Source organism: Callithrix jacchus, chromosome 1 (genome assembly GCF_049354715.1).
Source record: "Callithrix jacchus isolate 240 chromosome 1, calJac240_pri, whole genome shotgun sequence".
Taxonomy (NCBI): Eukaryota; Metazoa; Chordata; class Mammalia; order Primates; family Cebidae; genus Callithrix; species Callithrix jacchus.
In genome coordinates, this window is record NC_133502.1 from 197446488 (window position 1) to 197734845 (window position 288358).

Sequence of the window (288358 nt, forward strand, 5' to 3'; positions counted from 1 at the left end):
TGATGAGGTCTCACTCTGTCACCCAGGCTGGAGTGCAGTGGTGTGATCTTGGCTCACTGTAACCTCCACTTCCCAGGTTCAAGTGATTCTCCTGTCTCAGCCTCCCCTAGTAGCTGGGATTACAGGCATGCACCACCACACCCAACTAATTGTTGCATTTTTAAAGTAGAGATGGGGTTTGGTTCCACCATGTTGGTCAGGCTGGTCTCGAACTCCTGACCTCAAGTGATCCACCCACCTTGGCCTCCCAAAGTGCTGGGATTACAGGCATGAGCTGCTATACTTGGTCTTAATGCTGTATTCTATTCTTAATAGAAATGTGTACAAAACAGGGAAATATCTTGCTCAGTCATTAAAAGAGATGTTTGTAAAACCAGAGAGAGAGGGAGAGGGAGAGGGGGAGGGGGAGGGGGAGGGGGAGGGGGAGGGAGGCTCCTTTTCATCTTATCATGCAATCTCCCCAAAGTTTGTCTTTGTTTGACTGGTCCTATTTTTTGCGGTTCTTATATTTAAGTTAGGTGGTGTCCTGTCTTAGTTTGTGATCCCTGCAAAGCAGAGCCTGAGAGGAGGGCTTGGATATAGGAGGTGTGGTTGGAAGGAGATGCAGGAAGCAAGAGTGAGGGAGAGGGGAGATGAAGAAGGAAAGCAGGCCACCACCCTATGGGGGCATGTGTAGCTGGTTATCACCGGGGGAAACTGGGGCTCTATCCTGCAAGACATCCTCTGAGGAGCCTTGCAGAATGTGCCTCAGAATTGCCCCCCTGAGGGATGGGCCATCCCTGGGGCTGTGAATGCCTTGAACTTGTTGGCTGCACCTGGTGGAGAACTGAACTGCTTCTGCATCTTTGGAGAAGACCCTAAGGCAGAGAAGTGGAGCAGTTTTCTGGCTGCTTTTGCCATGAGAATTAGTAGTAGCCTGTGTGGAACTGTGTGCCATGGCGATGCAGAGATCAGAGGTGGTTCTCGGGGGTGAAATGCAGACAGTCTCCCATTAGGCATCTGTGCTGAGGGTGTTAGCAGGCTCAGTGTGGAATCATGGTTGGAAAAAGTGGGCTGTGGGGGCAGACTGCCTGGGTTCGAATGTCAGCACTGCTCCATGCTGCTGGAGTGCCTCTCTGAATTTCCGTGTCCTTATCTGTGCATTGAGAACGACCACAGTGCCTCCATCCTAGAATGAATATTGGTTGGAGTAAGACACAGGAAGCAGCTGGGCATGGTGGCTCACACCTGTAGTCCCAGCACTTTGGGAGGCCAAGGAGGGTGGATCACGAGGTCAGGTGTTCCAGACCAGCCTGACCAACAAGGTGAAAGCCTGTCTCTACTAAAACTACAAAATTTAGCTGGGCATAGTGGCATGTGCCTGTAATCCCAGCTACTGGGGCAGCTAAGGCAGGAGAATCACTTGAACCTGGGAGGCGGAGGTTGCAGTGAGCTGAGACTGCGCCACTATACTCCATACTGGGCAACAGAGTGAGACTCCATCTCAAAATAAAAAAAGACATAGGAAGCTCTCAGCACAGCCAGAAGCACAAAGGTGCTGGGTGAGCCTTCCCTGGTGTCCCTGTTGTCAAGACACGGGCTTTGCATTCTGATAACTTGCTGGTGGGAGAATGGGGCAGAGGTGGATATTCTTTCCTGGGAATCCAGGAAAGTTAGGAAATGAAGGAGAGGACATAAAAGGCAATTGCAGGCCCATCCACGTGACCCAGGAAGGATTTACCATTTCAGGGACTTACCCCTAGCTCACGTTACTGATTTGCTTGGAGCATGGGGTACCCTCTCTGGGGCCCCTCTTCCTCTTCCTCCCTAAGTCTTCACCCATCCTCCCCTGCCCCAGAGCAGTGCCTCCACCAATTCTCCTCGTTAACCGTAAACACAAATCCTGTTATCTTCCTCTCTCGCAGCACTTGCCCTTTGATTTAAGCCACCTTCCCTTCCCCTTTCATCAGCCCTGGGCCCCTCCTGTCGTACATCTTCTCGTTTATCTCCTTTCACGAGCTCTCCAGCTTGCCCTGCACCGATCAATGCATGTGGGGAGATAGGCGGCCTGCCAGGCCTCCGGAGCCCGCTCTTCTTCTGGGGAGCCCGGACCAGTATTTCTTGTTAAGCTTCTGTCTGGCTGTGTTCGGTTTCTCATTAGCTTTCTGCCGGGACGCAGTAGTATTTCTTGCTCCTCAGCTGCACCGCCTGGAATGCCTAGTAATTCTTAAATGGTGAGGTGGAGAGGTGCATCTTTAGAGCACTCTGGGTTCCATCTGGCTGTGGCTTGGAAAGGGGGAGCATGAGGAAGTGGCCCTTGCTTGTCACAGGTGGGTGAGCCTTGGCGGGTCCCTCAGTCACACCGTGCCTTTGCTCAGCACTGTGGGTTAGCTCCTGTATCTGTGGCTGTCATTGCCACCTTATGTCAATTTTGTATCCTAGTCATTGAATTGACTTTGACCTGGGCTCCCCAGAGCCAGCTTCCTCCCCATTTTGTCGCTGGGAAGACTCAGATGTGGGCCTGACTCACGTTCCTCACCTGCAAAATGAGGTGTACGCTCTCTTTTTCTCTTACCTTATCCCTTTTATTTATTTAACAAACACAAAACGTGTAAATAGTGTTCATTATGTGCCAGATAGTCTTCTGAGAACTTGACAGACATGAACACATTTAAATTCTCCTAGTCACCCTGTGATACAGATACAGCCATCGTCTCTGTTTTACAAATGAGATACTGTGGCACAGAGAAGCTAAGCAACTCACCGAAGGCGGCGCAGCTGGTAAATGGAAGAGCCGGGATTTGAACCCAGGTAGTTTGGCTCCTGAGCATATACTCTCTTAAGAGATGGTTTCTTTTGATGGTCCTGTGGTCTTCATAGAAGCGATTATCATTATTCATGCTAGTTATGCTCATAAAGTTGCCGCAAGCATCGAATCAGTGAAAACTGACCCATTGCTTCTAGATTGTCAACCAATCAATACGTAACCGAGTTTTGCGTGTGTCTCTGTTTAAAGACACCTTATTTATTATTTATGGTTGGGTTATTACATGTTGAACTCACGGCCAGAAGCACAGTAACTCATGCCTGAGTGAAGCTAACTGAACACATGTATTTTCTCTCTAAGGCGCATCACAACTTTCTTATGCTTTGGAACACGAAACACCCCTTCAACACCGTGCCCCTTTAAAGAGCAAAACCACCAAAAGCAAGAACACACCGAAACGTGAAAGAGACGGAACTAAATAGGCTGTGAAAAGGACCAGTTAACAGTATGAGAGCTGAAATAAGAGAGCCTTGCCCAGCCAGAGCTGAAAACACATGTGTCAGCGACTTGCCTGTTTCACTACCCTGCCAGTGCTCATGAAAGGGTTGTGGGTATTGATTTGGGGTTTAGCAATAAATTTGACCAAGTAGGTGAATTTGCAAAAACAGAACCCCTGAATAATGATGAAATACTCTATCTTGCTTGAGTATTTCCCTGGTCAAACGCCTTCCGAGGCTCTCTCCTGCCTATTATATTAACTATAAACTTCACCTGTCTGCGCTCCAAAGGCTTTGCAATCTTACCCCACTCCATCTATTAAAACTTATTTCTGGCTGGCTGCAGTGGCTCACACCTATAATCCCAGCACTTTGGGAGGCTGAGGCGGGAAGATTGCTGGAGCCCAGGAGTTTGAGACCAGCCTGGGCAACATAGCAAGACCCTGTCTCTACAAAAAATAAAAATTAGCTGGGCATGGTGGAGTGGGCTGGGCTGGTAGTCCCAGCTACTAGGGAGGCTGAGGTGGGAGGATCACTTGAGCCCAGAAGTTTGAGGCTATAGTGAACTATGATTGTGCCTAGCACTCTAGCCTGGGCGACAGAGTGAGACTCTGTCTCAAACAAAACCAAACCAACCCCCCTCATTTTCCATTAGTCCTGAAAGGGCCATTTCCTTTTCCTGTGGGTTGGCTGCTCTTCTTCCTCACTATTCTGCCAACCACCAGCTCCATCTTGGTCGTATCTGGAAGTCTTTGCTTCTACTGTTTCTTCCCAGGTATGCCCTCCCTTCCCTCACTTATCTACCAAGTCCTATAGTTTCAAGGTTGATCAAAGTTCTTATTCATTTCTAATTTTTCGAAATGAATCATTAGTATTTCCTTTAAGAGACAGACTCTCGCACTGTTGCCCAGGCTGGAATGCCGCGGCGATTCACAAGTGCCATCATGGCTCGTTGCAGCCTCAACCCCTGACCTCGAGTGATCCTCCGGCCTCAGCCCCCGAGTAGCTGGGACTACAGATGTGCACCACTGTGCCTAGTTTAAAGTTCTTTGTGCAGCTGATTTATCCCTTCTTGGATGCTGTAGGCTCAAATCATCGTGGGGGTTAATGTTTTAAAAAATACCTTTTTGTGATTCTCTGACAGACAGCCCATGTGGGAGGAATTTTCCAGAGACCACTGTCTCATGACCCTGTCTGGAACTGGAGCCATCCGAGTTACACTGACCCCCTTGAATTGGGATATTGAGGAGGTTATGGTTCAAAGCGTATGATGGGAGACCATGTGTACATCATATTGTGAGTGAGACTGGCTGGAGGAGTGTTTTAATTCTTCAGAAATACCAGCTGGCCTCTGTAAGTAACATAGCATGGTGAGCCAAGCATAATGAGAGATCATTGAGGGGTCCCAGCCAAGAACTGATTGTTTAGAGAAGAGATGTTGCCTTTTTTTTTTTTTTTTAACATTTTATTTTTAATTTTACTGTCTACGATAAGCTGCTTCTAACAACCTCAGGGTGCAGGAGTGCAAAGACAGGAGAGGGTCTGCGAGTTCTACTTGGGTAGGGCTTGGGGCATCATGGGAATGCTGGGAACCCTGTCTGGGACCCAGTTCACATCCCCCATGCAGCAGATAACTCCAGGTAACCAGCTGCAGCTGTCCACATCACAGTCTGAGAGAGGCTGCTCCCGTCTTGCCTGTTTTCCTACCTCTTCATCCTAAGGAAAAAGACCCATGATCTGAGTGCCCTGCTCGGAGACATAGGTAGGGAACAGGCAGGGATGGGAGGTGGGGGCCTCTTTCTTCTGCACCCATTAAATATATACCTATTTTTTATTGAGACAGGGTCTCGCTCTGTCACCCAGCCTGGAGTGCAGTGGCACCATTGTGGTTCACTGCAGCCTCAGTCTCCGGGTTCAAGCCATCCTCCCCACTCAGCACCTGGATTGACAAGTGCACGCCACCATGCCCAGCTAATTTTTTCTATTTTTTGTAGAGATGGGCTTTTCACTGTTTTGCTGGTCTCCAACTTCTGGGCTCAAGTGATCCACCGGCCTTGGCCTCCCAGATCCTAGGATTATAGGTGTGAGCCACTGCACCTGACCTTTTTGCCTTTTGAAAGTACCTGAAAGTATTCAGTTGGGTTGAACCCTGCTAGGGACCAAGGTGAATTTACATAAATTAGTCTATGCAGATTTACGTGCTATCCGAAAATTTGTAGTGCCCAGAATTTCAGAAATGGAAGGAAGATAAGGGGGGTGTCAAATGCAGCTTTTTTTTGTACCTGAAAAGGAACTGAAGTCCGGCTCAGGGAAGGTCACATAGCTAATTCTTACCATGGGGAGACAGACCCAGGGACATCATGGTGCCCCCGAGATTAGCACTGCCCCTCAAGCATCCCTGTTTTCTGTCCCTAGCCCATTGGAACCCCTTAAAGTCAGTTTCTAGAGCTTGGGTGAAAGCACGTGTGGTGGAAAGTAGGCAGGTTTGACATGAAAGCTCCAGCCTAGCTCTGCACCACATCAGCTGTGTGACCTCGAGCAAGTCACTTAAAACCACTCTGAGCTTGGCATTTATAAATATGAAGCTAGCAATGCCCTCTTCACTGCCCTGCTGTGAGAATAAGATATATTCCATAGATACGACCCATGTAATTTTTTTTTTTTTATAAAGAGTCTCGCTCTGTCGCCAGGCTGGAGTGCAGAGGCGCGATCTCAGCTCACCGCAACCTCCACCTCCCAAGTTCCAGCAATTCCTCTGCCTCAGCCTCCCGGGTAGCTGGGACTGCAGGCACATGCCACCACGCCCAGCTAAGTTTTTTATTCTTAGTAGAGACAGGGTTTCACCATATTGGGCAGGCTGGTCTTGAACTCCTGACCATGTGATCTGCCCTCCTTGGCCTCCCAAAGTGTTGGGATTACAGCCTGGCCACCATCCATGTGATATTAAACTACCATTTACTGAATCTCCCCTACAGAAAGCACTTAGTAGGTGCTCAAAAACTCCCAGTCATTTCTTCCCTTCCCTTAATGTGTCACTGCATCCGGGTAATTTGTGCCCATATTGTGTGTTCCTTTGAGAAGTGCATGTCGTGCTCTGCGCTAAAGTGACTCTTAGAGTGGCATTTCAAGCATCGTGGCAGGGTGCTGAGACGTTGATGGAGATATTTTAAGCTGGGGTGTGTGGGGGGCACTCTCAGGGCCTCTCATGTCCATCCTGAGCCCTCCCTGTGACCCAGACTGACCCTGGCTCCTGTGCCGTTTTCATTCCAGCCAAGAATGTTCTGAAATGAAGCCAATACCTGAAGGATCTAGGACGCCTCTGCCCTCTCTTACCCTGTCTCAGGGGATGATTTAGCCACCAAGAATTTTCCTTATGGTTGCAAGAGATTAAAAAACCACACACTCAGATGCTTTTCTGAGGGTGACATTTTTTCACAGCCCCTCTCCCTTCTCCACAGATTGCCTGGGTTCCATCCAGCCCCAGCTGTAGCCCGCTCTGTGACTCTGGACAAGTCACTTCATCTCTCTAAGCTTTGTCTATAAAGTAGGGATGACACTCCTTCAGAGAGTCATTAGGGGATTAAACTGTGACACGTAGGTAGCCCAGGGTCTGGCACACTGTGACAACTCACTAAATATCAGCCATCACTCCAAACTAAGAAGGCAGGATTCCTATTGTGGAATTAACTTCCAGAAGGTAGACTGTCTTAAATATTTGGCAATGCCCTTTCCTTTTCTTGGCCCCAGTTTTTCCATCTGTAAAATGGGAGTAGGACAAGGGAACTGGGTCACAGGCATTGACGTGACCTTCTGTGGTTATTATACAGAGCCCATGAAGACAGGGTTGGGGACCAAGGAGTTCAGGCTGCCTGCCCCACCTTTGCCACCTGCAAGACTGTACACTCCAGCCAGTAAGGACCTCATTGTTCTCACTCACTAGTGTGTCCTCCGCCCCAGGCCAGAGCTTCTGGCTAAGGGCTGATGCTTAAGAAATCCACATGAATGGAAGTAGGAGGTCTGCTCTGCTGTGTTCTAGCTGCTGAGTTTTTGCATGCTATTTTGTTTGAACAGAGAACCACATGGTTTATCTATCAGTCAGGGCCCAGCAGGAAACACACAACACATATATAATTGGGATGATTTGAGGAGAGCTTAGTAAAGGAATTGTTTTCAAAGGTGTGGGCAGGGTGTGGGGAACCCACACAGGAGGGTGTAACTGGGGTCTAGTGCCATCATCACTCCTAGGCCAGATGAGGGAAGATTAAGAGTGTCGGGGAGAGAGTCCCCAGTGAGGCAAGGTCCTTGTCTGAGACCTTCAGCAAAGGGGTGCAGCCAATCCTTGGAGACCCTGGCAGGCAGGAGCAGGGGGAATAAGTACCCTGACTCCATTTCCCCTCCCCTGATTTTTTTCTGGGGCTCCAGTTGGCAGAACCAAATCAGAAGGTGGCGGGCAAGACAGTCGGTGGAAGTCCACATGGGGAGAAGGGTGTAGAGGCAATCTGGGGATTGTGGGGGGCACAAAAAGGTGCCCATCACACATGGCCAGCACCCCCCACCCCCCGCCACCACACAGGAACAGAGAGCTGATCTCTACTTTCTAAGGGTCTTTCCAGGTCTGACCTACACAGATTCTTCCATTTTAAATCAAGGCTAAAATATATCGAGGCTTACTGAGGTCTCCTGGCAGCTCAGAGTTATCAGTGGGTTGGGTAGAGCTTGGTGGTCTGGTACTGATGGGAAAGTCTTATTGCATTTAGCTCAAATTGCGCCTCAGTTCTAATGTCGTATTTTTGGGTCATGGGTCTCCTCTCTCTTTCTTTTCTAAATGTGCAGGAGTATTCCTCCCGGCCCTTTGGGATGCTGACGGAGGAGCAGATATACGGCACCTCTGCCATGATATAAGGCTGCTGCGGTGCACAGCTGCCCCCAAGAAGCTACCGCAGGGGTGTAAAACTTCTCTCTGCATTGTCAGCGCTGCTTTCCGTGGATGTCTGCTGGCTTTTCCAAAAATCCTTATGGAACAGTGGTTCTCAAGTGGTCATTTTGTCCCCCTCGTCCCAGGGGACCTTTGGCAATATCTTGAGATGTTTTTGTGATTGAGCAGGGGCTACAGCATGTGCTGGACAGAGGTCAGGGATGCCGCCCAACACCCTGCAATGTACAGGACAGTCTTCTCTACCACAGTGAATGTACAGGACAGTCTTCTCTACCACAGTGAATGTACAGGACAGTCCTCTCTACCACAGTGAATGTACAGGACAGTCCTCTCTACCACAGTGAATGTACAGGACAGTCCTCTCTACCACAGTGAATTATCCAGTTCACAATCTCCACAGCACCAATACTGAGAAACCCTCTTAAGATGGAGCCTATCCATGGGGCATTTGGAGTCTCCCGCTTCCTGAATACTTGAATTCCCTCTGCAGATCTTGGATGCCTCCAGTAATGGGGAGCTCACCACCTGTTTTGAAGCCAGGCAGATCCAGGCTCTTCTCGTATCTGTGTGACTCTAGACTTTCCCACCGGTGGGAGCGGCCCCACCATCCTGAGCATGTTTCCTCCAGTGCCGTGGGATTAGCAGCAGCCCTGCCTCACAGATGTGTGAGGATGAAATGAGAGGATGCACCTGAGTTGGCTGGTGCAGCGCATGCTACAGGTACGCAGAGAGTGCTCCGTAAAGCTTCCCTGCTGAATGCCCTGTCCTGGTCCATTTGCCTACCTTGTGGAGCACGTGAACTGCAGGATTTCTTTTGTCTCCAAATTTTTAGGATTCTAGAGAGATGAGGTGCTGAGTGAAGAGTGACATGTAGGTCTTTGAGGGGACTTTCCCCTTTGGGGTTGTTTCCCTATAATGTTGGCTCATGGACGTTTTGGGTGCATCATCTCTGCAGGTGTTGGAAGGAGACCTTCTAGCACGGTTTTATGATAATCTGTGAAGGGACAATCAGAATTTCTAAAGAAGGAAGTGGTGGGGTGTCTGTTAAGTTGGGAAGCTGATGGCGCTGAGGGGCCACCGTTCACTGCATTTCATTGAGGGGCAACTCTACTTGGCTGTCAAAGGGTGGGCTTGGGACCCAGCAGGGCCTAGCTTGGGAGATTGGAGTTGGTGGGATGGGAGGGGGGGGAATGGGTATTCCAGATGTGCCCCAGCATCTGGGGCCAGAGAGCCCTGTCCCCCTGGAGGAATTGCTTAGCATTCTCTATGTGTTCCCCCAAATGCATGACTCTGGAGAGATATATAGGGCTTGGAAGGAAGTATGTGCGTGGCTCAGGCCCAGGTCCATGGACTTTGAGAAATGATGCTTTTCTTCATTCTCATCATTGCTTTAAGCTCTCCTTCTGCTCAGGCTCCATGCTCATTTTTCTCATCTGGCTCTATGTTATCTCATTAGGGGAAGAAAAGATTAAGACCCAGAGAGGTGATGCCCCTTTCTGAGGTCACACGAATGAGAAGAGGCATGGCTGGGACTCGTTTCAGGTGACCATCTTCAGAGCATGCTCCTGAGTCTCCTGCTCTGCTGTGCTGGCTTCTGTAGAGCCTGCCTGTGGCTTGGGTATCAGCATGCACCCCGGTCCTCCTCCATCCATTTCCCCTCAGCTTAGGATCCTCCAAATCTATGCAAGAAAGCAGCTGTTGACAACATTGAATCTCGCCTGGAGATTGATAGTGATAATTTGTGGCCTCACCAAGGTGGGGAGCGCTATTATTCAAAGTACATATAAAGTCAGGAATGTAAGATAGAAGGCAATGTGATCAAGGGCATGGCGCCTGTGGAGCAGAAGGCGGGGATGGACAGGCCAGGGGGCCCAAACCTGTGGAAAGCAGTTACTCAACACTTCCCACCTACCTGCTATTCCCTAGGACAGGGGCCTGCTGGTTTTTGAGGAACCAGATGGAAGAATGCGGGAAGTGTAGGTTTATGGGGAGGATGTGTTCCCTGAGGAGACAAGAAAAATGAGAGATGAGAGAGAGAATCCAGGAAGAAATGCAAGAAGGGGAGTGAAGATGGGAGGGTAAGGGTGGAAAAGAACAGAGAGAAGAGGCGACAAATAAGGGTGCTCCTGACTGCACTGAGCTCCTGTTATTGGGATGGGTGCTGTGCTAAACGCTCTTGCATGCGTTACTTCCCGTCCTTCGGAAGATATGATAATGCAGGTTTGTTTATTCCCATTCTACAGATCAGAACACAGATTCAAGTGAGTTTCCCCAAACTGGAGAACTAGCCAGTAACCAAAGCTGTGATTCAAATCTGAGATCACCTCACCAGGGGAGAGATTTGTGTTTTTCCCCATGTGTCCTAGCCTGTTTGAGCTGCTATCAGAGAATACCTGAGACTGAGTAATTTACATGCAAAAATTTATTGCTCACAGCTCTGGAGGCTGGGCAGTGCAAAGGCAAGAGATTCTGATTCCGGGGATGGTGCCTGGAATGCTGCATCCTCCAAAGGTGAGGGGGAAACACTTTATCTTCACATGGCAGAAGGCATAAAAGAGGCAAAAGGGGGCCAAACTTGTCCTTTATAATGGCATCAATCCCACTCTTGAGGGTTCTGCCATTCACCTCCCAGAGATTCCGTCTCTCACTACCGTTCCAATAGCAGTCTAATTTCAACAGGCGTTTTGGAGGAGACACACATTCAGACCATAGTGCCGCTGGAAGTTTTTCTTGTAGGGTGTGTTTGAAGGAGATAGGATGCGGGGGTGAATGGGCCCAGGTTCAAGTTCCACCCCTGCCTTGTTTGCACTCACTGGGCAGGAATGGAGCCAATGAGGCTCTCAATGGAACCAGTAAAGCGGGTCCCTGGGAGGTGGCTCCCTGCCTCTTGTGTGCTAGGGTAACCTTGGACCTATTCCGTCACGCACGTAAGCCTTATGTTCTTCATCTAACCGTTGAGACACGGGATCGTTTCCAGATGAGAATCCACGAGTGCCTCACTGACTCGCGCAGTCCTTCTGAGATTGTTAAGCAGATGACTTCCATCGGTATTGAGCCAGGAGTTGAGGTAGGAGTCACCATTGCAGGTATTTAAGTCAACTATTTTAATACATTGATTACCAGATGTAAAAAAAGAAAAAGAAATAGTAGCAAGATAAACCTGCACGAGATGGTTGTGAGGATGGAGTCAACTGATCCTCAGGAAAGTGGTGTCTACATTTTTTTTTTTTTAACAATGCTCTACTATATATATATATATTTTTTTTTTTTATTGCATTTTAGGTTTTGGGGTACATGTACAGAACATGCAAGATAGTTGCACAGGTACACACGTGGCAGTGTGATTTGCTGTCTTCCTCCCCTTCACCCACATCTGGCATTTCTCCCCATGCTATCCCTCCCCAGCTCCCCCCTCCACTGTCCCTCCCCTATTCCCCCCAATAGACCCCAGTGTGTAGTGCTCCCCTCCCTGTGTCCGTGTGTTCTCATTGTTCATCACCCGCCTATGAGTGAGAATATGTGGTATTTCATTTTCTGTTCTTGTGTCAGTTTGCTGAGAATGTTGTTCCCCAGATCCATCCATATCCCTACAAAGGACAGGAACTCATCGTTTTTGATGGCTGCATAATATTCCATGGTGTATATGTGCCACATTTTTCCAGTCCAGTCTATCATCGATGGGCATTTGGGTTGGTTTCAGGTCTTTGCTATTGTAAACAGTGCTGCAATGAACATTCGTGTACATGTGTCCTTATAGTCGAACGATTTATAGTCCTTTGGATATATACCCAGTAATGGGATTGCTGGGTCAAATGGAATTTCTATTTCTAGTTCTTTGAGGAATCGCCACACTGTCTTCCACAATGGTTGAACTAATTTACACTCCCACCAGCAGTGTAAAAGTGTTCCTATTTCTCCACATCCTCTCCAGCATCTGTTGTCTCCAGATTTTTTAATGATCGCCATTCTAACTGGTGTGAGATACATTTTAAAGTGTTGTGCTTGTGCAAGGGTTTCTATCGATCATCACTGTTTCTGGTTTCTAGAACCTGGGTTTTCACCGGGCTCCCCCAGGGACAACATCAAGCTGGTAACATGTTACCCTGCAGGTAGCAGCGCTGTATCTGGAGCCCGCTCTCCATTTCCACCAGCCGGAGTTGCTACTCACTGTAGCAAACATGTGTTTCTTTCCACGGTGAGAGCCTCTGGTGTCCCCTGCTGGGCCACTGTTCTTATGTGCAGTCATCCCAGACCTGTTTTCTGCCCTTCTGGATCTGCAGGCCTGCATGACTCCCCTAGGTTGCCTTTTCAACGTTGTGTGATTTTTATATTTACTGCTCTCGATATAGTTAATTCTGCATGAGACTGTAGGGCCCCATATCCCGGCTGTTGTACATCTTCTAAATAGGTGGCCATGGTAAAGAGCTTACATGGTTTCTTCACTCACTCACCATTAACTGATTCATTTATTTATCTCTGTGGTTATTTGTGCCTCTATCCATCCAATGGCTATCTTATTTATTCCAACAATATTCAACAGACTTTTTAGTCAGCATTTACTATGCACAGTTGCTGAAAATATAAATACAATAACTGCGTTTTTCTTTCTTTCTTTTTTTTTTTCTTTGAAACTGAGTTTCGCTCTTGTTACCCAGGCTGGAGTGCAATGGTGCGATCTTGGCTCACCGCAACCTCCGCCTCCTGGGTTCAGGCAATTCTCCTGCCTCAGCCTCCTGAGTAGCTGGGACTACAGGCACGCGCCACCATGCCCAGCTAATTTTTTGGTATTTTTAGTAGAGACGGGGTTTCACCATGTTGACCAGGATGGTCTCGATCTCTTGACCTCGTGATCCACCTGCCTCGGCCTCCCAAAGTGCTGGGATTACAGGCGTGAGCCACCGTGCCTGGCCAATAACTGCCTTTTTCTTTTGAGTCAGGGTCTCGCTCTGTCACCCAGGCTGGAGTGCAGTGGCTTACTTATTTTTGGCTTAATTATGGCTTACTGCAGGCTGGGACTCCCAGGCTCAAGCAGCCCTCCCACCTCAGCCTCCCAAGTAGTCAGGATTAGCGACAAATCTCTATACTCGGCTATTTTTGTTTGTCTTTTGTAGAGACAGGGTCTTTCTATGTTGCCCAGGATTGTCTTGAATACCTAACCACCATTTTAAAAATGGAGTAAAATACATATAACAGGAGTGCCACCTTTTTAACCGTTTTTAAGCGCACAATATAGTGGCTTCAATTACATTCACGATGTTGTGCAACCCTCACCACTGCCTATTTCCAAACTTTCTCTTCACCCCAAACAGAAATTCTGTACCCATGAAGCAATAATTCCCCATCTCTCTTACCCTTTAGTCCCTGGTAACGTCTAATTTACATTCTATCTCTGGAAATTTGCCTATTCTAGATATTTCATATAAGTGGAATCATACAGTATTTATCTTTAGGGTCTGGCTTATTTCACTGAGCATAGTATTTTCAAGGTTCAATCATGATGTAGCATATACCAGGACACTGTTCTTTTTATATCATATGGATATACTGCATTTTACTTACCCATTTATCTGTCAATGGACACTTGGGTAGTTTCCACATTTTAGCTATTATGCATAATACTGCTATGAACATTTGTGTACAAGTATCTGTTTGAGTGACTGTTTCCAATTCTTCTGTGTATATACCTAGAAGTGGACATTCTGGGTCACTTCATAGTGTAAATCTATGTTGACATTTTCAGAGAACCAATAGCTGCCATTTGTCAGCACTTATGATGAGTCAGACATTGAGTTTTAGGCTTTATTCATAATGTAATCTAATCTTATGATAGCCCCTCCAGGAACTTATCATTATCCCTCAGATGAAAACACTGAGCTGAAGAGAGTGCATCAGTCAGCTATTGCCAAGTAACAAACCATCCCCAAATCCAGTGGTTCCCAGCAGCTATCACTTACTCTTGCTCACACACTTGCAGGCTGGCTCACGGCTGGTTTATCAAGGCTGACTTCTTCATGAGAAGCTCAGCTGTGGCAGGTCAGCTCCACATGCTTCTGAACCTTCTGGGAGCAGAAGGCTGGCCTGAGAATATTCTTTTTAAGGTAGGAGTGCAGGAGAATGGACTGAAGTCTGGAAGACATCTTTTGAAACAGGCATCCTCTTACTTCCTCCTCATTCTATTGTCTAAAGCAAGTCATGCCCACACCCAAAGTCAGAAGGCAGGGAAATAGAGTCTGCTCCTTTAGCGGGATAAAGTGCAAAGTCACAGGGCAAAGAACACAGGCAAAGGAGGGAAGAAAGAGCTGGGGCCAGTAATGTGATGATCGAACACAGGGACATTCATGCTTCTCCTAAGGTCAGAATGTGTGTGGGGTGGGGCCAGAATTCAACATGAAGCTACTGGGCTCCAACTCCCGAGCTGTTCTGGTTTTATCTCTTTGCCTTACAAAGACAAAACACTGAAGATTCTGCTCTGAGGGCCCTGATTGATGTCTGGAAGGCAGAGACTCCTGGATTAGCAAGCATGTGTAAGAAAGTGCTCTGGATGCCACGGGTGGTAATTTGTGCATGGAAAATGGCTGGGGTGAAGAGGAGGGTAGGGTAAGTTCCACCCGAGGATGGAGAGCGTGGAAGAAAATTTTCCTAGGGGACTGCTCTTTCAGTGGAATCTTGAAAGTTGGGGGAAGGGAAGGAAATGGTGTGCTGGGCTGAGGGAGCAGAGGGACAAAGGCCCGAAGGTTCATAAGGTGACGTGAGCTCAGGGGTTTACCTGCAGTTCAGTAATACTGAAACAGAATTTCCAGAGGTGGGGTGAGGGTGTAGAAGTGTGAGAAGTGTCAGTAGTTTTGAAGGGGCGTAGAAAGGGATATCCAGAAAATAACTTCAGAACTTTGTACCGATGAGGAAACAGAGGTTCAGAAGGGTGAGGGATGAGCCAACAGCCTCAAGGAAACTGCTGAGTATGTGGACTTGTGCCCCGTCTCCTAGGGGAGAAGCTCTTTGGATGACCTATTAATAGTATGAGATGTGTGTGTGTTAGTGCATTTTGCATTGCTATAAAGGAATACCCAAGGCCGGTAATTTATGAATAAAAGAGGTTTATTTTGGCTTACACTTCTGCAGGCTATACAGGAGGCCTGGCACCAGCATCTGCCCCTGGGGAGGGCCTCTGGAAGCTTCCAATCCTGGCAGAAGGAGAAGGAGGAGCAGGCATGTCACAAGATGGAGCAAGAGAGAGTTGGAAGGAGGTGCCAGCCTCTTTTAAAACAAACAGAATTTATGGTAACTCATGATCATGGGGAGGGCACTAAGCCATTCACAAGGCTTCCACCCCCATGACCCAAAAACACCTTCCACCAGCCCCACCTCCAACATTGGGGATTACATTTCAACTTGAGGTTTTTGGGGGACAAATATCCAAACTATATCAAGGTGCATGATGCATACCAAGGGAGACAGTGCCCAAGGGGGGATGGCTTGGGTACTTGGTGGGCATGGGATGGAGGATTTGGAGGCTCAGATGGGAGAGCAAAAGGAAGAACGTGAGACTGAGTGTCTCAGTTCATTTTCTGCTGCTGTAACAGAATTCCCGAAACTGAGCAATTTGTGAAGAACAGAAATGTATCCTTTTACAGTTCCAGAGGCTGGGAAGTCCAAGATCAATATGCTGGTGACTGGCGTGGTCCTTCTTACTGCATCTTCACATGGCAGAAGGTGGAAGGGCAGGAGGGGGTGAACTCCGTGTCCTCACACGGCACAAGAGCAGATGAGAGTGAATCCACTCTTGCAAGCCCTTTTTATAATGGCATTAATGTATTCATGAGGATAGAGCCCCACCTCCCAAAACTGCTGCACTCGGGATTAGGTTTCAACATGATTTCGGAGAAGACAAAACATTCACATCATAGCAGTGAGTGTGGGACGCAAGCTGGGTCCCTCACTGTGTTAGGGGCCTGGCCAGACCAGCTTTGGCTACAAATTCCCTGCTGCAAAACATGAGCTCTCAAATGGAAAAGAAATGAAGATATAAATGTTTTATTGCGTTTTAGGTTTTGGGGTTAAAAAAAAAAAGAAATGAAGATAGCTTCTCCCTCGTCACATGCAACAAAAAGGTAGCTTTATTTTATCTGGGAAGAGCACAGAGCCACTGAAGGATTTTGAACAATGCAGTGATGGAGGTGGGTTTTGAAGGTCACTTTGGGACTGGGGCATGAGGCAGCAATACAGCAGAATGTCACCAAGTGGGGTCCGAGCTGATTCCGTTGGCTTAGAGTGAAGGGCTCTAATCCTGCCAGGGGCTGGTGTCACAAAGTTGTGCCACATGTGACAAAGGACATGCTCCCTGAGCCACGCTCGGGGCTCTGTAGGTTCAGTGCTTAGGGTCAATCACTCATCCCACAAATGTTTACTGAGTACCTACTATGTGCCAGGCACTGCACTATAACCCAAGGTGGACATAGCCATAAATAGGCAAACAAATCTGTTCCATTATGGGGCTTACAGCTCCCTTGACTGCTGGCCCATTCTGTCTCAGACTGTACTTGGCACACAGTTGAAGGAGAAGGGCACCAGACCACCAGGTTACCTGTCATCATCCTGGCCTTGAATATCAGGACCTGAAGGGACCTTTATTTTTATTTTTTAATTTATTTTTTTGAGACAGAATCTTGCTCTGTCTCCCAGGCTGGAACACAGAGGCATGATCTTAGCTCATGGCAACCTCTGCCTCCCGGGTTCAAGCCATTCTCCTGCCTCAGCTTCCTGAGTAGCTGGGTCTACAGGCAGGCATGCACCACCATGTCTAGGTAATTTTTGTATTTTTATAGAGACAGGGTTTCACCATGTTGGCCAGGCTGGTCTTGAACTTTTGACCTCAGGTGATGTGCCTGCTTTGGCCTCCCAGAGTACTGGAATTACAGGTGTGAACCACCGTGCACGGCCAGAAGGGACCTTTAAACCCCTAGAGTACACACAGGTCTTTGTAGCTGGGAAAACTGAAGCCCAGAGAGACCAAATAGCTTGTTCTAGGGCACAGAGCATTAGAGGTAGAATGGGAAGCAGAGCTCTTTCCACCATCCAGTCTTTTAATATAGTTTTGTTTGTTTTCGCTAATAATTATTGAGTGTCCACTGTGTGTGAGACCTTGGAGACACAGATATGGATGAGTTACAAGGAGTCCCCTGTGCCCTTGAAGCCTTGCCATCTAATCTAGTGTTGTTCAGTTTAACTTGCTGGGTGATAGAATCATTCCCTGTGGTACCAACAAACCACTTATGACTGCTGTGATTGAAATGTGCCTGGTGCAACTGAGGCACATTATCTCATTTAAATTAACTTTATCTCATTTATATATTTTTATTGCATTTTAGGTTTTGGGGTACATGTGCAGAACGTGCAAGATAGTTGCATAGGTACACACATGGCAGTGTGTTTTGCTGCCTTCCGCCCCTTCACCCACATTAGGCATTTCTCCCCAGGCTATCCCTCCCCAGCTCCCCCCCGGCTGTCCCTCCCCTATTCCCCCAACAGACCCCAGTGTGTAGTACCCCCTTCCCTGTGTCCATGTGTTCTCATTTTTCCTCACCAGCCTATGAGTCAGAATATGTGGTATTTCATTTTCTGTTCTTGTGTCAGTTTGCTGAGGATGATGTTCTCCAGATTCATCCATGTCCCTACAAAGGACATGAACTCATCATTTTTGATTGCTGCATAATATTCCATGGTGTATATGTGCCACATTTTCCCAGTCCAGTCTATAATCGATGGGCATTTGGGTTGGTTCCAGGTCTTTGCTATTGTAAACAGTGCTGCAATGAACATTCGTGTGCATGTGTCCTTATAGTAGAACGATTTATAGTCCTTTGGATATATACCCAGTAATGGGATTGCTGGGTCAAATGGAATTTCTATTTCTAAGGCCTTGAGGAATCGCCACACTGTCTTCCACAATGGTCGAACTAATTTACACTCCCACCAGCAGTGTAAAAGTGTTCCTATTTCTCCACATCCTCTCCAGCATCTGTTGTCTCCAGATTTTTTAATGATCACCATTCTAACTGGCATGAGATGGTATCTCAATGTGGTTTTGATTTGCATCTCTCTAATGAGCAGTGATGATGAGCATTTTTTCATATGTTTGTTGGCCTCATGTATGTCTTCTTTTGTAAAGTGTCTGTTCATATCCTTTGCCCATTTTTGAATGGGCTTGTTTGTTTTTTTTCCTGTAAATCTGTTTGAGTTCTTTGTAAATTCTGGATATCAGCCCTTTGTCAGATGGGTAAACTGCAAAAATTTTTACCCATTCTGTTGGTTGCCGATTCACTCTAGTGACTGTTTCTTTTGCCATGCAGAAGCTGTGGAGTTTGATTAGGTCCCATTTGTCTATTTTGGCATTTGTTGCCAATGCTTTTGGTGTTTTGGTCATGAAGTCCTTGCCTACTCCTTTGTCCTGAATGGTTTTGCCTAGATTTTCTTCTAGGGTTTTTATGGTGCCAGGTCTTATGTTTAAGTCTTTAATCCATCTGGAGTTGATTTTAGTGTAAGGTGTCAGGAAGGGGTCCAGTTTCTGCTTTCTGCACATGGCTAGCCAGTTTTCCCAACACCATTTATTAAACAGGGAATCCTTTTCCCATTGCTTGTTTTTGTCAGGTTTATCAAAGATCGTATGGTTGTAGATATGTCGTGTTGCCTCCGATGCCTCTGTTCTGTTCCATCGGTCTATATCTCTGTTTTTGTACCAGTACCATGCTGTTTTGATTACTGTAGCCTTGTAGTATAGTTTGAAGTCCAGTAGTGTGATGCTTCCTGCTGTGTTCTTTTTGCTTAGAATTGACTTGGTTATGCGGGCTCTCTTTTGGTTCCATGTGAAGTTCATGGTGGTTTTTTCCAGTTCTGTGAAGAAGGTCATTGGTAGTTTGATGGGGATAGCGTTAAATCTGTAAATCACTTTGGGCAGTATGGCCATTTTCACTATATTAATTCTTCCTAACCCTGAGCATGGAATGTTTCTCCATATGTTTGTGTCCTCTCTTATTTCATTGAGCAGTGGTTTGTAGTTCTCCTCGAAGAGGTCCTTTACATTCCTTGTGAGTTGTATTCCTAGGTATTTTATTCTCTTTGTAGCAATTGTGAATGGCAGTTCATTCTTGATTTGGCTCTCTTTAAGTCTGTTATTGGTGTATAGGAATGCTTGTGATTTTTGCACATTGATTTTATATCCTGAGACTTTGCTGAAGTTGCTTATCAGTTTCAGGAGTTTTTGGGCTGAGGCGATGGGGTCTTCTAGATATACTATCATGTCATCTGCAAATAGAGACAATTTGGCTTCCACCTTTCTTTTTTGAATACCCCTTATTTCTTTTTCTTGCCTGATTGCTCTGGCTAGAACTTCCAGTACTATATTGAATAGGAGTGGTGAGAGAGGGCATCCTTGTCTAGTGCCTGATATCAAAGGGAGTGCTTCCAGTTTTTGCCCATTAAGTATGATATTGGCTGTTGGTTTGTCATAAATAGCTTTTATTACTTTGAGATACGTTCCATCGATACTGAGTTTATTGAGGGTTTTTAGCATAAAGGGCTGTTGAATTTTGTCAAATGCCTTCTTTGCATCAATTGAGATAATCATGTGGTTTTTGTTTTTTGTTCTGTTTATGTGGTGAATTACGTTTATAGACTTGCGTATGTTGAACCAGCCTTGCATCCCTGGGATGAATCCTACTTGATCATGATGGATAAGTTTTTTGATGTGCTGTTGCAGTCGGTTTGCCAGTATTTTATTGAAGATTTCTGCATCTATGTTCATCATGGATATTGGCCTGAAGTTTTCTTTTCTTGTTGAGTCTCTGCCAGGTTTTGGTATCAGGATGATGTTGGTCTCATAAAATGATTTGGGAAGGATTCCTTCTTTTTGAATCATTTGGAATAGTTTCAGAAGGAATGGTACCATCTCCTCTTTGTGTGTCTGGTAGAATTCGGCTGTGAACCCATCTGGACCTGGGCTTTTTTTGTGTGGTAGGCTCTTATTTGCTGCCTCGACTTCTGACCTTGTTATTGGTCTATTCATAGTTTTGGCTTCCTCCTGGTTTAGGCTTGGGAGGACACAGGTGTCCAGGAATTTATCCATTTCTTCCAGGTTTACTAGTTTATGTGCATAGAGTCGTTTGTAGTCTCTGATGATAATTTGAATTTCTGTGGAATCTGTGGTGATTTCCCCTTTATCATTTTTTATTGCATCTATTTGGTTGTTCTCTCTTTTCTTTTTTATCAGTCTGGCTACTGGTCTGTCTATTTTGTTGATCTTTTCAAAATACCACCTCTTGGATTTATTGCTTTTTTGAAGGGTTTGTCGTATCTCTATCTCCTTCAGTTCTGCTCTGATCTTAGTTATTTCTTGTCTTCTGCTAGGTTTTGAGTTTTTTTGATCTTGCTCCTCTAGCTCTTTCAATTTTGATGGTAGGGTGTCAATTTTGGATCTCTCCACTCTTCTCATGTGGGCACTTATTGCTATGTATTTTCCTCTGGAGACTGCTTTAAATGTGTCCCAGAGATTCTGGTATGTTGTGTCTTCATTCTCGTTGGTTTTGAAGAACTTCTTTATTTCTGCCTTTATTTCATTGTTTATCCAATCAACATTCAAGAGCCAGTTGTTCAGTTTCCATGATGCTGTGTGGTTCTGAGTTAGTTTCTGAATTCTGAGTTCTAACTTCATTCACTATGGTCTGAGAGACTGTTTGTTATGATTTCAGTTATTTTGCATTTGCTGAGGAGTGCTTTACTTCCAATTATGTGGTCAGTTTTAGAGTAGATGTGATGTGGTGCTGAGAAGAATGTATATTCTGTGGATTTGGGGTGGAGAGTTCTGTAAATGTCTATCAGGTTTGCTTGTTCCAGATCTGAGTTCAAGCCCTGGATATTCTTGTTAATTTTCTGTCTGGTTGATCTGTCTAATATTGACAGTGGAGTGTTGAAGTCTCCTACTATTATTGTGTGGGAGTCTAAGTCTCTTTGTAAGTCGTTAAGAACTTGCCTTATATATCTGGGTGCTCCTGTATTGGGTCCATATATATTTAGGATCGTTAGCTCTTCTTGTTGTATCGATCCTTTTACCATTATGTAATGCCCTTCTTTGTCTCTTTTGATCTTTGTTGCTTTAAAGTCTATTTTATCAGAGACGAGAATTGCAACTCCTGCTTTTTTTTGCTCTCCATTTGCTTGGTAAATCTTCCTCCATCCCTTTATTTTGAGCCTTTGTGTATCCTTGCATGTGAGATGGGTTTCCTGGATACAGCACACCGATGGGTTTTGGTTTTTTATCCAATTTGCCAGTCTGTGTCTTTTGATTGGTGCATTTAGCCATTTACATTTATGGTTAATATTGTTATGTGTGAATTTGATACTGCCATTTTGATGCTAGCTGGCTGTTTTGCCCATTAGTTGATACAGATTCTTCATTTTGTTGATGCTCTTTAGCATTTGGTATGTTTTTAGAATGGCTGGTACTGGTTGTTCCTTTCTATGTGTAGTGCCTCTTTCAAGAGCTCTTGTAAAGCAGACCTGGTGGTGACAAAATCTCTGAGTACTTGCTTGTTTGCAAAGGATTTTATTTTCCCTTCACTTATGAAGCTCAGTTTGGCTGGATATGAAATTCTGGGTTGAAAGTTCTTTTCTTTAAGGATGTTGAATATTGGCCCCCACTCTCTTCTGGCTTGTAGCATTTCTGCCGAGAGATCTGCAGTGAGTCTGATGGGCTTCCCTTTGTGGGTGACCTGACCTTTCTCTCCGGCTGCCCTTAGTATTTTCTCCTTCATTTCAACCCTGGTGAATCTGACGATTATGTGCCTTGGGGTTGCTCTTCTTGTGGAATATCTTTGTGGTGTTCTCTGTATTTCCTGGACTTGAATATTGGCCTGCCTTGCTAGGTTGGGGAAATTTTCCTGGATAATATCCTGAAGAGTATTTTTCAGCTTGGATTCATTCTCTTTGTCACATTCTGGTACACCTATCAAACCTAGGTTAGGTCTCTTCACATAGTCCCACATTTCTTGGAGACTTTGTTCATTCCTTCTTGTACTTTTTGCTCTAATCTTGGTTTCTCGTTTTATTTCATTGAGTTGATCTTCGACTTCTGATATTCTTTCTTCTGCTTGGTCAATTCGGCTGTTGAAACTTGTGCATGCTTCGCGAAGTTCTCATGTCGTGTTTTTTAGCTCCTTCAATTCATTCATATTCCTCTCTAAGTTGTCCATTCTTGATATCATTTCCTTGAATCTGTTTTCAAGGTTCTTAGTTTCTTTGCATTGATTTAGAACATGTTCTTTTAGCTCATGGAAATTCCTCATTATGTACCTTCTGAAGTCTGATTCCATCATTTCATCACACTCATTCTCTGTCCAGCTTTGTTCCCTTGCTGGTGAGGAGTTTTTGTCCTTTGTAGGAGGCGAGGTATTTTGGTTTCGGGTGTTTTCCTCCTTTTTGTGCTGGTGTTTTCCTCCTTTTTGTGCTGGTTTCTTCCCATATTTGTGGACTTATCCACCTGTCGTCTGAGTAGTTGCTGACTTTTCGATTGGGTCTCTGTGTGGACGCCCAGATTGTTGATGATGAAGTATTTCTGTTACTTAGTTTTCCTTCTAACAGTCTAGCCCCTCTGCTCTATGACTGCTGAGGTCCACTCCAGGCCCTGCTTGTCTGGGGTACACCTGTAGCAGCTGCGGAACAGTGAGGGATGCTACTAGTTTCTTCTTCTGCTATCTTTGTCCCAGAATGATGCCCGCCAAATGTCAGTCTGATCAATCCTTTTTGAGGTGACTCTTTGGATATACAGGGGTCAGGAAGCTGCTTGAGGAGACGGACTGTACTTTATAGGAGCTCAAGTGCTGAGCTGTGAGCTCCATTGTTCATTCAGGTCTGTTAGGCAGGTGCGTTTAGGTCTGCTGCAGCAGAACTTATAAAACCCCTTTTTTTCCCTCAGATGCTCTGTCTCAGGGAGTTAGGGCTTTCTTTATGAGTGTCCGTTGCACTGTCCTGCCCAGCTAGGAGTCAGTCTAGTCACTATTTGCCTGCTGAGGCTCCACCCTGCTGGCGTGGGGTCCATCCTGTTGCCGTGGGCTCTGCCCTGCTGCTGTGAGCTCCGCCCTAATGTCGTGGGCTCCACCCTGTTGCCGTGGGCTCTGCCCTGTTGCCTGTGGGCTCTGCCCTGCTGTTGTGGGCTCTGCCCTGTTGGTGGAGTCTCTCTGCAATGGCGGGTTGCCTCGGCAATGGCAGGCTGCATCAGCAATGGGAGGGTACCTCATTAGGGGTGGAATGCCTCGGTAATGGCGGACGCCCCTCCCCCATCGAGCTGCACCATCCTGGATTCAGCTGTGCCCGCAGTGAAACTCTCTACCCCGAGCGTTTCTAATCGCCATTTTGTTTGTCCCTGTGGGGGTAGGACCCGCTGAGCCTGATCAACTGGCTCCCTGCCTCAGAGCCCTTTTTCTCCCTCTTTTTTTTTAAGTTGAATGGTTGACTCTCTCCCAGATGTTTTAGTCGCCTGCTGTTAGGGCACCAGGATCTGTATGATTTCCCGTGCAGCGACCCACTGCATCAGCTCAAATGTCGCTTCCTGGGAATCTCTTGGTCTGTCTCACTGTTTAAGTCCTGTTTAATCAGATGGATATGCTAATCTGCCCTCCCAAATCTCAGATTGCTGGTTTAACAGGGCATCCAGACCAGCGCGTTTTGTGTGGGGTGTTGCTGCACTGCGGCGCCGGCCGAAATGGCCCGCGCAAGCCGAGAGGGCTGCACTGGCATCCCGTGTCTCTCCTACACCTGGGAATTGCCCTGTTCTGTGGGCAACAAAGATACATCTGGAAATGCGGCTAGGACTCACCCTCTGCACCTTCACTGAAAGCTGCAATCCTGAGTTGTTCCTACGGTGCCATCTTGGAAATCCCCCATTGGCCAGTGGCCAAATGTGTGTTGGATATCATAAGTCTAATCTGTGGTCACATGACCACACACACACACACACACACACGCCCATGCGTGCATGCACACACACACACACACACAGATATGGTTTTGCTGTATCCCCACTCAAATCTCATCTTGGATTGTAGTTCCCATAATCCCCATGTGTCGTGGGAGGGAGCTGGTGGGAGGTGATTTAATCATGGGGGCATTCACCCTCCTGCTGTTCTCATGATAGTGAGTGAGTTCTTTTTAGATCTGATGGTTTTATAAGGGGCTTTTCCCTCTTTGGATCGGCACTGCTCCATTCTGCCGCTCTGTAAGGAAGGACATGTTTATTTCCTCTTCCGCCATGATTTTAAGTTTTCTGAGGTCTTCCCAGCCCTGCAGAACTGAGAGTCAATTAAGTCTCTTTCCTTTATAAACTACCCAGTCTTGGGTATGTCTTTGTTAGCAGTACGAGAACAGAATATTTCACACACAGTTATGAACTGTGATGAGTGCTGTGAGAGATCAGAGCCACTACACTGTGGGTCCCCAAGATCACTGACAGCTTCCATGAATGATTTCAAATCCTTTACTAGAAGGACTCCCAGAACTCAGAAGACCTGTTATCCTCATGATTATGGTTTATTACAACAGAAGGATTCAGATTAAAAACTGCAAAATAAAGGTACATGGGGCAGGTTCCAGAATAGGCTTCCAGTTGTCCTCTCCCAGTGGAATCCTACAAACATGCCTAATTCTCCCACCAATGATGTGTGACAACATGTATAGAGTGTTGCTACCTGTGGAAACTCACCTGAGCCTTGGTGTTCAGGGTTTCAATTGGAGGTCAGCCACACAGGTGTGGAGTTACCTGACTGACCTTGCTTAGTCACCAGCCCCTGCAGAAGTCAATGTGATTAAAGGCTCCCACCATAATTACCTGGTTACCTAGACTGTCTAGCCTGGTTTGGCCCAAATACCCAGCTATAAAAAGACCGAGTTAGGGAGGATACTGCAAGAGCTTAGGATTAATCTTCCAGGAGTCAGTCAGGTTCTTTCTGTGGAGCACACATGGGTTTGAACATCCTAAGTCTGCTGAGTTAGCCCTTTAATGCACACTAGAAATCTATTAGGGAGAACAACAGGGGCCTCGAAGCTTGGAGATGTAGAGAAGGTGTTGCTTGTTGCTGACCATTTTGTCTGAGTAAGTTATCACCCTTCTCAGTGGCATGATTCTACCGTTAGACTTATTGTAGCATCTCATGTTTCTGTTTATCTGTTTGTTTACTTGTTTTTATCTGTCTTGTTTGCTAAACCAAGAGCTCCGGAAGGGTAATTTGTGTGTCTGTTAAGTTTCCTTAGCTGCCCCAGGCCTTAGCATACCTAGCACACTGCTTTGCAGGGCCAAGACTAGGAAATGAACCAAGTGAGGCACTGTTCTGGGATGCAAAATTTAAGGGGCAAGAGAAGCACTGATAAAACAATAATTGGCCGGGTGTGGTGGCTCACGCCTGTAATCCCAGCACTTTGGGAGGCTGAGGTGGGCGGATCATGAGGTCAAGAGATCGAGACCATCCTGGCCAACATGGTGAAACCCCATCTCTACCAAAAATACAAAAATTAGCCGGGCATGGTGGCATGCGCCTGTGGTCCCAGCTACTTGGGAGGCTGAGGCAGAAGAATTGCTTGAACCCAGGAGGCGGAGGTTGCAGTGAGCCGAGATCGCGCCATTGCACTCCAGCCTGGCAACAAAGCAAGACTCTGTCTCAAAAAAAATATCAATAATCAAGATAAATGATGTTTTAATGTAATATTTTCAGAAATCAAAATTAATGCACAAAATTCGAAAATATCAAACTGTTAAATAAAGAGGGTATATTAGTTTGTTCTTGCATTGTTATAAAGAACTACCTGAGACTGGGAAATTTATAAAGAAAAGAGGTTTAATTGACTCACAGTTCTGAAGGCTTTACAGGAGGCATGGCTGGGGAGCCTCAGGAAACTTATAATCATGGCAGAAGGCAAAAGGGAAGCAAGCATCTCTTACATGACCAGAGAAGGAGAAAGAGAGTGAAGGAGGAGGTACCACACACTTTTAAACAAACAGATCTCATGAGAACTCACTGTCATGAGAACAGCAAAGGGGAAATCTGCTCCCATGATCCAGTTGCCTCCCACCAGGCCCCTTTTCCAACATTGTGGATTTCAGTTCTAGATGAGAGTTGGGTGGGGACACAAATCTAAACCATATCAGATGGAATCAACGTATTGATGATTTTCCCCTTGGCCTCGGGGTCCAGTATGGCTTTGTGCAGTTACTGATCTTGTCTTTATGTGAAAATTTGAGATTTTGTTCATTTTGGGTTTTTTGAATTAATTTTGATTAAAAAAATAGTGCATTAAATATTATTTATTTTGAGCACTGAACTTTTTAGTACCCCCTTGAATTTTGCACTTAATGGAAGTGCCTCATCTGCCTTGCCCTCCTCCTTGCTCTGCTGCTTGCTACACAGAAGGCCCTCAAAATATTTATTGGCTAAAGAAGCACTTGCCTATGAGGTGGATGTTGGATGCTCTATTTTTTCAATGGTGGAAACTCAGGGAAGGCTCAGAGGTAAAGCAAGTTGCCTAAGACACAGGAGAGGGATTGAGATTCATTCTCAGATTGTCTTTCTGCAAAGCCTGGGCATTTATCCACTCCGTTCAGCTGCTTCCCCTTTTCCCTGCCTCTGTGCATTGTAACCTGGAGTGGACCCTCCTAGGGGCCTCTTGCAAGGTGAAGTCTCAGGGCAAAGGAGGCTAGGTGGGGAGCAAGGAGGAAAAAGTTGGGAATTGGAGAGGGTATAACATTCTTCCAGACACTGAGATGGAGAAACATGATTGGCACATTCCAGGCGAGACAAAACCCCCGCCTTTGTCACTCACTGTAAATTGTCCCCCAATCACTGGGCTGACAGAGATGGATTTCCAGTCCTCATAGCACAATTAAGCTTTCTCGGGCATCTCATGGGGGAAGGAGGTAGTTGGTTTACTTGCGAATGCTTGGGGGTAATTTTCTAATGTTCCTTCCACCATTACGAAGGCTCTGCTCCAATCTCGTATCATATGTAATTCCTAATGATTTCTCTGTTATGTCCTGTTTTATTAAAGCGTCATTGAACTATACCCTATTGATTTAGATTTCACAGACAATTGAAATTTAAATTGACTCCAAATTGAATGTCTCCATGTAATCTCTGTTCTGCAATAAAGATAGATAAAATGCTTCTATTTTTGATAACAAGTTATACTGGAGGCACATTTTAATTTTGGGAGGGAAGAAAAAAATGTTGACAGAGTCTTGACTTTCTTTGAAAAGTGGCTAATAATTCAAGGTCCAGGAGGCTGTTTTTTGGTTTTCTCTGGGGCATGGTGCTGGAGCTATAGAATTCTGGAATGTCTGGGCTGGCTCACAGGAGGGAGTGGAAGGTGACCGAGTCTGACCCGTTAATTAATTAATTAGGTGATCCATCCACAAATCCATCCATTTCTCCGGTGAGCACAGCATGCTTGGAGTACCAGGTGCAAGGTGGGAGGAAAGAGTGAGCCATAGCTCTCATAAGGTGCATGACTCCAAGCTCATGTCATTTGAGGGTTGGGTCTGGAGAGCCACCATGCAAAAAAGAAGGGAGAGACATCATTGCAACCCACCAAAGGATGCTGTCTTTCCACATCTGTCCCCACCCAAGCCAGAATCTTCATAGCAATGTTCTTTCTTTTTTCTAATGGTGAAGATCAGCAGTTAGGGCTTGTGAAAGAATCTGTCCATCCCACCCAACCCCATCCCATGTTTCTCCATTCCACTCCATCCCGTCCTGTCCCACCCCTACTTTCATCTTCACTGCCCTTCTCTTCCTTTCTTTACTCTTCCTTTCCCTCACATTTCCCCCATCCCTTTCCAAATCTTTCCATCCTTTCCCATCCCTTCTCTTTCCACTCTATCTTTTCCAGCCCATTCCATCTCTCTCCACCTCATGTCATGCTATCCCATGCCTTCTCACCCCCCCACCCCCCATCCCATCCCATCTCCTGTATTCTGCCAATCCTGCACTATCCCATTCCCCACCACCCCACCCCACTCCATTCCCTTCTGCTTCGCTCTAGTCCATTCCACTCCAGTTCACTTCACTTTATTCCATCATCCCCATTCCATCTTATCCCAGCGTCTTATGTTTTCTGTGCTATTTCATTCCACTTGAATTCACTCCATTCCATTCTACTCCATCGCAGTTTATTCCATGCAGTCCATCCTTCCCACTTCACCCCTTCCATTCTGCCACAGTCAATGTCATATCTACTCATCCCATTCATATCTTTCATGCTTAGAAGTAGCTACTGTGTGCTTCCAAGATGCCAAGCCCTGAATGTTTGGAGACAAAGAACATGTTGCTTGACAAAGTGTCTGTTCCCACCTCTCTGCTGCATCCTTCAGTTTGGTCTGTCACTCGACCCAGGAGCAGGAGGATCTGATGATTGTCCTCTCATTGATAAGCAGAACTTTCCTTCCCATTGGGGTATAACGTTGGGGATGTAATGCAGGAAGTCTCAGCTGAAGAGTGAGTGGGAAATCCTTTCCTAAACCTTATCCCTCATTCTTGAGGACTGTGCAGGCCAATTTCTCTCATTTGCATTCTCATTGTCCTGTGGAGGTGGGGGGCTTTCCATACCCTAGAGTCTCAGGAGGGACCCAGGTGGTCTGCTGAGCTGTGTGTGATTCCCTCCCCTAGTGCCCTTTGCTTCTGGTTTGGGTTTCTTCTCCCCACAGGCTGCCCTTTCCCTCCATCCCACTTTCCTGCAGCACATTCTCTGCCCGGAAGCTCGTTGGCCATGCTTGGGTGAGATTCCTTCACACATACATCCGATCCAGGCTCGAGTCCGCCCTGCCTCATTAAAGGCTGGGTATTTACACGAGCTGCTGCTGCGTTTCCAGCAGGCCGCTGTGCTTTGATCCCAAACCCATCCGGAAGACCCCCTAAGGGACAGCAGGCTCTCTGCCTTCTCTTGGCTGCCCCGCTCTTCCCCAGCCTTCCCCAGGTCGTCTCCTGCTTGCCCTTGAGTTCCCTGGGCTTGGGGAGGGGGAAACACCTGGCACATAATTGCTGCTTAATAAATGAATCCATCCTCATTAGGGGTTGATTGGTCATTAGCCTCATTATCCTGCCAGTAGAGGGCTGGGGAGTTTTTAGAATGCCGATGCAGAGGGAGACCAGTGCGGTCGTGGACTCAAATTCCCATTTTGTGGACAGGACAACATCCAGAGGTGTTCAGAAAGAAGGTGACCTTGACCAGAACTCCTCAGCCTTGGCTGCACATGCGAACCAGTGAGGGAACCCTAAAAATGCTGATGCCCAGCCTTCACCCAGACCTTAGAGGTGCACAACCTCTAAGGGAGGAGCCCAGCCATCGTGCTTTGAAAAAGCTCCTCGGGTAATGTTAATGTGCAGCCAAAAAGGATTGAGAGTTCATTTTTCATCTCTTGAGTGCAGGAAAATTTAAAGTTTGGCCATTAGAGTTTTGCACTACATGGATACTTAAGACATTGCAGGTTCCCTGACATCTTGAATCTTCCTCCTCCTCTCCTCCTCCTCCTCCTTTTCTCCTTCTTTCTTCTTTTTTCTTCTTGAGACAGGGTCTTGCTGTGTTGCCCAGTCTGGTCTCAAACCATCCCCTGCCTCTCTTCATTTTGGTATTCCATCAGCTAAGGCAGGTAACAACCTCCTCACTAGCCTCCGTGTCGCACTGACATGCAGAGTATCTCCTGTTGCCTTCGAAACTCCATGATTGCTGCATTCATGGGAGGCTTGTATGCATCTCTGCGTAATGTCTTGCTTTAAATTGAGTTTAAACCCACTTCTTATTCTTCCTTAGTCCATTTCTAAACTCTAATCTTATGGAAGTGTGGGTTTGACATGTTAACTCACATATTTCTCTAACACACAAAAACATAAATACATATGCTAAAAAATTCAAAATAGGTTCACGTCTGTATTACCTAAAATCACTTTGCCAACTACGAGTTATGCTTATACTAAACTTTGGGAAGGACTATTTTTTAGTTTCAATTTTTTTCACAAATTAAATAATAAATGTGAAGTTTAAAAAGTCGTGCAGCTCAGTCATGCGTGAGATATTGTTATTCCTTCACTACCTACTTCTGACAAACTTTGAAGTATCAAAAGTAGCAGCATGTTTCCAGGGAATCTCTTGATAGAGCCCCTGAAGGGTCTATTTTTGTGTGATTTTTGTTGAGAGGATTTAAGACCAGTTTTACCCCCAAAACTCCATATAGGGAAAACCAGATTTCTTATTAAAAATATTAATATTCTTAGATCGACTCAATGCATTTGAAGGAATATATAAGAAGAAAAAGAAATAATTCAGAAGAGAGAGAATCCTTTACATACAAAATGTCCATGGCAGTGTTACATTCAAATTTGAGAAATATTATTAAACTGCCCCAAAGTCCAATAACATTTGAATGGCTAGTTTAAACACATATATTCAGTTTAACGAAAGATGTGTTTTATAAGGTCAGAAACCCTCAAAGATTGTAATCCTTGAAGAATTTTAATTTTTACATCTCAGCCATTTAGAACAGTGCTTGACACAAATCGAAACCTCAAAAATACTGGTAGAGGTGAGATAATTCATCACAAGGATAGTTACCAAGTTTATAATAACATAGAAAGCCACTTTATGTGAAAAAAAACACCAGTGTGAAATATAAAACCTAAAAAATTGTCACATCTCTTTTAAAATGTGAACTGGCTTTGTATGTGCAAAAATGAGGTGGATTAGTGAAACTTACTGCGTGTCCAGGCTACACAAGATTCTGTAGCCGCTGATGTGATGTTTGCAAGTAATATTCGTGGCACAAGAAAATGTTTGTGATATGATGTTAGGTAAAAAGTAGGATGTAAAAACTCATGTGTAGTACTGTAGATAATTCCAATTTGTTACATATATATTCATTATACATTATAATTTATTAATAACTATATGTTATATATTTTATATAAAATGTCAAAATAATATAAATATGTGTATATTTCTATTAGTTATAAATTATTTCTATATATTTATATTATAAAAATTTATATATTTTTATATAAATACATGAATAAAATATGTATATATAAATATTTAAATATATTTATTATGCACATTTAATATTGAATGTGTACTTATTGTATATTTTATATACATATATGTATAATATATGTGTATGTGTATCTATGTAAGATACACACACAAGACTGGAACTACCCCAAAATATTAGCAGTTATAGGTAGTGAGACTAGGATTTCTTCTTCCCTCCATATTTCACCTTTTTCCATTTTCCAATTTCTTTCACATGATGAGCATGTGCTACTTTTATCCAGACAAAAGAAGCACGAGGTATGTCTGAGACACAGGCAGTGGGGGAGCAAGGGAGAGGCAGCAGCCTGGAGGGATGCTGAAGGAGGAAGGGCTGAGATCACATCTCATCAGCTGGTGCCAGATTGCTTGTGCCCAAGTCCACCAGCCTTTCTCCACAGGAAGTCATGGCAGGGTTGGCGGAGAGGGATGTGCATCCTCTGGACCAGGGCATGTTCCCTTGCGGGGACAGCTTCTGCTGGAACAGCAGCCCAGGGGCCCCGCTGAACTCTCCTGGAGGAATGCCTCCTTTCCCTAATTTGCCAGGTCCCTCCAGTCGCTAAGAATGATCGGCAGTAATTAAAACTAAGCTAATAACCTCCTCACTCTTGACATTTCTATGGGGTTTTTGTTCACCATTATCTACATATAGATTAAAAATTGTAATTGGACTGACGATCGGGTTAGAAAAATCAACCATCCTCCAACTTGTCGTTTGCCGGGGACTGACACTTTGAAATTTTATTTAATCTGAGAAAATTGAGTTGAACTCTGGCACCCTGGGAGAGGAGAAAAAAAAAAACAACACAGCATTTATCCTTAAGGACCAATACTAGCTAAGAATATGTTTATGCTCCTGGCAGGCAAGACTGTGGTCCAGATATACACTGGTACCAGTGGGGTGCTGGTACCTGCCGTAGGGTACAGCAGTCTTGAGGTATGGGGGAGGCATCCTCAGAGACAGCCACCGAAGGGAAAGAGATGGGATTCCATATAAAGAAGGTTTAGGGAGAGCAGGGCCACCTCCCAGAGACGATCCCTATGTCGTTTCATAAGGACCTGGGTTGGTTAAGCCCACCGAGTCCCCGTGCACTGACAGAGTGATGTTTTTGGTTTATAATTCTGTGGTTCCAGTCCTCTGCAAAGCTGTGACTAAAGGCCTCCATCTTAGATTTTTCTGGTTTCCATAGGCCTTATGTTTATTTTATGTAGTTTTCTTTTTGAGACTAGGGCCTTGCTGTTGAGACCATTGCTCAGGCTGGACTTGAACTCCTGGACTCAAGCAGTCTTCCTTCTTCGGCCTCCCAAGTTGCTGGGGCTTCAGGCTCTTGCCACCACACCCGGCTTTGCTTTCCCTAGTTCTTTCAATACTGAAGCACTTTTGCCCCCACTTTCCTGGGTCTATGAGGCAGTGTTTCTTTATTTCCAGGAGTCGGTGCTCCTGGGAGTCTATGGCGTGAGGATCCTGAAAGTCAGTGATGATGATATTGACTTCAAAAGGTGGAGAATTGTCAGACTTGCCCAGCTGCTTCTACTATAGAGTCATTCATTTGTCTAAATCAAAGCTCTTAAACTGATATTAATTCATAGCCTGAGTCCCCAAGGTGGCGGGCCAGATGAATACACAATGTGGCCATGTCATACCCCTGCTTAGTGTACTTCAGTGGGGTCTCACGGCCTCATTGGATTGAGTCCAGTCTCCCGATGATGGCTTCAAAGGCGATTCCAGGTTTACCTTGTGTATCTCGCGCTCTCCAAACTTAGCCTCTGAATCTTCACATGGACTCTCCCACAACAAATGCTCCCTCTCCCTTTCTTCCTCCCTTCTCCCTCTCTCCCCACCCCTCGACTACACGCAGTGTTCTTTCTACTTACTGTTCATCCCGCCTAGAATTACCCACTCTCCACTCCAGTTCTGCTTCCCCATGACAATCGGCCTGTTTTCATCCACCTACTTTCTATTAATCTATCAGTTTTCGTCTTGGATTCACCCTCTCTGTGGAGTGTTTGTCGTCTTCCCAAGTCTTGTTTTCTGCTTTCTCAGCTCCCCATGATGGCTCTGTGACAACTCTGGTGTGACTCTGCCCACTACCCAGCCCGCATCTCCTTGAAGGCAAGAATGCTTTCTTGTTCACTGTTATATCTCCTAGCCCATGACGCAATATTGGAGAAATGAAAGAATGAGGGAATCTGTGTGCCGAAGACAGGAAAATCATGGCTGTTTTTAAACTGTTGGAATAATAAGTACTCATGTAATTACTCACCTCAGAAGGATTTGTTGACTGTCTGCTTTGTGCCATGTGCCCTGCTGAACCCTGGTGGGCAAGAGACATAAAAACAAGTCGGCGTCCCTTCTGTGGTGTATGGGGGGGAAACAGACCAGAAGATTGATTGGGATTAAAGAGTAGGGGGACGAACATTCTAGGAGAAGAAACACTTATGGAAAGACTTTGAGGGGCTAGGAGTGGTGGCTTACGCCTGTAATCCCAGCACTTTGGGAGGCTGAGGCGGGGGTGGATCATTTGACGTCCGGAGTTTGAGACCCACCTGGTCAACATGGTGAAACCCTGTCTCTACTAAAAATACAAACATTAGGCATTGTGGCACTCGCTTGTAATCCCAGCTACTCGAGAGACTGAGGCACGAGAATCACTTGAACCCTGGAGGCAGAGGTTGCAGTGAGCTGAGATCGGATTGTGCCACTGAGCTCCAGCCTGGGTGGCAGAGTGAGATCCTGTCTGCAAAAAAAAAAAAAAAAAGACAAGGGAAAAAAAGACCTTAAGGAAGGAAGGAGAGAGACCCAATCTTGACAGAGAAGGGTGCAGTGGGACTCGGGCATTGAGAGATGGGAAGAGGGTACAAAGTGAGCTCAGAGTTGTGCACAGCACCAGAGCAGGAAGATCTTGCCTGGTTTCCAGCGTGGAACAGCAGGATTAGCCATGCACTGTGGAAAGACTGTTAAATGAGTAAGTCTGTGTGTAAGCTGCAGGCAGCCGTGTCTCTTTATTCTGAGACTAATCATTCTCATCCTTCCTGCTGTCACTTTAATCTTTCCAACACACATTCACCTCCTGGCATGGACTGTTGGCTTTCATCTGCCTAGAGAGCGTTCCCATTGCCCTTCTCCTAGAAATAGACCCTGCCCACCTTGGCTGCAGAAAGTGGTGAGCTGCATGGCCCAGGGCTAACCAATCACAGCATCCAATCCCTCTGGTGACAGTGATTGGTCTGAGAGGCAAGCACATGACCCAAGCAGAGCCAATGAGAACCCGATCCGTGAGATGGGTATATGAACCTGGCATGCAAGCTCTTTTTCCACTGAGGTTTGTAGGAAGGGTACCAGACACTTTGGCGAAGGTGTGTCTGGAGTAGGAGAGGGTTAAGGCCACGGTGATGCATTGAGGGAAGAACAGAGAAAGGGAGAAACATGAACACGTTCCCTTTGAATATTTGAACTGTTCTATAACCAAACGACTGTTGAGGACCAATGAACCTCTCTTTTCCCCACTAAGCGTACATGGGCATCGATCACTTCCATCCAGGTGAGTCACAATTCACTCATCCCGTACCTGATTCCCAGACCTCTCCAGATGCAGTCAGAGAAAGCATCTTGTCTTCATTTTATGGAGGAGGAAACTGAGGCCAAAGGAAACTGCCTGAGTTTACGCCTAAAGTTAGTGGTAGAACTGGAATCAACTGACCCATCACCCCTTCTATCAGTCAAATCACAATAACGAATTTAATGCGACCGAACTAGAAGAGGAAGGGCCATCTGAACTGTAGGATAAATTCCTGGGAGGTTCTTCCTACCCCAGAGGCTCCTTCTGAGAGCATCCCTCCTGTCCAGATACAGCCTTTCTTCTCTTTCAAATACCTCTCTTTTTTTCTCCCTTCCTAGCACTTAGTTGCAGTTGGCAGCAACGTCTCCTTTTGGGTGTGGGTCTGTTTGTTCCCCAATGCAACTGTGAGCACCAGGAGTGCAGGGAAGTGTCTGTTTCTGATCATGATATTTCCTGGGCTTGACTTCATGTACAGTCAAGAGGAGAAACTCTGAGTATTTACTGAGAGCACCAGGGAATAGTCACAGCTTCATCTGCATTTTGGAGAAGAAGGAGTGTTAATATCCAGAGTCATAGCAGGATTATTCACAATAGCAAAAAGGTGACGGACACTCAGTTGTCTATCTATAAATAAATGGATAAACAAAATGTGGCATATTCATACAGTGGAATATTACTCAAACATAAAAAGGAATGAAATTCTTATGCATGCTGCAACATTAACAAAACTTGAAGGCATGATGCTGTGTGAAATCAGCCAGTTACAAAATGACAAATACTGAACAATGCCATTCATAGGATGTGCCCAGAGCAGTCAAGTTCGTAGAGGCAGACGGTAGAATAGCGGTTGCCAGGGCTGGGAGGAGGGAGAAACGGGTGATTCGTGTTTGATGTGTACAGAGGTTTTGTTTGGCAAGATGAAAAAATTCTGGAGATGGATGTTGGTAATGATGGCAAAATCATGAACTTAATGTTCCTGATCTGTGTACTCAAACATGGTTGAAACGATACATTTTATGTTTGGTATATTTTACCACAATAAATAACGACTTAAAAAGTCTCTAGGCTTCCCAAATTGTTTCCAGGGAATTGAATGAGTGCTTGTTTCTTTATTTGGACAGAACAGAGATGACACAATAATAAATTGAGGATGATGATGTTAATGGTGATGACGGTGGTGACAGTAATAGGTGCAATGAATTGTGCTCCTGGAATAACCCAGGTTTGATTCAAAGTGTTTCTTATGCATGATCACTGTAAGTCCACCTTCGAGGAGGAGATTATTACCTCTGTCTTAAGAATGGGGAAACTGAGTCTCAGAGAGGTTAAGTGACTTGCTCAAAGCCACACAGCTTAAACCCAAGGCTAGTTGACTTTGAAGCCTATAATCCTAAGCCTGCCCCCACCCCACCCACTCTACATCTTTATCTTATTTAGAAGGGATAACAGCCATGAGACCCTTTCACTGACAATTCCTTGCTCATTTCCCTCCCAGGGTCACCTTCCAGCTGCAAAGCCACACAAATCCAACTCCCTTTGTCTCCCCGGCTCTCACAGAGCTTGGCCAAACCCAGTGCTAAGACTGAGTTGTCAACCAGGAGATAGAAAGAGAGAAAAAGCAATTTCTTCGGTTTCTTGGCTCAATTCTATGCAGTCAATACTGTTAACAGTAAATCAAATATCAGGACTGCATTGACCCAGGAAAAGGCCAAGGAGAAAAAAATTCAGAGCAGAATCCAAAAAAGTAGAAAATAAAGTTCAGCCTTAGGCATAAATCATACTTGGAGACCTGAGCCTGCAGCACCAGCTACATAGCACGAGCCCGAGCCGCCCCCACAAGCTGGGCCTCAAAGACTTCTGCTTTTAGCTTTTAAATTTCTAGGGCCCCTGTTTCTGGTAGATCCAGCGGACAGGAAATCACTCAGGAGCGGGTCGAGGATATCTGACTTGAGGTTCCTCTGATTTGGGACCTTGCTCCTTGACCCTGGGCTGAGCTGGGAAGGGGAATCTGCGGAAAATGACTTTGGAAAAAGTCCCCTTCAACTGCCCCCAACCCAGCAGTCCCCCTGGAATGCTGATTTTGTTTTTTTTTTGAGACAGAGTCTTGCTCTGTCACCCAGGCTGGAGTGCAGTGGCAAATCTCGGCCCACTGCAACCTCAGCTTCCTGGATTCAAGCAATTCTCCTGCCTCAGCCTCTTGAGTAGCTGGGATTACAGGCACCCACCACCACGCCTGGCTAATTATTGTATTTTCGGTAGAGATGGGGTTTCACCATGTTGGTCAGGCTGATCTCGAACTCCTGACCTCGTGATCCACCTGCCTCAGCCCCCCAAATACTGGGACTACAGGCATGAGCCACCATGTCTGACTACGGATCCTTTAAAGTTTCACAGTACTGCATGCCGGTTCCAAAGAGAAAGAGGTCCACATGTTCTAAAAAATACTGAATCTTGTCTGAGCCATGTTGCTGCCTGAACTGTGGCCTCTGTAAATTAATGGAGTCATTCAACAAACATTTTTTTAAGCACCCACTGTATGCCAGGTATTGTTTTAAGGCCTTGGAGATTCAGGTGAGAACGAAATAGGCACACATTCCTCATTTCACGGAAGCTACATTTTAGCGAGTGAAGGAAGATGGTAAGACGAGGTTTGCATAGTATGTTGGAGAGTGATAGATGGTATGAGGAAACAAAGAAGGTCAAATGGGAGTGTGGAGTGTGGGTTGGGCATGGGGAGAGTCCAGCTGAGCTAAGGTAAATGGGAGTGTGGAGTGTGGGTTAGGCATGGGGAGAGGCCAGCTGAGCTAAGGAAAAGAGACATTTGACCAAAGACTTGAAGGCAGGTGAGGATGTGAGCCCTGGGGGTGTCTGGGAGAAGAGTATTTCAGGGACAGGGCTCAGCAGGTGCAAAGATTCTGAGGCAGGACATGCTGGGGGCCTTTTGAAAACAGTGAGATACGGCTGGAGGAAGTGTAGCTGAGGTTCAAGTTGGAGAGGTGACCAAGGAACCAGATCCTGCAGGGCCTCTGGGTGGATGTGAGGACTCTGACTTTCTTCTGGGTGAAGTGGGGATTGTTGGGACATTTGGAGCTGGAAAGGAAAAGGGACCTAACCTATTGGGTTTTGGCAATCAATGTTTACTTGTTAGTTTCTTCAGCCGTCTGCTCTGACTAGTTAAGGTGATTTTAAAAAAATAGAATTGCATGGCAGTTTGTACACTCCTGAGAACCAATCTCTCTGAGAATAACCTCTAATGCCCTGGCACATTCTGGTCCATAATAAATGCTCAAACATATTACTTGACCATAGATAAAGGTCTGGGTGGATGTCCAGCAAAGAGTTCATGGTGTCTCCTTGGGAGGCTAGTTAGAATGCATGTGGCAAGTAAAGGTTAATTATCTCTTTTATTTCTTTTTGTATTCATCAGATTGTTTTTTCACTTTTTGTAGCTTTTTTTTTTTTTTAAAGGCAAGTTGAATGGGAGGATGAAGACTAGGAGCTCTGTTTTGAGTTCTGTGACTTTGGGTCTCCCACTTGTGATTCTGAGGATTCATTTGCTCGTATTTTTCATGGGTTAAGACTCTAATAGCTGCTTATGAAGTTTTTAAGTGGGAATAACAATGTCAATGGAATACCTTGTCCAGTGCCTGGCATATAGGAAATACCCAATCAATGCTGATTTTAGTTTGCAAGGAGCCGTGTGAGGTTTTGAAGGAGAGAAGTAAAGGGAAAATATCTAGGTTTTAGAAAGAAGGCTCAAAGGGGTGTCCACGCTGCTTTCTAACTATTGCTCTGAGCAAGTTTGGCCTCCTCCCTCTCCCTGGGCAGCTAGGGGCAGCTGGCCATTCCTTCTCCCCCTGCTTTCCCTACCCCAGCCTAGTCTTCTCCACCTTTCCTGGCGAGAGCCAACCACTTGCCTGGCAGGCCTCCCAGCAACCAAAGGACTTCTTTGAGGGAAGAAGCCACATTACCCATAACAAATCAATAGAATCTTTTTCCAGGCAAATTTCAGAGACTTGTAAGAAGAAGCAGCCTGGAAACTTGTCTCCCAGTCAGCATAGGAATCTCTTGCACAGCATGTGGCTATGGGGCCCTCAAAGTGGACACCTGTTCCTATCTCCTTTTTAGCAACTTTTCCTCTTTCTGATAACAGTGTGTCATTTTCCTTGAGCCATCTCTGGCCGTGCCAAGCTCAACAACATGGGTAGAGCTGACTCCTTCTCCTCCATCACTGGAGGTAGGCATGGCCGGCAAACCAGGTCTGAGCCAAGGTTCTGAGCCAATCACTATCGTCTGTCCTCAGACTACAGTCATTGGTTCAGAGATGAGACTCAAGGCCCGATATGGCCAATGAGGGCCAGCTGCAGGATTTTGGTTTACTCTGATGATGTAACAGTCAGTGGTCTGGGATATGCTGCAGTATAACTAATACCTCCTAAATTCACAGTTACAGTAGCTCAGGTTTTAAAATATTAATTTATTAATTTTTATTTTTATTTCAACAGGTTTTTGGGGAGCAGGTGGTGTTTGGTTGCATAAGTTCTTTAGTGGTGATTTCTGAGATTTTGGTCCACCCATCACCCCAGCAGTGTACACTGTACCCAATGTGTGGTCTCTTATCCCTCACTCGCTCCCACTCTTTCCCGTGGGTCTCCAAAGTTCATTCCATCATTTTTATGCCTGTGCATCCTCATAGCTAAGCTATCACTTATGAATGAGAACATATGATGCTGGGCGCGGTGGCTCACGCCTGTAATCCCAGCACTTTGGGAGGCCGAGGTAGGCGGATCATGAGGTCAAGAGATCAAGACCATCCTGGTCAAGATGGTGAAACCCCGTCTCTACTAAAAATACAAAAAATTAGCTGGGCATGGTGGTGCGTGCCTATAATCCCAGCTACTCAGGAGGCTGAGGCAGGAGAATTGCCTGAACCCAGGAGGCGGAGGTTGCGGTGAGCTGAGATCACGCCATTGCACTCCAGCCTGGGTAACAAGAGCAAAGCTCCGTCTTAAAAAACAAAAAACAAAAAAACAAAAAAAACAAAAAAGAGAACGTATGATGTTTGGTTTTTCCATTCCTGAGTTACTTCACTTAGAATAATGGTCTCCAGTTCCATCCAGGTTGCTGTAAATGTCTTGATTTCATTCCTCTTTATGGCTGAGTAGTATTCTATGGTATATATACATCCACTCATTGATTGATTGATGATCATTTGGGCTGGTTCTACATTTTTGCAATTGCTGATTGTGCTGCTATAAACATGTGTGAGCAAGTGTCTTTTTTGTGTCATGACTATTTTTCCTCTGATAGATACCCAGCAGTAGGATTGCTGGATCAAATAGTAGCTCTACTTTTAGTTCTTTAAGGAATCTAGTGGTTCAGCTTTTTTTTGTTTGTTTTTGAGATGGTGTCTCACTCTCTGGCCCAAGCTGGTGTGCACTGCAACCTCTGCCTCCATTCAACTGATTCTCCTGACTCAGCCTCCCGAGTAACTGGGATTACAGGAACCCACCAACACAACTGGCTAATTTTTTACATTTTTAGTAGAGATGGGGTTTAACCATGTTGGCCAGGCTGGTCTCAAACTCCTGACCTCGGGTGATCCTCCCACCTCAGCGCCCCAAAGTTCTGGGATTACAGGCGGGAGCCACCGCGCCCAGCCTGGCTCGGATTTTAATGGCACAGAGCAGCCAAGGTTGATTTCCTGCTTGTGCTCTGTGTACACGGCGTATGCCTCCAGCAAAACCAAAGGGCAAAAACCAAGTCTCCACCAGCCAAACTGGTGAAGACTCTGCTCCACATCCTCCTCACCCATGGACTCAGGCTGATGGAGACTCTACCACCTGGAACATCATCAGTTGTCATGGCAGCGGGGAAGGGAACATGCAATCGGATGAATCTGATTTCACATCTAGACTTTGCTGTTGAAGGCAAGGGACATGCCTGGTACATAGTTAGTACTTAGCTCTGAGAGAGCATTGATTTTCCCCCATCCAGTGCCTTCAACCCTATTCATTGTGTATTCACCTGGTATTTTCAAGACTTGACTCAAACACCTGCCTCTCCAAGATTCCTTCTCAAACTCATCTTATGGCCAGCACCTCTCCATCATCTTAGCATGGAGGGAAGCACAAAGTAGGGGCTGTGCCCAGTGCCCCTTCAGTGTCTAGCAAAGGCTTAAGCACTCAGTAGGTGCTACGCTCAGTGTCAGCCAAGGAGCTTTGCAGTGTCAGGCACAATAGTGGATGCTATTCTCTATACCATCCATAGTGTCCATCCTAGGACCAAGCACATAGTGTGCTCTTTCTTTGCTGTTTCCTCGCCCTGAGTGTTTCTAGCAGTGTATTTCCAGGAAGTTAATCCCCAGGACACTTCCCCCAGGTCCTCACTCAGCCTCTTGCACCTTGGGAGCTGGAGGGTTGCAACCTGGAGCTGCCACCAGGGTGCAGTTGGCTGAAATAGATGGGGTGGGGCAAGCAGGCCTTAAAGAGATGGTCCAGGGCTGTCCTTCCCTGTGGAGGTCATCTGGGATCAGTGAGCAGCACTTGGCTTATGCATTTCCTCCCAGGGCCCCAGACAAAGAGAGAGTCCTTGGCAATGTGGTTACCTTGACAACTCTTTGTGCTGGAGAGTGGGAGAGAGGGGGAGGGAGGCAGCTCTGGGAAGAGGGGTGGCTGCTGGGGGAGGGGAGAGGAGCAGGGAGGAGCTGGAGGAGAAATCCACCTTTAAAAGAGAAGGGAGGGGCCAGGTGCGGTGGCTCACACCTGTGGTCCCAGCACTTTGGGAGGCCAAGGCAGGTGGATCACGAGGTCAAGAGATCGAGATCATCCTGGTCAACATGGTGAAACCCCATCTGTACTAAAAATACAAAAAATTAGCTGGGCACGGTGGTGCATGCCTGTAATCCCAGCTACTCAGGAGGCTGAGGCAGGAGAATTGCCTGAACCCAGGAGGCGGAGGTTGCGGTGAGCCGAGATCACACCATTGCACTCCAGCCTGGGTAACAAGAGTGAAACTTCGTCTAAAAAAAAAAGAGAAGGGAGCAATGACTCCACTTCTGGGCAGAGGGATGGAAAGTGTCTTCATGGTGTAGGATGGAGGCTGGTCTGGGTGGGACATCCTGTGGCTCCTTCTCACCTCATCTAGAAATTCTGCCAGCAGTCGTAACATCCAGAGAACTGGGCTGGAGTCCCAGCCCTTCTTCTAACTTGCTGTGTGACCTTGTGCAAGTTACTTTCCCTCTCTGAATCTGAATTTCCTCTCATATAATATGGGGGTGATAATCCCCAAGGCAAGTGTGAGCATTAGCTGAGCATTTCAGGTCAATGAGTAGTGGTAAAATAATAGCCCCTAGTGAGTGTTAACTTCCTGGGGGCCATTATTCATTGGGTCTTTTCTTACTGGTAACCTGGGCTTAAGCAAGTGACTCCCCCACCCTAGTCAGTCTCTTTATCCAAAAAGCTTGTGGAATTTCTATAGAACTTGCCAGGAGCTAAGTGGGTGCTGCTGGTAGCTATCGTTACTGATGTTCCTGCCAGACTCTTGAGGTTGGCGGTGGGGGTGAGGGTGCCAATTTTACTGGAATTATTAATTCATAATATTATGGGTCATAATTGTGCAGATGAGACTGATGCTCAGAGACAGATGGGGAGTCTGAGGTGTGCTTGAGGAAGAGACCTGGGAGAGGTGACCAGCATGGGGGACACTACGTTGCCCATCCCTCTGCATTCTGTGCTCCAGGACCCCCTAGAGCCCCAGGACTTATCCTGCCCACATCCTGTCATGCAAGCCCAAAAGCCAGCCTCTCTTTCTGGCTGCTCAGGGCTGCTGAGACATAGCAAAGTGGGCATCTGAGGTGTCAGTGAGACTGTTGCCGTAGGAGTGGGAACCCTGGCTTCCTGAGAGCAGGAATGGTGGACGTGTGGGACCCTTTTGCTGGGGTGAGGCTGGATGCAGTCCCTTTCCTGCCTGAGGTGCCACACCCATCACTCACTGAGGCCTGAGCCCTTTAGTCACCATCTGGGGGATGTGTTCACATTGGAGGATCGTACTCCCTGCTGTAAGCTGGCAGCCTGTTTATCAGTCTGGCCTAAGAGGTTCAGCTTTTCCAGAGCCTGATCTGCCCCAGAAAATGAGCACATGGAGTCTCAACACTCACTGGGACCTCACTTAGCGCACCAGAGTCCTTCTGTCTGTCTGTCCATCTCTCTCCTGCCTGGAGGAGCTGTCCTGTCCCTGGACAGATAGACTCTGAGGATCTGCCCTGAAAGACCCCTTGGGCTCTGACCCTGAATGGTTTCTGATTGCTGGAAGGGATGTACCTCTCAACACCTAACTGTGTTCTATACCTGTTACCTGGGGGCAGGGACAAACAAGAAGTGCTTCTGGTGGTCAGAGGGCCGGAGGAGTGAGGGGTCGGGGGCTGCCTGGGGGAGGTGGCATACTTCTGGAACAGAGGAAAGACAACAGTAGGTGTCAGAGCCAGGTCCTTTCAAGACACTGTTCATTTGATCTCTATGGTAATTTGATGAGGTGGACATTGATTATCTCCATTTGACAGATGAGCAAACTGGGGCTCAGAGAGGTCAGAGACCGGATCCAGGTGGTCCAGAGGCCAAAGAGGCCAGGTTTGAAGCTGGGTCTGTTTGAGCCAAACCCAGGGCTTGTTTCATTCTGCACTGCTGCAAGCCAAGATGTATATATCCAAGCGGAAGATGTAGGCAGGTTAGAGAGCGTAACATAGGGGATTCAGGAGGAGTCTGGGTAAGGGGAGCAGAGGGCTTGAGAGGAGCCCTACTAGCTGGGACGGGGCAGATGGGAGAATAGTTTGTATTTAATGCTGTGGAAAATCTGATGATGCCACTCTACCTGCAATAAAACCCTCAGTGGCTCCCCAGTACCCTTGCAAACACCATAAATCCTCACCAAGGCCTTCAAGACCGCCTTGGCCCTGCTTCCCTCAGCAGCCTCATCTCTCCCTGTGCTGGTACATGCTCACTTCATCCCCTGAAGGTCCTCAGTCCCACTCTAGGACCTTTGCCTACCAATCCCTTCTCTCTGGAACACTCTGCCCCACTCCCCTGGATGACTCACCCCCCGCCAACTCATTCTTTTCATCTCCACCTAAATGTCATCTCCTCCAGGAAGACTTTCTTGATTTCCTGAATACTCACAGCCCCCTCAGCTTTCCTGTCACTCTGATTGAATTATTATTAATTTAGTGTCTGTTCCATAACCCCTGCCTGTCCCCACTTTAGTCTGTGAGCCCCATGAAAGGCAAAAACCAAGTCCGTTTATCACCGAATCCTTAGTGCCAAGAATGGATGGTGCTGGCACATAGCAGATACCCAACAGAAATTTATTTAATAAATGTGTGAATAAAGAATGAATGATGTGGGTTGGGAGTCACAACTGTAATTCCAGCAGGTGTGGAGGCTGAGGCGGGTGGATCACCTGAGGTCAGGAATTCGAGACCAGCCTGGCCAACATGGCAAAACCCTGTCTCTACTGAAAATATGAAAATTAGCAGAGTGTGGTGGCACACAGCTGTAGTCCCAGCTATTCGGGAGGCTGAGGCAGGAGAATTGCTTGAACCCGGGAGGCAGAGATTGCAGTCAGCCGAGATCCCACTACTGCACTCTAGCCTGTGTGACAGAGCCAGACTCTGTCTCAAAAAAATAAAAATAAAAAAAGAATGAGGTAAGAAACCAGTGAAATTTTTGGTAGGAAGAGCAAATGGACAGAAGTTGGCTGGTGGTGGGGCTGGATCGGGGCAGAAGGAATCCTGATTCAGATGGGATGTCACCCCACTGGGCCTCAAGCCCCCAAAGTGGCCCTCATTTCAACCCACCTCGTCTGTCCTTTGCGTGGAGGTGGGGAGGGGACTTGGCTGGAGCCCTGAAGACATCCCTGCCTTACTCCTACCTCCTTTTCCCCAGCCTCCATCCGTGGACTGGAACTCCAGGTGCCTTAGGGGCACTCCCCAGCCCTGCAGCCTGCCAGGGGCATCGATTGCTGGAGAAAATCCTATTGGAAATCTCGCCAGCGATTTTTTTGTTTCTATGAGGAATTAGCAACCACAAAGTGCTGTTTTGCAAATGGGTGGCCCTAAGAGGCCGCTTTCCCAGGGCTTCAGTGATCACCAGGAAGACCCTCAGTTATTGAGCACCTGCTGTGTGCATTTTCCACGAAGAGTTTCTGTTGTTTACCACCAGGTTGTGTGGTTGGTAATTTCATTCTTTCCGCTTTATGAATGCACTTCCCTGGGTCATTGTGAAAAGCTGATAGTTGAGAAAATATTTAAGGCATTTGGCATGACATCGTATGTTCTCGCTCATAAATGGGAGCTAAGCTATAAGGATGCAAAAGCATAAGAATGACATAATGGACTTTGGGGACTCTGGAAAATGGTGGGAGGGAGGTGATGGATAAAAGACTACAAATTGGGTGCAGCATATGCTGTTTGGGTGATGGTGCACCAAAATCTCACATATCACCATGAAAGAACTCTCATGTAGCCATAACACCACCTGTTCCCCAGTAACCTATGGAAAAAAAAATTTTTTAAGTGAAATGTTTGGCACAGTGCATCAGACACAGAGTCCAGTCAGGTTAGCAATTTGCATTAAATTAAACCAGTCTTGTTAGGTGCTTAGTAGATGCTGGGGCTACAGCAGGGGAACAGGGCTGAGCCCCCCAGCCTCATGACCTTACATTCTGGTATTGCTACATGCTACAAGGCATTCATCTCCGAGCCTTGAGCCTTGTGTATATCACCCATTCCACAAATGTTAGTTGAATGTCTAGTATGTGCCAGGCCAGGTAAGGAGGAGTAAGACGCTGACTGTCCCTGCAGGTAGAAGACAGGTGGGAGGCAGGAGTCTGAGATGAAATCGAACTGCAAGGAAATGTGTGTTGGGATTACGATTTGGGAAGGAGAGCATCAGAGAGAACCTCCAGGGGTCATTAGAGAGGGGAGTGTCATCCAGGCGCAGGACACAGAACATGCAAAGGGCTGGAGTCACATTTAACTCAGTGGCTGTTGGACTGCTTCTCTAAACTCTGCGAATAGGGTGTGATCAGGGGCACGACAATTTTAACCCTGGTCGGCTGTGAACTTGGTCCTCTTTAAATTCATTACCTGCATCCTCTCATTTAATCGGCACAAACAGTCCTATAGTTATTGTTATAAATGTGTAGGGATAGAGGCTTGCTTCTTATATCATAGAAGCAGAGAGATGAACTGCTGTGTCCAAAGTCATCCAGTTATCAGGTTGCCAGGTTTGCAGACACAAACAGTACTACAGCATTCCCAGTTAAAAGTGAATTTCAGATGAACAGTGAGTGATTTTTTTTTTTTTTAGGAAGGATAAATCTATCCCCTAGAGAACTTTGATATACTAAAAAATTATTTGCTACCAAGCTTTTGGAAACCCCACCTTGTTTTTTTTCTTTTCTTTCTTTCTTCCTTTTTTTTTTAAAGACGGAGTCTGGCTTTGTCGCTCAGGCTAGAGTGCAGTGGCACAATCTCGGCTCACCGGAACCTCTGCCTCCCGGGTTCAAGCGATTCTCCTCCCTCAGTCTCCCGAGTAGCTTGGGATTACAGGCACCCACCACCACGGCCAGCTAATTTTTGTATTACAGTAGACACGAGATTTCACCATGTTGGCCAGGCTGGTCTCGAACCTTTGACCTCAGTGATCGCCCACCTTGGCCTCCCAAATTATTGGATTACAGGCGAGAACCGCGCCTGGCCCCCACCCCATTTCTGAACCTAATTTGGCCTTTTTTTCCCCCTAAAAATAAAGGTGGTTGTAATTATGATCTGGACGCACCAGGCTCTGTGCTAAGTGTTCTGTATATCTTGAGCTTCGCACTAAATGCAAGTCGCGGGGGGCCCACCTTGCGTCCTCTGCGCCCTCCCGGTAGCCCGCAGTTCTATAAATAGCCACAAGGTGTCGCCCCCGGCCCGTGGTATCCTGGCGGCGGCGGTGGCGGCAGGGCGCGCGCGGCTCATTCATCACCGCGCGGCCGCGGCGCACAGACAATGCGGGGAGCGGCCCTGGCTGGCGCCCGCGCGGTTGTCGGTACAAAGGATGCGCTGTTAACACGTGTACGGTAATGGGCTCCCTCACGGACTCCTCCCCAGCCACCCGCTCCCAGCCTGACGGATGGCCGGAGCCATCCATCTACATCACGTCTTGGGTGGTGAGCCTGCCCCTCCGTCCAGTCCGTCTGGCCGTCCAGGGCCAGACACCGCCAAGGCCGTATGCCCTACTCGGGCAGCCCCCACTCTCGTCCCCTCTGCGGAAGGAGCCTCATGCAGAGTGAGGCTGACGGCATGCTGGGCCCTAGCCGTGCTGTCTCCTTGATTTTCATGCAAGACGATGTGGCGGCTCCTTATTAGCCCATCCTGCAGAGGAGGAAACGGAGGCTTGGAGCTGGGAAACCTTTATTCTAAGATCACATGGCTTTGGCGTTTGCCAGAGCTGGATTTTTTTTCTTACAGCTTTGTTGAGACTGTGATTCTCATATCATAGAACTCACACATGCGAAGTGTACATTTCAATTGTTTTTGTATATTCACATAGTTCTGCAACTATCACCGCAATTCAATTTTACAGCACGTTAGTAAATTCTCCCAGAGAAATCTTCTACCTGGTAGCAATCCCTCCAGCCCTTGGCAGTCATTAATCGACTCTCTATCTGTGTATATTTCACTTAGTATAATTTCAAGGTTCACTCATGTTGCAATGTGCATTAGTACTGCATTCCTTTTTATTGCAGAATAATATTCCATTGCATGGACATACCACATTTTATCAATTCATTTGCTCCTTGTTTCTACATTTTGGCCATTATGAATAATGCCGTGGAAAGGTTTTATGTGGACATAAATTTTCAATTCTTTTGCAGTGAAATTGCTGAATCACATGGTAACATTATGTTTAACTGCTCAAGAATCTGCCAGACTGTTTTCAGGGTGGCTGTACGATTTTACATTCCCACCAGCAATGTATGAGGATTTGGGTTTCTCTGTATCCTTGTCAACACTTGTTACTATCTGCCTTTTTGATTGTAGCCACGCTAGAGGGTAGGAAGTCTGTCTCATCATGGTTTTCAATTGCACTTCTCTGATGACGATGGATGTCAGACATCTTTTCATTTACTTATTGGCCATTCATTTATCTTCTTTGGAGTGAAATATGTATTCATTTTCTTTGCTCATTAACAAAAATTGGGTTGTTTGGCGGAGCACGGTGGCCCATGCCTGTAATCCCAGCACTTTGGGGAGTGAGGCAGGTGGATCACCTGAGGTCAGGAGTTCAAGACCATCCTGGGCAACATGGTGAAACCCTGTCTCTACTAAGAATACAAAAATTAGCTGGGCATGGTGGCACATGCCTGTAATCCCAGCTACTTGGGAGGCTGAGGCAGGAGAGTTGCTAGAGCTTGCGAAGCAGAGGTTGCAGTGAGCCAAGACTGTGTCATTGCACTTCAGCTTGGGTGACAGAGTGAGACTCCACTTCAAAAAAAAAAAAATTGGGTTGTCTTTTCATTGTTGAGTTGTAGGCATTCTTTATATATGCTGGATGCAAATCCATTATTCAATATAAGAATCAGGAATCTTTTCTCCTGTTCTGTGGATGGTCTTTTTATTGTACAGCCTTGTTTGCAGCACAAAAGTTTTAAATTTTGGTGGAAGTCCAGAGCACCTGTGTTTTTCTTTTGCTGCTTGTGCTTCTGGTGTTTTCTTTCAGATCCACGCTCCATGGGACTCTAAAATTGGTCCTCCTTTTGCTGCACTGAAGTGATGGGTATTTGCTCCCCCACAGGGATCGTGGAAGGAGCTGGTCAGTACTTGGTGGTTGTCTCAGGCTGGTCAGGGTTTGGAGCTGTGGGGAAGAGCAGTGACCCTGGAATAAAGAAATCTGGGTTCCAATCCTGGCTGGGCTATTGCTTTCCTTGCTTCACTGCCACCAAGACTCAGTTTTTTCATCTGTACAATGGAGATGATCACACCTACCCTTGGGTTGCTCTGAGGTTTTTAAACGAGGGGGTACGAACACATGGAAGGTGCTTGATAAACACAGCTGTGATGTGATGGCCTGTGAGGTTCCTGAGAAGAGGCCCCAGCTCCCCACACTACCCAACATGGTGTGGGGCTCTGAACTCAGGACTTACAGCTCTGCTCCTGCCCTTGGGATGCACGTATTGGGACACATGGCTAGGAGTCCTTGCGATTCCCTGTGCAAATGAACATTTTTTTTTCCCGTGCCTGAACTCGAAGCACAGTTTTTCTTTGTCTTACTGAAAACTGCGAAGGCCTCGGAGTGATGCAGAAGGGATCACTGGGCTGTCAGGGAGTGGGAGGCAGTGGCTCAGGTATACCCGCGGTCTCCACTGGGTGTGTCCTGGCTCCCACAGCCGCTCTGTCTTATGTGGATTCTGTGAGGGGCTCAGAGATAATTGAAGATTGCAGCCAGGAAGAGGCACCTGGAAGGGAGGTGTTACCACCCTCCTTGGCACTGGCGATGCAACTGAGTCTCAGAAGGGTGAAGCCACTTGACCAAGACCATACACCTCCCCCTGGAAAGGCAATGCAAAAAAGCTCCTTGCCTCTGGGCCTGAGAATCTTCAGGCATCATCCTGGGACAGGCTGGAGAAAGTGGGCCTTCTCCCATGTGACCAGGACCTCAGGAAAGCCCCTGTCCCCAGTGCACCTGCTCTGCCTCCCATTGGGGTAGGGGCTTTGAAGCCATGTGGACCTGGGCTGAAATTTGGCTGCCCAGGGCTGAAATTTGGCTGCCCAGTAACTGAAGTTACTCTCTGAACTTCAGTCTCTTCTGTGCAACAGGGATACTTAGTGTTCCTGCCTCCAAGGTGGCTGTGAGGACAAAATAATTCAGCTGGGTAGCAGCTTAGTATGGACTTGACCCTTACTGAAATAAAGACTATTACTATGGTTGTTCGTAACTGAGGCCAGAGCCCTGCAGCACAGATTCACACAGCAGCAGTGGGTGGGCTGGTAGTCAGATCGTTCCCCCACCAGGCATGGCCCTCAAAGCTGAAATGTTCAGGACAGCAGGAAGCTGAGGGCGCTGTCCACTGGAGGATGGAGGTGGAGAAAATTGATTCCGACCCAGAAGGCCGCAGGTGGCAGGGCAATTACCATGTGCAGAGCTGCTGCAGATGAGAGGACCTCGGGTCAGGGCTCTGCTGAAGCCGGGCTGTGGAGTGATGGGTCTTGCTGGCTAGTGGAGCTTCCTGTCCCAGAGCATGGGCTGTGCTGGGTGGTGGTGGGGTTGGGAATGGCTTAGCCCCGCCTCCCTCTGCAGATGACAGACAGACAGACAGACACGCCACTGGGGGAACATCACCCATTTCGCATGGGTGCATTCTCCTGCTTCTCCAGCATCCTTCCAGAAATGTGTCTTCCTGGCTGTTGCTTTTCCCTGTGTTCCTAGCAGGTGCTCAGTTAATGCCTGCTGCGGTCACGGGGAATGAATCAATGTTGTCTCTTTAGCAGTGAAGGTGGAAATGTGAAGTTCAGCTCGCTGGTCACTTCCCCAGGCGGAGGCTGGTGTCATGCGGAGATCCCTAGGAATCAGGGCTGTGCACAGAGTTCCAAAGGGGGCTTATGTTGTTCGTGGCTCCCTGCAGAGACCCTATGGACACAGCAAAGTGCTGGGGTCCATGGACAGGCTCTGAGGTCGAATCTGGCTCCACACTTGCTGTGTAGGCTAAGAAAGGACTTGGTTTCTCTGAGCCTCAGTTTCCTCTTCTGTAAAACAGGGATAATAGTAGTGCCTGCTTTGGGGTGTTTTCATGAGGATTCAGCAGGAGTCTAAATAGTGCATCGGCCATCATAAGAGCTCAGTCATGCCCAGGCGTGATTATCCCAATGCAAAGAGCGTGGGTGAGTGTTGTGTGGGGGTGGCTAAAAGACTCAGCCTGCTTGGGAAGTCACTAGAAGGGATCGAGGTCTGGCTCGAAGCCACTTGCCTTCACAGAGCCTCTGTCTTTTCATCTGTAAAATGGGGCTAGTCCAAGTATCTACTTGATGGGAATTCCTGTAGGGATTTGGTGAGGTCAGAGTTGCAGGCTGAGCACAGAGCCTGGTCTAGAGGGGGTGGTTAGTAAAGAGATGGTGTTGATGAAGGAGGAAGAGGAGGAAGGAGGGGAGGATGCCCCTCAAAAAAGATTTGTCGAGTCTAGTTCCTAGGATGCCCCATCTTGCTGAATAACCTTGGGTGAGTTGCTGTGTCCTCTTGCCTCAGTTTCCATATCAGTCAATGAAAGAGATGAATGCAATCCCAGACCAAATAGCTTTTATTGTTTTGAGATACATTCCATCGATACCTAGTTTATTGAGAGTTTTTAGCATAAAGGGCTGTTGAATTTTGTCGAAGGCCTTCTCTGCATCTACTGAGATAATCATGTGGTTTTTGTCTTCCGTTCTGTTTATGTGGTGGATTACGTTTATAGATTTGCGTGTGTTGAACCAGCCTTGCATCCCTGGGATGAAGCCTACTTGATCATGGTGGGTAAGCTTTTAGATGTGCTGTTGGATTTGGTTTGCCAGTATTTTATTGAAGATTTTTGTATCAATGTTCATCATGGATATTGGCCTGTAGTCTTCTTTTTTAATTGTGTCTCTGCCAGCTTTTGGTATCAGGATGATGTTGGTCTCATAGAAAGAGTTAGGGAGGAATCCCTCTTTTTGTATTGTTTGGAATAGTTTTAACAGGAAGGTACCAGCTCCTGTTTGTATGTCTGGTAGAATGCGTCTGTGAACCTGTCTGGACCTGGGCTTTTTTTGGTTGGTAGGCTATTAATTGCTGCCTCAACTTCAGACTGTGTTATTGATCATTCAGCATTTCTACGTCTTCTTGGCTTACTCTTGGGAGTGTGTAAGTGTCCAGGAATTTATCCATTTCTTCCAGGTTTACTGGTTTATGTGCATAGAGTTGTTTGTAGTAATCTCTGATGGTAGTTTGTATTTCTGAGGGATTGGTGGTGATCTCCCCTTTACCGTTTTTTATTGCATCTATTCGATTCTTCTCTTTTCTTTTATTAGTCTAGCTAGTGGTCTGTCTATTTTGTTGATCTTTTCAAAAAACCAGCTCCTGGATTTATTGATTTTTTGAAGGTTTTTTTTATGTCTTTATCTACTTCAGTTCTGCTCTGATCTTAGTCATTTCTTGTCTTCTGCAAGGTTTTGAGTGTTTTTGATCTTGCTCTCCTAGCTCTTTCAATTTTGACAATAGGGTGTCAATTTTAGATTTTTCCTTGTTTCTCGTGGGCATTTACTACTATAAATTTCCCTCTGGACACTGCTTTAAATGTGTCCCATAGGATCTGGTACGTTGTGTCTTCATTCTCGTTGGTTTCAAAGAACATTTTTATTTCTGCCTTCATTTCATTGTTTATCTATTCACCATTCAGGAGCAAGTAGTTCAGTTTCTACATGATCATGTGGTTTTGAGTGCTTTTCTTAATTCTGAGTTCTAATTTGATTGCGCTGTGAACTGTTATGATTTCCAATATCATACTGAATGGGCAAAAATTAGAAGCATTCCCTTAAAAAACTGGCACTAGACAAGGATGCCCTCTCTTACCACTTCTATTCAATATAGTATTGGAAGTTCTAGCAAGAGCACCTAGGCAAGAAAAATAAATAAAGGGCATTCATTTAGGAAAAGAAGTCAAATTGTCCCTATTTGCAGATGACATTATCATATATTTAGAAGACCCTGTTGTCTCAGCCCAAAACCTCCTTTAGCTGATAAGCAACTTTGGCAAAGTCTCATACAAAATTAATGTGCAGAAATCACAAGCATTCCTATACACCAATAACAGACTAACAGAGAGCCAAATCATGAGCAAACTCCCATTCACAATTGCTACAAAGAGAATAAAACACCTAGGAATACAACTAACAAAGGAGGTAAAGGACCTCTTCAAGGAGAACTACAAACCACTGCTCAAGGAAATAAGAGAGGACACAAACAGATGGAAAAACATTCCATGTTCATGATTAGGACGAATCAATATTGTGAAAGTGGCCATACTGCCCAAAAGCAATTTATAGATTCAATGCTCTCCCCATCAAGCAACCATTGACCTTCTTCACAGAACTGGAAAAAACCACTTTAAACTTCATATGGAACCAAAAGAGAGCCCGCATAGCCAAGACAATCCTAAACAAAAAGAACAAAGCTGGAGGCATCATGCTACCTGACTTCAAATTATACTACAAGGCTACAGTAATCAAAACAGCATGGTACTGGTACCAAAACAGAGATATAGACCAATGGAACAGAACAGAGGCCTCGGAAGGCAAGGCCACACATCTACAACCATCTGATCTCTGATAAACCATACAAAAACAAGCAATGGGGAAAGGATTCCCTGTTTAATAAATGGCATTGGGAAGAATGGCTAGCCATGTGCAGAAAGCAGAAACTGGACCCCTTCCTGACACCTTACACTAAAATTAACTCCAGATGGATTAAAGATTTAAACATAATCATGTGGTTTTTGTTTTTGGTTCTGTTTATGTGGTGAATTACGTTTATAGACTTGCGTATGTTGAACCAGCCTTGCATCCCCAGGATGAATCCTACTTGATCATGGTGGATAAGCTTTTTGATGTGCTGTTGCAATCAGCTTGCCAGTATTTTATTGAAGATTTTTGTGTCTATGTTCATCATGGATACTGGCTTGAAGTTTTTTTTTCTTGCTGAATCTCTACCAGGTTTTGGTATCAGGGTGATGTTGGTCTCATAAAATGATTTGGGAAGGATTCCCTCTTTTTGGATTATTTGGAATAGTTTCAGAAGGAATGGTAACAGTTCCTCTTTGTGTGTCTGGTAGAATTCAGCTGTGAACCAGAACCCAAAACAAAAACCACATGATTATCTCAATTGACACAGTGAAGGCCTTTGACAAAATTCAGCAGCCCTTTATGCTAAAAACCCTCAATAAACTCGGTATTGATGGAACGTATCTCAGAATAATAAAAGCTATTTACGACAAACCAACAGCCAATATCATACTGAATGGGCAAAAACTGGAAGCATTCCCTTTGAAATTGGGCACTAGACAAGGATGCCCTCTCTCACCACTCCTATTCAATATAGTACTGGAAGTTCTAGCCAGAGCAATCAGGCAAGAAAAAGAAATAAAGGGTATTCAAATAGGAAAGGAGGAAGCCAAATTGTCTCTATTTGCAGATGACATGATAGTATACCTAGAGGACCCCATCGCCTCAGCCCAAAAACTCCTGAAACTGATAAGCAACTTCAGCAAAGTCTCAGGATATAAAATCAATGTGCAAAAATCACAAGCATTCCTATACACCAATAACAGACTTAAAGAGAGCCAAATCAAGAATGAACTGCCATTCACAATTGCTACAAAGAGAATAAAATACCTAGGAATACAACTCACAAGGAATGTAAAGGACCTCTTCGAGGAGAACTACAAACCACTGCTCAATGAAATAAGAGAGGACACAAACATATGGAGAAACATTCCATGCTCAGGGTTAGGAAGAATTAATATAGTGAAAATGGCCATACTGCCCAAAGTGATTTACAGATTTAACGCTATCCCCATCAAACTACCAATGACCTTCTTCACAGAACTGGAAAAAACCACCTTAAACTTCATATGGAACCAAAAGAGAGCCCGCATAGCCAAGTCAATTCTAAGTAAAAAGAACACAGCGGGAGGCATCACACTACCAGACTTCAAACTATACTACAAGGCTACAGTAATCAAAACAGCATGACACTGGTACCAAAACAGAGATATAAACCAATGGAACAGAACAGAGGCATCAGAGGCAACACAACATATCTACTGCCATACAGTCTTTGATAAACCTGACAAAAACAAGCAATGAGGAAAGGATTCCCTGTTTAATAAATGGTGTTGGGAAAACTGGCTAGCCATGTGCAGAAAGCAGAAACTGAACCCCTTCCTGACACCTTACACTAAAATCAACTCCAGATGGATTAAAGAGTTAAACATAAGACCTAACACCATGAAAACCCTAGAAGAAAATCTAGGTAAACCATTCAGGACATAGGAGTAGGCAAGGACTTCATGACCAAAACACCAAAAGCATTGGCAACAAAAGCCAAAATAGACAAATGGGACCTAATCAAATTCCACAGCTTCTGCACGGCAAAAGAAACAGTCACTAGAGTGAATCAGCAACGAACATAATGGGAAAAAATTTTTGCAGTTTACCCATCTGACAAAGGGCTGATATCCAGAATTTACAAAGAAGTCAAACAGATTTATAAGAAAAAAAACAAACAAGCCCATTCAAAAATGGGCAAAGGATATGAACAGATACTTTACAAAAGAAGACATACATGAGGCCAACAAACATATGAAAAAATGCTCATCATCACTGGTCATTAGAGAAATGCAAATCAAAACTACATTGAGATACCATCTCACATCAGTTAGAATGGTGATCATTAAAAAATCTGAAGACAGCAGATGCTGGAGAGGATGTGGAGAAATAGGAACACTTTTACACTGTTGGTGGGAGGGTAAATAAGTTCAACATTGTGGAAGACGGTGTGGCAATTCCTCAATGACCTAGATATAGAAAGTCCATTTGACCCAGCAATCCCATTACCGAGTATATACCCAAAGGATTATAAGTCATTCTATCATAATGACACATGCACATGTATGTGCAAAGACCTGGAACCAACCCAAATGCCCATTGATGATAAACTGGACAAAAACAAATGTGGCACATCTACACCATGGGATACTGTGCAGCCATAAAAAATGATGAGTTCATGTCCTCTGTAGAGAAGTGGATGAACTTAGAAACCACCATTTTCAGCAAACTGACACAGGAACAGAAAACCAAACACTACATGTTTTCACTAATAGGCAAGTGATGAACAATGAGAACACTTGGGCACAGGGAAGGGAACAGCACTCACAGGGCTAGGTCGAGGGGTGGAGGGGTGGGAGGGACAGCCTGGCGGGGGGCAGGGAGAATGGGGAGGGATAACACTGGGAGAAATGCCTGATGTAGGTGACGGGCGGGGGCCAGGGCTGGGATGGAGACAGCAAACCACCATGGCATGTATGTACCTATGCAACAGTCCTGCAGGATGCAGGATGTGCACATGTACTCCAGAGCCCAAATACAATACACAAAAAGAAATCCCAGATCACTGGGGGTCTGTGGGGAGGGCGGGTTTCTACACTCAGGTGCTGGGTGGGGGAATGTGACAAGATCACAAAGGGAACTGAGTGGCTCAAGCTCACGGGCAAGGGCTGCCCAGTGACCTCACCGCTTTGGCCTCAGCCTCCTCCCTTCCGTGGCAACAGGGATCAAGAAAGAGTGGACATCATTTACTGACCACCTCCTGTGGGCCGGGTCCTGACCCAAGGACCACATCAATTCCTGCGCTGTGCTCACTGATGCACAAGGTGGGAACAGGGATGAACCCATTTTCTAGCAATGGAAACTGAGGCCATGTAGTGGGAAGTGGTGGGCTTTCCTGGAGACAGAGTCTCACTCTATCACCCAGGCTGGAATGCCATGGTGGGATCTCTGCTCCCTGAAACCTCCGCTTCCTGGGCTCAAGAGAGCCTCCCACCTTAGCCTCCTGAGTAGCTGGGATGACAGGCTCAGGACACCAGGCCCTGCTAATTTTTTGTACTTTTTTTTTCTTTTGTAGAGGGGGGTTTCACTATGTTTTAAGGCCAGGCTAGTCTCAAACTCCTGGCCTTAAGCTCTCCTCCTGCCTCGGCTTCCCACAGTACTGGGATTACAGGTGTGAGCCACTGTGCCTGGTCCCAGCATCAGAATTCTACGTCCAGAATCTTCACTATGACCCTATGTGTCTCTCTTTAGATAGCCACAGTCCCAGCCCCCTGAGCAATGGGTCTGCCCTGAAGGGCAGGGCAGGACTGGCTCACGGAGGGCTTGACCTCAGCTCATCCCTGCCTGCTCCTCTGACATTTGGTTAATCAAAGATAGGGTGCATTTTGTGAAGCCCTGGACTGTGTGTATCATGAGGACCAGCTGTCTCTGTCTCTGTCTCAGTCACCATCCTCTCCCCCAGCGTAGCACAATGTCTCATACAAAGTGGGCAGTTTAATTTTCCTTTCCCCTCTCTGCAGCATGTGTCTTGTATACAGTAAGCACTTACTATGCAGTAGAATTGTCCAGTTTTGTAGCAAGAAGGGCCTTTTGAAATTCTAGAGTAGGCTGGGTGAGGTGGCTCATGCCTGTAATGCCAGCACTTTGGAAGGCTGTGATGGGCAGATCACTTGAGGTTAGGAGTTCGAGACCAGCCTGGCCAACATGGTGAAACCCCATCTCTACTAAAAATACCAAATTAGCCAGGCATGTGGTGTTTGTCTGTAGTCCCAGGCTGAGGCAGCAGAATTTCTTGAACCTGGGAGGTGGGGGTTGCAATGAACTGAGATCATGCCACTGCACTCTAGCCTGGGAGACAGAGTCTGGGAGACAGAGACTCTGTCTCAAAACAAAAAAAATTATAAAGTACATTCCACCCATTTTACAGATGAGAACACTGAGGCCCCAATGGGGGCATGTCTGGTCCAAGGACACACATGTTGTGAGCCCATGTAGATCCAGGCCCTGAACCCAGGTCCAGTGTTCCTTCCTCCCCTCCATGATGGCTCAGTGGGTTGATGTCATCCACTCAGCAGAACCTGGTCCCGCTCCTGCGTTTTACCTACACCAGGGGTTGAGTGTGCAAAATGTTTCATGTCAGAGGCCTCGGGTAAACACACATCCTCCTGGCTTCAGAAGTAAACTGGTGACTTAGCCACAGTGAGTAATAAGACTTCTCCGTGTTAGCAGCCGTCTGCTCCCGGCAAACGCTGGTGACAGGTGTGACACTGCGTGGGGGATTGCAGCCTGGTGGGGCAGCTCCACGGATGCTGAGGCCCAGGCATTGCCCTCATCCCACATCTGTTGCTCTTACCTAGGTGTCTGGGGGTCCAGTCACAGGATGCCTGGGAACTTCCTGCAGGTGGCCTTGAACTTGAGAATCCTCTGCATTGTTGAGTCTGGGCTGGAGGGACATTGGGAGTCTAGGAAGAATCTGTCCTCATTGAGTGCTCACTTTAAAAGCCTGTGCCGATCAGAACTCAGGTGGAGACAAACCTGGGTTTGACCAGGAGGTGGAGGTTGCAGTGAGCCGAGGTCGTGCCACTGCACTCAAGCCTGGTGCCTGGCGCCAGAGTGAGACTCTGTCTCAAAAAAAAAAGAAAAGAAAACAAAAAAAAAAACTCTGGGTTTGAATCCGGCCTTACCTTCCCCATGCAGGTGACTTTGGAAAATCACTTTGCTCCTCTGTAAAATAAGACAAGACAGTCTCTCTCCCAGTGCTTTTAGGAGGGCAAGACAAATAAAAGCAGACTTGTGGCCGGGCGCGGTGGCTCACGCCTGTAATACCAGAACTTTGGGAGGCCGAGGCGGGTGGATTACAAGGTCAAGAGATTGAGATCATCCTGTCTAACATGGTGAGACCCATCTCTACTGGAAATACAAAAATTAGGTGGGCATGGTGGCAATTGCCTGTAGTCCCAACTACTTGGGAGGCTGAGGCAGGAGAATCACTTGAACCCAGAGGAGGACGTTGCAGTGAGCTGAGATTGCGCCACTGCACTCTAGCCTGGCGACAGTGAGACTCTGTCTCAAAAAAAAAATTGCTAATATTGAACACCTGCTGTGTCCCAGACCTGGGCTGAATCTTGGCCATTCAGGAAGAAAAGAGGTGGGTGAGGGTCTCTATAATGGCCTCTGTGACCCTCAGCACAGCTCTTCGCATTATGTCCCCATCTTACAGGTGGGGAAGCAGAGGCTCAGAGGTGTGAGATGGCTTGGTTTGGGACTTTCAGCAGTTGGCATTTGAATCAAAGCTGGGCCCCCTGCATCCATGTGCCATTGCTTTAGAAAGTCAGAAGTGGGCTGCAGACAGCAGCTGGGTGTCTGCATCTGTATGGCTTCTGGGGTGGGATTCCCGCACCCTCATTTCCTGCTCCCTCTTTCCTGTGTCTCCCTTACCATCTTCCAAGGGAATTCCAGCCTTTCAGAGCCTAACCTCAGTGAAGAACTTGTTATTAATATTTGTCAATTAAATAATTTAACAGACAAACCCTGCTGTGTACCAGGCTCTGTGCTGGGTGATGGAGAAATGAATAAGAAATGGTCCTGAGGGACTCATAGATAAGCGTGGGAGACAGATAGACACACACGCAGATACACACACACAGATGCACACACACACACACGCAGATACACACACGCAGATACACACAGATACACGCACACACACACAGATACACACACAGATGCACACACACACGCAGATACACACACAGATACACGCACACACACAGATACACGCACACACACACAGATGCACACACACAGATACACTCACACACACAGATACACGCACACAGATACACACACAGATACACACACACGCAGATACACACACGCAGATACACACACAGATACACGCACACAGATACACACACAGATACACACAGATGCACACACACACAGATACACACAGATACACACACAGATGCACACACACACAGATACACACACACAGATACACACACAGATACACAGATGCACACACACAGATACACACAGATACACAGATACAGATACAGATACACACACAGATGCACACACACAGATACACAGATACACACACAGATGCACACACATACGCAGATACACACACACGCAGATACACACAGATACACATACATACACACAGATACACACAGATACACACAGAGATGCACACACTCGCAGATGCACACACACACGCAGATACACACACAGATACACACGCAGATACACACACAGATACACACACAGATGCACACACACGCAGATACACACACAGATACACACAGATACACACACATGCACACACACATACAGATACACACACAGATACACACAGATATACATACACAGATGCACACACAGATACACACACACAGATACACACACACACAGATACACACAGATACACACAGGTACACACACAGATACATGCACACACACAGATACACACACACGCAGATACACACACAGATACACACAGATACACACACAGATACACACATACACAGATACACACACATGCAGATACACACGCACAGATACACAGATACACAGATACACACACATACACAGATACACACACAGATACACACAGATACACACACAGATACACGCACATGCATACACAGACACAAACACACAGACACACATAGAGACCTGCACAGATACAGTCACACAGACACGCACACACACAGATACACACACACACAGATACATACACGCACACACAGATACACACACAGATACACACACAGATACATGCACACACACAGACACAAATACACAGACACACACAGACACACATACAGACCTGCACAGATACAGTCACACAGACACACACACACACACAGATACATGCACATACATACACAGACACAAACACACAGACACACATACAGACCTGCACAGATACAGTCACATAGACACACAGACATACACAGACACACGCACATGTACACACAGACACACAGATACATGCAGACACAGACACACATATACAGACAGGCATAGATATAGTCACAGACAGACACACATGCAGACCCCACACAGACATATACATAGACACAGACATACATGCGCACACAGAGACACACGCAGACATGCACAGGCACAGACACGCACACAGATGCACAGACGTGCACAGACACACACAGACATGCACACAGTCATACACACACACATAGACACAGTCACACACACAGATACATGCACATACATACACAGACACACAGACAGACACAGACACACATACAGACCTGCATAGATACAGTCACACAGACACACAGACATACACAGACACACACACATGTACACACAGACACACAGATACATGCAGACACAGACACACATATACAGACAGGCACAGATATAGTCACAGACAGACACACATGCAGACCCCACACAGACATATACATAGACACAGACATACATGCGCACACAGAGACACACGCAGACATGCACAGGCACAGACACGCACACAGATGCACAGACGTGCACAGACACACACAGACATGCACACAGTCATACACACACACATAGACAAGTCACACACACAGATACACAAACATAGACACAGACACACACACATACACACACAGAGACACATACATAGACACACAGAAACAGACACACATACATACGCACACACAAAGACACAGACACATACATACATGCACAGATACAGTCACACACAGACAGACATGCACACAGACATACACATAGGCACATATACAGACACAGACACAGACACACACACACACACACACACACACAGACAAGGCTTACCTTTGCAGGGTGTTGGTTGCAGTCTGACATATGAATGTTGTTTAAATGAATGTTGGGGACTGGACCACTGGAAGAGGGGATTCTGTGCCACGGGAGAGTTGGCAGCTGGGGTGGGGCTGTTATTCTTTTGAGCTGAGAATGTTTCATATTACAGGTCCTGGGCTGACACAGCCCGTAGTCAGACACAGTCCTGCCCTTGACTTACTCGGGGCAGAGACAGCCCTTGTCTGCTGAAACAAAGCTCACGGACTGTGGGTTACATGTGGAAATGTGTTCTTTCTCCGTTCTGGAGGTTGAAGTCTGAAGCCCAGGTGTTGGCACCTGCGGCAGCCCCAGGGATTTGTGGGTTTGTAGATGGCCTCATTCCCAGCTTGCTCCCACGTTTTCACATTGTCTTCCCTCTCTTCTGATCTGGGTCCAAATCTCCCTTTTGAATAAGAAAGGACACAGTCATTTTGGACAAGGCCCTACCCTAACTAATGGCCTCATCTTAACTCTGTCATCTGCTCAGACTGTTTCCACATTTGGCCCCATTCACAGTTCCTGGGGGACACAATCTAACCCATGATAGCCCCCTAATGAAATTAACATTAGACAGTGTTTTATGAGCATCAATTGTATGCCTGGCATCCAGGCCCTGGGCATCCTGAGAAGCCGAGATGACATTCCCGTCCTCTTGGTGCCCTGAGCACATTGAAGGAGAGGAATAGTTACCAGGGGAGAGGACCACGGCGCAGGGTGTGGATTGAGGGTGGTGGCACGTGAGCTATGTCTCCGGCTTGCAGGAGGCACACGGGGTTGCTCCTAGAAAGGAAGGTGGCATGATGGTGACCGCCTTGATGCCAGGAGAGGAGCTAGCAACTGAACCACCAAGACATTCAGTCAAGAGCCGCAGATTGATGAGCTGAAGAGTTGTGCAAACAGTGTTTGTTTGTTGTGTTTGGAGAGGGAAGTCTGTGTGTTTAGAGCTCAGCTTGTCTCCCTTCCTCCCTCATGTTACAGGGGAAGAATCTGAGGTTCTGAGCGGGAAGTAACCCTCCCAGGGCCACGTAGCCAGCCAGGGCCAAGAGCGACACTAGAAGGTGATAGTCCTACTTGCTTCTGAGTCTTTAGAGGCACGTGGCCCAGTCCGCAGTTACAAAAATGCTCGTTTAAAAACTCAACGCCCGTTGCGGATGACAATAGAAGCTGGTTGCCTGGTTTCACTCATCTGCATCTCTAGGGGTTAGTGAATTTGCAGCAGGTTTTCAAGGGTTTCAGATTGAATTTCTAGGTAGGTTCTATTGAGACGTGGAGAAGTGATCTTAGTTCCCATGTTTATCCTATAAAGTGCTGAGCGGAATAGTCATTCATCTGGTGAGTGTTTGCTGACCACTGGCTGTTAGTCGGGCCCTGAGATGAAACGGGGGAGTTAGGAGCTTTAACAAAGACAATCTCTCTTGGAATCCGAAAATGCGCCTGCTGCCTCAGCCTCGTCAAGTTCAGTGTGCAAAGGGGAAGGAAGATGAGCTCACGAATAGATCATCAGAATCCAGGTAGCAGAGTAAAGAGGGTTGGGTTAATGGGTCCAAACAGGCAGTTAGATAGAAAAAAATAAGTTCTAGTGTTCCATAGCACAGTAGGGGCACCAGACTTAAGCGTAACTTATTGTATATTTCCAAAGAGCTAGAAGAGAAGATTTGAAATGCTTCCAACACGAATGCTCCCAACAAGAGATGATAAATGATTGAGGAGATGGATATCCCGTGTCCCAATCACCCTGATTTGATCATTACACCTTGTAGGCATAATACATCAGAATATCACTTGTGCCCCGTAAATATACACGATTATTATGAGTCAGTGAAAAAGAATCCAAGGAGTATGATTGAAGCAAGGTGGGAAGGCTGTGGGAGTCTGAGGGAAGCGTCTGACCTTCCTGGGGCTCAGGGTTGGCTTCCTGAAAGAGATGACCCCTAAGCTGAGTCCTGAAAGAGAAGATGGAATTTACCGTGCAGCAGAGAGGAGCGGATGGCTGGGAAGAGCTGTGAAATGGAAAGCTATTAAATGTCCCTGGCCATGAGGCTGGAAGTATGGGGAGTAGACGGGGAGAGATTTGCAAAACCTTGAGGCTATGGGAAGGATCTTGGGCTTTATCTAGAAGGTAATAGGTAGCTATGGAAGAGTTTGGAGCAGAAGAGTGACCTAGCAACACCTGCCTCTTTTGAGGGCTCCCTCTGGCTACCATGAGGGGAAGAACTGGGAGCAGAAGCAGACGCAAGTGAGATGTCTGCAGTTGTACAAGTGGTATACCTTAATATGAATAGTGATTACAATATATCACACTGTACCAGACACTGTTCTGAGAACTTTGCATGTTTTGGCTCATTCATTCCCATGTGCTAAAGTGCACATAAAACTCTTAACGTGGGGTGTGGCATAGGGGAAACATCCAACAAACTAGTTACACAGTGTTAATATATAGGAACTATTTCATTTAGTGGATGAGGATTGGGTTTCCGGTCTTTGAATAACTTATCATATTGAAGACCGTGATGCACAGCCTAGATTCATCTAATGAAGGAAGGATCTCTCTCTCTCTCTCTCTCTCCGCCCCCCCCTTGCCCCTGTCTCTTTCTTTCTAGAGACAGGATCTTGTTCTTGTCACCCAGACTGAAGTGCAGTGGTGCAATCGTAGCACACTGCAGCCTTGAAGTCCTGGCTTCAAGTGATCCTTCTGTTTCAGCCTCCCAAGTAGCTGGGCTGCAGTGTGAGCCACTGTGGCTGGCTGGAAGGATTTATTTATAACTGCTGGGAGTATTGCCCTCTTTGGGGCTGGCCCAGCTCAGGAGAACTGCATCATCCAAGCTCACTCCCTTCTGGCGTCGGGCCATATCTGATGACTGATAGATGCAATAGGATAGAGATCTGACCCCCTTATCCCAACTAGAGACAGCTCCGAAGGGCCATTGCAGCTCCAGAGCCCCACATAGGATTGACTGAGACCTTTGTTGAACCTTCACCATGGCTCAGCTTCTCCCTGTGCCCAACTCTGCTTCTTTTTCCACTTCTCCAAAGGTGTTGATCCCAAGAACGCTTCCTACTAAACATCCTGCCTGCTAAACTCTGCCCCATCATCTGCTTCCCAGGAAGAACCAGTCTGTGACATTTGCCCAGGGTAGCACAGCCAGTAATCAGCAGAGCCAGGAGACAAACCTTGACTGTTTTTAGAGAGAAGGGCTCACTCTGTCGCCCAGACTGGAATAATGTGGTGGTGTGATCAAAGCTCACTGCAATCTCAAACTCCTGGGCTCAAGTGATCTTCCCATCTCAGCATCCCAAATAACTGAGACCACAGGCATATGCCACCATGCCTGGCTAATTCTAAATTTTGTTTTTGTAGAGACAGGGTCTCACTATATTGCTCAGGCTGGTCTTAAACTCTAGGCTTTAGGTGCTCCTCCCTCTTTTTTTTTTTAAACTGAGTCTTGTTCTTTGGCCAGGCTGGAGTGTAGTGGCGTGAGTTCGGCTCACTGCAGTCTCTGCCTCCCATGTTCAAGTGATTCTCCTGCCTCAGCCTCCCGAGTAACTGGGATTACAGGCTTGTGCCAACACACCCAGCTAATTTTTGTATTTTTAGTAGAGATGGGGTTTCACCATGTTGGCCAGGATGGTCTTGATCTCCTGACCTCATGATCTGTCTACCTCAGCCTCCCAAAGTGCTGGGATTACAGGCATGAGCCACTGTGCTCGGCCTGCTCCTCCCTCTTTGACCTCCCTGAACCTCCACTCATTTGATCACAAAATCTCCATTCTGCCTTCATGCCACTCTGTTTATCAAGTTTGACTCTCTGCACTTTGGCCCCCTTGTTTGTAAAGTAAGAGTGTATCAGTCATCTTACTCCAGGTTATGCTGAGTTAACAAACACCTCCAAAACTATATGTAGCTTCCAAAGATAGGGTGACCAAAACTGGTTCTGGTTTACCCAGGACTTTCTTAGTTTTAGCACTAGGATCCTACATTTCAGGAAATCTCTGTCTCAGGTATCCCAAAACAATTTACTTGGGACTGTCATAGTTTTAGAACAGAAAGTCATGTGTCTCAGGCACTTCCTCAGATCTTCAAAAATCAAGAAGATTAGTCACCCTACAAAAAGCAAAGGTTTATTTTTCACTCAAGTTACATGTTCATCATTCACACTTTCATTATTACATGTTGGCTGATGCTTTGCTAAAAATATTTTTTACCCATAACTCCAGTCAGTGGACATTGCTAGGCTAGGGCATTGCTAGTCTGAAGGCAGAGAAAAAAAGAGATTCAGAGGCTGGGCGTGGTGGCTCACACCTGTAATTCCAGCACTTTGGGAGTCTAAGGCTGGCAGATCACGAGGTCAAGAGATCAAGACCATCCTGGCCAGCATGGTGAAACCCCGTCTCTACTAAAAAATACAAAAAAATTAGCTGGGCATGGTGGCACGTGCCTGTAGTCCCAGCTACTCGGGAGGCTGAGGCAGGAGAATTGCCTGAACCCAGGAGGCGGAGGTTGCAGTGAGCCGAGATCATGCCATTGCACTCCAGCCTGGGTAACAACAGCGAAACTCCGTCTCAAAAAAAAAAAAAAAGATTCAGAGAAGCATGCACTGTCTCTTGCCCAGAAGTGACATAGATCATCCCTGCTTTAATTTTACTGGCTAGAACAGGCCGCGTGACTAAGCTGCCAGTATTGGGGCAAGATGGTATATGCTGGGGGTGAGTGGGTGGTGGGGGACTTCAGGGAAGGAATCTGGGATATTTCAATGCTGCTTGGAGGAGACATTCTAAAACATCTTGGGTGGCAGCTAAATGCTTTTCTTCGGAGCTCCCTGCATTTTGCAGTGCTCTGCCATGCTAATGATTTGAAACGGTGGCTAATTTGACAAGCCAATTGGAGTCCCCGTGATTGCATTTGACTCTCTGACTAATGACAAGAGATGAACTCCCTTTCCTTAGTGCAACTTACAGTTGGATAGCCTTGGGCCATCACCCGGTCCCAGTGTTCAAAATGTTGCCTTGTAAATTGTCTAATAAAGTAATAAAGAAAGGGACTTGCTAAATGATTTGTCTTTTAACCATTGGAATGGAATTTTTTTGGGTAACATTGTTTTATGTTAGAATGTAAAAATTATCACACATAATTAGAATCATTTCAATTCAAGTCTCTGCCAGGCCTTTGACATATACTGCAACTTGTGCCACGTCGAGCAAGTCAGCTCGTAAAACCTAATCAAATACAATTTAAAAATGCAGTCAGATTTGGAGTGGTGCAGCAGAGACGAGCAGGGAAGGTTGCCCAAGCTGGCTTTGCCGTGTAGAGCGAAGAAAGAAAGAGGGAAGGGGGGAAAGAGATGGAAAGAAGGCAAGAAGAGAAAAGCCACCAATGTGTCTATTCAACTTCGTTAGGGGACCGATGGGAGGCAGGTGGTTGCTTTCTGCCAGGGTGGCCTCAAACCCTACTGGCTGTGGGTCAACCTTATTGCTCTTAATTATCCGCCCTTCAGCACCTCTCAGATCTGACATTTGTGCCCCTGGGTTTCCTTTTCTTCAGGCCGACCAGGTTCCTGCCCGTGTATCTTCTTAATATTTAATTGTAATCATGCAGACACATGTATGTATCGTTTATTTCCAAATGCTGTGGTATAAATGTTTAACCAGAAAAGCACATGGCGACTCCCATCATGTCACAGACAAGCTTTTGCAGGGTGCAGGGACAGGCAGGGTCCCTCTGGGATAAGGATATTTATTGAGAAATATGTCCCCAATTCTGAGGATGTCCAGGTCAGGCCTTGGAGGGTAAGAGGGGGAGTTACCAAGCTGTTGCTTTGTTCCGTGGGCTTGAATGAGAAGCTGCTTTCCTTGACTGGAGCTCCAAGTTGGAGAATGAAGATGACCTCCTGTGAGGAGTTGGTGGGAGTTCAGGCTCTTTAATTGTCCCATGGTGTCCCCGCACACTGGTGACAGCCCAGTTGTCCTGACTGTGGCCTGGAATTTAGTTCTAGGCAGGAGTGGGGTGTCTGCCCAGGCTGGGATGTGTGGGAGGCATCGGAAGATCACATTGGAACAAGTGATGTGGCGGTGGAATAATGGCACCGTAAAGGGGAGGCGATGCCATCGGGGAATGGCAGCACGGCTCATGAATATTCTGGGCACTTGTACCCACAGCCACAGCCAGGCCCGGCTCCTGATTCATCAATATTACAAATGGCACGGTGGTGAACAGGCTGTCAGCAACTTTAATTTTTGCTTCAAGCCCAAGGAATTACAATGGAAGTATTTCCCAGGGACACCCAGTGAGAATGTGGGGCAGTGCCTTCTGCCGGCAGAGGGGGCATAACTGGGTCTTGGGAGCTCTGAGTTCAAGATCTGGGTGCCCCACGCTCAAGAGCTGGGTATCCTTAGGCAAGGCCTGAGCGTCCCAGGGAGAGCAAGAGGATGTGAGCACCTAGAATGTGCTGGAAACCACACTGCACCGATTCTGCAGAGGAGAGATGTTTGGCCCCATTTCACAGGCAAGGAAGATCGAGGCTCAAAGCAGGGTGGGTTGCCTAGCAAAAGGATGACGATGCTGAGGCTGGAGCCCCATTTGAGTTGCAGGCATTGGTTTTTCCTTACCTGCCAAGTACATGTGATGATGGCTGCCTTAGAGGGTTGCTAGGAGGGTAAAATGAAGGACTGAGCCTGGGGTGCTTTGGAGGTTATCTTGACTCCTTGCGGGAAGAGCATTCAGAATCTTGCCATCACCATTGCTTATTATCAGCTCAGCCCATTGAGGGCTGCAGAGACTTTCCTCCATCGTGTCTCACTGTGTCCTTAGTGGCAGGGTGAGGGAGGCATGAGCGTGAACATGAGATCCATCTTACAGGAGAGGGGAGTGAAGCTTGGAGAAGCAGAATGCCTTGCCTGCCAAGGCTCTGCAGTGTAGAAGCGGCAAGATCACCTTGGAAGGTCATGGTTAAATGTCCTTAGCAAAGTAAGGCGGGTAGGTGCTATGTACCCATTTTACAGATCAGAAATGAGAAGTCACAGGTGGAAAGCCAAAGGACTTGCCTCTGCAGAAATTAAGATTTGTTTAAAAAGGAGGAGGGAAAGATGACCCCCTTTTCTCAGTCTTTCTCTCTTTATCTCTATTATTTAAAGTAAAAATAAAGTGAGAATAACCCTCCCTTTTCCCCTCTTGTCCTTCCTCCCTGCCTTTGATGTTTTTAGGAGTCAAGTGTAGAATTAGCAAAAAAGGCAGACTCATGCCCACTGAGGGTAAGGGCCATTGCCTGGTCATAAGTGAAACATTCATTACGTTCCTACCATATGTCAGGCTGTGTAGGGAGCGGACAGGGGTGTTGACATTTCTATCAAGGAATTCAGAGTCTTGGGATTTCAGGGTGTTGTTACCCAGTGCAACCTTGAAAACGGCTCTCTTACTTGACAGAAAGGAAAATTCCAACCCAGAAGGTTTACACGAGTTCCTCAAGACCTTCAAACCACTATCTCTCATTAAAAAAAAGTAGTGCAGTCATGAAGTGAGCAGACTCAGAAATGGGACTGGCAGGAGTGAATCTGGGCTATTACCACTCACTAGCTGTGTGACACTAAGCTGGTTGCTTTACTTCTCTGGGCAACAGTGCATTCCGATAGCAACTGGGGCTACTTTGCTGTCAGCAATGGGAATTTCCAGTAGCAACTGGGAGTGAGTTTTGTTAGCGATGGGAAGGTGATTCTGGAGTGCCTAATTCTGATCTGCCGTTGATCTCCCCATCCTGGCAGGATTTTGGGCTGACAAAGTTTCGGTGCGTGATAAATAACAATCAAATGAGGAAGAAAGTATTCTTTATTCTTCAGCTCCAAGTTCAAGAGAGACTTCTGATTTCCCATAAATATAAATCTTGGGACCTGTGTGCTCAGGATTGCCTGTAGGGAGAGAAAGATGGCCAGATGCTGCGAGGTGTCCTAAGTGCATGTACCCCCCCAGGTATATGAAGCAAATAAAGACCAGTGGGGATGGCCAGAGATTCCCCCAGGAGAAAACCCTGGTTTGACAGAATCAGGCAAGTGGGTGCTGATTCCATAACTGAAATGTGGCACAATGTATATTGTACACTGTTCAAAGAAGGATCTCAGTGTATTTTTCTCTGGTTGAGAGCTGGAAAAAATGGTTACCAGAAAGGGCAGAAGAGTTGGGTTGAGATATGAAATTCCCTTCTAACGTCTTTCTTAAAGGGTTGTCTCGGCCAGGTGCAGTGGCTGATGCTTGTAATCCTAGCACTTTGGGAGGCTGGGGTGGGTGGATCACCCAAAGTCAGGAGTTCAAGACCAGCCTGGCCAACATGGTGAAACCCCATCTCTAATGAAAATGCAAAAACTTGGCTGGGTGTGGTGGCAGACGCTATAATCCCAGCTGCTTGGGAGGCTGAGGCAGGAGAATCACTTGAAGCCGGGAGGCGGAGGTTGCAGTGAGCTGAGATTGTGCCACTGCACTCAAGCCTGGGCAACAAGATGAGACTCTGTCTCATCTTTCACATACAGAGTGAAAATAAGAGTTGCTATTATTGTTATTTTTATCAGTGGATACCCATTAGTAGCCCAAGCTACCCTTAGCCTCTAGATGAAATTAGAAGCCATGTGTCCTGACTGTCTGCATTCTTCAGGATGCATCAGGAAAACAGAACCCCCCTAGGTATTTCAATCAGGAAGAGATTGAATACAGGGAATGCAATGCTTAGAAAACTGTTGGAAGGTCAGGGAACTTCTGCAGCACTTAAGATAGCAGGGTGTGCAGGGATTCCTGCAGAGCACCCCTGCTCATGTCCTCGGCTGCCTACAGCACTGATGTGGGTTATTTAAGAGAAAATGTCCAGAAGATGCTGGGAAGCACCAAATGTCTGCTTTCTGCAGAAGTCCCGCTGATGGTGGGACAATAATGCTTTCTTCTTCTCTCCTGTCGTCCAGATCTCACACGAATACTTCACATTGAGGGAAGCTGAGCTGGAACTCTACTGGCAAAGGAGCTGGGCAAGTATAGTTCCCAGGCCTCTAGCCTCATGATGCAGGGGAGTATGTGGCAGGAAGCCCCAGTGGCACTGAGATGCCAACAGTCCAGCTCTCTGTGCAGGGTTCCCCACCTCCCTAGAGGTTTTCTGACTGTGCTTGGGGTCCCCAGGGAACGTAAGGAACTGTAAGGGGGGCAACTATGAGGTGCACAGAATTTCACGTTCACTTCCTACTTTCAACACGATCAGCTCAACCCATTTTATTCATTGGATTTTATTTGAAAAAAGAATTTCATGCAAAGTTTGACTCTCATTGGATCACAGCACATGGGTTGAAGAGCGTTAAAGAAAAAATTTTTCTGACATATGTGAAAACAGGAAGACTTGACAGGACTATCTTGTTGGGTATCAAGACAATTGCAATAGGGGAGAGAGATCAGGTTCAACTTCCAATGCAACAAGTGAAGATTTATGATCAAGGGTGGTAGGTTAGGGAGTGGGTAAGTGGATGGAAAATTAGTAAGAGGGGAGGTCAAAGGAAGGAGGGACTGCTGCTGAAGGCAGACCAAGGCGAACAGATATTACCTGGGGGACAGTGGAAAGGTGAGGGATTTGACTAGATAGGAAGGGTGACCAGTTTTCGGGGGAGAAGGGACAGTTCTCCCTAAACCAGCTCAGCAGGATTCTTACTACAGCTGGGCTCTGCAGGCTTTGCAAAGACAGGTGCCAAGGTCGTCAAGGCTTAGCTGAGAGGAGGATTCAGAGGAGCCCGACTACCACTCGGTCAAGGAGAGAATCTTTGTCAAGAGACAAATGTAGCTTTATAAAAGGACTACCAGGATTCCCCTGTTGGTTTATATGAAGCAAAGGGAGGCACAGACCATCTTGTCTTGTCTTCTCCATGTTTTAGGATCCCAAGCACAAATCTTGCTTCTCCTCCAGCCTGCAGTGCTCATGCAAATAGATGCCTTAGGGTAGAGCAGGCCCAACGTGCCAAATTAGGCTCAGCTGGGATCTACGGTTCTGTGGGTTTTTTTTTTTTTTTTTATGATTCCATGGTTTTTAGTATTCTTTGATTCTTTAGCACTATATCCTCAACTTCTATAGCTCTTTGATTTTGCATTTCTTTGATTCTGAGATATGATCCGGGGACATGGACTCTCTGTCTCAATTATTTTAAGAAATAATCTTTATTCTTTTTTTTGGATTAATGTTGGATTAATGTGTCTAAGCTCCTCTTGTGAGACAATGGTTCATACCAGGGTGGGACATCAGGGGCAAGGGATGATGGGGGTGCCACTGACTAAGAAATCTCATCGATTGGCTGCATCTCAGGTTAAAACCAGAGCAACCACACCTGGGATCAGGCGTTAGGGGCCATCGTGTGACCAGGAGAGCGAGAGGGTGCCAGGTGGTTAAAAGTGGGTGCAGGGAGGATGGAGTGGGAGGTGAGGGGCAATAAATGAAAATGAAGCAAACATCATATATTTGATATGGCAGAAAAGGGATGCTGAAATTCCTCCCACTAGGGTTTGGGCAAACCCTGTGGTTCTCTGTGATAAGCCCTTTCTATCTCCTTTCCCTGTCAAGCCTTCCTGCTATATCGCACTCTGCTCCCTACCAGGGAGCTAAATAGCAACCTGTGTATTTCATCTAGGTCAGTTACTTAACAATCATAAGGAACCAATTTGAATTTAAATGACTGCCTTCTCTATACAACACAACAGTAATAGCAGTAATAATAATGACTTCTGAATTAGTCAGCATCAGCTGGGCTGCTGTAACAGACAATCCCAAATCTCAGAAACAAAGTTTATTTTTCACCCCTGTGGAGTCCACTCTGGGCCTAGGCACCATGATCCATGTGGTGACTCAGTGACTCAGGCTTTTTAAATTGTGTGCTTCTGTACTGCAGTTTGAGGATGCTGTGTCAGAGCATGAGAGAGATTGGAAAATCTCATGGGGACGGCACACTTCCTTGGCCTGAAGTGATGCTCAGCAAGCACTTCCACTCACAAAGCCAGTCATATGACCCCGTAGCCGGAAGAGGTCAGCAAAGATAGTTTTCTGTGCATCCAGGAAGAGTTAATATAAAACAACATTTAGTGAACATGTAATTTTCTCTCTGTTGCAATTACTACTTCTTTTTAAATAGGTATCACAAGACAGTTACTCTGCAGCAATTTATTTAAATCATTTCAAAGATCCTTACAGATGAGGAAACTGAGACCCCAGATAAATGGAATCACTTGCCTAAAGTCACACCTATAATGGCAGATCCAGAATTAGAAGGCGGGGTTCTGTTTCTCCATAACCTGTGCCCCTCACTGTTCAGATGATGGATCTGAACAGCTAAAGAATCAAAGAATACTCCCTCCACCCTTCAGCTACAGCCTGGAAACCATTGCCTTTTCTGCTTCCGGCAGCCACGCCTGGATCTGTGCGAGGAAACACACCTGCTGATCGGGAATCCCGCACTGGGGATGTGACACTCACAAAAGGTGATCAGTGGTTCCTGACAATTTTTTTTTTTCATTTAGGCAAAAAATACGGAAAGCATATTGTGATCTTTGATTTTCTTCCATTTCCCATCTGTTCTTTATTAGGAGTTCAAACTTAATAACCTTCCAGAGTTGGTATCAAATTCAGATGCTGACACTCCTTGGAGAGGTTCTTTGAGGCAACAGGATGGAAAGGATCACTCTGCTTTTGTTTTTCTCCTGCTGTTCTGTCTGTAAGTCCATCTGTTTCTCTTGCCCTCTGTCTAGAATCCTTCCCATTCAAAGGTCAGCCCTTCAAAGGTGAAGGAGGAGATGACGTGCTGTATCATTTCAGGGGTGCTGAATTGATCTCGTGTCCCCTCAGGTGTCTCCCGTGAGTGCTCTGCACATCAAACCCCACCATTCAAAGATCTTCTCTTTAGCTTATAAATCCTCTGAAGGAACCTTTTCAGTGATTAGGAAAACATCTTAAACTAAGCAGATTTCAGAGGGGAAAAGAAGGCAGAGAAGAAAGAGCGCAGTCGGGGCAAGAGTGCTGACTTGGGTCAGAAAGTTGCTGGAGTTGAGTCACACATAAGCCACCCACCTGGAATATGGGGTTAGCCAGTCACCTAACCTCTCTGACTCTTTCTTCATCTATAAAATGGGGTTGTTTTAGATTCATCTTACAGGGTCACAGTGAAAATGAACAGAGATGGTAAAGACAACTTATATTCACCCACTGTTTTTGCAGCATAGCAGAAAAATATTCTGGAATATTAACTAAGGTCTTGCATATGTGTGTGTGTGTTTTTAATTCCATGCATTTATTTATGTCCTGTGACCAGCGTCCCCCTTCAGGCAGCTGCAGCCAGACCATGTGGCAATTATTGCCTCAAGGAAAGAATGACACAGCACAAAGCAGATAGGGACCAAGTCAAATTCTTGGCTTTCGAATTTGAAAAGCCAGCCAAGGTCTGGGCAGATGACAAAAGATATGGAAGGATGCAAAAGCATAGCCTCCCTGTTTTCAGAACAGAAAAGACTCTGAGTTGCAGAACAGGCACTGATGCATCCTTTAAAAGAGCATAAAGGGCTTAAAGTGAGGAGTGAAGGAGGGTTTTTGCAACCTCAGACATGAGTGAGAACATCTCAGCAGAAGCCAGTGAGATAAATACACCCTGAAGAACCAGATAAGCCCCATTCCTGACACCCTGTGGGAGGCCAGCCTCCCAGATAAGCTGCCCTGAGTCCTATTTCCTGGGATTCATACCCTCATTCGTTCTCTTCCTTTATTATTTATTTATTTTCAAAAGACAGGGCCTTACTCTGTTGCCCAGGCCGGAGTGCAGTTGTATGATCACGGCTTACTGGAGCCTTGAACTCCTGTGCTCAAGCGATCTTCCTGCCTCAGCATCCCGAGTAGCTGGGACTACAGGCACGTGCCACCACATCTGGCTAATTTTTAATTTTTTTGCAGAGACAGGGTTCTTGTTATGCTATCCAGGCTGATCTTAAACACCTAGATTCAAGTGATTCTCCTGCCTTGGCTTCCAAAAGCAGTGGGATTGCAAGTGCAAGCCACCACCCCCCGCATCCTTCTTCATTATATCAGTACTGCCTGTGTGATCAATATTGTACAGAGGAGGTGATGTGTGACTTCTGAGATTACATCATGAAGGAATTGCAGCTTTTATCAAATCCTTTTGGACCCCTTGCCCTCAGGGAAGCCATGTGAGGAGGATGTCTGAGTAGCTCTGTGGAGAGGCTCCCAACCGACAGCCAGCATGAACTTGCTGGTCATGTGAGCACACCACCTTGGCAGTGGAGCCTCCAGCCCCAGTCAAGCCATCAGGTGAGACTACAGCCTGGCTTGTATCTGACCACAGCCTCATGAACAACGCAGAGCTAGGCCACCAAGGTAAGCTGCTCGTGAATTCCTGACTCACAGAAATCATGAGACATAATACATGTTCATTGTCACTTTAAGATGCTAAGGTTTGGGGTAATTTGTTATGCAGCAGCTGATAAACAATGCACTCAAGTTGGCATACTGCAATCCCCCCAGAATTTGGACACAGCCCTGGAGAAAGTGGGTAGGGGTCCCTAAATGAACTATGATGATATTTTTGCCACCTGGAAGGACACAGGCTGTAATAGCAATTATACTCAGTTACAGAACTGTAAAGTTATAGTTCTAGACTTCCTGAGTTTTTCGACTACCTGAAACATTGCAGCTCATTTAAAGGAGTTTCCAAATATATTTTCAGAACTCTGGAAGTCTGGGGAGAACACAGGACAAGAGGCACTAGATTTTGGGAACAAGAGTGCTCTTTTCCCCAAGTGGGCAAAAAGGGAGCTTGAAGATACATGCTTCTCCAATTTCAGAATTTGAGGGGACCGCTCAGCCTGTGCCCGTGTCTTCTCCAGGCTCCCTTTTGCTCCTCATTGCACCCCCTTCTATGAGCATGGACAAGCTCAGCTTGATGCCCAAGCCCTTCAATTTGTCTTGTTAGAAAACCCTTGTGTTGGGCCAGGTGTGGTGGCTCATACCTGTAATCCCAGCGCTTTGGGTGGATCACGAGGTCAAGAGATCAAGACCATCCTGGTCAACATGGTGAAACCCCGTCTCTACGATCAAGACCATCCTGGTCAACATGGTGAAACCCCGTCTCTACTAAAAATACAAAAAATTAGCTGGGCATGGTGGTGCGTGCCTGTAATCCCAGCTACTCAGGAGGCTGAGGCAGGAGAATTGCCTGAACCCAGGAGGCGGAGGTTGCGGTGAGCCGAGATTGCACCATTGCACTCCAGCCTGGGTAACAAGAGCGAAACTCCGACTCAAAAAAAAAAAAAAAAAAAAAGAAAGAAAGAAAATTCTGTGTTAAAGAGACCATTAAAAAAAAGAGGGAAAGATAAATTGCTTGAAGCTGCAAGACTCAGGAGGCAAGGGAGAGCAGGTGAAGGGAAACAGGCCTGTGATTAGAGGGCAGGGGCGGCACCGGAGCCAGAGCAGGCAAAAACCTCCATTGGAGATGTCAAAATATTTGAAAATCCTCTTCCTTTGGTGAATTGAGTTACTAGAATTTTTTTTTTTTTTAATGTGGAGAAGAGTCTGAGATAGAGGTTAAGAATATAGTTTCCAGAGTCAGGCGGAGCTGGGCTGTGTCTCTTTCTAGCTGTTGTCAGACCTCAGGTGAATCTCTGAACCTCTCTGACCCTCGGTTTCTTCATCTAGCAAGAGGGGACAATGATATGCCTGTAAGAATGGCCCTAAGTGTCTACCTTTCTCTGTGTATGTGTCTTTTGGAATGTGACTTCATAGCTCTTCCCATGATGAGACAGAGTCCATTTCCCCACCCCTTGATGCTGGGATGGTCACGTGACTTATTTTGGCCACAAAATGGGGCAGAAGAGGTAATACGTCTGTCCTGAGCTTAGGTCTCAGGAGGCCTTGTGTAGTCTGTTCTCTCTGACCCTGTGACCCGCAGAGGAAGAGGCTCAGGTTGGCCTGTTGGAGGATGACAGGCCAACTGCAACAGACATAAAGTGTCTTAGCTGATCCCATTCCAGAACACTGTCCTTCCAGATGACCACAGATGCATGAGTGAGCCAGCCAATATCTTCTGAGACATCCCCAGAAAGACAGAACATCCACCTGACCCATAGACACATGGGCAATCATGGATACATGGATATTGTTTCAAGCTGCTAGGTTTGGGCTTGGTTTGCTACACAGCAGTAGCTGACAGCTACACCTCTATTTTAAGGAGTTGTGAGGATAAATTGCTAGGGTATAGAAAAATGAATAGCTTTAATAGCTAGTAGTGATTGAGTGCTGGCTCTGCCTGGTATTGTGCTCAAGAATTGGCCTGCATTATCTCAAAGACTTGAAGAGGCTAGAAGAGCTGTCGCTGAAGATTCTAGAAGCATTCAGATATAATGCCTGGCACGTGGTACCTGCTTCTTGTATGCTAGTCGTTGGAGCTGCTGATGCATGTGGAACTCCTGACACATGCCTCTGATTTGGTAGTGAGGTCTGAACTTTGTAATCTCTGTGTCCAGAGACCTTGGGAAGTCTTTAGCCAAGAGCAAACCAGGAGGGAGCTTTTGTGATGGAGAGGTTTCTTAGAGTGAATGGCATCCGGGTAGGGTGGGGAAAAGGCATCAGCCAAGGTGCGCCACACACTCCCCTCACTAGTGTGGTCCCTGGACCGGCAGCCTCAGCCTCCCCTGGGCTCTTATTAGAAATGCAGAATCTCAGGTCCTACCTCCGCTAACTGAATCAGTAAGCCCATTTTAACAAGATCCCCAGGGGATTTGTGTGCGTGTTAGAGTGTGACCAGAGCACTCTTCCCAAGCTATCTGTGCTGAGGCACCGGTATTTTTTTTAAATTCCAATTTATTGCAGAATGGCAGTTTAAAAAATATAGTAAAAAAGCAAATTTCTAGAAAAATTAAATGAAAAATAAGACATACACAATCTAAGCCCTTTTTTATTATTATATTCAATAATACAAAATTGCTGTCCGCCAAATTATGACAGAACTTTTTAAATACTTTTCTTTCTCTGTGTGTGTTCTTTGTGCATACCTCACTGTGGAAAGGTAACAAATGACTTGCCACCTGGCCTGGGCTGTGGACGACACCACATGTAGAACCATCTTAGAGTTGGCAATGATAATGATACAAATACAATATGATCATACATGATCCAGCTCCACCTAGCAGCTTGAAACAATATCCATTTATCCATAATTGCCCATGAGTCCATGGGTCAGGTGGATGTTCTGTCTTTCTGGGGATGTCTCAGATCTTAAGGGCTTACAAGCTTAAATACCTGGAAATCCTCTTAGGAAACTATGGGGTAAGTCATATATTTATCTTCATTTTTGTAGGTAGGTCATTGAGGCCCAGAGAGGTTAAGCGACTTGTGTGTGGTCACACAGCATACAAGTGGAGTAGCCTGAACCCACCTGTTTGACCACTCCAAGGCAGAGGGAGGGAGAGGAAGGCATCACCAGTGAGAGGCACAAGGACAGTCTCTTGTATCTTATGTGAGTGACAGCTGTCAAAAAACCAGGCATGGGGTCCTGGCTATCTGTGTAACCTCCTTGCAGTGGAGGCTGGAACCTAGCAAACTCTCTACCAGCCCCGGGGTTGGGCTGGGAGGATCACCCTCGCATCTCACTCTGGCGTAGCCTGCGGGAAAGGAAGCCTTCTGTGGAGTTTACCACCCGAGCCTGCCGCGTTGCCAGAGGTGAGGGGCGAAGACTCCCTGCCTACCGACCGCCTTCTCCCTCTTGCTGTCTCTTTTTCCTGAAGTCATAGGAGCTGAGCAGGAGGCTGGGGGTCTGGCAGGCTGGGTGATAGCTAGTTATCCACAGGTTGATGGCTGCCCCCGAAGACTGCCTGAGGATATCAAGGCAGAAGCCACTTCTGAGGCCCGCTGCTCCCAGAGAGCCTGCTGCCGGCATCTCTGCCCAGGGCTCGGCGCTTTCCCTCACCATCTCATTAATCCTGATTCACAAAAAAAGGCAGCAGGCAGGGGCCCTCTTAACAGGCCGAGCGGGCAACTGATTTGCCTTCACTGAAGACAATAGTGCCCAGGAGACCCGGCATTGCTGAATTATTCAAATCAGCCATGGCAGGTAAATCTGAGGACACAGAGTGGCTGGCGTCCCTCAGCTCCTGCAAGCTGCCCTCCTTCCCTGCCCTGGGGTGGTGGTATCCGGCAGCTTGGGGTGGCTGGCACAGATCCCCTTGCCAGAGATGAGGGCTGCTCCTGCCCTTCCCTCCTCCCTGGATGGAAGTTGAAATTGGTGTTGATCATCTCTAAGCACCTTAGAGCTCTAGTAATGGATCTAAAATGACATTTCCTACCTCCTGATCCCTGGGGGGACATTCTGACAAATACTTTGGGATAAATGTGATGGGGCACGGGAAGATGAAGGCAGCAGGAGATGGCTATTCTGCCAATGTGTGTGTGTGTGTGCACGCGCATGATTCAAAAAAAAGCAGAGGCTGTGGGTTGAACCCTGGCTTGGCAAGCCTTGGTTTTCTGCTCCTGGAAAAGAAACACAATGAATAGGCAGGTCTCCTTGACAAGTGTGGAGATTCAGGAGCAAAACCACTCAGACTTGGTGCCGGCACTGGGTGAAGACAGAGCAAACAGAGGTATGAGAGGAGATCACATGAAACAGACAGGAGCCCAGCATGATGGGCTTCCGGGGTGGGGGAGTGTTGGAGAGTCTGAGGGGTAAACTGAGGCCCGGAGAGGGGCGGGGACTTGCCAGAGTTGTTAGTCAGTTTGTGGCCAAAATGGAATGAAAAGCCAGGGCATTCAGTTTGCAGTCGGAGGCTGTCTTTGTTAATAATACCTACCACTGACCCAACACAGACAGCTAAGGGCTTCTGAATATATTTCATTGTTAACTGTGTGATAATCTCATGAGGCTGATACAACTATTACTTCCCTTCTACTGATGAGGAAATTGAGGCTTGCAGAGATTCAGCCACTGGACAGGGTAGAAAGTGACAATCTGGATGGGAAAGGCGGTCTGTCTTAAGCTGCACCCTTAATTGCTGTGCCTCAGTGGGAGATCAGAGACACTGGGACTCTGGATCGCTCCGAAACGTGCCTCCTAGCTAAGGCTGTAGCATCAGTTTGTGATGGCTTCCTGGGTAAGCACCTCCACTTACTTGTGGTCCTCCATGGGAAAGGGCACATAGAGTTCAGCCCTTCTCAGAAAGACTGACCTTAAAGCACCCTCAGCCATCCCAGGCATCTGAAGGCAGAGCCCTGAGGAAGGGACGCTGAATGTTGGAAGGAAATTTATTAATGAAGAGGTTTGGAATCTCTGGGCACAAGATCCACCTCTTTGGGGGAAGCCAGTGGTGTCTTCTGTGTAAAACTGCCATTGGCAGGACAGCTTTCTCTAGGAGATGCAGAAGCTGGGGGTGGTGGGGGTTAAACCAACCTTGCACATTGGTGGGAGGGGATACAGGGTCAGTGTGTGAATAACAGCGTCTACTTTTTTGCACCAGTCAAACAACAATAATAGGAGCGGGAGGGGTGACCTGTGTTGAGGGTTTAGCATGTGCTAAGCCCCATTTTTTTCCCCAGGCTGGAGTACAGTGACATGATCTCAGCTTACTTTAACCTCTGCCTCCCGGGTTCAAGCAATTCTGCCTCAGCCTCCTCAGTATCTAGGAGTACAGGTATCTACCACCATGCAGGGCTAAGTTTTCTATTTTTAGTAGAGACGGGGTTTCACCATGTTGGCCAGGCTGGTCTCAAACTTCTGACCTCATGATCCACCCACCTCAGCCTCCCATAATGCTGGGATTACAGGTGATGAGCCACTGCGCCCGGCCAGCCCTTTCTTTAAGTGTAGAAGTTCATTTAATCCTCGAGACAATTTCATGGGGTCAGTATCTATGGGGTTATTAGCGTTACGTCCCTTTTGCAAAGAAAGAAACTGAGATGCAGAAAAAAAACATTGAAGCCATTTATTTACCCAGGACATTGCTGCTGGGGCGAGCGCAGAGGAGCTGGGATTTGAAACCAGGGTTTCATAAACCACGTGGCCTCTAGGATATTGTGCCTAGGATTCCCTTCTCTGTTCAACTTGAAGTCCCTCTCAGTGGAGTGATGTCCTTTTTCTCTGTCCATAGTGGCCCATTCCTGGGGTTGTGAGCCCTGTATGTATGTTCCCAGAAGGAGGCTCAGAAGCCCTGAATTAGCTCAAATGCACCTTTGCCATCATGCTTCTACAGACCCTGTTCCTTTTCTGAGAACAACTGGCTTCCTCAGGCCTCCAGTCACCTCTTATTTGGAGTAATCAGCGTCTGAATGAACGCGGTCTCCAGCATTTGTGTGGTGCCTAGCGGGCCTCCGAGGATCCTCCCTGCAGAAAAACCAAACTAAGAGAGATTTATCTCCTGGGTCAGATAAAGGTGACTAAATGCAAACTGGCCGATTCCTTTCGGCAAACAGTTCCCTGGGGAGGGCTCCTACAAGGAGGAGAAGAGCCAATCGATCCCGGAAATGCTTCGAGGTGACTTACAGGGGAGACTTAAAGGAAAAAGCCCTCGTGTCTTAACAGCCTCCGGCGACTCATTCAGCCTTGTAAAACTCCCGGAACCAGCCCATAGAGCGAGGAAGGAGGGGGTCTGGAGAGCGCCTTCCTTACCAGGGCTGCAGAGGAGGGACTCTGCAAAATTTGACCTCTGAGATCTTGAGCTGAGTCCTTCATTCATCTGTCAAGCATCTATTGAGCGCCTACTGTGTGCCTGCTATGCACTTGGTATGCTCTGTCCTGGTGAATCCTCCAGATGGCACCATTATTATCCCCATTTTCTAGCAGAGAAACTGAGGGTGTCTGAAGGGAGGTAAACGTTTCCAGAGTCCTAAAGCAAGTGACAGGGTAGGTCCTTGCATCCACCGGCCTCCCTTGTCTGGTTTCCTTCCAGCATCACTGCCTCTCTCATCAGACCTGGTTCTTACCCAGCTTCATCTCAAGTGTGGCTCAGGCTTGTTCTTCTCTACCTCTCTTCCTTCCTCCTTTCTGCTCTTAGACTCATAAGAAACCTTCCTTATTATCCGGGGAAACAGCCCGTGCGTCTTGGAGACTGACTTTCCCTTGGGATCTCCAGGTTCACCAGCCTTGTCTCCCGGAGTCACCCTGCCTTCATTTCATTTAAGCACCAGTAGCACCAAGGGTAACTTGGCTTGCGGTCTGCAAACTTATTCTGGCCGTGCAAAGGGCCAAATAGTAAATACTTTAAGTTTTGTGGTGCATTGTGCTGTTGGGGTGCCAAGACAATAATGTAAAGGAATGGGCATAGCTGTGTTCCAATAAAACTTTATTTGCAAACACAGGTGGTTGGCAAGATTTGGCCCATAGGCTATCATTTGTATATCCTTGGGATAGAGAATAAAAGATCTGGTTTTGGGGTTTGCAGACCTGAGGTCTCCCCACAGGCTACTTTTTCTACTTCCTTGCTGTGTTACCTTGGGCAAGTTGGTACATCTCTCTGATCCCCATTTCCTTTCTGTAAAATGAGATGATTATAGCACCTGCCACCTGGGCTGTTGCTAACTTTAAATGAGACCCTGCCGTGGATTGCACACAGTGAGCAAACTGGTAGCTGTTATTTTATAATGAATGACTTTAAACCTTCCCTCGTTTGGGGAAAAGGGAACCTGGTGTGCTGGTGTTCTGATATTTTGTGGTTCATTATGCTGATAAGATTTCCATTCTTCTCGAGTTAATGCACTTGCATTTTAATGACTTAGAAAGGATGCAGAATCTGTCTCCTTTGGGATGGAACTGGCTGGCTGGCCTTCTGTGAGGGTGATAGTTGGTAAAACTCTGGACACCCCCACGATCCCTTTTAGTCTAGCTTCTGGTTCCCTTTCTGGCTCCAGAAGGACTGACTTGGTGGGTGTAGCATGACCACCAGTGATCCTCTGGTTGAGAGCTGATCACAAGTGGCCAATTAATCTATTACTTGCAGATACATTTTCCATTAGCGCTGGTGGAATCAATTAGTCAGCGTAATGAACTTGAGTCTGGGCAAACAGGAAGGAGAAATTAACCTGTTGGTTTCCAAAGGAAGGTGGGATGGCAGAGGAGCTTGGAGAAGATCTGGGGAGAAATTGAGGGGCTGGGTAGGGACAGAGGTTTGGGAACCACAGTCAAGCTTCCAGGTAGTAAGATGAGGGGGGTTGAACCCAAAGAGCTCTAGCGTAGAGCCAGGAGAAGATGGCTTTCCTAGTCATGTGGACATGGAAAGGCCAACAGTTTCCTCCTCTGCAAATGGGGATCCAATTGTACATACCTCATGGGATCGTCGTGCAGAACAGTGAGCCAAGTTGTATGAAATACGTAGTCCCGCGTCTAGGAGTGGCACTTTCTCGGTGAATGCTAATCTTCCTGCTATCCTTTTTTGCCTGCCTTACTGCCAGGTGTGAAGAGGTAAGAGACTTCTTGACTTAGAGTTAAAAACAGCAGAAACCTCTTACTGAAATTACCCTAGCTCAGATCCACATTCAAATGGGTTGCAGAAGCCAGTGTCCAACAGGTGTCTTGACTGCAGGCCTTATCAGGGACTTTAAATTCTGGTATGTCTTGTGACATTCCACAAAGTGTTGGAGCAGCTTTCCCAGAAACATTAGAATGAAACAACATTCTTTTTCCATCTCAGATCATTGCATAGGACTGAGTTTTGTTGTTAGAATGGAAGGAAATGACGCATGCCCCAAATTCTACCCAAATAGAGTCCACCTTCTCCCAAATCCCTCCCTGTCTATGCAAACAACGTTCTCCCTCTGATCAGTGTTTTTATATCAGGTTGATGCAAAAGAAGTTGCAGTTGTGGCCATTACTTTCCATGGCAAAAACAGCAATTCGTTTTGCACCGACTTAATAGACTTGAACTAGGGTCTACTAGCCTGGTGCAGTAGGACCAGAAATCCACACTGAGGTTTCGCAGTGGTGGAAAGAAAGGTGTTTACTTACCAGGTGCCAAGCAAGGAGGACCAGATAGCTAACGCTTAAATCCTGACCTCCCGATGGCTTGCAGGTAAGTGTTTTTAAAGGCAGGGGTAAATTCTGGGAGAAGCTACAGGCGAAATTGTGAATCAATACACGGAGGTTACGCATTGGTCTTGGCCTAGAAGGGCAGGATACCTTGAAGCAGGGGTGTACAGGTCATAGGTGGATTCAGAGACTTTCCGATTTGCAATTGGTTAAGGAAGAGAAGCTTCCTTAAAAAATTTGGGGTCAGCAGAGAAGAACGTTAACTGGCTCTCATGTGTGACTCCCTCCAGTCGCCTCTGGAAGAAGTTTAGAACAAAACGTGGTGGCCAAAGTTTAGCCTTTAGCTCCCCCTTATCTGAGGTCTATGTATCAGCAGAGCTGTTTGGCGGGGGTCGTTGGTGGGGGTTCAGGGTTCTGAAAAACAACTCAGGGATGTATCTTAAGATGTTATCTTTAGTTTCTACAGGGGAATCAAACCTCTGACTAACTCCTTGGTTCCTGTTTAAGCCTTCTCACTATTACCTTCTTGCTTATCAAGTTTTTTTTTTTTTTTTTGAGACAGGATCTCACTCTGTCACCCAGGCTGGAGTGCAGTGGTGTGATCTTGGCTCACTGCCATCTCTGCTTCCTGAGTTCAAACAATTCTCCCACCTCAGCCTCCCAAGTAGCTGGGATTACAGATGCCCGCCATCACACCCAGCCAGCTTTTGTATTTTTTGTAGAGACAGGAGACAGGGTTTCACCATGTTGGCTAGGCTGGTCTCAAACTCCTGGCTTCAAGTGATCTGCCCTACTCGGCCTCCAAAAGAGCTGGGATTGCAGGCGTGAACCACCACATCCAGCCTTAAATTACTTATTTACCTCTCAGGGCTAGCTAGGTCCCTGGGGTTTCAGAAGGCACTCAGAATTTTCCTCTATTTCCATTCTTGGTAGTGGGGCATACGCTTGGTCAGGCTGGTCTTGAATTCCTGACCTCAGGTGATCCACCCACCTCAGCCTCCCAATGTGCTGGGATTACATGTGTGAGCCACCACGCCCAGCCTTTAATTTTTTTTTTAAGTTCAGGGGCACATGTGCAGGATGTGCAGGTTCATTTCATAGGTAAACATGTGCCATGGTGGCTTGCTGCGCCCATCAACCCATCACCTAGGCATTAAGCCCAGCATGCGTTGGTTCTTTTTCTTAATTCTTTCTCCACCCTGCCTTCCCTAACAGTCCCCAGGAAGTGTTGTCCTCCTCCCTATGCCCGTGTGTTCTCATTGTTCAGCTCCCACTTATAAGTGAGAACATGCGGTGTTTGGTTTTCTGTTCCTGCGTTGGTTTGCTAAGGATAATGGATTCCTCTTATCTAGTCTATCATTGATGGGCATTTGGGTTGATTCCATGTCTTCGCTATTGTGAATAGTGTTGCAATGAACATACGTGTGCACATATCTTTATAATAGAATGATTTAGATTCCTTTGGATATATACTCAGTAATGGGATTGTTGGGTCAAATGGTATTTCCGGTTCTAAATCTTCAAGGAATTGCCACACTATCTTCTACAAGGGTTGAACTAATTTACCGTCCCACCAACAGTGTAAAAGCATTCCTACTTCTCCACATCCTCTCCAGCATCTGTTGTTTCTTGACTTTTTAATACATGCGGCCAACACACATAAGAAAAATAGCTCAACATCACTGATCATTAGAGACATGCGAATCAAACCCACAATGAGATACCATCTCATCTCACGCCAGTCAGAATGGTGAGAACTCCCCTCCCAAGTAGCTGGGATTACAGGGACCCGCCATCATGCCTGGCTAATTTTTGTATTTTTACCCTGTAGAGACGGGGTTTCACCATGTTGGCCAGGCTGGTTTTGAACTCCTCACCTCAGGGTGATCCTTCTGCCTTGGCTTCCCAAAGTGCTGGGATTACAGGAGTGAGCCACACACCCGGCTAGAGCTCCCCTCCTTTTTAAGGCTGAGTAGTGTTCCATTGCGTGGGTCTACCACACTCTGTTGCTCCTTTCACCCACTGATGGGCATATGGCTTGTTTCCAGCATTTGGCTGTTGTGAATAGTGCTGCTGTGAACATGGGTGTACATGTGTTTGAGTCCCTGTTTTCAATTCTTTGGGGTATACACCTAGGAAGTGAGATTGCTGGGTCATGTGAATTTCACTTCCATTAATAATAATAATCAAAGCTTCCTCTGGCTATAGGGGGCAAGAGTAAAAGCTAGAAGCCCCGAGAGGAGGCCCAACCAGCACACTCCTGAGCAAGCTGGCATTAAAATCCCATCTCCCAGTTGCCTAACTGGAAGTCACCCGGAAAGGAGCGAACACATTCCCTGGGGCAGGAACTTCCTAGGCTTGGCTGAAATGTGCTCCATCCCAAGTTCCCATCCACCCTCATCCTCCAGACACCAGCAGGCGGCCGCCCAGGAGGATTAGATGTTCCCTGTGCTGAGGTGGCAGTAGGAACAGACTGTTCATCGGCGTCTCAGGGTCTAGAAAACCAGTCTGCACCTCCGTGTCGCCACCACCCCCTGCCAGGGAGGCCGTGTGGTGTGTGTATTAGCAGGTAAACTGCCCCCCATAATGGAGATGGATGGGAGCCTGATTCTGTGACAGAGAACCTTTCATTAAGAAAACCACTGCCTTTGGATGATCTAAAGGCACTAACAGGCTGGCCCCAGCCTGGGACTTAATTATCTCACCGCTAATGAGCTGCAGCTCCCAGCTTGCTGGTGCATCTCAGCAACAGCAACTGCCTGGCCTTGGGCTCCTTTTTCCCACTGCGGGCCTCGGGTGACACGGTTAGAGAACGTAGGGGATGCGGCAGCTGGGAAGGTCACCATGAGGATCACTTCCTAAGAATGGCCTCTGTCTCCCTTAAGAGCAACAGAGGTGCCTGCAGCAGGAGAGAGGAAAGTTAGACAGGTGGAAGGACTTTCTGATGAGCTGGCCTGGAAGATGCTTCTGTGGGACCCTGAGTCTTAGCTACATCTGTATCCATCCCCAGGCCCTAGTATCCTCTTAGGGTGGAACCAGGATCAGGGAGGCCTGGGTTGGGTGAGACAGAAAGGCAGGGATAGAAATATATGATATGCAAGAGTGTCTGTGATAACAAGGACTTGTTCTCCTCCCAGCTGTTTGCTTGATCGATTGCTGCTGGACTCAGGGGACCAGCTACGTCTTTAGGGAGCTCTGCCGAGACCGTATTCTCCACACTAGAAAACCTCCCTCGTCTCTCCCTAGCCCATCTCCCTGTTTATATCCTTTCCAGCTCATCCTGTCTATAATTACCTTGTTTATTAACGCATTTAATTGTTTACTGTCTGCCTCTCGAGTTCCTGTCCTCCTGGTACTGGGCGAGGTCTTCATCTGTTTTGCAAACTCACAGTTCCTAAAATGCTGGATACATTGTTGGTGCTCAATACATATTTGTGGAGCAAATGAATGAATGAGTGAATGAATGAATTGTTGATTATTTCTAAGAAAACATCTCCAGTGTCCATCCACAGAACTTTTTCACCTTCCCCAACTGATGCTCTATGCCCACTAAACACTCACTCCCCAGTTCCCCTGCCCCAGCTCCTGGTAACCTCTATTCTACTTTCTGTCTCTGTCAATTTGGCTTCTCTAGTGGCCTCGTATAAGTGGAATCATGCAATGAAAATGGCAGCTAACTTACTGAGCATTCTGGCCTGGCACAGCACTCAGCATTTTGCCCTGCGTGGAGTCGATCTGTCCTTTTGTGCCTCACGTCTCTTACTTGGCATGATGCCATCAAGGTTCACCCAGGGTTTAGCATGAGCCAGTGCATCCCTCCTTTTTAGGGCAGAATAATATTCCATTGTATGAATAAACCACATTCGGTTTATCCGTCCATCCATTGCACAGTGCACTTTTGAGAGAAGATGAGTAGGTGGCACAAGGTGGGGAATTATCTATTTCTGTTTTGGAAACTTCGAAGTGAGAGAGCTTTCCCATCCAGTTGGAGCTGGCTCCTTGTGGTTTGTTCTTTGTGTGCTGCTGACACCGACTTTCTTTACACCCTCCTGCCTTTGCCTATGCTGTTTCCTGCACTGGAAGCGCCCTTCCCACTGTCCATTGCTGGCCTGACAAGTCTTATGTCAGTTTCAGGGTGAAACCTCAATGAAAGCGGAAGTTACGTCTTTATTCACAGCTGTATTTCCAGATCATTAGATACCATACATACAGGTACGCATGCATGCGTCCATGCACGAGTGACCAAATCATTCCAAGCCACACTCCTCCAGAGGTTCCTCCTTGACTGCACCTCATGCTATGCAGCTAATGCTGGCTGTTTTCAAGTCACCACACACATTGATTGATGCCATGTTTATCTCTCCTAGTAGATGATGTGCTCCTTGAGGACGGTGCTTGTGTCTTACTCATTTTTGGCCCTCTCCCTTGCTCTATAATGTCCCTAGTGTGGGTTATCTATTGAACAATGCTGAAGGTTGTGGACAGATGTCAGCTGTTATCATCCTCCTTCTCTCTGCCGCCCGGCCCCAACTACCTGGCTTCAGGCTGACTTGTCTTCATTCCAGCAGGGGCTGGGAGACCGCAGGACACTCCCTTGAGCTTATGCTGTCGGTGACTTGCTGCGCAGTGCTATCATGTGGAAACCTCCTGCTATCACTGTCTACAACCTCTTACGTCTTTGTGGCACTCAGATGTTCCTTAGCTCCCAACAGCCTACTGATGGTTAAGAGAAAAGACTATGGTGTTCATTTTACAGGACAGGAAACTGAGACTCAGCAGTGGGAATGGCTTTGAAGCTTCTTACTAACAGAGGGCATGCCAGTACCCAGATTGCCTACCATCTAGGTCCTGGTTTTCCCCTCTCTTCCATTCTGAGCAAGCTGCATTTATAAAAAGTTTATCATTACTAGTGATAACAATAACAAAATCAACACGACTGGCAGCTAACGTGTTTTGAGCATCAGTTCTGGTCTGGCACAGTGCTCACCATTTTACATAGCATGACGTCAGTACGGGTCGGTTTCCCAAATGTGGCTTTTTTTTTTTTTTTTGAGATGAAGTCTCACTCTGTCACCCAGGCTGGAGTGCAGTGGCCAATCTTGGCTCACTGCAACCTCCAACTCCCTGGTTCAAGCGCTTCTCTTGCCTCAGCCTCCCTAGTAGCTGGGATTACAGGCACATATGCCACCATGCCCAGCTAAGTTTTGTATTTTTAGTAGAGACAGGGTTTCACCATGTTGACCATGATGGTCTCAATCTTCTGACCTTGTGATCCACCCGCCTTGGCCTCCCAAACTGCTGGGATTACAGACATGAGCCACTACACTCAGCCACCCAAATATCTTCCTTTAAAGACATGGAAACTAAGAGGCATTTGAAATATTTTCTTTTGAATCAAAGAAACATAGAGGGCTCGAAGATGGAGGAGACCGTGTTTTAATGGCCCTGGATAAAGTCACCACGTCCATCCCTCAGTTGTCCCCATCTGTAAAATGGGTGGTTGGATGAAATGAACACTCTAGGTCTTCTCAGAGCTGACATTCTACAGATTCATCCGTGACTTTCCTCTGAGTCTCCTTGAATGTGACTTTGTCCCCTCAGAGGGCTGTCCTGGCATCAGTGAGGGGACGATGGTTTCCTCCCTGCAATCTTTCGATTACCATAAGAGCGAGGAGCCACTCAGCAACACGAGGAAGCCACATGTGCCACATTCTTCAATGGCAGCAATTTTCCGTGTAATTAAGTTTATTCATCATGTATATTAAGGGGAAAATGGAGACGCATGATCATCACAGCCCATTTGCCATCGACATCCATCTCTCAAGCGTCGCTTCTGTTTTCTCCGAGACCAACAGCCATGATGGATGCGGGGCCCAGGAGAGCCATCTGGCATGAGGACTGGTGGGAACCCAGCCCCCGATAGGACCCAGGTCTCACCCACCTGGACAGACACTTCCTCCAAAACCATCCCTGTCCTCAAGGAGCTGATAGCCCGGGACTCATGGTTAATGGTGACACCGGCTAACCCCGAATGCTGCTTTCCTTTAACCCCGCAGTTAGCTTTCTGCCAGCAGAACCCTGAGCTGTTGCTCCTGTGTTCACCTGTGGAAACGTGGCATGGCTGCACCGTTTCTACCACACTAATCATTGTGGCTCCCTCTGGCTCTCTTTTTTAGCTAAGCCTTTGCCTGGCTCCCTGTACCTATAGGGAGTTCAATTCATATACCAATTCACTCAACAAATATTTGAGTGCTTCTCTGGTGGAAGACTACCATTCCAGGCTTTTGGGATTTAGCGATGAGCAGAAGAAAGACTCCCGGCCTCCTCAAGCTTACTTGGTGAATATTTCGGAATCCAAAAATGAATGAAGGAGCAGGAATGTATGAATCACTTTATTTTTTCAGCACACATTAGGGCCTCCTGTGGACAGCACTGTGCTGATCACACATGGCTAAAATGGGGCCCAAGCAGCTTCTTCTTGTTCCTCATGGAGCTTACGTGCTAGTAGAAGGAAGATGTAAATCAAAGAACCACACCCATGGGTTTCTAATTACAAAATGAGATAAAGCACTAGAGGGAAAGGGTTTTTTTTCCAGAGTGTATGAGAGGTGCGTGTTCTAGGCCGGGAATGGGGATTCAGGGAAACTTCTGGAGGGAGACATACTTAAACTAAAACCTGAGGCAAGGGTTTTCATGGTGTGGGAGAAGGAACCACAGAGGCGTGGGGTAGAGGAATAGCATGAGGGCTTGGCTGTCAGTAGACACCAAAGACCCAGCTCCCAGTGGTTTAAACCAGAAAGACAATGTGTTACCATGTCATAAGAAGTCAGAAGTAGGGCAGCTCCAGGGTGGGTTAATTCAGGGGCTTAATGACATCATCCAAGGTCAAGTTTTTTTCTGCTTTCTTTAGATTGTGGGACAAAATACTCAACGTTATTTCTTCATGGTCACAAAATGGCTGCTGGAGCCTGCTCCCACAACAGCATCCAAACCTAGAAGAGAAATATCTGCTTCTCAGACTCCATTTTTTTTTTTTTTGAGACAGAGTCTCACTCTGTCACCTAGGCTAACGTCCAGTGACACGATCTCAGCTCACTGCAACCTCTGCCTCCAGAGTTCAAGCGATTCTTCTGCCTCAGCCTCCTGAGTAGTTGGAACTACAGGCATGCACCACCATACCTGGCTAATTTTTTATATTTTTAGTAGAGATGGGGTTTCACTGTGTTGACCAGGCTGGTCCTGAACTCCTGACCTTGTGATCTGCCCACCTCGGCCTCCCGAAGTGCTGGGATTACAGGCATAATGCCACTGTGCCTGGCCCTCAGAGTCCTTTCAAAGAGAGAAGAAACGCTTCCCAGAATTCTTCCAGGAAAGTCTTAATTGGCCAGGTCTATGTTGGTTCATGCTACCAATGGGGTTGGGAGAAAGCCTGCTGGGTGGACAAGAACATCCTGGAATCCAAGGTGACCCAGTCTGGAGCTAAGAATCCAGGAGACGTGGGTTGGAATCTGATGTGGTTTGGATCTGTGTCCTCACCAAATCTCAAGTGGAATTATAACCCCCAGTATTGGAGGTTGGGCCTGATGGCAGGTGACTAGATCATGGAGGTGGATTTCTTATACATGGGTTTAGAACCATCTCCTTTGTGCTGTTCTCGTGATCATGAGTTCTCACAAGATCTCGTTGTTTAAGTCTGTAGCACCTTCCTGCACCTTGCTCCCGTACCTGCCATGTTCACACCTGGCTCCCCCTTTTCCTTCTGCCATTATTGGAAGCTTCCTGAGACTTCCCAAGAAGCAGAAGCTGCTATATTTCCTGTACAGCCTGCAGAACCATGAGCCAGTTCACCTCTTGTCTTTATAAACTACCCAGTTTCAGATGTTTCTTTACGGCAGTGTGAAAACAGATTAATACAGAATCTCAGTTTCGAAGTCAGTTGGCCTGTGTGACCTTAGATAAGCCTCTTCCCCTCACTGGGTCCTAAGCCCCCAATCTGAAAAATTAGAGGGTTGGACTAAGTGCTCTGAAGGAATTTCCAAGCGTAAACGTCTAGGATTCTAAATGGGCCATTGCTAGGATGGGAGTTGGATATGTCTTCACCACGTTTTTGTCTTTCTGCCTTCTGGGCGCTTGAAACTTGCATTTCCTTGCGTCCTTGCAGGTAGGTGGGGTTATGGTACTAGTTCTGGTCCATGAGTTGAGCTCATGTTCCCTTCCAGGGATTTGATTTGATTCCAGGGTTGAGACTAGGGATTTTTCTTTCCCTCTGGCACAGCTATGGGTAATATTTGAGATGGTGACTCTGCCCTGTCAACCTGAGGCTCTGAGTGACTGCAATGAGGGCCTCCCTTTTCCATGACAACCTGATAGGCATGCGGCACAAGCATAAAATAAACATAGGATAGTTTGGGGATTACTTGTTACAGCAGCAGGATGAATCCTGTCCTGACTGATACAGTTGTGCTGCTAACCATGGAGCTGACACAAATAGGGAATTGGCTCTGTGCTCGGCTGGGTGAAACCCTTTACTTGCATCTAACTATTTAACCCTCACAGCAGACTTGGAAGATTAAATTGGAATGGGTGCAATTAGCACCCCTATTTCAAAGATGAAGGAACAGAGACGGAAAGCTAGCAGCTCAAGGTCACACAGCAGGGAAGGGCAGAGCCAAGGATTCAAACCTTGGTGAGTCTGACTCTGAATCATGATGAAGCCACATCCTGCCTTGATAAAGCTTGGCAGAGCTTTTGTTCCTGGCTAAAAAATGCACAAAGACCTTGAAGTGCTGTGCCTATGAGCATGTGTATGTGCGCGTGCATGTGTGTGTGTGTGTGTGTGTGTGTGAGAGAGAGAGAGAGAGAGAGACAGAGAGAGACACAGAGAGTGTGTGTGTCTAGCTGGCTCTACCAAGCTTCACTTCTGAGGGAGAGAAGCCTTGGTTGGGGGGAAGGAGGGGCACTCCGAGTCAGGGGAGATCCTCATCCTGCTCCATCTTCCTCCCTGCAGACACCTCCTCCCATCCTTGCAGCTTCCTCTGCCCCAAGCTCCCTGCAGGCCCTGAGCCATCTCTGCCTTCTAAGAGACCTAATTAAGCCCCGTTGAGGAGGTTGGGAGCGTCAGTTCCTGGCAGGCAGCTCCCTGGAGTCGGGAGAATGGTGGGTGGGGCAGCCATGGATCCTGAGTAGGGAAGCAGAGAGGATAATAGTGATGTCTACCATAATCATAGTAACCTTAACATCGCTGTGTAGCCTCAGGAAGAACTGTAGCAGTAGCTGCCATTGTTGTGATTTTCCCCCCACTAGCCTGGCTCAGGGTTGCAATAAGCATTTATGAAGCATTCCCAGTTCACCGTCAGGATCTTACTGGAGACAGAATCCTTTCCTCTCTGCTTTATCCTCATCCGGCTGTCTCACTGAGAGTGTTTGAGGGGGGTGCCCCAGCTAGAAAAGCCCCAGACTTGGTGTTCAGGTCAACTCACTGCCCCGTTTTACTGAAGAGAAGTCGGAGGCCTGGACAGGCCAAGTTCAAGGCTGGTCAGTGGTAGAGCTGGAACTAGGAGAGTGCGGTGGAGGGAGGCGAACGCTGGTCCCTCTCCGGGCCCTGCCAAACTGTGGGTCAGTGGAGATGGGGAGGCTGAGGCTGGAGAGCACTAGGTCTCCCCAGGGGTCACTCAGGGGCTATGGCTGGCCTTGGGTTACCAGAGGGTCCGGGGTCATGGAGGGCCATGGTCCTGCTGACTAGGCAGCCTTGGCGAGGGGCCATGGAGTTGAGCCCTGAGGCTCTGGCTCCCCAGCCTACTAACAGCAGCCGCCGCCTCAGGGAAAGCAGCCTTATTAGTGCAGCCGCCTGCACGGCCCTGGGTGCAGCCGGGGGCAGAAAAGGCCTTATTTACCCCAGTGCTGGACCTTGCGAGCGATGGCCACACATGCTCCAAGGGGAGCTCACAGAGCCACACGTATGTCTCAGGCTGCAGGGTGACAGAGTGTGCTTGGCCAGGCTTGCATGCTCAGGTAAGCCAGTGTGTACACAGACACATACTGTGTGGATGAAGGAGCACCACACAGCTGCAGGGAAGTTCCCTCATCCACACAGCACGGGGCACACACACATGCATCTGGGTGTGCAGACCCAGGTGTGCAGGCACGTGTGTTCCCCTGCCCCACTCATGTTCACACTCAACTCTGCATGCACAGTCACATAACAGGTGTCCATGCTGGAACACGGAAAGACACAGAAGCACAAATATGGGCATCACATGCATGTATAAACTCCTGTCTGTTTACCCAGACCTGGGCTGGTCAGCATGTGTACACTGAGAATACACACACGTGGGCAGGTCTCCAAATACTACCCCTGCACCCAGGAGTGCACACACCCTGAATACACACTCATATTCCCTTGTTCATGGACAAGCACTCCTGGTGAGTAATCGTTGACACTGGCACACAGGTGCACACAGCGTGGGACTCCTCTGTGTTTCTGTGCTAAGTTCTACCCGTCTTCCTGAGAAATGGCATCGGATACATTTGAAGTCACTGTCATGGAACCAGACCTCATTTGACACCCTCAGCCTTCCCTGGGCCAGAAGGTATATATCCCCATCTCACAGATGAGAAAACTGATCTTCAGACGGAGCCGGGGACTCCCCAAGGACATCCTGATAAACAGACAGCATGGGCAGCTCAGTCAGATGTCTTGACTGCATCTCAGCAGGGGTGGGGTTGTGGGAAACGGTACACAGGCCCGGGTTGGAATCCAGTTCTGCTGCTTAGGGGAAGTGTGAACTTGGGCAGGTCTCCTTACCTCTCCAAGCCCTCCTTCCTCCCGCGTTGTGACGTGGAAAGGCATGCTGCCACTTGGTGGCATTGTGCAGAAGGTGAAGAGAGAACAAGGCAGAGGACAGGCTGGGAGCCGGGCATGCTCAAAGGAGTGAGCAGATCCACCCATCTTTATTCTTGGTTCTGTATTATTATCATATACGTAGAGCATGTGAAGAGGCAGCCAGCAACAGGTCAAGGACAGAAGCCTGTAACAGACCCTTCTCCGACATCCCTCCGGGGATACCTTGTTCCAGGACTTCTGGCCTCCAGTACTTCAAGGGAACACATTTCCGTTGCTTAACCTACCCAGTATATTTTGTACAGAGCCCTAGCGCACTAATAGATGCTTTGGTCTATGACATTTTTCTCTATAGCAAGTCCATTCAGTTCCCAGCAAGGTCCAACTATCTATCACCCCCACCCCGGAGCCTAGTGGGTCTCAGGTGAGGAGAGCCTGGCCTTTCTGGAAAGAACAGGACCTGTACCTGGCCATGAGGCACCCTGGAGGGCCGGGATTTCCCAAGCACCCAACACTGGCATTGCTGCTGCCTGCCGACACAGCTCGGCCCATTGTAACAGTGACTTAGGGCTGATGTAACAACCCTCGTATTCTTTTAGTGAGGCCTGAAAGGTGCTATTAAACGGAATATTGAGATAAGGAAGTGGGAGTCAGGAAAGGTTAGACACTATTTATTCAGGTTTTCATAGGGCACTAAAATATCCTTACCCGCTGCCGCTGGCAGCTTCTCCCTCCTCCCAAGCCTGGGCTCCCGGCACACTGGAAGCACGGGGCTGCCACGCTGCCTCTCTGGCTGGCTATCTCCTGTGGCAGGCTGGACCTGTGAACAGCCTGGGTTCTAGGCCTGAGGGGATCTGGGACCAAATCCTACTCTGGCTTGCCGACCTGCACGTTAACTGAGCTTTGGAGCTTGGGAGTGGTGGGGAACCAAGGACAGAGTGGGACGGTGCAGGGTGCATAGCAAGGGGCAAGGAGGACCAGTGCCCCTCCTCTCTCCCCAGAGCGCCCCTGGAGGCAGGAGTGGGAGATTCACAGTGTCATCTTTGCACTGCACGCCCCTCACCACCAATCCCCGTCTCCCAAAGTCAGAACCCCAGGCTCACGGCTCTGCTGACACACCTCTGATGGGAGCCTCACTACCTCCTGCAGAGTTTCTCTCCATTCTCCTTGGTCCCTCAGGGATCCTTCTGGAGGTAGAAGTCGATCTGTCTAACCAGCCTCCTCAAGAGGACCCACGAAATCTGGCATTTAAAATCCAGGGGAAAGCTTCCTCTTTCCTCCCCTGGAGTGTCTTGCGGGAGAATGATGTCAAGGCCAGGGTTCGATAGACTGTCGGTCCCATGAGGCAGGATCTGTCGGTTTCACATACTGCTGCATTTCCAGTGCTTAGCAGAGGGCCTGGCATGTGGTGGGGCCACCAGGAGTGTTTGTGGCAGGCAGGAGCAGTGGAGAAAAATGAGGATTTGGCGTGAGACACAGCTCTTGGTTCCAGACTGGTTCCTCCAACCTCCCTGAGCTGCAAAGATTTCATCCGTACGGTGGGGACTTGATGAGGCTGTGTATATAGAACTCTAGGCACAGATAAAGGCTTGTGTTCTTTTTTTTTTGAGATTAATTTTTGGATTTTATTATTTTTTTTTGAAGGGATGGTATAGAAGCTTTAATTTGTATATAGATTTTCAAATGCAGAGAACTCAAACTTGATGCATTTTTAAAAATGTACTTTAAGTTCTGGTGTACATGTGCAGAACGTGCAGGTTTGTTACATAGGTATACGCATGTGCCATGGTGGTTTGCTGCATCCATCCTCCCTGTCATCTACATTAGATATTTCTCCTAATGTTATCCCTCCCCACTCCCCCCACCCCCCCATTGCTATCCCTCTCCTGGCTCTCCCACCCCCGACAGGCCAGGTGTGTGATGTTCCCCTCCCTGTGTCCATGTGTTCTCATTGTTCAATACCAACTCATGAGTGAAAACATGTGGTGTTTGGTTTTCTGTTCTTGTTTCGGTTTGCTGAGGATGATGGTTTCTAGCCTCATCCATGTTCCTGCAAAGGACCTGAACTCATCCTTTTTTGTGGCTGCAAAGTATTCCATGGTGTGTATGGGAAAGGCTGGTGTTCTTTTTCCCCTATGGCAGCCTCTCTGTCTTCTCCTTGGCAGCCCAAGAGAGCAGGTGGGTAGCTGTGGACAGATGTACTTCCCTGGTGGTGGTTGGAGGTTCTCAGTGATTGGGGGAGGGGATTGGCTGAAGACGTGACTTTAGGTGATTCTGGAGGCAGTCCTGCACTGGGACAGGCAGCCGGATCTGCCGTGGGTGAGGCAAGGAACCTGCCAATTGGTTCTCACAGCAGCACAGAGGGGCAGGGGAGAGTGTTTCGGGACAGGGCAAGCACCTGCGCAAGAGCTCTGGGGCTAGTGGAAGCAGGTGAAAAGGGGGACTAGGGGTTGGGTGGGAGAGTGTGGAGTGATATAGTTTGAATGTGTGTTCCCTCCAAAACACATGTTGCAATGTGCTCCCCAATGTCGGACGTGGGACCTAGTGGGAGGTGTTGGATCATGGGGGTGGGTCCCTCATGGATGGCTTAACACCATCCCCTTGGTGATGGGTGAGCTCTCGCTCTGTGAGTTTCTATGAGTTCACGTGAGAGCTGGTTGTTTAAGAGGAACCTGGCACCTCCATCTCTCTTTTGCACTCTCTCTCACCACGTGACATGCTGTCCCCCCTTCACTTTCCTTTGTGATTGGAAGCTTCCTGAGGCCTCACCAGAAACTGATGCTGGTGCCATGTTTCCTGCACGGTCTGCAGAACCGTGAGCCAGATCAATCTCTTTTCTTTATAAGTTATCCAGTCTGGGTATTCGTTTATAGAGTAACATGGGGGTGAGGTTGGAGTGCAGGAAAGGAAGGAAGAGTGGAGGAGATTGGGGAACAGCAGGGCCAGCCAGGCATGGCCAGGGGCTGCAGCTCTGTGTCTGGATTTCCTTCTAAAGGCAGTGAGAAGTATATTCTAAGAAAAATGGGAAACTTTCTGGGGATTGGAAGCAGGGGTCTATAACAAGGAGGCTTGCGTTGAAGAACATTTCTTTGGCTGTAGCTAAGAGCTGAAGCACTGACTGGGGGAGAGAGAGGAGGCAGGGGGCCTAATTAAGAATTAAGAGCTGATGGGGAGGGAGGGAAGGTGGTGGCCAGGCCTGTGGGTAGAGTCAAGATGCCGAACTCAATTCTGGGGCCCTGGAGGCCTGGCCAAGCGTAAGATGGGGGAGTGAGGAGAAGATGCTCCTTCTCTTTGGCTGGGCTGAGTCCCTGCGGGCAGATCTGGAGGAGTTAGAAGCAGCCTGGGGAATGCGGCGGTGCTGGGTCCGGCAGACCCTGCCCCCAGATCAGGGAGGTCGCTGGTGCATGACACAGGGCAGGCCGTTCTCCCGGGAAGTGAGAGGGGAAAATGACATACGTGAATATGTGTGTACACACATGTTAGCACAGTCTGTGACGATCTATGTGAGGGTGCATGTGGGTGGGCACATGTGGGTGTGCACGGGAGCAGATATATAAACAGTTATAGAGGCAATGCCTGACATCACTGCAGAAGGAATGTGACATCCTAGGGACAGCAGGCCAAAGTCCCCTTTTCTTGAGAATTAACTTCACAGACAATATGCAAAAGTCCTAAAATGCCTGGGAGTAAGGGAATACACACAGTGAGTCCCGAGAAATCAGGCCTCACTGGTCGAAATGATAATAACTTGCTGTTGTTTTTAAGAGGTCTACAGGTAGTATCTCATTTCATCCTTGCAACAGCTCTACAATTTAGTAGCTTATTTTTAATTTCAGACACTAGAGCTGACCATGTCCTAGGGTCACTGTGCTTTGTAAGTACGAATCCATTTCATCCTCAGAAATGGATTAGAAAATGTCTAAGGTTTCATGCCCGTTTTACAGATGAGGAAACTGAGGCCCAGAGAGGTGAAGTGACTTGCCTAAAGTTACACAGCTACCAAGAGGTGAGTCTGACTGATTCCTGAACCCAAGCTCTTGACTCCAGTCCCAGCGAAGTAACCACTGGAAGCTTTGTATTCTCTCTAGACCTGCTCAGGAGGTGGGGGCTGTGAGTCGTGGTCTTGGCATCCACATGCCACTGGGAGACATTGGTCTTCTGCTGAGGGATTAAGTTTCCAGAGCAGATGAGAAGAGGGACAACGCCACAGATGAGCAGATGAGAAGAGGGACAATCCCACCCTCTTGGGATGGGATTTTCTCTTCCTGATGATTTTTGACAGCCCTGGCTGGTTTGGGTGAAGGCAGGCTAAGTGCACAGACATACCTGTGGATTTCTTCCAGCTGCCCAGGGAGAGGCAGACTATGTTAGCCTGGAAACAGTACTACCAGACACAGTTCTCCTGCTGGGGTGCACCACCCATCCACACCGCTCCGGCTACCCACGCTTACAACAGAACTTTGAATCCAGTCTCTGTGCCATTTTCCCCCGGTTTTCTCTGGCTGATCAACTTAAAATGAAACGAAGGAACATCTACCTTGATAAGGGAAGATGGGGAAGAGGATAGAGGAGGTGAGCGAAGGCAGAAGGAGGAACAAGTAACACAGCTGCTGTTTATTATTATTATTGGCGTTGACTGGGAACCAGGCACATGCATTACCTTGTTAATCTTTTCATCTACCCTGAAAAGAAAGGGTTACTATTAGCTCCATTTTACAGATGAAGAGACTGAGGGTCAGAGAGGCAGTCACCTGTTGAATGTCATCTAGTTAGGGTATCCCCAGGCTGTGATTTTAGAGTATCCTTCTGCTCATCCAAACTCCAATTTACTGAGGACATACCAGTGTCCAGAACTTGGGGGTTTGAGAATCTGTGAGTCGTAAAACAGACATGCTGGCCAAATTGGCTGAGGAGAGGAAGGGTGGGAAGACATATCCAGAGACACCTATGGGCAAAGAAAGGGTTCCAGGCCACTGTGCTGAGTGTCTGCATTAATTCAGTCAGTCTACACACCCACCTGCGAGGTAGAAACTATTACCATGCCCATTTTACAGGTAAGACAACTGAGGCCCCAAAAAGATAAAGGATATTAGCTGTAGTAAGCAACAGACTGGGATTCAAAGCCCATGATTTTAAAACTGTACTGAGGCCAGGCATGGTGGCTCATCCCTGTAATCCCAGTACTTTGGGAGGCCAAGATGGGTGGATCACTTGAGGTCAGGAGTTCCAGACCAGGTTGGCCAACATGGGGAAACCCCATCTCTACTAAAAATACAAAAATTAGCCGGGTATGGTGGTGCACACCTGTAGTCCCAGCTACTTGGGAGGCTGAGGTGGGAGAATCACTTGAACCCGGGAGGCAGAGTTTTCAGTGAGCTGAGATCATGGCACCACACTCCAGCCTTGGTGACAGAGCGGGACTTCATCTTACAAAACAAAACAAAAAAACAACCATACTGAGTTTCAGGAAGCGAGGAAGTTCGTGGTGATGATGATCACATGCCTACTATTGATCAGATACTCTGCCAAGTGCTCTTACAGATAATCTGAACTGATCTATAAGAGCAATTGATCATATAGATCATCTAAATTCCTTAGCAACCAAAAGGAGGTAGGTACCGTGATCCCACCCCCCCTCCTCGCCCATGGATTAGGAAAATGGGGCTCAGAGAGGAGGAGTGACCTGTTCATTGGGATTAGAAGCAACCATCTCACTGGAGAGTTGGTGCTATTGATAAGGAAACCGCCTACCTCATGGAAAGATTATATGTATTTTACAGCCCACCCTACTTCCGGAAAGGCCCTTTGGAGTCGGGTTCTGAAGATGGGAAGGATTTCTTCCCTCCCTCTTTCCATCTTTCCTTCTTTCCGTATTTGAGTATGTGTTATGTGCCAGGCGTGTAGCGATGGATAAGAGAAACAAGCTTCTTGCCCTCATGAGCTCTTAAATTGGCTGCAGCCCCACCACTGTCCCCACTTAGCAGATGTGGTGACTGAGGCGCTGATAACTTGGGCAAGGCCAGATGGCTCATCCAGGGTGGAGGCAGGATGGAAGCTCAGTGCTGTCCCCGCTTCAACCTTCTGTCTGGGAGGGTTGCCTGCAAGGAACTGATGGGGGTGCCCCAGGAGGGCTGGGACTCCAAATGAGAGCATGCAGGGTGGGTGCCGATGAGATGTGAAGATCACCAGGAGCACTGCAGTAGGGCCTGGGTAGGAGGGGGAAGAGGAACACTGAGGACATCTCGGTATTTGGAGAGGCCTCCATGGTGGAGTCAGCCAACTAATTCTGGGGTTCCCAGGGAAGTGGAATTTTCTAACTCCTCTCTACCCTGCTCCTTCACTGGAAGAAATTTGCCAGAGGTCGTAACAGGCATTGGGGCAGACAGGTCTTGATTCAAATGCTGGTTCTGCCACTTCCTATCCGTGTGATTCTGGGCAGGTGATTTAAAATTGCAGATTTCTCCTCAATGAAATGGGCATAACAACGCCAGCTTTCAAGTGAGAGAGCCTTGGGGGCTGACGAAGGTAAGCGTGCTTCGTAAACTGTGCAGTGTTGTGTCGACGCGAGGTTCCGGCCGTTATCTGTTCCAGTGTCTGTCTTCTTACACACGTGGAGCACCCGGTGAGCAGCGTCCTTGTCTGACTCCATCCTGTATACAGTTGGTGCTCAATAAATGTCAAAGGTGTGACCCGTTGTGTGGGTTATAGTTTGTTTTGTTTATTCCCTTTGTGAGTAGGTAGCCGGCTGGGACCTGTCTGGGACCTCAGGAGTGTTTCCAGAATGATTACTAGTAACTCCAGCAGCAACGGCTTACTTTATGAAGCTCTGTATGCGTGCTTGGTTCGTCTAGTCTTCACAGCGACCCCATGAGATGTATCCTGGTATCATCCCTGCTTTCCAGATGAGGAAAGGGAGGCCCAAAGATGTTCTGTTACTTGCCCAAGGTCACACAGCACCTAAGTCAGGGAAGTGGGACTCAAATCCCAGTCTGGGTCTTTCTGACTTCCAAATGGGGCCCCACAACCACGGGGGGACCCTCCTGCCAAAGGTTTCTGCCCCCAGGCCTGGGCAGAACACGGAACAACATGGAGTCTGTTGTCATCTGGGCACTCACATCCACTAATAATACAGTCAATTGCTCCTTTCAAATTACAGTAAATGTTTCCTCCCTTTGAACAAATCATTTACCGCAACTGCAGAAAAAGTGTCCTGTTTACACGCAGGGCCAAAGGAATTCCAATCTGAGTCTAATTATTGATGCTGACGCTTCTATGGCCTTGGGAAAGAGCTGCCTAATTGCACCAATTAATACCTGCCACTCGTATGGGCTGTGTCGGGTTCAAGGTTTGGTTTTCTTCCTCTGCAAGTTATGGGGAAAAGGCGGGTTAGCAGAGCCGCTGCGGGTTCAGACCTCCAGGCCACGGGCTGGGTGCAGACAGGGATCTTGTTTTCAGGTTATCGCCATTTTTGGGGGGGTAGCTTTAGTGGGGGCCACAGAGGCACTTGGCCAGACCTCACCCTGGCAGGGGCTACCCTTTGCGGGAGAGGGAGGGGCCGGAGGGATGGGGTTTTCAGGTTCTAGTCTCTGTGGTGCTTCTGACCTACACTGAGATCCTCAGCAGGGTGGGTCTCCTGATCCAGCCCGAGTTTACCCGCAAGAAACGTGAAGATTTATGAGATCAAATGTAACAGCTGCAATTGCAGTGCAACCCTGGCGAGGCTAGACAGGTTGAGGAGTTTTTACTAAAAATTGGATGTCGCGTGACCCAGGTTCTAGCCTTGGCTTCACCTATTACTTTCTGTGTAGCTTTAAAATAATACCTTTACCTCTCTCAGCCTCAATCTCCCCAGCTGCAAAATGGGGATGATTCTGTCTTCTCTCTCTGATGCTTGAGTGGAACCTTGCAAAGAACATCTTGGCCCATAATATGGAGGCTGTGATCGTCCCATAGTGCTGATGAGTTGGTGGATGAAGTGCCATATCGGGAAAGGAAAGCTATCAGTGAGTGTCTGGGTGGCAGATAGGGTGCTGGGTGGGAGTGGGGAGGCAGAAAAAAGTTAATGGGCTTTTATATGAAACTGATTTGGATTTGAATTTTACCTCTAACCCTTCTTAGCTGTGTAGATGTTGGTAATAACAATTACAACAATTCTGTATTGAGTTTTGCTTTGTATTGGGTACTGTGAGATATGGTATCATTTTTATACCCATTTTACAGATGAGGAGGCTGAGACTCAGAGAGGTCAAGTACCTTTCTCAAGGTCACACAGCCAGAGATTGGAAGAGGCAGGATTAAGCCCTAGTTGCCTATGATTTCAGAGCCTGTGCCTGCAGCTGTTACACTTGTATACCCCCAGTTGCCTCAGTTTCCCCATCTGTATAAGGGGCTCATGGTAACGTCTTCCAAGCAAACATATTGCTAGTATTGGGCAAGATTAGTTACATGAGACAGAAGGCCCATATGTGGCACCTGAGAGGCCCTTGGCCGCAGAAGCCACCATTCTTCGAGAAGGGTGTGGGTCAGGAGACTCTCAGCCATTGTCTCACCCTCTTGTTCATCCTGATTCCATAAGGACTGGTGGGAAACATGGCTGTTTACTTCTCTAACAGGTAAACCAGGGAGTGGGTTGGGGGCCTTTTCATCTTCCCACAGCTCCCTTTGCTGAAGATTCCCAATCTTTGATTTCCCCAGCGCTCCTGGGGCTTGCCGTCCCACCTGAGCGCATTTGGGACTGTGTTCTGATGTGACACATTGTCAGTGTGCATTATGTGTCATCAGCCCCACAAAGCGGTGACACCAGAGCCTGATGCCACACGATCCACTAAAAAGATGTGGGTCCCCCAGGGGGTCTCGGGCCTTGACAGGAGCCCTGCTGCTCCCCCGCCCTTGCCTTCCACTCGGAGCCTCTCTGCTGCTTCTTGGCAAAGCCTGCAAGGCCCCAAGGGGGTGGGACTTTGCAGGCAGGGGCCTTGGCTCACATGGGGATGAGCTTGATGTCCTGGTGCCTGACACATGCCTTGTATGAGGTCCCCAAATTAAAAGAAACAAACCTCCTTCGTCAAAGGCAGGCTGGGCCTGCTGGGGAGACACGGCAGAGCTCTGGAGTGCGGTGACTGACTGATTTCCTCTAATTACCGTTGGTTTAATATTTATAGGGTTGGTGCCAGAGGGCTGCAAGGGAGGTATTCAGCCCGAATGGCAGCTGTCGTAGGGTTGGTGCAGGGCACTGAGCAGGGAAATGTCTGCTTGCATTCAGGGTCCTGGTGGGTCAGACCCAACTGGTCTTTCCCTGGCGTCTTCCTGAGGCAGAAAAACATCTATTTATATAGCACAACCTATGTGCTGTGTGCTGGTCTTAATCCCTGACAGCTTGGAGGCCCCCAGGGCCAGGAAGTTCAAGGTGGGGGCTCTGGAGTCAGATGGACCTGAGTTTCTCATTCAAATTTGACATATTCCTGGCTGTGTGCCCTTGGGCAATTGACCACACCTCTCTGAACTTCAGTTCCCTTGCCTAGAAATGGTGGTAACAATATGTCTGACTCATGTGATTGTTGTGAATATCTAATAAGGTAAAACGCACCAGGGGCTTAACACATTGCCTAGCATGTAGTTGTGTTCAATAAGTAGCAGCCGTATCTTTGCTTCTATAGACATATACTTGGTAGGATGGAACCCCTGTATCAGCTAGCTATGTTCTCAATGATGCTGTGTAACAAACCAGCCCAAAACTTGGTGGCTTAAAACAATCACTGTTTATTTTCAGATTTGTGGTGTGGCTGAAGGTGGGTTCATCTAGACTGGACTAAGACAGGTGGCTCTGCTGGTCTTAGCTGGACTTGCTCAAGCAGCTGGGGCTCAACTCAAACAGCTGGACTCTCTCTGTATAACTCTCTCCCACTTCCAGAACTAGCACTGACCTTAACATGTTCTTCTTTTGGCCTTGGCTCAGGTGTGCAAGACTATACAGTCTCTGAACAATAACCGAATCTATCCTTCTCCCTAGCATTTCTGTGGGGGAGAAATGATCATTCCCATGTTCCTGATGAGGAAACAGATTCTGAGACGGGAAGGCACTGATGATGGAGCTAAGTTCTGAACACTTAAAAGACCACAGTCTTCTCAACCACCAGATACCCTGAGCCACCTTCAACCACAATAGCAGATACCATTTGTTAAACACCTACTATATGCCAAGGGCTTTGCATGAATTATCTTTTATCCAAAAACGATCTTTGAGGCTGGTATGCCCATTTTATAGATGGGAAAGCTGAGGCTCAGGAGCTCAATACATTGTCTAAGATTTCACAAGGAATAAATAAGTGACAGACTCAAGATTGGAACACAGGGCCAGCCGTGGTGGTTCCTGCCTGTCATCCTAACACTTTGGGAGGGCTGAGACAGAAGGACGGCTTTAGCCCAGGAGTTTCAGCCTAGTCTGGACGAGATAGTGAGACCTTGGTCTCTCTCTTGAAAATAAAAATTTTAAAAATGTTTAAAAAAAATTAGAGTGCATATCTCTCTAGTATCTGAAACATGTACCTTTGTATTTGAGGTTCCCTTTGCCTGAGCTGTCCTGGTCTCTCTTTCTCTCTGTCGCTTGCTGGAGCCAGACTACATGTTCCTGACAATAATAGGTGTTCAGTAAGTTATCATGAATAATAGATCCTATGTTTATAAACTAAGGTGGTTCAGTCCCCATTTTAAGGATGGAGAAATGGAATCACCAAGAAGTGAGGTGTCTTGCCCAGGTCACACACAGAGCCAGCCTTTGAACTCCGCTCTGCCATGCTGAGATACCAAGATGGAGATAAGTCGCTGTGTGTTGTGAAAGGACTTGGCTCTCTCTGGTTTCCCTTGCTCCTCCTTTTGGCCTGCCTACTCCCCATCTGATTAACTGACGCCTTTCTGCACAGAGGCATCTGCCTCCAACCAGCTGCCCTGTCCCCCACACCTTTCCTTCCCCCACTCAAACCTGCTTCCTCCATGTCCCATTGCTTCTGGTCTTGCTGGGGACAGGAGCTTATCAAGTATCAAAGTAATGTGAGCCTCCTTGGGTACAGGGCTGAGAACGGTATCTCTTATAAACTCCTCTCCTGACCCCCATGGAGCTAAACTGAGTGTATCTTCTCTTCCAACTCCCTGAACCTCAGTTTTCTCATTTGCAAGATGGGGGAGAATCATCCCGACTCAGGGTTGCTGTTAATGTCAAAAATGCCTGCAGCTGTTTTTAGCACAGTATCTGGCAAAGAGTAAGGGCTCAGTAAATGTAAGCTCTTGTTATTGTCAGTCAGGCCCTACAATATATTTTTCACTTGGAGGAAAATTTGAAAAGTGAAAAATTATGGAAGCCAGCCGGCTTCAGTTTCTGAGCTCTCATTCTGCAGCCTGGGACGTTATCTCAACTCCGTCCCAGATTCAGGGATGCAGAGAGGAGGCAGACACTCTACAGAGGAACAGTGACAATGTTCTGTCCAGCACCCTTTTATTTTTTACAAGATGAAGGTCCAAAGCAACCCAGGGGTGCTTTCCTAGACACACAGCCCATGGTGGAGGGGCTGAGGCCACTTTTAGGCTGGAAGCTTGTCAGTTTCCTCTTCCTCTCAGGCCCCCTTGGGCTTCAGTCCGGGCTCTGTGAGGTGTCCCAGGGAATAGCAGCAGAGCTCTCCCTGAGTCGAGAGAGCCAGAGAAAGCTGCCAAAGCAATTCTCAGCAAAATCCCTAGGGATGCGTGTCAAGGACAAAATAGTGTGTCCCATGGGTAAATATAGTTAACACAGCTGCAAAACAGAATTTATATCTTGTTTGAGATATCATTTTTAAAGTATGGCATAGGGAGAGCTTTAAAAATGAAATTATAGCTGGCAATAAAAAACCTCATAGGCACTGTATTCAAATTATGCTACAGTAATAGGCCAAGTTCATAAATAAACATTGCTTGTTAACCCTTTGCTGAGTGCCGTGGGCCAGCCGTCTGGGACAACGTTGGGACAGGGCTGGGAGAGGCAGAAATAGCATCACCTTCTGAATGTCCTTCAGGCCTCCCCCTCCAACTTTCTCCACCCAGCCTCTTCATTCTAGTGTTAAAGATCAACAGATTCTTCTCTGATAAAATGAGAGGCTTGGACTCTCTACTGGGTTTGCAGAAATATGCCATTCAGACCTCTGAGCTGGGAGTCCCTTTTTTTTTTTCTGAGATGGAGTCTCACTCTGTCACCCAGGCTGAAGTGCAGTAGTGTGATCGCATCTCACTGCAACCTCCGCCTCTCGGGTTCAAGCAATTCTCCGCCTTAACCTCCTGAGGAGCTAGGATTACAGGTTTGCACCACCCACGCCTGGCTAATTTTTTTTGTATTTTTTGTATTTTGTATTTTCGAGACCATGTTGGCCAGGCAGGTCTCGAACTCCTGATCTCATGATCTGCCCGCCTCAGCCTCCCAAAATGCTGGGATTACAGGTGTATACCACTGCACCCAGCCTAAATAGGTCCCTTCCATAGATGAATCTCCATGCTCCTTCCCTTCCACTGATTTAGTTCAGATCAGGCAGATGAGCTTGGACACTCCAAGCTGAGAATGGAGGAGCCACAATATGGTGGGAACTTTGGTCTCTACTATCTTCTAAAGCTCTCTGCATTTCTCACCTTCTATTATTGTAATGTTGTATATTATTATGCTATGTATTAATATTATTGTGTTATATACACTTATTAAAGTATATAATAACGCTTTAGAGTGTATAATAGACTCATTTTCTCTCTCTTGCTCTCTCTCTTTTGCATGACACTTCAGCACAGTGCTTCTCAACCAGGAATCCTTTTGCCCTCAGCGAACATTCAGCAGTGTCTGGAGATAATTTTGGTTGTCAAAACTGAGAGGTGCTACCAGGATCTTGTTGGTAGAGGCCAGAGATGCTGGTCAATATCCCACAATGCATGGGACGGCACCCTCCTCGACAAAGAATGATTTGGTCTTGAATGTCGGCAAAAGGCGTGTTGCTGGAGATAGCCAGCTTTCCCCCACTTGCTGTGCAAAGTCCTCCTCACTAGTAGCTGGGCTGTCTGCCTTTCACGGCCGAATTTCTTGTCCCTCAGCCTGGCACGTGGCATACAGTAGGTCTTCCATAGGGATTTGCTCAAAAATCTAATGAATTCACAGAACTTCTCTCCTTCCCGCTTCTTCACCTGACCTCCTCGGACCTTTCCTTTTGTTTTCAGTTTGGAGATCACTTTCTCAGGAAGCATCCCCCAAACACTGTACTCTGGTGTTACTGTCCTTCTTCCCCCATTAGGCATTCCCACGATCCTCCTCGCTCCTCATGCTTGGATTGACTGGTTCATTGTTCACATCTCAGGTGCGGTGTCACCTCCTCAAAGCAGCCGTCATGACTGCCTAGCCAGCGTGGCCTTCCTTGGGTCACACTCTCATCCTCCTATTTGGTTTACATTGCAGCATCTATCAGTAGCTAAAATCATCTTATGGCCCGCCATCCTCTCTCCTTCCTGTTTGGCGTCTGGAATCCTCAGGAGTCTCCTTCCTCGGAATGTGAGAGATCACTGATCTCCCCGTGGGCTCTTAGTAACTTGCTGGGAGATGCTGACAAGTCACTTGCATGTCAATTGCAAAATGAAGGCCCTGGGTCATCTGTGCTTTATAACTCGTGTGTGTGTGTGTGTGTGTATACATGTGTGTATGTGTGTGTGCATGTGTGTATGTGTGTATATGTGTATGTATGTGTGTATGTGTGTGTATGTGTGTATGTATGTGTGTGTATGTATGTGTGTGTATGTGTGTATATGTGTGTGTTTATATGTGTGTATGTATGTGTGTATGTGTGTATATGTGTGTGTATGTGTGTGTGTGTATGTGTGTATATGTGTGTGTGTGTATGTGTGTATGTATGAGTGTGTAGCCTCACCTCCTAGGATCTTTCCTGAGACATAAAGCCTGATCAACCCCAGACCTGCAGAACCAGGTTCTCTGAGGACGCCTGTGCCCTGGTTTGCGCTGGTTACGTGACCTGGTTGTGAAAATTCCCCAGGGAATCCAGATCCATGGCTTGGTTAAGAGCCAGAAAACCAGAGGACATCTAGGGCCACTTCCAGCCCCAGCATTTGGCATCTATGTGATTTTAAGATGGCCACCCTGGGCCGTTTATCTGAGTGACTCTCCTCCTGGGCTCCCCTGGCGCTTTTGCTAATTTAATAGCATTTAATTTAATTTTAAAATGATTTGTTAAAAAAGGCCTGCTGCCGTAGAAGCCCCAGTGACCTCATTCCTCTTATTCCCTAAGGCTGGAAATATATCTTGTGGCTGAAGCCAGGCTTCTGGCCTCCAATGTCCCGTAGAGGGCTCACAGCTTTTTGTGAAAATTGCTGAGTTTGCTGTCCACCCATTGGGCATAATTACCTTTCTTCTCTCCAGAGCCCCCACGTGTTCTGACCCCAGGAGGAAAGAAAGGGATGGAAAGCCAGACCAAGTTAGAGAGCAACTCAGGAGCTATTATCTCAGACAAAAGGAACCGCATAACTCAACACACACATACACATGCACACACACACGCATGCACACACACACACATGTACATGGGCACACACAACCCATTCTTCCCCATTCTCTAGGAATGAGTGTCTGTAGCTTGTGGCTACTTAGCTCTGGACCCTCTCCCGGACATTTGAACCTGCAGGCATACCACATGGGTTTCTTTGCCTTTAAGTATTTTCTCTTCTGTAGTTGTTTTTTAAACCCCATTTCACATGTGCCTGATTATTGCAAGTTATTTTCCATTCATTTATTTATGTGCCAATTATTAATTAATTAATTAAAATCAAATCTTGCATCCACCATGTGGCTAATAGGAGGACAGACATGGTCATGAGCTACATAGGCTTGGCTTCTTTGTCAAGAAGCAGAGAGCCCCACTAGGAGGAGAGAAAGATAAAATGAGGAGGCCCTTTTGGGCAAATATAGGAAGAATATATGGAGCATAGAAGATGGGCAGGTAATCCCAGGTGTCTTGGGGGAATGTAGCTCCAAGAGAAGAATATGTCGTTTGCCAGGATGGTAGCCTTCAGCAAAAAGTCAGCATGGATGTAACACAATGGTGAAATGCGTCAGATGCGTCTGCAATTGGAATGGTGAAGAGAGCAAGTTCTAGTCAAATGGGGTTATTTGATGTGCTTTGCTCTCAGTCCTGGTCCACAAATTCTTCCATAGATGAATTTCCATGCTCCTTTCTTCCATTGGCTTAGTTCAGATCAGCCAGGTTAGCTTGGACACTCCAAGCTGACAATGGAGGAGCCTCAATATGGTGGGAACCTGGGTCTCTACTATCTCTTGAAGGACAGTCACCCTAGAGAGTTGCCTGATGGGAAATATCTGCATTTGACTTTGCATGAGCTAGAAATAGACATCTACCATAGTTGAGTCATTGATATTTTGAGGTTTGTTTGTTACATCAGCTGATATAAACTTAACTCATGGGCTCAAACTCTCCTACTGCTTGTGTCTACAAATTAAGTTGTATTGGGACAGCCTATGACTATTTTCATGTTGTAACAGGAGAGTTGAGTAGTTGCAACAGAGACTGTACAATGTGCAAAGCCTAAAATATTTATGATCTGTTTTTTTACAGAAAGCATTTATGGACTCCTGCTTTAACTAATCTAACCAGCATTTGACAACATTAGAACCAGTCTGGGTTCTTCTCCTCATCTCCAATACTGGTTCTTTGAGCAGATCAGCCCCTTATGCTCTGACTTCTTGCTCTGACTTGGTTATGGTGTCCTCTGCCCCTTTGGCCCCATTTCTTGGGCCCAAATATTTCTTGTAAATTAGACCCAGAGACTTAAAGAAAGCGGCAATCATTCTTCAGCCTTCTCAACTGGGAGTTCTGATTTTCCAAAGCATCTAGTCTAAGTCCCCAACTGTCCAGATATGGAAATTGAACATGCAGAGAGAGAGGAGTAGGTTTTGCCAGGCTCACTCAGCCAGCCAGTGGCTGAGCAGTCCCACAAAGAAAGTTTTGAGGCAAATTAACTGCTTCCTGGATAAAAACAGCTAATGTGTATTGTAATGCTTGCTATGGTCTAGGTACCCCTTCAGTCTTTCCCACAAACCTCAGAGGTGTATACTGATGTTATCATCATCATTTCTCTCATTTTAGAGATAGAGAAACTGGTAGCACAGAGAGAATTTAACTTGCCCAAGGTTTGCCGTGTTGATGAAACTAGATTGAACACATCAGGATTGATATAGTTTGGATACTTGTCTCTGCTCAAATCTCACGTTGAATTGTAAATCCCCAATGCTGGAGATGGGAACTGGTGGGAAGTGTTGGGGTCATGGGGCAGATTCCTCATGGCTCGATGCTGTCTTTGTGCTAGTGAGTGAGTTCTCACAAGACTTGGTCATTTAAAAGTGTGTAGCATCTCTCCCCAGTTCTCTCTCTTGCTCTGGCCCTGTGGCATGCTTGCTAGCCCTTCACCTTCTGCCATGATTGTAAGCTTCCTGAGGCCTCCTCATTTGAGCAGATGCCAGCACCATGCTTCCTGTACAGCCTGTGGAACAGTGGGCCTATTAAGCCTCTTTTATTATAAATTACCCAGTCTCAGGCATTTCTTTATAGCAATGCAAGAACAGCTTAACACAAGAATCAGTTCAGAACAGTGTTCTTATGGACCCCACAGTTCCATATTGGGTCAGTCATTCTTGTCCACTTCGGGTTTTAAAACTCCCTGCTTATCAGCAATGATAGAAAGGAGAGACTTAGGTGTACGGGGAAGTCTTCTTCTAGCCCCTTCTCTTGTGCCCCATTTCCTTATGACCCTCAAAGCCCAGAACAATTCATCAATTTTGTTTGCATATCCAACTTGAGACACTGTCATTTCATTAACTCAAGAGAGGGGCTCTTCATACAAGATTGAGCTTCAATAATTCTCTTTAAAGTTCCAGAGGAATGTATGCTTAATTATATTTGCATATGAAAAATAGGGTCTAATTAGTTTGATTGATTATTATTTTAACCCTAATGGCATTTTGAGTATCTGTCCCAACTAATAGCAACTGTATCACTAATAAATCATTGAATTTTTACGACATGGTCTATTGAGCTGGCTTATGAAATATATTTTATTAATATCCCAGAATGTATTGAAACTGATACAAGTCAAACAACTGCTCATTTATTAAACTGTTTAAATGTCAGTTTTATACAAGAGTAATAATACAGGAAATATGTCCATTCAGGAGACATCAGTAGGCCATGGATACTCAAAATATTAGTTATCTTGGAAAAATATATTGTGGAAATAAAAGTCCAATTATATCATTTATTGCATTAAATAAATCTATATTGACGAACATAAATGTTGCACATTAGCAGATGCACTTTCTTGGAAACTTTTTAATTCTCTGGGATTGAGCTCAAGAGTACAGTGGAAATACAAAGCTTGCTTTCCTGGGCAGTTCCAGGCCCGGGAAGTCCTCGGAAACCTGGCTCTCAGTTTGCCTCATTTGAGGCTGAGGCTGTCTTCTGCACCAAAGGTTTTCGGGATGTCCTTTCCGGAGATTTTCTCTTCTGGAACATCTCCAGCGTCTGGATTCAGGTCACAGCTATTCCAGGTGCATAAGTGTTGCCTTTCATTTGTTCACCTGATGAGTACACAGCATGGATGCAGTCTGCATGCCAGGTGCTGCCCCTCGAGGACACTGTGGTGCACCAGACAGCTGTCATGGAGGTGACATGCTAGTGGTGGAGACAATGGGCAAAAGATGGATGAGACCATTCCCAGTAGGAATCTGTGCTAGGAAGGGACTCAAGCAAGCTTTTGGGGTGGGGAATGCCATGGGCAGGGATCCTTTAGATGGAAAAGACAGGAAGAATGGTAATAAGGAGACAGCCAAGTAAGAGGGCTATGGACACTGACTTCTAGGCAGAGGGAGCACCAGATGCAAAGACTCTCAGGTTAAGGCAAGTTTGGCTTGCTTACAAAAAAGAGTGAAAGCTAGTGGGGCAGGAGGCGTGCAATGGGTGAGGGAGGTGGGCACCAGATCATGAAGGGCTTTGCAGACCAAGAAAGAAGTTTGGGTTTAATTTTAGGTGAGATAGAAAGCCACTGGAGAGTTGAACTCAGGAGAGGGAGGTGGTCTGATTTCTGTTTTGCCTCACTAGGGTGCTGGGAGGAGAATGAATTGCGGAGTCTGGGCTGGCCATGGAGAAACAGGGAAGAGGCAGGTGCAGTCATTAAGCATGCAGCAAGGCGAAGGAAGAGAAGTCTATGCTTCAGGATGTTATGGAGGTCAAGTTGACAGGACATGCTGATAGACTGAATGTTGGGAGACAGAGAGAAAGCAGCCACGGATGCTCCCAGTCTTTGGTCTGAGCATCTGGTTGGGGTGGAGGAGGTTTCAGTCAGGAAGAGGCAGGGGGAAATGGTCCAGAGTTTGAGCACTGCCATCTTGCTCTGAAGCCTTGGATGGTTCTTACACCTTCTCTGGTCCTTGGCTTTCCCCCCTATAGTTGGCTGTAATAATGATGCTATCTTCACAGGATGTGCTGAGCATGAAGTGAGAGTCTCATGTGAGGTCGTCAGCACAGTGCCTGGCACATGGTTAAGTCCTAAATACTCCTTAGCTATAATATTAATACAAATACTATGGATACCCAATGGCAGCCTGGGAGATTATCAGAGGAGGGATAAGAACATAAACTTGGGAATCAAACAGATCTGGGTTTAAATCCCATTTCTTTGCTGTGGGAACCTGGGCAGGCATTCTCCCTCTCTGAGCTGGCATCATCTGTAAAATGGGAGGATCAAAGTTATGACCCCCCGCCAGGTAGTGTTGGTTTGTGAATTTGAATAAAACAGGCACTCAAGTTTCAGGCTCAGTGCCTGGTTCACCTCAAGTACTGGGAGTTATTAGAATTATTACCCAGTTTCCATTCACTTACCCAAATCCCAGGCAATTGCAATTCCTACAGAGCCAGCATGAGTTGCCAGGGGCCTCCCAAGTGGGTGGCTGTGGAGGGGGGTGTGAGCCTGGGATCTCCCTCTGGAGCCCAGCTAACTCACTGTGTGACCTTGGGTGAGCCCCTTACCCTCTCTGGCTCCTGTTGCCTCTGTGTGTAATGAGGAGGCTGGTCTGGTTAATCTCTAAGGTCTTTTTCAGAGCCTTAAAAAAAAATCGATGATTGTAAAGGTCTGTGATTAGTGAGAAACCATCTGCCTCAGGCGAAGACCAGACCCTCCCCAACCTTTTGGCGAGGGGGGGATGTGGAATAAAACAATAAGCAGACGGCTTAGCAAATTGCCATCTTATAGGCCTTAAAAATGCATATCTGCTTTTGTATCAGCCTTGATGGAAATTCTTATGCTATGGCGGCTGTCCCCGCCATCAATGCCTTAATTAGAAATTAGGACAGTCACATTGGCATAAATTAAATCAGACTAAAGATGATTAACAAAGTAATGCAAGAAATCATTAAATTAAACCATTGTGCCAAGTCCTCTGCTGATCTATCACAAATTTGGGCTGCTAATGAGGTCTTAATTAGTAAGTTAGGTCGAAATAATTCATGTCATTCACTTCAAAGACAGCCCTCTTTCTTTTCTTTTTTTTTCTCTTTTTGAATCCAGCCCCCAATGCAAATTTATCATGGAGTGGGTGGACGTTGCCCATAAATAGCAGCATTCCTTGGTTTATCAAAACCTGTTTGGCGTTGAATGTATTGGGAGGTCCATGCTGATGTTAGTTTAAGCTGAAGGGGCAGAAACGGGTCCTGTATCTTGATCCTAAGGTGACAGAACTCTGGAAAGACAGGCAACAGGTCTGAAGTTCATACTCTCAGGATGGAGATGGGAAAACGGAGGGCCTTGGATAGGAACTGTCAGAGACTGATTTGAGGGCAGAGTTGGGGGCCCAGGTATCCCCCCAAGTAAGAATCCATTCTTTCTAATTTTTGTGATATTTTCCCTTTGTTCAAAAAAAGCAAAGTATTTGGTAAAGTAGATATCATGTTTTCCATATTAATGGAGAGGAAGCTGAGCTCAGAGAAGGTGAATTGACTTGCCCAAGGTCACACACATCCAGTAAGAGGCAGAGCTGGAATCTGACTCTGATTCCTGAGTTTGAATGCTTAACTGCTGTGCTTTCTCGCCTCACCAAATAACCACCAAATAATCCCGAGTGGTGGGATGGGTGGACCCAAGGACATGTGGTAGGAATTTGTTGGAAAAGAGACTGGGGAAGGGCAAGCCAGCCCCAAAGATGAACATGATGACTTAGCATGGTTATAGAGCAGGATGAGACTCTTGGAAGGCTCAGGGCTTTGGAGTCAGGCATCTGGTTCTGCAAACTCCTAGCCGGGTGGTCTTAAGCTAATTGCTTAAGACCCTCTCTGAGCCTCAGTTTTTCTCACCCATAGTATGGGTGTAATTAATACCTTCCTGTGAGGAATTTGTGTGTTCAATGAGATCACATGAGAAATGTGCCATGTATTACAGTTGGTGTTTAATAAATATTACCTTCCCTCTGCTTCTCAGTGGTCCTCTAGTGATTCACTTAGTTTTTGCTGTGTAACAAACCACACGAAACTCCTCCATGGCTTAAACCAAGAACAACTTCTTTTACTTGGGAATCTGTGGTCTGTCAAGTTGAGCTGGGCTCAGTTGGGAGGTGGTTCTGCTGGTCCTGGGCTCACACAAGAGTTGGCCATCAGTTGCTGGACAGTGTGTGGTTCCACCACTGGGGTTGGCTGGCTGTTGACTGAGATTGCAGGTGTGACTGAGCTACATGTCTCTCATTATCCAGTAGGCTAGCATGGGCTTGCACTCTTGGTGGTGGAAGGGTTCCAAGCCCAGAAAAAGAGGGCAGGTTCCTTGGCAAAGACCTCTCGAGCTTCTCCCTCTGTCACATTGGTTAAAATCTCATTGATTGTCATAGCCTGAATAATGCACTCCCATCCCACACTCTGCAGATGTTCATGTCCTAATCCTCGGAATCTGTGAATGTGTTACCTTTGATGGCAAAAGCAACTTTGAAGATGTGTTTCAAAATCTTAAAATGGGAAGACTATCCTGAACTATGGTGGGCCCATTGATAGTATAACAAGTGTCTGTATAAGAAGCAGGCAGAGGCATACTACAGAAGAGGAGAAGGTGAAAGGATGATGAAAGCAGAGACTAGACCCGTGGGCTTTGAAGATGGAAAAAGAGGCCACAAGCCAAGGAATACAGGTAGCTCCCACAAACGGAAAAAGGCAAGGAAACAGATCCATACCCTAGAACCTCGAGAAGGAGAACTCTGCTAACACCTTGACTTTAGTCCTTGACTCATTTTGAACTTCTGAGCTTCAGAAATAAGAATACATTTGTGTCGTTTTCAGCCACCAAGTTTGTGGCCATTTGTTACAGTGGCCAACAGGAACACTGGCCAAGCCCACATTCAAGGGGCTCTGCCTCTTCCTGGCTGTGTGACCTTGGGCAAGTCAATTCACCTTCTCTGAGCTCAGCTTCCTCTTCATTAACATGGAAAACATGATATCTACTTTACTACTTTGCTTTTTGTGAACAAAGGGAAAATATCACAAAAATTAGGAAGAAGAATGGATTCTTATTTGGGATACCTGGGCCCCCAACTCTGCCTTAAACTCAGTCTCTGACACGTCCTTTCTGAGGCCCTCAGTTTTCCCATCTGTATCCTGAGAGTATGAACTTCAGACCTGTTTCCTGTCTTTCCACAGTTCTGTCTTTTAGCTTTTATTTTAGATAGAGGAAGCACATGTGCAGGTTTGTTATAGGAGTATACTGTCCCCAGGGAGTGAGCATAGTGCCCAATAGGTAGTTCTTTCGCCCTTGTCCCCACCCCTTCACTCCCTCTGCCTAGTAGTCCCTAATGTCTATTGTTGCCATCTTTAGCCCATGAGTACCCGATGTTTAGCTTAGAATAATGGCCTCCAGCTGTGTCGTGTTGCTGCAAAGTACATGATTTCATTTTTTATGGCTGCGTAGTATTCCATGGTGTATACGTGCTATGTGTTTTTTAATCCGATCCACTGTTGGTGGGCATGTGGGTTGATTTGATGCCTTTGCTATTATGAATATTACGGCAATGAGCATACAAGTCTTTTTGGTATGATGATCTATTTTCCTTTGGGTGGACACCCATAAATGGAAGTGCTGAGAACCTACCTTTTGATGAAAGGAGTCACAAAGTCACATTGCGAAGAGGATTGCATATAGGATGATAATAATTTTTGGTCATAGTTTGTAGTCTATCACATCTGAGATACTTCACCCCAGTAATTTAAAAAATAATAGTAATAACAATAATGATAATAATATATGTATATCTAGTGAGCACCTACTAGGAGCCAGGCAGTGCTAAGTGCATACCATACCTTATTTATTTATTTTTTTGTTCTGGTAAAATATACGCAACATAAAATGTATCATTTTGACCATTTTTAGACATACAGTTCAATGACATTAGGGACATGCAAAATGTCATGCAAACATCACCTATCCATTTCCAGAATATTTAATTGTCCGAAACAGAAACTCTGTCCCTTTTAAAATGGTAAGTCCATAGCCTCTAGTGCCCTCGATTCCAGAGGTCCCTAACCCCCAGGCCAAGGACGGGCACTGGTTGGTGGCCTGCTAGGAACTGGGCTGCACAGCAGGAGGTGAGTGGCAGTTAGTGAGCTTACTGCCTCAACTTTGCCTCCTGTCTGATCAGTGGTGGCATTAGCCTCTCATAGGAGCACCAGCCCTATTGTGAATTGTGCATATGAAGGAACTAGGTTGTATATTTTTTATGAGAACCTAATGCCTGATGATCTGAGGTGGAACCGGTTCATCCTGAAAGCTTTCTGCACCCCTACCCTGCCCATGTGGAAAAATTATCTTCCATGAAACAAAAAGGTTTCACCCAACCAGGTATTGCTGCTCTATTCCACTTTCTCTCTGAATTTGCCTATCCTAGGTACTGCCTATAAGTGGGGTCATCAGTATTTGTACTTTGGTGTCTGGCATCTTTCCCTTAGCACCATGTCTTCAAGATTCATTCATCATGTAGCATGTATCAGAATTTAATCCTTACAGCAATCCCCCAAGGCAACAGAGACTCAGAGAGGCACCAACGCGGACTGGTCCAGCCCCACACAGATGCTAAGAGGGGTGGGGTGGCCTGAACTCGGATCTCTTGGACTGTGAGGAGTAGGAGTGTGCTGGTCACTTTTCATTTCTCCATCCTGCTGCCCAGGACGTGTGCTAAGCCTTCCTGGTTTCAGTACCCACAGCCCAATGACGGCTCGATAAGGCAGCCCCTCCCCCGACAAAGCCATCCATTTATTTCCCACTCTGAGCTCCCCACCCAGCCAGAGCCAAAACAATGACTTTTTCATCGATTCTGCTTCAATTAATTAAAAAATCCATCCAACCACTCCACAGCTTGATAGACTTTGAGGATTCAGAAGGAAATAAATAAATTAGTCCTGAACAATGAGGGTGGAAGCGAAATGACTGGGGGTGGGGGGATGGCAGATGGGGAGGCTCTGATCCTGGGTCCAGCTCTGTGCTGCTGCTACTTGCAGAACCTATAGGAGGCCTGGGGGCCCCCACAGACCCTCCGCAGAGGAACAAGGGCCCCAGACTTGGTGGTTGTATTAATAGTAATATTTTAAACAATAGATATCTTTACTGGGCATTACTTGCTGATGGGCATTTTATATAAATTTTCTCGTTAACCCCTCACAACAGGTCTCTGAGCCAGTTGAGGAAACAAGCTCAGAGAGGCTGGGCTACTTGTCTGAGCCCACACAGCTAGAATCCATCCGGGAAAAATTCTGTTTCTTAATCCTTTCGTGCCCCTCTTTTGGGGTGGATTTTCTGACTTGTCCAGTGTTGGGCTATGAGGGAAAAGGGCATGGGGTAGGATTCTGTGCCTGGCAGGGAGTCTAGGGCATTGTCTCTAAGAGGGGAGTGCTTGAATATAGAACTCCTGGGATGTTCTTTAGACCTGGAAGATATCTTTTTTTTTTTTTGAGACAGAGTCTTGCTCTGTTGCCAGGTGCCAGGCTGGAGTGCAGTGGCGTGATCTCGGCTCACCGCAACCTCCGCCTCCCGGATTCAAGCAATTCTCCTGCCTCAGCCTCCTGAGTAGCTGGGACTATAGGCGCATGCCAACACGCCCAGCTAATTTTTGTATTTTTAGTAGAGACAGGGTTTCACCATGTTGGTCAGGATGCTCAATCTCTTGACCTCATGATCCACCCGCTGTGGCCTCCCAAAGTGCTAGGATTACAGGCATGAGCCACTGTACACAGCCAGCCTAGAAGAGATCTTACCGATCATTTGCTTTGATGGCTTTCAGTCTAGTTTCAATTTGCAAAATCTAATGTTGAAGTGAAATCATATGTAATTTTGCCACATAAGGGAAAAACAGAAAGTAACAAACACACGGAGATGCTTGGTTGAGTAGCATCAGTATTAGCAGAATAATAACTGCCTTGCATTGCCGGAGCTGACTACTGGCCCACTGTTAAATATTCAGAAGTTTTGGAAGCAAGTTATGCTATTGGCTTGAAATAAGTTATAGTGAAAGTACTTACACCACAGAAAGTGGCAAGCGCTACAAATCAGTACTCCTCCCCACTCCTGAGAGCTGTTTTTCTAGCATCCCACTGACAATAACCATTTAATGAACATTTGCTGAATGTCAGACCCTGCGCTTAGCACATTAGTAAAAAATACCATTTGGCCAGGCGCGGTGGCTCATGCCTGTAATCCCAGCACTTTGGGAGGCTGAGGTGGGCGGATCACCTGAGGTCAGGAGTTTGAGACCAGCCTGGTCTACATAGTGACTACTGTGTAGTCACTAAAAAATACAAAAAATTAGCCAGGTGTGGTGGTGCATGCCTATAATCCCAGCTACTCAGGAGGCTGAGGTAGGAGACTCACTTGAAAGCAGGAGGCAGAGGTTGCAGTGAGCTGAAATCACGCCATTGCACTCCAGCCTGGGAAACGGAGTGAGGCTCTGTCCCCCTCCACACCAAAACAACAACAACAAACAAACAAATAGAAAAACACTTAAATTAAATCACTTTGTAAGGAAGATACTTTTAATATCCCCATCTCTCATATGGGAACATTGAGGCTTGGGGAGGTGTATATGGCCACTTACACAAAATTAACAGCTGGTAAATGTTAGTGCGTGCCTCATTCAAACTCCTCATTCTGTCTCAAGTACCATGAAGTGTTTTTTAAACATTACAGAATCCCAGAGAGAAGAACTGGAAAAACAGCTCTCAGGATCACACAGGGCACACAGTGAGTTGGGCGAAGGGCTGGAACCAGGACCGTACAACTTGATCTAGATTAGAAGGAAGGAGGTGGAGATGTTTTCAGTGGGAACCTAGAGATAGAGAGGAACTGGGGCTCTGTCACAATTTCCCTACCCTTCTGCCTCCTATTTGAAAATGTGGGAAAATCTGTCCACTAGACAGTCACAAACTTCTATTCTGCCTGGGAACATTCAGTGGCCTCATCTCCCTGGCAGGATGGACAGCAGGTGTCCTCAGCTCTCAGGAATGCAAAGATAGCAGCCACCTTGTATGGTTCTATTCAATTAAATGCCTGGCTTCTCGCAGGCCAGAGAGGGCAGCCCTGACAACCAAGCTAGGATGGGGAAGGGAAACTTCTCCCAGCAGGGTGTCCTCACCTGTTCTGAGCCCTGCAACCTGCAGAAAGACAGGAGTGGAAACCAGGGAGGGAAGGGCAGGCCTAGGGTTTTCTCTCACTCCTCTCCTGCTGCCTTCTTATTTCTGTAGCTTTATGATAAAGGTGTGAACACTGGGCAGGAGACACAGGGAGTCCTGAAAAGCTGGGAGTCCAGTCAGGGCGTGCACACAGGGTTGGGAAAAAGCTTGATTTGTATTTTGCAATTGATCACATCTGAGAATGCCTCCTCTTGCTCCAGGAACCAGTCTGAGAGGCTGCAGCCACAGTTCTAGGCATCTATCTGAGATCATGCCTGAGGCTCATGTCCCGTGGAGATCCCAGGTAGAAAGCTTGAACACCTCAGCCAGTCAATCCCTTCTGAGCCTTCGGCTGATGCAGGAGTTGTCCCAGGACACAGCAGGTAACCGGCCATGAATAAAAGAGGCTCGTGTATATCAAATATGTACTATATGATCTATATGATGCCAACGTAGTGATCGGGCTCTCATTACATCTTCTCAAAGAAAGATCTCCACTTTACAGATAGGGAACACTGAGGCTCAGGGAGGGCAAGCATCTCTTCTTAGTTCACACAGCCAAAAAGTAGCTGAACTCAGAATCCGAGCTCTAAAAGGTAGACATGTATATTTTTTTATTTTTCTAGAGCAGTGCTGTCCAATACAAATGTAATGAAAGCCACATCTGTAATTTAAGCTTTTCTATTTTTGTTGTTAATTCTTTTATTAATTAAATTTTCTATTTAATGCTCACCATTTGGGTGAGGGGTACACCAAAAGCCCAGACATCACCACTATGCAATATACGTATGTAAGAAATCGGCACTTGTACTCTCTCTGTATAAAATTTAAAAAAAATTCTAGCAGCTTCATTAAAAAAGCTTGACAAGTAACAGGTGAAATGAATTTTAATAATGTATTTAATGTAACCAATACATCAAAATTATCATTTCAATATGTAATCAATAGGAACGATGATGAATGTGATGTTTCCGTTTTTTTTTTTTCATTCTAAGGATGTTTTACACTGGAACTTATAGCACAGCTCCCTTCCGGTGAGCTACCTTTCGGGCGCTCAGAAGCTACCGTAGCTTACAGCTACTGTATCAGACAGTGCAGCTCTATAAATGAGGACATGTGCTCGGAAGGTAAAGCAAAAGAGTGTTTCTCACATTCTCTCTTCCTCTCTTTCTCCTTTTCCTCTTTGTGATACCTTATAGCTGTGTCACTAGCTAAGAAGTAATATTGTAATAGCACATTGCTTCTTACGTGTCAGAATCACCTCTGGGCTGTGGTCCAGGACCTGTCTTATTAAGGATCACACCAGCCCTTGGAAGGAAATATTACCACCCCCCTATTTTGCAGTTGAGAGAACCGAGGCTCAGAGACGGGAAATACTGCCTCAAATCATATTGTGTGTAACATGTCAGAGCCAGTGTATCATCTCCAGGGCCCCTGATGCCACGTTGCAATTCTTAACCGCTAAGCCTGGTCAGTGGTTAACTTCCATCCTTAATCCTGGCCCCTTCCATTCACTCCCCTGAGCTCAAAGCCACAGGAAGAGGCTGCCTGGAGTCTTCTAACCATGCCTGTGGAAAGTAGATGGCCAAGCCTGGTGCAGTGGCTCATGCCTATAATTCCAACACTTTGGGAGGCCGAGGCAGGCGGATCACATGAGGTCAGGAGTTCGAGACCAGCCTGACCAACATGGCAAAACCCTGTCTCTACTAAAAATATGGAAAAAAAAGTCAGGTGGGCATGGTGGCAGGTGTCTGTAATCCCAGATACTCGGGAGGCTGAGACAGGAGCATCTCTTGAACACGGGAAGCAGAGGCTGCAGTGAGCTGAGATAGCACCGTTGTACTCCAGCCTGGGGAACAAGACTGAAATTCCATCTCAAAGAAAGTAGATGGCCATTTGTATGTTGTCTTAGAAGAAATGTCTGTTTCAGGTCCTTTGCCTATTTTATAATTGGGTTATTTGTCCCTTTTTGCTACTAAGTTGTATGAATTTCTTATTTATTTTGGATATTAACCTCTTATCTGGAGACCTATTATACAGCAGAGAGCCTATAGACAGGTGCTAGCTGAATACTACAGCAGAGTGCCTATAGCTAACAATATTGTATTGTATACTTAAAATTTGCTAAGAGGGTAGATCATAAGTTAACTGCTCTGGATAATATAAATGACACAGGAGGAAATTTCAGGAGATGATGGATATACCTAAGGCCTTGATGGCGGTGATGGTTTCACCAGTGTATACTTATTCCCAAACGAATCTAGTTGTAAAATTAAATAGGTGCAAGTTTTTATGTGTCAGTCATGTCTCAATGAAGTGATTTTAAAAATAAATAAACCTTAAAAGTTTTTAAAGAAATAAAAAAACACACATACAAATAAATACATTAAATATGCCAAAAAAAAAACAAAAATGAATGGGCCTGCTCTGACTTCCCGAGGTGGCTGTGGTTCCCAGGGGCCAGTGGCGTTGTAAATGCTGAGATTCATACGTCTGTGCCATGTTCCTCCAGCTGGGATGCAACTTGGGAATTGGTGTGCTCTGGAGTCACAAGACCTGGAACAGATCTCTGCCTTTGCAATTCTGGGCAGTGTGGCCTTGAGCAAGTCACCTCACCTCTCTGGGCCACAGTTTCCTTGTGTCTGACAGTGGTCTCTAGACTTCCCTTGTTATGAGATAGAGGCTACCATGGAGTAGCTTGTTCCTCCTTCACCCCATTTTATGGGTGGAAAAGCTGAGGCCCAGAGGTCAGGAGGCTTAGCTGTGGTCCCCAAGGAAGGAGTGACAAAATTGGGACTGAATTGAGGCCTCCTAGGCACAAGCATCTTATTTCCACAAGACTCCCCAGCCCTGGACAGCTCGGAAGAAAGATGCGTGCATCTTGCCTGACACCCAAACTGCCATTGGTCAAACATTCCCTGACTCTCACCAGCCTCAGCTCCTCAGCTGGGCCCTGAGACTGACAACCCACAATTCCTACTCATATTAGCTGAGATGGGCCACCTGCCAAAAAAAGATTTATCTGGGGCTTGGAACAAGTGAGAAAAAGAGGCAGACGCAGAGAGCTGCTCAGAGATGCCACAGGTCTAGTTTCCTCAGTGGGGCCATCGAGGGGTTGGCCCACCTGCTGGGCCTTGTTTCAGTTTGTCTGTTTTTAATCCTCCCCCTGAAAACAAGCAGTGTCAAGTGAGAAGTGTGAGTTTCTGTGCACTCCATCAAAGGTGGCTATTGAGCACGGAGATACCACAGAGGCTTAGGTTCATCCAGTGGACAGCAAATGGACTAAGTCTACAATAAATGTATCCATTCATTCACTCCTTCATTTAATCATCCAACAAGCATTTAGAACGACTGATCTCTGGGCAAAAGGCCAGGCCCTATGCTAAGATTCAAAGATAAATAAAACTTGGGCTCTCATCTTCAAGGTTCACTGTCTCCATGACAAACATGGTGCCATGGGTCAATTGGAGCTGTGCTAGTTGACCGGATATGTGTACAACAAACTATGTCAGTGAAGGGGTGAAGGGGAGGCTTCCCAGCTGAAAGGCCATTTGACTTGGGCTCTGAGGATTGAGTAGGAGTTCATTAGGCAGGGATGGACATTGTAGGCAGTGGGAATAACATGAATGATGTAGGAGAGAAATGATGTATCCAGAGGTGAAGTGTTATTTGACTAACGTGGGGTATCTGAAAGCATAAATCTGTGTGTGTATGAGTGGGCGGTAGGGGTTGTAGTGGGATGGAAAGCTAAAAAGGTAGAATGAGACAAATTAACAAGATCCTTGAATGGCACACCCTAGACAGTAAATTTTACTCAGCTGGCACAGGAAAATGCAGCAGAGATTTTTATGTAAGAAAAAATGGCATCCATGCATTTTTAAAAGGATCTATGCAGCAGGGATTTTGCCCCCTTCAGGGTCTTATGGAGAACTAAGTGGATAAGATAGACTGTACTTCTTACCCTAGAAAGTATAGCTAGCTGGGACTCTTGAGCTCTGAGACTCAGGTTAAGTCCTGCCTCTTCTAGGTATCCTTCCCTGATCACGCCTTCTCTGGATGCTTAGCTGGTAAGAGCATTGGGATGTCATCTGCACCTGGATTTAAATTCTAGACCAATGTTAAGCCAGCTCTGCTCTCTGAAGAAGGCATCTCATCCCTAGGACTCTTACTTTCCTCTTCTCAGAAAGGAACATGATAGTGACTAGAATATTACCCTGGCAGGACTGTTCTGAAAATCAAATGAGATCATGGATGGGGAGGTGCCTGATGCTGGGTCTCAGTCCCTGGCAAGTGGGGCCAGGAAATGAGTCTGTAGAGTCTTTCCCTGAACACTCAAATTGGATGCTCTGAAAGTTTCTGTCCCAATCCCCCTCCCTCCCAGAGATACTCACTCTGACACTAACAGTTAGTTTTATTTCTAGAATGGAGGATCAGGGACAAAACGAACCCTCTTAGTTCCAGGAGTGCCCATAAATTATGGGAAGATGAGAATATTTTAATACAAACCAAAGAATCTCAAGTACAAAGAACTGCTCTGAGAACGTGTTTTCTTCCCCCTTCCTCCCCCTTCCAATTCCCTTGATATTTGGAGCTAAGAAGACTCCTCAGGGAATTTATAACAAGTAGAATATTTAAGGGTAGGGAGCCAGAGGTCTCTTTGACGTTCACTTTTCAGGGAAGTCACCTCAGAGTGTCTGGTACATGCATGAGTGGCATAAAAGGAAGGCTGTGCATAGAGAAGGGGAGAATATGCCAAGAATTGTCAATTATGCAAAAAAAATTGCTTGTCCAAAAGAGTGATGTGTCTGGCTTTATTCCCCAGATGGAATTCAGCTTTCTGGGCAAGGTCTTTGCCAGACTGTGAGATTTTCTGGAAGTGCCTGTGGCATGGCTCTTCTGCCTCACCTGTGATGGCAGGTAACGTGGTCAGCTGGGGGGTCACTTTCCACGTGCTCCATCAGAGGCAGCCTTAGGATTTGTGCTTTGACCTGTCTCAAAGAGATCCTGCTATTCTGATTCCTTTGGTTGGGTGACAGTTTCCACGAGGGACCTGAATTGGCGATGTGTGATGCCCAGTGCCATGCGTGAGAGAAAAATCGATTCAATGGATGCATCAGTTATGTATCGGCACAGTGAATGCTGCATAACAAACAGCAATGTAAGCTCAAGAGCATATAACAATGATTGCTTTTTCCTTTGGCTCAGAGGTCAGCTGGGTGGTTTTACCGATCTGAGCCAGGCTTGTGTAATCCCAGCTGGGCCTGCTCATGCAAGGTGTTGGGTTGGGTAGAGCTGGCTGGTCTAGGATAGCCTCACTTGCATGTGCTGTGGTTGACTAGCTGTTGGCAGGGGTGATGGAGGTGACTAGACCCTGGTCTTGTGTCGGCCAACAGGCTAGCCTGGACTTCTTTGCATGGGAGCTTGCAGGGTTCTGCAAGAGGAAGTGAAAGCTTGCTAAGACCCAGCTGCAGAACTGGCCTGATGTCACTTCTGCAACATTCTGTTGGCCAAGGCAAATCACATGGCCAGCCCAGATTCTAGCATTCTGTTGGCCAAGGCAAATCACATGGCCAGCCCATATTCTAGCATTCTGTTGGCCAAGGCAAATCACATGGCCAGCCCATATTCTAGCATTCTGTTGGCCAAGGCAAATCACATGGCCAGCCCATATTCTAGCATTCTGTTGGCCAAGGCAAATCACATGGCCAGCCCATATTCTAGCATTCTGTTGGCCAAGGCAAATCACATGGCCAGCCCATATTCTAGCATTCTGTTGGCCAAGGCAAATCACATGGCAAGCCCATATTCTAGCATTCTGTTGGCCAAGGCAAATCACATGGCCAGCCCATATTCTAGCATTCTGTTGGCCAAGGCAAATCACATGTTCAGCCCAGATTCTAGAGGTGATGAAGAGTCTCCATCCTTTGATGGGCAGAGCTTCGAAGTCACATTGCAATGGGCATGGGTATAGGAAAGGGCAGATCATTGGGACTTTTTTTACAGTCTGTCTACTGCAATGGATAAACAGAAGTAGTTAGTTTCACTTACAAGTACTACTAGCACCTCTGTGTCGAGTCCTCTGCTGGCTGCTGGCGGAGGTGGTGAATATGAGTCCCATTCTGAGGGCAAGAAACAGATGTAGAGATGGATGATTGTGACCCAGTGTCAGTGCTGTAATGGGGACAGCTCTGGCAGTGGTGGGAGCCCAGAGGCCCACACACTTCCTGGAAGTCAGGGAAGGCTTCCTGGAGGAGGTCACTCCTGATCTGAGTCTTGACATTTGAGTGGGAGCTCACATTTGAAGGAGGTGCCAAGAGGGATGAAGGGAGGAGGAGAAACCAGTCCAAGAGGAGGAAGCGGTGAGTGTGCAAACGTACGCACATGAGAGGGACCTGTCATAGGGAGAGGCCAGGGCATACAGCAAGGGACAAGGCCTGGCTTAGTTTAGGGTACAATGTCCCTTGGAATTAGGAGGTTGTTGGCGTCAGCTATTCACCACACCCAGAGCAGGCTTTTGAAAGATGATCTGATAAAGGGGCAAGGGAAATGATAAGCAGAGCATTATTAATAATAATGAAACCCCTCCAGGTACCCACCTCCCCCAAATACTAAGCATCAGCTGCCAGCCAGCTCTTGTGCTGTGAGCTGGGGTCTCAAAACAGATATAGTCCCTGCTCCCAAAAAACTTACCAGTCTCAGAGACGTGCTTCAGCTGCTCAGCTTTCCAGGGACTGCAGGAAAAGCTAGGAGCAGCTGTTGATGGCCGCTAACCCATAGTCCTACCACACCCCACCCTGCGGATTCCATCACTCTGCAGGTCCCATCATCCTGCTTCCTTCCCTTCTCTGGGATTAGATATACCTGAACTTGTTGTGGTTCTCTCTGTTTACTTTGTCCCCTCCAGATAACTCTGCGAGGCACCTCCTGAGATGCTGGGTTCCATCAAAGTGGCTACCATGTCTTTTTGTCCTTCACCTTCGTTTCTTTAGTACCCGACTCAGCATGTGGGCATAATGGGTGCCCAATCTGTCTTGGCAGAGTCATGGACAGGCCAGCTCCCTGCAAAATGCTGAGCAAGCCATGTGCTCTTTCTGAGCCTCTGTTTGCACATCTGTAATTCGGGGACATGGTACAGCAGCCAATTCTGCCTCTAGTTTCTGAGCTCCTGCTCGCAGCTGGATCCTGATAGGAGAGATTCTGACCCATGGATTTTCTTGCCTATGGGCAATGTCAGAATCCTCCACCTTCTAGGGCACGAGGATGGATTCTGGAGAAATGGACATAAAGCAGGTGGCAAGAAACTTACAAAGGGGAGATGTTTCTATCTGACTTCACATTTCCCATCAGCGGGGCTTTTCAAAACCTTCTCCATCCCGAGGGGCGTGCCCACATTTACCTGTGCTCATGGAGGAAGGTGGCGTACAAACCCACACCTGGAGTTATTTTTCCAGTGTGACTGACCCTCCGCACCCGTCTAAGTGAGGCTGGCATGGAAGCAGTCACCTTGCAGGCAGGATTCATTCTTATCTTTGCCTGGGTGCTTTTTTTTTTTTTTTTTTTGAGACGAAGTCTCACTCTTTTTGCCCAGGCTGTAGTGCAATGGCATGATATCGGCTCACTGCAACCTCTGCCTCCTGGGTTCAAGTGATTCTCCTGCCTCAGCCTCCCAAGTAGCTGGGATTACAGGCACCTGCCACCATGTCTGGCTAATTTTTGTATTTTTAGTACAAAATTCACCACATTAGCTAGGCTGGTCTCGAACTCCTGATCTCAGGCGATCTGCCCACCTCGGCCTCCCAAAATGCTGGGATTACAGGCATTAGCCACTGTGCCCAGCCACCTGGGTGCTTTTTAAAAGGATGCCAGACACCCACTTCCATTTTCCCCTCTGGAGCTCTGTTTCTGAGTCTCTTTTATTTGAACACAGGGAAACTAGCTGAATGTAAAGCCATCAAAATCAAAGTGTCCCAAGATGTCCGATTGGCCCAAATTGGCCAGAAAATGAGTATTTCCAGGCTTCCAGGATGGTCTGTTTGTCCCCAAATCCTGAAACCTCACCCCTTCCTTCCCCAGGAAAAGGAAGGAGCAGCTGCCTCAAATTGCTCCCCCAAATTCCTAGCCTGGCAGTGGTTAAAATGTGATCCCTTTTATTCGAGTAATAGAGACGAAGTTCCCGGGCCTTCGAGAAGCATCAATCCAGAGATTTATTAACCAATTTAAAATACTATTGTCTTTCACTTCAGAGCAAGATTGAGGGGTGTTGTTGTAGGAATGTAAAGTCAGAGTGACTGAGCCTCAGAGCCAGGAGGGGTCTGTACCTGGGACTCAATAGATATTCATGAACATTCCCGTATTTAGTGAAGGAAATAACTTAATACCGACAGTGCGATGGAATAATAGCTATTTCCTGGCTGACTTGCAGGCCTCAGAAAATGAGATTGCAGTGGCTTCATTTTTCTTGTCTTTTCCTGCACTCCCTGCCAGAGAAGGAGCCGCCGCTGGGATTCTCTCTGCATTTGCAATGAGCTGGGGCCCGCAGCCCCCACCCAGGCCTGGCGACTCCCTTATCACCCCTTCTATTTGCTGTGACCTTGGCCTTGGCTTCATGGAGAGGTCATCCTATGTCCTGTTTCGCTGTACAGATAACTGGAAAAGTAGATCAACCTTTATTCAGGTGGAGGGGCAGACAGACTGGTTTATTTGAGGATGGTTTTGACATTCATTCACTCATTCATTCATTCATTCATTCAATATTCGCTGGGGGTCTACCTATCACACTTTGAATGCTGAGGACACAAACATGAATACTTTCCAGTCCTTCTCTGTTGCAGCTTGGTCCATTGAAGGAGCCCGCAGTACAGCATTTCAGGGACCCCTGGAGCTGTTCACACAAGGCTTAGAAAGCATCAGAAAAAAGTGAGATCTTGATACTTAGAAAGATAGAAGATCAGGAATGACATCGCAGGGACATGCCTCTTCGAAGCTGTCAGGGTCTGATTCATCAAGAGGCCACCTGCCGAGCATTTTACCAGCTTCGTCTTGTTTGGATCTCATAGCAACTTCATGATGCGTGCTCTGTCGCTCTGCCCATTTTATAGGTGAGGAAACAAGGCTCAGCCAGATGCCCTGACTTTGCCAAGGTCAAGCAGTCACAAGGCAGCCAGGTCAGCATTTGGGCCTGTGCTTGTTGGATTCTGATTCCGGGCTCCGGAGGGCCTCTGTGTCCTGCTGGTCTTTGCCCAGGTGACAGGTGTGGGGAGGGTATTTCCGCAGTGAGCACAGCCTGGGTAAAAGCACAGAGATATAGAATGGTCGACCTGATGCTTTGGGGGGCTGTAAGCAGTTTGCTTTTGGGTTGATGGCAAGATGGGAGTGGGTGCTAGGGCAGGGGTGAGTGGAAACCCGGGTAGAGAGTGGTGCAGAGGGCCATCCTGAGGAGTCGGGACCTGAACCGGGACAAAAGGGGAGCTAATGAATGATTTCAGCCTGGAGACAGGGAAGGCTCTATGCACAACGTCGTCTGTTTGGCCCTCCAGACTGATCTCTATCCTCCACCATCCCGCCCTGAGCCCAGGAAACTGACCTGTGTGGACCGGGTCAGCAGGTTCCTTCTGGCTTTGGCTGGGTTGTGCCATTGAAGATACCCAGCAGGAGATCAGAGGAGAGGGAGAGGAAGGGCACAATTTCATCCCCTGGTTTCCTGGGCTGGCTGTGGCCTTTGACCAAAGGCCACCAAAGTGCTCTCGCCCCACTCTCCCTCCTTCTAGGTTATGGTAACCTCCCTCTCCCCTCATTCAGGCCGAAGCTGGGGAAGTAGCTCAGCTGCTTCCAGCCAAGGTTACCTACATTCCACCCACACCTTTGGAATGAGTCCCTTTGTAAATAAATGCTCCTCAATTGACCTTAACTTGAGAGAGCCACCCATTTCTTTCCAACCCACACAGCTCCTTTGGACCATCTTACATGCAAGTCAGAAATCCCGAGATCAAGGTGTCCAAGGGCCAACCACACTCCTTCTGGAGGTTCCAGGGAAGAATGTGATTTCTTGCCTCCTCCAGCTTCTAGACGTACTCCTTCGTTCACGACTTCTTCCTTCATCTTTAAAGCCAACCGGGGAGCATATTCCCGTGTCTCCCTTGCTCTCTCTGGCCAGATCTTCTCTCTCTTACTTGCAACCCTGACCACCCTGCCCACTGACTCCCTTTTATAAGAACCCTCATGATCAGAATGGTCTTTCCCGGCTAACCCAGGATAATATCCTACCTCACAGTCCCCAACGCAATCGCATCCCAAAGTCCCTTTTGCCATGTAAGATAACATATCCGCTGGTTTTGGGGAGATTAGGATGTGGACGTACTGTGGGCTATAATCCAGCCTGCTACGGCCAGGGAAGTTTGCATTCAGAAATCAAGCCAGGACACTATCACAGTATCTGCACTTCCACCAAAGCATGGGAATTAGCATATATGGCCATGAGGGCATGCCCCGGTTCCAGATTTCCTGAGTGACCTTGGGCAAGTCACTTAGCATCTCTGTGCCACAGAATTCCCATCTATCAAATGAGTGACTTGTCCTGTGTATGCTCTGAATCTGAGCTGAAGTTTTCAAGTTTTCAGTGAGTATATATGTTCTCGAGGGATCAGTGTCTACAACCAGATATTTGGGTAGGAAAAGATAAAACCCACCTCCGACACCTCAAACCACACCTCTAGCTTGGGAAGGAGGAGATGTGTCTGTTAGGGATCAGGGGAACCAACAGAGCTAAGTTTCTGTTTCTGTTTTGTTTTGTTTCTATTGTGATGGGGGCCAAGGTCTGCTCTGTCACCCAGGCTGGAGTGTTGTGGTGTGATCATAGCTCACTGCAGCCTCTCACTGTGGGACAGGCTCAAAGTATCCTCCTGCCTTAGCCTCCTAAATTGCTGGGACTATAGGCATGTATCACCATGCCTGGCTAATTTTTACGTTTTTTTTTTTTTTTTTTTTTTTTGTAGAGACAGGGTCTCACTGTGCTGCCCAGGCTGCTCTGAAACTCTAGTCCTCAAATAACCCTCCTATCCTGACCTCCCAAAATGCTGGGAAAATAGGTGTGAGCCACCACTGCACCTGACAGAAACTTGCATTTTGGAATGAGCCCTCTGGAAGCTGGCGGAGAATTTATTCTAAGGGAGCAAAAGTGGAGGCAGGAAGACCATGGAGGAGGCTGCTGAGGTTGTTCAGGCAAAAGATAAGGTTCCTGGCCCTAGAATGGACACAGCCGGGGTGGCGAGAGGTGGGAAGATACAAGCGATGCTGGGAGGTCCACCTAAGAAGACATGGTGACGGACCAGGTATGGAGCTGGAATGCTTTCTGGCCTTGGGGGGCTAGCTGGAGTTTGGCCCCACCTGCTGAGCTGGGGTCTGTGGAGAGAAGCAGGTCTGGGTAGAAGGAAGATGCTGAGTTTATAAGGCAGGCTGAAGTCAAGGAGCTGGGGATCATTTCATGGGGGCTGTCCAGAGACACACACAGATCTAGGTTGAGTAATGTAGGTGTCAACAGCTCATGATGGTAAAAGGAAAAACCCAGCCGCCAAGGTGATTTTTTTTTTTTTTTTTTTTGAGATGGAGTCTCACTCTGTCTCAGGCTGGAGTGCAATGGTGTAATCTCGGCTCACTGCAACCTCCACCCCCTGAGTTGAAGCTATTCTCCTGTTTCAGTCTCTTGAGTAGCTGGGACTACAGGTGCGCATGACCATGCCTGGCTAATTTTTGTAGTTTTAGTAGAGACAGGGTTTCACCATCTTGGCCAGGCTGGTCTCGAACTCCTGACCTCGTGATCCACTCTCCTCGGCCTCCCAAAGTGCTGGGATTACAGGCGTGAGCCACTGTACCTGGCCACTTCTTTTAAAATGAAAAGCAAAAATTGACTACAATATTAGGGACAGCAAAAGTAGCACTCTACAGTGGTTCACTGCCAGTGAGCCGTGTGGACTTGGTAAAGCCACCAGCTTTTCGGACTCTCCTTGTCTTGAAAACAGGGCTGGTAATGCTACTCCCTACCCACAGACGCTGCAATGTTCCAAGCAGCTCTCTAAGAGTAAAAACAGATATTTTTCACTATAGTGCGTTATTTTCCTGTCCCTAATATTAAAGACAATTTTTGCTTTAAATTTTAAAAGAAATGGGGCTGGGTGTAGTGGCTCATGCCTGTAATTCCAGTACTTTGGGAGGCCAAGGCGGGAGGATTGCTTGAGGCCAGCAATTCAAGACCAGCCTGGATGATATGAGTGAGACTTCCTCTCTGCAAAAAAAATAAAAAAATAATAATGATAATAATTAAAAGAAGCAAAAGCATTTTTGTGGGCGCCTAAGTGTAATGCGGTCCCTAGATACTCTGCTTATTGTGCCGAATGGAGAAGTTGGCCTTGATTGATTGAGCTCTCAGCCCCATCCTGGGCTCAAAGCATCCATTGTTTCCTTTAAACCACAGCAAACAGCCATAGAGGAACGATTATGCCCATTACAGAGATGGGAAAACTGAGGTTCAGAGAGGTTGGCCAGCTCACTTAAGAGATCAGAGTGAGTCTGTGGCACAGCTCCTGTCTGTCTGACGCTTTGCCATACCATCACAAAAAGTTCCGACCAGGGTCGTCTTTAGCCATGCTGAGGATGAGTTCCACATGGTAGTGAATTTGTCATGGCACCAAGATAAATGCTGAATTGAAGCAGGGAGAGCAGACAGATTTGGGCTACTCGATGACCTCGTGCCTGAATTAATGGCCCTAGAGTGGTGGCCAGGGATGGGGATAGATAAAGAGCCACTTCCCGGCCTTTGATTTGAACTTCTAGGCAAAGCTGGCGGCCCCTGGCTCCGTGGGCTGGAGATTAGGACTATTTATGGCCTGGGAATTATTAGTCTCAGCTCAGCATACAGGTAGCAGGTGATAAGGTGTCTGCTCAGTAATGAGCTCTGCGGGAAGTTAATAAACACCATTCAGTTCAGAGAAGCAATTGCAGATTCAAGCAGGAAGTAAGAGGAATAGCCAAGGGACCCTGGGGGTGGCAGCTTCCCTCCCTGAGAAGCAGCTGCCCTGAGGAGTTACTTCCGCACCCATGCAACCTCAGGGGAGCCGTGATGTTGGGCAGTCCCAGCTTCTTACAATGGCTCAGGTGCTCCCTGATGCATAACCCTGGGTGAGTCCTTTTTCCTGTGCCCACCTTGGCTGCCTTCTGCGTTAAACAGAGATAATGAGAATTAAAATAATGGTAACAGCCCAACTTCATTGCCATGCTACCAGTGCCTAAGCCTGCCATTCTGTCTAAGGCCAATGCATGGGAATGCCATACATGGTTCTTCTCAAATCCAGCGTTTCTTGCTGCTGTAACTGAAGAACTGAAGGCTTACGGGGTCAGTCTACAGACTGTTACTGAGTTCCTACAGAATTCCCGGTGCTGGGCTTGGTGCCAGATCAGTCAGGTCCTGTTGGGCCTTGCACTCAAATGACAAGGCTTACACTGTGTGTCAGATGGCAACGGTGAAGGAGCATCAGGGGTTTGGGAAGGAGTGGTGGATGGCTTTTTTTTTATTGGAGGGAGGTCAAGTAAGGATGCCTGAATAAGGTAACGTGTGAGCAGAGTCCTAAAGACAGTGAGGGGACAAGTCATTGGACTAGCAGGGGAAAAAGCTCTCCAGGTCAGGGGAACAGCAAGAGCAAAGGCCGTGAGGGTGGTGTTTGGGGAACAAGGAGTCCAAAATGGCTGGAATGGAGGTTAGCAAGGGAATGAGGGTAATGTCAGGAGGGGCAGGTTCTCTGGGGCTTTTGTTAGGATTTCTCTTGGACGAAAGCCTTATTACTGCAGTGACTGAGAGTGCTGTCATTAGCCTATGACCCTCAGCTGTCTGCTTGTTCAGAGGTGGCTCAGCTGCAGGTGGCTGGCTGCCCACATCCGATGCCTGGCCACAGTAGGGATATAAGGGTCAGGCCATTTCTGCCTGATGCTGTCCAACTCTGATGGACCATTTGAGCTCCGAGGCTCCCGGTGGGACTGATGGAGGCTGTTCATGGGCCTGTATCCCTCCCTGGCTTCTCCCTCTGCCCAGCCCTCACAGCTTCCCTTCCTTTCCACTGGTATTGATCCCAGGGGTACATGCCTAGCTCCATCTCGGGACTCAGTTTCTCCATTTAGTGTAATTGAATTAGGCACAGTTGAATAGCCCTGTAGTTCCAGTTTCTAAGGAGGATCCCTTGAGCCCAGGGGTTCAAGGCTGGAATGAGTGATTGATTGCACCACTGCATTCCAGCCTAGGCAACATAGCAAGACCCTGTCTCTCTCTCTCTCTTTAAAAAAAAATATATTAATTGAATTGATGACTCGAAGGGTTCTTTCTGCCCAGATTATGTAATACAAGGCCTTTCTTGATGGGGTCAGGGAAAGGTTCCCTGTGCCCTTTTATTTCTAAAATTCAACCTGCAAAAACTTTGTAGGAAATTTTAGGGACTTGGGCTTTTAGTAAGATGGGGACACATTGAAGGCTTATGGCCAGAGGGGAATGTGATCTGATGTGCCTTTTCAAAGGCCACCCTGGCTGCTGCATGGAGAAGGAGGATTCACTTGGACTCTGGAGGGCCAGGAGGAGGTTGTGACCATGGTTTCTGAACTAGAGGACAAGTGTCTTTGTGTCCTTGGACAAGCCACTTCCCTGTGTCTGGGACTCAGTTTTTCCGTTTAGCAAATGAAACGGATGGCTTCAACATGCCGAACTGTTTGATAAAGGCCATTCTGGGGGTCACAGGGCCCTCTGGATTTCACAGCTAGAAATGCCATTACTGTGATTGCCATCACCACTGTTACTACCGAGACTGTCTCAATGGAAGACAGCAGTTCTGGAAAACGGGAGCAAAAGCTTCCCAAGAAGATCATGGATTTCCATGGCTTCTCTAGTTTAGCAGGATTCCCTCTTTATCTGTACCTCCTGTGTGCCAGGCCCAGTGCTAGGCACCAGGGATGCGGCTGTGAACTGACTTTGTCCTGTCCTCACGGAGTTTATCATTTGGCGAGGAAGATAGACAAGTCGATGGGAAATCACAGCATGGTAAAAAGTGCTCTGATAGCAAGTACAGGAGCCGATGGATGTACAAAGGAAACACCTAAACACATCTTAGGAGCAGAGTAAGGGAAGAGAGGGCAATGCTCTGGAAGAGATGGAAAGATGCGGCTGGGCGTGGTGGCATGACCCACCCATAATCCCAGCACTTTGGGAGGCTGAAGCAGGAGGATGGCTTGAGCCCAGGAGATTGAGGCTGCAGTGAGCTGGACTATGCCACTACATCCAGCCTGGGCAACAGAGCAAGATCCGTCCAAAAGAAAAAAAAGGATGAAAGAAAGAGGCCAGGCATAGTGGCTCACGCCTGTAATCCCAGCACTTTGGGAGAATGAGGCAGGCGGGTCATGAGGTCAGGAGTTTGAGATCAGCCTGACCAAGATGGTGAAAACCCATCTCTTCTAAAAATACAAAACATTAGCTGGGCGTGGTGGTGCGCACCTGTAATCCCAGGTACTCAGCAGGCTGAGGCAGGAGAATTGCTTGAACCCAGGAGGCGGAGGTTACAGTGAGCCAAGACCACGCCACTGCACTCCAGCCTCAGTGACAGAGTGAGACTCCATCAAAAGAAAGGAAGGAAGGAGGGAGGGAGGGAGGGAAGGAAAGTGGAAGGAAGGAATGAGGGAGGGAGGGAGGGAGGGAGGGAGGGAGGGAGGGAGGGAGGAAGGAAGGAAGGAAGGAAGGAAGGAAGGAAGGAAGGAAGGAAGGAAGGAAGGAAGGAAAGAAAAGACACACAACAGTAAGTACAAATTAGCAAGAGAGAATGGGTGGAAGGAAAAGGAGTCCCATGCAGAGGAAACAACCTGTGGAAAGGCCTGGAGGTGAGAGGGATCAGGATTGTTCTACAGGTTCAAGTGTTTGAAAGTGGTGGGGCACAGAGTGTGAGAGATGGAGTCAGAGGTGGAGGCTGCAGGGGATGGCAAGGATTGCATCAGGAAAGACCTAAGAGTTAAGACTTTATTGTCTTAGTCAAGGATTCCCTCATTTAATGCCATGGCTGCTCATGTAATCAATGTGTGGTGCCGGTTCTGGTTCTTGTGGCTAAAAGACACCCAGAGGGCCCTCTGATCCCAAGAGTGGTCCTATTTTTTTTTTTTTTTTTTTTTTTTTTCTGAGACGGAGTTTCGCTCTTGTTACCCAGACTGGAGTACAAAGGCGCCATCTCGGCTCACCGCAACCTCCGCCTCCTGGGTTCAGGCAATTCTTCTGCCTCAGCCTCCTGAGTAGCTGGGATTACAGGCACGCGCCACCATGCCCAGCTAATTTTTTGTATTTTTAGTAGAGACGGGGTTTACCATGTTGACCAGGATGGTCTCGATCTCTTGACCTCGTGATCCACCTGCCTCGGCCTCCCAAAGTGCTAGGATTACAGGCTTGAGCCACCGCGGCTGGCCCAAGAGTGGTCTTTATCACACAATCCAAATGTGTTGAGGCCACTCATTCCATTTTCTAAATGGGGAAACTGAGGCCCAGGCAAGAAGTGTCTTGCCCAAGGACACACTGCAAAGCTAGGCCATAGCATTGGGCTGGGACTCTTTCCTGCCTCAGCCATCAAGGCTTTGTCCTTATAGCTGTGCCTTGTCATTTGGGCAAGCAGCTAAAACTCAGGAAGAGCCCCCAGCATGAGACTGGCACGCATTCGGTGCTCAGTCAATATCCGTTCTCTTCTTTCTTTTCACGAGCCCTAGCTCTGCCGCCACTCTCTGGCCATGCAGACTTTAGGCAAGTTATACCTCCTGGACCTCCTCTTCTTTACAGGAAGGGCAGGACAAGAAGCCTCCGGGGACTTCCGAGAATGGAAAGGGGAAGATACTTACTCAGGTGCTACGATAGTCACACGATTGCTTTTCTGTTAAGATTTCTCCTTTCCAGAGCAGCCTGAGACATTTTGCTTTGCCCAATGCCCTGCAGTGCAAACTGCCAACAAGAGCAGGGGGCCAAAAGGGAGGATGCACAAAAAGCCGAAGTGGCCCCACAGTGTGTGTTTGCATTTGGGTTTTGTCCCTACAGAAGAGTGGTTTCCAAGCCGGCAGCTGCCTGTCTCCTTTGAAGAGCCGTGGAAGCAGCCGCCATCCATCACTCGCTTGGCATGACTGTTAAGTACCAGCGCTCAGGGCTGAGGGCTGCAGGAAGCGGCTCCAAGTGGGGTCAGCTCAGGGCCAGGGAATTAGAAGAAGGCAATCAAAGTGGAGGGATTGAGCAAACCAGTTAACACGCAGGCTGTGAGCGAGGCTGCACTCGGTCTGATCCCCAGGTAGTGGGCGCATGCAGCTTGGCTGCCTTGTGAATGTTCTGGGAGTTTGGTAGTAGATTTCTCTTATTCCCTTATGGAAATGGTCCTCCCCTATACTCTATACCCCTTCCCAACCTCAGGGGTGGGCATGCAACCCTGGCCTGGACAACCGGTACATTGCAATCCTTCTGTCTATACAGAGCAGGTAGGATGGTTATAAGGTCTCTATTTGGTCCAGTAAGACTTGGGATTCTGCTGTGGTTGATGAGTTGGTTTGGAGCACACCTAGAGTTAGTTGCTTATGGCTATCTTACATTCACGAGGGGAAAGTCTTCCTGAAAATAAAGCTATCACAAAAGAAAGATACCAAAAGATGGAGAAAGACAGATTCCTGAGTGCCTGGATCCAGCCATACCTGATGCTGTTACCTTATACTTTTTTTCTTTTTGCTCTTCTGCAGATGATGACTTAACCCTTAGACATTTTCTGCTATGTCAATCTATAAGCTCCTTTTATTGGCTTAAGATGGTTTTTTTGAATTGATTTTGTGTCAAGAGTTGCCAAGAGTTTTACTATTACACTCATTAGGCATGTGATTTCTCCTCTCTGGACCTTTCTTATCTGTAAAATGTAAATGACAATAACATAGACGTATTATGTAGCTTAAATAAAATAATACACATAAAGCACTCATCAGTGTTTGGCTAGAACACATGCTCCATTCAGATGCGATTAATCCACACTCATCCTTTAAGATTCAAAAAGTTCTTTCTCCTTCGCTTGCTCTTCTATAAAGTGTTCCTGTGAAGTTTAGATGAGGTATCATGAGTGTAAAATGCCTGCCATGTAGTCTGGCACATTTATAATGTAGCTGTTAAATGGTTTTCTGATTAGAAAGTTATAAAAGCCCAGGTAAGGGAGGACTGCAGAGCCAATAATGGAAGGCAGGGAGAGGCGGTTTGAGTAGGATGGCTGTCCACTCTGCGGAATGGTGGTCAGTCTGTCTCAGCTGGCAGCTCAGCACTTGACACAGTGCTGGAGCCACTGGAATGAGTAAATGTGTGGTCAATGAGAGAATCAATGAATAGTTCAACCACAACCAGGGCTTTGACTGGATCTCATGGGGAGCTGCGCAAGTTCCCAAAGAGGAGGCTGACAAGAGCGTCCTTTACAGAGGACCCCTCTGCAGCCTACAGGGGCTGGAGAGGAGGTGGGGAACTGGAGCTGAGTGTGTGGGAGTTGCCTGGGTTTGGGGTTGGGACGGAAACATCAGGGGCATGGATGAAAACGAGTTCTGATGCAGAGAGCTCTGCCTACACTTCACACAGGACCACGCGAGTGTGAGTGTGTGAGTGTGTGGGGTCTTGCTGGTGAGCTTATTGTGTTGGGTGTGTGCAACTGTGTTTGAGTGTGTCGGTGAATGGGTGGAGATAGGTAAGTTCAGTGTGTGAGGAAGAGTGTGAGTTTCATGTAAGTGTATCTGAATGTGTTTGTGTGTACATTGGGTTTGCTAGAAGCACTGGTTAGACGGCTTTTTTTTTCTCTTTGAGATGGAGTTTCACTCTTGTTGCCCAGGCTGGAGTGCAATGGCACGATTTTGGCTCACTGCAACCTCTGCCTCCTGGGTTAAGTGATTTTCCTGCCTTAGCCTCCCGAGTAGCTTGGGACTCTTGGCAACTCTTGACATAAGTTCAATTCAAAAAAACCATCTTTTTTTTTTTTTTTAAATTTTTTATTGGATTATAGGTTTTGGGGTACATGAGCAGAGCATGCAAGACAGTTGCGTAGGTACACACATGGCAGTATGCTTTGCTTTTCTTCTCCCCTTCACCCACATTTGGAATTTCTCCCCAGGCTATCCCTCCCCACCTCCCCCTCCCACTGGCCCTCCCCTTTTCCCCCCAATAGACCCCACTGTTTAGTACTCCCCTTTCTGTGTCCATGTGTTCTCATTTTTCATCACCCACCTATGAGTGAGAATATGCGGTGTTTCATTTTCTGTTCTTGTGTCAGTTTGCTGAGGATGATGTTTTCCAGATTCATCCATGTCCCTACAAACGACACAAACTCATCATTTCGGATTGCTGCATAATATTCCATGGTGTATATGTGCCACATTTTTCCAGTCCAGTCTATTATCAATGGGCATTTGGGTTGATTCCAGGTCTTTGCTATTGTAAACAGTGCTGCAATGAACATTCGTGTACATGTGTCCTTATAGTAGAACGATTTATAGTCTTTTGGATATATACACAGTAATGGGATTGCTGGGTCAAATGGAATTTCTATTTCTAAGGCCTTGAGGAATCGCCACACTGTCTTCCACAATGGTTGAACTAATTTACACTCCCACCAACAGTGTAAAAGTGTTCCTTTTTCTCCACATCCTCTCCAGCATCTGTTGTCTCCAGATTTTTTAATGATCGCCATTCTAACTGGCGTGAGATGGTATCTCAATGTGGTTTTGATTTGCATCTCTCTGATGACCAGTGACGATGAGCATTTTTTCATATGATTGTTGGCCTCATATATCTTAAGCCAGTAAAAGGAGCTTATTGACTGACATAGCAGAAAATGTCTAAGGGTTAAGTCATCATCTGCAGAAGAGCAAAAAAACAAAAGTATAAGGGAACAGCATCAGGTATGGCTGGATCCAGGCACTCAGGAATCTGTCTCTTTCTGCAGACAGGCTCCCTGCACCCCCATGCCTGGCTATTTTTTTTTTCTTTTTTTGGTATTTTTAGTAGAAATGGGGTTTATCTATGCTTATCAGGCTGGTCTCGAACTCCTGACCTCAGGTGATCTGCCCATCTCGGCCTCCCAAAGTGCAGGTATTACAGGTGCAAGCCACTGCGCCTGGCCTTGTAGACAACTCTTTCTTGTGTGGAGCTCTGGCCACATGCCAGATGATAATCATCAGCTTTCTTTGCCTGTCCCCTTTGAAGGTAGAGGTTCGGTCTGGTGAAACTCTGTATCTGTAGCTCCTGGTATCTTTCAGGTGCTTCATAGGTATGTGTGGAATGAAGGGGTGAAAGAATGGGAGAAAGGACTTCTGGCCTCTACTCCAGGGAGCTCCCACTAGGAAGACAGGCATTCTGATGGAAGCGACAGGACGTCTACACTGCACTGCTCTAGAAGAAGCTCTGCACAACAATCGGGCTAATGCTAGCAGTGAGGCTAAGCAGATCCGTGTCTGTGGATCATTATCTATACTAACGAAACTCTTTCTATTGAAAAAAACTATATTCTTATTACCAATGCAATACATGCTTATTGCAGCAAATTGGGAAATTAAAAAAAAAAAAAGGAAAAAGAAAACTCATCCCTAATCCCATCCCCCGGAGATAATTACTATTCTCATTTTTATGTATATCCTTCCAGAGTCTTTCAGAACGCATGCACACGTCTATTACTTTCTTCTTTTTTTGTTTCAGTAAGGCTCATGTGGCAATAGCACTTTTAAATTCACCCAAGAACTCCTGAATCCCTACGCTGGAAAATATTCCTTGTTAATATTATTTTGACTGGCTCTATTAGACTTCATGATTTTCAAAAATGCGTTTCCGTATTTTTGCCATTTTGGCCTTTTCTTGGCCATTTTCAGTTATTCTAAATGCTGCTCCTGGAATGCACCGTTTTCATTTCTTTCTGGGTCTTTACATGGACTTTTCCCGTGCACTCCTTTTCCCGCGCTTCTTTGGGCTCATTTGAGTTATCTCTGAGGTCCCGGCCTACATGTTCCTCCTCCCGGAAGTCTTCCCTGACGAATCCATTCCAGATCAGATGCCCCTCCTTCCTGTGGCGCGCTCTCCTCTCTCATCACAATGTGTGATATGGTTGCACATAGATGGCTTGCTCCATCCAGGCTGGACCAGGAGTCCCAAGGAGCCCAGGGCCCCATCTTATTCATGGCAGTACAGCGTAGCACCAAGTAGGCCGTGAATAAGTATTGGAGAGATGTGGAATAAACACTGTAACATATGTTTCTACACAGCTACCTGGAATCATCATGAGGAAATACTGGCACCCGCATGTGATACTTGAGCTGAAATGAGGCAGAGCTGGGCTCAGCATCTAGCTTCATCTGATTCCAAAGGATTGTTTTCACTTTGCCACACCTTCTCCGTCCTAGCATCTCGGCTTGTTTTTCCCATTCCTTCCCCGCCAGCCTCCCAGCTGCTGGGACAGGCCAGGGGCAGAGGCTAAGTCAGGGAGAGGGCTCTGTGACCTGGGAAGTAGAGGGCAGGGCGTCACCTGCTCTGGCAGGAGATGAACTGGGCAGACTCCTGTGCTGACAGCATTTCCTGTTACTCTCCTCCGGGGAAGAAGTTGGCCTCTTTCCCTCTTGCTGGAGACTCACAAAATCTGATTTGAAATCTACTCAAGTGTACATTAACCAGCTTCCTCTTGGCACCGGCTCGGGAGCCTATAATTAGAGCACACACCATACCATTTAGTGGGTTTCATTCACATGAACAGAAAGAGTACTTGCAAAGGGAGATGGCTTCAGATGCAGACTTCTGGGAACATTCTCCAGAGAATTCGTGCTTTCAGTGTGTCCAAAGGACCCACAGGCCGACTGCCTTTCTAAGTGTAGAGGTTAAGGCCGCCTAGACTTGGGTGGGGAGGTGATGCTGTGTTGTCCTTAAACACACAGGGCTTGGGGTTGGGCACACTTGTATTAACCCCCACTCAGGACTCAGGTAAGCCATGCAACTGCCCTAAGGCGGTTTCCTGATCTGTGTCACTGGGACAATATCCATCAGCAGTCTCACGGGGTTACGTTATCTAGGTGTAAATGAGGTGGAGGTATGGACGCATATGCCAGAGAAGGTGCTCAGTGATAACACTACTCATTACTATTGTGAAAACCACACCACTGACAGAATAACCAGTGTGGACTGAGGGCTTACTCCATTCAGCACCTGGTTCTAACACTTGGGATGCGTTAACTGAGTTAGTTTCACAGTAATCCCATATGGGAAGTAATAGGAATGTCTTCATTACACATTTGGAGAAAGTGAGTCACAAGGAAGTTATGCCCCTTGCAGATGATCACAGGCTGATAGCTTTTGACTAATATTTCAATGCATGGAAAAGAACATGGCAGTTTAAGACAGCCTACGGGTTGACTCATGAAATGTACAAGCTTATTGGTGCTAAGAATCACGTTTTTCTTATTACGGTACTGTGGCGCAGAAAGGGGAGAGAGTTCAAGATAAACTCTCATTTTTGGATGTACCTAAGATTACCTAGGTGCTTTTTTTTTTTTTTTGAGACGGAGTTTCACTCTTGTTACTCAGGCTGGAGTGCAATGGCACGATCTCGGCTCACCGCAACCTCCGCCTGATCTCGGCTCACCGCAACCTCCGCCTCCCGGGTTCAGGCAATTCTCTTGCCTCAGCCTCCCGAGTAGCTGTGATTACAGGCACGTGCCACCATGCCCAGCTAATTTTTTGTATTTTTAGTAGAGACGGGGTTTCACCATGTTGACCAGGATGGTCTCGATCTCTTGACCTTGTGATCCACCCGCCTCGGCCTCCCAAAGTGCTGGGATTACAGGCTTGAGCCACCGCGCCCGGCCTACCTAGGTGCTTTTACAGGGATTATTCTATTTTGTTCTTGTTCCCTGGAGATTGCAGCTGTGAAAGAATGGATTCAGAGAGCAGCAGTGTGTCTTCGTCGAGGTCACGCAGAGCTGTGGATACAACCATATTGTCTAACTGCAAGTTAATTACTCTTTTTATAATGCCGCACGGTTCCTGGGTGGATCATGACTCTTTCAGATGCAGAGGCCAGTTTAAAGGAAGAAGAAAGCTTGTTGGATCATTAGTAGACCTTCAGGTCTGGCTGAATCCAGGTGCCTGAATAAAGGACACAGGTATTTTTTCTTCGGCCCCTCTTTCCTCTGTGATGGCTTCATCCTCAAGTGATTCTTCTCCTCATCTGGCAAGATCTCTACTTTCTCTTTAGTATCATTTAGTATCTACTTTATCACCTCCCACCTCCATCCACTTTCATTATCTCACCCCAACATAGAAGACTAGGTGATACGGTCTTCAGGGGCCAGCCTCCTGGACCCAGAGCAGAATAGTGAATAAAATAGAAAAGACTTGGGGATGGGGGAGGAAGGAGAATTACCAGCATCCTCTCCAGCTCCCCACATCCAGGCTCCAGCCTTGGTTCCCTCTTTGGTGCTGCAGATTTTCTGCAAAACACACCAACAAACAAACTGGAGACTGCTTTGAAGCTCCATCTTCATCCTAGGGACTGGGCAGTCTTTATCGTCTCAGGCATTGGCTGGAACCCCTTCCAATGAGCAGATCAAAAGGAAGCCTAAACACTCTGCGGCTGACCTGGGGTCCCTCTCTGTCACAACCCAGGATGGGTCAGACCCCACCCACGGATGCCTGACTTTGGTTTCTCCCTTCCCCAGCTGCTCACTCAGGTTCGTGCCCAAGTCCATCCAATTTCCAGTGATTTCCTTGGACTCTTTTTCTTCTCTGCATATACTCCAATCCCTACCTCTTTTTCTGCCCAGCCATCTCTTTTCCTCATTCCTGCCCCATCCTCACTTCTCTATTTCTTGTCCCACCGAACACCTCTATCTTGCTTCCTGCTGTTTGCAGATGTGGCATGGGGGACCAACTCTGCTCATTCCTTCTCTGCACCCTCGGCTTCTGCCTAACTGGGTGCCGTTCACTCTGTGTGATTAAAGGCAGATTACCTTCTGTGAGTATCAGTCTACTCAGCTGCAGAAATGGGAATGTTCCGCTTTGATCTGCTGGCTGTGGTAGGAGCTGGAGCTTGGCGATTGTATTTACAGTGACATCAGCACAATATGTGAGGGATTTCCGGGAGGCTCCAGGCTGCCACGAGACTGGATTTGTACTGATATCGCCCATTACGAGGTGTCATGTTGCATTTGCAGGAGGTGGCTGTATGGAATTCCACGCTCTTGCACTGTATGAAATATTCACCTGCCTTCTCTGGAAGGGACGAGGGCTTCTCCCTTTTTTCCTGACTGATCCATCTCAGAGGGAGCCAAGCTGCAGGCTGTCACTAATGCAAGGTGATGTCAGGACCCAATGCAGAGCCTTGGAGACCTGAGACAGAGGGGCGAAGCTGGTGGGTGGTGGGGAAGGGAAGAAGGGGTTTTGAGGCCCTTAGCAACACAGGGTCCCTTAGTGCTTCTTTACCTGCTCCCTATAGGAAAAGATGCATGACATTGGATGGAGTTAAGAGTTGAGTCGTGTCCCCTCCAGGCTTCCTATGCCAAATCCCTAACTCCAGCACCTCAGAAAGTGACCTTATTTGGAAATAGGGTGGTTGCTAATGTTATTAGGTAGGATGAGATTATGGTGGGGTAGAGTGGTCCCTAATCCAATGTGACTGGTGCCCTATATAAAGGGGAGATTTGGACACAGAGACACGCACACACAAGGAGAATGCCACGTGGAGATTGGAGTTATGCTGCTGAAGCCAGCAAACTATCAGAGGCTAGGAGAGGGGCTGGAACAGAGCATCCTTGGGGGCACAGCTGTGCCAACACTTGGTTTTAGCTGTGAGTCAGCATATTTCCGTTGGTCTACAACACTCAGTTTGTGGTACTTTGTTGCAGTAGCCTGATGAAGTGAATACAAAAGGGAATATGCAGGTGGCCAGAGGGCTGAGGGGCTGCTGCTTGGCCAAGCATAGAGGATGGGCTTCGTGGTCGGTCAGCATCGACTTGAACATGAGAGGTGAAGTTTCAAGAGGGAATTTGGTGTTGAGGGTCAGAATCAGGGCTCCAGAGATAGGATTCAGACATTCTTAGCTCCTAACTTCATGACACTGGGTGAGTCATCTGACCTCCCTTTGCCTCGGTTTTCTCTCCATATAATAGGGACAAGAATGGACCTCATATTATGAGATTAAACGGTATTACAGCTGTTAAGAACTTACCATAGTCTGTGGCATGCAGTACGCGTCTGAAACATCACATCTTTCTTCATTGCTAGTTGAGTGACCTTGGGCAAGCCACTCTGCTTGTGTAAGGCCTCAATTCCTCTTCTGTGAAAGAGGGCTGGTAATCCTGGCCTTACTATTTTCTTAAAAGCATGTCATAAGGTGTAAAAACATCTGTCCCAATAACTGGTAGAAAACAGGGGAAAATCACTACTTAGCTTCACCCTTCCCTTTTGAGTTTCCCAGCATCTGCTTGAATACCTCTAGTGATGGACAACTCATTACCTTTCCTGAAGTTCATTTCTATTGGGCATAGACGCCTCACATACCTAGAATCATTATTTAAGAGACTTTCTGACGTCCCAACTAGATGTGATGTCTGCTCCTCAATCTCCCATTTTATAGACAAGGAAGCTGAGGCTGAAGGACCAGGCAGACAGATGAGATGAGACACCCCAATTGCTCCCACCCCATCTATGCCCTGGCACTCACACAGACTAGTGTTCCCTCCGTTATGTCTGCCCATCTCGTCTTGAAGCTCTAGGAGTGTGTGTGGAAGTGAGTGAGGAACGAGAGCATGTGAGAATGTGGGGTGTGGCCCACTGAAATCACCTCCCTTCTGGCATCCTCTTTTCCACACTTATTACCTCCCCTCCATGTCCTAAGATACAAAGCAGCTCACACCATTCCCTGCCTCTAACCTTCAATGGCTCCTTATTGCTCTTGGAGAAAATCCCAAAGGCCTTTGCTTGGCAAAGAAGGGTTCCTATGACCTGGCCCTGACTCTTTTTTTCTGCTCCATCTTGGATTCTTTTGTTCTTGCTCCAACCTCAAGGCCTGTTTTCATGTCTTCAGCTACAGCAACCTCATGGTCACCTCTGGGCCTCCCAGTGCTCATTCTTCTGCCTGGGCCTCACGTGCTCAACCTCTCATCATTCAGGTCTTGACCCGAAGCTCACCTGCACCCCCTAGCTGGGCCAGTTTCCACCTTTGTACATTACACTTCCTCATTGCCCATTCATTCCAGCATCATGCAGGACACCAGTGGCACTAACATATTTATTCTTCTGCCTGTTTGATGAATGCCTCCTACTCTCACCAGTATGAAAGCTCCCGTGTCTATTATTCTTCCCAGTTGGACCCTCAGTACCTGGTAGGTACTCAGTAACTGTGTTTTAAATGGTTGAATTGTAAACAGGTGAGTTTGGGTGTGGACTGTGTGAGGGCTGAGACACGATTGTGGCTCCCATGGGACTGACCTATGTATCAGGTGTGTGACTCTGAGGTGACCCATTGAGACCTATGTATCAGGTGTGTCATTCTGAGAGGACCGGAGCCGTAGCCTAAAATAAACATGAGAATTTAACTCGGAAAGGACAAGACTTGGGGAACGTGGCAAGTGCTACTGTGCCCACCGAAGACAAGGACAGCTCCCGTTTACCATCCTGCCCCCAAAATCTAGCCTAGTCTCTGACACACACAATATGGACTTCAGGAAATATGTGCCCAGTGAATTTTGAAAGAGAGAAGAACACCTTAGATGAACGAAGCTCTCAAGATTCATGGACACAGATCTTTCCTCAATCAAAGAAAATCATTCTCATGTTTAGAGCTGTCCAGAGCTAGCACAAGTTTTGGGGGATAGTGAGTGACCTACACTGGGGGGTCTTCAAGTTCCTTCCTGCTCTTTTTTTTTTTTTTTTTTTTTGCGTTGGAGTTTCTCTCGTTGCCCAGGCTGGAGTGCAATGGCATGATCTCAACTGACTGCAACCTCCGCCTCCCAGGTGCAAGTTATTCTACTGCCTCAGCCTCTCAAGTACCTGAGATTACAGGCACCCACCACCATGCCTGGCTAATTTTTGTATTTTTAGTAGAGACAGGGTTTTGCCATGTTGGCTAGGCTGGTCTTGAACTCCTGACCTCAGGTGATCTGCCTGTCTCGGCCTCCCAAAGTGCTGGGATTACAGACATGAGCCACTGTGCCCGGCCCTTGCTCTGAGACTTAATATTCTAAGAGACCTTTCCTTGAATGGGCAGACATGGACAGAAAACAGTTGCTTTTCCTTTTCTTGTTTGAGAGGTATAGGGTGTTCTAGTTAGAGAGAGGTGAAACAGGCTAGTTTCCCACCTTGATAATCCTGTTTCCCTCAGACATGGGTCTTGAAGAAGCAGTGCATTATTTAGGAAACACTTTTATCCTTTCTTCTCCCTCCTTGTGTCCTCTGACATGAGTCCTGCACAAGCCTTGCCTCTCTGCTTGTTTAATGATGATTTCCCCAAGTCTTGGAGCCTCTCTCAGAATGCTTATTGTCTAAGTCACAGCAAACCATCCTGGGACTTGTAATTAAAAGCCAGCCTTGGCCGGGTGCAGTGGCTCAAGCCTGTAATCCCAGCACTTCAGGAGGCCAAGGCGGGTGGATCACGAGGTCAAGAGATCGAGATCATCCTGGTCAACATGGTGAAACCCCATCTCTACTAAAAATACAAAAAATTAGCTGGGCATGGTGGCATGTGCCTGTAATCCCAGCTACTCAGGAGGCTGAGGCAGGAGAATTGCCTGAACCCAGGAGGCGGAGGTTGCCGTGAGCTGAGATTGCGCCATTGCATTCCAGCCTGGGTAACAAGAGTGAAACTCCGTCTCAAAAAAAAAAAAAAAAAAAAAAAAAGCCAGCCTTAGGTCTCTCTCCTTGGGACTGAATCTTGGCATCACCTGTATCCTAGAAAGAAAACTACTTGGCAGATAACTAAGTGGGAACTTGGTACTCAAGAAGCCAGATAAGAAGTGCTTTGGAGGGGTTAGGGGAGCCTGGGCATTTTCCCCTGGCTGGTGGGGCTGATCAGGACAGATTTTATGTTTAAAACGACCCTTGAGTGGCATCCAGTAGAATGGAAATAATTTGGACTCAAGCAGCTAAGTTTCAGAGTTTCACCTCCCCTGGTGATCTCGAATGAGTACTTCATCTTGGGCTTCAGTTTCCTTATCTGTAAGTTGGGGGTTGCAACAGCATTTAGCTCCCCAAATTGCTGTGAAGAGTGAGTACAGCAGTGAGCATAGAAGGTTCTGGATGGCCAGTCTTACAGGAGGCAAAGAAGAATCTCTGATGCTTTTGAATTTCTGCTGTTTGGCCCAGTAGTTCCCTAATAGTGTAGAAATGCCCTTTTTGGCCATTTTAAGTGAGAAATGTGGTCATTTCTTTCATTCCTTAAAGAAATTGGCCGAGGAATCTCAGCGTACTAGAAGAGGGATGGACAGCCTCAACATCTGCTTAGACTGACTCCCTTAGTAGTGGTACTGGAGAGGCAGAGAAGGAAAGATGCTTCTCTGTGGTCACATGGCATGTGAATGCAGAAGCAGGATTAGAACTCACTTTTCCAATTTGCCCTCTTGCATTTTTAATTTTTTTGACGGAGTCTTACTTCGTCACCAGGCTGAAGTGCAATGGCATGATCTCGGCTGACTGCAACCTCCACATCCCGGGTTCAAGCAATTCTCCTGCTTCAGCCTCCCATGTAGCTGGGACTACAGGCAGGTGCCACCATGTCCAGCTAATTTTTGTAATTTTAGTAGAGATAGGATTTCACCATGTTGGCTAGACTGGTCTTGATCTCTTGACCCCGTGATCCACCCACCTCGAACTCCCAAAATGCTGGGATTATAGGCAAGAGCCACCGTGCCCAGTCCCCTCTTGCCCTTTCTAGGTGAAGATGGCAATGATGGCTGCGGTCCAAGCCCTAGCGGGGAGATGAGAAGCAGCCCACCCTCTGTTTTATAAATAAAGCCAGATTCCTAACATTCTCTTCTCTGCACAACTCAAGGCTGTGCAGGGCCGAGTCTCAACACAGGAATTGGAACGTAACAAATCTACCGACTGCCAGCTTTGTTCTCACAAGGATGGAGCTAGGGAGGTGAAGAGGAAGCAAATGCTCTCTTGACTTTCCAAAGGAAAACAATTTTCTTTCTTGGTAACTGCAATTACTTGAAAACCATGTCAGAACAATAGTGTGTCTCCAATAGTCTCCCTCCCTCCCTCCCTCCCTCCCTCCCTCCCTCCCTCCCTCCCTCCCTCCCTCCATCCCTCTCTTCTCTCTCTCTCTGTCTCTCCTCTTCCTCTGCCATCTTCTCTTCCTTATCCCTCCTTTGTTTTGGAGGACCATGGACAGAGGTACGTAAGCCCCGCCCACATGCCCTTAGCTGACCTATGCTGGGAAAAATGGGCAAACGGTCAATCAACATCCAAGATCCAATGAGCTTAGTTCCTCACGTGGGTACTTCACAGGCTTTATTTTTTGGTCGCATTTCCTTTTTAGTTGGCGAGCTCCATATTGATGGACATTCTTGAGAAGCTTGGAGGGCTAGAAAGGTTGTCTGCACTCGTGAGATGTGCTGCTCATTTCAATTAAGGTCCTTCTAACTCAAAACCTCTTTGAATAATAAATAGATAATGAGACTGAGAAAAATAAAGGATGTGTCATTAACAAAGCCGCAGACCACAGTTCATTGGCAATGTTGGGGCCGGTTAGCTCTATGATTGCTTGGACAACTGTGTCTGTACCTAAAACACCCAATTAATGGCCATATTCCCACTGTGTGATCACTGCATAGCCTGGGTGAGAGGTCACCAGATTCCAGCTTACAGAGCTAAATAAGACCTTTCTGTAGGTTCTCTTCAGTGCCCTCTCATTTAATTACAGAAACAATTGTTTGAACAGATTAATATATCAATTTAGCAGAAGAACAATTGTACAAATGCAAAGCCCTTCCCAGGCCAGGATAAGAAGAATGCAGTTCCTACCTCTGCCTTAATCAATAAGAGGCTTAGAAGAATCAATGAATGAGGAGTTGCTTTGTGAAGTGCGGAATCATATACAAACATGTGTCCATTATTGATTGACACAATAATGCTGTGAAACCACCACACACTTCAGCAGCGTACGGCAGTAAATATTTATGGCTCAGGTAAGCTGGGCTAGGCTGGGTGGTCCTTCTGGTCTCAGCTGGACTTTCTTTTTCTGAGACTCAGTTTCCTCATCTGTAAAGTGGGCATTATGGCAGCAGACCCCATTTTGTGATGATTAAGTAAGGCAATCCAGAACACGTGCTTAGCCTCTATGTCCTCAAATATTGAGGGCTGGCCAGGACTTGAGGAATATAATGGAGACAAAAATAGAAATGATTCTTACTTCTACCGGAAGCAGGGTGGTGGGGGTGATGGTATAGATAGACATGATACAAAGAAAGGTGAAATTGAGCTGTAATTGCTGCAGTGGAGAGGGGCTGCCTGTCATTCTCTGGCAGTTTCCAATGATGAATTTAACCTCATAAGGGAAGTTAGATAATTCTTTCCTGAAGTGTCACTCTTAGGCTGACATCTGAAGTAGTGGCACCTAGTAGGCACTCAATAAACATTAGTTACCATCATTATCCCTTTCTTCCTCACTGCCAGAGGCCAACTTATGAGCAGGAAAGGGCAGGATTTAGCATTAGAGCACCAGCTATATCAGAGGCAGTTTTCATATTATTAACTTCCTTAACTATCACAATGGTCTCCCGGGAAGTAGGTTGGATTGTTACTCTTTGCTGACACACTAAGTCTCAGACAGGTTAAAGTATTTTTTAGAGGAATTGACAACACTGGGGTTAAAATCCAGGTCTTTGGGACTTCCAAGTTCTTTCCCCTGTAGACACAGCATGTGGTTTATGCCTTCATGGTGTGCTTGATGGACACCATCTGCCGAACTCATGTCCTCCCAGAGGTTGAGCACTGCCTGGAGTACCACCATTAGCTTGGTAGCCCTTTACGTCTCTTTTTAGCAGGGTCTGTTTTTGCCTCTTTTGTAGTAGCCAAGGAAATAAAGCAGTTTCCCATGAGTGGAGACACATTTAAGATCTTAAGCAAAGGAAGAGCTGAATTTTGAGAAGGAAGAGAAATGAGGAGATACAGTGAAAGGCAAGACAAAGAAGACATATAGACCTCTCCCTCTCCCCCAGAATATTAGAGAATCTTGGGTACCATTTAATTCAACCCAGTCGTTTAACAACTGAGAAACCTGAGGCTCAGAGAGGGTTAGGTATTTACCCAAAGGCAAACAGCATATGACTTACAGAGTTAGGGACTTATTACAGAATTTCTTAACTGCTTTTGTCCTTTTTTTTTTTTTCCCTCTGCAAACTCCCTCCAGTTTAGGGGGTGGCTTAAAATCTCCTAAAGGAAGACAGCAGATTTATGGGTTAATAAACATTTACAATGAGTTGCTGAAAAAACAGACTCAGGTAGACAGGAATTATTCATTCAAATTAACTATAAATTAAGATCAACCTAATTTAGGCCTATTAAAATGGAAAGCATATTATCTCTCATTCAAAGGAATTTGTATTTGATGCAAATAGAACAAGTTCCTAAACTTTAGAAATGTTCTTGGATTTTTCATCTCCGTAGTTAACCAACGAAGAATGGGTTCCCCATTTAAAAACAGGGGAACATAAGGAACAATAATTAGTTATGTAAATAATGTGGCATTCTTGTTTATAATTAGTTCAAGAATAAAATAAAATTCACGCATGTCACAGGACTAATTTTCGTATGCAAATGAACAATCAAAATTATAAACGGTAATAATGCGGTTTGGGAGATGTGACATTCTCAATTTATTAGCAGGGGTGCCAGTTACAGCTGATGGTGGCTGACGTTGGGAGATTTCAGAGGTGCCCAGGCCTGGAAAATTCTCACCCATCAAGAGGAGAAAATCTAACTAAAATAGTTTCATCCATTTTTTTTTTGAGACGGAGTTTCGCTCTTGTTACCCAGGCTGGAGTGCAATGGTGCAATCTCGGCTCACCACAACCTCCACCTCCTGGGTTCAAGCAATTCTCCTGCCTCAGCCTCCCAAGTAGCTGGGATTACAGGCATGCGCCCCCATGCCCAGCTAATTTTTGTATTTTTAGTAGAGATGGGGTTTCACCATGTTGACCAGGATGGTCTCGATCTCTTAACCTTGTGATCCACCCGCCTCGGCCTCCCAAAGTGCTGGGATTATAAGTTTCACCCATTTTTTATTGCTGATGGCCACAAAGTGAACCCAGGGCTCCTCTGTGGCTGGAGAGAGAGGTGTCACACCAGGGAGACAGGAGTCCAAGTGAATTTTTGAGAAGAGCGCTCTGAAATTTGGCTGGTGGAAAAAACAAAGACCAGCAATTCCAACCTGGGCTCTGAACCTCGAGGCCCTGCTTTGCTGCTTCCTGATTTCCCCATCTAGGAAGGAAGTTTCATTGAAGAGGAGGAGAGAGTTTTGGAATCAGATGGACTTGCAAGTTGGTTCTACCACTTGCTAACTGCACAGCTTTCCTGAACCTATCTACCTAACCTGTTTGTACTCACTTACCCTCATCTGTTAACTGACGGTGATACTGTCTGTCTTTAGGCAGTGCTAAATTACCTTAAAGAAGGGCTAAGCACATGTTTAGGGCACTAGAAAAGTAGAGTACTGGGGGAAGAAAAAGTGTGAGACAATCAGGAGGTCTAGGATAAAAAGCTGCTTACATTCTGGCTTTCATGAAAGCCTTGTGTCATTCTGAAAAATAATTTAAAAGTGCGTAGTACGTTTAATTGAGAATTATATGTGGAATATACGGGTATGTATTATATATAGAATATGCTTTGCTCCTTGGAATGCTGTGAGATTGAATGCAATTACATGTATAAAATAATTAACACAGTGCCTAGAAGTTGGAATAACTCTGTAAATAGTTGTAGCAGCTACTGTTGTTAAATGAGTAAGTTGGATTCTAAAATCTCTGCAGTCCTTTTTTAAGCCCCAGTGTTCTAGGATTCTGCCTGGAGGGAGAATGTTTAATTTCAGTTAATAGCTGCATCAGGACCAACATCGGCCAATGGGGATTTTCAAAGGAGGATAGTCCAAAGCGCGCTCGGAAGGGCGGAAGGATCTGCTATAATGTGTCACTGAAGTTGATGATATGATGAGATACGGTACATCTGGTCTCAAACTATCTCCCCCAGCAGCCATGGTACCCAACATTTTGCAACCAGAAGTCCATGTCTGCTACCTTACCAAGACTAGGAACCATGTATTCATGATGTCACTGTGATGTACATCCTTTTACCTAAGCTTTACTTATCTACCTGTCAGTCTGTCCATGCACCCATCCGTCCATCCATCCAACCAAACACTGGGAACGCTTTGAAAGCTACCTACCATATGGTGGATAGATCTTGGTCCTCTTTAATTATTGGCACTCCAAATTTGGAATGGGAATTGTTGTTGCGCAGCTGTTCTGTGCTAGACCCTATCTAGAAGCTTTATAGACCTTATCCCACTTAATCCTAATGACAGCTCTAAGAGCTGTAGATAACAATGTTTATAAAGTAATAATAGCTACAGTTTATTAAGTGTTACTATGTACTAGCAACTGTGCTAAGCCCTTTATATGAGATATCTCATTTAATGTCTCCAGCAGTTTTGATAAAGACTTTTATTTCTTTGATTTACCATTATTGCCCAGATTCAGAAAGGTCAAGTGAGTAGCCCAAGGTCACACAGCACATTAGAGGTCAGGGCAAGCCTTATTCCCTGGTCTTTGGAATTCCAGGTTGGTCACTGTCTGCTTCACTGTGCCTTTAGTTAACTGATTTTCTCTTGGAGGGAGGTATGTGGGCTCCCAACCTCACCAGACAATCATGGGAGGAGGAAGGACAAGAGCTTTCTCACAGAGTTAACTCTCTACTCCTTGACCCCTGGGGAAGGGCACCCCCTCCTGAGCATCCTGACAGGTCAGCCTGCACTAAAAGCAGTCTTTGGGGTGGGGGGCCTTGATGGCTCCCAGATGTGAATGCACACAGCTGCCAGGCTTCCAGGAGTCTTGGGATCCTAAGAGCACTGGGTGGGGGGCCTGTAGGATTAATTGCTTCTCTGGCTTCCAGCAGGGAAGTGGGGTTAAGGATGAAGGGGCAGGCACACAGGTGGCAGAGAGCAGGCTTCTGTAGCTGAGAATGGGAGGAAACTATGCAGCTGAGAATGGCTCCTGGCAGATAGGGAAGCCCACCAAGACCTCACTTCCCCTGGAGGGAAGATGTCAGAAACTGATGTCATTTTCCCCTGTGCAGTTCTAAACTTACATAACTGGAAGAGGTGCCATGAAGCCTGTGTCTACCATCCTCATTCTTTCTGCATGGTCTTCCTCTTCATCTTGTTACGACTAAATCTTCTTCCACAATTAATTTTTTTTCAGGCACCTTCTATATCTCATGCTCTGGAAATACCAAGATGAACCATGCGGACCCTGACCTCATGGAGTTAAGAGTCTAGTGGGGAAAGACAGACATCATCAAATGCCGGCACAAATAAAGGCATGTTTACCTGAGGGGTTACATGTTATGTCAGGAAGGCACAGCCTCTAGGGGAGCCGGTAGCGGGGCCCGAGCTTGGTCCGGGCTTGGCCAGGAAGGGCTTTCCTGCAGAAGTAACATTTGATCTCAGGACCAAAAGATGACCAGGTGGAGAGTCACCTGGTCATGACCTCACTCCTTGAAAAGATGACCTCACTCCTTGAAACCTCAGTTTCCTTCTTTGTAAAGTGGGATGATAGTGACACCTGCCTTCCAGGATATCTATGAGGGTAAACCGAGATGGCACAGGTGAAGATGAGTAGCATGAAGTCTGGTACATAGTGAATGCCTGGCACATAGTGAATGCCTGGCGTATTGTGGCTTTGTTCATAGTCCTTAGATGGGCAGGGAAGTTCCTATAGATTGGAAGGCTCATCGTTGACTTAGAAACTGCTGCCCACGGGACAAAGAAGAATGCAAGCTCACCATGTGAAATACACACAGAAGAGGAAGGGTCTCACTCTGCTCTCCCTCTCTCTCCATCCTGACGACCCTTTTAATTGCTTAGGTTTTCTTCTAGGGGTTTTATGGTGTTAGGTCTTTTATTTAAATCTTTAAAAAAAAAATCCATCTGGAGTTAATTTTAGTGTAAGGTGTAAGGTGTAAGGAAGGGGTCCAGTTTCAGCTTTCTGCACATAGCTAGCCAGTTTTCCCAACACCATTTATTAAACAGGGAATCCTTTCCCCATTGCTTGTTTTCGTCAGGTTTGTTGAAGATCAGATGGTTGCAGATGTGCGGCGCTGCTTCTGAGGCCCCGTGCTGTTCCACCGGTCTATATCTCTGTTTTGACCACATAACAGGAAGTAAATCACTCCTCGGCAAATGCAAAAGAAGGAAAGGTTTTTACAACAGTAAGAAACATCATCTTGGCTTTGTCTGTCTCCAGGAGGCTTGAATGTGATTTGCATAACCACAGGGAGATGGCTGTCTGGATCTTTCACAGTTTTTTTCCAGCCCTTACAATCATTCTGGTCTTTGCTTGCAACCTCCTTTAAAACCATATCCTGAGCCACCTCCATGCTTCTCCCAAATTATTGTAACAACTTCTGAGTAGGTCCCCTAGCATTCTATAATCTACCCTCCACACAGAAGCAAAGACTATTATGTAAAATAAAAGTCAGTTGTATTCTCCCCCCACAGTTGTAGCCTATGACGTGGCCATTCCCAATCCAGCTGTTTGTTCCATTCCACCTCCCCTCACCCAGAGTACACAAACCTCTCTCCCTTCCTTTCTGACTCGCAAACATTCGGGGCTTTTGCATTTCCTCTGTCTGAGCACTCTTCCCCTAGGACTTTGCAAGGCCAGTTTTTTCTCACCATTCCCAGCTCAACTATCACCCCAGACAGGGCTCTCTGACCACTCCCCAGTCACTCCATCCTGACGACCCTTTTAATTTTCCTTTTAGCACTTATCAAGCTGGGCCTGATGATGTGTGCCTGTAGTTTCAGCTACTCAGGAGGCTGAGGAAGGAGGATGGCTGGAGCCCAGGAGTTCAAGGCTGCAGTGGGCTACGATCCCATCACTTTGCTTCAGTGTGGGTGACAGAGAGAGACCCTGTCTCTAAAACATAAATAAATTAGTCCAGGTGTGGTGGCTCATGTCTGTAATCTCAGCACTTTTGGAGGCTGAGGTGGGTGGATTGTTTTAACCCAGGAGTTTGAGACCATCCTGGATAACATGGTGAAACTCTGTTTCTACAAAAAGCAAAAATTAGGCAGGCATAGTGGTACATACCTGTGGTTCCAGATACTCAGGAGGCTGATGTGAAAGAATCACTTGAGCTTGGGAAGTTGAGGCTGCAGTGAGCTGAGATTGCTCCACTGCATTTCAGCCTGGACAACAGAGTGAGACCCCAAATACATAAATAAAATAAATAAGACACATATCAATACCTTTCTGTGATTCTTTTCTACTTGTTCACATATGTATGCTCTTTCTCTCCTACTATACATAAGCTCCTTGAGAGCAGAGTCTTGGTTTTCTTTTCTTTCTTTCAGTTTTTTTTTTTTTTTTTTTTTTTTGAGGTGAAGTCTTGCTCTGTTGCCCAGGCTGGAGTGCAGTGGCGCAATCTCAGCTTACTGTAACCTCCATCTCCTGGGTTCAAGCGATTCTCCTGCCTCAGCCTCCAGAGTAGCTGGGATTACAGCAGCCTGCCACCACGCCCAGCTAATTTTTTGTATTTTTAGTAGAGATGGGGTTTCACCATGTTGGGCAGGCTGGTCTCGAGTCCTGACTTCATGATCCATCGGCCTCGGTCTCCCAAAGTGCTGGGATTACAGGTGTGAGCCAGCGCGCCCGGCCGGGTCTTGGTTTTCTTGTTCACTATTATCCTGTCTCCCGTTCTGAGGGGTCAGTCTGGTACACTGTGGTCCTTAAAAATATGTGTTGACTGAATGAGTACTTGCACAGGGGCAGCAGTTGGCTCTGTGCAGAAGATCAACTCTTTCATATGAAGTACTTTTATAATTCAACATCGAATTTCTTCATTTTAGGCCTGTGTAACAAGAATAGGACCGGCTCTCTGTTTTGTTTTCCATTCCCATGGCATTCCTTCACTCCCAAAATATCTATTGAAGCCAAAGATAGATAAACGTAAATCACATTAAATTCTATTGACATTGCTTATCTAGTCCAGCAGGTCTTACTTCCCATTCATCCCTAATCACATCAAATTAAAGTTTAAAATTGAGAACATCTGTTTACTGAAGATACCATGAAGACAGTGAAAAGGTGTAAAACAAAGTGGGAGAAGATAGCTGAAATACATACTTGACAAATGACTCATGTGTAAACTGTGTAAGGGAATCCCACATCAGCATGAAAAGGCAGACAACCCTGTAGGAAAATGGGAAAAAGACTTGAATAGGCAGTTCAGCAAAATGAATATCTAAGCGACTAATAAATGTGTGTGTTTCGTTTCAGGAGTTGACAGAAAAATGCAGATGCACATTACAATATGACACCATTGGACACACACCATAATGGCTAAAAACTTTTTTTTTTTTTTGAGATGAAATTTTGCTGTTTTTGCCCAGGATGGAGTACAATGGCGTGATCTTGACTCACTGTGACCTCCACCTCCTGGATTCAAGTGATTCTCCTGCCTCTGCCTCCCAAGTAGCTGAGATTAAGGCATGCACCACCACGCCTGGCTAATTTTGTAGTTTTAGTAGAGATGGGATTTCTCTGTGTTGGTCAGGTTGGTCTGAACTTCCAACCACAGGTGATCCACCCACCTTGTCCTCCCAAAGTGCTGGGATTACAGGTGTAAGCCACTGCGCCTGGACTGCTAAAAGCTTTTTAAAAGTTAGGAAATACTAAGTGTTGGTGAGAACGTGGGTCATGGGAACAATGTACAGTGCTGATGGCAGATTTAATAGATGAAATTGTTTGGGAAATCTGTTTGCCAGCATGTCCTATGATCCAGCAATTTCACTTCTTGGTATAAAGCCAACAAAAATACATATGTATATGCACCAAGAGACTTGTAAAAGAAGGTGTATAGCAGCATTCTTTGCAATAGTTCCAACTAGAAACAACCCCTTTGCCCACCAATGGGAGCATGGCTAAATAAATTGGGGTAACTTCACATAGTAGAAACCTAAGCGTCAATGAAAGTGAACAAACTGGCCGGGTGTGGTGGCTCACTCCTGTAATCCCAGCACTTTGGGAGGCCAAGGTGGGCAGATCACCTGAGGTCAGGAGTTCGAGACCAGCCTGGCCAACATGAAAGCCCATCTCTACTAAAAGTACAAAAATTAGCCAGACGTGGTGGCAGGCATCTGTAATCCCAGAGCTCAGGTGGCTGAGGCAGGACAATCACTTGAACCTGGGAGGCAGAGGTTGCAGTGAGCTGAGATTGAGCCACTGCACTCCAGCCTGGGTGACAAGAGCGATACTTGGTCTCAAAAAAAAAAAAAAAGTGAGCAAACTACAAATACATATAAAAATCTGAATGAAATGCACAAATGTAATTTTGAGTAAAAGAAGGCAGATAGCCAGACGTAAAAGCATACATACTGTGTGAGTCTATCTACATAGAGTTCAAAAGCTGGACAAACTTATCTACATGTTGGAAGGGAGGATGGTAGTTACCCCTGGGGAGTTGACTTGTGGATGTGAGCACGTTTTGGGGGCTGGGGGCCGAGGTATGGGCTGGAAGTGTGGAGTGTCTTCAGCTCATTGCTGGTTACACAGGAGTGTGTTTGGTTTGGGAGAAATCGTTGAGCTCTACATGTATGACTCATACATCTTTCTTCATGTATGTTATATATTAACTGAATGTATCTAAAAATATTTATGGGGTCCTGCTACATACAAACTGGACTTGACTCCAGGAAGCCATCGGAATCAAGAGAGAGCGAGTTCTTGGCGTCACGGAGCGATCTACATTCCAGGTCATGCCGTGGACCTGCTGGGTGGCCTCAGGTAACAGACCTCATTTCCCTTATCTATAAACTGAGAATCCTAATTCCTTCCTCTAATCAAACCCAGCTGGCGAATGCCCCCTCACCGCTCCCTTCTCCCCTCAAAGAGACAAGCCGTCCTTGCCACATGCCTCTGTTTTTTTCCTCCCAGAGCTACCTTTCAAATCCTGGCCCAGAAAGGTGAGGCAAGGAGGGGCCCTGGCCTCCACGGGTGTGAATCCCACAGTCCTCCTCCTGAGAGCTGCAGGGGGAGTATGAAATATTTAAAAGCTCAAATTGAAATCCTGTTAGCGCCGGGTCTTGTAAAGCCAAGTTCTCCAACCCTGGAACATCAGTATCTGTTTGCTGGTGTCATTTAGGGACCCCAGCTTTCCAAACCATTGACTGAAACTTTCTGTCAATCCAACACTTTTAGGGTAATTTAACTTAATAATACCTTTGTCGGCACTGGCGCCTGTATCTGAAGGGTGATTACCATAGAAGTTATTTTAGGTTGTTTAATGGAATGTAGTAAATTCTCAATTGACAGGGCAGATCCTCGGAATGGCTTTTCAAAGTGTTTACCTTTCAAAGCTTTCTCCCTCACTTTACCAAACTTCCTACTCTGAGCCAGCGAAGACTTCATAAATTATTAGCAATCGTTCTCCCCCCTGTGTTCACATGCATCATTAATTCTTTGTAAAAAGTTCACACTGTCCAGGGCTTAATTGTTATCACTTGGAGAACGGCTGGAAATGGATGCGGGCTCTATTATTTCTGTCAGAAATTTTGACTTATGGCACTTGATATTTTACCCATCACATCATATCCTCCATACAGGAGAGAGGAAAGGAGGGGAGGGGGGATAAAAGAACATAAATGCATTTTCTTGAAACAAAAAAAATATAATACATGTATTTCTGGAGGTAGAAGTCAAGGATTCCTCTGACAAAATAATAGTTTTAATCCTCCAAAGAGAGAGGAGGAGGGCAGCATTGAGGGGGAAATTAATATTGCAAATGCTATTGGCTTACACTGTGTTTTGTTCTAAGTTTTGAAGGTTCTATAATTCTAGGAATCTAATGTTTAATGATTCTGAGATGTTGAAATTCTCTGAGTCCAAATTCCCAAGGTGTTTTATTTTAAGGAGAAATTAACCCCACAGTCCAATTTCAGGGCTGCTCAGTATGGTGGAATTAGAAAGATATTACCAGTAATCACTGAAATAGCTTAGCTTTGTTGAAAGCTGACGATGTGCAGGCACCGGGCTGAGTGCATCATGTGCAGCACCTTATTTAATCTTCATGTCACTCTAAGGTAGGTACTGTTATTAGCCCCTTTTTATAGCTGGGAAAACGGAGGTACGGAGAGGGTGAGTAACTTACTCAGGGACACACAGCTGGTATAAAGCAGAGTTAAGCTCTGACATCAGGCCCTGTATGTAGGAGCTCATGTATATTGAGCCCCATCTCAAAATACTGCTCTTTTGCCCCACCTGGTGTGTTGTGGATCAGTGCATAGAAGTGATCCACATTGGTATATGAGTCTATTGTCAGACCACCCCCTAGGCGACCCCACCCTGGCCTGGTTTTTGTCTCTGTCCCTTTCCCATTCATTCTACAAGATTGCCTCCTCCAAGAAGGCTTCCATCCTGCCTTGCCTTCCCATTCATTCTACAAGGTCACCTCCTCCAAGAAGATTTCACTCCTGCCCCACCATCCTTTGAATCTTCACAACAGTTGGTAACCGGGAAAGGGATAATGAGGCAGTCTCGTAGCCTGGCCAAGAGCCTGGACTATGGAGTCAGATCCCTTCCGTTGGGACCCTTGCTTCTGCCACTAAATCCATGTGCTGAGCTTAAGTAAGGCAAGTCATTTAAGCCTCAGCTTTCACATCTGTAAAATGGGCATAACCACCCCTGCCTCACAGAACTGTTGTGAAGATGAAGGGAGGTGCTCTGTATACTGCTTCCCAACAGTCAGTGCTCAGTACATATTGGCTCTTGTTCTGTCTTGCCTTGTAGTGATCTCATACTGAGATCTTTGTATGTTAAAGTGTGAGAGTCAATACTCTTTTTTTTAATCCACCTTTATTTTCAATGGGATTTGGAAATTTCTTTATCAAATAATTCAAGGAGAGAGTATATTAAACTATATATTTTTTAATTTTATGTTTGACAAGTAACCTTGTCAAAAGGTTATATGTATCTATGAGGTACAGTGAGATGTTTTGATTATGTTTACATTGTGGAATGATTAAATCAAGCTAATTAACACATCTATCACCTCATTCACTTATCATTTTTTTGTGGTGAAAGCATTTAAAATCTAGTTTTTTTAGCAATTTAAAAATACATATTGCATTATTATTATTGTCACCATTCTGCACAATAGGTGACTGAAGCTTATTCCTCTGTCAGCTGAAACTTGGTACCCTTTGATCACTGACTCCTCTTTCTCTGCCCACCCCTTCCCCGGGCCTCTGGTAACCACCATTCTACTCTCTACTTCTATGAGTTCAACTTTTTTAGATTTCACGTATAACTGAGATCATGCAGCATGTATCTTTCTGTGTCTGGCTTATTTCACTTGGCCTAATGTTCTCCAGATTCATTCATATTGAAGCAAATGACAGGATTTTCCTTATTTTAAAGGCTAAATTATATTCCATTGTGTATATATATACCATATTTTCTTTATCCATTCATCTGATGTTAGACATTAAGGTTGCTTCCATATCTTAACTTGTGAATAACATTCCAGTGAACATAGGAGTGGGAATATCTCTTGGGTATAAGAATTTCAATTTCTTTGGATATACGTCCGATATGATAATCCTACTTTTAGTTTTCTGAGGAACTCCCATACTGTTTTCCATAATGGCTGGATTAATTTACTTTCCCACCAACAGTGCACAGGAGTTCAGTTTTTTCCATACCTGCCTCAACTTATTATCTTTTGTCTTTTTGATAATAATATTCAAATAAACTTGTGATGATATTCCACCGTGGTTTTAATTTGCATTTCCCTGATGATTAGTGATGACCAGCACTTTTAAAATTCTCATTTGTCCATTTGTAAGTGTTTTCTGAGAAGTGTCTATTTATGTCCTTTGCTCATTTTTTGATTGTGTTATTTATTTTCTTGTTAATGAGTTGTTTGTGCTTCTTGTACATCTTCTATGTTAGCCTCTTATGTGATGTATGGTTTGCAGATATTTTCTCCCAGTCCTTGGGTTGTCTCTTTACTCTATCTGTTGTTTCCTTTGCTGCAAAAGCTATTTAGTTTGATGCAGTTCCATTTCTTTTTGCTTTTGTTGCCTGTGCTTTTGGAATCATATCTAAGAAATCTTTGGCGAGACCAATATTCAGGAGCATTTTTCTTATGTCCCTTCATAGATTCACTGACTCAGGTTTCATGTTTACATCTTTAATCCATCTTGAATTGATTTTTGTATATGGTGTGAGGTAGGGTACAATTTCACTTGTTGACATCCAGTTTTCCCAACACCGTTAATTGAAGAAGTGATCTTTTCCCCATTGTGTGTTCTTAGCACTTTTGTCAAAACTCAATAGACCATAATGTGTGGATTCATTTCTGGGCTGTCTGTTCTGTTCTGTTGGTTAATGTGTCTGTTTCTATGCCAGTCGTATGCTGTTTTGATCTATAGCTAGGTAATAGATTTAGAAGTCAGGTAGTGCAATGCCTCCAGCTTTGTTATTTTTGCCCAAGATTCTTTTAGTTATTTGAGATCTTTTGTGGTTCTGTACACATTTTAGGATTTTTTTTCTTTGCTGTGAAAAATGACTTTGAAATTTTGATAGGGATTGAATCTCTACATCACTTTGGGTGGTATGGACATTTTAACAATATTAAATCCCAATCCATGAACACAAAAGCATTTCCATTTCTAATCATTCAGTCCATAATGATGTTTCAGTTACTCTACAATGAACTGCATAGATGACGGTGGTCTCATAAGATTATAATGGAGCTGAAAAATTCCTATTTCCTAGTGATATCTTGATGGTCCTGACCCTTTGTGGACCTTGGCTAGTGTGTGTGTGTGTGTGTGTGTGTGTGTGTCTCCTAGTTTTTACGAAAAAAGTTTAAAAAATATATATAATAGAAAAACCTCATAGAATAAGTATATAAAGAAAGAAAATATTTTTGTACAGTTGTATAATGTGTTTGTATTTTACACTATTATCACAAAAGTCAAAAAGGTAATAAAATTAAAAATTTTATGAAGTAAAAATATTATAGTAACCTAAGGTTAATTATTATTGAAGAAAAAGTGTTTTAAAATGAATTTAGTTCAGCCTAAGTATTCAGTGTTTATAAAGTGTGCAGGAACGTGCAGTAATGTCCTAAGCCTTCACATTTACTCAGTATTGCTGCACTGACTTACTCAGAATAACTTCCAGTTCTGCAAGCTTCATTCTTATAAGGGCCTTATACAGTTGTACCATTTTTGAACTTTTATGCTGTACTTTTGTACCTTTTCTATGTTTAGATACACAAATACTTACCATCGTGTTAAAATTGGCTATAGTATTCTCTATAGTTATGTACTGGATGGGTTGGTAGCCTAGGAGAAGTAGGCTCTATCATACACCCTACGTGTGTAGTAGGCTATTACAGCTGGGTTTGTACAAATACACTCTATGGTGTTGGCACAACAACAAAATTGCCTAACCACACAGTTCTCAGAACATATTCCCATTAGTAAGTAACACATGACTGGATTTGTGTCATCTACATTTCTCTCATCAGTATCTTATGGTTTTCAGTTTACAGATCTTTCAACTTCTTGGTTAAATTTACTCTTACATTTTTTGTCAGTGTTCAGTGAGCACCAGTGTTTGTTTGTTTGTTTGGGGCAGGGTCTCACTCTGTTACCCAGGCTGGAGTGCAGTGGTGTGTTCATGACTCACTGCAGCCTTGACCTCCTGAGCTCAAGTGATCCTCCCACCTCAACCTCCCAAGTAGCTGGGACTACAGGCACACACCACCATGCCTAGCTAGTTTTTTTTGTATATATTATTTGTAGATATGTGGTTTTGCCATATTGCCCAGGTTGGTCTCGAACTCCTGGGCTCAAGCGGTCTACCCACTGGGGCCTCCCAAACTGCTGGTATTATAGGCATGAGCCATCACACCTGGCTACTAAGTATTTTAAGTATTTTAGTTTTTCTTTTTGAGGCTACTGTGAGTGTGTTATATTTCTTAATTTCTTTTTCAGATAGTTGACTGTGAGTGTAAAGAAATGGAACTGATTTTTGTGTATTGATTTTGCACCCTGCAACTTTACTGAGTTTGTTTGTCAGCTCTAATAGTTTTTTCATGGAGTCTTTACAGCTTTCTGCATATAAGAGCATGTCATTAGCAAATAGAGACTCCCTTCTTCCTTTCCTATTTGGTTGCCTCCTATTTCTTTTTCTTGTCTAATTGCTCCGGCTAGAATGTCCAGTGCTACATTGACTAGAAGTGTTGAGAGTGGGCATTCTTGTCTTGTTTCTGATCTCGGAGGGGAAGTTTTCAACTTTTCACTATTGTTTATTATGTTACTGGTGGGTTTTTCATTTATGGGCTTTGTTGCATTGCAGTACATTCCTCCTATTCCTAAAAAAGGATGCTGAATTGTGTCAAATGCATTTCTGCATCCATAATGATGATAATGTGGTTTTTACCTTCTCTTAATATGCCATATCACATTGATTTGCATATGTTGAGCCAAGGATCAATATATTATGAACATTTACTATGGGATCAGTGTCTGTGTTGAAAGTTTTCTGCTTGTGACATCACTTGGCCTTCATGGCTGTTCTCTGAGCCAATGAATACTCCATTTTGCAAATTAACTTCTCAGAGAAGTTAATCATCTTGACAGTCACAGGGCTGGTGCCTACTGGTTCTGAGATTTAAATTTAGATGGGGAAGCCTGTGTTTGTCCACTTTGCTGCAGTGCCAAAAAGGGAGAATAGTGTCTTTCTCTCTCTTCTCCATGTCCTCCTCCAGAACTCAATGAAGAATATCTGGGAGAAGTCCCTGGCTGGCTGTTGTCCTAATTTTGGACCTTGACCAGGGAGGTAGAGACATTGTCTGTCTGTGTCAGGCAGGTAAGAAGCAGTGCTTCTTGGGTGACTCTAGTGAAGTGCTTGAATTTTATGCATTGCCTTCTGCTTGTTTCTCTCTTCTTGCTGATCTTCATGTGCTTCCTTTCTTAATGAGGCAGAAAGAGAGAAGGGCAGGAATTGCTTCTGGATTGAGGGTACAGGAAGGTGGGAACAGTTGGGTCAGGAGTCAGACGCAGGGGCTTGAGTTGTGGCTCTGTCATCTGTATGACTTTTCTCTTTCTAAACACTGGTTTTGATAACTGCAAAAATATGTGCATTCAATGAACATCTCAGTGGCTCTTCCACACTGTTTCTGTTTTGAAGCAGTGGAACCCGCTACTCCAATGAAATCATTATCAGAAAGTCTTACACTTAAGTCAGATACAAGAGGAGTGGCTATGGATGGAGAGGGAGTAGGGGTGTCGATCCCACTCCCTGGCTCCCCTCTGGTCCTCAAGATACTTTAAATGGGCACCAGTGTTCCATAAAGTGGAAGACAGTGTGGCAATTCCTCAAGGACCTAGAAATAGGACTACCATTTGACCCAGCAATCCCATTACGGGGTATATACCCAAAGAATTATAAATTGTTCTGTTATAAAGACACACGCACACATATGTTCGTTGCAGCACTGTTTACAATAGCAAAGACCTGGAACCAACCCAAACATCTGTCATCGATAGATCGGATAAAGAAACTGTGGCACATACACACCATGGAATACTATGCAGCCATAAAAAATGATGAGTTCATGTCCTTCATAGGGACATGGATGAATCTGGAAACCATTCTCAGCAAACTGACACAAGAACAGAAAACCAAACACTATGTTGTCATTCATAGGTGGCTGTTGAACAAGGAGAACATGTGGACACAGGGAGGGGAGCATCACACACTGTGGTCAGTGGTGGGGGGTGCTAGGGGAGGGATAATGAGGGGAGAAATACCAGTTATAGGTGATGGGGGCATGAAGACAGCAAACCACCTTGCCATGTAAGTACCTATGCAGCAATCCTGCATGATCTGCACATGTACCCCAGAACCTAAAGCACAATAATTAAAAAAAAAAAAAGAGGTAATCAAATGATCTCTGACCTGGGCATTTCAGTGCTGAGTGGGTACAGTGGTCTTAGCCATTTATTTTACATCTTCTTTGGGATGCAGGTCTACAATTTCCCCTATTTCACAAACCTGACTGTGCCTCAAGTTCTGTGCATGGACTCTCAGGTCCCTATGTAGCCACCTTTTCTAGATGCCTCCTTGCTTTCTTGCTGAGTGAGGAAGTGCCACCATCAATAAAGGAGGTGAGAACATTTTGGCAAATCCTAGCACATCAGAGATCGTCTGGGCTAGTGGTCTACATGCTAGTGTCTTGGTAGTTTTCATGGAAGGAAGAAGGGTGGGGTCCCACTATCCCTGCTTTTTCAGAGCACCTCCCCTCCTATTTCCTTCCATATGGAACCGAGCTTTTAAAATTAGTTTTGCCTTTAAAATTAGTGTTTTATTTTCCTCTACTTCACACAGAAAGTGGTAGAGACTAATACAGAGGTATGCTGAAGCTGGTTCATTCTGGCTCCCAAAAACCTATTGTGTGCATCTTTTCCCCAACTCTGTAATCAGTGAAATCAAGTTGATAGCTTGGAATTGGCCATGGTGGGAGTATTTATATCATGAAAACTGGCCAACACTACAAATCAGGGTTTTCTCCTAGGAAAACCAGTTGTTAAACATTTACTGGCCGGGTGAGGTGGCTCATGCCTGTAATCCCTGCACTTCAGGAGGCTGAGATGGGAGTTCGAGACCAGCCTGACCAACATGGAGAAACCCTGTCTCTACTAAAAATACAAAATTACCTGGACATAGTGGCATATGCCCTGTAGTTCCAGCTACTCAGGAGACTGAGGCGAAAGAATTGCTTGAACCCAGGAAGGGGAAGTTGCGGTGAGCCGAGATTATATTGTTGCACTCCAGCCTGGGCAACAAGAGCAAAATTCCGTCTCAAAAAAAAATGTATCAGCACACTACCAGACTAATATTAATATAAACAAACACTGTGTACCCACCACCTAGCTTTGACATCTTAAGATTTTGCTATATTTGTTTTAGACCTTTTATTTTAAAGTTAAAATAATACAGACAGTTGGTCCCATCTGTATTACCCTCTACAATCCCATTCATTTGCTTTCTGTTCCAGAAATACAGACCTATCCCAAACTTGGTGTTTATCATGTTTTAAAAATATTTTTACTACATATGTGTCCATAAATAATACATGGTATTGTTTTGCATATTCTTAGATTTATAACCATGATATTATACCATATGTATCATTCCACAACTTTTATTTTTAAATAATTTTATGTTTTTTTGAAAAGTTTATACATGTTGATATATGTAATTCTAGTTCATTCATTTTAATTTCTATATGGTGTTCCATTGTATAACTATATTAACATTAATGTATTCTTTTTTCATTGATGGACATGTAGGCTGTTTCCAATTTTTGTACACATTTTCTGGTACACATATGCAACAGTTTTTAGAATATATACTTAGAAGTAGAATTTCTAGGTGAAAGGATATACATGTATTAATCTCTACTAGATCTTGCCAAATTGTTCCCCAAAATGATTGTACGAATTTACCCTCCCACCAGCAGTAAGATGAGAGTTCTTGCCTACAATTGATATTGTCAGACGGTTTAATATTTTCCAAGTGATATCTTTGTGGGTTTAACTTGCATTTCACTGGTTACTAAATAAGACTATATATTTATGTTCCTTGGTCATTTATTTTTCTCTTCTGTGAGTTACCTATTCATTTCTTATGCAACTTTCCCCCTACAGTGTTTTTTATCTTTTTGTAAATCAATTCTAAAAATCTATTCTGGTTACTAATCTTTGTGATTATATAAAGTAAAACTTTTTTTCTGCCAGTACATTCTTTGTCTTTTAATATTGTATGAGATATCTTTGGCTGTGCGAAAGCTTTAAAATTTAATCTAGTCGCATTTATCAATCTTTTATTGTCTGATTTGCGCTTTTGTGTCTGGTTTAACATGGTCCATCCTGAGGCTATATGTTTCTATAATTTATTATAGAAAAGTATATAATTTATTGCACAATTTTAAAGGTGTTAGTTTTGTCTGTTAGGTCTTTAATCAACCTAGATTAACAATTAACTTGTTTTTGTGTAATATGTGAGGCAGGGATCTAATTTATTTATTTTTCAGATATGCATCCAATTGTCCCAGCACAACTTAAGAAACAGTTCCTCTTTTCATCTCTCACTTTCAATAATGTTTTGTAGTTTTTAGTGTAGCTAACTTGGTTCATTAGGTTTATTTCTAGGCATTTGATATTTTGTATGTTGTTATAGTTTTATGATTCTCTTAAATTTTATTTTCAATTTGTTTATTGCTGATATATAGAAATAAAATTGATCTTCGTATATTGATCCTGTATCCAGTAACACTGTTAAATTAAACTGGTAATGCTGATAGTTTAAAGCTGTTTTGGCTCTTCTATATATACAATCGTATTACCGGTGAATAAGGACAAGTTGATTTCTTCACTTTCAGTCCTTAAGCCATCAATTTCTTATTCTTTCCTTCTGTTTTGGCTAGAATACAAAATACGTACTGAATAGAAGAAGATAATGCTTGGTGATAGTAGGCATTCCTGTTTAGTTTCTTATTTTGTGGGAAAATCTTTCAATGTTTCACCATTAAGAATAATATTTGCTCTTTATTTCATTTGTTTTTTACCAAATTAAAGATTATTCCCCACTATTTCTACCTAAAAGCTTTCACCATAAATGTTCATTGAATTTTGTCAAATGATGCTCTGTATCTACCGAGGTGATTATATAATTGTTCTCTCTCTTGTTGAAGTGGAAAATTGCACTACATGATTTTCATCATTGTATTTCTAGAATAAACATCAATTAGTCATGATGTATCATAGCTTTTATTTATCACTGATTTGATTTGCAAAATTAAGTTTGGGCTTTTTGCCTGTAAGTTCATGAGAAAGCCTAGTTTGTAATTTTCCTTTCTTGTGCTTTTCTGGTTTCAAGATCAAAGTTATTCTGGCCCCATGAACGATATTGGGAAGTGTTTTAAAAAATGCTATGTGTTCCGTACTCTAGCTTGGCAAAAAATAAAAATAAAAAAATACTATCTGTAATAGTTTGTGGAAAATTAGTGTTATTTTTTTCCTTAAATATAAAGAAGAGTTGACTGAATTTATCTAGATTTGAGGTTTTCTTATGAGAAGTTTTAAATAATATGCTAAACTTTTTGATAGATTTTAGACTGTTCAGATTTTTAATTTATTCTTTTGTTAGCATTGCAAAGGTGGATTTTTTTGAGGAATTTGTCCGTTGCAATTCAAATTGTCAAATTTATTAGTTTAAACTCTTTATAATATCTTTTTATCTTTTAGACATTTATAGAATTTGAAGTGATGTCGCTCATTATTTTTTACAGTATTGACAGGTTTCTCTCTCCTTTTTTCTTAATTGCTCTTGCCTAAAATCTATCAAGTTTGTTAACATTAACAAGTTTATAAAGTAACTTCTAGCATTACTACTGTTTTGTTTTGAACACTTTCATTTAATTTCTGCTATCTGTATTATTTCCTTTCTTCTACTCTTCTCGCATTTGATTTAGTCTTGTTCTGGTTCTTTGAGAAAGAAGATTAAATTACTAATTTTTCTCTTTCTTTTTAACAATATATACATTTGAGGATATGGAGATTCCTGTATTCTCTGTTTTGCCTGCATCTCATGTTTTGATATGCCATAGATTCAGTATCATTAATTAAAATAATTTTAATTTTTCTTCTTGATTTTTGATGCAGAGATTGGAGTATGTTGTTTAATTTCTAAGCAATTGGGGATTTCTTGGTGATTCATTTGGTATTAACTTAATTACTATTTCTTTTGGGCTCAGAAAAAATACTCCAAATTTTGATCCAGCATTTAGTCATTTTGGTAAATGTTACATGTAGATATAAAAAGAATGTATCATGTTGGGTGTAATGGTCTCTGTTCGTCAGTCCATTCAAAGTTAACTGTGTTATTCTGACCTTTGTCATTGCTGGGTTTTTGTTTTATTGCTCTATCAGTTATTGAGGAGGATGTGTTAAATTATTTCCACATTATTATGCATATATCTATTTCTCTCAGTTTACTATTTACATTATAAAATTTGAAGCTATGCTACTGGCTGCATGCCGGTTCAGGATTGTGACTCATCTTCCGCTTGGATTTACTCTTCCATATTTTCAGTTTTACTTTCTGCCTTCAGTATCTACTTTGATATGAAATGGCTGAACCAGCTTCCTCTTTGGTTAATGTTTACCTAGCACATCTTTTTACATTTCTGTATTTTCAATCTTTCTATATGGTTATATTTAAAATGTCTCTTATAAGCAGCATATACTTTTATTCTTAACTGAGTCTGACAATCTTTGCCTTCTATTTGAAATATTTATTTCCTTTACATTTAAGTAATTACTATATTAAACTATACAAAACTATAAATGTTTAAAATAAATTCTATAATTTTTATGCATTTCATAAAGCTTTAATTTTATAGTTTTATAATTTATATATTAGTGATTTTAGAGTACAAGTTTTACATATATTTATTACATTATTCTTAAATATTTTACATATTTATGTGATATTGGAATTAAAATTGCATTTAAAAAATTTATTTTCTACTTGTTCAATGATAGTGTGTAAAAACACTATTGATTTTTGCTAAATTCACCCATTATAAGGGCAGTAAATAGAAACAACTGCACTTCTCCCTTTCCAGTTTGTATGCCTTTTATTTCTTTTTCTTTTTCTTAACTTATTTCAGTGGCTATGATAGCTGGGACAATGTTAAGTAGCGAAGTGGTAAGAGTGGACATTCTTGTCTCAATTCCAATCTTAGAGAGAATGAAAACTATTCCAGCATTAATTTTGTTAGTTGTGGTTTTTTTTACACGTTCTTTGTAAATTTGAGAAAGGTTTTTTTCTATCTACAGTTTGTTGGAAGTTTTTTTTTTTTAATCACAAATGGCTGCTAAATTTGAAAATCATTTTCCCTATCAGTTGAAACAATCATATGAAGCTTTTTCCCTTTATTCTCATAAAATTATGAACTGCGTTGTTTAATTTTCAGATATTAGGTCACTTTGCATTCCTGGGTTAAACCTCACTTGGTTATGTTATGATGTGTTATCTTCTCATATATTGCTGCACTCATCTTCATAATACTTTGTTCAGAACCTTTGCACCTACGTTCATAATAAATAATGGCATGCAATGTCCTTTTTCTGTATTTTCTTCATCTACTTTTGATATCAGGGTAATACTGGCCTCATGAAATTATGTTCTATTTGTTTATTCTAACCTTTATACTCTGAAAGAGTTTGTGTAAAACTGGTATTATTTCTTCCTTAAACATATAATAGAATTAATCAGTTTGGCAGTCTTTTCATGGAGTTTTCTTTGTGGGAATGTTTTAAATTACAAATTCAATTTCTTTTCTACATGTAAGATTATTCAGATTTCTATTTTTTTCCTAATGCCAAGTTTGGCATTTGAGTCTTTAGGATGTCTGTAGGATCTGTTGTGATATCTCCACTTATGTTCTCCATATTGATAACTTGTACCGTCTTTCTTTTTTCCATGCAGAGTTTGACTTTAGGTTTACCACCTTTCTTGATCTTTTCAAATAATGAGCTTTTGGTTTCATTGGTTTTCTTTGGTATTCATCTGTTTTGTATTTTATTGATTTTTTTTAACTTTTTAAATTGCATTTTATTGATCATTACGCCATTCTTATTTTATATTTAATTTGTCCTCCTTTTTGAGATAATTGTGAGAGCTTAGATAATTGAGTTTTAACTCTCTCTAATATAAACATTTACATCTATAAATTTCCCTCTAACCACTATTTTACCAATATGCCACATATTGTAACATGTTGTGCTTCTTTAATAACTTTACTGAGTTACAGCAGACATACAATATACTACTGATTTTTAAGGAGCACAGTTTGATACGTTTTGACATATTTATTTACCTGTGAAATCATCACTGTACTTAAGATAATGAACATAGTCATCATTTCCAAATTTTCCTTGTGCCCCTTTTAGTTTTTCTCTCCTACTTTTCCACCCCAACTCTCCAACTCTAGGCAATCACAGATTTCCTTTATGTCACTATGGATTATATAAATACAGTCTGTACTATACTCATATATTATGTACTCTTTATTTTCTGGCTTCTTTCATATAGAAGAATTATTTTGAGATTCATTCATATGTTTTAGGTATCAACAGTTCATTTCTCTCTTTTTTTGTTGCTGAATAATATTTCATTGTGTGGATATACCACAACCTTTTTATCCTTTCACATGTTGATGGACATTTGGGTTGTTTTCAGTTTTGAGCTATAACAAATGAAGCTGCTGTGAACATTTATGTACAAGTCCATGTAGGTACATGTGCTTTGTCTGTTGGGTAAATACTGTGATGGTTAAGTTATGTGTCAAAGTTACTGGGCCAGAGGTTGCCTAGACATTTAGCCAGACATTTTTCTGGGTGTATCTGTGTGGGTGTTTCTGGATGACAACATTTGTATCAGTAGACTGAGTAAAGAAGATTTCCCTCTCTGTCAGTCCATTTATGTTGCTATAAAGGAATACTTGAGACTGGGTACTTTATAAAGAAAAGAGGTTTATTTTGGCTTAGGATTCTGCAGTCCGTACAAGAGGCACAGTGCTGGCATCTGCTTCTGGTGAGGGCCTTAGGAATCTTATAGTCATGGCAGAAGGCAAAGGGGCAGCAGGTGGTCACGTGGTGGGATAGGAAGCAAGAGAGAGGTGGGGGTGCCAGGCTCTTTTAAGTAACCAGATCTCATGTGAACTTATTTCCATAGGGATGGCACCATGCCATTCATAAGGGATCTGTCCCCATGACCCAGACACCTCCCACCAGGTCCCACCTTCAACACTGGAGATTACATTTCAACCTGAGATTTAGATGGGACAAATATCCTAACCATATCACCCTCCGTTATGTGGGTGGACCTCATCCAACCCACTGAAGATGTGAATAGAACAGAAAGACTGAGTAATGGGGAACTCCTCTTGCCTGAATGCTTGAGCTGGACCACTGGTTTTTACTGGTGTTTGGACTCAAACTGAAATCTCTGCTCTCTTAGGACTTGAAGTGGAACCATACATTGGCTCTCCTGAGTCTCTACCATCTTGACTGCAGATTTGGGACTTCTCAGCCTCCATAAATGTGTGAGTCCTTATTATAAATCACTTTCCTTATGATAAATCTTTTTCTATGTGTGTATAAATATTAATTTAGAAATATTTTGGTCTGTTTCTGTGGTGAACCCTGACTAATTCAAATATCCAGGAATGGAATGACTGTATCATATGGTAGGTATATGTTTAAATTTCTGGAAGTGGCTCAACTCTTTTTCAAAAGAGTTGTTGTTCCATTTACATTCCCATCAACAGTGTATAGAGTTCCCCTGCTCCATGTCTTTACCAACACTTAGTACGGGCAGTTTTGTTTTTGAAGTTCAGTCATTTTCATAAGTGTGCAGTAGCACGTTATTGTGGTACTAATTTTTATTTCCCTAATGAATAAGGATACTGAATATCTTTTCAAGTATCCAAAGAAGATATAGTAAACAGCAAATAAGCACAGGAAAAGATATATGGATGACCACTCTATTTCTATTCTAATCTAGGATTGGAATGACCACTCATGTGGTCATTCCTAGATATATTTGTACTAGTCAAATTACATGTATATATAACATGTATATATTGTATGTATATAATATATATTACATACACAGCTCTGAGGTTTGGGGAGTATCCTCAAGTTAGAAAGTCACAAACTGCAATTTCTACCACTTTTAATTGCATCTTTCGGGGTCAATTTCATCTCTAGCATCTTTAGATGGATTTTGTTTTATCTAGTACTTATATTTGTTATCTGTAGGAGGATTCACTCCTCTGTCATTTAAAAAGTCTGCGTCGGCTGAGTGAGGTGGCTCAAGCCTGTAATTCCAGCACTTTGGGAGGCGAGGCGGGGGGATCACGAGGTCAAGAGATTGAGACCGTCCTAGTCAACATGGTGAAACCCCGTCTCTACTAAAAAAAAAATACAAAAAATTAGCTGGGCACGGTGGCGCGTGCCTGTAATCCCAGTTACTCAGGAGGCTGAGGCAGGAGAATTGCCTGAACCCAGGAAGCGGAGGCTGCAGTGAGCCGAGATTGCGCCATTGCACTCCAGCCAGGGTAACAGAGACTCTGTCTCAAAAAAAAAAAAAAAAAAAAAATTCTGCGTCCATTGAGTTCTTAATTTCAAATATTTTATTTTCAGTTCCAGAATGTTCATTGGATTGTTTTTGAAAAATAGCCTCCATTTTTTTTTTGGCGAAATTCTTCATCTTCTAATCTATTTTGTTAAAAATCGTAGTTATTAAAAGTCCTCATCTGCTCATTTTAATAACTTTGTCAACTGTAGTTCTTCTACTGTCTGTTTTTTATTTCATAGCATCTCGCACATTCACATGTCTGCTACTTTTAAATGTTATGTTGGAAATGATAAATGATAGAATATTACCTTAAGTTATTGTCTGCCGGAGGCTACCACAATGGCTTTCCTCTGACAGGGTGGAGTCACCTCAGTCCGGCCAGCACTTGTATTTGCTGTTGTGAGGCTGCAGTCAGTAAGGTCTAGTGTGCCTCTGATTTGCCCTGTTTCTGGGCACAGCCCTCTAGTGTTTTCAACTGAAAGGCTAGCAGATACTTTTATCCTCAGTTTTGCCAGGCTCACGAAGATTTTGTTCTGCCCTTCAGAGGTTTTCAGTGTAGCTCTTTAGTCTGATGCCCGCACAACTTCAACAAGTAACTTAAGGGGGAATGTATCCCTGTGCTGGTGACGCCTCAGTTTCCAGCTGCTCACAGCTGTTCTGATTAAATGTCTGCATCTCTGCTGATTCCTCACTTCCCCAACAGTTTTCTTCTCCTAGGATCCAGTCCTGAGGTCTCAGCTGCCAACTATTCCTGGATAAGCAAATGCTCTCAGGGGAAAGAGTCCTTGATTCTCCGTGTTCATGGAGGTAACCAACCACGCTAGTTTGCCTGGGACCGAGCGGATTCTTGGCACACAGGACTTTCTGCTTTAAAACGGAAATAGCACCAGGCTTGGTGGCTCATGCCTCAGTATTTTGGGAGTCCGGGGTGGGTGGATCACATGAGGTCAGGAGTTCGAGATCAGCCTGACCAACATGGTGAAGCCCCGTCTCTACTAAAAATACAAAATTAGCTGGATATGGTTGCTGGCGCCTGTAATCCCAGCTACTCAGGAGGCTGAAGCAGAAGACTCGTTTGAACCCGGGAGGCAGAGGTTGTGGGTGAGCTGAGATAGTGCCATTGCACTTTAGCCTGGGGGACAAGAGCAAAAGTCCACCTCAGAAAAAACAAAACAAAACTGAAATAGCCCCAGGCCAACCAGGCGGAGTTGGGCACTCTCACATTAATATTCCCCGTTCACTTTGGTACTTTCCTCTCTGGTTCCCCTGTTTCTACTTTGCCATCCCCCTTTTCCTGGAGAGTCTTTTTTCTTAAGCATAGCAAGCCCTTGAGACCTGCGGGTTCCACATTTGCAGAGTCAACAAGTTCTGGATAAAAATATTTAGAAAAGAAAAACCATAAAAAATAATACAACGATTTAAAAGCCACAAATAAAAGACAGTACAGCCATAACTATTTACGTGGTATTTCCATCGGATTAGGTATTATAACTAATCTAGAGATGATTTAAAGTATATCAGAAGACGTATGCATGTAGCTTATATAAGGAACTTGAGCTTCCTCAGCTTTTGGTATCCGTGGCGGGCGGGAGGTGGGTCCCGCAGCCAGTGCCCCGTGGATACCGAGGGTTGGTTGTATTGTGATACTGTGGGAAATTTCACTCTGCTTTTCAGAAGCTTTTGTCCATGGTCTTTGGCCTCCCAGGAAGTAGTGAAAGTCATAAGAAAACATTTTGTGGGTAGAGAAAACTGGCGTTTAAAATTTCAAATTTTATCACCCCAGCCCTACAACTGCCGAAAGCTTTCTTGTTTCTCCAGTGCTGCGCCTCCCCTCACGTGTTGACCACCCAGAGTGAATAATTTATTAACACCGCCTCTTTTCTCATATGATAAAATAATTTTGAGTAATAACCATATAACAATCAGAAACAGTTATTATTTTCTTAATTTGTTCTTTGGTCTTACAATAAATAACGACTAAATTTTTAAATTGTCAATTAAATTTTAAATTGTTAATTAGATTTAATTGTTAAATTTTTCCATTTAATAAATGCCCTTCAAATTCAATATTTTCCAGGTGAACTTAACTTTGTACATACTAAACAAAACTATTACTTCTCATAGTTAATGCTCTATTTTTATTTTATTTTATTTTGAGGCAGAGCCTCCCTATGTCTCCCAGGCTGGAGTGCAGTGGTGTGATCTTGGCTCACTGCAACCTCCACCTCCCAGGTACAAGCAATTCTTCTCCCTAGCTTCCCAAATAGCTGGGATTATAGGTGTGCACCACCATGCCTGGCTAATATTTTTTGTATTTTTCATGAGGTTTTATGATGTTGGCCAGGAGGGTCTTGAACTCCTAACCTCAGGAGATCCACCTGCCTCACTCTATCAAAGTGCTGGGATTGCAGGTATGAGCCACCGCACCTGGCCTATGCTCTGTTTTTAAACTTAACTGTCTAAAAATTTAACATAAGTAAAATCTCCAAGTGGTCTCATATAGAAGGATGGAATTTAAGTAACTCAAGTTATTTACTATCATTGCTTATTTGAAATCTATTCTTTAAGTGGAGGAATATGAAGTAGTGCAGAGGTGGGAGACACACACTTCAGCCCAAATAAGCGCAGTTGACTTGGAGTCATTATGAACTTCCTTTTGAATGAATGCCTTTAGCCAAAGTTGTATATATAGTCAAAGCTGACTATATGCTTGAGTTTTCTGAATTAGCTTCTGTGAAGAATACAATATTCATTAAAAGATAAGTTTTAAAATGTGCTAATCTGAAGTTTACATTTATTATTAAACCTTAACAGTCAGTGCAGCAATTGTTTAGAACTTATAAAAAAAAATTGGGGGACGGGAGTGTTTTTCTCTGTATTTGTTTAGAGTTACTGACTCATGGTGATAATGAAAAGTAGATTGACAGTTTTATCATTGTTTCTTTTTTTCTTACTTTTTTTTTTTGAGATGGAGTTTCTCTTTTGCTGCCCAGGCTGGAGTGCAGTGGCGTGATCTCGGCTCACTGCAGCTTCTACCTGCCGAGTTCAAGTGATTCTCCTGCTTCAACCTCCAGAGTAACTGAGATCATAAGCACGCGCCACCACGCCTGGCTAATTTTGTATTTTTCGTAGAGACAGAGTTTCTCCCTGTTGGTCTGGCTGGTCTCGAACTCCTGACCTCAGGTGATCCGCCTGCCTCGGCCTCCCAAAGTGCTGAGATTACAAGCGTAAGCCACCACACCCGGCCCTATTATTGTTTGTAAGTTCTCCACTATGTCTGCGTGAACTGTTGCCTGCACCTCGGGCAGACCACTCCCACTGCCCACCCTTAGACTCCACTGTTTTGGATTTCCCCCCTCAGTTACCCTCTGTCTGGGCGAGTGAAGATTCTCAGCCTGAGCCCAATATCAGTAATTCCTCCAGGTTGAAACTGCCCATTTCTGAATGGTTCTTATTATTCTGGAACTGTAGCCTTATACTTACTTTCTTTGCTTTCACAGTTCTAGATTCCCTTAAAAATACTGTTTCTGTATTCATCCAGTGTTTTCTACCTGTCAGCACAAATGCTGTCTTTTTTATTTTTTTGCCAATCAGTTTGAGCTTATGAGGTTGCTCAGGTTACCCTTGAACTGATGACCTCGCCTTCGCGAGCGCCATGACCTCCGGCGGGAGCCACTTTGGACCCCCACAAATGCCGTCTTACTGTGACCTATTATATCTCTCTCAAAAGCAGAAGTCACTACTGATCTTTTATATTTTGGAATCTCACTGACTGTTCTTATTAGTCCTAAAACCTTATCTATAAATTCTCTTGGAAAGTTCCCTTCAATTCCTCTTCTAATGACAATTTGAATGACAAATGAGGATTGATTTTTTTCAGAATATATTTAGCAAATTATGTAATTTTCTCTTTTAATGTGGTGTATTATACTAAAAGGTTTTCCGATATGGAACCATCCTTGCATTCCTTAGATTCATCCTATCCTTTCATAATATATTTTCTAAAATATTACTGAATCTGACTTCCTAGTTTTCCATTTCATACTTTTGTCTATTTTTTTATATAGATTTCTTTAATCGGTATTATTCTTAGTGGATTTCGGTACAAAGGTCTTATTAGCCTCAAATGAATTTGGATTATGCCCCACCTTTCTTATTCTTTAAAGTAATGTGTAGACCACTGGATTTACCTGTACCTTAAAGGTTTGATATAACAGGTTTCTAAAATTTTAAGCTCTCAGGGTGCGATGGTCAGGAGAGGGGATAATATAGATTTCATACAATTTTTAATGGATAGTAGACTTTCAAGTCTAACGTTTTTTCTTCTTATGCCAATTTTGGCCATTTTTATTTCTTTCAAATTATTCATTTTATAAGTTTCAAATGTATCAGTGGTATGCTGCTTGTAGTATTTTTGAAATAATTTGTAAAAACTCTGCTGTTTTTCTAGTTAAGACTTATGGTGTACAACTTTCCCTTCTCACTTCCTTTCTCCATTTTTTTCCTTAATCAGATTTGCTCGAGGTTTTTTAATTATTAATTTGTTTAAAAAGTGTGTTTTGTTTGTACGTGTGTGTGTATGTGTGTGTGTGTGTGTTTTTGAGACAGGGTCTGGCTCTGTTGCCCAGGCTGGAGTGCAGTGGCACGATCTCGGCTTACTGCAAGCTTTGCCTCGGAGGCTGAAGCCAACCGAGTACTTGGGACTACAGGCACATGCCATACCTAGTTAACTTTGTATTCTTTTTGTAGAGATGGGGTTTCACCAGGTTGCCCAGGCTGGTGTTGGACTTCCGAGCTCAAGTGACCAGCCTGCCTTGGCCTCCCAGAGTTCTGGGATTATAGCTGTGAGCCACCACTCCTGGCCAAAAGTATTTTTTGTGCTCGTGGATATTCTCCATTGTTTCAATGTCTTGGGCTCAGAGTGTTGGCAGTTGCCTCTCTGGTAGCCAGATTTGAGGATGAGGAGTTTGCCCAAGAGAGACAATATTATAGTAAACAGTAATTGCGTGGCATCGTTAGGTCCTTAAGAACAGGCATGGGGCATTATTCATCCTTTGATCTCCAGTATCCAGCACATGTAGGGAGCTCTGTGATGCTTTGCAAATGGATGAATGGAATAGGACTAACAGAGATGCCAGAATTGCATAAAAACCTTGTGACCTTTGGAATATCCAACCCTTGATACCCTCGTTGCCATCTTTCCAGCCAGTAAACTAGATTTTAGCAGAGGTGGAAAGACCATTTGTTTGGGTTACGTCTCCTCAAATGCTAAATGGCTCCCTCCATTGTGGGTTTTGGCTCTAAATATAGAGCTTTCCAGTTCTCTTTGTTGGAGGGGACATGGCTCTAAACCCTTCTCAATCGATGGATATCAATCAGTTTCATTCTGGCCAAGCCAAATCTACTTAACCCAACTCAATCTACTTAACCCAACCAAATCTACTTAACCCAACTCAGTCCACATCAAGCCACCTGAAATAAACCTATATAACCCAGCTTAGCACAACCTCACCACCGACAGATACAACCCCATTCAACTTGACCATATTCAGCAAAAACCAATTGATTCCAGTTACTTACAATTTACCACAAATTACAATTCAACACGAGGCAACAGACCACTTCTTATCCCCTATAACCTAAGTCAGCCCAACACAAGCCAATCCAAGTCAACACAACTCCCAGCACAAGATAGTCCCACAACCCAATGAAATTCAATCTAGTGCAATTTAATAAACTATTTCAACAACTCTTCTGTCTGAAGAAGGTAAGGTACTTTGGACACAACACCAAAATAATGTTTCGAAAACATCTCTTTTTTTCTTGCCATTAGTGTTTAATGGAACTCTTGAAATCATTGTCCCTTCAAACCTCCTTAGTGTATAGAGCCTTTTCCCCTCTCTGGCCCCCTGAATCCTCACAACATTTTTTTTTTTTTGAGACAGAGTATCACTCTGTCACCAGGCTGGAGTGCAGTGGCTTGATCTTGGCTTACTGCAAACTCTGCCTCCTGGGTACAGCCTTTCTCAACCTCCCAAGTAGCTGGGACTACAGCCACCTGCCAACATGTCCAGCTAATTTTTTGTGTTTTAGTACAGCTGGAGTTTCATCATGTTGGCCAGGATGGTCTCGATCTCCTGACCTCATGATCCACCTGCCTTGGACTCCCAAAGTGCTGGGATTATAGGTGTGAGCCACCATACCTGGCCACAACACTTTATTTTATGGAGTTACTGGTCTCATCTGAACTAGATTATGAGTGCTTGGGGGCAGGAATGATGTCAAATTCATCTACCTTCTGTATCATTAGATGGACATTAAGAAAATGTAGTTTAAATATATGACTAGCAGAAGAAATTTGTGAAGCTTATTCAGTTTTGGAGGACAGTAGAGTTTTATCCCCTTTGGGGACCTGGGTGAGGAGGATTTTAAGGAGAACCCACAGACGTTCCTAGGTTTCACTCCTGGCTTTGACACCTACTATCTATGTGCCCTTGGGCAAGGCATGCCACCTTTCTGGAGCTTAGTTTCCTTGTTCATAAAATGAGAGATAGATTCCCAACTCTAGGACTGTCCTGGGGATAAATATTGAGTTGACACATGTGAAGCACTTACCTCCGTATGTGACATATAATTGAGGATGCATACATATCGACTATGTTTTTTTCCATAAGTTTCCTTGTTCAGCATTTTCTTTTAGTGACTTGGGGACAACAGCCTCTGTGGATCGGAAAATTTCAAAACTCTCTCTTGATCCCTTGTTGGATAATACCCTCTCTCGTAATAATAATTTCATTGGCACAATTACCAAATAACCACCATTTGTTTTGTATTTTACTGTGGTCCCTTAGTTCAAAGAAGCCTGAGAATGATTGATCTGGTGAAAGTACGCATTTATACATTTAAATAAATAGGGTACAGCACACTATGAGGACCACAGTCATTTGGACATCCACTGTTTTCCAGGATTGGTGGGCAGAGAGCTAAAAGCAATGCAATCTCTGTCCGCAAGGAACTTACAGTTTGATGGAGAACATGAAGTAGAAATAAGACTGCAAAGGGTTAATGAACTTTGACTGAAGGCTCCAGCTGTAGCTGAGCAGGAGGGTAGCTTATGCTGGGCCCCCACTGTCGACTTGTAATTTGTTGGAATTTGTTGGGTGCAGTTGGTTTTTGTTGAATAAGGTCAAGTTGAATGGGGTTGTATCGTGTTGGTGGTGAGGTTGTGCTAAGCTGGGTTGTATAGGTTTATTTCAGTTGAATGGATGTGAATTGAGTCAGGTTAAGTAGAGGGTAGGGGCCTTTTCCCGCTCTGACACTCAGTTTCTTCTACTGTAGAATGGGGATCATGGGGCATAGAAGACATCCTTGTTGGTTGTTGTGGAGATTCGGTGAGAGAGTGGTCAGTTCTTAAAGCGTTTGTCTGCCTTGAGTCGTGAAGAGTACATTTGTTAGAATCCACATTCCGTTATGAGAAATACACATTCCATCATCTGAACTACTGGACAAGCGCTTGAGGCTCTCAGGCACACAAATGGCCCCATGTGAACAGTTTGGCCACCACCATCTCTCTGGCTGCCAGATTGCCTGCGGCAGGAGTTGCGGCTGACCCTAAGTCCTTAGACTGGGGCTCACGTCTAAGTCACATTTGCTGTACCGGGCCTGCCAGGACAGCTGTTTCCAAAGTCAACTGCATTCCCTGCCGAGAAGCCAGGGCTGAATTCTTCATCACAGTCTGGCTGTGGGTTAGGCGTTATAAATAATGCCGTGCTGACAGCCAGGTGGACCGCATGGCTAACTGGATGATGTTTCATTGGTCCTGACAGGGACAGCCCTGCAAATAGAATCTGAGTGGTGGCAGGCCCCTTGGAGTCATCGTGCGTGCCCTTCCACTGAGTCTGGTGGGACCCTCTTCAGCTCATCTCAGACTGGAAGATGCCTGCCTTTTTTTGTTTCTTATACGTCTCCATGGAGAAAGGGAAACTCTCCCCAGGACACTGTATTTTTCTTTTGGCAGTGGTTGGTGCAGGGTTAAAACATTCTGGAGTCCCGTCTGTGTTCAGATCTGGATTGAGCTACTCACAAGCTGTGTGACCTCAGGCAAGTTACCAAACCTCTCTGAGCCTCAGTTCCTTACCGTTAAGATAAAAGAGAAGAATGGTGTCCAGGTCCAAGAGTTGATGTGGGTTTTGGATGGAATAAGGATCACAGGATCAAATGCTCTGGGAATGGGAGGTGTGATTTCGTGGGGGATACCAGGTTGTCAAGGACAATTGCTCTGCCACCTCCCTTGGTGTGCGTGGGAATGGTGAGAGTTGCTCATCACTCAGGACAGGTATAGCTCTGTCTGATTCCAGGGCTAGATAAGACCCCCTCCGAAGGGCCACTCCAGTGCCGGTGTCCTCGTCTCCTGGGCCCTACCCAGGAGGCAGAGTAGCACAATGGGAGGACACAGGACTGAGGACCAGGGTTCGATTCCTGGCTGGGTGACCTTAGTACATCAACTGCTTTCTGTGGGCCATAGCTGGTGGGGAAAGCCCTGGATAGAGCTTTAAAAAATAGCCATATTTGTGGTTTTTAAAACCACCCTGCAGGGAACAGAAGGGCCTCAGATGTGGTTGTGCTCACCCCCATGCCCAGCCTCCCTTAAAAATAGATTTGTGGCTAAACACAGTGGTTCATGCCTGTCATCTCAGCACTTTGGGAGGCTGAGGCAAAGGGTTGCTTGAGGCCACAGTTCTAGGTCAGCTTGGGCAATGTAGTGAGACCCCATCTCTACAAAAAATATTTTAAAAATTAGCCAGGCATGGTGGAGCACGTCTGTAGTCTCCGCTACTCAGAAGGCAGAAACAAGAGATCGCTTGGGCTCAGGAATGTGAGGCTGCCATGAGCTATGGTGTCACACCACAACACTCCAGCCTGGGTGACAGAGCGAGACCTCATCTCTAAAACGTTAAAAATCAAAAACAGATTTGTGCTCTAAGGAGAAAAGCTTAACAAGCTGCTGTTGCCAGCAGACTCTAGGTTTACTTGGAGGAAGTGAGGGTTGTATCCTACCTCCGACAGCATGGCTCTCAAAGGCACCCGAAAGTAAGCATCCTCCCTGGCTCCCCATTGCTTGTTGGAAGTCAGGCCTTTGCTGAGCCCTCAAGGCTTCTCCAACCTGACCTTCCCCCTCCAGCTCATTCCCACACTTTGGAATCAACTCCAGGCCGTTGTGTGACTGCTTTGACGTGGTCCGGCATTTCCTTTCATTCACTGCAATTCCCTCTACCTTGAAGGCTGTTCCTCTGCTTCTCCATGGAGTCCCATTCTTTACTTACTCTTCTAGACCACATTGAAATATCCTCTCACATCAGAAGGTTTCTATTTTGAGCCCTCTAGGGAGAGGTAAGCAATTATTGATACTTTCCAATGCTGCATTTGTAGAATGCTTACTATGTGCCAGAATTAGGGATAAAGAGTGAACAAAAAGAGACACAGTGTCTAACTTCATGGAGTTTCTAGTCCTGCTGGAAACAGAGTTAGTCAAATACAGACACCATCGTGTATGTATTTAGAAATCCATATTAATGCCCCTAATGAAACAAGTTCCAGCAGAATTTAACAAGGGATCTGATTGAATTGGTGTATTGGGAAAGGCTTCGCTAAAGAAGGGATGCTGAAGCTTCAGGTCCAGTTAGCCAGGTGAGTGGGGAGTAGGGAGGGCAGCATGTGCAAAGGTTCTATGGCAGGAATGATGGTGTACGGTGACGGCTTATCTTGGTCTACCCCAGGCAGTCCCTTGTGTCCTGGCTTATGGATTAATAGCATTCTCTTTCGTTCCCCAAAGTAGCCTGGTTTGGAAGGTAAATTCTGTGGTTGACTAACTGAATGAAAAGAAGCCTGGAGTGTCAGGACTACCATGTGGAAGAGGATTGGCAGGGACTGAACTACATGCCCAGTGAAGGCTGGAGATGGAGGTCATTATCTCGCCTGAGAATGATGAGATACCACTGAAGGGTTTCAGGCACAGTGTGCCAGGATCTTCCCTACTTTCTTTTTTTTTTTTTTGAGATGGAGTCTTGTTCAGTCACCCAGGTGGGAGTGGTGCAGTGGTGCAGTCTCAGCTCACTGCAACCCCCGCCTCCTGGCTTCAAGCGATTCTCCTGCCTCAGCCTCCTGAGTAGCTGGGATTACAGGTGCATGCCACCTGTAATTTTTGTGTTTTTAGTAGAGATGGGTTTTCACCATGTTGGTCAGGCTGGTCTCGAACTCCTGACCTTGTGATCTGCCCACTTCAGCCTCCCAAAGTGTTGGGATCACAGGCGTGAGCTGCTGTAACCGGCCAATCTTCTCTACTTTTCAAAACCACATCTGCCTTCTCTGTTCTCTCTGTTTTTGGCTACTGCTCTCTTGAGAATCCACCCTGCATATTATGGGTTGTTGTTTTCCATAGTTCTTCTCTCCCTAGACTGTGAGGTTTGGGAGGGACAGAAGGAACCCCTCCTGGACGATGCTCCATGTTCTTCTCCTTCCCGCTTGCTGGATGTTGGATAGGAAGAAATTTATGGAGGATCTTCCATGGCTTCAGCACTGGAGCTTCATTGGGTAGTTGGTGTGAACAATAAACAAACTTCTATCATGTCTGAGCCATCATAAACGACTTAAAAACAGTGAAAGGGAAAATGCTAGCTACTGTGCATTGAGCTCACGGCCTGTGTTAAGCTTGCATACTTTATACTTACTATTGAATTTCATCACGAGACTATTTACTTCATGGATAAGGAAACAAAGATTGAGAGAAGTGACTTGCCCAAGGCACCACAGTGAATGAGCAGAGGAGCTGGGATTTAAACCCAGGAATGTCCGACTTAAAGCCAAAGCTCTTAAAACAGCAACTGTGAAATTAGCAGCCCCCAATTTCTCTATCTGTGGGAGCAGCGAGAATCTCCCCACCCTGTGGATCCAGGGATGAGGCTGGTCGTTGTCCTGCTAGGCAGAGCTTGACCAGGCAGAGGCTGGGGTAGGGGAGGTGTGTGGGAGAGACAGGGGCGACCCTCACCTGCAGTCCTAGCCTCTGATCCCATGTCTACGTCAAGTACCCAGCTCAGACAGGGGATGGTGGTATTTCTTTCACCCGCCTGCAGTTTGGCAGGTTCCTCAAAGAGAAATGCTCTTAGATTCATTTAAAAGTCTAAGCAGGGACCGCACAAATTATTAGTGTTTGAAATATTTATAAAGTCTCTTGTTTGCCATGGCATAGGAGGTGATAGACCACAAATAAGAGAAAACCGCAGATGCACCAGGCATGGAGAGAGACGGAGAGGAATGCTGTCTGCCTGCCGCCGCCACCTCATGTTTGAAGGCTGCTAAGCCCAGTGAATTTCCATTCTGCGTTTTCTCAAACTGACTTCCTTTCTACAGCTCCGTTCACTCTCCCTCCTTCAGACAATCACCAGATACTTAAATGGAGGATTTCAACCCCACAAACCAAGAACATTAGGGCAAGTTGGGGTAAAGACAGAAGAGAACACACTGCTTTTATTTTTGCTTTTTGAGAAAGTTTCACTCCTGTCACCCAGGCTGGAGTGCAATGGCATGATCACGGCTCACTGCAACCTGTGCCTCCTGGGCTTAAGCAATTCTCTTGCCTCAGCCTCCCAAGTAGTTGCAAGTACAGATGCACGCCACCATGGCTGGCTAACTTTTATATGTTTATAGAGACAGGGTTTTGCTATGTTGCCCAGGCTGGTCTTGAACTCCTGGGCTCAAGCGATCTGCCCACCTCAGCCTCCGAAAGTGCTGGGATTACAGGTATGAGCCACTGCACCTGGCCAGGAACACTGTCTTAAAATTTTTTCTGGGAGTCTAAAATGATATCAAAATTTAAAATTAAAAAAATCACACAACATAAACTTATATAGCATTTAAGTTTATGGGGGAAAAAAACACGGAGAAAAATAAATGTGCTCTTCTGATTTGACAGATGGGAAAACCAAAGTCACCCAGTGAGTCAAGGATGAAAACCAAGGTCGTCCGTCTGACTTCCAGCCCGGAGGTCCGTCCCTTTTTGCTGATCTTTGACCACTGAATGTACGTGCTAATAATTTAGAAAGAGGTGCTTAGGTCCTGATTTGGGAATTACATAGTTTGAATTTATTCATTGATGTGCATACATACACATATGCATTTATATACAGGTATATGCATATATTCACTCAGATCTATGAATGAATGAATGAACTCATTTGTTCATTTATTTACTAACTCAACAAATACTATACTATGTGCAAGAGATGCAGCAGTGAGCAAGAGAGATTTGGCCCTGCGTTTCCTGAGCTAGTAAAAGACATGGTTTCAGGTGACGTCTCACGCTTCCAGTTGATCCCAGAGGAGCTCTGGAGTGTGAGCTGCACCCCAGAGTTGTTCTGCCTTGGAGTAAGAGGCTGGCCTTTTATACCCTTGTAATAGTCAATTATTGGCTGCATGACACCAGTGTAGCCAATTGGTGTAGAGGGGAGGATGTACCCTCCACAGGATTTCCGGGTAAGGCAGCTCCTGTCCGCGGAGGGCAGGGTTAGCTGTGAGGTGCTGCTGTCTTAGCAGCCAACAGTCACCACAGCCATTGCTGGACTTATCAATGTCCATTACTAGTTTAATGTACATTTAATGTACAACCAAGGGGATTGGATACATTGATCTTTCAGAGGGGATCTGAGTGAGGCAGGAATGGCATCTACTACATGAGAAACGGAGCTTTATCATACTGGGAAGGTGGGGGAGACAGTCCGTAATTCATACTTCTATGTGATCTCAATTTGAGGCATGAGGGAGCTAGACTATTTACCCCCTGACTCCTGGCAGCCCTTACCGAAGGTGGCTCCCAGGGGAGGTTAATTCTCAGCATGGCCAGTGTGCAGCTACAGAGAGCTCCAGCAGCAGACAGAGCCACATGCTAGAAGGTAGAGGTTGGGCAGATGTGCTCAGATGTGGCCGTGTGGGATGCCAAGATCATCTGCTCCTGGTGGCCTGGACCAATCAGACGTATCCCTCAGAAATGTGGAATGAGGAAGCTGGTGGATGCTTGGAGTCTCAGGTCAGCCGAGACACAAGAGCAAGGAAATTACAACTGAGGCTGGAGTGGTCATCATGACCTTTTGTGTGATGAAAATGTATGGGCATGAAGGTAAGGGGTCATCAGCATTGTTGGCCGGGACAGATGGTGTGTAGGGATCTCTGTGCACAAAGATGCTGGGAAGTCACTCGGGCAAGGAGGTGGCTGGCCGGGGACCCCACTTGGCTTCTGATTTTTCTTTCATTTGTTCATTCGTTCTACAGATATTTACTGAGGGACTATGACATGCTAAGCTTTGTGCTCAATGCAGGGAATGTGAAGGAGGAATGAACCAGACAGGGTCCTAGCTCTGTGGAGTTTATATTCTACGTGTGTGGGGGGGAGAGTGGGGGATAAGTAAATAAATGAACAAGATAATCAGAGGAAAGGAAATTTAGTAAAGGAAGTCAGCAGGATGCAGGGTGGAGAGTATCTGATGATGAGGTACTTTCGACAGGTGATCAGAGGCAGATTCTGATCATCCCCACTTTACAGATGAGGAAACTGAGGCTTTAGAGGATAAGGAACTTGCCCAAGCGCATTCAGCTAGTAAGTGGCCCCCTCTGTAGATTCTGTCTGTCTCTCTGTAATTCCTTCTATTCTTGGCTCTGGGTTAATTCCTTGAGCCAACACAGGTTAGATCCACTCTTTCTGCTTTCCCCGTCAGTGATTTTATGATTTGGAGACCACGACACCAACCATCCTGAATCCCTGCCCGGACTCTTCTGGGCATGCACTGGTCTGGGATGGGCTGTGACTAACAGCTTTGGGGCCAGCCTCACATTGCCACTGTCAGGGTCCAGGAGACTAGAATGGCTCTGGAGACAGGGAGACTCACCCCAGCCCACCACTCCTTCACCGTGGGACCTTGGGCGAATGACCTCACTTCTCCAAGTTCCAGTTTCTCTCTCCGTCACATGCCGACACCAATTGTCTCTACCTCCTGGCACTATCGTGAAGATTAAATGAGCTGATGTTTGTGTAAGATTTGGTGCCATGCCCAGGGCAGAGTAAACACTCACGTCAGGCTTGGTGGGGGAAACGGCTGCCCCCAGATATTCTGATCACCTGTCGGAGGGTCCGAAGGGGCTGGGGAAGGCAGGCACTCTCAGCGCTGGTCTTCAAGAGCCTCAGCCCCTGAGTGACCCTGAACCAGAGCTGGGGGTGGAGAAGCAATTTTCTGACTTTGGGTCAGGACTGTCAAAGCCAATTAGGGAAGTCAGACGGGCGGCAGCCTCCAGCACCCAAGCAAACCGATGTGGCAGCCAGCAGAGGGGCTGGCTTGCTCTGACCTTAAACCCGAATGCTCCTGCCCACATCTGCAGCTAAATAAACCAAGTAAATCATGCTGGCAGATAGATAATTAAATAATTATCAGGCACTTAATAACAAGGAGTGGGTGCTCTGAATTACCATATTAGACAGTGTCTTTGAGGACTAATTGTTGCATTACATCAGAGTTACTCATTCATTATTCTTGTCATTTCGGGTGATAATTTGCACTTTAGGAGACAGCGACAATTTTAGCAGGCAATTAGAGACGTGTCAGGCCTGGCCCCGTGAGTTACTGTCACAATTATTGCCTTTTTTACCCCGGTCCTCATTGGCAGCCATGTATGTAAGGGGATTTGGGTAATTCCAGGCCTGGGCAAAACAACCAACCCACAGGATAGTGGCAGGGCAGGGAACACAGCAGCCGCCACCATGGGAGCAAGGAAGGGGCGGCGTCCCAGTGGTGGTGGTGCGAAGCCAGGGCCAGCAAGCAGAGCTGAGCGGGGCTTTTGGAGCCTCATCAAGTCAACGAGCGTTCTCCCTCCCAAGTAGTTGGTGACGCTGCCTGTTCCTCTCCCGGCTGATTGTCAGCCACTCAACCGGGCTTCTGTGACTGCTTACCTGAACCTTTGCAATGAGCTTTTCACAGGTCTCGGGGAGGCAGAAGGGAGGAGAGAAACAGGAAGGGAGAACAGAGAAGAGGAGAGGGGAAGGAAGGAGAGGGAAAAAGATATACAAGTCCTGTTTTTAACTTTCCGTCTTTGATGAGGCTTGGGAATTGTCGGGGGCCTTGAGGATCCCGGGAGGGAGTGCCCCTCCCAGGATTAGGTAATTGCTAGAGGGAACAAACCACTTCCCTTCTGAGGGAGCCTTTGATATGCAAACCAACCAAATCCGGAGTCTATTTATCAACCTCCTACCTCCAAGACCCTATCCCCTTGCTCCAGATCACCCCAGGGCCAGGAACCAGACAGCTAGGGACCTCTCCTGCAGCCCAGAATCTGCCGAATTCATTCACAATGGCCAATGCTAAGTCTGCCTACCCTGGCTCACCTGTTCTTTCCAGCAAAATCCACGACATTGTTATAACTGCTGTTTCTGAGACAGGGTCTCACTCTGTCTCCCAGGCTGGAGTACAGTGGCACAATCTTGGCTTGCTGAAACCTCTGCCTCCCAGGCTCGAACGATCCTCCCACCCCAGCCTCTCAAACAGCTAGGAGGACTGTGCACCACCACACTCGGCTAATTTTTTGTACGTTTTGTAGAGGCAGGGTTTTGCCATGTTGCCCAGGTTAATCTCAAACTCCTGGGCTCAAGGGACCCGACTGCCTCAGCCTCTCCAAGTGCTGGGATTACAGGTGTGAGCCACCATGCCCAGCCTATTATTGTTATTTTATTTTGGCTACCATCAACTGAGAAAACAAAATCCGTGATAAAGGCCCTCTGCTGGCTCCGTCTGCCCTGTGTAGCCTGTCATGCCCCCTCCTCTTGGGAACTGTGAATAATAAACTATCTTTTCAATAGTGGTCGTCTCTGCTATGTGGTCTCACCATACCTGAACGAAAACTAAATCCTGTGTGTAAAACAGAAAAGAATATAGGAAACAAGAGAAAAGAATAGAAGAAGGAAAGAAAAGAAGAGCTGGGCGCAGTCGCTCATGTCTGTAATTCTAGCACTGTGGGAGGCCAAGATGGGTGGATCACGAGGTCAGGGGTTCAAGACCAGCCTGGCCAACATGGTGAAACTCCGTCTCTACTAAAGATACAACACATTAGCTGATCATGGTGGCACATGCCTATAGTCTCAGCTACTCAGGAGGGTGAGGCAGGACAATCACTTGAACCTGGGAGGCGGAGCTTGTAGTGAGCCGAGACCACGCCATGGCACTTCAGTCTGGACAACAGGGTAAGATTCTGTCTCAAAACAAACAAACAAAAAAACAAAAAACAAAAAGAGGGAGTTGGAGAAAGAAATAAGAGAGAGAAGGGAACAGGAGAAAAAGGAGTTTGAAAGAAGGAGAAAGAAGACCGAAGAAAATAAAGAAAGAGGGAGAGGCTGGGTGCAGTGGCTCATGCTTATAATCCCAGCACTTTGGGAGGCCGAAGCGGATGGATCACGAGGTCAAGAGATCGAGAGCATCCTGGTCAACAAGGTGAAACCCCATCTCTACTAAAAAAAAAAAAATACAAAAATTAGCTGGGCATGGTAGGCTGAGGCAGGAGAATTGCTTGAACCCAGAAGGTGGAGGTTGCGGTGAGCGGAGATCGTGCCATTGCACTCTAGTCTGGGTTACAACAGTGAAACCCCATCTCAAAAAAAAAAAAAAAAAAGAAAGAGGGAGAACGAGATGAGAAAAGGGACAATGTGGAAAGAAAAGGAAGGAGGGAAAGGGAGAAGGAGGTGGGGGAGAGGTTGAGGAAGAAGGGGAGGAATGCAGGGAGGCTGCGTGTGAAAGTTACGTATCTATGAAACCAACATTTTCCCCCCAGTGCTTGCAGTGTTTACTTTTCAGTGAAATCCAGCGTCTGGGTTCATTTGCCCACAGCTGACTCACTTGACCCTGGGCGACTTGAGAACAGACACCACGAGTCAATGACTCAGAGTAGGCCCTCAGAAAATATTTTTGACCGGCTCCATAGTGTGAATCAAGAAAAATAAAGCACAGCTAAATACAAACGCAAAACTCCACAGAAAGGGAAGGTTGTCAGCTTCAGGGCAGTGACTTCTCAGCTCTGTCCTTAGCAATTAGACGGGAAGAGACGGCAGTGGCTGAATTGGGCCTCCTTTTCCCTCATCTGAGACTTGGAAGGAGGCATTGGCTCAGGATGCATGCTGCCAGGAGACGGGGCAGCTGCTGAAGGGACATGTGGCTCAATAACAGTCAGAGGCGGTAAAACTCAGTCCCTCAGAACGTGGGCCTGGAGTCTCAGGTCCACCACTTCTTAGCTGTGTGACCTTGGGCAAGTCACATTTCTGAAATTATAATTTTCTCCTGTCAAGGCTGATGATAGGCCAGCAGGCTTTGCTGAGCTTTAACAAGATGAAGTCTGTAAAGAGTTATGTGCCAGGTGCTGTGGCTCACACCTGTAATACTAGCACTTTTGGGGAAGCTGGGGTTGGAGGACCGCTTGAGGCCAGGAGTTTGAAACCAGCCTGGGCAACATAGTGAGACTCCCATTTCCTCAAAAACTAGAAAAACTAGCTGGGCGTGGTGATGTGCACCTGTAGTTCCAGATAACTGGGAGTCTGAGAGGGAGGATCTCTTGAGCCCAGGAGTTGGAGGCTGCAGTGAGCTGTGACTGTACCATGGCACTCCAACCTGGGTGGCAGAGTGAGACCTTACTCCAAAAAAAAAAAAAAAGGTTGGGCGTGGTGGCTCACACCTGTAATTCCAGTACTTTGAGAGGACCGAGGTGGGTGAAACACGAAGTCAGAAGATCAAGACCATCCTGGCCAATATGGTGAAACTCTGTCTCTACTAAAACATGAAAAAAAAAAAAAAATTAACCAGGCGTGGTGGCGCATAGTCCCAGCTACTCGGGAGGCTGAGGCAGGAGAACTGCTTGAACCTGGGAGGCAGAGGTTGCAGTGAGCTGGGATTCCACCACTGCACTCCAGCCTGGCAATAGAGCAAGATTTCATCTCAATAAAATAAAATGCGTAGGACGTGATGCAAAGCGTTTCTGGGTAAGTGGGAGCTACTGTTTTATCATTATTATTCTAAATTTGAATTCGTGCATGGTTCTCTGTCCCTACTTGGCTTGGATCTGGACCCATCATCTCCCTGTGCCTATTAAGATTAGGGTTAGATGATGATTCGGGTGTTGGGGCTGGTTCCCTCTGGCACTGGGACTGGCCCTTCCTAAGATGGTTCCTCTGAGGGTTGGGATTTTCCCTTGACCTCACTCCTTGGGGCATGCTACTCCATACATCACAAGTCCACTCCTGGCTGGGAAGCAGAAAGAAGGACCCGCTACATGTACTCAACATCCACTGCCTCCCAAAGCCCCACGCCAACCGTGTAACATTCTTTACTTGGTTAAGCCTTGCAGGAACCTCTGAAGTAGGAGCAATTATTTCATTCCCATTTTACAGATGAGAAGACAGGTAAAGAGAGGTAGAATGGGTTCTTTAGGGTGAAACAGCCGCACAATGGCAGAGTCAAGGTTTGAGGCTGACTCAGGATCTTCTTGCAGTCTTCACTGTCTCCTAGGATGCAATGTCATTACCTAGTGTGTTCACCCCACAGGTGAAAAACTCAAACAGTGCTTCCAACTCATTTCTGCAACAGTTGCCTTCAAACAGCAAAATGGGGTTTTCCCAAATATGTAAAAAATTATATTCGAAGAAAACCACAAACCATCATGTAAAAAGTGTAAGTGACTGGGGACAATGCATTTTAAGGATATATATAACATATATAAATCTATGTTTATATATACACACACACCCCCCCGACACACATATGCATAAGCTAAATGGAGTTAATTAAGTTAAAACCACAGTAAATCTGACAGATTCATATTAACACGATGGTCAGAACTGTAGGAAATATAGTAGTTTGAAAAAGAATAAATCCAGCCAATTACAGATTTATGTTGACGCCAGCACAGTTACCACCGTTTTACAATAATCATTGATCAATCAACGTTTTATGACAAAACTATAATTTTCACGTGTTTCACCCTCACCTAAAAGTTTCCTCGTTTGCTTAATTCCCAGAATGTGATTCTATAAATCTTTCTCTCTGTGATATTAAGTAGATAATAAGAATGCCATGTAAGATTTGCTTATGGTTTAAACCACAGTTGCAAATGATTTATAATTAGGGCCAAATCTAAGACAAAACATTATTAAAGTCAAAACCTGCTGTAAATTGGTGCGGTTGGCTTGGGCATTTAGGAATTTATCGGGGTTTGATGACAGCATTTCGTCTGGTGATTTCCAAGGGGCCAGTTGACACCAAGGGGAGATATTTATGATTAAAGAAAAGCTATAAAATTACTGGGGTGTCCCTGGTGGCATTAGCCAAGAGGACTGTCAGGCCTGACTCTGTGTGTCATCATCAAAGGCAAAACCCTCAGTGTGGGTTTCTCTAGGCCTGTGACCCACCACCAAAGGGACAGAGTCCACCCTGCTTTCCCTACAGGCCGATCTCCTTGGAATCGTTAGCTGAAGATGTTACCCAGAATAAATCAGACCACTAGAGCGTCATTTGTGCAACATGTGTTTATTGAGCACCTACTATGTGCAAGGTCCTGGGGATACAGTGGTCAACTAACGAAGCAAATGTCTCTGCTCCCACAGAGTTGTGGAGTAGAGACCTAATCCACTTCACATAGGAGACAAGGCAGAGGCCAATATAGGTGGGGGTTTGGAGAGATGTGGGCAATGGGTGAGAGAGAAGCTGGTAGGAAATGGGAGAGAAGCTAGGCTGGTGGAGAGTGGGAAGGGAGGCTGGTTGGAGGAGAGGGATAAGGAGGAGGCTGATAAGGAAGGGGTGGGAGGGAGGATGTATAATCCATTTAAAATAAAGTGTCAGGGAAGGCCCCCTGGAGGAGGTGGTTTTTCCTTTGTGTTAGGGGTGGAGGAGTGAGCCAGGGGCTGTCTGGGGAAAGAGCATTGGTAGATCCTTTTTCTGAGGAGGAGTAATGCAGAGGCTACGAGAAGACAGCATCTCAGCATGCATGAGTAACAGGGAAGAACCCAGTGTAACTGGAGAAGAGAGAGCAATGGGGGGTCCGGGGCATGGAGTCAGGGCTCAGGCCATGCACAGCCAACACCTTAGCTCTCCAGCGATGGGGAGGCCATAGCGGAGGGTTGGGCCGGGTGATGACCTGCTCAGATAGACATTTCAAAAATAATTGTTTTGGACACTGTCTGGACGAGTGACAGGGCCAGGAGCAAAATGGGAGGCATTCCTGCTATCCATGTGGGAAAGGAAGGTGGCTGAGACCAAGAGGTGGAGAGGAGGGGAGATGAGTACGCTTGAAATCATTTTTGGAGTGGAGCTGCCAGGACCTGTTGATGCATTGGACATTAGACATGACAAGGAGAGAGGATTGAAGGTGGAGTCGTTTCAGCGAAGGTGGAGTCGTTTGAGTGAAGGCGGAGTCGTTTCAGTGAAGGTGGAGTCGTTTGAATGAAGGTGGAGTCCTTTCAGTGAAGGCGGAGTCGTTTCAGCGAAGGTGGAGTCGTTTGAGTGAAGGCGGAGTCGTTTGAGTGAAGGTTCAGTCGTTTCAGCGAAGTCGGAGTCGTTTGAGTGAAGGTTGAGTCCTTTGAGCGATGGTTGAGTCGTTTTAGGCTGGAGCACCGATTTCCATGATGGTGCTGGTTCCCGAAATGAGGAGGACTGGAGGTGGAACCAGGTTAGAGAAAGAGTGGCATGGGATCCAGATTTCGGTGAGGGCTTGTGAAGCTTGAGATGCCATTAGTGTCCAAATGAAGAGGTCAGGGGAGCAGGTGAATATATGAGTCTGACCTGTTTTGAGAGAGAGGTCAGGCTGGAGTAAGAAGATATGAAGGCATCAGCCTAAGGCTGGTTTGAAGCCATGAGGTCACCAAGAACCAAGGAGAGGTAAGTACAAGGGAACATCTGCAGCTGAGTCCCGGAGCCCGCAGCAGTTAGGCATCCGGGGAAAGGAGCAGCGCCCAAGAGTGGACATCCGGAAGGAGATGTCATTGACATAGGAGGAAACCCAAGAGCACGTGGTGTCCTCCAGAGAAGATAAACCCACAAAGGTAAAGCCATCCGTGGTACCAAATATGAGAGGTCAAGTCAGGTGAACAATGGACCCTGACTACTGACTTTGGAAACAGGGTGGTCTTCAGCCCCCTGGACATCAAAAGTTCTGAATTCTTGGACTGCACTTAGACATTTTTGCACCAACCTCCCTGCAAGACATTCCAAGAATCAATGGTGTCAAAATTGCTTGATTTCTCGGAGACCTGTTTTTGAGGGGCATCCTCGACTGCATTACAACTGCTTGGGTATGAGCCCCTAGGAGATATCGCTCCCAAGGGAATACCAAGGAAATCTGCTTCTTTAACTGACTGTATTTTCCATCTTTAAACACATAGATTCCTATTCCGTTCTTTGCTTTGGCCACCAGTTGCTTAGCAACTGCATACGGACAGCGTTTGTGTGTGCCAAACTCATTCTTGGTTCCATCCTATTTTTTGTTCTCATTTTCCCTTTGCCCTGGTTACCTTCTCTATTTTATTTTAATCCCCTTCTAATGTGCACATTTCTCTCTAACGTGTGTATTTCTGGTGTGTAATCGCTGTAACTTTCTTTGGAACCATATGGGGGTAAATAGTGTGACAAATGCCAAATGCTCTGGCTGTTCCACAGATACCGCTGAGCCTTGCTTAAGAACCCTCGTGCATCCGGATGGAGAGCAAAGAGACCTGGGCATGGGGCCAGGAGATATTTATTCTAGTTCTGGCTCTGCCACTACATAGCTGTGTGACCCTGGCAAATCTAGTCCCCTCTCTGAATCTCAGTTACTTTCACTGTCACACACAGGGGTTATATTAGATTGGGATTAGCAAACAGGAGGCGCCCAATGTACCGACCTTCCCCTAGTTCCATAGCGGGCATCACTAATCAATCAGGCACTCTTTGGCCTTGGATTTAAACAGGACATCAGAATCCTTCTTAACACAGTACCTCAGGCCACGGCTACCAGTTGATGGGAGCTGGCATGCTACAGGAGGCCCATTTGCACCATGGGACTGAGCACCATTTCCATGTGAGATTGATTGTTGCTCATGACCTAGAACTCTAGTACCATCCTTGGTGGCTGCCATTCTATTGTCCATGTGATAACAATACCTTTCCATCCCCTTTGCTAATTTCAAAGCAGAGGGGACGGAAAGGCATTGTGGGAAGGCTCTATAATAATTATAGAGTATACCATGTATATCCTAGCATTTGGCACTGGATATATGAATATATCCTTAAGTATATCCACAGAGGGTATAGTCAGACCATACCCTCTATTTTCTTAAGCTGAGCGTTTAGGACCTCAGGATATACAGGCTTACTGAATGCTAAATCTCAAAGAGAATGATTTGTCTTCTATTGGAATAAGCAAACTCATGTAATTTCCCTGATCACTAAAATTTGTTGTTGTTTTTGTTGTTTTTCCAAATAGAAACAAGGATATACTCCACATTTCTGTTTAAATCACCCTTCACAAGTCTGGGAAAAAAGAAATTAAGAACCTGTGTGCATCCTGATGGAGAGAAAAGAGTCTATTTTCTTAATAGAGAAACTAGGAAACTAACTTTTAATTAATTAATTGATATTCAAAACAGTCTCTGTTTTCTACAATAATTAAGTATACTATGTGTATGTTCTTTGAGAGTCATAGAGCCATAATTATGTGACTCATACAGCACTGAGACCTCCCTAATTCATTCCTTCCTATAACCCTTTGAGGTAGTTAATTTTATTATTCCCAGTTTAGCACTGGAGCAGTTGAGGCTCAGCGAGGTGAAGTGACTGGACCACGGTGCTGTCTAAAAATCATCTTTCCATGACGTCTCTGATATAACAAAATCCTCACCAAAAACTTACAAAAATTCAGGTTTTCTATCTTCGTTTTTGAAACCTCAGTGAGAAACCCATGGCTTCAATAGAGGTTTTGTCAACAGGCTTTTATCTCAGAAAGAGAGTGATATTTTCTGTTTTTCCCCATTTAATCCCCCTTCACCCTGAGAGGTAGGCATGGCATGATACCCCTTTTACAGATGAGATTCAAAAGGCTTTGAAAGTTGTGCCTTGCCGAAGCTTATAGATTTGACTCCAAATTTTCTCCTCCAGGATAAACTGCCCTTCAGGATGAACTGTCCTTCTCAGGACTGAGTGCAGGCGTATATCACTTCTTTGCAGAAATGAAAATGAAGGAGTAAGATGACGCTGGGGATTTCCAAATGTAGATCCTTTATTTCTTCAGATGCCAGGTTGCTGGGGGAGGAGGGAGGAGATTTGGCCATCAGGAAAGACGTGGTGTCAGACGGCTGTTTGCATATGGTGATCTTGGTCTCTTGTAGCCATTGACAAGTGGATTACCAGATTCTGTGGGCAGAAATATATTTTGGGATTCACTGTGGTCCAGGCACTATGGACAAGAAGTATTTCCTCAATAAATGACGGCTGAATAAGTGAACGAACAAATGAATGACTGACCTGCTTGTTTTCACCTTAGCAAACGTCCTATGTCTTGCATGTTTCAAAAACCCATTTACAACACCGAGCCCTAGACACCTTGCCTTCTCTGTTGGTAGAGTTCCAGAGGCAGTCACCCCCTCTCCCATCTCTGCTTTGGGAGCCGTATCTAGGGGATTCACTGCAGCAGCAGGAACTGGCTGACAACACAATTCTTCCTGTTTCCAGGAAAAGCCTTTATTTTGTTTTGTTCTGCACTTGAAGGGAGCATGCACAAGGCTGCCAGAACAGCTCAGCTCCTTTAGGCTGTGCTATGTGGAACCAGGGATGCTAAGCAGCAAGGCCCAGGCTGTGTGGGGGACTGGGAGGCTGTCTTCCAGCCCAATCCTGTTGCATGATCCTGGATGCATCATTGGTGGCTGAATGTAGGTTCAACTGTCTTTAAAATCAAGGGCTGGGTTGGGTGAGGTGGCTCAGCCTGTAATCCCAACACTTTGGGAGGCTGAGGTGGGAGAATCACCTGAGGTCAGGAGTTCAAGACCAGCTTGGCCAACATGGTGAAACCCCATCTCTACTGAAAATACAAAAATTAGCCAGGCACCACGCCTGGTGGTGCGAACCTGTAATCCCAGCTACTCGGGAGGCAGAGGCAGGAGAATCACTTGAACCCGGGAGGTAGAGGTTGGTGAGAGTGAGAGACTCTGTTTCAAAAAAGAAAAAAAATCAAGAGCTGGCGAGATGGCACCACTGCACTCCAGCCATGGCAACAGAGTGAGAGTCTGCCTCAACAGCAACAAGAAAATCAAGGGCCTGGCATGGTGGGTCATGCCTATAATCCCAATGCTTTGAGAGGCCCAGACAAGGAGGATCGCTTGAGGCCAGGAGTTTGAGACCAGCCTCGGCAACATAGTGAGAACACCATCTCTATAAAATTAAAAAAAAAAAAAAAATTAGCCAGGCATGGTGGCACATGCTTGTAGTCCCGGCTACTCAGGAGGCCACGGCAGGAGGATTACCTGAGGCCAGGAATTTGATAGCAGCCTGGGAAACAAAGCTCTCTACAAAAAAATAATTTTGAAAAATTAGCTGGGCATGGTGGCATGTGTGCAGCTGTAGTGGAGGCTGGCGCTGGAGGATCGCTTAAGCTCGGGAATTCAAGGCTGCAGCGAGCGATGATGACACCACTGCACCCTAGCCTGGGAGACAGAGCAAGACCCTGTCTTAAAGAAATCAAGGAGGCTGTTGCTCCTGCAGTCGTTTCTGGTCAAAAATATACCTTCATTTAGGGGTAAGGACACAGTAGTGCCTTGCAGGGAGCAGGAGCTGAATATATCCTTGCTGGTCTGATTTCAAAACACACCGATGCTTGCTTCTTTTTTTCCTTTCTTTTGAGACTCAGTTTCGCTGCTCTTGTTACCCAGGCTGGAGTGCAATGGTGCGATCTCGGCTCACCGCAACCTCCGCCTCCTGGGTTCAGGCAATTCTCCTGCCTCAGCCTCCTGAGTAGCTGGGATTACAGGCACGCGCCACCATGCCCAGCTAATTTTTTGTATTTTTAGTAGAGACGGGGTTTCACCATGTAGACCAGGATGGTCTCGATCTCTTGACCTGGTGATCCACCAGCCTCGGCCTCCCAAAGTGCTGGGACTACAGGCTTGAGCCACCGCGCCCGGCCCCTTTTTTTCTTTTCTTTCTTTCTTTTTCTTTTCTTTTTTTTTTTTTGAGACGGAGTTTTGCTCTTGTTACCCAGGCTGGAGTGCAATGGCGTGATCTCGGCTCACCGCAACCTCCTCCTCCTGGGTTCAGGCAATTCTCCTGCCTCAGCCTTCTCTGTTTGTTTGTTTGTTTGTTTGTTTGAATAAAGACAGGGTTACTCCTTGTTGGCCAGGCTGGTCTGAACCGCTGAACCTCAGGTGATCGGCCAGCCTCGGCCTCCCAAAGTGCTGGGATTACAGGCCTGAGCTCCTGCGCACGCCCTCGCTCCTCTCCGGAGCGGCTATTTTGACAGAGAGGGAGGGGAGCGGGTATTAGATCCCCGACGTTGAGGTCGGAGAGGGGAGGGTGATGCTAAGTAATGGACAGAAGACTTGAAGATAATGAGAAATTGCACCAACTTTCCCCTGGCCATTTCGGGGTCCGGAAGCAAGCAAAAATAAGGCGGTAGGGGGTGGGGGAAGGGTTGGGGGGGAAGGCATTTATTTTGGAGCTGTAGCTGAAGCACCGGTGTCGGGGCTGAAAGGCCGCCTTCTCCTGCCGGCTAACGGTGTGGGCGACAGCCCGCACATTCAAATGAGGCGGCGATTAGACCGCGCTGGCTTCTGAAGATGGATTTGTTGGTTGGGGGAGCGGGCTTGGGGGCTGGGCCGGTGTAGGGGGGAAAGCAACATTAGGCTTTGGCAAGTTAATTAGGGTTCAGGAGTCCAGCGAGCGAGGGGGTGGATGGGGGGAGATGCTGGATTTGCATAAAGCCCATTTACATAATGTTCCTCACAAATTGTGCAGCCAGAAGGCAGGGAGGGTGTGGGGAGGAAAGGGCTGGGGAGGGGGAAGCGCCCCTGGCAGCCGCCGCCAAAGGGGGAAGGGCGAGGCCCGAGGTGGGACCACCTCCGACTGCACCTCCCTCTCCTCCCCTCCCCTCTGTGTCTCCGCCAAAGCCACACCTGCCTTACCTCGGCCCCCACCTCCATTCTGGGCGGGACCCACGCTGCCCCCACCATAGGGCTGGCCCAGAGCAGTCAGAGATTTCCAAACTGCCTCTGTGGTCACGGGTCTCCCTTGCTTTAACCCTTTGCGGACTCCTGACTGCCCTCAAGGTCGAGTCCCGGCCCCTTGGCCAACCCCTGTGAGCCCTCGTGGTGGTGGTCCAGCCCGTTCACCCTCCTGACTAGCTTCCTTCTAGTCTCCTCTTCCTAGCTCAGCTCAGTCCACTGAGAAACTCGTGTCCCTGCACTCCTTTTGACTCATAGGCCTCCTCAGCTCCTGGCTCATCGCCTGTCCTGGGATGTCCCTATTGCAAAAGCCGGCTTCTTTGTGGCGACCTTACCTCCCGCTTCCCCGAATGCCCTGCTCTTGGTGCATTTCCTGAAGTCTCCATAGCCTCCTCAAGGGGACTGCTAGCCCTCTGTTGGGCGACCAGGGAACCTTCATGCACCTGCATTCCAGAACTTACCAGGCTGTACAGTAATTAATTGCTCTGGGCAGAATCTCTTTCCCCATTGGGCTGTGACTCCTGGATGCATCTCTGTATCCAGCTGGGGCAATGGTAGGCAAACAGTAGGCGCCCAGTAAGTGTTGACTGAATGAATGAAATATGTCATCTCAGCCAGAGATTGCGACCAGGTTCCAGTCTGCCTGAAATGAGCCTGACCAGCCCCTTCTCTGGGTCTCTGTGTACACCTTCTTTCTTTATTGGATTCTTCAACCTGTACTGTGCTAGTAGCTGCAGAGGATGAGGAGGCTGTGGGGTCCTCCGAGCTGAATTCTCCACTGAGGGAAGCAGGCTAAGGCAGGCAAAAGGGGAAGGGGCATCCTGGGTTGGGCACACAGCATGTGCAAAGATCTGCTGGTCAGAAAGTGCATGGAACACTGGGAACCGAAGAGGATTGAGTGAGGTAACTCCAGAGATGAAAGATGGAAAATATGGCAAGGCCGCACTTCTGAGCTTGAGAGGCTGAAAAAATTCTGGTAGATTTTTGTGAGCCTCTGACGGTATGTGATCAAGGAGAAGAAAGAAGAAAGTTGCATTCACTGAGCACCTACTGTGTGCCACTGAACAGGTGATGTAATTCAATGGCCAAGCACCGTAGGGATTATTCTCTCCGTAATTACCAGTTTGGAGGATGAGGAGCCTGCTGGAGTCACTTGCCTGAAACCTCACAACTGCAGAGTGGTCAAGCGAGGCTTTGGACCCCTGGTTTCCTAATCCTGTGCTGCCTTCTGAATTCAATGTATTTATGTTTTAGAAAAGCATATACAATGGAAGGGAAATAGAAGAGCGAAAGAGGCAAAGAGAAAGAAAGACAGTTGGGGGAGGGCAAGCAGTCACTGAGAAAGAGAGAAAGAAAGAGAAAGAGACAAAGAAGAGAGGAGAAAGGGGGAGAAAAGAGAAGGAAGAAAGAGGGAAAGAGACAAAGAGAGGAGAAGGGGAGAAAAGAGAAGGAAGAAAGAGAGGGAAAGAGACAAAGAGAGGAGAAAGGGGGAGAAAAGAGAAGGAAGAAAGAGAGGGAAAGAGAGAAAGGAGAGAGAAAAGGGAAAGAGAGAAGAGAGGGGGAAAGAGAGAGGAGAAGAGAGAGAAAGAGAAAAGATCTTGTCCTTGCAGAAACGTAGATGGAGCTGGAGGCCATTATCCTCAGCAAACTAACACGGGAATAGAAAACTAAATACTGCATATTCTTATAAGTGGGAGCTCAATGATGAGAACATGGACCCATAGAGGGGAACAATATGCACTGGGGCCTATCAGAGGGTGGGGATGGGAGGAGGGAGGGGATCAGGAAAAACAGCTAATGGGTAGGGGCTTCCTGCCTGGGTGATGAAATCATCTGTACAACAAAGCCCCATGACACAGGCATACCGATAACAAAACTGCACGTGTACCCCTGGGCTTCGAGTAAAACTTAAAAAATAAAGAGACACAAGAGGAGAGGGGAAAAGAGAGCGAGAAGAGAGGGGAGAGAAGAAAGAGGAGAAAGAGAGAGGAAGTGAGAGAGGAGAGGGGAGGGAGAGGAGAGTGGAGAAAGAAGAGAAGGAGAGAGAGAAAAGGAGTGAGGAAAAGAGGGAGAGAAGAGAGGAGAGAGCGGAAGAAAGGAGGAAGTGGAGGAGAGGAGGCAGGGAGGAAGGAGAGGAGACTCAGGTGTCAGTCTCATGCTCCTAGACAGAGCTGTCCAATAGAACTTTCTGTGATCTCTCATCTGCCCTCCAACTCAGTAACGTCTAGCTTTGGGTAGCTACTGAGCACTTGAGATGTGGTTAGCACAACTGAGAAGCTGAATTTTTATTTGTTAAAACGCGGGTGCTGAAAGAAGATACCCCCAACTTTGTGTGAGCAACATGGCCATTTATTCAATGGGGCGTCGGCGGGCTGAGTCGGAAAAGAGTCATCCAAGGGCGGTGGGATAGGAGTTGGTTTTCTAGGTTTGGGGTGGGCGGTGGAAAGTTTCAGAGGTTACAGTTCAGGGTGTTTGTTTGCAAGCTGGGAGGGGGTCGTTGGGTGTGGAGTCACGAGGTTGACCAAGATCTGTTGAAAAGTCCAATGGCCTTATCAACTGGGGACAGAGTAAGGAGCAATAGAGAATGTCTCAAAGTGAAGTAGGCACCCCAGGGGTTGATCCTTTCCTCCTCTTTTTGTGGTCTTCCAGTTACTTGAGATTTTCCAGGAACTCATCTGGAGTGTCCATGCAGGTCACAGAGGTTAACATGCTATCCATGGGGCCATCAGTCTGTCAGCCTATAAGACCTTACATTACTGTATTTAGATTTATATTTAAATGCTCACGGAAAGGTAGCGGCTACCGTATTAGATGGTGAAGCTCTAGGAACAGTCCTTCTTTTTTCCGTCAAGGTCCTGGCTTGACTTTTCTCTGGATCCTTCTCAGCTTCCTGGTCTGGGACTATGCTCTGAACAAGGCATATCTGATGCTTCCCTCCCTCTTATTCCTGGACGTCCCACCCACACCGAGGTTTAATTTTAGCCGATTCTCTCTCAAGGACAAAGTATATATTTTTATTTTAATTTATGTCGCCTGAACCATTTCCAAGTTTTACTTTTAGAACCTGTCAATATTAGTGACATGTGGCATTTTAGGTACTTTTCTGCTGGTGGGGCCTAAATTTATTGTCATTTTATGTCACTCGGCAAAATGCACAAAATGCCAGAAGTGTTATAAACAGAGACGATTTATGTTCGGGTTGGGGTCGGGTTAAGAGAATGAATATAATCAATTTTTTTTTCAGAGACTTTTATGCAAGCGTGAGGGCCAGCAGGTGCACATTTGAAGCTCACTGGGGGACGTGTTTTCTAAGCAACAGGAGACAGCAGATGCAGACAGGGCCCAATTACTGTTGCTCACGACTGATCACGCCACGCACTCGTGTACGGATACCTAGCTCCTGGTCTCGGGCACCTAGTATGGCGCAGTGCACGCAGTAGGTGCTCAGTTAAAGCTTGTGGAAGAAGGGATGGAGAAAGGGCAAGAGACAAAAGTGGGAATTCTAAAGACTCCTCTGTTTAACCCCCATCGGAGTGATCTTTCTGGACCTTGTCACTGAACTGCTCAAAACCTTTCAATGGCTCCCGAGTACCCGTATGTTCTGACTTAGAGGGGTCTTCAAGATCTGCACCTGAGGGTGTCTCTAAGAGACTCGGAATGCTCTGAAAGTTTCATACCTTTGCTGTTGCCTTCCTATGGGCTCCTCCTGTTCTTGGGAGTGCCCCCTCCTCTTTCTTGGCCCTTCTTCAGTAAACAACTCAAACTCCTCTGTCTTACACCCTTTCCTCTTTCATCCCCCCCAGACAGAGTGTGTTTCCTCTTGGTACCTTATGCACAGTCATCCCTGGGTACCCATGAGGGATCGAATCCGGGACCCCTGTGGATACCAAAATCCACGAATTCTCAAGTCACTGATACAGAACGACATAGTATTTGCATATAACCTCCACAATCCACCTGTATGCTTTAACTCATTTCTAGATTACTTATAATACCTAATACAATGTAAATGCTATGTAAATACTTGGTATACTCTATTGTTTAGGGAATAATGACAAGAAGAGAAGTCTGTACATGTTCAGTACAGATACAATGATTCTTTTTTTCTTTTTGGACAGCGTCTCTCTCTGTCACTCAAGCTAGAGTGCAATGGCTCCGTTATAGCTCACTACAACCTCCACCTCCTGAGCTCAAGGGCCTCCCACTCAGCTCCTGAGTTGCTAGAACCGTAGGCATGCACCACCACACCCAGCTTACTTTTTAATTTTTTTGAGAGTCAGGATCTTGCTTTGTTACCTAGGCTGATCTGAAACTCCTGAGCTCAAGCAATTCTGCCTCAGCCTCCCAAAGTGCTGGGATTACAGGTGGGAGCCACTGTACATGGCTGAACATACTTCTTTTTTTTTTTTCTGGGACAGAGTTTCGCTCTTGTTACCCAGGCTGGAGTGCAATGGCGCAATCTTTGCTCACTGCAACCTCCGCCTCCGGGGTCATGTGATTCTCCTGCCCCAGCCTCCAAAGTAGCGGGGACTACAGGCACACACCACCATACCCAGCTAGTTTTTTGTATTCTTAGTGGAGACAGGGTTTCACTATGTTGGCCAGACTGGTCTCGAACTTCTGACCTCATGATCTGCCTGCCTTGGCCTCCCAAAGTGGTGGGATTACCGGTGTGAGCCACCGCACCCGGCCTCCCCTGCTTATTTTCAGTGTGTGGTTGATCGAATCCATGAATGCCGAATCCAACAATGCGGAGGGCCAACAGCATGTCACATTATAGGGCTCCACATTGCCTCGTTTGCTTCCCTGTTGCCACCAGAAGATCATGCACCACTGGGCGGCATGGCCTGGAGAGTCGCATTCATCTTTATCCTGGGCCTGTACAGAGAAACTGACAAATGAAAGATAATTGAATGACATAGTGAATGGATGCAGATCAGGCTGGTCTCTCACCATCCCCGCTTCTTAGCCATGTTTGTTCTGCTAAGTCACTTACCACCATCATCTACTCACTTTCCCATTTCCAGACCTCATAACTGTTGTCTTTTCCTCCATTCTCCTTGACCTTATGACTTCATGCCTTTAAAACAAATCCTTTTAAGTAATAGTATTCGCTTTTAGGGAAGGAAATATATTAGTGGGAAGTGTTCAATCCATTTTCTTCCCTGGGAGTCAGTAACAAATGAAAGGAAATTTGTCTGATAGACTGTGGGCAAATCACCTCTCTCCCTAGAGTCTCTGATTCCTCACATGCGACATGAGGAAGTTGGGCTGGATGAATTCCAGGGTCCAGCTGAAGTCTTCGAGGTGTTCAGCGCTGGGTTAGATGTGCCTGGTGGGCCTCGGGCGTGGATTTTACATAACAGCAGTCACTCTCTGGGATCCCTACTCCGTCCAGTCTTCCCCCTGCACTGTAATTCTCTTTCCACACCTTCAGGTTCTGACTCCCAGACTCTGAGGATGATGGCAGGTTCTGAGGTCCCCCGCCTTGTACAACCCACAGTGCCAGTAACTGTCTCAGTCTGTCGGGGCTGCTTATAACAAAGTGGCATGGAGTGGGTGGTTCATAAACAACAGGAATTTATTTCTCACAGTTCTGGAGGCTGAAAGTCCTACTTCAGGGCCAGCAGAGTTGATGCTAATGGGAGTTTTCTTCCAGATTGCAGACTGCCAATTTCTTGCTCTATGTATCCTCACACAGTGGAAAGGGTGCTAGGGAGCCCCGTGAGGTTTCTTTAATGAGGGCACTAATTCTATTCTTGAGGGCTCCACCCTCATGACCTAATCACCCCCACAGGTACCGCCTCCTATCAGCATCATGCTGGGGGTAAGGATTTCAATATGTGATTTTTGGGAGAACACAAACATTCAGTCCGTAGTAGTTACTGACACTTGTCCAGTTCTGTGGCTTCCTCAGAGACCTCACCTTGACCTAACACTTGTGCCAACCTGCTGAGAAATCTGGAATCCCATTCTACAGATGAGAAATCTGAGGTTTGGAGAAGGGAAGGGACTCGCCTAAGGTCATGGAGTAAGTTGGTAAGGACCCAGAGTGGCAGCCGTGGTCTAACTGACCTACATTCCTGGAGTGTCCAGTATCCTGCCCGTTGTGGCTGCTCAGCTGACATTTGTTCGGAATGAAAGGTGACCACACTTGAGTGGAGGTCATCAGGATCGTGGTGACAGCCACGAGGGCAAGAAACAGCATTTTAAAACTGATTTACTTCGTGTAACATTTTTGGAGCTCTTCCACGCCGCAGCATGGATCAGTGCCTCCTTTGTTATGGCTGAGTAATATTCCACTGTAGACCACGGTTTGCTTATCCACTCATCTGCGAATGGGCATTTGAGTTGTTTTCACATTTTGGCTATTGTAAACACTGCAGCTATGAATATTCATGGGCAGGTACATGTCTGACTCTAAGTGGAAGAAGCTCAACACAAAAGGTCACATACTAAATATGATTCTATTGATATGAAATATCCAGAATAGGTAAATCCATAGGGACGGAAAGTAGCTTAGTGGTTTCTGGGGCTGGGAGGAAGAGTGAAAACGGAATGGCTACTCATGGTATGAGGTGTTCTTTGGGGGTTAATGAAAACGTTTTAGAACTAGATAGAGCTAGGGTTGTACAACACTGAATGAACTAATGCTATATATATATGCGTGCGTGTGTGTGCGCGCACACACACACACACACACACACACACACACATATATATATATATATTTTTTTTGAGATGAAGTCTCACTCTGTTACCCAGGCTGGAGTGCAGTGGCATGATCTTGGCTCAGTGCAAGCTCTGCCTCCCAGGTTCCAGTGATCTCCGGCGTCAGCCTCCCGAGTAGCTGGAACTATAGGCGCGTGCCACCACGCCCGGCTAATTTTTTGTATTTTTAGAAGAGATGGGGTTTCACCGTGTTAGCCAGGATGCTTTTGATCTCTTGACCTCATGATCTGCCTGCCTCAGCCTCCCAACGTGCTGGGATTACGGACATGAGCAACAGCGCCCGGCCGAACTGATGCTATTGAATTGGTTACTTTAAAGTCGTTAATTTTATGTAATGTGAACTTCGCCTCAATAAAAGAATTAATGACTAAGACTTCTCTCCAGTAACATTCAACAAAGCCTACTGTGTGTTTAGTAAGTGGTTGGCTCTCCAGTTTAAAACACACGACACACACTTGGGAAACATTTATGGTATCAGTTCACCAATGGGCAAGTTCGTGGTTTCCATCTTCAGCCTTGATACCCCCAGTCAAATTCCCAGACCAGTGGCTCAGCATCCCCAGGAACTGGTTAGAAATGCAGAAATGTTGGCAAGTCCAAACGCAGACCTACTGAATCTCTGCTGTATGGCACGCATTTGCCTCTGCGACCCACTTTCCCACTGTCCTTGTCTAATCACTGAAGAGAAAAATTGTGAGAGAGGGATTGAGGCTAAATCTCCCTGAAGTTCATCTTCGATGAACAGATGTGTAGCTCACCTTCTCTCTCCGCCCCCCACTTTTTCCCTCTTTTTCTCTTTCCTCCCAGGTCACTCTCTTTCTGTTTCTGCCACCCTCTTTCCTCTCCCATACCTCCCCCATTCAGCAGACTCCCTTCTCTCCTGCACTCTCTGAATTGATTTTTCTCACTCATCTTGGCAGGTTAGTAATCACCATTCTCAGCAGAAATTCCTTCCATTTCATTACAGCGGGTGAGAAACCCTGGGCAGCCAGGGGTGAGGTAGGGGCTGTTTCATTTCACTCCCATCTCTGTGTCAGGTCGGGAGGGAGGATCTCCACAATGAGCATCCCACAGGAGGAAGGGCAGTGCTGAGAAGGGGTGGAGACTCCTTGGTGGCTCTTTTCAGTGCCAAGGTCCTATGGTGCGGCTCATTCCAGCTCCCAGGGCCCCTGCCTTTCTGTGTCCTCAGGAATCACTCAAATCTGGGGTGCTTCCATGTCTGGCAGAACCTGTTTCTATCATTGCTCGGTGTAATCCTCACAACACTTCTGGGAGGTGGGCATTGTCACCTCCTTTGTTTTACAGGAGAAGAAACTGAGGCTTGGAGATACTTGCAAGACACCTGGGAATGACAGCTGCTCTCCAGGCTCTGGCAAGGTTGTCCTAGACTACATGGGAGCCACGTAATAAAAGGATCATGCTGCCCACCCACCTGCCAGCCATGGTGGGTCCCAGCAGAAAGAGCTCAGTATTCATGATTCTATGGAGTTGGGATCCAGTCCCAGTTCTGCCACTTACTGGCCATGCCACTCTGGGCAAATCGCCCCATCTTTCTGGCCCTTCCTCTTCTTAGCTGTTCACGAGGAATGGGGAGATGGAACAGAGCTTAGAGAATACAGCTCCTAAGAGCAGGAATTCTGTAAGGCAAACCAGCTGTAGAACCCAGGAGAGGACCCACCACCTCTCAGAGGCACCATTTCCCCATCCTCAAAGCATATTTAGAAAGAACACCAACTTTCTGTGTTGTTGCAAGGATTGCATGAATGATTTCAGCTCCCATGCAGCTTTCAGCACTTGCCCGGATCACGAACAAGCACTGGATAAATAAATACCCTGGATGGAAATAATATCATTATAGTTCAAGGATTTAAGATGCTCTCGAAATGGCAGATGGACCCTGAATTCCGAGATGCAAATTATGAACAAAAACGTGTGCTTAGAATCAAGGTCATCCTCCTGTGTATGGTGCCTGCCCCGTGGGAGGCACCAGGAGAAGCAGTTTACAGACATGTTCCTATTGAATCCTGATGAGAGTCCTACAGGGTATCGTGTAGTCTGCCCATTACACAGGTGAGAAAACCGAGGCTCAAGGAGATGAAGTTACTTCTAGCTCCTATAGTTCCTAAGAGGTAAGGCTGGGATCAACTGAGATCAGTCTGCTACCAAATCCAAAGTACAGACCGAAAAAAAAAAAACCAGATGTGAATATATTTTGCAAATTGCACAGTTCTGGTCATGTGTGTAGAGTGAAAGATGGAGGAAAACATTGTCATTGTGATCATCTTCCTTGTCACCATTGCCATCTCTGTTAAACATTAGATATCATCATCATGTCTACCAAGCATTAATTGCCTATCACGTGCCACAACACTGGGCTAAGGGATTTACATGGATTACCTCGCTTAAGCCCTGGAACAACAACTATGTTAGAACCCCCATTTCACAGATAAGCAAATGGGCTCAGAGTGGTCAAGCAATTTACCCAAGGTCACACAGCCAGGAAGGGGTAAAGCTGGATTTTGACCTCAGGGCTGATAGACTACAGAGTGGAGTCCTTAACTCTCCACATGAAATTGGAAGCTGCTTATCTTGGCTGCAGGGAGAGTTTAGCTGGCAGCACCCTCTCAGCCCTTGGGGACCTCCCTATCACCCTGTACCCCAATCTGGGCTCCAAGCTGGGGGTGGACTAGGGTCCCACTCGTGTTTCTGTGATCAGCCCATCTTCAGAGCAGGCTGTCCCTCTCCTAGCCGTCGTTGGGGCCCCAGCTGGGACCGTGCTGTATGCAGATCACTCCATTAAAATTTCATGTGGATTCAAAAATTCAGTGTTGACTCCGGTGACGCAAATAGGTATGAAAATTCCGAGGAAGGCACACTCTTACTGAAATCAAATGGTTGAACGGCCACTAATGAGGCAGACAAGGAGCCTCCCTCACCCTCTGAGGATTGAGGGGAGACGAGAGGAGCAATTGCGCTACATTATTCATGCCTTCTTGTTTGAGTTTCAGATCTCAAGGAGGTTCTGGAAGGGGAAGGCAGGGAGGGCAGAGGCGGTGGGAGGAGGTGGTGGCCGCCTAGACAGGGCCCCACTCTGCCAGCTGCTGGCGGCCCGGTGACTAATTGACAACTACTCACTGATCCCCTTCCCTAGGGCGCCCCTCTTCCAGCTCTCATTTTTAGCTCCAGCCCACAAGCACCTCCCTTGCACCTGCCACGGTTCCCGGATTTCTCCCAGTGGTGTCTGTGTGTGACTGTGAGGTGCAGAGATGCAGAGACACGTGGGCCTGGATCTGTGTGATCTCAGGCAAGTAGCTAAACCTCCCTGAGCCTTGACTTATTTTTCCCCCTGTAAAATGGGAAAGCAAAAGGAGCAGCTCCTCTATTTACTCTGGGGGGAGGTAGCATTTCTGAGAGTCAAATGTTGCATTGCCATGCTTCTCAAGTTTGAATGCTCAGATGAATCCCCGAGGATCTTGTTGAGATGCTGGTGCTGAGTCGGTGAGGCTGGTGCAGGGTCTGAGATTCTGCATTCCAACCAGCTCCTTGGTGAGGCCCATATTGCTGGCTTGCAGCCCACCCTGTGAGCGGCCGGTCTATACAGATAGGAGAGCACTGCAAAGGGAGCACTGGCTGGTCTAAGCTTCTCTGCATCAGTATTATTGGGCAGTCTGTAAAAACAAAATGCTTGTCCCCATCCCCCAGTGTCTGCTTTAATTGGTTAGTTCCAACGTTTTAATTCTCCCCCAACCCCCGCCACCTGACCACCACGCCTCCTATATGCAGCCAGATTTTTGTAGTTCGTGTTACTGGTACGTCTTTATTGTTTATGCCCCTCATAGTTTCTTTTTCAAGACAGGGTCTCACTCTGTCATCCAGGCTGGAGTGCAGTGGTGCGATCATGGCCTTGACCTCCCAGGCTCAAGTGATTCTACCACCTCAGCCTCCCCAGTAGCTGGGACCACAGGTGCATACTGCCATGCCTAGCTAATTTTTTAAAAATAAATAAATTGTAGAGATGAGACTTGCTGTGTTGCCCAGGCTGGTCTCAAACTCCTGAGTTCAACTGATCTGCCTGCCTCGGCCTCCCAAAGTGCTGGGATAACAGGCTGGAGCCGGTGTGCGGGTCCCCGCTCGTGTTGTATGACCATTTTGCAAGCTTCCTCTTCCTCAGCGCCTCTTAAGCTTCAGTGCCACAATGCTTTCTCTCTTTTCCCCCAGCAAACGTGTTGTCAGGAAAGAGCCTGAAGAACCCATTGCTCCCACTCTGAGGAGGAGGGAATGCTGCACCCGCCGCAACTGACCTGTTTCCAGGTGATGTCACCTCCCTCCAGGTCCTAAAGGTGCACTTTGGGTCCCACTCTCTGAGTAGGCAGAGCAAGTTTACACCAGGGGTCACCCAGGCAGCTGCCCTCTCTTCTCTTTTTCAGATTGAGGCCTGACCACACAGATAACACAGTCTCTAAAAGCAGAAAGCAGATTTCAGACAAGCCGCAGAGGTAAAACCAGCTCTAGAGGGAAGGAATTGATTTCCGCCCAGGAAACCTGCACAGAATGTACAATCCCATCGTTGTCCATGCACCCGGCATCGCCAATAAACAGGTTTCCCAGTCCTCCCTGCATTTCCTAATTATTACTCGGCTATAAAAATCCCTTCTCCCTCCTGCCAACATTATCTTAGTAAACGTTATGAGTGCTCACGAGGTTAATGCGGGGCCGTAAATCCGCAGTGGGTCGAACAAGTGAGACTTGAGGAACTGTTCATAAATCTATGGGAACGGCTCCAGTTTGTTTATTTAATAAAATATCATGTTGTAGAAATGCACAGGGCACAGTGGGGTTCACACCTCAGTGGGCACGCATGGAGAGGGGTGGGTGGTGGAGGTCGGCGGAGGGTGGGTGTGTGTGTGTGCACGGGCGTGCAGGCTGACTTCCACGAGGCCCCTGCCTGGAATGGCAGGGCGCCATGGCGTTTATTACTGCACCAGGCGTTCTGAACTCAGTACCCACTCCACTTAAGGCAGCCTGTTCTCTCAGAATTCTTTAATGGGCCTCGTCAATATTTGAAATGGTGCTACAAAGCCCAGGACACGTGTAATGCTGTTTGCACAACACGAACACCTCCTCGAGACAATCTTCTGGGATTTGTTAGGGGCGCTTTACCCACATTGGGCTGTTAAATCAACAAGAAGTCAGGCTTCCCCACACGGCATGGAATGAAATGCTAAAAGCATGGGCATTGGAATAAACGGACATGGCTTCTCACACCAGATTTGCCATGTACTGGGAAGATGGCCTTGGCGTTCACCTCTCTGGCCTCCATTCCCTTCTCTGTACCATGGAGATGTCATCTGTACTCTATGGAGTACAGATGTGATATGCAGAGAGACTGGAATAGAGCAGTAAGATTGTTATTATTATTATTATTATTATTATTTTGAGTTGGAGTCTCCCTCTGTCACCCAGGCTGGAGTGCAGTGGCACAATCTTGGCTCATTGCAACCTCCGCCTCCTGGATTCAAGCAATTCTCCTGCCTCAGCCTCCTGAGTAGCTGGGATTACAGGTGTACCAACTCGCCTGGCTAAATTTTGTATTTTTAGTAGAGATGCGGTTTTGCCATGTTGGCCAGGCTGGTTTCAAACTTCTGACCTGGAGTTTTGCCTCTTGCCCACGTCGGCCTCCCAAAGTGCTGGGATTAAGTATGAGCCACTGTGTCCAGCCTCCCTTTATTCTTCTGTCATTTACCTGTACGTTTTCAGCATTGCAGTATGCTGAGAAGCCTTTGTTAACTGGTTTTGGCTGAAGGTCATCTGCAGAGCCTTCATTCTTTTCTTTTTAATTGACTGGGCCCCAAACTCAAAATAAAAGGTGGTGGAATGGGGTCAATGGAAATGGGAGCTATTCTGCAGAACCGGGAGGTGGCATTCCTGGTCCAAAGGGGTTTAGCATTTCTGAGTCACCCCATCGTAGAGTGCTATGCATCATGTTACTGGAGGAGGCAGGCAGTTTGATCCAGTGGTGAGGACCATGGAGCTGGCAGCCCTGGGTTTGAGTTCTGACTCAAATACTTAACTCTTTGAGCAGCCTCTGTGGTCAAGTAATTGAAGCCCTGGGTTCTTGGGAAATGGAGATCTTAGTACACACTTTTTAGGGCTCTGAGCATTCCCTGAGCTAATATGGGTAAAGTATGTGCATAGGCCTGGCACATCGTACAGACACAATAAGCCACGGACAGATGGTTAGTGGAGGACAACAAGAGAGAGGCAGAAGGAAGGGTGACCAACCTGTCCCAGTGACATCAGACCTGCTCCAGTCTTAAAACAGGAAATTCCTATTTCCTGGGAACTTCCTTAGTCCTGGAAAAACACTGGACGGCTGATTGCTCTTGCAAGAATGGACAAGTCAATGCTTGAAGCACTCTTAACTCTGGGTTTAATTTTGCTACAGCTATTGATGATTTAATAACAGCTGGCTGATTATGGAGGCTTCATCTAAAAGACTCTAATTCCCCAAGGCTAATTGTCGAGCGTTTGATTAACCCAGTGGCTCTCATTAGAATCACCTGAGGAGCTTTCTAAACATACCAATGACTAAGCCTCACCCCTAGCCAGGGTTTCTTTGCCTTGACACTATTGATGTATTGGGCTGGATAATTTTTGTTGGTGGCAGGTAGTGGGGAGTGGATTGTGTGCAGTATAGATGTTGAGTAGCATCCTTGGATTCTAACCTGAAGATGCCAGGAGCAATGTCCCAGTCAGATGACAACCAAAAATGTCTCCAGACATTGCTCAATGTCCCCTGAAGGGCAAAGATCACCCCCAATTAAGAACCACTGCCCCAAGCTAATTTAAGAATCTGGGGGTGGGGAAGAGAAATTAAGCTTTGGTGTTTCCTTCCTCCCAGCTGACTATGTATAGCATTTGGTGAGGCCCAGTCTCACTGTCAATGTTGACAGTGCTTGTGTCTAAGGAGAACTTTAGAAGGGGCTGGAGCTGACTTGGGGATTGGTCCAGGTTGATCACAGGGAAGAGGCGGTGGGCAGAGACCTCACATGATAAGAGAGGTGCTGAATTCCTACCCTTAAATATTCCCTTTTCCCCACCTGGTGTATAGCCCAAACCTCACCATTAGATATGAGCTCCTGCAGAAAGTTCAGAGTGCTCTGTTTTGAGTTGTCCTCTTTTAAGTTCTTCTGGAAGGCACATCATAACTCTGTTTCTGGTCCCTCATTCCTTCCTCAGGGTGGAGACTGTGCTGGTTCTCAAGACGTTTTGATACACTAAATCATTTACTCCTCACAGCTCTCCTGGGTGAGGTGGATTTATTTGCACGTTATATAGAAAAATGATGTTCAGAGAGTTTTCAACAATTTTCTCAAGCTCACCCAGCTGGTTGGCAGCACAGATGAAAGCAAAACTCAGGACAATCGTGAACTTCTAGTGACTGGCCCATGCTAACATGTTTCCTCTAAGCCCTTAGAGAGCCAAGTGCTGGCTGAGCACAGTGGGGATGGGAGTGGGACGTGAACATTTTGGCCAAGAAGGAAACATTCATGGGTCCTTTTTTTACACCAAGTCTTGTACTTATATTATCTCCTTGGATAGTTGCAGTGTCCTGGTGCAGCAATGCCTAGGATTCCCCCTTTTGGGGAGGAGAATACTGAGGCCTGGAAAGAGGAAGTAATTTGCCCAAAGTCACGTATCCAGTATCAAGGGGAGGTACTCTGACCTCAAAATCAGGGTGAGGGAAGAACATTCTGTGATGAATGATTTACCATCTAAATGGATTAATGGTTATTTGAATTTCTCAGCTGTTAAATGAGAGGCACTTCTTCTTTTTTTTTTTTTTTTAAATTTGCAGCATTCCAGTGCTCAAAATTATTTAACTCAGTTCTCAATGGAAGCATCCACCAGTTAGAGGTGTCTCCTTGGCATTCCTATGACTGAAAACGTTAGACATTTTCTATGTCAATTCATTAGAGCTGTCATCATCCCTCTGCTAACGAAGTCCTCCTTCAATTGGGAGGTTTCAGCCCAGCTCTGCTCTGATTGGCTCACACCTCACAGGAAGCATCTAAAGACCTTAGAGCTGAGACAGGAAGTACCTCTATGTGAGGTCAGCATTTCTCCTCTTTTCTCCAAGGCCACCCTAATCCTTACGGAGTGAAGCGTAGTCACAATGCAATTCCGAAAAGCGATTATAAGGATCACAGTAGTACGAACGGTGAATGAGTTTTCTGACTGCCAGAAGAGGAAACATTTTAGGATCGATTTCGGAAGAGAAATCCATCATTTTGATTTTAACTGTGGCGGTTAACACAATGTTCACTCTAATTTCAGAAACATTTTGAGACAGGAATAGGTTGTACTTGTCTTTGTCAGGCCGTAGGTAACTTAGATTTTCTGAGTCTAAAGTGGATACTAGCTAGAAGATTACATATAAAGAAAGTTCTTTTTTTTAAAATGACACCAGAAATTTCTAGCATAATTTCTCACCCGAGTGGAGCCATGTGTGTTAAAATATCTATGTTAATAACTAGCAGCCTCAGAAGAGAGAGGGAAGGGAAGAATGGAGCAGAGGAGCCGAGTCCCACTTGCTTGGCAGAGGAGACCTGGAAGATAAGACGGAGTCAATCAGTCTGAAATAATGGGTGGTGAGAATTCTGCCATGGAACCACCAATGCTCCCCAGTCTGAAATAATGGGAAAGTCATGGAGACTGGAACAGCACATGAAAAGCCACAGAGCATAAAAGACCCAGCTGTACCGGGGTCAGGAAAAATTTCTGAATGGTGGAAGCAAGACATATACTGCATGGGGAGGTCAAGAGATGTGCTGAGTTGGGGAAGGTATGGACATATCCCACAGTTTGCTTTTCTCCTGACACCCAACAGAGGCAGGCTCTAACCTCCAACCCACTCTGTCTCCAAGGCCTGGCTTGGATGCCTTCTTCCTGAGCAACATCTTCACTGACTCCGTGGAGGACAGAAAACTTATTTCCATCAGAGATCCACCCCAGATGCCCCGTGTGGACCTGTGACTATGTTAGGTTATGTGGCAAAGGAGTATTCAGATTGCAGATGGAATTAAGTCTGCAAAGCAGTTGACCTTAAAATGAGGGAGATTATCCTGGATTATATGGATAAGCCCAATGGAACCACAAGGGTCCTCAAATGTGGAAGAGGGAGGCAGAAGACAGGAAGAACCCCAGAGATGGCAGCTTGAGGAGGACTAAGTCTGAAGATGCTGGCTTTGAAGATGGAGGAAGGGGCCAAGAGCTAAGGAATGAGGGCAGCCTCTAGAAGCTGGAAAGGGAAAGGGAACTGATTTTCCCCTACAGTCTCCAGATGGAGAACAGCCTTGCTGACACTTTCACTCCAGCCCAGTGATACCCAGTTCAGACCTCTGACCTCCAAATCTGTAACAGAATAAGCTCCTGATATTTTGAAGTCACTTAGTATATGCACATTTGTTTTAGCAGCAGCAAAAAATGAACATAGGCCCTTAGTTCTTTCATAAATGGGCTTAATAGTAATTTCTATTTTGTAGTGTATTGAAAATTAAATTAATGTACCAAACCAAGTGTTTCACATAGCCCCTGGCCAATGGTACCTTTTTTATTGCTGTCGCAGGGTAGAATGACTACCGGTCCTTCTGGCTTAGTCCTCTGGCTGCTTTAATGCAGGGCTAGAAGAAAGAGACCTAAAATAGGAATCTGGCAGACCTGAGTTCAAGTCCTGGCTCTGCCTCTTTCTAATGGCCAGATGGCCTTGGACTTGTTCCTACCCTGGAAGAAGTTTTCCAGTCTATATTATGAGTGTGGGAGGGATGGTCTATCACATCTACCAGCTGTGAGCCTCCTGTGAGGATTCAGAGTGGGTGCGCTTTTGTATTCCACTCAAGGTCCTTGGAGAGGTTTTCTGTACACATGGTACCTTGCACCAACTCCCTGGGAAGAGGTTTTCTCAGGCTTCAGAGCTGAGGGTAGTCACTCCTGACCCACTTGCTTCTCTCCTCCAGGAAACACTCATGCATTCCTGAGATGATGGCTGAAACTAAGGAGGCATTCAGAGACCACAGACCCAGTTGACTGGTCCCTGCTGACATCCAGTCCACAACGTTGGTCACATCAGCTCCTCTTCAAATTCATGATGCAAATCAATAGCTAAACATGTTGACATCTTTTGTTTCTCTCAGCTGGATTGATCCCGGAGTCCTCCTGGTGCAGTGGAAAGATTTGGGTTCTGCAGCCAGATAGAGTGGGGTTTAAGTGGTGGCTAGGTGGCTCATGCCTGTAATCCCAGCACTTTGGGAGGCAGAGGCAGGTGGACCACTTGAGGTCAGGAGTTCTAGACTATCCTGGACAACGTGGTGAAATCCCGACTGTACTAAATAGACAAAAATTAGCCGGACGTGGTAACCCTAACTGCTCAGGAGGCTGAGGCAGGAGAATCACTTGAACCTAGGAGGTGGAGGTTGCAGTGAGCCGAGATCATGCCACTGCACTGCAGCCTGGGTGACAGAGTGAGACTCCATCTCAATAAATAAATAAATCCATAAATAAATAATAAATGGAGGCTAAGCAGTTTGCTCACAAGCAAGTGGTTTAGCCACCATTAGCCTTGGTTTCTCCACCTGATAATTTATCGGAGGATACTAGCAGTCAACATTAGATAACCACAGAACCTACCTCATAAGGCCATTATAAGAATCGAGATGTTAGTTCAAGTAAAACAGTGCTATAGTTTGGATATTGTCCGTCCCTTCCAAGCCTCATGTTGAAATTTAGTCCCCAGTGTTGGAGATCAGGCCTAATGAGAAGTGTTTGGGTCATGGGGAAGAGCCCTCATGAACTGATTGATACCCTCCCTTGGGAGTGAGTGAGTTATTACCCTATGAGTTCCTGCAAGGGCTGCTTTCTGAGAAAAAGCCTGGTACCTCCCTCCACCTTTCTTGCTTCCTCTCTCTCCATGTGGTCTCTGTACACATCAGCTCCCCTTTGCCTTCCTTCCACCATGAGTGGAAGAAGCCTGAGGCCCTCATCAGATGCCCAATCTCAAACTTCTCAGCTACCAGCATTGTGATCCAAATAAAACTGTTCTCTTTATAAATTACCCAGCCTTTATAACAACACAAAATGGATGAAGATATTTGTTATGATGCAGGAGGAATGAAGAAGTGTGGGAAGTATTACCTCACCAGTAGGTGAAGGAGGGCACAATAATTATAGAAAACTTTCCATAGGAGATTATACTTGAGCTGAACCTCAGTTAGTGCAATGTGTGTAAAAAGTTTAGCACAATGGCTGATGTGAATTATGTGCTCAGAAATTAAAAGGGAGAGAGGAAGAAATGAAATTTTCCGAGGTTAGTGGGAGGACCTCAGATCCCTCCTTGCCCCCTACTGAACCTGATCCATCCCAGTTGTGACCCTTCTTCTCTTCCTGCTTCTTCTGCATGTCCTATCACTGCATTCTCGCTTGGTCCTGGCCCCTCATCCTGCATCCTACTGCTGGGCAGCCAGCAGAGGCAGATATGACAGGAGACAGGAAGAGGCAGAACTGGAAAGAGGGTTTGAAGAAGATAGATGCTGGCATTGTTGTCATGGAAACAGCAGGATGGGCTAGAAGCCCCACTGCTGGGATCAGCTCCTGTAGCTCTTCCCAGATTCTAGAGCCTTTGAGGGCAGGCAAGAAGCTCACATAGGGGCCCTAAGAACACAGGTGAGGCCTCAGAGTGACAGCCCTCAGAGAGGGCAGGCACTGGGTCCTGGGATGCTCTTCTGACAGCATGTACTGAATACATGGGCCTGTTGAGAAGACCTGTCCAAACCCCTCAATTGAAACGTGGGGAACTGAGCACTAAGGAGAATAATGGAGAGAACACATTTCCTGAGTACCAACTATGTACCTGGTACTTAGTGCTCGCTTCTAATAGCTTATCTCTCTCCACCAGACTATGTGATCTGCCAGAGCAGGGAGGCATCTTGGGTGAGTCTATATGTAGAGACACCTGAGTCCAGATACTGCCTCTGTCACTTATCTTTAAGATGGCAAAGCACGTTATCTCCCTTCTCTGAGCCTCAGTGTCCTCATCTGCAAAATGAATAAAGTTGATGTTACATATTACCTTCCTCACAGAGTGGTTGAGATTTTGAATGATGTAATTTATGGAACATGCTTAGTGCATGCTTGGCAAAGCATAAATGTCATATATAATAATTAATATTACAAGCCTACCCAGAGAAAGGGAAATTTGCATCTTGATGGCTAAATAAAATAGACAGTGTTTGTATAGCTTTGGGAGAAGAGGGACCTAGTTTACTTCTTGAACCATCTGTTTTTGCCCTTTTGCCTGCCTTACATTTTTATGTGTATATGTTTTTTCTTTCTGTCTTTTAGGGAACAGAGCTCTATAGGCTCATGGGAACACACTAGTCAGCAGTCAGAAAACCCAGGTTAAAAATAGTAATAGTTCTCATTCTTTACAATGGCTCTTAAAGTTAAATGCTCTTGTTATCCCATTTTGCAGGAGAGAAAACTGAGGCTCAGAGAGGTTGCATCAGTCATCCAAGGCCACACAGAGCTGGTAAGGAGCAGAGATGGGACCTCGGTTACTGGTGGACTTTATTGTCGAGGATGGCGATGGGAAGGAGAGCACCTGTGCCGCTGACCTTGGTTCTGAAACATCAGTGGGCACTGGAGCTGAGCTGCTCTTTGGAATGCTGGTTCTCCAATGATCATGCCCATCCTGCCTCCCCCAGGAATCTGAAAGTGAGAGAAGAGAAAGCGGGTAAAGGGCATGGAAGGGGGATGCAGAGAGACAGTGAGAGAGAGGATCAGAGTCTTTGGGAAGAATCCAGCCCCTGAAAGATTGCTCTGGGGGAAAGGGGACTTGATTTGATATGTATTTTGAATAACACTGTTGCTAGGGAAAGTGGTTTTCTTCTCATTAGTTGGAATAGGGACGTTCAGTTTTCCCCCTTGTCACCACGTTAGTGGTTGGAAACCTGTTTTCTGTCTCTTTATTCAAAGAGGTGTCTCATTATTCCTCCCTTACAGGTTGGTTTTGGGGAGTCTGGGAAAGAATATCAACAAATCTAAACACGGTGCTTGCACATATGGGTGTTGAGTGCAGGTCCTCTAGTCCTCCTGGTCTTGTCAGTGGCCTCTGCCCATATTTGCTCCGGCCAGGCTGATAATGCCTAGCCAGTCCCTAACCCAGAATGTGGGTTTTCTGGGAATAATTTCTGCAGCCCAGCCACCCAAGTTCATTTGCAATGCGGGCATTTCCTGCCATAAAGCTCCAAGCTGCTTGGAAGAGTTAGGCATCACATTTCCCTGCATTCAGAAGTGCCTGGAGTAAGGATCATGTTCCGATGGCGGCATGTAAATGCCTCTTTCAAGAGAGGAAATTGCTTTGAAGTTACTATTTCCCTGGCTTTGATAATAATCTGCTTAATGTCTTGTGTCAAACTAATTACGGCATAATTACCTTTTTTAATAACAGGTACTTTTAATTGGTGCAGGGTTAAACAATTCTGTTGTAAAAATCGGTTGTTTTACATTCATGGCTATAGTTTACAAAGAACTGGGACAACCTTGTAATATTAAACACTCCATAGAGCTGGGATGGGGGATAAATGAAGGTACCACCATGGCTCCTCTCCATGACATTGAACCCTTTTCCTTGCAATGCTTCCCCTTCTCACAGACATAATTTCTTATGCCAAACTCTTGGGAAAGGGAGGAAGGGTGCTGTTAGGGCCACATGTGTTCACATCCATCATCTTGCTTCTTTCTCACATGTCCATGCACAAAACCATGGGAAAGAGGTATTGCTATCTCCATTGTGAGGATGGGTAAATTGAGACTTAGAGAGGTTAAGCAACGTGATCCAAATCACAATGTCAAATGACTGAATCAGACTTTGACCTCATGCCTCTTGCTTCCAAGTCCCAAGGTATTTTTTTTTTTCTTTTTGAGATGGAGTCTCACTCTGTTGCCCAGGCTGGAGTGCAGTGGCGCAATCTTGTTTCACGGCAACCTCTGCCTCCTGGGTTCAAGCAATTCTCCTACCTCAGCCTTCAAAGTAGCTGGGATTACAGCCATGTGCCACCATGCCTGGCTACTTTTTTTTTTTTTTTTCATATTTTTAGTAGAGACAGGGTTTCACCATGTTGGCCAGTCTGGTCTCAAACTCCTGACCTCAGGTGATTTGCCAGCCTTAGCCTCCCAGAGTGCTGGGATTACAGGCATGAACCACTGCCTGGTCTCAAGTCTTGAGTTTTTAAAAGGATGTATAATTAAGTGGTTAACTAAGTGGGTTGGCTAAGGGGTCTAGAGTCCAAATATCTGGGTTGATCACAGATCTACAAAACAGGGTTGGATCTGCAAAACAAGGTTGAATCAATGCTGTATAATGAAGTGGGTAACTAAGTGGGAGAGGGGTCTGGAGTTCAAAATATCTGGTTTGTTCATAGATCCGCAGCATAATTGCTTTGGACCTAGGGTTGTTTCTTTCCCTTTCTGGGCCTCAGTTTCTTTATCTGTAAAAGTGAGAGGTAATAACAGTATCTACCTCATGAGCTGATACTATCAAATAACACAGCCTAAGTGTCTAAGCCAGGAGTTGCTCCTCCAAACGCATTGATCCAGTCCTGTTTTCCTTCTGCCAGATTCTTTCTTCGTAGACCCCTGAGCACCCTGTGGATGTATTTCCTCACGTCTTGGCTGGGAAAGTGCACACACTCATTTCATTACGGCAGCTTTTTGCATTTCATTAAAAAACCTGACAGGCCATTTCATAATAATTTATTAGCACAGAGTCAATTTTTATTAATTGCGATCATTAATTTATCAGTGTTCCCGTCATCTGAAGTTTGGTCAGAAATGAAAGGCGAGAAGTGCACAGAGAAAAATGGGGGAAAGTGGAAGTCTAGGGGATCCGCATCAGTGGAGTGGGGGAAGGGACGGAGGGGGCTCTTTGGGCTGGAAGGCTTGATGGCATGGAGCTGCCATCTTGAATGCAAAGCATTGGGCAAGGCAGCATCTGACCCCGGATCCCAGGGGTATGACCACTGAATGATGCTTTCTTCATTCATGCGGGAATAAAGGAGGTTTAGGAGTGACAAGGGGCGGGGCTTCACAGACTTTAGGAGCAAATTCCTTCAAGTTCTGGCTCTGTGTTGCCCTCCAGCATCTCTTTCCCCTTTCCCTATTGCTCACTCCACCTGCGTGTGTGTTCCTCTAGTTGACATCTGCCCCTCCATGTCGTAAGCTCCTTGAGAACAGCAACCTTGTCTTGCTCAATGCTTGGTTTCTGGGGCTTAGCAGAGCACTCAGTGAATAATTGTTGAATTAATGAATAAATAAATTGTCTCTCCTCCCCCTGTCCATTTTATGGAGTTGGAAGTTGAAGCCCAGAGTTGACATATGCCCTACCCAAGGTCACATGGCTGACTGGTGGCTGGGTCAGACCCGAGAGTTAAACCTCCTGTACCTTTGACGAGTGGCCTTCCCATCCCTTAATAGCCTCCCCTTTTGTGGCTTGCCTTTTTCTCTGGCTCAGCCTTTGAGGTCTCTCTTCTTTATCCAAAAAGAGTGAAATGGAAAGCAAACATGTGGACGGAGAACACGGGTTCCACTCAAGGAGGGTCGGAGCCTGCTTCTGTCTGGGCCCTGATCTTGCGAAATGGGTCTTGTCTGGCACCCACATCCTGGCTCAATGTCTGTTCCCCTCTGAGCAAGGGACCCTTCAAATGGCTTCATTGCAGAGTCACTGGGGGAGCTGAGCTGGGGAAACATCGGGTGCTGGGGTCCACTCTGGAGCTGTGATCCACCCTAACACTGGTGTGAAGTGTGGGAGCCACTGATCTTCCTGCTGGCAGCACCTAGTCAACTCCATTGCCCACTGCCCATGCCTGCCACATCTGTGTGGGAATGCTTCCTCCCACTCTCTCCTCTTTCTACTCTTAAAGACCAGGATGGAATTGAGTGGAAGCATCTTCCCTCCACGGTCTCCTGTGTCCCAATCCCCATTCACTGCAGCAGAAGGACATCTTCCTTAAGAGTTGGAGCCCCAGGGTCACACAGACCTTGGTTTGAATCCTAGTCTGTGGGTTTCTGTGAAGACTGATTGTTGGTATGTGCCCCAGCCAGGAGTAAGGAGGGGTGGTGGTGGGCATAAAAAGCTTCCTTCAGGCCAGGTGCAGTGGCTCACACCTGTAATCCCAGCACTTTGGGAGGCCGGGGTGGGCAGATCACCTGAGGTCAGGAGTTCAAGACCAGCCTGACCACATGGAGGAACCCCGTCTCTACTGAAAATACAAAAATTAGCTGGGCATGGTGACTCACGCCTATAATCCCAATCCCAGCTATTCAGGAGGCTGAGGCAGGAGAATCACTTGAACCTGGGAGACAGAGGTTGCGGTGAGCTGAGATTGCGCCATTGCACTTCAGCCTGGGCAACAAGAGCGAAACTGTCTCAAAAAAGAGAGAAAAAAAAGTGCCTCCTTCAGCAGGTGGTACCAAGGCAGGGGACAGATGCATAGGAATTAGCCAGGGACTCTGTTGAGGATGTGGTGGGAAAGACATTCTGGGCAGAGGTGATGCTGTATGCAGAGACGTGGAGGCAAACCCAGCACGGTGTATCGCAGGCACCCTGAGCACCTTGGTAATATGCTGCATATAAATGTCATGGCAGAGAATGCCAGGGGAGGGTGGCAGGGACCAGATTGTGCAGGATCTTGCAGGGCATAAGGTGAGTGGCCTTTGTTTTTAAGGCAATAGGGGGCTATGGGAGGGTTTGGAGCAGGGGAGTGGCAAGACCAGATTTGAATTTTAGAATTCAAATATATCAGGTGGATTTGGGAGGGAAGTGTGGAAAAAACCAGTGCAGAAACTATGACAGGCATTGCAGATTGAGAGATGATGTTGGCCTGTCTTGATTTGGGAGGACATGGGAAGTGACTGTGGGGGTGGGGAGAAGGTGGATTCAAGAGTTATTAAGAATGAAGAACTGTTGGCCATGCATGGTGGCTTACACCTGTAATCCCAGCAATTTGGGAGACCAAGGCGGGCGGATCACCTGGGGTCTGGAGTTCAAAGCTAGCCTTGACCAACATGGTGAAACCTTGTCTCTACTAAAAATACAAAAATCAGCTGGGCGTCATGGCATCTGCCTGTAATCTCAGCTACCAGGGAGACTGAGGCAGGAGAATTGCTTGAACCTGGGAAGCGGAGACTGCAGTGAGCCGAGATTGCACCATGGCATTCCAACCTGGGTAACTAGAAGGAAGCTCTGTCTCAAAAACAAAAACAAAAAGAAAAAAGAATGAAGAATTCTTTGCTGAGATTCTTCCCCACCTCTATCCCATCCTTAAAAGTCAAACCTCAAGGGCAACCCCTTGCATGAAGATGTCATGAGCCATCAACCTTCCTGAGCTGGAAAGATCCTCCCCTCTGACCTCAGAAGTCATCAGATACGGCGTCATGAAATCATAAAGTTTCTGGGTCTGGTCTTTTTGGGGAAGAGTCTGTGTCCACTACCCTCTCTTTCCCATCACTTAGTTTGGGGCTTGGCTCAAATCTGGCATGGGATGAATCACTACTGGATGGAAGAATGAAGTAGAGTTGAAGCTGTTGCCCACACTGTTACCAAGAGCCCATGACACAGAAAATGTATGAATTATATTGTGCCTCCTTCATCAGAAACCTTAGTAGTGTTACCTTTTTTCTTGCCCAGAAAGTAAAGCTGAACCTTATTGACTATATTGGTTTCTCTCTCCCTGAACATCTAAAAAACAATCTTAGAATTTCAGCTCAGCTCATCCACAATTTCCTAACTGAGCCTCAGTTTACTTGTTTGAAATTGGGGGTACCCACACCAGTATTGCCAGGGGGCTATTTTCTGAATCCCCTTAAAACATGAATGTTTCTCTGGATTGAGAGGAAACCCAAAATGAGCAAGCTCCCATTTCACAAACGACTGTGGCACACTTGAGTTGTGAGATCTACCAGGATTGCAGGAGGAGTGCCTGATAGAGAGGCGCGATGGGGCCAACCTATTCTGGGCCAGAGAAGTGGCGCATGGGAGAAGCTTGGGAGACAGTGAGTCAAGATTAATAACCAGGTTATTGGAGGCACTTTGTTCTGACCTGAGGATAGCCATCATGAGCCAGGCTGGAGACAGCTGGCCACTTGCAGATCCAGATCTGTCCTGGGGTTTATTGTGGCATAGTGTCTCCTGCCAGCAGCAAGTTTGGCAAAGCATTCCCTGCAGGCTTCTCTGGGGCAGGAGCAGTCCAAGAGCTCCACGAGATCCCAGGCTCCCTGGGATTCCAGGGAAAAGTCAGGGACTCTGAGGAATGGGGTTTGCAAAATCTGAATCATGTTGCGTGCTTGGAGGCTGTGAAGACTTTGTATTAGATCACAGGCTTTGAACTGAATTCCTGGGCTGTGTTCAAGGCTGAATCTGTAGATTGAAACTCTGGGACATTGGGCAAGCAATTTAACTTTACTTAGCACAGTTCCTAGCACTTAGCAAGCTCTGGGATTATGGCAAATGGGATAAAGAAACACATTCAGAAAGCCAAGGTTACACAGCAAGTTAAGAATGGTCCCAACTTCTAGGCCAAGGTTTTTCCCGGAGCACAGCTGTAAATTATAAGACTCAGTCCTGAGGGGGATTTATCTTGGTGGGTTCTGACTTGGGCAGTGAGGTCAAGGGGAGAGAATAGAGAGGAATGAAGGAGGTCCCTTTTATTATTGATGTCAAGAGTCAGGACAAATGACCCACCTTCTTTGTTTCTGCTTTAATCTCTTTTGGTGTTTTAAAAGATAAGAATGCAAAGTGTGATATGCTTAGTTTTATATCATTCAGCTAATGTTTATTGAGTCCTTTTTATGTGTTAGAAGCTAGGGATCAGTTCATGAGCAAGAATAGGCTGACCAGGCACAGTGGCTCATGCATGTCATCCCAGCACTTTGGGAGTGGCATACGGGAGAGGCTGGGAAGAGGCGGATGGATCACAAGGTCAAGAGATGGAAACCATCCTGGCCAACATGGTGAAACCTGTCTCCACTAAAAATACAAACATTATCTGGGGGTGGTGATGCACGCCTGTAGTCCCAGCTACTTGAGGCTGAGGCAGTAGAATCGCTTGAACCTGTGAGGCAGAGGTTGCAGTGAGCTGAGATTGCACCACTGCACTGCAGCCTGGGCAAGAGTGAGACTCCATCTCAAAAAACAAACAAACAAACAAACAGACTTTTTTTTTGTTTGTGGTGGTGGCTTATGCCTGTAATCTCAACACTTTTGAGGCCCAGGAGGGAGGATCACTTGAGGGCAGAGATTCAAGACCAGCTTGGGCAACATAGCAAGACCCCATCTCTACAAAAAATTGTTTTAAAAAATTACCCAGACTCAGTGGGTGTGCCAGTAGCTCCAGCTACTCAGGAGGCTGAGGTGAGATTGTTTGAGCCCAGACGTTTGAGACTGCGGTGAGCTACGACCATGCCATTGTGCTTCAGCCTGGGTGACAGCGTGAGACCTTGTCTCTAAGCAACAACAACAGCAACATCAACAGCAAACCCAGACATGGTTCCTTGCTCTTGAGGGGTTGGGAGGTTTTACAGAAAATACGGTCAAATAGCCATACAATGCAAAAACAATCCAGGGCTCTTTCAACTACAAACTCTTGTAACCATCTGGAACTAACTTTTAGAAAAGCATAGGAAGGAGACTGTTCTTGAGATATATAGGATATTGGCTAAACTGGGAAGTTTGACAGCAAATCTTTTTTAGAAAGAGGATCTATCTAGGAAGAAATATTTCTTTTCTAAGGCATCATTTCCATTCCCGTCCCCATCACATTCACTTTGATTATGCTGCTTCAGCATGGGAGTTCTTTTCTGCAATGTCAGTTCTATCAATTTCTAATATATATATATATATATTTTTATTATTTTTAATTATGTTAAAATACATATAAAATATGCCATCTCAACCATTTTTAAAATGTGGAGTTCGGTAACGTTAAATGTATTCAAATTGTTACACAACCAAGTCTAGAAATGGTTTATGGTGCAAAACTGAATTTTTTTTTGAGACGGAGTTTCGCTGTTGTTACCCAGGCTGGAGTGCGATGGAGCGATCTCAGCTCACTGCAACCTCTGCCTTCTGGGTTCAAGCAATTCTCCTGCCTCAGCCTCCCAAGTAGCTGGGACTACAGGCACGCACCACCATGCCAAGCTAATTTTTGTATTTTTAGTAGAGATGGGGTTTCACCATGTTGACCAGGAGGGTCTTGATCTCTTGACCTCATGATCTACCCGCCTCGGCCTCCCAAAGTGCTGGGATTACAGGTGTGAACCACTGTGTCCGGCCAAAACTGAAATTTTTTACCCATTAAACAACTCTCCATTGGCTCTTTGCTCCAGCCTCTGGCAGCCACCATTCTACTTTCTGTCTCTGTGAATTTAACTACTCTAGATGTCTCATGTAAGTGGAAACATTCAGTGTTTGGCTTTCTGTGATTGGCTTATTTCACCGAGCATACTGTCCTCAAGATTCATCCATGTTGTAGCATGAGTCAGAATTTCCTTCTTTTTAGAGGCTGAATAATATTCTAATGTATGCATATGCCACATTTTGCTTATTCATCGATCCACTGATGGACACTGGGGTTGGTTTTACAATGCTCTTGCGATTGTGAATAGTGCTGCTTTGAACTTGGGTGTACAAATATCTGTTCAAGTTCCTTGTTTTCCCATTTCCCCAAGATATAGTCCCAGATAGGAAGTATGGAATTTCTGAGTGATGTGATCATTATATTTGTAGCTTTTTGAGGAATTGCCATGCATTTTTGCAAAGCCGTTGTACCATTTTACATTCCCACCAGCGGTGCGCAAGCGTTCCAATTTCTCCACCCCCTTTCCCACACTTGTTACTTTCTTCTTTGTTTTTAAAAATTTTACACTAGCCATCCTAATGCTTGTGAGACAAACACCTCTTTTTATAGTAGGTGAGTTCACAGCATGCTTTGTGCTTCAGAACTACAGGTGAGCATCCTCTCCTTGACCACACATGGCTGCTGCTGTCTGCTAGGGATTGGGTGCACAGTGGTGCACCTGATGTGGTCCCCACCCTGGTGACACAGGCCTGGGTCCTGGCCTGAGACAGACAACTGTGGTCAGTTCCAAATGATGCTAAAGGTGCCTATAGGGAAAGAGCAAGACGGGAGCTACTTGAGCAGGCCTAAACAGAGTGGAGTGGTTGCACTTCATTGCCTTTAGCATGGAGGGAAAACCTGGGTTCGAGTCCCAACTCAGCCACCTTTGAGCTTGGCGAGCTTGACCAATGATTTTATTTAACGCAGACTCAACTTCCTTATTTGTCACCTCTAATAGTGATGCCTACAGTCTTGACTTATTGTGCAGATTAAATGATCTATATTAAATATAGATTAGATAAAGATATATCCAAATATATCTAATTCAGTCTATCTCTAATCTATATCTCCCTTAGCATAGTGCCCAGGAACAACCAGAAAAAGATAGTATATATATATTTTTTGGAAGGGGGGCTCAGACGCACAGAGTTGGGTAGACACCCTCTGCAAAGGTTTCTTTTTTAAGTTACTCTCTGTCTTTCATCTTCCATCTTTTTTTGCTTTGTTCTGTTTTTGTTTTTGTTTTTTTTTGAGGTGGAGTTTTCCCTCCTGTTACCCAGGCTGGAGTGCAATGGTGCAATCTCGGCTCACTGCAACCTCCGCCTCCTGGGTTCAGGCAATTCTCCAGCCTCAGCCTCCCGAGTAGCTAGGATTACAGGTGAGCGCCACCATGCCCAGCTAATTTTTTGTATTTTTTTAGTAGAGACGGGGTTTCACCATGTAGACCAGGATGGTCTTGATCTCTTGACCTCGTGATCCACCCACCTTGTGTTTTGTTCTGTTTTTTTAGAGACAAAGTCTTACTCCGTTGCCCAGGTTGGAGTGTAGTGGCACGGTTGTAGCTCACTGCAGCTTCCAACTTTGCTCACGGGATCCTTCTGCCTCGGCTTCCTAAGTAGCGGGGGACTTACATTTAGATCTGGCTAGTTTCTTCTGATAGTTACAGAGTATGTTCCTAGTGTGGCTCCCACCACGGATTCCTCATGGCTGCTCTGATGAAGGGGGAGTCCAACTTTGTGTCAATATAACTGGGATGCAATGAACATCCTTGAGCATATCTCCCATAGGCATGCATCGCCATGCCTGGCTAATTTTTAATTTTTTGTAGAGACGTGGTCTCAATATGTTGTCCAGTCTGGTCTAAAACTCCTGAACTCAACTGATCTTTCTTTCTGGGCCTTCCAAAGTGCTGGAATTACAGGTGTGAGCCACTGCACCTGGCCTTCGTCTTCTATCCTAGTACCTCATCTCTTCCCACCCTGGCCATCATCCTGGTTTATGTTTCCTCCAGCCCACTGACCAGCCATTGGTATCTATTTGCAGCCTGGAAAAGTATAGATATGGTGTGTGTGTGTGCTTCTGCAAAGTACAGACATGGTTTCCAGCCCTCCTGGCTCTCACTCTTCTTGCTCAGCATGGTTTTGAGATCTGCCTGTGTTGCTACATTTAGATCTGGCTAGTTTCTTCTGATAGTTACAGAGTATGTTCCTAGTGTGGCTCCCACCACGGATTCCTCATGGCTGCTCTGATGAAGGGGGAGTCCAACTTTGTGTCAAGATAACTGGGATGCAAAGAACATCCTTGAGCTTATCTCCTTGTGGCCCCAGGAAAGGATTTCTTCAAGCTCTATCACCAAAGATGGGATGACTGGCTCCTGGTATCTGGTACACTTAATTTCACTGAGTCTAGCCAGACTCAGATCTCAGATGGCTGCATTGTTCACACCCCCTCCAGCTGTACGTGAGAATTCCTCTTTCACCACATTTTTTTTTTGTCAAGACACGATACTGCCTTTCTCTCTGACTTTTACTAGTCAAATGGGGAATAATGTGCTACTTCATGGTTATTTTAAGTTATATGCCACTCACCACTAGTAATTTTGAACAATTCTTTAGTATACTTATTAGTAATTTTCTTTCACTTTCTGTGAATTGTTTACTAATATATTATATTTTGTTCATTTCACTACTGGGTGTTCTAAGTGTTTTTCCCCCCAGATTTGTACATCTTTGTGCTTTTTAGATAGCTGTTCTTTGCAAATCTCTTGTTCCACTCCATTAGCCTTGTGCTAGCTTTGTCTCTGGTGTCCACGGGTCAGATCTCTTTAATTTTGATGTAACTCAGCCTGTCCTTTCACCACTTTCATGACCTCTGCTATTTGAATTTTTTCAAGAAGTCCTAACTTCCCATTCAAGATCACAAAAATATTTCTCACTATTTTGCTTTTACTTTTTGTGTTTGTGTGTTTAATATATCTGGACTTTATATTTCGCGCATGCTGTGAGGTTACAATTCACCTCATTGTTCCACAAAGAGTGATTTAATTTTTCAATACAATTTATTCAATAATCCATCATTTTCTCACTCGGAGATTTGTGATGTTCTATGTATGTATATATGTCTCTATGTATCATCTACCTATTTATCTATTATCTATCAATCATGTATTTATCCTATATCAATCATCTATTTATCTATCATCTACCTATTTACCTATATTGATCAATCATCTATCATCTATTTATTTATCTATGCTATATTAATCATCTATCTATCATCTAATCTATCTATCTATCTATCTATCTATCTATCTATCTATCTATCTAATCTAGCACCATTTTGCTCCACTTGTCTGTTTTTTAAAATATACTATTAATATGGTTTTAATAACAACTGCAAAAGCTGAGCCTCTCACCAGGCTTGTTGGAAGTCAAGCCTGCAAAGGCACGTGAGAAAGTACCTGATCTGATCCCGCTGCATGACACGTGGCATGATTAGGCTCAGGGAGGAAAGCTCCCTGGTCAAGGACATCATGTCAGAGATGGAATTCCTGTCTCCTGACCCCCATCCTCATCAAGCAGCCCTGAATATTTGTTCCATTCCATGACACCTGAGTTGTTTGGATGGGAGCGAGTGCCTTTTAGGGGCCAACACATTCCAAGCCTTAATGATAGATTAAATACCAAATACCTTAGCATTTGAAAAAATGACATTTTATTATACCAGGTTGTAAACAGAGAAAAAAATCACAATGGCACCCAGTGTAGATCTTACATAAACGGCTCCCATTCGGTGTAATGACTCTGAGAATGTCAGTGCTAACAAGCACATAATTGGCACCAGGGAGATAATTTTTGCCACCTTATGCAGAGGGGAAACCGTTCTGCATAATGATTTTACTAGGAATATTCTTTATTCAACAGGCCCATTTGCATAACCCTCCCAACTTTCTCGAGTTAATACAAAATGCTCTGGAGACATTGCCAAGTCTCTTCCAGAAGACGTCTGCTTCTTGAAATAAGCTTCCCTTTTGCAAGCATGTGTGAAGCGCCAGGCTCTGTGTTCCCTACCTCATGTGCATTATTTACAATTACAGACAAGCATCCTGTTGCTGGACGTTTTTTGAGGGCTGAGTTCTTTTCTTCCCTATTTACCATACTCCCAACATCTAACACGAAGCCCAGGGTGCAGGAGGTGCTCAGTATTGTTGAATTGATGTATGAACACGTATCAGGACTACCATGTGAAGTAGAGGCTTTTGTCACATTATTGAAATTGCCAAATGCTAGGAAATAGCCAGCTGGGATTTGAATACAGGTCAGCCAGACTCTGGTTATGTGGATTTTACAAACATCTTCTATCTTTCCTTCAGGGAGCAGTGTCTAGTTTCACACCGGCCAGTTTATCAGCCACCAGCTACATATGGCTTTTAAAATGTAAATTAATTAAAATCAAATAAAATTTAAAATAAAACCTCCATCACTGGACGATGTGTGATCCACTGTATTGAATAGCACAGCTCTAAAGTATTCCATTATTAATAAAGAAGAATTCTAGTGCCCAGCACTGTGTGTGTATCCACTCTTGAGTGTCAGTCGTGTTTTGGGCCATGACTTAGATATTTGTATACATAGCGCTAGAACATGCTTGAGCTCTGGAATCACACAGACTTGGTTTCTAATCCCAGCTTAGGACCTGCCTTTAGGTACAAAGCTTAGCCTCTCAGAGCCTGGGTTTCCTTTTCTGCACCGTGAGGATAATAATAGGATGTAACTCATAAGGCTGCTGGGAAGATTAAAGGTGGTGATGCACAGAAAGCATTTAGTGCAGTCTCTGGCTGTGAAGATGAAAGATAATGATCCTCATCCTACAGTAAGGAAACACATTCAGAGAAGTGATAGGACTCGTCAAGGTTCTCATGCCGGTGAGTAGGTCCCCTGGGATATGAGCCAGACTCTGCCTGCTGCCAAAATGGGGGAGATTTTGGTTACTGTGGACGCCTGTCTCTTGAAGCTTCTCCTTTTACAAGGTGGGGAGGATTGCGGTGCCCACAGTTGGAGGTAGTACAGGGAAGACAGGGAGTGCCTGAAGAGATATGTCTGTGACAATGCAGTCCTCCTCACTAACCAAGGAAGTCACGGTTCTCGCAAAAGTTTGAAAACAACATTTTATTTTTATTTATTTATTTATTTATTGAGATGGACTTTTGCTCTGTTGCCCAGACTGGAGTGCATTAGCACTATCTTGGCTCACTGCAACTTCCACCTCCTGCATTCAAGCGATTCTCCTGCCTCAGCCTACGGAGTAGCTGGGATTACAGGTGTGCACCACCATACCCAGATAATTTTTGTATTTTTAAGAAAGACGGCGTTTCACCATGTTGGCCGGGCTGATCTGGAACTCCTGACCTTAGGTGATCTGTCCACCTCAGCCTCCCGAATTGCTGGGATTACAGGCGTGAGCCACCATGCCCAGCCAGACATTTTATTTAAAAAATAAAGAAAAAGTAACATAACCAAACCAAAGACAATCTTTATTTGACATAATAGAAAAGTAGGCCTGGTGAGGAAATGAGTATCTTAGGCTCACCTACCTGCTTAATCTATGAACTAGAGTAAAATCTCACGTCTTGTGACTCTCAGTTCCAATTTTTTTTTGTCCTGCATTTTAACGATTTAAAAATAACTAGACTTTTTAGTTTTACTTATTGATTAAGTTCGTTTCAGTGGCAAATGTCAGAAGCCCAAATGAAATTGTCTTCACTTAGAAAGGGAATGCATTGGTTTATATGAGTAAAATGGGTGACAGCTTCAGGTATGGCTAGCTCCAGATGCTCAAATAGTGTCGTCAGGAATATTTGTCTTTCCAGCTTTTGGTTCTACTTTTCTCTGAGCTGGCTCCATTCTTAGGGCAGAAATTTCCCTTCACTATGTTAAGATGGTCACTAGCAGTGGTCAGTCCATTGGAATGTCTGGTCCCTCATTGTCAGCAGAAAGGGAGTCTCTTTCCTGAGAGTTGTAGCAAAAGTCACAGGACTGGCTCTCATTGAATGGCTTGGGCCATGGACCAATCACAGTGATCTGGAGGAACAGGACTCACCTGTGGAGCCAGGAGCAGGGATTAGTGCAGAGAAAGTCCCATGGACTGAAGATGAAAGGAGAGTCTCTAAAGAAATAGAAGCACCCTGTTTCCAAAAAAAAAGGTGGGGGGAATAGATGCTGAGTGGCAAGAACAACAAATATTTACTATACATTGTCTGGGTCTCTGCTTACAATCACCCTGCCCGCTTGCCTGGCACAGGGTCAGAATTGCCAGCATTGTGGTCTTCATCAATAAGAATTTAAAGAGTAATCAAAGGAGGACTATCAGTTGCTTGCATTCATGACTCTATAGGAGGATTCAGAGAAACTGAGAGCTCTGAGCACAGAGAGATGTAGATGGGAGGGGAAGGCCATCAAAGGGTCACTGGCCAATGGCAGGGAAGGCATCATAGCTGTGTTCGGGACAGGGCTTGGCTTGTAGATTAAGCTTCAGATTACTCAGCAGAACCAGGAGCTTTCTTTGGGGGATGTGGACAATTGGGAAGGCTTCCCAGAGTTGGTGATGACTGTTCTAGTCTTGGAAGTATAGGTAAGATTGGCATAGACCAAGGGGAATGCATTTGGGGAGAAGAATATATTAACCATGAGATAAAGTGGGTCATCTAGCAATGTGTGGAGAAGAAGATTCAAAGATGCTGGTTACTTGTTTCCCTTCCATTCCCTTTCTCTATCTTCCTTTCATCCTCTCACCTAGGACTGTGGCTAGCCCATTGGTGCCTACGTGAAAACTGGTAACAGGCTCCTCCTCTGGAAAGAACCTGATCTTGTCCAGGATATATAGCTTCCAAGTACAGCGTGAATTGGTTTTCAGCCCCTACTTGCCCCATTGACTGAACACCTGAACACACAATGAGTCAGACAACTGTACCCTGCAGTCCTCTTCCTTCCTTATCCCTTTTCCTTTCCTTTTTTCTTTCCATTCTCCTCCATTCCTCCCATTTCTTATTATGCGTGTCCTGAAAATATGTCCCCTTTCATCTTTGGCCATCCAGCTACCTGTAACCTGCCTCACCCAGGATCATTTCAGCAGCCTCTGTCACTGCAGGCAACTCTTGCCCTCTATTTTCCCCCTGAGAGCTTGCACCTCTGAGGTTGTCAGAGGACCCCACCACTGCCCAGATCCATCTCCAATTCCTCCCTGGCTGAAGGGCTCTAACTCACAGGCCGAGGCCCCCCTTTTGACAGGCTTGATTTGGCTCTCTGCACATGTGGGCATCCCATCTGGTCCCCGCACTTTGTCAGTGCGGGTTGCTTTATGGATATAATAAATATTACTTCCTTAATATGATTTCGCTTAGGTTCCCAGTGACTCACTCAAGCAAATCTTCCATTTAACACATGACTTTCTCTTCAGAGGGAGCAGAGAAAATATTGTTATTGGAAGGGGCACAGCTGTGAGGGTTTGGGGAGGAGTATGTCTGTCTAAGCTCAAAGGTTGCTGCTGCCCACAGGCCTGGCCCTGGTAAGACCTCAGCATTTCATGGGTTCTTCCATGGGCAGGAAGATTTCAAGAAATGTCCCAGCCATGCCTGGTGCAGGTATCTACAAAAAACTTTAGCTGTCACATGCAGCCCAGTGATGTCGTGGGTCACACCTCCACTGCCTGGTGTGTGGAGTGGGGCCAAGTCCATTATATCATTCATCTGGATGGTGGAGAGGGCCAAGCTTACCACCTAGTCAGTTTGTTAGAGGCATAAAATAGCCTTTACTTTCAACAGAATGTTTTAAAATTGCAGTTTTAGCCGAGATTTATTTTATCCAGCCCTTAAGATGTGAATAAATGGGACTGTCAAACAAAGGTGGCATGGAGTCTGCTAGTGACAATTACTGGCTACACAGGTTATAGCAACACAGCTCTATTTTACCAACTTTGAGGGGTGGAAGAAATCAACACTTGTTGACTGTCTCGTATGTGCTAAGTTAATTGCCACACTTGGAATATTTATGGAATCCTCACTTTTTTATAAAAGACTCAGGAGTATTGAGATATGATTTATCTATAGCAACATTTACGCTTTTTCAGGTGTACAGTTTGATGAACTTTGACAAATGTGTACTACAGTATAAATACCAATAGTGTCAAAATAGAGAACATTTTCACCTCTTCCAAAAATTCCCTCATGCCTCATTGAACTCATTCTCCAACTCCCGACCTCATGTCTGACGAGGCCTGATTAGATTTAGATTTCTGTCTTTACAATTTTGCCTCTCCCAGAATGTCATAGAATGGAATCACACAGTTTGCAGCCTTTTATATTTGCCTTCTTTCATTTTGCCAAGTGATTCTGTGATTCTTCTATGCTGCTGAATGTATTTTTGATTGATTGACTTTTGATTTTTTTTATGATCGATTTCATTGCTGCATAGTATTATGGATTTCATTGATTTTGATCAATAATTGATTTCATTGCTGTGTAGTATTTCATGGTATGCAAACATCATAGTTTGTTAATTCATTTTCCTGCTGAGCTCCCAATCATCTTGTGAGGTAATATCTCCATTTTAAAGAAAAGAAAACTGAGATTCAAAGAAGTGAAGTAAAGTACCCAATGTCACCCAGCTAGCAGGGGGCTGCCACAGGATTTGACACAGACTTGAACTTCAGATTCTTAGAGTGGTTATCATAGTTACATGTCTTGTCCTGCCTCTTCTGCTGAATAACCCCATTGGATCATGAATATATTTGCTCCACAGAGCTTCATTTCCTTCTTCCCTCTCTCAATAAAAACTTGATAAAGAAACAGGTAAGCACCACCAGAACTGGGAAAGGAGCTGTCCTTACATGTCCTAAGGGTATGCTAGAGGGAGTAGACTAGTTATCACTTCATGCGTTCATCACACACTGGGGCCTGTCGGGGGTTGGGGGCCAGAGGACGGATAGCATTAGGAGAAATACCTAATGTAGATGACGGGTTGATGGATGCAGCAAACCACCATGGCATGTGTATACCTATGTAACAAAGCTGCATGTTCTGTACAGGTACCCCAGAACTAAAGTATAATTTTTAAAAAAGAAAGAAAATGAACATCCTTGAAAAACAATGGCCATGCTCAAAAAAACAGGGAACATGAAGTTCACCAACTCCAGATCCGATCATGAAGACATCATGGAAGCTCTGGATCTCCATTTGCTCATCCAGACATTGGAAGGATAACCACTGACCCCAGTCATCCCACTATAAATCAACACACAGAGAATCCTTTCGTTTGACCAATGCCCCTATGAAATAGAGCCTGGTACTGGGGAAGAAAGTCCCAGCAAGAAAAGAGATGTATCAGTGCTTTACAAGAAGGCACCTGCTTGCAGAGATTCTGATGGTGGAGTAGGTAGTTGAGTTACGTAGCCCTGATTGTCTCTTCTTTCCTTGACTTTCTCATTAGAAGAGGAGTGTCTTGGGGGAACACAACCTTAGTAAAAATGCTGTTCTGCTATGTGACATTGTTATTTCTGTTTCCCAAACCTCAGTTTTTTCGTCTGCACAATGGACGCCTTTCTCTGAGCTGTGGGGAGGATCATTTGAGGTGTCATGTGAAGCACCAGCACAGCAGGGAGTAGCCTTCTGGCTCCCACCCCACGTCTTCCCCACTGAGCCGTATAGGAACAGAACAATTCTTTCCACTTTGGCTTCTCTGCATGAACGGCTCCCTCCTCCATGGAGTAGGAGACATGCCTTTGGTTTCCCAAGAATTTGGTGGGTGTTGGGAATCCATTTTTAGACCCTGCCCGCCTCACTCACATGCTTCCACTTCTACCTGGCAGATAAACTACAAATCAAAGTTCTTGGCCGGGCATGGTGGCTCACACCTGTAATCCCAGTACTTTGGTAGGTTGAGGCGGGCGGATCACCTGAGGTCAGGAGTTCAAGACCAGCCTGGCCAACAGGGTGAAACCCTGTCTCTACTGAAAATACAAAAATTAGCCAGGCAAGGTGTCGGGCGCCTGTAATCCCAGCTTCTAGGGAGGCTGGGGCAGGAGAATCACTTGAATCCAGGGGGTGGGGGGCGGAGGTTGCAGTGAGCTGCGATTGAGCCACTGCATTCTAGCCTGGGTCAAAGAGCGAGACTCTATCTCAAAACAAAAAACAAAAAACACCCAAGTTCTGTGCATTAATTCTTCCAAGGCATTTGCACTGACTGGGGGCCGTATTTCACGACCAGAGAATGGCTCTCTTCCTGTCTTATCACAACCATCTGTGCTTGTCCTGTGGTGCATGCCCTGACTAATCCCTCTTCCCAGGCCCCTACTGCCCCGTAACCCCTCTGCTGGGCTGGTTCTCAGAGCCCACCCATCTTGACAACAGAGGGCTCTATTGGTTGAGGACCAGCTGTGCAGAGGGACCACCCTACATCTCCTCCATCTCCTACCTTCCTTCCAAGTCTCATGGGAGGCTGGAGCATCCCAAGTCTTGTGGAGCAGCCCTCGTTTCTTGCCGCTGTATCCCATCTGACTTTTGTACCATGAGGACATACAAAAGTGGAAGCTGAAGCTCAGAGGGGATGACGTGGATTGCCCAGCACAGTACAGGAACCAGACAATCAGTGATTCCTTCACGTAATTCAGATAGTCCTCTGTGCAGGTCACTTCATCACACAGTGTCACGGCAACTTACAGAAACCCTGCAAGAGAGACACCACACTCATCTTCATTTTTCAGGTGAAGACACTGATGCTCAGAGAAGTTAAGCCACTTGTCCGAGGTCATGCAGCTGGCACATGGTGAAACTGGGAGTCATATCCAGGTAATCCTGGCCCCAGAGTGCGTGCTCTCAGTATTCACGCTGTGCTGCATATGACCCATTGATTTGTGCTAGACACTGCAAAAAAGGTGGAGCTAGGTGGCTTGCCCTCAAGAAGACTACCATAAATCTAGGTTGAAGATATAGATACAGGAAAGGCATAGCTAATCAAGCTTGCGGGGTGGGGGAATACGGCTTGGCACCAACAGAACATCATGTGATTTGAAATCCGCCTTCCTTCCCTTCTTTCTCTGGCCTCTGTAGTTTCCTTTGCCCCACTTCATCTTTTTTGTGTCCCTGTTTATAGGTTTCTCGCTGTCTAGTTTGGAGCAGGATTTAATGGTGGTTTCATTAATAAATCAAAGGAAGAATGACAGTAAAAAAAAATAATGAAAAGAAGATTGAATGAACGTGGAGGCATGGAGGGAGGGAAGAGTGGGAGGAAACTGCTTCCAATCTCAGAAATCTCGAAAGAGAAGTCTCCAGCCTTTGTCATCAATGCCTGCAGGTATGATTATAAGGGTTGATGGGTAGGGCTTTACCTGGGTGTGGACCTAGAAGGAGAAGCAGGTCGAAGGAGGACTGTTTAAGACTGGCCGGAGGGTGGGTGGCGCTGCCTCTGCTCCTGCCCTAGCCTTTGGCTTCTACGCTTGTGAAAATAAAACATGAATCCCAGAACTGGGCATCCAAGGCTGGCCATGTAGTTCTGACAAGAAAATGGACATCCTTTATGGAGAAATAGCAATGCTTTTACACTGTTGGTGGGAGTGTAACTTAGTTCAACCATTGTGGAAGACAGTGTCTCAATTCCTCAAGGATCTCAAACTGGAAATATCATTTGACCCAGCCATCCCATTACTGGTTATATACCCAAAGGAGTATAAATCATTCTACTATAAAGACTCATGCACACATGTTTATTCTGACACTGCTCACAATAGCAAAGACTTGGGACCAACCCAAATGCCCATCAGTGATAGACTGAATAAATAAAATGTGGCACATATACCCCATGGAATACTATGCAGCCATAAAAAGGATGAGTTCATGTCCTTTGCAGGGACATGGATGAAGCTGGAAACCATCATTCTCAGCAAACTGATACAGGAACAGAAAACCAAACACCACACGTTCTCACTCGTAAGTGAGAGTTGAACAATGAGAACATAGGGACACAGGGAGGGGAACATCACACACTGGGGCCTGTCATGGGGTGGGCAGCTAAGGGAAGGGTAGCATTAGGAGAAATACCTATAGAGATGATGGGTTGATGGGTGCAGAAAACCACCATGGCATGTGTATACCTATGTAACAAACCTGCACATTCCGCACATACAACCTGAACTAAAGTACAGTTTAAAAAAGAGAAAGAAAAAAGAAAATGGACATCCTTGAAAAACAGGGAACATGGAGTCATGTTCCACACCCAGCTCGAACTCCTGACCTCAGATGATCCACCTGCCTTGACCTCCCAAAGTGCTGGGATTACAGGTGTGAGCCACCGGGCCCAGCCCTGTTTCTTAAGTTTCTTCCTACCCCGCAGCCTTTTCACTTACAGTTCCCCCTTCCTGGAGTGCCCTTCCTCAGATCCTCAGATGGTTCATCCTTCACTTCCTTCAGATGCTGCCCCAGTGTCACCAAGTCACCAACTCTGGCCCCTCTACTAAAGAGGCACACGTCATCATAGGTTTTCTGACTGTTTGTTTACTTTGCCTCTGTTTTCCCACAAAGACAAGTCATCTGCTTCCTTCAACAGACATGCCCCTGAGGCCTAGAAGAGTTGACACTTGAACTATATGGTGAATGGATGAAGGAATGAAGGAATGAATGAGGTCTCTGGCTCTCTTGGCCTCAGGCTTCCCCTCTACAAACTCAGAGAGGGAAACAGCATCCTAAAACATGTCCCCATGCTTTCTCCCCTGCCACTTGGCGAGAAGGGTGTGTGGTGGGCAGTGGTGGGGCCTTGGGTGGCCCAGAGTTCCTGATGAATGAGGCTGATCCTGGTGACGCAGCCTTTATTGATCTGAGCAGGCTGTCAGTGAAGGGGAAGTTGTAATTGCTGCTGTAGTTTCATTGTAACCACCAGCCCCGAAGGGAAATTAAACTTTGCAGCTAATGGGGCTATATGATCCTTCAACCTTTGATGTATTGAATCCAACGTGGTCTCTGGAATACTGAGTGACTGCTCAGAGCAGTCGTTTTTAAGGGATGGAGCTGAATGACTCCTACATTCTTACATTCCACCAGTTCTCTAAAGGGGCTTAGGGCACCTCTAAGAATCAAACCATGAAATGTTTCAGCTGGAAGGAGCCTTAAGGCATAAACACCCACCTCCAGCTTCACCTCCTCCAATCCAGGCTCCTTATGGTAGCCCAGCAAGCTACTCGAGGCCAGATCAGATTCTATCACGTCTTGCTGAAATACCATCTGTGGGATCCTGTTGTCTACAACCTCACGACTCAAAGTGGACCTGCAGCTTCGGCCACTCTTGGGAGCTGCTTAGAAATAAGGGCGTGGGGGGTTAGGGGAGGCATAGCAGAGAGTGGGGGGCTAGGGGAGGGAGAGCATTAGGAGAAATACCTAATGTAGATGACGGGGTGATGGATGCAGCCAACCACCATGGCACGTGTATACCTATGTAACAAATCTGCACATTCTGCACATGTACCCCAGAACTTAAAGTATAATAATAATAATAAAGAATTGCAGATTCCTGGTCCCCACTCAAGATCTGCTTGTCAGGAATCTGATTTCTGTTCACAGTAATTTGAAAAACACAGGACTAGAGGATACATACTAAGCTAATTTTCATGGCCTGTACACAATTTTGATCTGAAGAGGTAACACCATGTTAAGAGTCCGGGGTTCGGAACTAGGCAGACGTTGAGATAATCCTGACTTGGCCACTTACCAGCTGTGTGGCTGTGTGTGATTTCCTTCCCTGCTTTAGACTTCACAGGGCTGTGGGGAAAATCAAACACATTTTTACACGCAAAGTGCTTAAAAGAGTTTATGGCAAATAGTAAACCCCCAAAATTACCAGTGTCCTTCAGCTCCTGCCAACACTCTGCACACAGGCCCTTTAGTTATGCTAAGTGCAAATAACTGATATGGCCAACTAATTATCAACATGATAATCATTCTTACAGAGGTCTGTTTTGCGGAGGAGGAAACAATATTCGGAGAGGTGAAGCAAATGGTGGCAAAGGATGCAGAGGGAATTTGAGCACAAAAGTGTCTTACTCCACAATCTGGGTGCATAAACTTGACTAATGCATACTTGATTTATTTTTCTTCTTACAAACTACCTGGTGAGTAGGTTTGCACATGGCGAAGCAAGGGCGCAGAGATAGGAAGTGAAATTTACGATTCCCAGGCTCTAGATTACAGGGCATTTTCCTAACTCCAAGTTTTCCATTCATACAACCAGCATTTAGTGAGCATAGATGTTGCATGAGGCACCATTCTAGTCCCCGGGATCCTGCAGTGGCTAAGACAGGCTCAACCCTGGCCCCCCTGCATTGAAAGCAGACACCAAGACTCTTCAACATTTTGCAAGGGTCCTGGCTCTCACTTCCCAATGTCCTGGTGACATAGAGGACTTTCTCTACCTTTCCCACCAAGGCTTCCTTGTCTCCCCTTGCCCCTCGGTCCAGTCCCAGCACACAGCATCTCCTGGGCATGCATCCAAGCTGAGTAGATGGGACATATTTTATCCTGGGACCATTTCTCATCCTGTTATTGACTTACAGGAAATTATCATTTCTTCCCAGCTGGCATTCTCTCTTTGTCGTGTCTCTTGGGAGAGGGACTAGGGATGGGCCCCCCTCCATGGAACTCAGTGTTCTGGCTGGAGAGCTGCCTTCTCTGGGGCTGGTGGCTGCCAATGTGTAGATGGGGATGCTGACAAGATGAACACAGAGACCAGGCCAGCTAGAAACCTACGGTGCTGGACAGGTAGGCAGGACAACATGATTTGCATCCCTGTTCTGCTATGCTCTATGAAGGATCTTCAGCATCAATTAATCCCTTTAATACATGGGGGCCTCTTTATTCTCACCCATGAAATAATGTTCACCCGCTATGCACGTCCACTCAAGAATACTCCTAGGTCCCCTTATGTTAAAATACTGTTCTATGTAACATCTCTCATAGACACATTGTCTGTATTTTACAGATAATACGTGCTGCAGTGATTAGGGAAGTCTCCCAGGAGAGGAGGGAACCTGAGCTGGTCTCCCTTGCCCCTCACCCTCCCTCAGATTCCATTTGAAGGCCTGTCACTGTGTGCCGAACCTTCCACACCCCACCAAGTCCTCCCCAGGAAGCCACTTCCATGTGCTGGGAGCAGGAACAGTCCCAGGTGAAACTCAGTCTGGCCATTTATGACATGTGACCTTGGGGAGGCCAAGGTCGTACGTTAGTCTGTACTCTCCACGACAACTGTATTGTGTTCTTAGTTTCAACTAAGAAACGACTGTATTTGTTTCTTATCGTTGTTTTAACTTAGGGGTTAAAACAACACACGCATTTATCGCCTTCAAGTTTTGAAGGTCGGAAATCCAAAGGTGTTGGCAGGGCTAGGATACTTCTGGAGGCTGCAAAGGAGATTTCATTTTCCTGCCTTTTTCAGCATCTAGAGGCCACCTGCATCCCTTGGCTCAGGACTCCAACCTCTGCTTCCGCACTCACATTTCCCACTACCTCAGCGATTCTTGCTTCCCTCTTATAAGGACCCTTGTGATTGCGGGATAATCCCCTCATCTCAAGACCCTTTAACTTAATTGCATCTGGGCAGCCCCTTTTGCCGGGTAAGGAAATGAGATCCACAGGCCCCAGGGATGATGAATGCACATCTGTGGAAGACCGTGATTCAGCCGACCGCATCAACACTTGCAGGCAGGACTCTTTTTTTGAGACGAAGTCTAACTCTGTCGTTCAGGCTGGAGTGCAGTGGCTGCAGTGGCACCATCTTGGCCCACGGCAACCTCCACTTCCTGGGTTCAAGTGATTCTCCTGCTTCAGCCTCCCGAGTAGCTGGACTATAGGCGTGTGCCACCATGCCCCGCTAAATCTTTTTTTTTTTGGATTTTTAGTAGAGACAGGGTTTCACCGTGTTAGCCAGGATGGTCTCGATCTCCTGACCTTGTGATCCATCCGCTTCAGCCTCCCAAAGTGCTGGGATTACAGGCGTGAGCCACCGTGCCCAGCAGGACTTCTTATCCTTTGGAAAGAGGCCCAGAGAGGAATGTGAACACCAAAGGCCACTGATCATGAATGCTCACCCTGGGGTTTGAACCTTGAACTTTCTCTGCTCTCAGTACAATGACAGGCCTCTCTGGACAGGACTTGATGGTGTTGGAGTGGGGGTGGCGAGCTGGAAACTGCTTGGATGAAGGCTTTATCGTGGAGGATTCTGGAAGAGCAAAGGACATATCTTTTTCTTGTTTTTGAAAAATCTTCTCAGGGCTTAGCACAGAGCCTGGTACATGGAGATGCTTAATAAGCATTTGATGAATAAATCAACATAAGGCAGGGAACACGAGGCATTTTACCAAAGAAAAACAATGAGACAGTGGAGAAAGTAATCAGGGTTTCAGATTGTGAAGGGACTTAAATGCCAGAACAAGGAGATTAAACATCACCATAATACAACTGTGAGCCACTGGTAATATCTGATAGGGATGCGTTTTTATTTCAAGGAGATGAGTTTGGCATTGATGTACAAGAAGGACTCTAGGGGAAAGAGATTGAGGGCTGTAGAAAGGTTAAGAACCATTCACTGGAAGATCCAGCATTTTGCCAGCTCGCAGACTCTTGAAATAGCCAAGAAAATATAAACATGATGGGCTAGTATGAGATATTCAATTGAGTTGGCAGAACCAAAAGAGTCTGATTGGAATAGTCACAGCCCTAAAGGACAGGACACCCACCATGTGTTATGAACTGGACTAGGCACCGGCACCCTTCCATACATATCCCTATGCACCCTCTCTAAGTATGATTTAAAAATTCTCATTTGCGGGTGATGCAACTGCACATGAGAGGTGAGGCGATGCACCAATGTGGGTGCAGTTGGGAAGTGGTACAGCCAGCATGCAAATCTTGCACCACTACAGCTGAACTGGTGTTTGCCCTGGTGCCATCCTGTCTCTGGGGGATATGCCGAGACTGCTGGGTCAAGGATACACAATAGGTAAAATGACGGTGGTTCCCCTTTATCCACAGTTTTGATTTCTGTGGTTTCCATTACCCATGGTCAACCACGGTCTGAAAATACTCAGTGGAAGATTTCAGAAATAAACAATTCATAAGTTTTAAATGGCATGTTGTTCTGAGTAGTGTGATCAAGTCTCACGCTGTCCAGCTCCATCCCGCATGGGATGTGAATCCGCCCTTTGTCTAGGTATCCAGTCTGTCTACACATCTCGCCCCTTACCCACTAGTGGCTGTCTTGGTTATCAGATTGGCTGTTGAGATATCGCAGTGCTCACTTTCAAAGAACACCTGATTTTATTTTTATTACAGTATATTGTTATCATTGTTCCAGTTTATGATTAAGTATCGTTCTATGTAAACATCCCACATAGACACATTGTCTGTACTTTACAGATAATACCTGGTACAACGATTAGAGAAGTCTTCCAGAACAAGAGGGAACCTGAGCTGCTCTCCCTTGCCCCTCACCCTCCCTCAGATTCCATTTGAAGGCCTGTCACTGCGTGCTCCACCTTCTACACTCCGTCAAGTGCTCCCTTGTTAGTCTCTTCCTGCTGTGTTTAACTTAACACACTTCATCGTAGGTATTTATGTATAGGAGAAACATAAATATGATGTTTAATTTATATTATATAAACTCTAAAGTTGATCATAGGTATTTGTGCATAGCAGAAAATGTAGTCTATGTAGGGGTATTACTAACTGCAAGTTCCAGACATCCAATGAGGGTCTTGGAACATATTCCCCACCTTGCAAAATGGGGGAACTCCTGACTTCCACTCTGGGCATATGGACGATATATGGTGAGCATGACAGGATGACATACAGGCTAGGTCTGCTGATGTGGGAAGCCTAGGAAAGTCCAAGAAAGAAAAGCACCTTGAGTTGAAAATTTGTGTCTGGCTGGAACTTGAGAGAAGAGCTGTAGATGGAGATGTGGATCTGGGGGTTGCAGCAGACACCATTGGTGTCCTCACCCATATCCCTGCAGCCTTGCCTTTGTAGGGCTTGCTAGAATGCCTTCCAACAATCTAGGGGTTTTACTGCTGTCTGTGGCCTGTTCTGTTTACATGCATGCAAGCTAGAAGTGCCTGAGAATCTACACCCTCCAGGAGCAACCCTCAACTAAGGATTGAAGGGAGCTGGTGAATAAATGGCTCAGACCTCTGGCCCCTCGAGTGGGATAACTCCAACGAGCATGTTCTGCATGGATTTCCAGCATTCTCCAGTGGGATTAGGCTCCAATTGCCCACGGGAGTTTCTGAGTTGATTATGCACCCTTGATTGGCTGTCTTTCCTTCCTGTTCACTTCTGCATGCTCCTTCCTGATGTTTCCGGGGACCACAAATCAACTACTTGCCTTAAAACTTTGGCTGAGGATCTCTGCTGAAATTCCAGTGGGAATCCTCCCCACTGAACTGGACCATAGAGTAAGCAGAAAAATTAGAATCATCCTTTGGAGATATGGATGCATGTAATCGGTGAAATAAGGAAGAGAGTTGAGGAATAAGCCGAAAACGGGAAAGCCTAGGATTCTGGAATCCAAGAAGGAAATTGCCTAGGGGATATTGATCAGCAGTAGCAAGGCTACTCACAGGTCAAGTATGAGAGCTGGAATTAGTTCTTAGATTTAGCAATTTTATGATTAATGCTTATTTGGAGGGTAATCTTGTTGAGAGTGATGGGATAAGAGCTATATATCCAGAAGCTGAAGAAGGTGGAGGAAAATATAGCAAGCATTATTAATTTCTAACAAATATTTATTAACTCTATTTTATGGGTGGAGTACCTTCACATTTATGTAATCGAGGTCTCAGTGCACTTCTAGAAATCAGGACATGATACTCATTTCATGGATGAGGAAAAAGGAGCTCAGTGGTTCAGGTGACAAGATGGATCATCAGCAGTGGAAGGAAGGAGATACAAACTAGAGACTGAGTGAGATATGGAATTCTCATTTATTGAACACCTACTCTGTGCAAACCTGAACATTACTAATTGGGTAATCTTGTGCCTATAATGTATAATTAGTTGCACGTTCATTGTTACAAATATTAGTTATTAGCAATTTATATATAATTAGTTACTATGTGTAGAACATTTAGAACAGTGCCTAGTACAAGGTGAGCACTTGATAAGTTAGTGATGACTATTTTTATTATTAATGTCAATATTATTGCTGCTATATTAGCAGTAATAGAAATTAGCAATGACGTATATGTAAGTCATAGCATCTGTGACCTGTAACAGCCAAAGGTAGTCACAATCTCCAATTTATAGATGAGGTCAGTGATGCTAAGGAATGTGTCCAAGATCACGGAACTCAGAATAGTACAGCTTGCATTTGAATTCTTCTCTATGTGATTTCAAGGCCCATTTTCTTCCATCGCATCAGCTTTGGCAGGGTTTTTTCAAGTCAAAGTGGCTTGTGATAGATTAAAGGGAAAGGAGAAGAAAAAAATTGAAGATGAAAGAGAGTAAGTGGACAGCTGGTGTGTCCGGTGCGGTAGAGGGTGTGATCAAAAGGCCAGATTTACAGATTTGCCTTAGACCTTACTACACAAACAGAAAAGAAGGAAGGAGGAGAAAGTGAATTTGGCATTTTGGCAATGGTGAATTGTGGATGAGAGGTTCCTATTCAGGGCTTTTTGCTGACCTGAGAAAATTTGGTTTCATGTTTTTAAGCTGGCGAGCATGAGAGAAAGGAAGGGAGGTTTTAAGGAGGAGTAAAATCTGGCCTGGTCTTTATGGGCATCATGGCCAATAATAGAATCATGGCCTGTAAAAGACTGATGCAGGAGCCCACAGGGACTAGGGGAAATATCTGTGTGATAGGTCATTTGTGTCCTGCTCCCAGGTCAAGCATTTTTTGAGCAGTTCTTACCTTAGGTGGAGGTCAATGGAAGAGTTGGGGCTATGGGGATTTTGGTGTGGCTCTGTGGGAAGTTCAGGCCTTTGTATAAATACCTCATTCCACCGAAGGAAGAGATTCTGATCCTCTGGGGAGAAAAGTATACACGAAGACCTTCATTCATTTTTTTTTTCTTTTTAAATTAATTGAGTGACCATTTGCTGCATACCAGGAAGCCATGCAATAATGCAAGCCACACCAGGAAGGCCAGCCGGGGGAACCCGCCACCCAGGAGCTGTCCGTGGTTCTGAAACCTTTGCCTTGGCGCTCTCCCATTGCGGAGGGGAGCCCATCTCTCCCTCTGGTTCACGGTCTTCACTCTGAGTGATCCTTCTGAGTTCAGTTTCCCATGTTACAACCTGCAGTTTCTGACACACATCCTATATGTTAAAGAGATAACATTTAAGCACCTAACAACCCTGATTCTGTTCTGTTTAACTCCTGTAGTTAAACTCTAGCTGGAAAACGTGAATCTCTGACTGGGATCCCAACTTTTATTCCAGCTATACTTTATCAGCACATATTGGGCAGATTTTAAATCATCTTTAAAGACAGCTGTGTTCTGCACAAAAGAAAGGCACCGGGTAGTAGAAAGACCTGGGTTGAATCATGACCTCTTTATTGACCAGGTATGTTACTTTAGCAATTTTTTTTTTATCTCTCTGGCCCATCAGAGGTTCACTTTTTTCAAGAACACTGCCCACCACCTTCTGGGAAGCCTTTTTTGTTTTTTTGTTTTGTTTTGTTTTGAGACAGAGTCTTGCTCTGCCGCCCAGGCTGGTGTGTAGTACTGCAATCTCAGTTCACTGCAAAATCTGCCTCCCTTCACCTTCTGGGTTCAAAGGATTCTCCTGCCTCAGCCTCCAGAGTAGCTGGGATTACAGGCACCTGCCACCATGTCCAGCTAATTTTTGTATTTTTAGTAGAGACAGGGTTTCACCATATTGTCCAGGCTGATCTTGAACTCCTGATCTCAGGTGATCCTCCTGCTCGGCCTCCCAATGTGCGGGGATTATAGGCGTGAGCCACTGGGCCTGGCCTCTGGGAAGCTTTTAGTGCCACCTCTAATCACCAATAATCCCCTTTTCTGTGGTCACACTATATCTGTTTTTGTCTAGCTATTTCTAAGTTCCCAATATTCACCCCATATTTATTTAGTCAGATATATTTATGGGTAATAGGGATTTGATTAAAATCAAATAAATACAGCAGGTCAAATACTGAATCAGCAGTCAGGACAACTTGAATCTACTCTGATTTTGCTGTCATTTTTCTGCATGGCCCCGGGAAGCCCTCTGCTTATTTTTAAGATCTCTGTTTTTGCCAACTGAAAGGGAACAGGTGGCATTAAATAAATGTTAAGGGTACCTCCAGCCTTTTATTCAATACACATTCAATGGGTACTTATTAAGCAACTACTGTGTGCTAAGTAGTAGAAGTTCTGATGAAGGACAAAATATGACCCTTTCCTCAAAGTGCTCTTGTTCCAGTGAGGCAGGGAGAACTATGATCAGATCATTACCATTTCACATGATTTGATAAGTTCTAGGACTATAACTGGTATCGGCACAGCGGGTGTCGACTGAGACTCAGAGGAGAGGTAGGTAGCCTGGCCTGGGGTGGTGAAGAACAGGAAGACTTCCTGGAGGAGGAGCTCTCTAAACAATGCCTAAGAGAAGAGTAAGAGTTGCTTGCTACAGAGATCTAGGGGGAAATTTGAGGAGGAGTTTTCAGTGGAGAAAGAATCACTTGCAGAGGCTTGGGTATCTAAGGGGTATTGCATATTTGTGAGGCCACAGCTGAAGCATGAGCTGTGTGTGTCTACAAGCGGGGAGTAATGGCCAGGTGCAGTTGCTCACGCCTACAATCCCAGCACTGTGGGAGGCTGAGGTGGGTGGATCACCTGAGGTCAGGAGTCCGAGACCAGACTGGACAGCATTGTGAAACCCCATCTCTACTAAAAATACAAAAAATTAGCCAGGTGTGGTGGTGGGTGCCTGTAATCTCAGCTACTTGGGAAGCTGAGGCAAGAGAACCACTTGAACCAGGGAGATGGAGGTTGCAGTGAGCAGAGATTGCACCATTGCACTCTAGCCTAGGCAACAAGAGTGAAACTCCATCTCAAAAAAAAAAAAAAGAAAGCACAAAATAAAAGGGGGAGTGTAGATGTCAAGAGGCTAGCCTAAACATGTAAGCAAGGACCAGAGGTCTCATAGGTCACTAAAAGTGACCTTTATCTAGAGGAAAGCACTAAGGACTTTAATCAGGAGAATAATCTGGTTGGATTACATTGCAGAAAGCCTCTCTAGTTGCAGTCTTAGATTGGAGGGGAGGAAGGGTTAGATTCAGGGGACCACCAGGGTACCTCTAGGGGGTGGCTGGTACTAGGGTAGCCATGGTAAGGAAGGAGTAAAGTGGGTACAATTGAGAGACATTTACAAGGCCCTATTGACCGGGTGTAGACAGCGTGAGAAAGAAATTGACTCTCTAGAGGGAAAACTGGATATCTGCACAGCCATGTATTGAACAGGGAGCAGAAGAATGAAAACGTGGCTGGGTGTGTGTGTATGCTGTTTTCCATTTTGGACAAATTGACTTTATGGTGCCAATGGGGCATCCCAGTGAATACATAAAAGTTTAGAGCTCAGAAAACAGGTCTTGATGGGAGCTAGAGATAAAACTAAGCTGCAAATGGCTCTGACATTCTCTCTTCCACCCGATTCCCTGAAGGATCTTTTCCTTTCCTCAACTCTTTGAGCTTGTTGGTGCCACACAATTAGGCACTTAATTGCTTTCTAATTGATATGTGCCTTAGCCTGTCTCACCAGATAAATCCGAAAGCTTCTTGTGGGTAGAGGGCTCCTTATAATGCCCTCCCCAAGCCTCCCTCCTGGACACCACAGGAGATTTATGAACCATCTGAATGGAGGATTGGAGAATTTAGGTTCTTAGTCACTGATGGCTTTTCTAGATCTCACTTTTCTCATCTGTAGAATGGGAGCCACTGGATTTCCTCCCATTGTTCTGTGATCTCCTAAGGATTTCAGTTTTTTTCATCCCCCAGAATGGCAGAGAGGGAACTAGGGGCAGAGTGCAGCTCATTACACTTCTGAGATGCACAGCCCTGGACTGGTCCAACAGTAGGATGTATAGGAAGGAAGCAGAAATTTAAAACAAAAAATCAAAGAGAGAAGAAAAATTGTTTCTCTCCAGTAGTAGCAGGCACTCAGCAAAACAAACAAGTCTAACGAAATGCTTTGGCGATTATACAGACAAACAAATCACTTTCCCAAAGTGCTTCTTGGGGGAATTACGGCTCCTGGAAATGAAACACAAACAGATTATTAAAAAAGAGCTCCCCGTTGGGAAAGAAACAGTATTTACAAGAGAAGATGTGCCTAGCCGGACCTCTAATTGCCGTTCATTATCTCATATTGATTTAATTAGCTGTTGCACTCAGGTCTGAATTGCCTGCTGCCCGCAGCGGGGGACTGGCGGAGAGAGGGGGTTCAGATTGACCGAGCAGGCTTCCACCGTCCCTCAACCTCCTCCTCCCTTTCCCCTGAAACATGGGGGTCAGCTCACATGGTGTCCTTGCGGTGGTGAAGTGGCGGCCGGCGGCCAGAGGCGGCCAACCACGTCCAAGGCCTCGGGGCCGGCTCTGTCCCTCACGTGCCTTAACTGGGGTGGCTGCGAGGAGCTAATTAGCCGCAGTAATTAGAGACAGTGTCTTCATAATGTGGAATTAGAGTTGTTTGGTGAAAGCATCGGGAGATATATGGCCCAGGCTGGCTGTGGTGATGGGGAAGAAGCAGGCAGAGGGAAGAAGAGGCGGCCTCCCAGAGTGTCCTTTGGCTCCTGGGGGGTGACATTTTTACCCCTTTCTCCAGGGTTGCCCCTCCCATGTCAGCCTATTCAGCCCTCCGTGACCCAGAGACTCCAACTGAGCAGAGATTTCCGATGAAAAAGGAAGGTTATTAACGTTTCTCTCTAGTGGGCGTCTGGGACCAATTGTTTTGAAGATTTGGGGTTTATAATTGCAAGTGATTAATGGGGGAGTTGGCAATCAGGCTTAAAAGGTTGCTAATTGCTCTTTTAACATAATTGTGTCCGAGCAAGTTGGAGCACTGTGCGCACGGGCTTGGCATGCAGAAGGAGCTGCATGGGGCATTACATGGTATCTGTGCCTTTCCTCCCTCTCTCTGTCCATTCAACAAATCTTAATTGAGAGTCTGTGGAGCTCCTGGCCCATTGCTGGCTACTGGGGACACAGCTGTGAATGAGGCAGAGCCCCTGCCCTCAAGCCTGGTGAGCCAGGGAACACTGAGGAATGGAATCCCCTTATCCGCTGTGTTCGTGCCAAGACAACTGAGCCAATCCACAATTGTAGAGAACTCCTGGGAATTTACAGTGCTGTCCAGAGAAAGCACAATGGGGGAACAGTGAATTGAGTAGGATCTCACTCACTTGGAAGTGTTTAATAGGACGGCTGTATACATGCAGCCCAGTCAACAAGCAGAGGAAAGCAGGCTGAAAAAGAGATCTTCCAAGTGTGTACATTCAGTTCCCGCACTGCTAGAACTCACCCTCAGGCTGCCTCACTCTGGGCCTAATAACTTTACATTTACACACAATTATAACAAGGCTGATGATTAGATTTTTTTCACAACAGGTAAAAAGCAATGATATCTATACAGAGCACATCTCAGAAGATACGTGACAACTGACATAGAAGGGAATTGAAGCTTATGAAGGGTGGGATTACTCAAGGTTGCATAATCTGTAAATTAGGTTTCAAGCTTCTAATGTCATATTCTTTGCACCAGGCTTGTGATAGGTCCCCAAAGGCCAGAGAAAACTCCCTTAGAGTATATTGCACTGAAGAGTGGCAAGCAGATATCATCTTGCTCACACATTTTGAATTTTTTTTTTTTTTTTTTGGTAAAGGCTGCTTGGAATGCTGCATTGGGAAAGGATATGAAATATACATCTGGTCATGGTGGGGAGCAATCAGTGATCAATTAATAATGTCTGCTTTGACTAACAGAGAGGGTGCCCTGAGGTTGCTGTAGAAATGCTACCCTTGATAAAATGTCATCTCATTCTTCTGCAAGTACACAACCAAGAGTCTCAAAGAGTGGAAGTGACTTGCCCAAGCCTCCTGGGAGTCCCTTCAGCAAGGATTTACTCACCTGTTCCCACAAGTCCAGTCCTGCAGGGAAAACAGGAACCACGGCTTGGGCTCTCGAGGAGATGACATATTACTGAGAGGGGGCAGATGTAGATAAATACGGTGTGCAGAGACAGTCCAGAGAAATAGTGACGGGAGGGCATCACTCAGCAGGAGGATCTTGGAGGACTGAACAAATTAATTTGGGCAGCTGAAAAGATTGAGAGAGGATAGTTCAGGTGGGAGGCACAGCAAGGGCACAGGCAGAGTTGGAGGAAAATTGTGTGTGTGACAGAGTCGAGGAGGAGGTTGGCTAGGTTAGAGTGGAGGCTGTGTTTTAGGAAGTGACAGGGGAGAAAACCAAGACTCCCTTAAAAAGAGGAGGTTCTGTTCTTAGCCTTCGCCCATGAAGGATATGAACAGACACTTTTTGAAAGAAGACATATATGAAGCCAACAAACATATGAAAAAATAGTCAACATCACTGGTCACTAGAGAAATGCAAATCAAAACCACATTGAGATACCATCTCATGCCAGTTAGAATGGTGATCATTAAAAAAAATCTGGAGACAACAGATGCTGGAGAGGATGTGGAGAAATAGGAACACTTTTACACTGTTGATGGGAGTGTAAATTAGTTCAACCACTGTAGAAAACAGTGTGGCGATTCCTCAAAGATGTAGAAATAGCAATACCATTTGACCAAGTAATCCCATTACTGGGGATACCCAAAGGACTATAAATCATTCTATCATAAAGACACATGTACACACATGTTCATCTTGGCACTGTTTACAATAGCAAAGACCTGGAACCAACCTAAATGTCCATCCAGGATAGACTGGACAAAGAAAATGTGGCACATACACACCATGGAATACTATATAGCCATAAAAAACGATGAGTTTGTTTCCTTTGTAGGGACATGTATAAACCTGGAAAGCATCATTCTCAGCAAACTGACACAAGAACAGAAAAACCAACCACTGCACCTTCTCACTTATAGGTGGGTGCTGAACAATGAGAACACATGGACACAGAGAGGGGAGCATCACATGCTGGGTTCTGTGGGGGTAGCGGGCTAGGAGAGGGATAGTGAGAGGGAGGGTGGGGAGGGATAACATGGGGAGAAATGTCAGGTATAGGTGATGCGGGGATGGAGGCAGAAAACCACCTTGCCATGAATGTACCTGTGCAGCAATCTTGCATGATCTGCACATGTATCCCAGAACCTAGACTACCATAAAAAAAAAAAAAAGAGGAGGACCTTTCATCGCTGTGGTCCCATTGTAATGATCATGGTGCCATGTACACACTAGGTGCTCTGTAGGTGTTAAGTCCTTCTCCAGCCCTCCTTTTAGTGTCATTCATTAAATCAATGGTCAGTGGGTGCTTAGTATGTACCAGATATAGGACTGAGAGCTGGGAAACAGCAACAAATACAAAAGACAAGGTGCCCACTCCTGTGACACTTGCCATCTGGCAGGAGAGGCTGCGCGGCCAGAGGCATGAGCTCTGGGCTGGGCATCAGGAGGCCTGGGCTCCGGTCTTATGCAGTCACAAATTTGCAATGTTATTCTGAGAAAATCACTTGTCTGGTCTGAGCAACCCCTGCTGCTCCTGCGCATCTGGGATCTGACCCTGCTCATCACTGTCTGTCATTCTGCTCAGGGGTCCATTCTGCTAATTCCCTAAACTCTGAGCTCATTCTCACCCTAGGCTCTTCACAGACGCCTCCTCCACCTTCCACCTGGCTGGCTTCTGCTTATCCCTTGGGCCTCGCTGTGAATGCCACCTCCTCTCAGAAGTCTTCCCTGATTTTCTCTGTAGGATCACCCCTTTGTTCTGGGTCACAGTCCTCTTTGGCTCCATGGAGCACTGTCTACACTTTTTAAGTGTCCATTTGCTGCTTGGTTACCTTGTTTTCTTCTGTACTTTCCCTCTAGTTTGAGAACAAGTTTCCCATTCTGTTCCCACTGCCATGCCCAATGGTTGGCTCATAGTTACACGCATGGGCAAGAATGAATGAATAAATGCCAGATTTGGCTGGACTTCCTCAGAATCAGTGGTCAAAGCCTTCTCACTGGGATGTTAGGAGACCTGGATTCTTACTCTGACTCAGACACTCTGCAGGTGTGACTCTGGGCAATGTCTTCACCTCTCTGACCCTCAGTGTCTTCCTCTGTAAAATGGTGGTAATCAGTGTACCCACCAGCTTGTCATCTTGAGGACAAACTGAGATTAAAAAACAACTGAACTCGGCCGGGACGGTGGCTCATGCCTCTAATCCCAGCACTTTGGGAGGCTGAGGCAGGTCGATCCCCTGAGATCAGGAGTTTAAGACCAGCCTGGCCAACATGCTATAACCCTGTTCCTACTAAAAATACAAAAATTAGCAAGGCATGGTGGCAAGCACCTGTAATCCCAGCTCCTCGGGAGGCTGAGGCAGGAGAATCTCTTGAATCTGTGAGGTAGAGGTTGCAGTGAGCTGAGATCATGTCATTGCACTCCAGTCTGGGTGACAGACCAAGACTTTGTCAAAAAAAAAAAAAAAAAAAAAAGACTGAATCAAAGTCCAATGCTTGGACCTTCTCAGCGTTAGGCTGTTTAATATTATTTGTATTATTATTATTAGTGTTTCCAAACAGCAGAATATGCTGCCTTGGGTGGGTAAGAGCAGACATGGAAAGGGTCAGGTGTGGCAGGAGAACTTCACCTATCCAGTTGGGGCGAGAGATGGGGCCAGGCCTTCAAGTGCCATCTGGTCCTGCCTATCAGAGGCTGGTCCCGGGCTATAAAGAAGAAATCAGCCCCATGGAGCGCTGATTTAATTAGCTTGGTGATATTGCCCTATCGATCACTCATTTCAAGTCCGCCAACTGGGGGAAGTGCGGTTTGCCCATCACCCTCTCACTTACAGAAGCCGACATCGACTTGTTTATTCTAGCCCAGCTGGGGACCCCTTCAGAGCCCCTCCCTCCCAGCACTTATTTGAGTTTGGATAAATCTCTCTCTTCTGCAGACTGCTCAGCCCGCCCTTCTTCCCCCTTCCTGGGCTTCCAAGCCCTCTCCCCATCGCCTCTTTTCCAATTGAATTAGCTTTAATATTTTTTTGATGGAAAGAGTATTTGCTTTATCTCTGGTGCTAAATGTCCTAATTGTTTCCTTCATCTTGGGTAATACCTCGTTAATTTAGCGGCTGCCTGCCTGCCTCTTCCAGAACAGCCATAGCCTTCGGGTTTTTTTTTTCTTTTTTTCTTTTCCTGCAGCTGATGACGCTGGTTGAAGGGGATCCAGTGATACTGGGGCTCGCTTGGGGTTCTTCTCTCTCTCACACTCCCTGCTTATCTGTCTGCCTCCCCTCTTCTCCTCTGCCTTTCTCTCTGCCTCTTTCCCTTCTTCCTTTATTCACCTCACGGCTTCTCCTCCTTTCCTGAAAAGAGAATTCAGACCAGCTTCAACATGAGAACCTGGCAGGAAAACGATGCTGAACTGTGATCAGAGGAAGTGGGAGGATTGCCATTTCCTCGGCAGGACTGGGGGCTGGAACTCAAACTTCCGAGACTCTTCTCATAGTGCTTGCTCTGCTACTCACACCTTATGGAAAGGGGAGGACAACTGATAATTATTGTAGACCTACTGTTTGCCAGGCTCCTTGTGACACGGGCTGCCTTCTTCTTCTTTTCTTGCTCCTCCTCCTTCTCCCTCTCCTCCTCCTCTTTTTCTTCCTTTTCTTTTCATTTTGTTCTCGTCCATCTTCTCTGGTATTCCTTTTCTCATTAAATCTTCACCACAGCCCTGGGAGACAGCAAAAATGTACACCCGATTTACAGGTGGGGACACCAAGGCTCTGAGAATTAAAGTGGCAGGCTCCAGGTCACAGCGGTGGCAAGTAGAGAATAAGGAAGAAAGACCTCAAAGCAACCTTCCCAATCCATAGGTTCAACATTAAGAGTTGGGTTTTGGAACTTTAAGTTCAACTGCCTGTAGATTTTCAGACATCTACAGTTCAGCCCTGGGGGGAAGTCACACGGATCCCACAACCACAAAGTGGATTTCTGTGAATGTAGTCATTGTTCCTCAGACCCAGTTCCAACCAGTGATGATCAAGCCCTCATCAGGGGAGTGGCAGCAAGTGGGATATTCCAAGGGATGCTCACACCGGGGCAGCAGAGCAACATTAGAGATGCTTTGCAGCTTGACCCATCTTGCTTTGTGATGAAGACTTGCTTTATTTTGTTTATCTCCCTCCCCTGACATGCAAAATATTCCCAGATTAAATTCCAAAGGAGACATGCAGCTTCATGGCATCCTTATGGAGGGAAACTCTGGGTTTCTGACAGCCATTTACCTAGAGGGGTGTGAGTGACATTAGGAAGGATGGAGGGGAGGCATTGGAATATCTCCCATCACATGAGGCATGAGGTCTACCTGAAAGGGTGGCTGAGAAAACCTCTTGTAAGAACTCTCTCCCCTTCTCTTTGCCCTTGTAATTCCCAATGGTGTTCAAGATTTCCGCAAAAGGTTCCAGTTGAAACATAGGCAAAAACATGAGGGATGGAAAGAGGTGCGGTAGCATGTCGGGATAGCAGATGTGTCACATAGTAGGGGCTCAATAATTATTTGTTGAATAAATGAATGAACCAGGTACCAGAGACAATCTATACATGGCATAATTATTTTTTATGCATGGCATAAATTATTTTTTTCAAAGCACTCTTTGGGGATAGACATTATCCTCATTTCTGAGAGGAGGAAGGCAGGGATGTAGCAGCAGAGGCTGTAACAGATGCTGCCAGGACCTGTCCCTCCTGCTTTGACACTCATGTCTACACAAATGCCTGTGACTCTCAGCCTGAGAGCTTTCTACTGGCCACAGGGCCGTGCCTAGCCCCTTCACGGAACATGTCAGAAGTGCTTGAGAGTTAGTGGCCTTGGGGCAGTTCTCAGTTACAGATGAGAGTTGCTGCATAACATTCTAGTTTCCCAGGTGGGAAAACTGAACCACATGCTCTTTGCCATCTCCCAAAGTCCTCCAGTGGGTTTGAGCTATAGTTCCCCACTGTGGTTATTTGGTTGGTAATCGACTCTGCATTGACTTTCTTCCATTCCCTGTCTCACTTCCCTACCCCTGTATCTGTGTCTCTTGAGATCATCATTCATGTCAACTACTACAACTAGAATCCTCTCCAAAAGCACTTCTGGTGGAAGCCAAACCACAAGAGGGGCTCAGAGAGGTAAAGAGGTGCTCCGGTGTCCACAGCAGGTGGGAAGCTGAACCGAGATTTGAACCTGTGGCTTGCACCAGTGTCTGCACTCTGTCTAGTGTTGCTTCCTCACCCAAGTACTCATTTCAATCTCCAGGAAACTATTTAGAAAATAATAGCCTTCCTGTCTCCAGTGCTTAGGATATGTCAGACACAGAACTGAGCACTGTGCATACTTGATCTTAAGGTTTGTTCAACTCAGTCACGAGCACAATACCTTCAGCCCCAATGTGCTCATCTACCACCTGTTCATATGACCTCTTTAATAACATTCTCCAAATCAGTTATTTTTCAAATAAGTAAAATTACTTTGCATGGGAATATGAGTTTTCTTCCGTGAATAGAAAAGTGAAATCACTTTCTGTAAGTACAAGCTAATTTTTAAACTAAAGACTTAAAACGTTTAATTGTATTCCTATTTAAAATTTGATTGTATATCTTCGGTACTTTATGGCCCAAATTTTGGTCAGTTCTGAACCATATCTGTGAGGTAGGCACCATTATCTTTCCTGTTTTTTGAAGAAAGAAAACTGAGGCTCTGAAGGTGAATTGACGCATCTGAAAAATGGCACAGCCAGGAACTAAGCCCAGGTTCAGTCGATAGAAAGCTCTTAGCCACTGACCCCATAGAATCGAGAAGACAATAAACTTCCCATTAGTTGAGTAGCCTCTGCATTACAGTATCATGTTGAAAGCAGCAAACTTTCTTCTCTTTTCCCCACTGAATTCTCTTTTTTTCTCATTAAAAAGTCAATGATGCTTGTTTTTATGGGAGTTGAAAAAGGACATATCAATTGAAGTGATAAGACTTAATACTTAAGCCCCCCTTGTTTGGCTGTTTCTGTGTCAACGTCCTTGATCTTTGAAAGCTGCCCCTGGGGGAACATTATCTTGACCTTCTCATTGCCACATTCAACATGGTGATCCTGGCGTACAGCAGCACTGAGTTTGTTTACATTATTACCATGCTCAGAATTTCCCATGAGCACCTTGGAAGGATCCCCAGCATTGCCTCATGTTCCTTCCCACTGGATCTTCTTCTTCTTGATAACTCCCAGGGACCCACTGGCCCGCTTATGCTTTAACATGCTGTTGCAGGAAGGCAGAGAGTGGGAGAAGCCCAGGCACTACCTGCACAGATGGGTCACTTTTAACTCTGACATTGGACGTGTGCGGAAGTTCTCAGAATTTGTTAGGTTAAACCAGCATTTCTTAAAGTGGGACTCCTGGGTAACCTTAAGATCTTTGCAGGAGTTAAAAACTATTTGTATTATAATGCTAAGATATCACTTGTTCTCTCTCTCATTTTCCTATGAGTTTACCATGGCATTTTCCAACAAATGCTATTATTTGCTATGTGCCAATTACTTTCTAGAGGAGACGTGACACGGAATGATGTCATTGCTTTGACAATTAATGGAAGATGAGCTTGTATATCTTGTATATTTTTATGTTTTAAATATTTCTCAGTTTTATACTACAAAATTTCTCAATTTTCTAATATGGTAAGTATCTAGACCTATACCCCACCTACACAAATGCTTTGACGAGTGCTTAATAATTCTTAAGAGGATAAAAGGGTCCTGAGACCAGAAAGTTAAACCATATGAAGTTGATGATATTTGACAATGCTTAACCTATAAAGATTGCAGCTTCGTATCAGCCTGATATTTACACAAGGTTGTTTAAAAATCCACACATGCCTTTCCCTTGGCTTGAGCAGTCTCTCCTCCCCTCCTGAGTAGGCTCCTTTTTGCGTTTCAGAGTTCATCACAGCCTTTGCCTCCTCCAGGAAGTGGTGTCTGAGCCCTCTAGCCGTGTGCCTCTCCTTCAATGCAGTTATTGAGGTTGAAAGCTTACATCCGTGTATCTCATACTTTGACTAATAATGTCTGACTCCCACCCACACTGTGAGCTTTCTGTGTACCAAGACCTTAAGTGGTTTTATTCGCCATCGAACCCTCAAGCAAGTCTTAACAGAGGGCATTGTTTGATCATTCATCTACTCATCCATTCGTCCACCTACTTATCCATCTATCCATCAGTCCATCCATCCATCCATCCACCCATCCATTCACCTATCCATTCAGTCATCTAATATTTATTAACATAAGTTGGGTGTCCAGCTCTGGGCATGGCAGTTTACCTAACTTCCTATTTAATCTTGAGAGGTATCAAAGAAAAATTACACTGGACACTTGGCAAAAACAGCAAGATAGATTTGATTCAAGTTACTGCAGTAGAGGAGCGTGACTTAAGCACAGAACTGAGCTCAACTCTGAATCTAGTAAGGGCATCTGGGGATTTATAGCCAATGGGCAGGATGAAAGAATAAGTGGGTGGAAAATTACTAAGGAACTTGATTAGACATTGAGAATGGGGAGATTCTTGTTAAACTTGCTTAGCAGGATTTTTTGTTGCTAAACCTGAGTTTCACAGGCCAAGGATGGCAGGTCAAGGAAAAGGCCTAGTTGGGAAGAGGTCTTGGAAGAGATTGACTAATGTTTGGTAAAAGTGGGAGTTTTCATCAGAGAGGGGTTCAATTTTCTAGATAAAGAATCTGAGGCTCAGAGATGATCTCAAACTGAAAAGTGGTAGAGCAGGTTCAAACTGATCTGAAAGATTCATTCTGTATTCCTTTCACAGTCCTTGATGCCCCTCTGCAGAGGGAAGGAATCCTGGAAGACTTCTGAGAAGTAGTGACTTTTCAGCTAGACACTAACTCACAGAGTGTGATCCAGTGTCTTCATTGGAGCCTCTTCCCAGCCTCACTGTCATCTATTTTCTCCATCAGTATTCTTTATGTAGGATGCTAGAAACTGAGGTTACAGAAAAATATTAGATAAACAGGGGCAAAGAAATGAATAGACAAGTAAACACAACTGTAAGTGTGAGATACCACAGTGTGGTAGAAAAAGGAAGGATGATAACAGGTTGCTATGAGGAAAGAAAAAAAAACTAGGTTTAGAGGAAACATCTATTCTAGAAATTCTCAAGTAAGTGATTTCTCTATCAGAGCCTCTTGGGAAAAGTTCTGCTTCGGGGATTATTCTTAAGAAAGGATTGAAAGCACAATTTCTTTATCAAAAGTGAGATGTCACATTCTCTGATTAGATATTGGTGCATCTCTTTTGGCTGTAGTGTTGACGACAACCACTACCAAATGCTATTATTTCTATGTGCTAAGAACCTGAATGTATTTATTCCTTGAATCCTGACAGTCACCCTAGAAGACAGGTACAACTATTGGCTCCACTGTACAGATGCAGAAACTGAGACTCTGAGCTGCATTGAAGCCCAGATTTGAGGCTGGAATCCATGCTCTTGTCTTTCCCTCTATGGAGGTCCAAGGGCTTCCTTCTTTCCCAGGTGGAGGAGGTGGTTGGTGACAGCCCCAGGGGATGAATGTTTATGTGTCTGTGTGTGTTGGGGTTGTGGAGGGAGTCATGGGAGCTGATCACCAGACTCTAAACACTTGTGATCCTCTGGAAAGGGAACTGAGTTGCATGGTGGTCACAATCAGACACACTTGAGTCAGCAGACTTGGGTATTCTCCCTCCTCTGCCTCTCCTAGCTATATGACCCTGGTGACTTCCCCACCTGGCTGCTCAGTTTCCTTTTATGTTAAATGGGATTAATACTTCATGAAAGTTAAATGAAGCAGCACAACCCAGGATTAAGGATGCACTCCATTCTTTCTTACCCAACAGTACTGCAGAAAGGTGATTGGGGCACTTGGAATTTGTGTTTCTTAAGTGTGGGATATTTGGCTCCAAAGTCAAAGCCAGGTTCACCAGCTTCCAATTTGGCTTCTTCCTTATACCAAAGACAGGCTGTTTGACTACATGCCAATGCTCTGTTGATTTAAGAACGCAGTGCTCCTGTTACCTTTAAAGCAGTGCACACTCTGAAAAGTTCCTCCCAGTGTAGAAGCCATTAATCATCCTCTGTAATTAAATAACACAGCAACCTGTAATTAGAGTATTGATTTGTTGGTTTAATTGTGTACTCTTGGGCTCCCCTCTAGCTTGTGAGCTCCATGAGGGCAAGAATTATGTCCATTTTTTATTCACAGCTGGGTCCCCAGGGCCTTCCCCAGTGCCTGGTACTCAGAAGGTTCTCAATAAATGTTGGTTGAATAAAGAAATGAGTGGATATAGGGGCTCATGGTTAAGTGTCTCCCAGGCATTACACTAAGTTCAAGAGAGCGGTTGGCAGTTAGCAAGGAAACTCAGCCATAGTAATGATTCCTTGTATTCTAGCTGTGCTTCATAGTTTAGATAACGCTCAATATCAATGTTTTCTGTTAATGAAAATGATGGTGATGGAGATAATGGTGATGTTTGATGATGATGATGGTGATGACAGTAATGATAATGATGGTAATGATGACAATGGTGCTGGTCATAATGGGGATGATGACAATGATGGTGATGATGGTGATAATGATAGTGATAATGATGGTGATGATGATAATGGTTAGGATGATAATGCAGAGAATGATGATGATGGTGTTAATAATGGTGATGATAATGAATGTGCTGATGGTGATGGTGATGATGATGTTGGTGCTGGTGGTGGTGATGATGATGGTAATGGTGATGGTGATAGTAATGATAGTGATAATAATGAAGGTGCTGATAGTGATGGTGAGGATGGTGATGGTGACAATGATGGTGATAATGAAGGTGCTGATGGTGATGGTGATGATGGTGATGGTGATGATGATGATGGTGATGGTGATGATGGTGATGATGATGGTGATGGTAATGATAGTGATGATAGTGATGGTGATGATGGTGATGGTGACAGTAATGGTGATGGTGGTGATGGTGATGATGATGGTGATGGTGACAATAATGGTGATGAGGGTAATGATAATGGTGATGATAGTGATGATGACGATGATGGTGAGAATGATGCTGGGAATGATGGTGATGATGATGACACCATTTATTGAACTTTTATTATGTATCAGGTATTTTATATGCATTATCTCCACATAATTCTCACAATAACTCTATGTTTATTATTTCCATTTTAGTTACAAAGAAACAAGACTCAAAGTGTTTGCTCAAAGCAATCCAGCAGATAGGGGCAGAGTTGAGACTTGAACTCACACCTGTCTAACTTTGCTCTCAACCATGAAACTCTAATGCCATTCTTCGACCATGATATCAGTTAATCCTGTCAAGCATGTAATAAGGCAGTCACCACTGTCACAGTTTTGCAGATGAGGAAGAGCTTCAGAGAGGGAAAAACCTGGTCAAAGTCACACAGTTCAAGAGGGCTGGGGTTGTGACTAGAATCCTATTGTTCTCATTTCCAATGTGAAGCCTTTTCTACTACAGGACAAAGCTGAGGAGATTTGAGGGGAGGTCTGAAAACAGAAGATAACATAGAAGCAAGATACTTGTATCTGAATTCCAGCATTGCCTCATACTAGCCGTATAAATTTGGGCATATCATTGAAACTCAATTTTCTCATCCAGAAAATGGAAGCCACTTTAAGAGGATAAGATTTTACTGAGATCATAGGTATGAGAATAATTTCTAAAACATAGAGCTCTATGCTTTAGATATTATCAATTCCAATGCCTTGGTAAGTCAATATCTCCATGCTTTTGACAGTCCAGTGACATTTTTTGAGTAGTCAGTTTCTCTGTTAAAATTATTTGTCTCTAAAATCCTTCCAGCTTGGACATTCTATGGCATCCAAGTAGTAGCATAAAATACTTTATTCAAAAATGAAAAAGAGGCCGGGAGCGGTGGCTCACGCCTGTAATCCCAGCACTTTGGGAGGCTGAGGCGGGTGGATCACGAGGTCAAGAGATCGAGACCATCCTAGTCAACATGGTGAAACCCCATCTCTACTAAAAATACAAAAAATTAGCTGGGCATGGTGGCGCGTGCCTATAATCTTAGCTACTCAGGAGACTGAGGCAGGAGAATTGCCTGAACCCAGGAGGCGGAGGTTACGGTGAGCTGAGGTCGCTCCATTGCACTCCAGCCTGGGTAACAAGAGCGAAACTCCATCTCAAAAAAAAAATATGGAAAAGAGGAAAAGAGACATGATGTCCAGATGCCAGACTTCAATGTTGGTAATATTTATAAGAAAAGGCCCCTTACTCACAATGTTCTAGTCACCTGGCTCATCTTTCTGTCCAGAAAACATTTCATTTTCAATCCCATCTCAGGGCCTTTGCTCTGGATGTTCTCTCTGCCTGAAACAAGCTTCCCATTCAGTTCAGTAGGATGTCAGCTCAGACATCATCTCGACAGATAAGCCTTTCTACCCACTGCTATCTAAAGAAGCACTGCCCACTCCATCCCCCGTCATCACTTTTTATCCACCCATTGTTCCATTGCTTTTTCGGCATTCACCAAATGAGCTGGAATTACCCAGTCAATATTTTCTATTCTATTCTCTGTCTCCAGCATGAAAACATATGTCTCACAAAAGCAGGACTGGTATCCCCAGTGCCTGAATAAGTGACCAGAAAAAAATAGGCATTTAATAAAGATTGGTGGAATAAAGTACTGAATAAATGGATTTTATCCCATGTTACTTGGGCATGCCTGTGTGTGGATAGATTCCGACTCAATCTCAGAGAGGAGATGCCACATCCCATTTCCAGTCCCCTGAGTCATCGAGTGTCATGCCTGATAAATGGCCATCATTGTGGGAAGGCACCAGATCTTATTTCTCAGCTGGAGCTGACACCAGTATCTCCTGCTTATTGTGGGTGAGGGAGCTGAGTCCACACCTGGAAGGGCCAGGAGGAGATGGGCACTCCAGTCCATGCTGTTTTTTTAAAAAAAGTCCAGTTTTCTTCTTTCTATCCACTTGTGAAATCTGCTGTCACCCTTTTGTAGAGATGTCTGAGAAAGTGCAAAACCAGATTTCCTGGATCCAGGGATGCAATAGTTTGTGCAATTATAACCCAGCACATCACAGAAGTCAGATTGGCGCTCGCTGCTTGCATAATTCATCATTCATTTTCTTGTTATGGCTTAAGACCTTTCATATCTGGTAGACAAAAAAAATTAAGTTTACATTGCTTGATTAAAAATTCAGAAGTTTAAGGGCAGGAAACGAGAATGTGAGTTGTATCATCATTAAATAGACAGATATAAATAAAGCACTGGAAGAGAAAACGTGGAAAAGGGGGCAAGGAAGAGACAATGAAAAAAAGTAAACCTTGTCGGTGACTTGTCATTCTTAGATGAAGAATGTCAGGAGAGACTTCGTTAATTCCTTCTTCCTAATGGTCAAAATTCAGGGAGTGTGGCAGAAAGGGAAGTGAGAAGCTTTGGGGCCCGGAGGGTTTTCTAATCCTCCCTCCCTCTCTCTCTTCTTTCCTCTTTCCCTTTATCTCTCCTCTTTCTCCCTCTCTTCCTTCCTCTTCTCCAAAGTTTTATTTAAGCCCCTGTTCTTTATCAGCCATACTGCAAAGCTGTAGGGATGGAAAGTGAATGAATCAGAATCCTCTATTGACGAGGGACCTGCAGGCTATTTGAAGAAAACCCAATTCCAGCCAAGAGTGATCAGTGATGATATAGGGGATGCAGAGAGTTTGTAGGAGCCCAAAAGAGATGGCCGATCCAGCCGGGGAATGGTCAGGGATGCTTCTAAGAGAAAACAGTGCTTGAATTGGTTCTTAAAGGAGGCACAGGTATTAGCTGGGTGATGGATAGGGGATAGGGTGAGGGATGGCACTCAATGTAGGAGTGAACATGTGCAGAGGCCCAGAGGCAGGATGAAAGATGGTGTGTTTCTGTGGAGGGTGAAAATTGGGCTGGGTGGAGATGAAGTTAGAGTCAAACAGGGCTCAGGTCTTCTCACTAAGAACCTTGTGGGGCAAATTAAGAAGCTTGTACTTATCTCCCACTAGACTGAAAGGTTCCTTGAAGGCAGGGACTATATCTTTTCTATTCTTTCACCAGTGAAACCCTGTTCCTTGGCATGTGATCTGGTACCAAACAGCACTCAATGAGTGTTTGTTGACTGACTTTTTCAGAAGTCATAGGGAACAATTGAAGAATATTGAGCACAGGAGCAACATAATCATGTTTGAACTTTTGAAAGAAACTTCTGGATGGACAATGCTTGAAAATGACTTGTAGGAGAAAGAGAGGAGCTGGCCAGGGCTGGAGGTTTGGAGACTGTAGTCAAGACTATAAATGGTCACCAACTATTTAATCTCTCCTTCCTTTTGGAAATAGAACACCCTGAAGCAGAGGGTACAGGACTGCCTAGGTAAAGACTGCATTTCCCAGCCTCCCTTGCAACTAGGTGTGGCCATGTGACTAGGTTCTCACCAATGAAATGTGAGTGGATGTGACAGGTGTGTGTTAAACTTTCACACTTCTTCCTTAAAAGGAAGCTACTTGCCCCATTTCCCTCTTTTTTTTTTTCTGTCTTGAATATAGTCAGAATGATGGGGAACAGTTTCAACCATGGAGATAAGGATCATTCTCTAGGGCAGGAATTGGCAAACTTTGCTTGTGAACCTATATCTCCTGGCCACTTGTTTTTGTAAATAAAGTTTGATTGAAGCACAGCCACATGCATTCATGTCACTGTTGTCTGTGGCTGCTTTTTGCTACAGTAGCAGAGTTGAATGGTTGTGACAGAAATGTTTATGGCTAAGTCTAAAGTACTCACTATTTGAACCCACTGTTGTGGCTCATGCCTATAATCACAGCACTTTGGGAGGTTGAGTGATGGATGGTTGAGGTATCTGTGGGTCCCAATGAGTCTGGGAGGCAGTTGGTCCTCAGGGGAGGATTTGGAGAAGTGACACAGTGTATGAGTGGGCTAGAGTTAAGCTTTTGGTAAGGTGATGCTAGCACCAGAGTTTGAGCTAGAAAGCTAGGAAAGGCTTTAGCTATCACTCAGCCATCTCCCCATGTTATCACTAAAGAGACGGAGGCTTAGAAATGAGAACAAGCTCACAAGCTCTTCCACAGTCACACAGAGGGGTGTTGTCAAAGCCCAGGCATCCCGACTCTGGGTCTCTCTTGTATTGACTCCCCTCCTTCCCAGACATCCACATGCCAGGTCCGCTGCCAGGCATAGGGGTACAATAGAAAGCCAAACACACATGGTCACTACCAAGTGAATGATGAGATGCCAGCTGGACGAGGCCCCCGATTTCAGAGTTGTTGGGACTTGCCAGACATGCATCTTAGGAAAGTGAACTATGGTGATAAGAGCGGCTCCCATTTCCTGAGCATGTCTCACTATGGGCTGAGAGAAGTGCTTTTTACGTATAATCATACTCAGTTCTCACAGCACAAAGGCAGGCATTACTAGCAGCCTCACTTCGTGGATGAGACAAGGCTAGGCTCAGAGACACCATCCCTAGCCAAAGGTCACACAGCAATAAATTTGCCAGAGTTGCTCACTCGTGAATACAAACATTCATTCAACAAATACTTATTGAGAACCTACTGAGTGGCAGGTGCCATTCTAGCATTTAGATTTATAGGAAGAAAGAAAATTGATCAAGTTACTGCTCTCCTGGAGTTTGGTTTCTAGTAGTGGGGGGAGGAAAGGTAAATAAATAAATAAACAAATAAATTAATGAAGTATCTGATAACTTCAAGTTCTGAAAGGAAGAACAAAAGAAACACTAAAGTTGAGAAATAAAGGGGTGGTGCTATTCTGCAGAGGATGGCCACAAAGGACTCCTTAATAACCTGACTTTGGCTGGGTGCAGTGGCTCATGCCTGTAATCCCAGCACTTTGGGAAGCCAAGGTGAGTGGATCACTTGAGGTTAGGAGTTTGAGACCAGCCTAGCCAACATGGTAAAACCCCATCTCTACTAAAAAAGAAAAATTAGCTGGGCATGGCAACAGATGCCTGTAATCCCAGCTACTCAGAAAGCTGACGCAGGAGAATTGCTTGAACGGGGAAGTCGAGGTTGCAGTGAGCTGAGATCACACCACTGCATTCCAGCTTGGGTGACAGAAAAAGACTCTGTCTCAAAAAGAATAAAATAAATAAAAAATTAATAAAGCGACTCTGAGCAGAAACATGGATAAAGTGAGGTTGGGACAAGCCGTGTGTATACCAGAGAAGATACTTCAGCAATGGGAACAGTAAGTGCAAAGGTCTTGAAGTGGGACTGCAACTCAGGTCTCTCTGCGGTTAACACCTTTTCCCCAACTCTGCTATGCTGTTCAATTCAACATGCACTTTTCTGAGCACTTGCTATGTACCAGCCTGAATCAGAGGCCGGATAATATAATGAAGTCTACCAGACCCAATTTCTGCCCTCAGTGTTTTTCACAAAGTGGCAGGGGAGATGCACACATACACTGGACATTCTGTGAGGACCCCAGGCAGATACAGAATAGGTGAAATAAAATAGGAATGGGAGCTTGTCTGGACAAGAAAGAACTTGCCCTAGAGTTCAAAGGCAGGTGGATTTTTTTGAATACTTTAAGCTCTGGGGATACAGGTGCAGAACGTGTAGAACATAGCTGTGCATGTGCCATGGTGGTTTGCTGCACCCATAAACCCATCATCTACATTAGGTATTTCTCCTAATGCTCTCTTCCCTAACCCCTCACCCTCCAACAGGCCACAGTGTGTGATGTCCCCTCCCTGTGTCCACGTGTTTTCATTGTTCAACTCTCACTTATGAGTGAGAACATGCGGTGTTTGGTTCTCTCTCTTTTTTTTAAAGCTCCTCTTAATAGTATAAATACACCAGACAAGTGAGTGGCTTGATAAATTTCCCGAGATGAATGCCCCCGGCATCCTCATCATGAAACAGCATATGGAAGACTCCCCAGAAGTCCCTTCAGACTCCTTCCAGTGACTCCCAGGTAACCCCTAACCTGACTCCTAGCACCACAGACTATTTTTTCCCATCTTTTATGTCTGGCTTCTCTTGCTTAAGGCTGTGTTTGTGAGATCCATCCATGTCGTGTGTAGCTGTACCTCATGTTTTCTCATTACCATGCAGCACCCCAATGTGTGGATACACCAGAATTTATTTGCCCGTTCTGCTGTTGCTGGAGAACTGAGTTGTTTCCGTTTTTGGCGATGGTGGGTTGTGCTGCTATGACATTCTAGTGCATGTCTTTGGGTGAACATATGTACACATTTCTGTTGGATATGACCTGAGAGTAAGCTTTCTGGGTCATGGGCTGTGCATATGCTGAGCTTTAGTAGACACTGCCAAGCAGTTTTCCAAAATGGTTCTACCAATTAACACTCCCACCAGAAGTGTATGAGCATTTGAGCAGCGTATCCTCAATCACATTTGGTATTTTCTGTCATTTTCATTTTACTTAGTTTTTATTCTTTTGGGGGTGAGATGGTATTACACTGTAGTTTTAATTTGCATTGCCTCGGTGACTAATACAGCTGAACAGGTTTTCCTGTTTACTGGCCATTTGATAATTTTCTTTTGGTGCAGTCCCTGTTCAAGTCTTTTGACTAATTTATTTATTCTGTTGGGTGCTCTATCTTTTTTTTATCGGTTAGTAGGTGTTTATACGATCTGGGTACAAGCTCTTGGTTGAAGATATTATTGCAAATATCTTCTCTGCTCTGTGGGTTTCTCTCTCATTCTCCTAATGGAGACATTTGATGAACAGAGATTTTCGCTTTTAATGTAGCACATTTTATCTCTCTTTTTTCCCAGCAGAATAGAATTTTCAGCAGAATGGAATTTTGTCAAGGATGTTTAAATGCAGAAAGCAGTCTTTTCCATCAGAGGGAGGGGTTTGAGCATGGGTGGGGAGGTGGGAAAGTCAGGGTCTTGGAGAACACAGGTGTGACCTGACCCTCAGAGATGTGTAAGAATCTGGGGTGGTGGGGAAGGCTGCAGAAATTTTGGGGGGCAATCATGGAGGCTTCCTAAAGCCATGTCGTAAAGTTGGACTTCTTTCCTGAAATCCACAGAGGGCTGAAGTTTTAAGCATGGATTACCAAGACCACAGTGAATGCCTGATGGAGTAAAGTGGAGCTGGGGAGGGTCCAGCCTGGAAAGACTTGAGGCAATCTCATGGAGAGGGCTTGGCATTGTTTCTCCCCACAAAGGGATAGCTAGGGTCTGGGGTGTGGGGACACATTCATGGATGATGTATCCTTAAGGATAATGTCACAGCCCTCTCTGGCCCCGACTTAGTCTAGAGCTGTTTTTCTGCTGTTATGTAAAAGCTCAGAGAACGAGTAGATGCTTCAGAGGGTCACAGGTCAACACTTCATCCATCAGCCCTCGGAGAGCCTTGGAGGAGATGGGCCAAGCTTGCCTGTTTTATGTCTGGGAAGTGCACTGGTTTTTTGAGGTGGAAGATGGGGGCAGAGGCCTGGGAAGAATTGGGGGGCATAGGCAGGATACCTGGATTATAAGCTTGGTTCTACCTCCATCCATTGCCATATAACCTTGGGGAAGTTTTTTCCCCTCTCTAGGCCTCAGTTTCCTTATCCACAGAGAAGGTTATAAGACACATGAATGCATGGCCATGAAACGGTTTGTGGCTAACACTTCACAAATGTAATGAATTACTGTGTCTCCTTTCCTCTCTCTGTTCCCCAACCCAAACACCAGAGGATCAGAGAACTTTGCATTTATCCTGCTAATGATTATGCCAGTGCTGAGCTGTCTACTGGGCCCTGTATTACTGGACCTAACCCAAAATTAAAAGTATTTGTCACCTACGCTTCCTTGCTTAACTGAGTTATGAGGAGTTCTCACCAATACCAACCTCCTCTGTCTGAAATCTAAGCATTCTACATCCCAGATAGGGACATGGAAATCACATATTTTCATTTGTCATGTATTTGCAGTTCCTCTAAAAATATTTAAGTTGACTGGCAAGATTATAATAACTATATCCTTACTACATTTTTAGGTCAGACACTATGCTGGTCATTCTTGTAGGAGACACGCTTGGAGCTGTGCACAGACAGGATGCTGAAAGCAGAGGCACATGGTGGGAATATTGCAGGAGCTCAAAGAGCCTGTGGTGGGGGTTCCATGTGTCAATCTGGCAAGGCTATCGCATCCAGTCAAGCCAATGCTGATCTAGGTGTTGCTCTAAAGGCAGTTTGCAGATGTGGTTAATATCTACCTTCAATTTACTTTAGATAAGGAGATTATCCTCAATAATCCAGATAGCCCTATTCAATCAGTTAAAACGCCTGAAGAGTGAAACTGAGGTTTCTCTGTGGAAAAAGAAATTCTCCCTGAAAACTGCAGCATCAGTTCCTGCGTGAGCACTTCTAGCCTGCTCTCCTGTCCTGCAGATTTCAGATTTGCCAGCCCTACAATTCCATGAGCAGATACCTTAAAATAAGTCTCTTATTGTATCTATCTCTATCTCTACCTTTGTCTATTTCCATTTCTATCTCTATCACCTTCATCTCCATCTCCATCTCTATCATCTCCATCTCTATCATCTCCATCTCTATCTCTATCATCTCCATCTGTGTCTCTATCATCTCCATCTCTATCTCTATCATCTACATCTCTATCTCTATCATCTACATCTTATCTTCATCTCTATCTTCATCTCTGTCTCTATGTGTGCATCTACATCTCTGTCTACATATCCTATTGGTCCTGTTTCTCTGGAGGCCTTCCCTGATGGGCACAGAGCCCCAAGCAAGTACTTAGGGCCAGTGGGAGGAGTGGATGATGAGGAGAAGCTCTCTGGCCTCAGCATCTTCTGTTTTGTCTACCTTACTCTGCTCTAGCTACAAAGACCTTCTTTCTAGTCCTTAAATATGTCAACCACATTCTAGCTACCAGACCTTGGCACTAACTATTCTGTCCACCCAGAGGGCTCTTCCCCATGGCCTGAGAATGTAGTTTATCTAGGTCTCTGTGTAGATGCCACCATGTAGAGAGGCCTTCCCTGATGGTTCTAATCTAAAATATCTATCGCCATCATCCTCTTTTTACTCAGATATTTTTCTTCCCAGTGCTTATCACTGTTGGCTATTTCATATCTTTCTTTTAATTGTCTGCTTTGCCCACTGGAATAGGAGCTCCATGAGAGCAGATACATCACTTTTTCTTTCCTCTGTCCTAGCTTTTAGCATAGTGCCTGGCACAGAGTGGCACTTGGTGGGTCACAAATTGTGGTAGATTTTGAATTTTGGGCTGGGTAACTATAAGGAGTTGAAACCAGCTTCACCAGCTGATCTCCCGACAGCCACGGACTCCCAGAGGGACGCGATGGGGGAGACTTGCAAAGAGACACCAGCACGAAACAACTTGGAGGTACTTGACAATTTCCCCTTATCTCCGATCCACGTTACCTGGCCAAGTCATTCATGAAAGAGGCCTTATGATGCATCTCAAAAAAGCAACACCAGCCTCTCAATCACTCAGCAAATTTTGGAATGAAAAACAGATATCAAAAACGAAAGTGCACAGCGGTAACATGATATCAGATCCGTCATTCTTTACAGCAACATGGACGATGGCGTTTGGGAAACAGCAATTGCACCCAAAAGATAGACAGGCAGTTTTGACATGTCTTGCCAGAGAAGGATCACCCACCCCATCCCCGTACCTGCTCCCTCCCAACCTGATCACAAGGAATGACAGAATTACAAACAAATCAATCAGCCAGAGAGCAAAAGCTGTGGAGATTTGTTGGGGGTGGGAGGGTGGTGGTAATAACAAGATGAAGTTCAGGGATACCAGGTATCAGCATATTTGCAATCTAGGCAATGGGGTGGCTGCCCACAAGGTGGGACTTGGGAGGACTCACTTGGGAGGATTCACTTGCCGCCAACACCGCTTTCAAAGATCTGTCCAGGGTGCTGAATCGGCACCACTCAGGATTAATTAGTGTTGAGGAGAAGTCGTCACAGGTGATGGTTATCAGCCACTGGATCCTCCGTGACAGTGAGTTTATAGTGAACTAATGAAGCTGGGGTAAGGAGTAGACATCTAGAAATTACAAGGATAAGCTTGCAAGGGCCAGTTGATAACATAAGCAAGTTATAAGGCAATAGAGAGTGGTGGGGATTGTGGTTAACTTGAGGGTACAGGCTCCACCTAAAGAGGGAAGCCACTGCCTGGATTCAGCTGTTTGAGGCCAGATGGGGATGGAAGACGTGTTTTTAATCATACTTTATAGGAGGAGATATATGCCTATTTTATGTGGGATTTTTTGATTTCTAAATACTGGCAACTAATTTGAATATGTTCTAGACTAACTCCTTATTTTCAGATGGGGAGATCCAGGCCCAGAGAGGGGAAGAGTCTTGTTCAATGCAGCTCAGAAAGTTGGTTTCAAAGTAGGGACTGGAATCCCATTATCTGACTCCCAGTTTAGTGCTATTTCCTCTTTATTCCAGCGTGCTTTCCTGGTTAACAGGAGAGGTCTTTCCTCTCTGACCCCTAAACATAGAAAAGATGAGTGAAGGGAAGAAACAGAGTGGGAGAGATGTCTGAGCAAACCAAGTCTAAATTTTACAAGAGCACAAGACACACGCGATGACATCAGCACACTCTAGCTCAGCTAAAGCTCCAGGCTGAGAGGTTAGAGGCTGGAGAATGAGGATCTTAGGATTGAAGGAGCAGTAGGCTTTGCAAAGATATGTGTCCCTCCTGGACTATCTGCAAAGCTCTTGGGCATCCCCTTGGGAGCAGCTCTGAGCTCAAAACTCCCCCTTTTCATTTTATTCTAATCAAGTTTCACAAGAACAGATCCTGTAGTCCCTGACTTGAAAACTCTCTTTGTAGGAGTTCTCTGGACAAGAAAAATCAGGCAGACCATGGGGAATAATCACTCAGGATGTATCTGGTCTAGCCACCTACCCTATGTCAATCCCATCCTCCATCTACTTCACAGCTTTGGGCCCCTGAGCCCTCATCCCCAAAAGCTGAAGGAATCTTTCTCCCTCGGCAATGCTGGAGACAAAGTCTGCATTAGACAAATCAACAAGGCCATCTCAGAAGAGACCAAATAGGAAATAAGAGGCCCCATTGCCTAATGGGACTTATCAATTATGATCTAGGGCCATATTTCTTTGAGGGGTGATTGTTTCACGGAGTCTGACATCTCATATAGCTTTAAATTACTCACAACCGGGATGGCTTACAAGATAGCAGTAAAATCAGGAGAGGATTGGGCAATGTAATTATAGTATGGAAATGATGTTGATCACTCAAGCAGGGAGCAGACCTTGAATCGAAAACCCTGCTCTGTCTCCCTACCTGCTGCCTTCCACGGCTCCTACTGGAGCTGTAGCCACCACATCCAGTAAACCTGGAGGTTACTTCCTTTCTACTTGGAAGCTGGAAGGTGGCCAGTTTTCTATATAGGGTATAATGAGGTGTGGGGCTGGTGTGGACGAACGGCAGATCCTATGGGACCCCGTATCGGGGTTAACAGGAAGATCTGAGTCAGTAGGGCTAACCCATTACCCTAGTTTATGAAGGTAACAATTTCTCAGTTAATATGTGTGAAGAACTATATTAGGATCTGAATATATTCAGATCCATATATATGTGTGTGTATACATTTATATATATATGATCCTGAATATATTTTTATATATATAAAATCTTTCCTTCCTCCCTCCCTTTCTTCCTTTCTCCAACCTATCTTTTCTTTCATTCATTCATCTATCCATGACCCATCCATTCTTAAATACTTCATTTCCTTTTTCCTTCCCCTCCTCCTTCCTTTCTTCATCATGCCCATCCTGCCTTTCTTTCATCCATTTGTGTATCCATCATCCACCCATCTGTTATGAAACTATTAAATTCTTCCTTTCTTCCTTCCTCTCTCTCCCTTCCTTTTGTCTATTCATTTACTGAAACCACTTCCATGCCAGAAAATATGTAAGGCTTTGAAGGATACAGAGATGAATTATTTCAACTCTGTAGTGAGCATGTACTACGTGCAAACAATGTGCTAGCATCTAGATAAAGAAAAACTCGTTATTCATATTATTCCTCAAATACTTAGGGATAATTGGAAAGTTTGTAGGACTACTCACTGCTCATCACATCCATTTCCTCTTTTTTCTGAGTACACAGTTAAGTTACATTTCTCAGCCTTGCCTACAGTGAGGTCTGGCCATGTGACTGAATTCTAACCAAAGAAATGTAAGCAGAAGTGATGTGGGCTAGTCCTGGCTTGGCCACAAAATCATCCTACTCTTTCTTCAACCTGCCGGCCAGAAGGCCACTTGCTGAAACTTGCAGAATCACCAGGAGCCTGGGTTCTTGAATGAACAAGTGGAACAGAGTTCTCCTCTCACTCCTGATCCTCTGCTGCCTTCCCTGAACCTGCATTGTATCATCAGGTAAATAAGATAAATCTGTGCTTCTTGGGCTGAAGAGACACGGGGGTTGTCAGTTGCAGTGGTTAGCTAGACTCTATACCAGGTGTCGGGGGCATAAATATTCATGCAAACATCTCCTTGGCACCTACTGTGGTCCAGGCAGCACACTGAGTGCCTGGAATGTGGAGCACAGCTCATTCATTCAAACACTTATTGTACTAGGCGCTGGGGCTATAGAGATAGATAAATAACAATTAATTGGTCGTTTTCACAAACATTCATTAGGTAATTAGTATGTCCCAGTCTTGGAGTTAAACACTGGGGGCACAAAGAACAATTTATTCAAACATGGATTAAGTTTCCTACCACGTGCTGGACACTAGGTTAAACATTTGGGAATCGGAGATAGACATGACTCCTGTACTCAAGGGATTCACCATTTTGGTGGAAGGGCCACATCACACCCTGGTGGTATAAGTACAAAAAGTGTTCCAATAGAACTCAAAAAACTATTATTTTTTAATTTTTTAATTTTTGTTATTATACTTTAAGTTCTGGGGTACATGTGCAGATTGTGCAGGATTGTTACATAGGTACACACATGCCATGGTGGTTTTCTGCATCCATCACCCCATCATTTACATTAGGTATTTCTCTTAGTGTTATTCCTCCCCAATCCCCCACCCCTTGCTATCCCTTCCCTAGCTCTCCCACCCCTCCACAAGTGGAACCAACCCAAATGTCCAATAGAACTTTTTATGAGGTTGGATGGTGACCCAGGAAATGATCTTTGCTTGGAGCTAAGGGGAAGAGGTGGGAGCAGGGAAGCCTTCAATTAGTGCTGCTTTCATATCTGGGCTTTGAAGGATGAGTATAAGTTTTATGGGCAGAGAATAGACAGAAGCGAAATCCAGGCAGAGGACACGGCATGTGCTAAGGAGGTGTGTCTTGGGATCAGTGAAGAGTTCTGCATGACTGGAGCTCAGGGACAGGTGGCAGGGACAGGAGCAGGTGAACAGGGTGGCAGCGGCAGCCTGACTCCATGGCAGATGCTCTTCTTCCTGCAGGGTTTGTGTGATTGGAGCCAGCAGGGGTCAGAGGCTAAGACTGAGTCCATCTTTGACTGAGGTGGGAGTAGATATTCTGTCTTATGCCTCTCCCACTTCCATGGACGAAGGCTGTTTTGTTTCTCCTTTTTATTTTTATTTATTTATTTATCTGAGATGAAGTCTCACTCTCTTGCCCAAGCTGGAGTGCAGTGGTGCGGTCTCGGGTCACTGCAACCTCCACCTCCTGGGCTCAAGCGATTCTCCTGCCTCAGCCTCTCGAGTAGCTGGGACTACAGGTATGTGCCACTATGCCCAGCTAATGTTTGTATTTTCAGTAGAGACAGAGCTTCACTATGTTAGCCAGGCTGGTCTCGAACTCCTGACCTCATGGGCTGCCCACCTCGGCCTCCCAAAGTGCTGGGATTTCAGGCATGAGCCAACGCGCCCAGCCAGTTTCTCTCTTTTAAACGATACCTTTCACAGGAGTGCAAGTTCACAATGTAATTCCATAAATATTATCCCCATTTTATGTATAAGCAAACTGATGATCAGAGAGGTAAATTACTCACTCAAATCACACAGCTGTCTGACCCCAAGGTTGGTACTTAAATTTCCAAGTGAGATCACACTCACAATGTGCTTTTGGCCCTTGTAGAGTAGGAAACCAGTTTCCCTCCCCAGCAATGAGGCAGAGGCTCTGAAAATCTCTGGGGGTGATTGACTATGTTTCACAGAGGCCAAAGTGCTTCCCCTCCCAAACACTCATCAGAACTGGCTCCACATGGAGCTTGTGTGATGTGTGTGTGTGTGTGTGTGTGTGTGTGTATGTGTGCGTGTGTGCACGCATGTGCGTGCAGTGAGGGGTATAAGGGTGGGGAGTCCTAGCTGAGCCAGGACCAGCCTGAGCTGTGCTGGGAAGGAATAAATCTCTCTCTGAGCCAACATTAATATAAGCTTGGCAGGTTCTGGGCAGGCCCCCGGTTGATTATGCCAATGGACGCTGTGGAGGGAAAGATTAAGCTGCCGGAGGGTGGTGAGAATGCACGTCACACAGGGTAATGCCTTGAAAATATATAGCATCTGAGCAGGCAGACAGCTGAAGGCAGGGTAAAGGAGGATGGTGGGAGGTGGGGGATGGCATCTGTTTGCAATTATGATGACCAGAACCCACTGAACAAGGCTGAGGAATAAGATACCTAGGGTACCTGCTTTAAGTGTTGCTGCAGGAGAGCCAATCCTTAATTCATCACACATTTATTGGGCACCTACTCAGTGTCAGGCACTAGAGGTACAGAAGGGAACATCTGGACACAGCCCTGCCCTCATGGAGCTCATAGATCTAAGTAAGCCATCACACCAATTGGATACATGTAACTGTAAAAAGTGCATTAAGGAAGAGAGTAGGGAACACTGAGGGCCTGTAGTGGCTTAGGTGGAGATTATGGAGGTCTACCTGGAAGAGGTGATATTTGAAAGGAGAGCTAGCTGGGTGCAGTGGCTCACACCTGTAATCCCAGCACTTTGGGAAGCCAAGGTGGGTGGATCACTTGAGGTCAGGAGTTCAAGACCAGCCTAGCCAACATGATGAAACCGTGTCTACCAAAAATACAAATAACTAGCAGGGTGGGGTGGCAGATGCCTGTAGTCCCAGATACCTGGGAGAAAGACAGGAAAATAGCTTGAACCCAGTAGGTGGTGGTGGTTTTAGTGAGCCGAGATTGCACCATTGCACTCCAGCCTGAGTGAGAGAGTGAGACTGTCTCAAAAAAAAAAAAAAAAAAAAAAAAAAAGCAGAGATGCAAAGTATATTGGGTTTAATTTTACCCCTGCACATCTGTGAGGGGATTTGACACAGGTCATGAGGCTCAGCCCAGAATTTGAGAGCCATGGGCAGCCATGTCCTAGACAAAGAGCATGATGACCTGTATAGGAGTCTGGCTTGGAGATGGCTAATGGGAAAGATGGGACAAGGCCAAGGGTCTGTGGAGAGCCAGAGACCTCAAGCCAGCATAGCAGAGCAGGTCACAGAGTCGGCCTCTTATCCCAGGGCTTTGGGGGCTGAGAAGATGCCTTGAGCACTCATAAACTGGAAATTCAAAAAGAAAATAACAAAAACCAAAATAAAATTTAAGATCCTTTCTTTGGAAATGTCTTCTCACCTCAAGTTTGGAAAGAATGGTCTCATCTATTTGTCGTATACTAGTCTGGTCATATTCAGCCAAAGTAATGGTAATAATGGATACCAGCAACCATAATTCATTCATTTTGTGAACAAATGAGAACTTACTATGGGACCAACACTGAGCTAAGAACTGGGAATACAGTGGCAGAGACAGACGAAGTCTGCTTCCCTGGAGCTTGCTGTTTTGTCTGTGGTAATATTAACTACTCTTAGTTGAGAGGCTGCTATGCACCAGCTAAACGAGATGTGCCATGTCACCATCCCCTTCCTTAACCCTCCAGCCACCCTGTGGAGAAGACACTCATAGCAGACATTGTTGGTCTTTGTCCGAATCCCCTTTGCCTGATCTGTGCACCCAGCCCTGAGCTATTGTGAGTGCTGGTTGCTGACTCCTCCCTCTGCTTTCCAAGATCGGCTCTAGAGCCACCTTGCTCAGAAATTCCTGAGGAGTTACGCACACTCAGACATGGCCTGTAGTCAGTGATAGGGAGTCCTAATATAGGAGCTCCCCTGCCTTCCTGGAGGGTAAGATTTTTGTGTCATTTATGATCCACAGCTCCCAGGAATCAGGCAAAGGTGAGGAGTCAATCAAAACCCTACTTGGCCTGGCTTCTTCCCCTCTCTGTTCAGATCCTCTCATCTTTACAAACTTTTCTCCCGAGAGCTCTCCCAAAAGAAATCTCTTGTATAAAAGTCATCAGAGCCTCAGGGACAGTACTAGGGTGAGGCAGAAGAGGCACTCAGGGCACAAAATTTAAGAAGACTTCTACTTTCAGGGGTCGACTTTTCTATGTGTCTGAGAGTAAGGGTTTCTTTAAATCTCGCACCCTGGGCGCCTCACTTGCCATCTAAACAAAATGTGCCATACACACCCTCTTCTCATGCCCTCACTCTTGTTCCAGTTCCAGACTTCGGTTCTCCTTAGGAAATACAACTCAAGACAATATATTTTATTGTGCCTAATCCATAGTTGGAGCCATGAAATTGGACAGACTCAGAAATTTATTCGGGATCCCACAGCTTTGAAGAGGTGGAGCTCAGATAATTTGAAGTCAAATTCGATTGTATTGTCTTCAGGAAAATATGCTTGCTTGTATTGGGAGCAAAGACTCAAAGGTGAGTTAAACTGAGAAAAGGAATCTCAGACCTTGAAAGAGACCTCCAGTTTCATCTGATGCAGCCCCTGCCTCTAGGCACCTACGACAATTTCTATGACCATTTTAAGGATGAGGAAACTGAGAACCAGGTGGTTAAAAGTCAAGACTGAGCCACGCTAAAGGCTTAACTCACTCTTTCAAAGCTACCTGGGTGAGGAGGGACAGAATCAGGACTTAAATGCTCACGTTTCTGGCTTTGACACTTTGAGGTGATCTTGAAGGCTGAGAGGCATCCTAGGGGGCAGCCGGTGGTGGGTGGTAGAAGCAGATGGTGCCACCCAAGATGATTGGCATGATCCAAGAAAAGCAAACCTCCACTCTGGCTCTGACCTGAGTTTTAGAGGAATGGGGTTGCCCTCCATATCTGTAAGCCTGGGGTGTGCACCAGTGTCTATTGGCATGGGGTTTATTCTCTGCCTGGAATCCATGCATGGTCTCATAGCTGCCTCTCTGCTAAGCACTGACACAATCAAGTCTCGGAAAAACAGCTTTCCTTTGCTCACCGCATATTTATCTTATTATGGTCTGTCCTTGCAAATAGAGCAGTTGATTGTGCTCTTATAATGACTGCTTAAGATATCCCTTCCTTTCCTAGTTCAGTTTCTAAGCTGAATTATCTGTTCGACCTGCCGTCTTGGAATTGCTAAAATGGAAGTGCAGGAAGAAAGGAATTAACTTGTGGAATGGAGAATCAGTAGACTGGAGAGGGAACACCTGGGTGTGTGGTCTTTGGCTAGTCATGGCCCAGTCTGGACTACAGTTTCTTCCTCCATAAATTGTTAGAAGGGAGGCTCTGTGTAACCCTGTTTTCTCTCTCCATCCTTCTGGATGACGCCATCTCCCCAAACTCTACACTTCTGGGTGTGCAAGATATGTACACTGGTGATGCAGGCATGCCTAGGAGGGGTGGATTCCAGAATATGAGTTTCTAGGGGCTTGGAAATGAAACAGTATTTATCATGCATCATTATGCATCCTGCTATCTGCAGAGACTTTAGTGTTACTGCAGGAGATTCTCTGAATTTCTCTGCTTTTGGCCTCCCATTCTCCCCTTCCTCCAGCTCAATCTCCCATTGCTCCAGTCCCCGGCGCTATGGGAGCTGTTTCAATGGAAACTTACTATCTAGGTCTAAATGACTTTAAACCACCATTACATGGTTCTGTGCCAAACTCGTGGAAAAGAGAAGCTCCAAACTTACCTAACTTTTCAGAGTCCTGGTTCTGAATCTCTTACTCCATGCCATTCCTTACTCTGCACTGGACTGTCTTCTGCTTCCCCCAAGTTTCTTCCTCCATCATTCCTCCCCTTGATGGCTTGATGCTTCCTGCAACATGATCCCGGACAGACTCTCAAGAAAGAGGATGTGCTGCTGTGTATGAAGCTTTGTGTGTCCTGAAAGCTTTCAGCTAGTCCGAAGACCAGGAACCATATCCCTAGGTTTCATCTCTTCCCTGTATCCCTGGCATCTATAAAATAAAGGTTTAACTCTTCAGCAATACACCAGCTAGTCTCAATGAGTCCTTTCCATCTCCATGCCATTGTCCAGGCTATTCTTCTTAATTCTGTATTGGGAGGCATGAGACTTAATCAAAGGTTAACAGTTAATTAGAACTTATTCTGTGTTTTTATGACAGGGGAATGCAATAAGCAATTTTGAAAGCTGTGGATTCCAGAAGAGGGAAGACTAGATAAGATTGTCACTCTCCTCTTGTATTTTGCTGTAATCCACATGGAGAATTTAAGGCTTGCCAAGTGGTGTTCAGGAAGTGCGTTCTCTTCTCCGAGCCTCAGCATTGCCCATCTGCTCAAATGGGTGGGCCGGGTAGACTCAGAGCCAATGGTTGTCTGAGATGAAGCCTTATATGCTGTCTGCTGGTCCTTCCTGAGTCTCATGGGGCAGAAGGGTTTTGAGAGCATTCATCAGTTAATGCATCACTTGTTCATTAAAGATTCTTTCTAGACATTCCATTTTTCCAGGCATTCAACCTCCTTGCCCCAACCATGCTGACAAATTGCTGCTTGAAGTTCCTGGTCCCAGAGGTCTTCTTAAAATGTTCAGGAATGCAGGCATGGAAGGTAAAGAGGGGAGTAGGGGGGCATGCTGGCTGGAGGCCAGCAGCCACAGCCGTGGGAGGAAGGGACAGAGGGGTGGGGTGCAGTCACCCCGAGATTTCTCAGACAGCCGGGCGGTCAGCGGCATCCTGACTTTGAAAGCAATCCAAAACAAGGCCTGCGTCTTAGTCTCCAGTGATGTCACAGCTAATCATTAGCCTGGTAATTACATTGAAAGCCTTCTGCGATCTTATCCTCAGCAGGGTCATTAATGCAAGGCAACCACACCAGTAAATGTCTCATTAGTCTTATTTTAGACTTATGTATTTTTCAGGACTACAGAATTTTAATAGTCTGCTTTCCCTTCAGCTCCCCCTCCTGCGACATTAATATCTATTCCTCATGCCAGACTCTTCCAACACAGCCCCCTCTCTGTTTTCCCTGCCCAAATTCCCCCAAAGGAAGGCCCAGCATGGAAGGGAGGCTGGAGTGGGGGTCGGTAGGGAGGAGTCTTTGGCTTCCTCGCCAGCCCCAGTTCTGTTTCTGGCCCCAGTCTCTTTCCTGTAATGACAGGCTTGTCCTGTGTGTTCTATGTCTTCCTCAGGAAGCTTCACTCTTTTCATTTTAACCCTCTTTAAACCTTTTTTCTTCTTATGAAAGAAATGCATTCTCATTACAAAGGCAGGAAGAAAAAAATTACTGTTAACCTCAGAATCCAGGAAGAATAATTCCCCCACCGTCTTGTGCCCCTACTCCAGCTGTGCTGGCTTTTCTTCTATCCCTGGAGTGGGCTGGTCCTCTCCCCTTTCAGAGACTTTGAACATTGCTGTGCCTTTTGCACAGAGCACTTTCCTCTCTACCCTGCCCCTAGCTGACTCCTGCTCATTCTTCAGGGTGCAACTCAAACATCACATCCTCCTGGGAGCCCTTCCCAGCTGTCTTCCCATTCAGGTTTAGAATTGCGTCTCTTTCATTTGATGGCATAGTCCCTGCCACACGTCACACAGGTCACAATCCCGATTAACCATCTATATGTGGCATTGATTGTTTGCAGTCTGCCTGACTAGGCAGCATGCTTCCAGTGGGCAGAGACTACCCCTGTGTGGCTTATCAACTGTAGAGTCCCATTTGTCACCTCAGGGGCAGCAGATGCAAGGAGGTACTCAATAAATAGTTGTTGAATGAATGGATGAATGGGTGGATGGGTGGAAGAGTGGGTGGATGAGAGGCTGGATGGCTAGATGGCTAGACTGACTAATGAATGGATGAATGAATGGAGAGATGGATGGATGAGTAGGTAGATGAGTAGATGAGTGGATGGATGGGTGAATAGGTGGTTGGATGGATGAATAAGTGGGTGGATAGATGGACAGATAAATGAGTAGGTGGGTGGATAAGTGGATGAATGGGTGGGTGGATGAATGAATGACTGGGTGAATCAATGAATGGGTGAGTGGATGAATGGATAAATGAGTGGATGGGTGGATGGGTGAATGGTTAGATAAATAAATGGCTGGATGGATAGCCGAATTTATGTGGAATATCCTTCTTTCGTCTTTCCTTGATATTTGTAGATATCAATAAAATAATATAATGTGTAATTTTGTATCTGACTTTTTATTTTACATTTTCCTATATATTAACAACTATGAGTACTTTTGATGGCTATGTAGTATTCCATTGGGTGGACACTCCCTAGTTCACTCAGTCAGTTTCCTACTGGTGTGTATTTGAGAAGATGGTATTTAATGAAAATTAAGGCACTGGGCTTCAGCCCTAAGCAGCAGGGTTCAGAAACCGCCATACCAGCATCTCAGCAGCATGACCACAAGATTACACATAGGCTGTGTAATCTCTCTGTGTCTCAGTTTCCTCATCTGTAACACGGTGGTGTTAACTTCTGGAGTTGCTATAAAGATGAAATCAATTCAAATAAAATACGGTGAACAGTTCTTGGTACCTACTGAACACCAATTACTGTTTTCAGTTGTCACTCATACATGATTCAGAGAGGGCTGTCCAGGTGGTTGGAGCCTTAACTGTATCTCTGACTGTGTTATCAGGATAGCGTGAGTGCTGCTAGAATTCTAAACCTTACAACGCTCAGGGTAGGAGCCAAAACATCTCCTTTTCCATGAATGGGCTCACAATTTAAAATGACCATTCTCCAGAGCATGTCTGTCAGCAACCTGTACTATCATTTCTCTTTCACATTTTTGGTCTTGCCCTCAGATCTGTCCTCTGAACAGTGTGGCAGGAAGAGCCAGGGCTTTGGAGTAAGGGAGGCCTGGAGCATTTTGGAAAATAGCTTCCAGTTTTTGAGCCTTGGTGTTATCCGTAAATGGTGGTAAATGTGCCCAGATTGCAGGGGTTGATTCTCACTGAGAGAATCAAATGGGCAAATGTATGTCTGGTGTTTGGCCCATGCCAGTACCCTGACCTCTTATTCCTCATGCTGAGTGGCTCCCGTGTACCTGGCCACATGTCAGGGGCTTGCCATGCTGCATCACACTAAACAAGCAAAGAAGGGAAGGAAGAAAGGCAGGCAGAGAAATGGGCAGATTTTGATTACAGAAACTCTAAGACATGAAGCAGACCTTTTCCTCTTCTTTGCAAGCTTTGGTTCTGAAACGTTTCGATAATGTCACCTTTGTAGTCCTCATTTATTTAGCATGAAGAACTGCATGGTAGGTGAGGAGGATTCCATGTGATAACTGTTAACACACAGTGAGTAAGCTATTGTTTTTCTCCTTCCTTTACTGTAAAGAGGGATGGGCCCCAAAGAATCTGAGAGTCACAAAATCAGAGTGTTAGGGCTGGAAAGGAGGTCAGAGATTGGGTCTTCTTACTCCTAGAGCCAGACAGGCCCACTGTCCTGAGCCACACTGCCTCTGGTTTCCATCACTGATGCTTACTGAACTCAGAAATTAGGCAACTGTGGCATTTCCCCTACCTCACGTTACTCCTACATCTGTTTTTTCATTGCTATGGAGCCTGAAGTCCCTCTTACCCAGACTATCACACCAGGTCACAAAGATGCGTCTTGGAGTATAGGGACCTTTTCATTGGTGTACATGTACCATAAGGCATAATTCCTGCTGATCTTTTTTTGCTACTGGATACCCAGAGACTGGCATGGTGCCTGGCCTGGACACATGTAGGGACCTCATAAGTATCCGTCGAATGAATGAGTGAACACATTTTTACCTGGAGAAGGAGCTACACGCCTAGAGAGGCCAGCTGCCAAGACTTCTTCCCCGGCTCCTTCCCTGGAGCCTGTGATATTTAATTAATATGAGCCAAGCAGAGCCCACTTTATGGTGCTGGCCCTGGGGCCACCCATAATTGAGAAATGATAGGAGGCACCTGTGACTTGACCTTGGCTAATGATGGATAGACCCATATGGAGACCAGGAGCCAAGGATTCATGGGCAGGAGCATCTGTCCAGAGAGCACAGGTGGGAGAAAGGGAAAAGACATGTTTGCCGCCTTGGCTTGTGATCTCAGAAAGTGGGACAGCTCCCGGGAAATTCTGATGATAACATATCCCAGGGGGATCATGCAGAGGTGTTGAGGGCTTCCCAGAACCAGGCTGTGGCTGAGCACTTTACAGAGAGCCTCAGAATGACAGTTGGAACTGGTGTTCTTTGTGGGGACTTAGTACATATCTGTTTATGGAGTGAATAAATGAAAGAATCCAGGGATGCTTTATAGGGAAGCAGAATAGAAATAGCATCTTACCAGGTGACAGAAAGTGAGGCTTAGACTAACACAGTCCTCTCTTCTCCTGCCTTTTGGCTTTGGGGATGTTTTGGGGGTGAAGAGGAGCTCTATGTTGCAGGCTCTAGTCTGGGGTCAGCTCCTCTGCTTCCCTGGCTTCAGCATCTGAGTCCTCAAAGATGTAGCCCCCTTATTTCCCTCCCAAGGGAAGAGAACTCTATTTAGGGGAGATGCTGCTGTCATTTCCATCTCCAGAGGAGCAGAATCTTCAGGGCCTTAGGTATCCTCCACCTGTGCTGAGCAATGTTCTGGCACAGAGAGGAGCACCAGATGCCTCTTCTCACCCTCCAGAGGAGACATTTCACTTGCTAAAGGTATACAGGACAGAAACAGAATTCAGATAACAAGGCTCCAGTGGGTGGTGGTACGACATTCAGCAGGGAAGGCACTTGGCTCCAGCCACAGGGTGGCAGAAGCATGGACCTCCTATGACCAAGAGGTGAATGCAAAATGACAAGACTGCAGAAAACCGTGCTTTAGAGTTTGTAGGGAATTTTTCAGATCCAGGATGGAGAGGAGAAAAAGACAAGGCACCAACAGCTGCTTGGAGAGCAGAAGCTGCCAGCCGAGGTTCAGGACTGAGCAGTATTAGCACTGAGCACTGAGATTCAAATCACGGTTCCAGGCCAACACTCTGCTCTCTGCTCTCTTCTCCAACCACTCCCCACCCCTTCTGAACCCTCAGTCGAAAGAGAGAGAGAGAGACGGACAGAGAGAGAGAGAGAGAGAGAGAGAGAGAGAGAGAGAGAGAGAGAGAGAGAGAGAAGAGAGTACATATCTCATTTTATCTCTTTAATTTTGGTAAAATACACATCACATAAAATTTATAATTTTAACCATTTTTAAGTGTATGTTTCAGTGACATTAGATATATTGTTATGCAGCCATCACCACCATCCATCTCCAGAACTCTCTACACCTTGCAAAACTGAAACTCTATACCTATGAGAAAATAACCCCATTCCCTACTCACTACCTTCCAGTTTCTGGCAACCACCATCCTACTTTGTCTCTATGAATTTGACTCTGCTAGGTACCTCACCTAAGTGGAATCATACAGTATTTGTCTTTTTGTGACTGGCTTTATTTCACTTAATGTATTCAAGGTTCATCTATGTTGTGACTGCGTATCAGAATTTTCTGTCTTTTTATTGCTGAACAATAGTCCACATATGTGGGTTGCATGGATACATCATATTTTGCTCATTCACTCATCTGTTGGGTTGTTTCCACGTTTTGGCTATTGTGAATATATTGCTATGAACACTAGAGTTCAAGTATATCTTTGAGGTACTGCTGTCCATTCTTTAGGGTATATAACTGGATGCAGAATTTCTGGATTCCAAGATAATTGTATGTTTAATTATTTGAGGAACTGCCATAGAGTTTTCCACAGCAGCTGCACCGTTTTACATTCCCACCAACAGTGCCGAGTTCCAGTTTCTCCACAACCTCACCAACACTTGTTATTTCCCTTCCTTTTTTTTTGGATAGTAGCCATTCTAATGGGTATGTGGTGGTATCTCATTGTGGTTTTGATTTGCATTTACTAATGTCTAGAGGATGTTGAGCATTTCTTTTCGTGTGCTTGCTGGCCATTTGTAAATCTCCTTTCCATGTGATGCAGAGAAAAGGGCCCAGCTTTCTGGAGTCCAACAAGTCCCCTGTCAGCCTAGCCATGGCTCAAACTTTAACTTCTTCACTGTGTGGCTTTGTAAAAATGGCTTCACCTCTCTGGGCTCCAGTTCCTTCATTGATGAAATAAAGAAAATTATGCATGCCCATGGTGGCCAATATGAGGACTTGAGGAGGGTTTAAGATTCTAGTTCCTAGCTCATATGCAACCTTTAATGAATGCTAATTCATTGATCTCCATAGTTCATGTTCTTTTGAAGTTGGGATGCGGGGGATTGACTGAGGTTGCAGTATCTGTGAACTGGCCTCAACAGACATTCAGTGAAAGGGCGGTTCTGACCTGTGTCTTTGCATTTTTAAAGAGTGGCTTAAGGCTTGCACCTTATCCAGCCTGGCCACCCCAGTGCTGTGCCTGTGCCTCACCACCCAGAATCTGTAGTGCTTTGAGGGCTGGGGTCATGCCCTGTTCATTTCTCTATTACTCTCTAATGGGTAGCCTTGTAGATAAAGCAAGGACTCTCTAATTGTTCAGCAAACTAATTCTCCTTTCCATCTGGGGCTATAGCAAGGCTGCATTTCCAGCCTCTCTTGTGGTGGGTTGGGGCTGTCTTGCTGCATTCCGGCCATGGTCATTATGAGAAGGGTCAGTGGTGAGGGGCTGCCATACCCACTCTGATCATAGGGACTTACAGCTGAGGCCCATCCTGTTCCAGGGTCTGCCTGAGTTGTGCCTCTGACTCCCTGAGCAGTTCTACCTCTCACCAGAAGCAGCCTCTGCTTATAGTCACAGTGTCTCCAAATCACCCTGAAGCAGGCAAAGATCTGTAGCCCAGTGGTTTGAGAACCCGGGTCTACTACCACGTCAGTGTGTGAACTTGAACATGAGCACTCACTGAGCCTGCCTCTTCCCTTGTAGAGTGCATGTAA

At 45.8% G+C, this 288358-nt stretch overlaps 2 long non-coding RNA genes across 8 annotated transcripts; both read left to right on the forward strand.

The window, feature by feature from the left end:
* The first annotated feature begins 381 nt into the window (after positions 1–381).
* LOC118146308 (uncharacterized) lies at positions 382–221526 on the forward strand. 7 transcript variants are annotated; one of them, XR_013522029.1, is made up of 16 exons: positions 382–2790; positions 4388–4596; positions 8077–8899; positions 70268–70330; positions 72735–72809; positions 72915–73042; positions 74514–74709; positions 119448–119501; positions 120151–120312; positions 120925–121056; positions 154433–154550; positions 155295–155441; positions 155997–159019; positions 173342–173426; positions 175167–187631; positions 219973–221526. It is a non-coding gene; the product is annotated as an uncharacterized LOC118146308 (long non-coding RNA). The 7 variants fall into 7 exon arrangements; XR_013522028.1 differs by lacking the exon at positions 219973–221526 and having other exon boundaries at positions 393–2790; positions 175167–190445; XR_013522034.1 differs by lacking the exon at positions 219973–221526 and having other exon boundaries at positions 393–2790; positions 175181–190445.
* On the forward strand, positions 200413–212056 carry LOC144577652 (uncharacterized). Its single transcript, XR_013522038.1, has 2 exons — positions 200413–211757; positions 211874–212056. It is a non-coding gene; the product is annotated as an uncharacterized LOC144577652 (long non-coding RNA).
* Positions 221527–288358: the final 66832 nt, after the last annotated feature.